This window comes from Microcaecilia unicolor, chromosome 3, assembly GCF_901765095.1.
Source record: "Microcaecilia unicolor chromosome 3, aMicUni1.1, whole genome shotgun sequence".
Lineage (NCBI taxonomy): Eukaryota > Metazoa > Chordata > Amphibia > Gymnophiona > Siphonopidae > Microcaecilia > Microcaecilia unicolor.
In genome coordinates, this window is record NC_044033.1 from 193,790,968 (window position 1) to 194,078,203 (window position 287,236).

The 287,236-nt window shown below is 46.0% G+C and overlaps 8 protein-coding genes and 1 long non-coding RNA gene across 12 annotated transcripts in view; 7 read left to right on the plus strand and 2 right to left on the minus strand.

Moving 5' to 3' along the window:
- Window positions 1-31,778: 31,778 nt before the first annotated feature.
- LOC115465973 (tubulin beta-4B chain-like) lies at window positions 31,779-63,103 on the plus strand. 2 transcript variants are annotated; one of them, XM_030196884.1, is made up of 5 exons: window positions 31,779-31,922; window positions 34,561-34,669; window positions 34,985-35,095; window positions 41,690-42,757; window positions 62,741-63,103. In XM_030196884.1, the coding sequence occupies exons 1-4, from the start codon at window positions 31,866-31,868 to the stop codon at window positions 42,745-42,747; spliced, it is 1,335 nt and encodes a 444-aa protein (XP_030052744.1). In that variant the 5' UTR covers window positions 31,779-31,865; the 3' UTR covers window positions 42,748-42,757; window positions 62,741-63,103. The 2 variants fall into 2 exon arrangements, with proteins under 2 accessions (XP_030052744.1, XP_030052741.1); XM_030196881.1 differs by lacking the exon at window positions 62,741-63,103 and having other exon boundaries at window positions 31,780-31,922; window positions 41,690-43,139.
- LOC115465974 (tubulin beta-4B chain-like) lies at window positions 58,081-63,103 on the plus strand. The gene is made up of 4 exons (XM_030196885.1): window positions 58,081-58,214; window positions 60,306-60,414; window positions 60,731-60,841; window positions 61,673-63,103. Exons 1-4 carry the CDS (start codon window positions 58,158-58,160, stop codon window positions 62,728-62,730), a joined length of 1,335 nt encoding a protein of 444 aa, XP_030052745.1. The 5' UTR covers window positions 58,081-58,157; the 3' UTR covers window positions 62,731-63,103.
- Window positions 63,104-101,247: 38,144 nt separating this feature from the next.
- DENND1C (DENN domain containing 1C) lies at window positions 101,248-128,893 on the plus strand. The gene is made up of 23 exons (XM_030194702.1): window positions 101,248-101,428; window positions 108,151-108,247; window positions 112,896-112,960; window positions 113,501-113,541; window positions 114,692-114,741; window positions 115,010-115,129; window positions 115,619-115,688; window positions 115,820-115,900; window positions 116,581-116,631; window positions 116,971-117,091; window positions 118,377-118,476; window positions 119,395-119,440; window positions 123,165-123,266; window positions 123,500-123,625; window positions 123,739-123,840; window positions 123,953-124,043; window positions 125,130-125,170; window positions 125,526-125,597; window positions 126,521-126,577; window positions 126,679-126,810; window positions 126,929-126,996; window positions 127,337-127,535; window positions 127,639-128,893. The coding sequence occupies exons 1-23, from the start codon at window positions 101,248-101,250 to the stop codon at window positions 128,359-128,361; spliced, it is 2,736 nt and encodes a 911-aa protein (XP_030050562.1). The 3' UTR covers window positions 128,362-128,893.
- Window positions 128,894-129,014: 121 nt separating this feature from the next.
- On the minus strand, window positions 129,015-136,941 carry CRB3 (crumbs cell polarity complex component 3). The gene is made up of 3 exons (XM_030196886.1): window positions 136,862-136,941; window positions 130,540-130,589; window positions 129,015-130,327 (listed from the first exon to the last, which is right to left on the minus strand). Exons 2-3 carry the CDS (start codon window positions 130,585-130,587, stop codon window positions 130,124-130,126), a joined length of 252 nt encoding a protein of 83 aa, XP_030052746.1. The 5' UTR covers window positions 130,588-130,589; window positions 136,862-136,941; the 3' UTR covers window positions 129,015-130,123.
- Window positions 136,942-143,305: 6,364 nt separating this feature from the next.
- LOC115465976 (calcium-binding mitochondrial carrier protein SCaMC-3-like) lies at window positions 143,306-163,859 on the plus strand. The gene is made up of 10 exons (XM_030196887.1): window positions 143,306-143,944; window positions 146,657-146,783; window positions 146,889-146,976; window positions 147,878-147,989; window positions 150,669-150,827; window positions 150,947-151,099; window positions 151,735-151,842; window positions 159,508-159,675; window positions 160,060-160,210; window positions 161,567-163,859. Exons 1-10 carry the CDS (start codon window positions 143,759-143,761, stop codon window positions 161,749-161,751), a joined length of 1,437 nt encoding a protein of 478 aa, XP_030052747.1. The 5' UTR covers window positions 143,306-143,758; the 3' UTR covers window positions 161,752-163,859.
- Window positions 163,860-172,414: 8,555 nt separating this feature from the next.
- KHSRP (KH-type splicing regulatory protein) lies at window positions 172,415-202,840 on the plus strand. Of its 2 annotated transcripts, XM_030196888.1 has the most exons (19): window positions 172,415-172,592; window positions 173,928-174,024; window positions 174,238-174,276; window positions 175,836-175,872; window positions 175,965-176,014; window positions 176,570-176,641; window positions 176,979-177,036; window positions 177,740-177,905; window positions 178,013-178,111; window positions 178,648-178,746; window positions 179,025-179,127; window positions 186,489-186,589; window positions 186,865-187,006; window positions 187,387-187,547; window positions 187,812-187,954; window positions 188,481-188,584; window positions 200,741-200,995; window positions 202,223-202,392; window positions 202,747-202,840. In XM_030196888.1, exons 1-19 carry the CDS (start codon window positions 172,479-172,481, stop codon window positions 202,753-202,755), a joined length of 2,019 nt encoding a protein of 672 aa, XP_030052748.1. In that variant the 5' UTR covers window positions 172,415-172,478; the 3' UTR covers window positions 202,756-202,840. The 2 variants fall into 2 exon arrangements, with proteins under 2 accessions (XP_030052748.1, XP_030052749.1); XM_030196889.1 differs by lacking the exon at window positions 176,570-176,641.
- Window positions 202,841-204,228: 1,388 nt separating this feature from the next.
- Window positions 204,229-225,619, minus strand: LOC115465978 (adenylate kinase isoenzyme 1). Its single transcript, XM_030196890.1, has 5 exons — window positions 225,003-225,619; window positions 219,986-220,185; window positions 219,611-219,727; window positions 204,516-204,707; window positions 204,229-204,345 (listed from the first exon to the last, which is right to left on the minus strand). Exons 1-5 carry the CDS (start codon window positions 225,061-225,063, stop codon window positions 204,277-204,279), a joined length of 639 nt encoding a protein of 212 aa, XP_030052750.1. The 5' UTR covers window positions 225,064-225,619; the 3' UTR covers window positions 204,229-204,276.
- A 12,052-nt stretch (window positions 225,620-237,671) lies between these two features.
- Window positions 237,672-268,915, plus strand: MRI1 (methylthioribose-1-phosphate isomerase 1). Of its 2 annotated transcripts, XM_030196891.1 has the most exons (6): window positions 237,674-238,067; window positions 246,502-246,737; window positions 248,776-248,945; window positions 249,104-249,280; window positions 250,410-250,634; window positions 267,934-268,915. In XM_030196891.1, exons 1-6 carry the CDS (start codon window positions 237,936-237,938, stop codon window positions 268,092-268,094), a joined length of 1,101 nt encoding a protein of 366 aa, XP_030052751.1. In that variant the 5' UTR covers window positions 237,674-237,935; the 3' UTR covers window positions 268,095-268,915. The 2 variants fall into 2 exon arrangements, with proteins under 2 accessions (XP_030052752.1, XP_030052751.1); XM_030196892.1 differs by lacking the exon at window positions 249,104-249,280 and having other exon boundaries at window positions 237,672-238,067.
- Window positions 268,916-278,428: 9,513 nt separating this feature from the next.
- LOC115465981 overlaps window positions 278,429-287,236 on the plus strand; it is a 13,770-nt gene continuing 4,962 nt past the window's right edge. Inside the window, exon 1 of the long non-coding RNA XR_003941486.1 lies at window positions 278,429-278,709. This is a non-coding gene — a long non-coding RNA (uncharacterized LOC115465981). The remainder of the gene's footprint in view (window positions 278,710-287,236) is intronic.

The window sequence follows — 287,236 nt, forward strand, 5'->3', positions numbered from 1 at the left end:
ATCAGAAAAAACACCCTCAACATTCTGAAACACAAAGGACCATCACAACACCGTTCCCAGGCAACACTAGGCAACGTAAGACGGACCAATCAGAGGAAACTACGTGACAATAAGGGAGGAGCATTCCCCAGCAGAATGGCTCATTATCTGTGCAGCACGGAGAGCACAGAACCACCGCTGGAACAAGAGAAGAATATTCCTGCTGTGGGTATGTGCAAAAATAGACCGGGGGAGGGGGGGGGAGAAATTTTTAAATGCCTAATGCCAGTACTGAAGAGTGCCAGAGGGTCTATAGCACAGACTATATTTGGGATCGCTTGACATGGAGTCAGAGGAGCCGGAAAACAACGTGCCCGTCACCATCTGGGACGTGGGCGAACAGGACAAGCTGCGGCCCAGCTGGAAGGATTACCCGCGACCCAGCCAGCAGCAAACAGCGACCAAGGAAGGGGGAGGAGTACTCCTTCCCTGCCTAGGAATCGCTGGAGACTGGCTGCCAAACTAACAAAACAACCGCACACCGACGCACCACCTCCATCATTCGAAAAGCATCCACTCTTTCATCAACAGAAATGCAAACTAATAATACAAAACAAACAAAGAATACATGGTTTCTCAGGCGGCTACAGGTAACTCCCCACCCCTTCCTCTTCCCCTTTTGTCGAAGCGGCCAAGGACGTGCCCAACCATCCCCAGCTTCAGGCAAGCTGTCTCCCACCTCGGGGATTCCCCGAGCACCCGGAAAAAGACGGCGCTGATTCCTGCAGCGCATAAATGTTCCAGCATTCCCCTGCAGCCGGCCTGAAATGGACCAAACATACCGGATCACCCCCCGACGGCTCGAGACCATGCTCTTCTCCCTTCCGCCAACTTAAAACAACCATCCCCGTCCTCAGGCAAGCCGTCACCCACCTCCAGGATGTTGGATTATTTGTAGTAAATAATTAGCAGATTTTAGTACACACAGCTTCAGCTTTAGAAATGTTAATTTCTTTCTTCATCTCTCTCTCATTCACCCCTGAATAATTCACTGCTGAGTCACTTTAAAGTTGAAGTAACAAAACATCTGTTTACTCACAGTTTGTAGTTAGATTATAATCAGACAGGCTTATATATACATATTATTATACATTTGTCTTATCAGCTCCTTCCATGTGCTTAGATGGTAATGGATGCTCACACCACCATAGATCCTCTCAGGTTAGGAGAGATCATGAGCTCCATGTGCTCCATGTGCTGCATCTGCTGTGTCTGCCCCCACAGGAAGTTGCATAGCTGTGTGACCTCTCTAAGTAACTCACATCAGAGGTCACAGAGTAATCACAGAGAAATAATAGGTGACAGGCAATGCATGTAAAATACAATTACGTTCCAACAAACCCCTTCTCATGCATAACTGTCATGCAATTATTTATTCATACAAAGTCCAAGCTTTATACGAAGATTCACAAAATGTTCTCTGGGTAACGGTTTGGTCATGATGTCAGCTGTCATCTCACTGGTGTGACAATAGTGTAGACTGATGACCCCTTCTTTCGCCAACTCTTGCACGTTGTGGTATTTCGTTGCGATGTGCTTGGTGCGTGACTGAACCTTGTCATTCTGTGACAGTCGGATGCAGCTCTGATTATCTTCCATTATCTGGATTGGTCTCTTTTCAGCTATTCCGAAATCCAGCATAAGTTTTTCAATCCACATCAGTTCTCTGCACGCTTCCGATACGGCCACATATTCAGCTTCTGTAGAAGACAAACTCACAATACTTTGTTTATGACTGGCCCATGAAATGTGTACATTTCCATACATAAACACATATCCACTTGTGGATTTATAATCAGAATGATCCCCTGCCCAATCTGAATCACAGTAACATATTAGTTTTGGATTACTATTGGCTGAAATCTTTAATTTACAATCAATGGTACCCTTTAAATACCTTACCATCCTTTTAACTGCAGTCCAATCTGATTTGGTAGGTGAGCTGACCCTTCTGCTCAAAATTCCTACTGCATTTGCTATATCAGCCCTGTATGTGGTAGCTAGATATAAAAGCTTACCTATGGCTGATCTATATTGGATGTTATCTGGTAAAGGTTCTCTTACTGTTTCATCCTTCAGAAAATCAGTGATCATGGGAGTGCTTACAACTTGGGCATCTTGCATACCTAAACTTTCAATAAGCTCATTTATTTTCTGCTTCTGGCTTAGAAGATAAGAACCATCATTTTGTTTCTCAATTTCTATACCAAGATAGTATGACACATTACCAAGTTCTTTTATCTCAACATTGAGGTTTAAACACTTTACAATGTCCTTGTACTCTTGCTCATTTTTGCTTGCAATGAGCAGATCATCAACAAAAGCTAAAATGTATGCATATTGTCCATTTGTGCACCTAGTGTACAAACATTTATCTGCTTCACCTTGCTTAAATCCTAAATTTGTCAATATTTCATCCAATTTGTCATTCCAACATTCTGCACTTTGCTTTAATCCACAAAGACCTTTGTTTAATTTACACACTAGCTGTCTTTGTTTTGTATTTATGAAACCTGTTGGTTGTTCCATGTACAAGTCTTCAGTTATTTCTCCATGAAGAAACGCTGTTTTCACATCAATGTGTTTGACTTGCATGCCTTTTGAGACTGCAATGCTCAGAAGTGTTCTAATTGTCGTGTGTTTCACTACAGGTGCAAACACTTCATCAAAATCTTCTCCATATTTTTGAAGATATCCCTTTGCCACTAATCTGGCTTTATACCTTTCCACTTTTCCTTGTGCATTCCTTTTTAACTTGAATACCCATTTGCATCCTATAGCTTTCTTGCCAGGAGGTAATTTTGTAAGAATCCAAGTATTATTTTTATCCAATGCATCAATTTCTTCTTGTGCAGCTTTATGCCATTCAGCAGCTTCTTCTGCTGGCATTTTCTCAATCTCATCCCATGTTAAGGGCTCTTGAGCTTCTGCTGACTTTGTTAGGTAAGACAGTCTTGGGGGTGGAACACCTTTGTTTTCCCTGGATGAGCGTCTGACTACAGGTTGGTCTGACCTTTTCGCATCCTCTAAATCTGAGAGTCCTTCTCCAATTGATTCCCCTTCTCCAACTGTACTGTCTTCTTCAATGATCCTTTCTGTGTCTGTTTCCTCTGCCTGTTCCTCGTTAGATACAGGTGAGTTGCTTTCAGACATCTGCCTTGGTATGGCATTTATATACACTGGCATGTCTATTATGGTTCTAGTTTCATATTCTGGATGATAAGGCTCATCTGGGATAATCCAGCCTTTATCAACCCTTTTGTTTTCATCAAAATATGTAACATGTCTTATGCCAACAATGCCAGTTTTCAGATTCAAAATTCTATATCCTTTGTGTCCTGGAGCATAGCCAACTAAAATGCCCCTTTCTGTTGTGGAATCCAGCTTATGCCTTCTTTGCTTTGGTATATGAGCATATGCTGTACTTCCAAATGTTCTTATGTGTGACAGGTTTGGCTTCCTACCATGCCATGTCTCATGTGGTGTGCGCTCAGCGCCTTTAGTTGGCATTCTATTTTGTAGGTACACTGCTGTGAGAATGGCTTCCCCCCATAGTCTTTTAGGGAGATTGCTATCTGACAGCATACATCTGGTCATTTCCACAAGTGACCTAAATTTTCTCTCTGCAACAGAATTTTGCTCTGGTGTATAAGCTACTGTTGTGATATGCTGAATGCCTTCTTGTTCTAGAAATGTGCGCATGCTTTGTGAAATGAACTCACCACCATTGTCGGTCTGAAGAACCTTTGGTTTTCTTTCAAATTTATTGCTCACCATGGCTACGTATTTCTTCAGCATGTCTGTGACTTGACTTTTTTCTTTCAGCAAATAGGCCACACAATATCTAGAGAAATCATCCAAGAATATTAGCACAAATCTGTTATTTCCCAATGATGGGATATTAAACGGTCCACATAAGTCACTGTGTATTAAGTCCAGCACTTTATTACTCCTATTTCCTGTGTATGCAGGAAATGAGGGTCTCACACCTTTTTGAGTAACACAGTCTATGCATTTCTCCATTTTACCAGTATTTGCACTTATCTGAATGCCTGTGGCTAGTTGCCCACTGCGAAGATCCTGGATCACCTTAGAATCACGATGTCCCAGGCGGCGGTGCCAGATTTCCAGACTACATTTACCATCATTCTTCCTTACTTGCGCCATATGTGAGGCTTCACCTGAAATGTTCAGCTTATAAACATCATTATGCATAAAAGCTTCAGCATACACTTCATCATTTTTAGAGATTGTGCACTTACTGTTTTCAAAATGAATCGCAAATCCCTTCTTATCTAATGTAGATACACTAAGCATATTGCAAACTGCTTGGGGAATATACAAGACATCACTTACAGGAATTTCTTTAACTTCATTAGACACTTTGCATTTTAAGAATCCAATACCTTTTGCTTGGATCTTAGCAGTCCCTGCGTTTGCAGTTTTAAGAATACCTTCCTCTGGACACATTTCCTGAAAGAAATCTTTACAATTGGTTAAATGGCATGTGCTCCCTGAATCCAAAATCCAAGTACTTTCATTTGAATTATTATTTACCATAGTCAAAGATTTTTCTGCCATTAGAAAGCCCTTGTGTTTATCTTTGTCCTTCATACATTTCCTGGTTTGAAAATTCTTTAGTTCCATTGGCTTAGGTGAGCTAGAGGGAGTGTTTTGTGTTTCCTTACACCATTTAGATACATGTCCCTCCTTTCCACATGAGTAGCAAATCAGCTTGCCCTTGGGTGGAGTTTTCCCATAGCTCCGCCTTCCTCTGTTCTTTGCCAAGAAATTTGTTTCATTTCTCTCTGACTTGCTTTGAGAACAGATCTCCTCAGAATCATTTATTATGCATTCCTGCCTTAGTTTTGATGTTGCATGTTCAAAAGATTGCCCTTCAATGGCCTCATTTACAGACCTAAAAACATCAAACTTCTTTGATAGTGAGGTAAAAAGAAATGCTCTTTTCAATGCATCACACATGGGAATTCCAGAAAGTTCTAACTTTTGAAATGAAGACATAAGATGCATAATGTGATCATTACATTTACTTTTATCCCTTAATTTGGTTTCATTCAACTCTGCTAGCCAAATTGGTTGCTGCTTTGCATATGTAGTTGCATACATAGTTCTCAGTTTATATAAAATGTCCTTTGGTGTATCTTTTCCCTCCACTAATATGGCTTGTTTCTCTGAGAGAGCTTCCAAAAGCATGCACTTCACATAATAGTTTGCATTGTCCCATTCAGCCATATTTTCAGCTGTTCTGTCTTGGTCTAAGCATATATTTAATCTTTTTGCTCGAAGGAGACATATGAATCTTAGTTCCCACTGCTGATAATTAAACTCAGTTAATCTAGGCACCTTGAGAGAATAGAACAATGGTGAATTTCTTCCCTCAGCCATTTTCTTAGCCTTCTGTCTGCTGTGTGGGGGGAGAGAGAGACAGACTGAATCTTTCCTTTAAAACTTAAGAGAAAAAATGTGGCCTTTTTTTCTGCCTGGTAATATTTCTCTTCTTTTTCAATTCCTGACCCTGGGCCCATAACCCTTTTGTTGGATTATTTGTAGTAAATAATTAGCAGATTTTAGTACACACAGCTTCAGCTTTAGAAATGTTAATTTCTTTCTTCATCTCTCTCTCATTCACCCCTGAATAATTCACTGCTGAGTCACTTTAAAGTTGAAGTAACAAAACATCTGTTTACTCACAGTTTGTAGTTAGATTATAATCAGACAGGCTTATATATACATATTATTATACATTTGTCTTATCAGCTCCTTCCATGTGCTTAGATGGTAATGGATGCTCACACCACCATAGATCCTCTCAGGTTAGGAGAGATCATGAGCTCCATGTGCTCCATGTGCTGCATCTGCTGTGTCTGCCCCCACAGGAAGTTGCATAGCTGTGTGACCTCTCTAAGTAACTCACATCAGAGGTCACAGAGTAATCACAGAGAAATAATAGGTGACAGGCAATGCATGTAAAATACAATTACGTTCCAACACAGGATGCCCAGAACCCCAGCCCAATGGAAAAAGATGGCGCTGCTTCCAACAGCACATTTCTCTTCCAGCATTCCCCTACAGCAGCCCTGAAACGGCCAAAAAAAACCAACAGACAAAGAACGTGCTCCTCTACCTTCCGCCCATCTAAAACAACACTGCTGCCTCAGCACAACACAAACAAAAAAACATGGAAAAAAAAAAACAACACTCAACAAAGGCTGACCCCCCTACAACCACATTTACATTTCACCAACAGAAAGACCCCCCTCCACAAACCTCCTTGACAGACAAAACCACACACACAATACAACAGAAACACACCCTCAAAGCCACACACCAATCCAACCCACTTTGCCAGCACAGCACATCCCCCAACCCCCAAGCAAAAAACAAAACAAAACAAAAAAAGACACACATCAACAACCTGCACACACACCGCACCCTCACACACTCACACACACAAAATAACTCTGTGACACATACACACACACAAAAAACCACATGCTAGCGCCCGTTTCATTGGTTTCGGGCCTTTTTTACTAGTAGGTTAATAAGAGGAGCTTGAACTGTATATGGAAATGGATAGGGAGCCAGTGAAGTGACTTCAAAAGAGGGCTGATATGGGCATAGCGACTTTGGTGAAATATTAATCGTACAGCAGAATTTTGAACAGATTAAAGAGGAGAGAGAGTGGAAGACCTGTGAGAAGCAAGTTGCAGTTAAGTAGTAGTAGTAGTAGTCCAAGCGAGAGGTGATGAGAGTGTGGATGAGGGTTCTGAAAGCGTGCTCAGAAAGGAGAGGGCAAATTTTGGCAATATTATAGAGGAAGAAACGACAGGTTTCAGCAATCTGTTGAATACGTGCAGAGAAGGAGAGGGAGGAGTCGAAGATGACCCCAAGGTTACAAGCAGATGAGACAGGAAGAATGAGGGTGTTGTCGACAGAAATAGAGTGGGGGAAGGGGAGAGGTTGGTTTAGGTGGGAAGATAAGGAGCTCAGTTTTGGACATATTGAGCTTCAGGTGGCAGTGAGACATAATGTCAGACAGGCAGGCAGATATCTTGGCCTGGATTTCTGCCGAGAGTTCTGGTGTGGAGAGGTAGATTTGGGAGTCATCAGCGTAAAGGTGATATTGAAAACCGTGGGCTGAGATCAGAGCACCAAGGGAAGAAGTATAGATGAAGAAAAGGAGAGGTCCTAGGACAGATCCTTGAGGTACGCCCACTGAGAGTGGGATAGAGGAAGAGGAGGATCCACCAGAGTATACACTAAAAGTACGCTGAGAGAGATAAGAAGAAAACCAGGAAAGAGCAGAGTTCTGAAATCCAAATGAGGACAGCGTACCAAGGAGTAGACTGTGATCAACAGTGTCAAAAGCAGCAGAAAGATCCAGAAGGATGGTGCTTCAAGCCCAGGGCAACAGACTCTACAAGCTGACTGCATGGAATGGGGTCATAATGTTTCACAGTTTTTCATCAGACAATTAACTTTCACCTAGCTGAGCAGGAGAAGCCTTTGCAGACTGACTTGAATGCTCCAGGTTTAAAACTGTCCACAGAAAAGAGAGAGATCATAATCCATTTTCATGTGCAGGCGCTGGTGGTGTTGTTCTGCAACTGCTCGCCTGCTGCTGGGCCATCTCCGTTGGAAAATTGTGATTTCTGGTTCTAAGTCTGGCCTTGCGTTGCTCGTTGGAGGTTTGGCTACACTCTTCTTGGCCGCTTTGGTCATGGAGCCTTTTGGGTTAATCCCGTTGGCCTTCGGTTTGCTGGCCGGCTTACTTTTATTTTGTTCCTGGACTCGGATCGCCGCTGTGCCTGTAGCACAGGTCTTACGTCGCTTGCTTCCACGCGTCCTGACAGCTGTATTGGCTGGGTTAGCGGCAGCGTCGTCTGTACAGTTCCTGAAGTGTCCATGATACTTGCCTGCCCACAGTACTACCAGTCGTGTGTGAGCAACAGCTAAGTGCCACAAAAAGGAAACTTTTCCTCTCCATGCAGCTGCGCTCTGTAATAGGGACAGAGGGGATAGGGACAGCACACTTTGCAGCAGGCTGTAGTCAGTGGCACTGGTCCGGGCAGTCACAATTAAGCAACCGGGGCTTCCTGCACACTGTGCCTGCTTGTATGAAACCCTAGGTCCACAGGCATCTGACTGTATCTGAGGAGTGGCGAACCCTTTCTTGCGGCGCTGTCTCCTGGGTTTTTTTTAACGCTATCGGGCATCAGCAAAGGCGTTCTTACCCTGATTGGGGTCCATGCGGCCGATAGGCTCCCATGCCACCCAGAGCTCCAGGAAAGGTTGGACAAAACTAGCGTCCAGCACCTCTTCACACCGCCTGCACCTTGGAAGAGAAAGGGAGCATGCCTCACGGTCGCAACCTATAAACATGATGACTCCTTCCTGTCGGCCCCCTCTTGCCTGTTGCATGTTCATGATGCGTTGCCTCCTCGCAGCTCCCAAGATACCTGAGAGCCGTGCGTGTTGTGGGGGGCAGGGGTGGGGGCACAGTGCCATGTTGTCCCCGACTGCCTGGCCCCCTTGCCCGTGGTCTCACCGTAAAAGTGTACTATCCAAATGCACATTGCCTTGCCTGAGTTTTGTGTAAGAGCACCGGGAGAAATATAACCTTGCTGTGTTTTTCCATTTTAACATCTTTGCACAAAGACACTGGTCTACAAAACCTGGCCCTTCCTGCTCCTGAAATCCACGCTTGTCCTCACTGTGGAGAGACAACTAGCAGGACTGCTGAAGTTAGCAGCATCTCTGACAAATGGCTTCAATGCAGAATGGCAGTCTAAGATTCTGGCCACATTGAATACAATGCACACCCCTTCCTTTTGTGTTTGTCTCTGTTCAACAACATTTGACCATTGGGTAACTACTACTGTATGTAAAAACAAGTTCTAGAACATAAAGGTGTTCAACTGTCCCTTCCTTCAGATGTGCTGGTGAAACACCCAACCTTTCACATACCTTGACTGAAAGCCAAAAATATTTCAACAAATTCTATTGCCAAGAGGCTCAATATCTTTCAGTCCCAACTTGTCGTTAACATGTCCTGTGCACAGCCTCAGGTCATTGGAGAGGAGCAGAGTTCTTATTCAATGTAACTAGCCATTTCACCATGGAAATCTTAATGTATATCATAGAATCAAGTAAGGGAGGGGAGTGCAGAGCACAGAAACCTTGAGGAATAATGTCAGGAAGCTAGAGAAATGGTCACAAGCCAAGACAATTAGGCATTTAGGCTGCAGAAATGCAAATGATCAGAAGAAGACAGAAGGTGGGGTATGAGTGTGATTGTACTTGCTGATGTGAAGATAGTAGCAGCATTATTGATAGCCAAAGGAATGCTGGCATTGCCAAAAAGGTGTTAATGCCTTTGTACAGATCATGTCTTCAAAAGATAGACATAGAGGTAGTCCAAAAGAGCCACCAAAATGGTGCAGAGCTTGGTCCATAAGCCCTATGAAATACGATTACCCTGGACCAGCAGAGGGAGAGGGGGTATGTGAGAAGTACACATAATTCACAAGAAGCAGGCATTTTCCAGTGGCATGGAAGTTCTTTAACAAGTGCTCATGAAATGAAGTTAAGACATAGTATAAGGCAATATTTTCTCCTGGAACGAATGAAGGATACAAGAAGTAGCCTTCCACTTGAGCAGAATGGAAAGCCTGGGATAAGAACACAAGTGTTGCCACACTGGGACAGACCGAAGATCCATCAAGCTCAGTATCCTGTTTCCAACAGTGGCCAATCCAGGTCACAAGTACCTGGCAAGATCCCAGAACAGTAAAACAGATTTTATGCTTAAGAGCGCACCAACCTGCCTAAGCTAAGTGCTGTGTTTATAATAGTATTGAGGGTGTTGTAAAAGTCAAAAAGCTATTAGCCACATATGATTTTGTTTGTAGATTTAGGATGGTGGAGGCTGAGTCAATGATTAAGAAACAAACACGAATAAGCGATTCACTTGATAAGTGAGACAAACATTATCGTGTATAATATATGAGACTCTACCTCGCCTTAGTTTATTATTATAGCCCTTGTGGTTATTTCATTCGCATTTATACACTCTGTGTATATTTTTTGTTATTTTGTGCAATCGGACAGAGTGACGGTCTGCAATTGTTTGACAGTATCCTAGAAATAAGCAATGGATTTTCCCAAGCCCATCCTAATAATGGCTTATGGACTTTTAGCAAAATATCCAAACCTTTTTTAAACCCCGCTAAGCAAACTGCTTTTACCACATTCTCTGGTAACGAATTGCAGAGTTTAATTAGACGTTGAGTGAAGAAATATTTTCTCCGATTTGTTTTAAATTTAGTACTTCATTGGGTTCTCCCTAGTTCTAGTATTTTTGGAAAAAGTAAACAAGCGATTCACATCTACCCATTCCACTCCACTTGCTTCTAATCGTTCTTAAATGCCTACCTTTCAAATGTTTTATAATTGACTCATTAGACATCTAATAATACCATAAGGAGGCACGATCTGTTACCTGTTATATAAATTTAAACACATATTACGGACCTCAGCACAACAGCTAACATGAACATCAACAAACTGATTATGATAATCTACTTTCTCCCCCTAATATATCACGCATGGACTATTCCTAACACAAACACCAATTTGCCCACAATACATGCACCCTACAGACAATCTATGCATAGCCCACCAGAACAAAAGAACAACAATCAACTAAAAGGAAAAACAAACATATATGGAAATAACCAACAGAAAGGGAAGAAAGGACATAACAAAAGTAGACATCAGGAAAACAGGCAACTGATAAAAATTAAGACATCAACGCCCCGAACCGAACCTTACTACCCTATCCAAATGGGATACGTAAACGCCAGATCAGCAGTAAACAAAACAGAGACCATATCAGACTGGATCACTGCAGACAACCTTGACTTCCTATTTATAACTGAAACCTGGGTCCACAACCTTCAAGACCCTATAATTATGCCCACCAGGATACAAAATTACACACTGGACAAGAAACGGAAAAAGAGGAGGAGGAATAGCCATAATATACAAATCTGAGTTCAACATCACAAATACAGCTGAATCCATATTACCACAACTCGAAATCGCTTCCATAAGAATCAGTTACCCAAAACTGCAGGAACATCTCAACGCAGTTATACTTTACAGACCACCAGGCAACTGGCGAGACTGCCAAACACACTTCATGGACTTTATCTCAAACACCTGTATCTCTTCCTCTAACCTCAACATAATAGGAGATATCAACCTACACCTCAAGATCTCACCACAACAAGTACCCAAGACTGTAAAGAGTTCCTACAACTATGGGATCTACACGGACCAAATACACAACCAACACACAAAAAAGGACACACATTAGACATCATAACATACAAATTTGACCACAACGCAAACTTTATACTAACGAACACTAAATGGTCACCTATACTGTGGTCAGACCATTACAAAGCACAGATCACCCTCCAATGGAGAAGGAAAGACTTACCTAATAAACAAACACGGTAAACGTACACCACAAGAGGAAAAATAGATCCGGTTCAATTCTGGCAACAGATATACATTGACGGATGGACAATAAAGACAGACACAATCCAATTCCTCTCAAAATGGGATAATAGATGTAAATCAATACTAGACAACATTGCCCCTATCCAAACCAGAACTTCACACAGAAAGAACTCAATACCATGGTTCAACGAAGAACTGAAAAAACTGAAAACACAAGTTAGGAAACTAGAACGTGTGTGGAACAAAAAGAAAGACGACCCCACTCTTAACACCTAGAAACAACTCCGAAGGAAATACAAATATACCATAAGACAAACCAAAAGACAATACTACAAAACTGAAATCGGGCCAAATTACAAAGACACACACAAACTCTTCCAACTCGTGAATAAATTATTAGACACCACTCCAGTCACCAACAACAGCAAAGACACACCAGGAGCCGACGACTTGGCGAAATACTTCAAGGAGAAAATCATACAACTGCGACTCAAAATACCTGTCAGCCCAATCGAATACACTACACTCCTAGAGTGCCTTGACCCAGACCCTGGAGTCTACCCAGCAGACAGGATCTGGACTGAATTCACTACACTACCAGAAGACCTTATCTCACAAACACTAAAACGATTTGCCAAATCTCACTGCAAATTAGATATATGCCCAAACAACCTCATGAAGTCGGCCCCTCAACAATTTATAATGGACCTAACTAACCACGTGAACTTCATGCTACAAAATGGACTCTTCCCAAGGGAGAAAGGTAACATTTTACTCACCCCCCATACCCAAGGATGCAAAGAAAAATGCTAATGAACTAACGAACTATAGACCAGTAGCATCCATTCCCTTAATTACCAAAATAACAGAAGGCTTGGTGACCAAACAACTTACAGATTATCTAAACAAGTTCTCAATACTACACGATTCCCAGTCAGGATTTCGCTCTAATCACAGTATGGAAACCGTACTAGTTACGCTTATGACCAAACTCAAACAACTGATAGCAAACGGCAACAACATACTACTGTTACAATTCGACATGTCAAGCGCATTTGACATGGTTGATTATGGAATTTTATTACACATCCTCGAATACTTCGGAATCGGAGGCAAAGTTCTCAATTGGTTTAAGGGATTCCTAACCACACGCTCATATCAAGTGACATCAAATTCGACTACATCAGCTACATGGACACCTGAATGCGGAGTCCCACAGGGATCCCCCCTCTCACCGACCATATTCAACCTAATGATGACTCCCCTGGCCAAACTACTATCGAACCAGAATCTAAACCCACATACATACGCCGATGATGTAACGATCTTTATCCCATTTAAACAAGATCTAAGAGAAATCTCCAATGAAATCAACCAAAGCCTACATATTATGAATTCCTGGGCAGATGCATTTCAACTGAAACTTAATGCAGAAAAAACCCAATGCCTAGTACTCACCTCGCAATACATCAAGAATAAATTTACCATCATCAACACACCTAGACTAAGAGGCTCATTTTCAAAGCACTTAGCCTCCCAAAGTTCCATAGAAACCTATGGAACTTAGCCTCCCAAAGTGCTTTGAAAATATGCCTCTAAGTCTACCAGTTTCGGATACCCTAAAAATTCTTAGAGTCACCATGGACCGACACCTAACACTTGAGAATCATGCGAAAAACATAACTAAAAAGATGTTCCATTCAATGTGGAAACTAAAAAGAGTCAAACCATTTTTTCCAAGGAATGTCTTCCGCAACCTGGTGCAATCATTGGTACTCAGTCATCTGGACTATTGTAACTCACTCTACGCCGGCTGCAAAGAGCAAATACTTAAAAAACTCCAAACAGCCCAGAACACGGCAGCCAGACTAATATTCGGTAAATCAAAATACGAAAATGCAAAATCCCTACGAGAAAAACTACACTGGCTCCCACTCAAAGAACGCATCACGTTCAAACTTTGTACCCTAGTCCATAAAATCATCCATGGTGACGCCCCAGCCTACATGTCAGACCTATTAGAACTACCACCCAGAAACGCAAAAAAATCTTCTCGCACATTCCTCAATCTTCATCCCCCCAAGTGTAAAGGACTGAAATACAAATTAATGCACGCATCTACCTTTTCCTTTATGAGCACGCAGCTCTGGAACGCACTGCCATGCAACCTGAAATCGGCCCATGAATTGACCAATTTCCGCAAACTATTGAAAACCTATCTCTTTGACAAGATATATCACAAAGATCAACATGTGTAACTGTACAATCTTTAACATATCCAGAAATGTTCTATAATGTCTTTTGCTCTAACACCATCATGAATTTCACTACCATGTAACCCAAAACCCTCTGTAAAACCTAATGTATATTCTCTTCTATTTCCATCATCCATAATGAATTGTAAGCCACATTGAGCCTGCAAAGAGGTGGGATAATATGGGATACAAATGCAATAAATAAAATAAATAAATAAATTATTTTATAGACCTCTATCACATCTCCCCTCAGCCATCTCTTCTCCAAGCTGAAGAGCCCTAGCCTTTCCTTATAAAGAAGTTGTCCTATCCCCATTATCATTTTCGTCACCCTTCTTTGTACCTTTTCTAATTCCGCTATATATCTTTTTTGAGGTGCTGTGACCAGAATTGAACACAATATTTGAGGTGCAATACAAAGGCATTATAAGTCTCTGTTTTGTTTTCCATTCCTTTCCTAATAATTCCTAATGTTTTATTTGCTTTCTTAGCTGCTGCTGTGTATTACACCAGGAGTGAGAAGACTAATTGGGTTTACAGGCTTTATCTGCTGTCTTTTTGTATGCTTATGGGTTTACAGTGATTAATTGTAGCTTGGCACCCAGCCCCAGAGACATGATGGCCCATGTCTCTGGGTTTGGCTGCTAGTTTAATATTTTACAAGATTTTTGTTTAATAAAGCTGAACTCGTCATTCTTTGTCAGCAGTTTGCTTTCTGGTGCTTTGTGGTGTCCATGGGTATCCAGCCAGCCCCATAAGAGAACAAATCTTTTATCTTTTTCTTGCTCAGAATAACACATCAGATTGAGATATGGTTAAAAATAAATGTTCTTAATGATAGAAGCTTCACTGTGCTCTGGTAAATGCTGCTGTTGCCAATTCTGTCACAATATATACAAACATAGAAAATTACAAAGATAAAGACCATCCTGCTTATAATCGAACGAGAAAAACGCCCAAGTTCCGACCTAAATCGGGAGATGGACGTTTATCTCACAAAAACGAATAACGCGGTATAATCGAAAGCCGAACTTGGATGTTTTCAACTGCACTCCATCGCGGAAGCGTACAAAGTTGATGGGGGCGTGTTGGAGGCGTGGTGAAGGCGGGACTGGGGCATGGTTATCACCCAAACAGAGATGGGCGCCTTTCGCCGATAATGGAAAAAAAGTATGCGTTTGTAGCTAGAATTTAGGGCACTTTTCCTGGACCCTGTTTTTTCACAAATAAGGCCCCAAAAAGTGCCCTAAATGACCAGATTACCACCAGAGGGAATTGGGGATGACCTCCCCTGACTCCCCCAGTGGTCACTAACCCCCTCCCACCACAAAAAATGATGTTTCACAACTTTTTATTTTCACCCTCAAATGTCATACCCACCTCCCTGGCAGCAGTATGCAGGTCCCTGGAGCAGTTGTTAGGGGGTGCAGTGGACTTCAGGCAGGTGGACCCAGGCCCATCCCCCCCTACCTGTTACAATTGTGCTGCTTAATGCTTAGTCGTCCAACCCCCCCCCCCCCCAAACCCACTGTACCCACATGTAGGTGCTCCCCTTCACCCCTTAGGGCTATAGTAATGGTGTAGACTTGTGGGCAGTGGGTTTTGAGGGGGATTTGGGGGGCTCAACACACAAGGAAAGGGTGCTATGCAACTGGGAGCTTTTACCTTTTTTTTTGTTTTTGTAAAAGTGCCCCCTAGGGTGCCCGGTTGGTGTCCTGGCATGTGAGGGGGACCAGTGCACTACGACTCCTGGCCCCTCCCACGAACAAATGCCTTGCATTTATTCGTTTTTGAGCTGGGTGCTTTCATTTTCCATTATTGCTGAAAAACAAAAACGCCCAGCTCACAAATTGTCGAATAAAACATGGACGTCTATTTTTTTCGAAAATACGGTTCGGTCCGCCCCTTCACGGACCCGTTCTCGGAGATAAACGCTCATGGAGATAGACGTTTTTGTTCGATTATGCCCCTCCACACGACCTATCCAGTTGTATATTTTTCTTATGTATTTCCACCATTCATGATGTATTGTAAGCCACATTGAGCCTGCAAAGAGGTGGGAAAATGTGGGATACAAATGCAATAAATAAATAAATAAATAAATCCACACTAATTCCTAATCTCTACACTTCATTCCTCTCCCTCAGAGATTCTCTGTACATAGAAACATAGAAAATGACACAGATAAAGACCATACGACCTATCCAATCTGTCCATCCTCACCAACTACTAATCTCTACAATCCCTTGCTCTCCCTCAGGGATCCTCTGTACTTAGAAACAGACAAAATTACACAGATAAAGACTAATCATATGACCTATCCAGTCTGTTCGTCCACCCAACTACTAATCTCTACACTCCCTTCCCCTCCCTCAGGGGTCACCTCTACAAGCACTACCACCCCCTCCACCCAATTCTCCAAATCCCACCTGCTGATACCCCACTCCCTCTTGACCCCCCTTCAAACACATTGCCCTAATGTAGAAGATACCCCATCCTTGATCCTTCCTAAAAATAGCAATGCCCCCCAGGTGCTCCAGGACCCCCCCCCCCCCCCCCCACCCTCCACCTCCTGAGATGACCTCAATCCTCTGACTGCTCACTCCAAATCCCACCTCCCCCAAAACAAACTGCCCTGGTGTCTACTACTCACAGATCTTAAAGGTATCTGTTTAAAGGGAAACCATGCACTGGTCTGCCTTTGAAAAATGCCCTCAGGGGCAAGGAACTGGGCACCTGCTTTAGCTGAAAAATTTCCCTTCTCCTCCCTCCCCAGTCCTCAGAAACCTTTCCCCTCAGTCTGGCTGAAAGAACACATACTGTAGAAACCCACATGCTCTTTTAGCCAGGAGAACATGGCAATTTTTAAGCAAACCATTTTATCTGTTTCAATGTTTTTGAAAATTGCACTGCCGCTGACGAGATGCTGGGCTTAATGGACCTTGTTCTGACTCTCCATGGCCTATCTTACGTTCTTATATGTCGTTTCCAGGAATGATTCATTTTAGTTGTTTGTCAGTTACTTGCTCTATCTTTTCTCTTCCCACATGTGCCTGTGGAAAGGAGAGGCAGGAACAGCTGCACTCTACAGTGCATATTAATATCCTAGCCATTTTTTTCCCGTTTCCTAGGGTGGCACAGGGGCATTTGCAAAAACTGGAAGCCCATCACAGAAAGAAAGTGAATTGTAGAGATCCAGATGCCGGACCTGGGGTCTTCTTGCAGTCAAAGCTCTCGTCTCCACCAGCCATTGTATCTGGAGTCCCTATGCTTCTGTAATATGCTTTTCAGCCCTGAGGGTCCCTGCGGATGGATACAGATCCAGCTTGCCTGTCAGATGTGTTCATAGTAAGAGACGGCAGATAAAGACCTGATTGGTCCATCCAGTCTGCCCATCAGATTTAAATCAACAATGAACATGATATTATATACTTGATCAGGGTCTTTCGTTGGTGTTTCTAGAACACAGATCACAGAAGTCCACCTGGCTCTGTCCTTATGTTCCAACTACTGGCGTTGCCGTCAAAGCCTACTCCAGCCTATCTGAATCCGTCTTGTCATTTGCGGGACACAGACCGTAAAAGTCTGCCCTGGCACTGTCCTCATGTTTCAAATTACTGGAGTTTCCATCGAAGCTCTCAGCAGCCCGTCCTAAACCAAAATGCTATATTCAAGACTCGGACCGTACAAACTAGCCCAGCACCGGCCTTAGTGGATGCAGCCAGAGTCGCCAGCTAAGCACCACTTGACATGCAAACACATAAGCAACCCTTTAAGTTTTGTTTTTTATATCTTTCATTTTCTAATTAGAAATCCTCTGTGTTCATCCCACGCCTTTCTGTATTCCGCCACAGTTTTTTATTCCACCACTGCCCTCGGGAGGGCATTCCAGGCATCAACCATCCTCTCCATGAAAAATAATTTTCTGACATTACTCCTAAGTCTACCACTCCACAACCTCAATTCATGACCTCTAGTTTTACCACTTTCCCTTCTCTGGAAAATATTTGTTTCTATATTAATACATTTCAAGTATTTAAATGTCTGTATCATATCTCCCCTGTCCCTCCTCCTGGGTAGTTACTGTACCCAGGTCCCTTGGTCTTGCTTTTCTAAACTGTAATTCACTCATTTCGCGTCTTCCTTTCCAAGGATGACAGAGTATTACCTTCTCCAGTTTCTTGCCACACCCATGGGGAACAAGTAAATACATCTTACCCATATGGAAGGAAGTCTAGAATATCTTCAAACTGGTTTGTACTGATAAAGGCTAAGTCATTCCAACCCCCAGCAAATGCCTTTCCTTGATCCTCCAGGTCACATGCTTTCAATGAATGAAGCAATCCTTCCTGGAGACCCCGAGTCGCTGTACTTTTCTCACAGTACCGGTATATACTAAGCTTCACTTGCCAAGGAACTCCCAACGAGATAGTGTCCTTAAAGAGTTAACTGTGCCATGCTAAATTCTGGGTGTCTTCTAGACTGTATAGGTTATAAATAAATCAGTTACATATTATGGGGAAGCAGTTAAACAACTATTTCTCTAACAGATTTATTTCCTTTGTCAACAACCCAAAACAGCTGTACTGCTTCATCATTTACTTCCCAAAGCCCACAAGGATTGTTTTACTCTTGACATGTTTTCTAAACATTTTAAGAATGAGATAATTTGTAATGATGCCAATTCTGCTGAAATTCTGACTGCTATCTCTACCAGAGGTTGTACCATCTAGAGCGTGGCGGAGTAGACTAATGGTTAGAGCAGCAGCCTGAGAACCAGGGGAGCCTGGCTCAAATCCCACTGTGGCTTCTCATGAACTTGGGCAAGTCATTTAACCTGGAAAATACAAAGAGTGCGACCAGGGAGGGAAGGCTATAGAAAGTAATAGGAGCTGCCTACCAAGTTGTCCTGAGGACCTCGCCCAAGAAGCACTTCTGCTCTTTTGACTTGCTCCTTAGGAGCAAAATGCTACTGGGTACTGAATTAAATATTGTAGGCATCCGACATCACCTCTGGTGAGTGGGACCTATGGCCATAGCATTGTCAGAGCCTAGAACAATGCACAGCCTTTGTCTCTTGACACATCAATCCAGGCAGACAGAAAGATGCTGAAGATGAAATAAAACAGTAACCAACTTACTTCATTATAAAGCCACTCACTATTTCCATAACAAAAAGCTTAAAATGCTCACCAGACTTAGTAAGATCTTGACAGGCATAAAACGACTTCGAATGTTATTCTCTATCATTTTATTTATTCCATACTTTCTGATTTTTCCACTGGGATCCCTAAGCCCTCCACTTCCATTTCCCATACTGCTGACTCATTCAACCAGTATCTTACAGCTAAAATCAAAGTCTTCATAAATCCACAGATCTTTACCATTTATTTGCATTACTGGAAATTTCACCCAAACCCTCATTCCCATTATTTCTGTCCATACCTACCAGTATGTCCCCACCTTCCCACAGTCGTCCTTTGCCAATTGCTCAGGATTTAACCTTATTGTCTTCCTCCCTACCTTCTGACTGTGTCGTCCTTAGTCCTCATTTAATAAAATCTCTGAATCTGCACTCTCTAAAACTGTGTCTTCCTCCAAACCCACCACATGTTCCCTCAATCCTTTACCATCTAGTTGGGTCAAAACCTCATCACTTGGACTTCTTACTATTACTACTACTGATGGTTTCTATAGTGCTTACAGACATATGCAGCTCTGTAAACAAAATAGGCAGTCTGTGCTCAATAGAGCTTACAATCTATTCAAGATGGACAAATAAAGGATCAGGGAATAATTTATTCCTCTTCCCTACTTGGCCTCTACTGTTTACCTCAGTCTCCAATCTGGTGAGATTCTTCCTGCTTGGAAGAATGACCCAGCATGCCCCATTCTGAAAAAGCCTTCTCTTGGCCCTATCCTAGCAAACTATAGGCTAATCTCCAACGTATCTTTTCTTTCCAAACAGATAGAAAGTCTATCTTTGCACAACTTCTTCATTACATTACATTTCAAGTGCTCTTGTATTCCACAAATACTGTAAAGTTCTATGTGGATTTCGAACAAAGAAAACCAAGCAGTCCTTGGGAAGAACATTATGACAATAAAAGAGAAATAGGTTTAACATGTTGCCATTAGGTATTTAAAAAAAAAAAAAAGACTTCATTGCTTTTCAAAAAGTGGAGGAGTGGCCTAGTGGTTAGGGTGGTGGACTTTGGTCCTGAGGAACTGAGTTTGATTCCCACTTCAGGCACAGGCAGCTCCTTGTGACTCTGGGCAAGTCACTTAACCCTCCATTGCCCCATGTAAGCTGCATTGAGCCTGCCATGAGTGGGAAAGCGCAGGGTACAAATGTAACAAAAAAAAAACTAATTTTTTTACATCCTGATTTGTATAGGTAATGAATTCCAAACAACAGAAGCTTGATATCAGAAACCTGATGAAAACACTTTTAAAACACATTTGCTTAGGATCTGCAGTATTCTGCAATGTGTCAGTTCTATCCCCCTTTGGCATACATATCACATCTGACAGGTATAATAGATCTCTCCCATATAATATTTTGAACACCATCATACATACTATGTGAAAAGTTGGATATGTTTTACCCTCGCAATCTGACTTCCACCCATGAAACAACACGGAAACCATTCTAACCAGGCTATTACGTGACCTATGCCTCATCCTTGATGGGGGCAGACTTGACTAATCTAAACTTTATTTAATTGATCATGACCTTCTTATCCCATGCTTTACTGAATTCTTGCTTTCTGGCACACTCTTAAAATAGTTTAACTCTTTTCTCAGGAACCAATCCCGTCCACTCAACTTCTTCTCTTGCCCACCACTCTATCCTTGCATCCATCTCTTCTCTTCAACATATCCTCAGCCTACTTGCTACCATTATCCACTTATTTTTACGCCAACAATATTCTTCTGCTTCTGCTCTTACACCATGCCACTGCAGATCTCTTCCAAACACACTGTATTGATACTTGTCGACACATGGTTTTGTGCAGATCATCTCATTCTTAAGCCCTGCTAGATTACTGGTGCAAAGCAATGTCCCATAACTATCCCTACTTTAGCCAGTGTTCCAATATCTCTTGTCAGCTTCTTGATATATACATTGACTAATATCTTCCCTTTGAAGCACAAATTTCTCATATCATTCACATCTGTTTCCGGGACTTATATAAACATAGATCAATCTGTTCTTATCTTGATACAAGCTCATGTAATGTCTATCCAAAATACTGGAATCTGTGTCCTTTGTCACGCCCACAGATTCAACCATAAGAACATAAGAGTAGCCATACTGGGTCAGACCAATGGTCCATCTATCCCAGTATCCTGTTTCCAACAGTGGCCAAGCCAGGTCAGAAACCCAAATCATGGCAACATTCCATACTACCAATCCCGGGGCAAGCAGTTGCTTCCCCATGTCTGTCTCAATAGCAGACTGTGGACTTTTCCTCCAAGAACTCGTCCAAACCTTTTTTAAGCCCAGATACGCTAACCGCTGTTACCACAACCATACCTCTCATCTTCTTTACCAGTACCACTGGCTTCTGATTACTTTTTGAATTCAGTTTAAAATCTTTGATCTCACCCAGAAGGCAATTAAATAGGCTGTCCTCTCTATCTTGCCCTCTATTCGTCCTCCCCGGTTCTCCACTCTTCCAACACTCTCCTGCTCTTTATACCCTCGCCATCTCTTGCTCAACTTGCATCCACACTGCCTTTTGCTTCCTTGATCCCACTGTGTGGAACTTTCTCCCACCTCCCATCCGGCTCAAACCATCCCAAGGCAGCTGTAAAACTAATTTCTTTTCCCAGGTTTTTGGCCATGCCTAAGCATAAGGAGTGGTCTGCATTCCTCCCCTCTCCACCTAGAACCTTTCCCGGTTCTGCCATATTTACTGAATTGGCATTCCACTCTTATATTTACTGTATTTTTAATTCTTAAATTACCAGGGCCCAGCTGACCTGCTCTTCACTCTGCATTCAGTGATAAGATTAGATTGTTACTGTTTTTTGAACTTGTGTGCTTTTGCTTGTTTTAAATCGTGCCAAACGAATCTCATTGAATTCTTTGACTGGGTGACCAGAGAATTGAATCATGGACGTGCTATAGACGTAATCTACTTAGATTTCAGCAAAGCTTTTGACACGGTTCCCCACAGGAGGCTCTTGAATAAACTGGACAGGCTGAAAATAGGACCCAACATGGTGAACTGGATTAGGAACTGGTTGACGGGCAGACGCCAGAGGGTGGTGGTTAATGGAATTCAATCGGATGAGGGAAAGGTGAGTAGTGGATTGCCCCAGGGATCGGTGCTGGGGCCAATTCTGTTCAATATATTTGTGAGTGACATTGCCGAATGGTTAGAAGGTAAAGTTTGCCTTTTTGCGGATGATACTAAGATTTGCAACAGAGTGGACACCTGGGAGGGAGTGGAAAACATGAAAAAGGATCTGCAGAAGCTAGAAGAATGGTCTAAGGTTTGGCAATTAAAATTTAATGCGAAGAAATGCAAAGTGATGTACTTAGGGTGTAGAAATCCACAGGAGACATATGTGTTAGGCGGTGAGCGTCTGATATGTACAGACCAGGGGCATATCTGAAAGTCGGCGGTAGCGGGGGCCGAAGCCAGAGTGAGTGGGCACATTATAGCCCCCCCCAGCCACCGCCGCCGCCATTTCCGACCCCCCCCCCCCCCTGCCGCTATGGGTACCTTTGCTGGTGTGGGACCCCAACCCCCACCAGCCGAGGTCCGCTTCCTCCTGCCGCTGCGAGGTTTTTTAAGTTCTTCATCGGGATTCGTCCTCTGTCACTCTGTGCTGCTGTTCAAAGAAGCTGCTAGCTGAATGCAGTTTCGGACTGAGTCTGACGTCGCTGCTGCACGTTGTGGTCAGGAGATGGCCAGCTTCGCCCGATAATGGAAAAAAGAAAGCCAACCCTGACGAGCATTTCGCCGGCTTCACTTGGTCCCTTTTTTTTTCAGGACCAAGCTTCAAAAAGGTGCCCCAACTGACCACCGGAGGGAATCGGGGATGACCTCCCCTTACTCCCCCAGTGGTCACTAACCCCCTCCCACCCAAAAAAAAATATATTTTTTTTGTCAGCCTCTATGCCAGCCTGAAATGTCATACCCAGTTCCCTGACAGCAGTATGCAGATCCCTGGAGCAGTATTTAGTGGGTGCAGTGCACTTCAGGCAGGTGGACGCAGGCCCATCCCCCCCCACACCTGTTACACTTGTGGTGGTAAATGTTAAGCCCTCCAAAACCCACTGTGCCCACATGTAGGTGCCCCTCCTTCATCCCTAAGGGCTATGGTAGTGGTGTACAGTTGTGGGGAGTGGGTTTTTGGGGGGAATTTGGGGGGCTCAGCACCCAAGGTAAGGGAGCTATGCACCTGGGAGCTATTTTTGAAGTCCACTGCAGTGCCCCCTAGGTTGCCCGATTGGTGTCCTGGCATGTCAGGGGGACCAGTGCACTACAAATGCTGGCTCCTCCCATGACCAAATGCCTTGGATTTGGCTGGGTTTGAGATCGCCAGCATTAGTTTCCATTATCGGCGAAAACCGATGCCGGCCATCTCAAACCCGGCCATCTTTGACATTTGGCCGGCCCCAACCATATTATCAAAACGAAAGATGGCCGGCCATCTTTTTTGATAATACGGTTCTGTGCTGCTCTTTGTGGCGCCGGCCATATAGATGGCCGGCGCCATTCAATTATGCCTCTCCACATTACTATGTTTAGTTGTAGCTTTGGCGGTGTTTGCTGTATGAATTATTACTCTGACCTATTTGAGTTTGGCGTTCTTTTCTGATTTTCTTATTGTTTTCATTTTGGAATTTTGGCGGGTTATCAAGTACCAATTAAACATAAACATAAAAGTTTGTATATCAAATACAACAAACAAACATCTAAATCCTACAGCCTTCAACATCCTTGTATGCTAGCAGTGGTCTGGCAATGCACCTTCAGAGTCCAGCACCTTCAGAGTAGCCATTTCTACTATACATACATTTCCTAGCACTGCATGCAAACCCCTGGTAGCAAAACTGAGAAGCATTTTACACACAGACTTTAGTTTATTTTGAATATTCTGGCAACACCTCCAACTTAGAACATTGTTAGAAAGAACAGTAAAACATTCCTTTTTCAAAATGTGTACCGTGTTAATACTATTCATTTGCTTGATTAGATTTTGTAGGTCTATGCTCGTCTCTTTTAAACTGTAATCCACTTAGATCTGCAACTATAAGTTCCAAATTATGATTATTATTATTATTATTATTATTCAAAGCTAGAAAAAAATGTATGGAGCTCCCTCCTCTGGATGCAGAAAATATTATGTCTCTGGTGTGTACCAAGCCTTCCATATACAAACTAAGAAGCATGCAGGATTCAGATAACTATTGACATGGGACTTTTTAGAAGCATTGCAAAGTAATTCTGAAACAGGACACTTGGTAGAGAACACAATTTATAAAGGAAAATAGGCATCTGCTTTCCTAATTGGGTATATATGCACTGAAAAGTCAGATGCGAGCAGTTATGACAGTCGTAGAGTCGGTTAGTACCTACATACGTAACTTACAGTATTCTATAAGTTAAATACATACAAGTAAGAGGCCCACCCATGTGTTTATACCCCCCTTGCAAATACACAATTGGCACATGAATGTTATCTCCTTAGTGATACATGTAAACTTCGAGTCTGAACTTAAAAAGCCTTTCACCTTTGGCTCACCACTAGTTCAAATCCAATGCAGGTCTGGAATTCCAGAAAGTCTTATCAACAGACCTGGACCCTTCATTTATCCTTAGGAATTTATAAGCCACACATTGTCACATCTGAGTGGGTTCAAATTTGCTTCCTTCTCTCCACTGCAGCTCTGAACAATACTTTTTATATCTAATTATCTATTTTATACACACACAGGATCATAAGCAATGCCAAGCTGGGTCAGACCACAGGTTCATCGACGTCCAGCACCCAGGTCATTGTCCAATTTGTTTTAAATCTGCTGTTAGTTTCTCAGAGTGGCCCATAGGCCTGGTACAGTGTGAAGACATAACTATTCATTCCCTATTTACCTGTTCAAACCCACTCATGATTTTACTGACCTTAATCATGTCTTCCCAGTATCTGTTCAGCCTTTCTGTATAAAGGAGTCGCTCCATTCTCTTTATCATTTTTGACTCTGTTCTTTTTCCAGTTCATGTCTTTTATAAGATGTAGTGACCAGAATTGCAGACAATAGTCAAGATGTGACCACTTCATGGATCCATACAGAGGCATTAGAATATTTTCTATTTTACTATCCACTGGTTTCCAAATAATTCCTACCATTCGATTTACATTTTTGACTGTCACTGCACACTGAGCTGAGGATTTCAAGGTATTGTTTACAAAGGCTCCAAGACTTTATTTCCTGTTGAACCTAGCATTGTATAATTATACTTAGGATTCTTTTTTTCTAAGGGCATCACTTTGCATTTGTGTGTAATAAATGTAATCAGCCATTCTGACGCCCAGTTCTGCAATCTGGCAAGATCCTTATGCAGTTCCTCAAGTTTTAGCTACTTGAATATTTTTGTGTCATCTGCAAATTAGATCAATTCACTTGTTACTGCCTTTTCCAAATCATAGATGAATAAGTTACACTGTTCTCACCGATCCTAAGGAACTCTACTATTTACCTCTTCCCACTAGGAAAACTTGACCATTTAATTCTCCTCTTTCCTTCCTATCTTTTTAATCAGTAAGATATCGCTACCACAGCACTATCAGCATTATCTCCTTTATCCACATGATTCACATCTCCAAATAATTCTAATACGTTAGTAAAGCAGACCCTCCTTTTTCTAAATCAATACTGGCTCTTTCCCACTGAGACATGAGCAATAATTTTATCCCTAATAATTTCTGCTGCCATTCATTATCATCCATTTTGTGAAATGAATTAGTGGACTTAAAAGTTTTAAGTTAAAACTGGTCTCACATCCCAGTCTGACACAGCAGAAAGGACAAAGACCGAACAACCCTCTGCCCTTGGAAGCAGTACGGTAACAGTGAGCACTGCCCGTGGAGAAAAGGAGACATTTGGGCCCCATTGCTGAAAAGTAAACGCAGGTGCTAGAGGCCATTAGTGCTGCACTAGAGTCCGCATTTACCTGCACAGAATGTTCAGAGGCCCATAGCACGGGAACAAACAAGTAAGCAGACGAACAATGCAGGTAGCATACTAAGATGGAGTGGAGGAGTGGCCTAGTGGTTAGAGCACTGGTCTTGCAATCCAGAGATGGCCGGTTCAAATCCTGCTACTGCTCCTTGTGATCTTGGGCAAGTCACTTAACCCTCCATTGCCTCAGGTACAAACTTAGATTGTGAGCCCTCCTGGGACAGAGAAATATCCAGTGTTCCTGAATGTAACTCACCTTGAGCTACTACTGAAAAAGGTGAGAGGAAAAATCTAAATAAATAATGTAGTCAAGCTCATCTTAATGAGGTCATTTTGGATTCCTCCCCAATGCTCAGAAAAGAGCACCAGAAACAAAACTGTCTTACTGCTGCAAAAAATAACGCCAAGTTGGAGCAGGCAGTGTTGGAAGAGAGGATAATTTATGGCTCTTTTTGCAAAATCAGCAGGTTTTGATTGCTTTTGGAAACAGAAGGAAACCTGTGCAAGCCCTTAAGTGCTGGTCATGAGAAATAGCAGACCCAAGCGAAAGCACACTTTTGCGTCTGTTTCCTGCATCTAAATTGGCTACACAAGAAAACCGAAGCATGTATGAATACAACGCTACTCTCCCACCTACGACTATTACTGTGACTTTGCCACTTAAATCTTATTACAACATCACATTGTATTTGTTCACACCGTAAACGGCAAACTATGTAAGCCACACAAGCTTACAGTACTATGTAAGCCACATTGAGCCTGCAAATAGGTGGGAAAATGTGGGATACAAATGTAACAAATAAATAAATATGCGTCTAGGCAAAATGAAATTAAAGACACTTATATTTGGGCCACAGAAAACAGACGCCAATGTGTGCTTCATTTCAGGTTTTGCAAAGGTGCATGTGCACAGGAGCAAGGCTTACCGCAGAACTGTTCTGCACATGTGCCAAAGCACAAGCCTCCCACTGAACTCCCTAATGCTCGACGCTATGAGCGCACTTATATTTGCATCTCATTAGGGTTGAGCATTACAGCATTGCTCTTCTGCGCTGTTCTGGAGGTATTCATACGGCGCTATTCGGAACAGCACCGGAGTTTTGAGCATCAGGGCCTTGGTTTCTACAGCTGGTAGTCTAGAAGCTTTAGAAGCTCTGTATTCACACAACTATTTAGAATGAATTCCAACTAGGTGGATCGGATGCTTCCCTCTTTTTACACACCCTCTTTCTCCAACATGTTTATGCTCCTGGAGAAAACTGGAAGCTGATTCCCATACAATTCATTAACAGCTGAGGCGCTCAGCTAAAAATATCTGCACAACGTAGGCAGCCGAGCACTCAGCATGCCATGTGAAATCCTCCACAGAGCCCGGCCAATGCCGCAGGAAAAGACCAACCACTAGCACAGGCATCCTTATATCATCTTCCACATATCAGCTCCTCTCAGTAACCCTTGCTGGCCCTACAGTCCTCTGATCAGAGTACCTCTGTGCTGCTGTCACCCCACATTCCTGTGGAAAGCTGCAGTTGAGACAGTGGTTTAAAATAATTAAGCAACCCTACAGGATGTCTTGCTTCCTTATTCTCCCTACAGCTGGGGTGGAAGGTATAAGCAACCATTAAAAGTTTTGAACAACACTTTTTCTTTTAATTATTTAGTTACACATACACAAGAACATCAGAATCACCAGGCTGGGTAAAACCACAGGACCATCAAAGCCCAGCACTCCATCTCCAACAGTGGCCAGTCCAGTTCATTAGGAAGTACTCAGCAAATCACAAAGAATAGATGCATTCTTCAATTTGTGTTAAATCTGTTGTTAGTTTCACAGTGTCCCCTACCTGTGCTACAGTTTGAAAACATAAATAATCATTCCCTATGTACCTGTTCCAACCCGCTCATGATTTTACAGATATCTGTGCCTAACCCCGCTGGCTGGAGTTCTCAGCAAGCTTTCTCTCTACCTTGGCTCCAGAAGAATAAACCTTACACAGAAACCTGACACGAGGCTCTCTCAGATTAGTATTTCCAAATGTACTGGTTCTGCACACATTTCACTCCTTGTTCAAAGAGAAATAAAAATGTAAAATGAGATTATAAGATTTCTTTTCCAGAAATATTGGTGAAAGAAGTGGAATTACAAGACTGAAAGATATTGATGGTCAGTTTGTGAATAAGATGACATTTGCAGAAAGGGTTCAAGTAATGATTCACAGAGCTCCCTTTAGTTAAGGCCTTTCCAGAATGCTACATGTGGGCATGATTGAGGGTGTGGGGCTGGTAAGTGGCTTGCGTGAGTGTGGCTCGGGGTCTTTGTGTCTGCTGGATGTAGGAGTATGGTAAGTGTCTGGTGTGTGTCTCGGTCTGTGTGTGTCAGTTGTCTGGTTGTGGGTATGTGTCTTGGTGTGTGGGTGTGTGTGGGGGGTTGGTAGGTGTCCTGTTCTGGCTGTGGGTGTGTCATTTGTCTTGTTCAGGGTGTGTCTCTGTGTCTGGGGGTGCATATGTGGGGTTCTCAATGTGTCAGTTGTCTGGCTGTGGTTCTGTGTGTGGTAGGTGTCTTGTTCTGGCTGTAGGTTTGTCAGCTGTATGGTTCTGGGTGTATCTGTGTGTATGGGGGGTTCTGGGTGTGTCAGTTGTCTGGCTATGGTTCTAGGGGCTTCTGGATTTTGCTGGGGGGGTTACGGTCTCCTGGGGCTGTCGTGGAGGACGACCCATGTGTGATGATGTTCAGCCTGCTGTCCTCAGAGAATACCTGCTACAGGTATGTATCCTCATTTTATTCTCAATGGAGAAGGGTAGTTAGTGGGGTTCCCCAGGGATCTGTGCTGGGACTGCTGCTTTTTAACATTTATAAATGGCCTAGAGACGGGAGTAACTAGTGACGTAATTAAATTTGCTGATGGCACAAAGTTATTCAAAGTCGTTAAATCGCGGGAGGATTGTGAAAAATTACAAGAGGACCTTACGAGACTGGGAGTCTAAATGGCTGATGACATTTAATGTGAGCAAGTGCAAAGTGATGCCTGTGGGAAAGAGGAACCCAAATTATAGCTACATCATGCTACATTAGGAGTCACGGACCAAGAAAGGGATCTAGGTGTCGTCGTTGATGATACGTTGAAACTTTCTGCTCTGTGTGCTGCTGCGGCTAAGAAAGCAAATAGAATGTTAGGTATTATTAGGAAAGGAATGGAAAACAAAAATGAGGATGTTATAATGCCTTTGTATCGCTCCATGGTGCGACCGCACCTCAAATATTGTGTTCAATTCTAGTCGCCATATTTCAAAAAAGATATAGTGGAATTAGAAAAGGTGCAGAGAAGGGCGACGAAAATGATAAAGGGGATGGGACAACTTCCCTATAAGGAAAGGCTAAAGCGGCTAGGGCTCTTCAGCTTGGAGAAAAGGCGGCTGAGGGGAGATATGATAGAGGTCTATAAAATAATGAGTGGAGTTGAACGGGTAGATGTGAAGCGTCTGTTCACGCTTTCCAAAAATACTAGGTCTAGGGGGCATGCGATGAAGCTACAATGTAGTAAATTTAAAACGAATTGGAGAAAATGTTTCTTCACTCAACGTGTAATAAACTCTGGAATTCGTTGCCAGAGAATGTGGTAAAGGCGGTTAGTTTAGCAGAATTTAAAAAAGGCTTGGACGGTTTCCTAAAGGAAAAGTCCATTATTAAATGGACTTGGGGAAAATCCACTATTTCTGGGATAAGCAGTATAAAATGTTTTGTACTTTTTTGGGATCTTGCCAGGTATTTGTGATCTGGATTGGCCACTGTTGGAAACAGGATGCTGGGCTTGATGGACCTTTGGTCTTTCCCAGTATGGCAATACTTATGTGCTTATATAGGTGTGATAGGTGTCTTGTTCTGGCTATGGGTGTGTCATTTGTCTAGTTCAGGGTGTCTATGTGTGTGTGTGTGGAGGGGGGTTATGTGGGGTTCAGGGTGTGTCTGTGGGGGTGTCAGTTGTTTGGCTGTGGTAGGTGTCTTGTTCTGGCTGTAGGTTTGTCCCTTGTATGGTTCTGGGTATGTCTGTTAGTGGGGGTGCATATGTGGGTTCTGGGTGTGTCAGTTGTCTGGCTATGGTTCTAGGTGTGGTAGGTGTCTTGTTCTGGCTGTAGGTTTGTCAACTGTATGGTGTGGGGTGTGTATGTGGGGTTCAGGGTGTGTCAGTTGTCTGGCTATGGTCCTGGGTGTGGTGTGTGTCTTGTTCTGGCTATGGGTGTGTAATTTGTCTGGTGCTGGGTGTCTATGTGTGGGGGGGGGGGTATGTATGGGTTCAGGGTGTGTCTGTGATTGTGGGGATGTCAGTTGTCTGGCTGTGGTAGGTGTCTTGTTCTGGCTACGGGGTGTCATTTGTCTGGTTTTCAGTATCATCTTTATGCTGATGACACCCAGCTATACCTCTCCACACCTGACATCACTGCGGAGACTCAGGCCAAGGTATCGGCCTGTTTATCCGACATTGCGGCATGGATGTCCAACCGCCACCTGAAGCTGAACATGTCCAAGACCGAGCTCCTTGTCTTTCCTCCTAAACCCACTTCTCCTCTTCCTCCACTCTCTATCTCTGTTGATAACACCCTCATCCTCCCCGTCCCATCTGCCCGCAACCTCGGAGTCACCTTCGACTCCTCCCTCTCCTTCTCTGCGCATATCCAACAGACTGCCAAGACCTGTCGCTTCTTCCTCAATATCAGCAAAATTCGCCCTTTCCTCTCTGAGCATACCACCAGAACTCTCGTCCATGCTCTCATTACCTCTCGCCTCGATTACTGCAACTTACTCCTCACCGGCCTCCCACTCGGCCATCTATCCCCCCTTCAATCCATTCAGAACGCTGCTGCACGTCTTATATTCCGCCAAAACCGATATACTCATATCACCCCTCTCCTTAAATCACTTCATTGGCTTCCGATCAGATATCGCATACAATTTCAAGCTCCTCCTCCTTACCTACAAATGCACTCAGTCTGTGGCTCCTCACTACCTCTCCACCCTCATCTCCCCCTATGTTCCCGCCCGCAACCTCCGCTCACAGGACAAAGCCCTTCTCTCAGTACCCTTCTCCACTACTGCCAACTCCAGGCTCCGCTCATTCTGTCTTGCCTCACCCTATGCCTGGAATAATCTTCCTTTACCCATACGCCATGCCCCCTCCCTACCCATCTTCAAATCTCTGCTTAAAACTCACCTCTTCAATGCTGCCTTCGGCGCCTAACCGCTCGAGAAATATAAAATACCCCAATCTATCCACCCTATCAGATTAACTGTTCACTCGTCCTCTAGATTGTTCACTTGTCTTTAGTTTGTTCTCTTGTCTTTTAGATTGTAAGCTCTTTGAGCAGGGACTGTCCTTCTATGTTTGAATTGTACAGCGCTGCGTAACCCTAGTAGCGCTTTAGAAATGGCTGTTGTTGTTGTTGTTGTTGTTGTTGTTGGTTCAGGGTGTCTATGTGTGTGGGGGGGGGGGGTCAGGGTGTGTCTGTTTGTGGGGGTGTCAATTGTCTGGCTGTTTTGTGGTAGGCGTCCGGTTCTGGGTCTCTCGGACTCGGTTAACATCTGTAACTTGTGAAAGCAAAAACTCCGCCCCAGCCTCCGTTGCCCCGCCCCCTGCGCGCGTTCTACATGAAGGATGGGTGACGTCTTGAGAAGCCAGCCTCGTTCTGGCGGACGGTGACGTCGGTGGGTAGAAGAGGCGGTGCTCCGACCGACGACTAATACTTTGTATGCGAGCACTAGGGTGGGGTTCTTTCCATTTCCTGCTTCGTTGCTTCGGGTCCCCTTTGTTGAAGCGAGAGACGAGATGCGTGAAATCCTTCATCTACAGGCCGGTCAATGCGGCAACCAGATCGGATCCAAGGTGAGGACGAGAGGGAGTAGCGCGCTCAGTACTTGGATTAGAGGGAGGGGGGCTCATGCTGCCATGAGGAGGAGGGCGGCCTCAATGTTGAGATTAGAGGGGGAGGGGGTTTATGGAGGGGCTCAGTGGTGACTAGAGGAGGGGGGAGGGTGGGTCTTTGTGTAGAGAACAGAGGGAGTGGAGGAAGGGGAATCTGCTGCGATTAGACAGGGAAGAGGTGCTTTAGAAGTAAATGTCTTTCTAGCTCTGTCCTGATGCTTTGAAGGGATTAACACACCTTTCTCTCTGGACGTACTTGGAAAGGGAGCAGAGAGTTACCTTGCAGCTTCAGATGACTAAGGTTTGGGGTGTGACCGTGTGAGCAGCTCAGTCATTGCTGTGCACTGCACTTCCTTTACTCCACCCATTCGCAGCAAGAAGAGGCTGTAAGGTTTGGGGTGTGAGCAGCTCAATCATTGCTGTGCACTTCCTTTACTCCACCCATTCGCAGCAAGAAGAGGCTGTGCAAATGCCAGAAGGAGGCACGCCTGCATTCTGCCTGCTGAGTCCTGTGAAAGGGCAACTCTGCTTCACAAGATCCCAGTAACCTGAAACCAGTGCAGAAGGCAATAACCCAGACAGGTCCCAGCTTCTGGCCCTGATGCTATTGGATGGCTGTAGTGATGTGGAGAACACGAAGCAGCATTATAAGCAAAAAGCACTCTGTTAGGGGTAGAGCTGTGCTTCTTGCACTCCATATACTACTGCCTTTCTGTGGTACAACCAAAGCAGTTCATCAATTATATGAAAAGTCAGCCATGAGCCCCACCTCCCCCTTTAGGATTACTTTGAAGAAATACTGCCAAAAATACTTCCAGATTACTGCTTTGATCTGTAGATCAGTTTAAAGGTCCAAATAAGCCAGCTGCAATACTGAATACTCAAACAAAATGGCAGCTGTAGCTGATGTTTTTCTGTTTCAAACTTGCTTCCAAACAGCACAGAAAAGGTTCTTTAAATATTTATTTCCACAATATATACTAATTCCAGTACCCGTCCTTGAGTTTTGCAAACGTATCTAGCTTCTGTAGAAAATACATTTTAAAATACTCCAAGGTAACAATGACACCCCCACCATGTAAATCTCTCCTTATATTGTCCGCCCTCCTTCTCTCATCACGTGTGCACTTTTGGTTTTAGTGAAACTGTCGTGCATGCTCAATTGCATTAAAATTGAGTATGTGCAAAGTGAGGGGAAGAAGGGCAGAGAAAAACAGTTCAACTGGTGGAGGTTGGGGACCCCCCCACCAGCCAAGGTATGTGGTCCTGCGGCTGAGAAGTGAGCCAAAATGTGCCTCCCCACCTTGTGCTCTGGCCCCCTCCCACTTTGAGGTCTGGCTATGCCCCTGGTGATAAACATTGAGCAGATTGACTGTCCTTGTTTGCATTTACAGTATAACAAATGTTTACACTGGGAGCCTCTCATGTATTTGATTTCCTCCCCCACCCCCCACAGTATAATGTGAGATACTCAGATAAAGTTTTTAAAAAAACAAGAGATTCTGTCAGTGCAATGTTTCACATGCAGTATACAGGATGTACTTGACAAGAAATCCCAACACAGGCTGTCAAAGTGATGCACATCATAAAACTGCAAATGAGTATGGTGCACTAAATGTGCAAATCTCTCAAGAGCACGTAGTACACAAACCATAGTCAACTTTGCTTGTGGAAGTTTTTTTCCCCCTTTTTGTAAGTGGGGTTCTGCACTGGGGATCAATGTAAGCTTTCAGTCTAACCTGTTTAAAAAGGCATACCCTACCGATCCAACTTAAATGCTTGATCTCGGCAACACAACGAACTGAAGTACGGTATGAACCCAACACAAGGCTACCGCCATATGATTCCCTAATGTGACTATGCCACATGAACTTTACTCCTACTCATTATGTATTTGTTCACATCTGAGTCGGCAAACTCTTCTCCGGTACTATGTAAGCCACATTGAGCCTGCAAATAGGTGGGGAAATGTGGGATACAAATGTAACAAATAAATAAAAATAACTGTTGCCTTTGAAATCTTTTAGGCTGCAGAGGTTTGTGACTAAACTTAAGTGGTATGCACAGCGATAGTAATCTTGAAATTTGAGGCTAGTGGCACCAAAGGCCAGCTTGGGTTGGACAGTGACCTGTGAGTGGGGGATGGAGAGGGCTATCAGAACATATACCCCCCCCCCCCCCCCCCCCCCACCGAGAGAAAGGGGTGGGCCCTAGACCTTGTCACCTCTCAGAATGGTTTGGGTTGGTAGGAAGGTGAATCAAACACCATACAGAAGCTTGAAGTGCCTAATGGCACCCCTTGTCATGCAGCGTCCTGGGTGATGGCTGTCTTTTGGCCATAACCCTGAAGCTGGTGCCTTAGGCTAACAAGATTTGAGCCCTGAATTTAGGGGACGAGGCCCTGCTTTATTAGATCAGTACTTATTACAGATGTATTTAGCGTGCTGTGAACATCTGCCTACTTTATGGAGGACTGATGTGGCCATGGTCAAAAAAAGTCAAGATTCACAAGGGAAGTGTGTGTGTGGACAGAGTATGAAAACACTTTCACAAGCTCCCTTCAGTCCAAACTCTACTGATGACTCTTCTTCTCCTGTAGTTCTGGGAAGTGATTAGTGATGAGCATGGCATTGACCCCACTGGTACTTATCATGGAGACAGTGACCTGCAACTGGAAAGGATAAATGTCTACTACAACGAAGCCTCAGGTATGATATCACTTGGTTTGCCTGAGGGCGCAGACTACATGGGCTAGAAATGGACAGTTTTGGAGAGAATGAGAAGGGTAAGAGTACCTTGGGTGTTATTTAGACTGCTAGCTTATGGCCTAGGAGGGTGAGATTCTGCTACTGTTTAATGTTTCTCCAGTATCTGGCTGGGTGAGTCTGTAGTGACCATGCAAGGAGAGAGGGTCGGGCAGGTGAAGAGCATTTGCTGAGTGAGGGGAAAATGGACTCGGGAATGGAGTCGCTGCTTGTGGGGCAGTTTTTTCATAATTCTACTGTGCTGCTCTTGCTTTACAGGTGGGAAATACGTGCCACGAGCAGTGCTTGTAGATCTAGAGCCTGGTACAATGGATTCTGTGCGCTCTGGACCTTTTGGCCAGATTTTCAGGCCGGACAACTTTGTTTTTGGTGAGTCTTTTCATCAGAGGTGGTGTTGCACATCCCTTTGTGAGCAGAGCTTGTGGAACAGCAGTTAGGCTCGGATATGAGCACTTGAAGGGTTTGGTAGGATGGGACTGATCTGGATTGGTTTGTAGGGGAGGGGCATTTCCAAAGGGAATACTTTTTCCTCACTTAGTTGAAAACGTCTACATTACATGCCAGCTGACTTCCCACTGTCCTGCATGTAAAGACTTGTCGCCAGCTCTAATGAGGAATCAGCAATAATACCTCCTGTACATATAAATTCCTTTGAACTGCTACGTGGGATTTAAGCTGAATAAAAGCTGAAAATTGGGTTGTGTCCATCTACCAGCAGGTGGAGATAGAGAGCAAACTTTTGCCTCCCTATATGTGGTCATGTGCTGCCGGAAACTCCTCAGTATGTTCTCTATCTCAGCAGGTGGTGGTCACACACAGCAGCAGCTCTGGCTAGGCCTCCAAGCCTAATTCTTAGGTTTTGTTGAGTGCCTGGGGTTGAGGGCTCTTTTGAGCAAGTGCAAACCTGGTGGTGCCAGGTCCCTCCTTTTCTCCCCCCCTCCCGCTGGCTCCGTTAAAAAAAAAAAAAAAAAATTTTGAACGTCCTTAAAGGCGTTTATTTCGACGTTTATTTAAGCGTCTATTGCAGCTACTCACTGGGACACCAGGTCGTTACAACTCGGAGCGGACAGCAGGTAATTTTTACCTTTTTATAGCGGGCAGGGGGTTCCCCGATTCTTCTCCTCGTGGCATATGGCATCGGAGGGCGAGGGCGCAAAGGGTCGCTCCCCGGGTCGCTTGAGCGCTTCTAGAGGGGATGCGGGGGTCTTAAAGCCTGATTCGCCCTTGTTGGGTGACAGTTTCGTGACCGATGAATGTCCCGGTCCTTCCTCCGGCGTGGCGGTTTTTCCCGCCATAAACGCCCATCCCCCGCTCCTCGCCTCCGCCATCTTGGCCGGCCACGCGGCTCGGGCGGCTTCTTCTTGGGCCGCCCTTGAGGTTGGAGATATTAATGCCATGAACGCCCTTAATTTGGGCGACGGCACAGAAGCGGCTAAAGTTAAGAGCCGTTCTTCCCGCGCGGCTCCTTCGTGGAGTTTCGCGCCGGACGCCATTTTGGATGCGCAGCATGTCTCTCCCCCGCTATTGCGAGCGCCGGTTGAGGGTGCGTCTAGGGCTGTTGCCCAGGCTGCGGAAGTGCACAGTCTGGGGGGTTTCTCCCCCGAGTTTGTTTTGCTGCTGCATCAGGCCTTCCTCATGCACAACGCTGCCCCTGCTCCCTCATCTGGTAAAGAGGTTGAGGTTCCCAGAGGTAAACGTCCTCGGGTTGATTCCCAGGCCTTGGAGGAATTTGTCTCCTCCGATGTAGATGAGGGCAGCGTGTCTGAGGTCTCCCAACGGTCCTTTGCGGATTCCTTGGAGGAGACGGATCCCCGCTCGGATGGAGCGGATGACCCCTCTGCAGCGCGGCTTTTTAGCCCAGAGGATTTGCCCAACCTGTTGTTACAGGCCATGGACACTTTGAAGATTTCCTCTCTGGAGGACGTCTCTCCCTCAGCCCCTGTTGGCTCTGCCATTATGCTGGGGACGAAGCGCCCGCCTAGAACCTTCCACGTGCATGATGCCATGCACACCCTAATTTCGGCTCAATGGGATGTCCCAGAAGCGAGCCTTAAAGTGGCTAGGGCTATGTCCCGCCTCTATCCTTTGGCTGTGAGTGAACGTGAGGCCTATCTGTGGCCTACCGTGGATTCTTTAATCACTGCGGTGACTAAGAAAACGGCGTTGCCGGTGGAAGGTGGCACGGCCCTAAAGGACGCCCAAGACAGAAGATTGGAGGCGGCCTTAAGGTCGTCCTTTGAGGCGGCTGCTTTAAGTTTGCAGGCCTCAGTTTGCGGCTCCTATGTGGCCAGGGTGTGCCTGACTATGGTGCAGCGGGCTTCCCCCTCGGATCATTCCTTGAGGGCTGATTGGCCGGCCCTGGAATCGGGCTTAGCCTATTTGGCAGACTGCTGTATGATGTCTTGAGGGCCTCAGCGAAAGGCATGGCTCAGACAATCTCTGCGCGGCGGTGGCTTTGGCTGAAACATTGGTCTGCTGACCACGCCTCTAAATCCCGCCTGGCTAGGTTGCCTTTTAAAGGCAAGCTGCTCTTTGGGGTCGAGCTGGACAAAATCGTGACCGATCTCGGCACGTCTAAGGGCAAGAAATTACCAGAGGTCAGGGCTCGGGCTAATACTCGTCCCGGTACCTCCAGAGGACGGTTGCAGGAAGCCCGTCGGTACCGCCCGGGCAAGTCGGGTTCCTCTGCCCCCTCTTCCTTCAAGAGGAATTTCTCCCCCAAGCAGCATTCCTTTCGCAGAGACCGCCGTCCCGGAGGTGCTCCCTCCGGTCCTCCCCCAGGGTCTCGTACCCAATGACGGGGTCTTGGTCCACGCCCCAGTGCAGATTGGAGGACGGCTGTCCTCGTTTCTGGGCGAGTGGACCACAATAACTTCAGACGCGTGGGTGCTGGAAGTCATCAGAGACTGCTACAAACTAGAGTTCTGCCGACCCTTAAAAGACGGGTTTGTACTCTCTCCCTGCAAGTCTCCGGTCAAAGCTGTGGCAGTGCAGCAGACCTTGGACAATCTGATCCGCCTGGGCGCGGTCGTTCCGGTGCCAGAAAGTCAGCTTGGCAAGGGACGTTACTCCATTTACTTTGTGGTACCAAAGAAAGGAGGTTCTGTCCGGCCTATCCTCGATCTCAAAGGGGTCAATCGGGCCTTGAAAGTGCGGCACTTTCGCATGGAGACTCTCCGCTCTGTTATAGCGGCAGTGAAGGCAGGAGAGTTCCTGGCATCCTTGGACATCAAGGAAGCGTACCTGCATATTCCCATCTGGCCTCCTCATCAACGCTTTCTGCGTTTTGCAGTCCTGGGACGACACTTCCAGTTCAGAGCCCTCCCTTTCGGGTTGGCTACTGCTCCGCGGACCTTTTCCAAAGTAATGGTGGTCATCGCGGCCTTCCTACGAAAGGAAGGGGTACAAGTCCATCCTTATCTGGACGACTGGTTGATCCGAGCCCCCTCTTATGCAGAGTGCGGCAAAGCTGTGGACCGGGTAGTTGCTCTTTTGAGCTCCCTGGGATGGATCATCAACTGGGAGAAAAGCCAGCTGCGCCCGACTCAGTCCCTGGAGTACCTGGGAGTTCGATTCGACACCCAAGTGGGCAGAGTGTTCCTGCCAGACAATCGGATTGTCAAACTTCAGGCTCAGGTGGACCAGTTCCTAGTAGCCTCTCCCCTTCGGGCTTGGGACTATGTGCAGCTGTTGGGCTCTATGACGGCCACGATGGAAGTTGTGCCCTGGGCCAGGGCTCATATGAGACCACTTCAACACTCTTTGCTGCAGCGCTGGACTCCGATGTCGGAGGATTATGCTGTGCGCCTTCCCTTGGACCCAGCAGTGCGCAAGGCGCTGAGCTGGTGGATGCAGACAGACAAGTTGTCTGCGGGAATGCCTCTGGTGACCCCAGAGTGGATTGTCGTCACGACGGACGCCTCGTTGTCGGGCTGGGGAGCCCACTGCTTGGTAAGGACAGCGCAGGGGCTCTGGTCTCCTGCAGAGGCAAAGTGGTCTATCAACCTCCTGGAACTCAGAGCCATTCGGTTGGCGCTTTTGGAGTTCATCCCGGTACTGGTGTTGAAGCCTGTACGGGTCCTGTCGGACAATGCCACGGCTGTGGCCTATGTCAACCGCCAGGGAGGTACCAAGAGCGCCCCTCTAGCCAAGGAGGCTATGAATCTTTGCCAGTGGGCGGAAGCGAACCTGGAGCAGCTTTCAGCGGCCCACATTGCCGGAGTCATGAATGTCAAGGCGGACTTTCTCAGTCGCCATACCTTGGAGCCCGGAGAGTGGCAGCTATCTGCTCAGGCGTTCTTGGACATCACGAAGCGCTGGGGCCAGCCGAGCCTAGATCTGATGGCGTCATCGGCCAAGTGCCGCGCTTTTTCAGCAGAGGACGGGACCCTCGATCCCTGGGAGTAGATGCTCTTCTCCAACAGTGGCCGACACAAGAGCTTCTCTATGTGTTCCCGCCCTGGCCCATGTTGGGCAGGGTGCTAGACCGGGTGGCAAAGCATCCCGGCAGGGTAATCCTGGTGGGTCCGGATTGGCCCAGGCGTCCCTGGTATGCGGACTTGATCAGGCTCTCAGTCGACGATCCTCTGCGGCTGCCAGTGGAGCAGGGCCTGTTACATCAGGGTCCCGTGGTGATGGAGGATCCCTCCCCCTTTGGTCTTACGGCCTGGCTATTGAGCGGCAGCGTCTGAGGAAGAAGGGCTTCTCAGACAAGGTCATCGCCACTATGCTGAGAGCGAGGAAGCGCTCTACTTCTACTGCTTACGCCAGGGTTTGGCGTATCTTTGCAGCGTGGTGTGAAGCAGGCTCATTTTCTCCCTTCACTGCTCCAATTTCTTCAGTGTTGGCGTTCCTGCAAGAAGGTCTGGAGAAAGGCCTGTCGCTCAGTTCCCTTAAAGTCCAGGTAGCGGCTCTGGCTTGCTTCAGGGGCCGCCTGAAGGGTGCTTCCCTGGCTTCGCAGCCAGATGTGGTGCGCTTTCTCAAGGGAGTTAATCACCTGCGCCCTCCTCTGCACTCAGTGGTGCCTGCGTGGAATCTCAACCTGGTACTAAGAGCATTGCAGAAGCCGCCTTTTGAACCCTTGTCGAGGGCATCTCTGAAAGACCTGACGTTGAAAGCAGTCTTTTTGGTGGCTATCACTTCAGCCAGAAGAGTTTCCGAGCTCCAGGCGCTCTCATGTCGAGAGCCTTTTCTGCAGTTCACTGAGGCAGGAGTGACTATTCGCACAGTGCCTTCCTTCCTGCCCAAGATTGTTTCTCGCTTCCATGTGAATCAGCAGCTCTGTCTCCCTTCCTTTCGTAGGGAGGACTACCCAGAGGAGTACTCTGCTCTTAAGTATCTGGATGTGAGACGAGTCGTCATCAGATACTTGGAAGTGACCAATGATTTCCGGAAATCGGATCATCTGTTTGTCCTGTTTGCAGGTCCTCGTAAGGGTCTGCAGGCTGCTAAGCCTACAGTGGCAAGATGGGTCAAGGAAGCCATTACAGCGGCTTATGTGGCCGCGGGGAAGGTGCCGCCTATCCAGCTGAAGGCTCACTCCACGAGAGCTCAGGCGGCCTCGATGGCAGAGGCCGGATCCGTCTCCTTGGAAGGGATATGCAAGGCGGCAACTTGGGCTTCGGCTCATACATTCTCCAAGCATTACCGTTTGTGGCTGCACGGGCGGAGGCCCGGTTTAGAGCTTCAGTGTTGAGGTCAGGGATTTCAATGTCCCGCCCTGGGTGAGTACTGCTTCGGTACATCCCACCAGTCTATGGATTGATCAGCTTGATGATATGGAAGGTAAAATTATGTATAATCATACCTGATAATTTTCTTTCCATTAATCATAGCTGATCAATCCATAGCCCCTCCCAGATATCTGTACTGTTTTTATTCTGGTTGCATTTCAGGTTCAAGTTTAGTCTTCAGTTACTTCAGAAAGACTTCGTGTTCAAGTTTTTTCACTTGGATTCTTCAAGAGTTAAGACGAGTTTGTGTTACAGTGAGCTGCTGCATTCCTCTCCCCTCCGTTTTACGGGGCTGGATTGAGACTTAAAATTCTGCCGGCACTCCCTCCCGCTTCGTGCGGCTGTAGGGCAGCTTTGTACCTCTCCCGCTTCGGCGGTGTTAGGGTCAGTCAGCTCCTCCCGCGGTTGCGGTTGCAGGATAAGCCAGATCCCCCCGCATCGGCGGGTGTGGTGTCCCTCCCCCGCTCCGCGGGGATGAGCTGGACGGATTCCCCTCCCCCACTTGTGTGGGGATGAGCTGAGTTAATTCCCCTCCCCCGTTTCGGCGGTGGTGAGCTGGGCAGTGTGTCCCTTCGTGGGTGTAATTCTCTAAGTGCTGAGTCCTGCGGATGGAGCTTTGATATCGACATACTGAGGAGTTTCCGGCAGCACATGACCACATATAGGGAGGCAAAAGTTTGCTCTCTATCTCCACCTGCTGGTAGATGGACACAACCCACCAGTCTATGGATTGATCAGCTATGATTAATGGAAAGAAAATTATCAGGTATGATTATACATAATTTTACCTTAAGAGCTATCAAACCACTGTCCTATCTTAAAGCTTGTTTACATGATCACCAATTAGAATAGGAACTGCACGAAGAAGCCACAGGCAGCAGAGTTAATATAACAAATAGAGGAGCAAGGCTGGTAGAAAGCTTTGGACATTAGGGATGGATAAGTAAATATAGGCCATCAACAGTAAATGACTGGTAGCATGCAGCAGTTAATCCTTGTACAGGAAGCCTGTAGCTTTTTCAAGATGCTGTCTGTTCTAATAATACTACAGATTGAGCAGCACATTTCCCATCAGAAGCTGTTCTGACAGTTCAGGACAGGCACTTGTGCTGCAGAGCAGCATTTATTTGTGTCTGGGGTGCCACAGGATGCTCTAGCCTACTGCAGTATCCAGTATAAACAGCACGTGTTTCACATTCAGTTAGACTGACTTCTGTTCTTGCTCTTCTAGGTCAGAGTGGTGCTGGGAACAACTGGGCAAAGGGTCACTACACAGAGGGAGCTGAACTAGTGGATTCTGTGATGGATGTGGTACGGAAGGAGTCGGAAAACTGTGACTGTCTGCAGGGCTTCCAGCTCACACATTCCTTGGGCGGCGGCACAGGATCTGGTATGGGCACGCTCCTCATCAGCAAAATCCGAGAAGAATACCCTGACAGAATCATGAACACGTTCAGTGTGGTGCCTTCCCCCAAGGTGTCGGACACTGTGGTGGAGCCCTACAATGCCACCCTTTCTGTGCATCAGCTGGTGGAGAACACAGATGAGACCTTCTGCATCGATAACGAGGCACTGTATGACATCTGCTTCCGCACTCTCAAGTTGACTACGCCTACCTATGGTGACCTCAACCACCTGGTCTCTGCCACCATGAGCGGTGTAACCACCTGTTTGCGCTTCCCTGGCCAGCTCAATGCGGACTTGCGGAAGCTGGCAGTGAATATGGTGCCCTTCCCCCGCCTGCACTTCTTTGTGCCTGGGTTTGCCCCATTGACCAGCCGAGGTAGTGTGCAGTATCGTGCTCTCACTGTGCCGGAACTGACCCAGCAGATGTTTGATGCCAAGAACATGATGGCAGCGTGCGATCCCCGGCATGGGCGTTACTTGACTGTAGCAGCTGTGTTCCGTGGTCGCATGTCCATGAAAGAGGTGGACGAACAGATACTGAATGTACAGAACAAGAACAGCAGCTACTTTGTGGAGTGGATCCCCAACAATGTCAAGACGGCGGTGTGTGACATCCCACCACGGGGCCTCAAGATGGCAGCTACCTTCATCGGTAACAGCACTGCCATTCAAGAACTCTTCAAACGCATTTCGGAGCAGTTCACGGCCATGTTCCGCCGCAAGGCTTTCCTTCATTGGTACACGGGTGAGGGTATGGATGAGATGGAGTTCACGGAGGCAGAGAGCAACATGAATGACTTGGTGTCGGAATACCAGCAGTATCAGGATGCTACTGCTGAGGAGGGGGAGTTTGAGGAGGATGCAGAAGAGGAAGTGGCATAAACCTGCATACATCCCGTTCCTGCTCGAGCTGCTCAAATTGCCAGCATTAGACTGAGCATGGCACAAGATTATCATGGGCCTCCACACCTGTGTTCTAGAAGACACATTAAAGTTATGGTTTCATTGGGATGTTAAAATGATAATGCTCTATAATGTGGTTAAGTGAATGCATGTTGTTGTAAGATCAATGTCTCCCATACCCTGTCTATGCTGCTGTTTTTTGTGATCATGTACTAACTCAATGACCTAATTTCACTGCTGGACTAAATCATGGAACTTGGCTGTAACAAAATTTGCCTTGGGCTTGAGAGAAGAGGGGAACTGCGGATAGAATGTTATGTATACTCTGAGACTGGTATATTTCTACAATAAAGGTGAATTGTGATACTGTGCGTCTGTCTCCTCTGTTGGGAAGGGAGCAAAGGTTCTGCTTTTTTTTTTTTTTTGGAGGATCTGGATTTGGGTTGGTCACCTTTCGTATGTACCCTGTGCAGTGGCCCTGCTCTACTTCCAATGCAGTACTGTTAACTTGCTCTTGTTGGAAGCATTGCAGAAAGAGAGCCTACACTCCATGACCGTAGTGAGTCTCCAGGCTGTCTAAATCAGGATCCCTGTATACTGCACCTGGCTGAGGGGTTAATGCTTAAAACAATTACCTTATGCAGCCTTGTAATTTCTCTTGTACAGACTAGCAGTTTATAGTGAGATAATCCTTATGTTGGCACAGTTGCTATATTGTTCCCTTCTTCATTCCATGTATGCTGACTCTTCTTGCCTAAATTATCACATTTTGTATTTTCTTTTGTACAGACTGGCAGCCTGACAGTTTATAGTGAGATCATCCTTACGTTGCCACAGTTGCTGTATTGTTCCCTCCTTCATGCCATGCATCACCCTATCTCTACCCCATGAGCCAGCTGTACAAACTTATCTCCTAGAATGGGACAAGTGCCTCGGGTAGCTGGCTGATGCTGTTGCTGAAGTAAAACCAGGTGCACAAGACTGCTCTGTACCAGACCATCACAGCTTTCCATAAGAATGTAAGAGTAACCATACTAGGTCAGACCAATGGTCCATCTAGCCCTGGATCCTGTTTTCCAAACAGTGGGCAAACCAGGTCACAATACCTGCCAGAACCCTAAATTGTGGCAACACTCCCTACTACAAATCCCAGGGCAAGCAGTTGCTTCGCATGTCTGTCGCAATAGCCTTCCCACATCTGCATAAATTACAGTATATTGTTTGCACTGTGTTATCTTGATCTTAATAAAATTGTTGAAACATAAATAAAAGCATGACAATGGCTCTGTTATTTCAAAGGGCTGTTCTATACATGTCACAGTAAATACTGTAAGTAACAGTAAGACCAGCTGAGGGTAAAGTATAGAAATGTCTGTGTGGTTTCTGTTGTTCTGAAGATGTATTGGGTTGTGAACTGGTGCTGGTTTTTGTTTTGGGTTAGTTAGGAACAAAGTTATCAGTGTCCAAATTCTATCGCTATGGTGGAGGGGGATTGTGTATTATGTGAGTGGGAATTGAGTCACATAAAATATTTTACATGAAACAAAGCAGTGTGGAATCCTTGTGGATAGAAATTCCAGGTGTAAGGGAAAGAGTATACTGGAAGAGCTGTCCTACCGTCCTCTTAATACTTCTTCTGAGAGGCGGCGTACTATACCCCTGAGCTTTAGCTGTAGTAGAGCAACTTGAGAAAACAGAGTTGTGTAATGGGGTTCTTAATAGACAGCACAGGAATGCAGCCATACTTTGATGGTGATGTCCTCTGAGCGCCATAATGCTAGCGCTCTTCTCTTTTGGCTTACTGGGCTTGTGAGTTGCCTGTGCTTTGTGTAGCTCCCCCCAGTCTGCTTCAGTTGTGTTCCAAGCTGCGTGCGAGAGAGTGGAGCAGGGGCTCAGGTAAGTGTGACTGCATTCCTCTGCTATGGCGAGCCCTGCTTTCAAGTAAGCAATTCTGTTTTCTCTGCAAATAAGCAGGAGCGATGCAAGCACACTTGATGGTAAGTCACCAACTGAAGGAATTTTGGGTGGTTGGCCAGGCCATTGGCATGTCCCAAGAAGTGGAGCAGTTGCGGCAGTGAGGACCAACATATTGCTGCCTTACACATAATTTGAGAAAGGAGCATCCCTGAGGAAAGTGGCAGCTGAGGCCACTGCCCTTCTTTTGTGTAGGCCAGCCTGCATGTGCACAGCAGTAATTAATGCAGTCCATGACCCTGACAGAGGGATTACTTAGATACTGGGAGTCCTGGATTGTTCAGGTTGAAGACTTCCATATTGGAGCAGTGCTGTGGAGGTAGAGGCTTCTCTTACAGTCCAAGGAGTGGAAAGCTTTTTTTTTTTTTAAATCTTATTTATTGCAATCCAAACGTGGTCAATTACAATCAAAATGAAACCAATACAATACAAAAGATAAACAGTGTCTGGTTTGCATGCTTTTAAACTTTATCCCCGCTTATCTCCCCTCCCCCTCCCCCCATCCCTCCTTTGCTTCCCTCCCCTACCTATTCCTAATCAGCCAAAATCCTATCTGAATTAACAATTCAATATCTTGCTACGTGCTACCGGAGTGAGAGAGTCCCAAAAGGGAGACCAAATGTTACAGAACTGTTCGCCTCTTTTAGAAGCCAAGTCCGGGATTCCTGTCTTCTCAAGTGCACAGGCTTGTATCATAGCAGATCTCCAGTGGGATATGGTCGGGGACCCTAACTGCAAAATGACTCGCTTTGCCATCACCATTGTACGCTTCAAAAAACTTTTAAATCCTGTTGGAGCTGGGCTTTGTAGTCCAAATAACTCAAACAGCTGCCTCGGAGAAGACTTCCACGTCGTGTTCCAGAGCTGAGACACATGGTTGTTTAGTTCAATCCAAAACATTTTAACTCTGGGACAACTCCAGCACGTGTCCCAGGTGTGCATTAGTTCCTCCGCATTTTGGGCAAGAGTCTGACTGCCGAAGCGTTGCTCTGTACGCTCTGTGAGGTGAAATGTGCAACCGAAGTAAGAACTTATATTGTAGTTCCCACCAGGCCGCATTGTCTGTGATTGTATACAGCGAGATTTAAGGCATGCTCTTATATGTTCTGGTTGGAGGCGCAGCTGTAGTTCTTTATTCCAAGCCTGGGTAATCTCTCGGTGGTCTAGAGGCTCAAGTGCTTCTCTCAGATGGCGATGGAAATAGCTCAATGGCACTCTTAATTGCACATTTAATCCCAATAGTTCATTAAGTCTTTCAAAAGAGTCAGCAGTCAAGGCAGTTGAGGGCAATGAACCCACATAATGTTTCAACTGTGCATATGCAAACCAATCATTCCCATTCAGCCCATACTCCTCTTTCAAAGCTTCAAATGATTTTAAGTTCCCTTGTTCAGTAACCACATGGAACAAATACTTGATTCCCGCCACGGCCCACCTCCGGAAACTAAGTGAGGAACTCCCCACCAGGAATGCTAGGTTCCCCTGGAGCGGCAAAAGCACCGAAACAGAGGAGTCCAGCAATTTTAATCGACCAAGCCGTTTCCAGGCATTGCGTAACGGGCCCAATATGTACTTGAGTGGTCCCAGTTGTGTCATGTCTATTGAGGGCGCATGTAACCAATATGAAAAGTGAATTTCCCCCAAAAGCTTGGTTTCTGCAGTGGTGCAAGAAAAGTAGTGGGTATTGCGAAACCAATCTGATAGATGCCTCATATTGTTAGCCATAGAAAAAAGTCTAAGGTCCAATAATCCTAACCCCCCCTTCGCTCGGGGCATCATAATTTTGGAGAGTGGTAAGCGGGCCCTCTTTCCCTGCCATATAAAGTAATTCAGTTTTTTTCTCAGCCACTTTCCCTCCTTAAGTCGTAATAAAAGGGGGAGCATCTGCAACACATAGGTCCATTTAGGAAATAAAACCATATTATAGAGAGCTATGCGGCCCAGTATAGTAATCGGGAGTGCCTGCCATCTCTGCAGAAGTTTCGTGGACTGCTGTTTTAATGGTACAATGTTTTGTGTATAGATCTCTGACAGGTTTATAGGGATATAAACCCCCAAATACTTAATCTGGGATTGTTCCCACTGAAAGGGGAACTGTCCCTCCCACCCCGCCCGAATCTCAGCTTGTAGTGGAAGAGCAACAGATTTTTGAAAATGTAGGGAAAAACCTGTGAGAACTAAATTCATCTAAGGTCGACAATAAGTGCTTCACCGATTTCTCAGGTTGTGTCAAAGTCAAAAAGATATCGTCTGCAAATGCTAGTACTTTAACCTCCTGTGTCGGCATGGTGATTCCCGCAACGTCTGGATCCTTCATGAGTGTGCGAAGCAAAGGTTCTAGGTACAGCAAAAACAACAATGGGGAAAGTGGGCAACCTTGTCTTGTCCCTCTCTGTAACCAGAATGTTGCAGATACCATTCCGTTCGTCGCTATGCGTGCCGAGGGGTTGGCATACAAGGCCTCAATTGCTTCCATAAACCAACCCTCCAGCCCTACCCATTGTAGTACTTTAAAAAGGTAGTTCCACTGTACTTTATCAAACGCTTTTTCAGCATCTAAACTCAACAATAATAGCTGTGTCTTAGTGTTGTGACCATGTGCCATGGAAAGAAGGACTTTACGCACATTGACCGTCGCCTGGCGCCCTCGAACAAAGGCCACTTGGTGTTCACCGATTAAGGATGGCAAATGCTGCGCCAATCTTTCAGCCAATACTCTTGCTAAAAGTTTAATATCAACATTGAGCAATGAGATTGGCCTATAAGATTCTACTTGGTCTTGAGGCTTACCAGGTTTCGGAATGAGGGTGACTAAAGCTTCGTTCTCCCCCGGAGTAAAGAAACCACGGTCTATCACCGCCTCATAGTACGACACAAGGGGCCCCATCACTTCCGAACCCAACATTTTATAGTATTCGCCCGAAAACCCATCTGGGCCGGGAGCCGAGCTAAGCGGGAGAGATTTTATGGCCTTTTGGAGTTCCTGTGCTCTTATGGGTAATGCCAGCTGGTCTTTTACTCGTTGTTCTAATTGTGGCATACCTGCATCTTCTAAGTAGTCATCCATAAAAGACGACTGGGGTTCTCCGCTCTGGGAATAAATTCCCTGGAAGTAATCTTTAAAAACTTTTGCTATCTCTGCTGGTTGCGTGATGTAGTTTCCAGCCTCTGCAGTGATATGGGTAATGTAATTCCGCGGGGATTTTGCTCTTGCCACTTGTGCCAGTAATCTTCCCGCCTTATTGCCGAATCTCTGAAAATTTAGCTGTCTAGCAAACAATTGTCCCTTATATTTTTCATGGATCATAGAATTTAACGCCGCCAGGGCAGTTGCTACTCTTTCCTGGTGATCTTTAGAAGGGTTAGCTATATGTTGTCTTTTCGCAGTCTTATAAGCTGATTCTAACCGCATAATGCCTGCTGCTAGCCGTTTGGCTCACGCACTCATGAATGCAATAACCTCACCGCGGAGTACCGCCTTTGAGGCTTCCCAAAACAAGGTTGGTGATGTGCAAGAGGGCTCATTAGTCTCTACATAAAATTGCCATCGAGTTCTAATGTGTTCTATGAATTGTCGATCTTGATATAAGTGCGAAGGGAATCGCCAGGATCTCATCGTGGACTCTCCTGTGCCAACCGTCAACTCTATCCCAATCAGAGAGTGGTCGGAAATCTCCGTGGGACCAATGAATACCTTGCGCGTCCTAAAAAACCAAGTGTTTGTCAGTAGTATGTAATCAATGCGGGACCACGATTGATGGACCCTGGATTGATGAGTATAATCTCGCGTCATAGGGTGCAACAATCTCCAGGGATCAACCAACCGTAGGGAGTTACACATAGCAGGCAAGCCTCTCCCTCCCCCAACCGCCGCTACTACTCGGGGTGAGGATCTATCCAATGCAGGGTCCATTACTTGGTTAAAATCCCCGGCCCACACCCATGGGGCATCTGTGTGTTGCAAGCCCAACGCCACCAATTGCTGAAAAAAGGGGGGGGAGAATGTATTGGGCCCATATACTGTGCACAAGTAAAATTTTGTTCCCTGGTAATTTACATGTAGTAACACCACTCGCCCATCAGAGTCCTTATACACAAGTTTGGCTTGGCAAGACACTCCCTTTTTTATGAGGACAACCACCCCATTTCTGCGTTTCCCGGAAGAGGAATAATGACATTCCCCCACCCACCTTTGGCACAATTTCGCATGTTCACTATCTGAAAGCTTGGTCTCTTGGAGGCAAGCAATGGTAGCTCCATGCGCCCTCAACTGTGACAAGATCTTATAGCGCCTGATTGGCGACGTTATCCCCGCCACATTCCAAGATAATATTTTAAGAGTTGACTTCCCAATCTTCGATTATTGTCACAAGTTCCCATGTCAACTTCATTCATTCATTATGCAGCTCCCGGGACCCAGCCTCTCCCTGGAGCTTCCTCACCCCCACATTATTCCTCTGAGCCTCCCTTTCTACTCTCTTCAATCTCCCATAAATTTCCCTCTCACTTCCGTACTTCCTTCCACTATTTCCACCCCTTTGACCCCTCCCACCTCCCTCCCCCCTCCCCCTCTCCCTTGAACCACTCAGCCTCCCAACACAGCTTCTGCTGCATGGAGAGTACAGGTCACTAGTGATAAGGGGCCCCCCCACCCTCCACGCCTTCTCATTCTTGCCCCATACACACATGATCAATCAAGTCATACTTACATTCAACCGTGCACATTCTGCCCTCCACATAAAATGTTACATAGCCTTAATAAAGCTCAACCTCCAATTGCCAGCATGCCATCCTCACTCTTCAGTCCGGTTGTCCAGGGCTTGGTACTGGAGAATCCTGCAACATCTTTTTTGCTTCTTCAGGGGATTGGAATGTTTTCCATCCGCCCTCCATTAAAACTTTCAACTGTGCCGGATAAAGCAGCATAAATCTCCGGTTTTTCTCAGCCAAGTGCCGACACAATGGTCCATAAGCTTTCCTGCGTGCTTGTAGGGCCACAGAATAATCCTGAAAGATTTTAACTCCCACTCCATCAAATGTTAGAGTGTCCCATTTCGCCCTCGCTCCTCTCAGTATTTCTTCCTTGTGTAAAAAATTATGTACCTTTATGATCACCGCTCGAGGCCTGTTGCCAGTGATCCTGCGCCCCAATCTATGCGCTCTTTCCAAGCACAAGGGTCCAATACTGTCAGATAGGGCGAACTCCTGCTTTAGCCAACGCTCCAATTGTGCAGGTAATTGCCGCTCCTGCACCGATTCTGGGATGCCAATCAGGCGTAGGTTAGCTCGCCTTGATCTGTTCTCCAAGTCATCCAGGTGCTGTGCCTGTTGCTTTAGGTGGTTTTGGAGTTCTGTGATTAGGCCCTCTGTGCCCTGCGCCGTGTCTTCCAGCTCGGACACCCGTACCTCCAGTTCCCCCGTGCGACAAGTTGTCTCTCCTAACAGCATTTCGCTCCCTCAAGTCGTTCGGATATTTTGGTAAGCTGCGGCTCAAGTGCAGACTTGACTGCTTCCGTGATTTGTTGTAGCTGCATCGGGTGGAACTGCGGAGGTGGGTCCGTAGGCGCGCTCGACGCCATCTTGGGATCTCCCGAGCCTCGCGGTTTGTCTGCTCCTTTTTTTGCCGTTTTTGCTGGGGTTGCTCTCGTTTCTCGGGTCACAAATGTATCCATAGGCTGTTTCTAGTTAGCACACCGATTTTGGGGCGATTTCGCTGCTGTAACTATCCGTTAACGGCGCGAAAGCAGAGGGGGAACCCTGGAGAGATGAAAGCTGCGACTTCCTCCCTCAGCTCATCACGTGACCTCCTTTTTTTTTTTTTTTTTTATCCAGGAATGTTGAATAATTGTGTACTGGGCACGTACTTGACTAGTGCGTGGAGTTCAGTCACTGTGCCAAGGTGAAGGCTGTGAGGAACCTTGCCTTCCAAGTGAGGTAAAGAAGCTGGGTGAGACCCAGGGGCTCAAATGGTTCCCTCATCAGTGCATCCAACACAAAGGTGAAGTCCCATGAAAGTTGCATGTCTGTTGATGCAATTAAGAGGCAGATTTTGCAGAGAGGTGCAGGTGGACATAAGTAGTCTTGAGTTGGAGAGATCATGAGGTAATTGAGTGGCAGATGAAAGGGTCCTGACTGCAAGCTTGGGCCAGTGAGTCCATTTAAACAGCTATGATTTTCTAGTGTTCGGTTTCTTGGCTACCAAGAGGATGGTTACTTGTTGCAAGACTCTGATGGTGTCCACTAGGAAGTGTTTAATCTCTATGCTGTTTGAGAGACTGGGTAGTTTGGGGTGAAAGTGACTGCTCTGCTGGCCAATGAGGCATGGGTTTTGGTGCTGCATGATGGGGTTGGTTTAGAACATAGAGAGAAGGGGGAACCAGATTTGATGTGGCCATCTCAGGGCAATACAGAGGATGTCTACTGCATCGTATTGTATTTTATGGAAGACTTTGGACATAAGGAAGAAGGGCAAAAAAGCGTAGAGAAGGTGGCCTCCCCAGGGGACAGAGAATGCATCTTGAGCTATGGTGACAGCATTGCGTGGTTGGATGGAACAGCTGAGAGCACACTGCATTGTTCAGTGCTGCAAACAGATCTATTTGCAGAAACCTCCATTTGAGGAATTGATGAGATTACTGGATCAAGCAGCCACTCATGGGGTCTAGCTTCTGGCTGAGAGTCCGCAATCTGGTTCTGCTGGCCCAGAAGGTACATTGCCTGCAGGGAGGCTGGTATAGTGAGAACAAAGTGCCAAATGTGAGTGGCTTTGTGACATAACGCAAGGAGCTGGAACTACCGTTTAGATAGAACATTGCCACCAGGTTCTCTGTGCAGATAAAGATATGCTTCTGGTGAAGCCATGGTTGGAAGGCCTGAAGTATGTTGTACACCGTTCAGTTAGTTGGTTTAGGTGAAGGGAATGTTCTTGTGGATACCACAATCCCTGTGTTATGTATGCTATGTGGGCTCCCTAGCCTAGGAGGGGAAAGCATCGGTTGTGATGGTGAGCTGACACACCAGAGAGTAGAAGGGGCATTTGGCTCTTTGGGCATCAGACATGCGTACCACTGGAGGATCTGGCAAAGGGCTGGAGCAATTGGAATAAGCCTGTTGAGGGGTTGTATCTCCTGGTTCTAGTAGGGTTTGAGATGCTACTGAAACAGATGCACATGAAGTCCGGTATGTGGCCAAGGAGTTTAAGGATGTTGTATGCTGTGGCTTGTCAATGTTCTTTTAGCAGTTAGGCAGTAGTGGAAGTCATGTCCAGTCTCCTCCAGTGAATGTGAAGGACTGGGTGGGGGTGGGGTTAAACTTTTCATAGTTGAGTTAGCTGCAGGCTGGTTGTGGTGTGATGTGAAGGGTGTTTATGGAATGAGTAGAGAGAAGCCAATCGTCGAGATATGGGTGCACAAACCGCCACAGGACCCTTGGTAAACACCCTTGACATTGACTGGAGTCAGAAAGGGAGTATTTTGTTTTGGCAGTGTCGAGTCACAAATGTGAATCAAATTTCCAGTAGTTGGGGTGGATGGAGATGTGGGAATATGCATCTGAGGTTAAAGGAAAATAGCCAATGTGGGAGAGGGTGCTCATTCTGAATTTTTAATTCAGATAGAGACTGAGGTGTTGGAGGCTGAGAATGGGTCTGAGCGTCCTGGTCTTTTGGGGGATGAGGAGAAATCTGGAGTAGAACCCCTCTGCTCTGGTGTTCAGAGGACACTTTCTCCACAGCCTTGTTGCAGATTACAGTGTCAGCCTCTGCTACTAAAATGGGAATATGGTGTAGAGGAAGATGAGGATATTCAGCTGAAATCCATTGGCAACTATAGTGTTGACTTAGCTGTTTGATGTGATTTCCTGCTAGGCCTGCACAAAGAGGTACATCTTTCTCCTGACCAGTAGAGTGCCAGAATGAAGGGGTAGATTTAACAGAGAGAAGCTGTGACGTTGATGCTTGGGCACATGTGGTCTTTGGCATGTTGAGTAAGACTGTTGATCAGTGTCCTACAAGGTAAGTCTGCTGTAGGGGGTGTAGCATTTCAAGGGTAGAATTGATGGAAGAATTGTTGATGGTAAGATTTTCTGTAAGGGGACTGAGCAGATTTCCTATAGTGGGGTACTCTGCTCCTGAGACTGGGTGAAAAGTTCTCGCAGAGTAGATCAGTTCTTAATTTGAGACCGTGTCCTTGTGTTCCCCAAGAGCGTGTCTCTCAAACAGGAGCATCTGCAAGACAGTCATGCAGGTCTTCCCTGAGGTCTGATGCTTTTAGCCAAGTAGTATGGTGTGTGCCTATGGCACTGGCTGCTGCTATTCAGGAGGTATTGTAAATAGTTTTTACAAAGTGGTAAGATGCCTTCTGAATTACAAGCAGAAGTTAAGGTCAGTGCTGTAGCCCATCTATGGCTGAGGAAGCTAAAACCTCCTCCAGATCTTGCAGCATGGAGTGTTGGCAGTGGAGAACTCAGAGCTGGTGCGCCTGAATTTTCAAAGTGAGCATAGTGCTTTGATATATTTTGTGCCTGATGGAAATCAGGAGTCGTGCCACAAGGAATAGGAATTTGGAGATTTGGACCTTGATGGCGGAGTCGGAGACCTTCAATTGATAAAGTGGGGTACATCATGGCCAGGAGCCGTCTGGACGTTGTACTTCAACTCTGCCTGGAAACAGGTGCCACTGAAAATGGGGCCTACCACTTGGCAAGCTGGAGGTCCTGCAGGCTCCGGTGCACTGCAAAAGCAAGGAGTTGTTTCTGAGGCGTAGTACAGGACTTAAGAGTAAAAATGAATTCCTTTTCTGCTTCTTGCCTTGGCGATGCTGTTTAGCTCAAGGAAGCTGGAATTCTTCTGGAGGACTTGGGTGTAGGAGTAATAAGCTTGTTCTGGTGAGGTAGTTTGCAGCCCTATGAGGAGTGGACTAAGGGTCATGTCTGCTATGTCCCTCTCCCGCTGAAACTACGGTTGCAGTGAAGAACAGAGCTCACAGTGTCCATGCTAGGCCATGGACACAGCAGATTTGCTGTATGGAAAATCTTCAGGTTACCTTTGCCAGTGATGCTGGTACCGGGCTCTGGGACTGAGGAAGATGATGAGCTGAGGATCAGTGAGTCACCTCCCCCAAGGCTGCCTGAGCTGGGCCCTAAGGGGGTAGGGTTGGGCAGCCAGTCTAGTTCTCCTGTGGCTGCTATTGATAGTTGGAGCAGCTCGTTTTAGGAGCTGCAGAAGGTCTTGGATTTGTAGGTATTGTTGAAGAGGGAAGGATTTTGGTTTAATAATGCCTGCGTCTCCCTTGCTTATTTGTGCAGAACTAGTTGGTAGGCAAACTGCTTGGTGGAAATTAAAATGATGTTGTAGGAAGGCTTGTCTCTCTTTATATGCACTTATTGGTGACATAACTGATGGAGGGTGGGGTGGCAGAGGTGTTGCTGTGTCTCTGAGCTTCTTCTAAATTAAATGATCCATCCTAGTGACAGTAGGGTATTTAAGGAGCTCTCTACCATGGACGAGCTTGAAATCGGTATGCTTGCCTACGTGAGACCCCTCCCATTCACCCTGTCATCAGTTAATTTTAACTGTGATCGAGTTACTTTCCCTCTGTCTGAAAGGGTAAGACGATGGGTTAGAGAAAGTTGGGAGATTGTTGAAAGTACCCCAACTGTTCCCTGCTTTTATCAACCCAGGGCTTGATACATGTCATGCCAAAATGAGGAGCTACTTTCTACACCCAGGAATTTCCAGTTTTGCTTCCTTTCTCTTGTGAAGAAATTGATTATATGCATACACTCTATTGGGAAACAGGTGTCCTAAGAAAGATTAGATGGGCTCTTGCATTTTCTCTAGTTTATATTTTTCTGCTGTAAGTATCTCTGCTGAGATCAATTCTCAAGGAATTGTTGAGATAACTAAACAAAGTGATCAATGGGAAATTTTAGCTACTGCAGAGCAGATAGGTTGAGGATTGGTTCTGATAAATTAGCCCTCTGTGGAAATTTAATGGAACTGAACTAAGTATATCAGTTGGGAATTAGCCAGTAGTGGAAGGACACAATTATGAGTAAGGGTCAATTTTTCACTTCTGTGCTCCAGGGTGAACACCTCCAGCATTACAATAAAATGAATATCACTGATGCTGTTCATAAACCCTGACCCCTCTGTTCACCCCAGCTCTCTACAAAGGTACAACCCTCTTCCCTTATAATTTTTTAAAAAAGCCCTCTAGCCCAAGGTATATAAACACTATGGGGACAGTTCAAAGAAGGACAGCAGAAGAAAGCTGGCAAGAAGTAGAGTGTGAATTTGATAGCAGTATCTGAGTACCCAGATTCTATAATCAAGTACTAGCGTAAATTGGCATTATGTCCCAACCGTTAGGTATGCCCACTTATGCCAATAGCAGGGGAAATGTGTGTGCCTAAATGTGGCAGTTTAGCAGATAAGGAACAGTATTCTGAACGTCTGATGTGAAACTGTTAGACACACTCTGTATCTGATCCTGTGAAGGCTCCCTTGTGTTTCCACTATGCAAGATAGTCATGTAAAAGAATCCTGTTTAGCACCCAACTGTACCAGTCGCAGTAATCTATACCTGAAGCAGTGGTTCCCATCAGGTTTGCGGACATCCCCAATGAATATTCATGAGAGATTCAGATGCATCTCTGCCATGATTATTCATTGTGGCTATCCGGAAAATCTGACTGGCTGAGGGTCCCCCCAGGACAGGTTTGGAAACCAGTGCTTTGGATGACCTTTTATAGGACAAACAAAATGTTCATGACCAATATTGACTGAATGTATTTGCAAAAGGTATATCTAGTGCAGGGGTTCTCATTGCAGTCAGGTTTTTAGGATTCCCTAATGCATTTGCACATAAAGAAGGCAGTACATGCAAATCTGATTCATCCATATTCATTTGGGAATATCCTGAAATTCTGTTTCACTAGATGTGCCCTGGTTTATTGTAATATTTAAAGAGCCAACAGAAAAAAGGCTGGGAGTTCTTCCATCTTCTTACAATTCTGCTTTTGTTGAATTTTCAGAAAATGGTCATAATAGCTTGGATAATTAACATTACCAATTTCTAACAAATAATGTGAAGTAACTGAATGACTAACTGAGGGCCAGATGCACTAAACTTAACGAGCAAGTAGTAAACCGTGGCATGCACAAAAGGCTTCCCCGAGCCATTTTCCGATCACAGTAGCAGCTAACGAAAACGGAATGCAGATGAGCAAATCGGTATTATAATGTGTAGAAATCGTATTGTAATGAGATGCACTACCGTTTTCCGATTGCCTAACCATGGAAAATCTAATGGGAGGTCTGTACCTCTCGTTGGGGCTGCGCGGGATTGAAAAACTTTGCCATAAATTTAACCAAAAAAAATTGGGGGAAAAAAACGTCCAAGTGCTCATTAGGGACGTCCTTTACTTGAAACAACGTCCAAGTGCTTGTCAGGGATGTCCTTCACTTAAAAAAAGGGTGTCCCTGACGAGCACTTGGACATTTTTCCCCCTGATTTTTTGTGATGGGTGCGAGGACGTCCAAATAAAAAAAAAAGCTATTTGGACATCTTTCAATTATGCCCTTCCTTCAGATCTCTCTCAGCCAATCACAGCACGTTTAGCTGACACCAATGACAGCTAAACGCGCTGTGATTGGCTGCAACCGCTCTGCCAACCGGGCTAAGGAAAAGTCACGGGAGCAACACCAGCACCGCCGTCGGGAGGAAGCACAGTCGGCAGCTGGAGATAGGGAAAGCTGAGCCCGCAGAAAGAGACTGTCAGGAAGGAGCGAAAGACACGAAGAAGTTGGGATACCCCTGCTGCCTACAACATAGTAACATAGTAGATGATGGCAGAAAAAGACCTGCATGGTCCATCTAGTCTGCCCAATAATATAAACTCATATGTGCTGCTACTTGTGTATACCTTACCTTGATTTGTATCTGCCATTTTCAGGACACAGACCGTAGAAATCTTGCCCAGAACTAGCCCCATTTTCAGGACACAGACCAAGCAGCCGACCAAGGCATACCGCGAGGAGAAGGATTCCAAGACTTAGCCGAGTGGGAGGAGGCACCCCCCAGCAGTATGGTGGAACTAGCGTTGCCGCCACCACCACCGCCTCCTCCTCCCACCACAGTCCCTCCAGATACGGGGCTCTTCGGGACTGCAGCCCTTATCACCAGCACTCCCCCAGCCCGTCCTACAACCACCGGCTCTCGCCTAGCTACAGCTGCCACAGCTCGAATGAGCTAGAAGTTTGGTTTGTAATTCTTTTTTTGTTGTCTTTTGAGTGGGCGTCCATAAAGGTCGTCCTTGGAATGCGCAGAGCAGCCAGCATAACGCTTGGCTGCTCTGCGCATACTCAGCTGGCCAACTGGTTACCGATGAAATAGAGAATGCAAGTGAGCTACAACGAGCTGCTCATTTGCATTCCTTTTCCTTGATGCATGCTAAGGGAAGGGCTTTAACGATTTTTTTTAGTGCATCTTCCCCTGAATAGGGTGTCAACCATAAAGCAGTGCACACTGTAACTCAAAGGAGCTCAAGGTGCTAAGATTAAAAAGTGGTTGAGAGAGAACTGATGCCTATGGGCTCTCCCAAAGTACTCAGATTCCCCAAAGCAATTGTTTCTTCTATTGCTCAGAAATTAAACAATCCATTCCAAATATATATCAGCAATCTTCCCAAGAAAAGGTCCCATATGATAAGCAAAGAATCACAAGCTGCCTGTCTTCATGCATTCCAGTATCAATGAAGCCAAGCACCGACTCTGCTCCAATTGTACTGCGCTGCGTAACCCTAGTAGCGCTTTAGAAATGTTAAGTAGTAGTTGTAATCGTAACTGGCAGGGATGGAGCCCGTTCATTGTCAGCAAACGCAGCATTTCTCAAAGAACAAAATGAGATACCGGCTGGTAGTATAGGCACCAACAATTGCGAATGACTGGGTGCCAAACACAATGAGGGTCGGCGAGTGTGCTTTTTTAAAATTTAACATAAGCCTCACTTTCTCTGTAGGACGAGATCACATATCCTTGCACCAGGCTAAGGTTATTCTGCAGAAACGTGAACTCAACCACTGGGTCCCACATATCCTTACATAAGCACATTCTGAGAACGACCGAAACCGACAATACCCTGTTTTCCAACACTGGCCAAAAGCAAGTCACATGTACCCTCCTTGCACTTTTTCTTTATAAAAGTGAACTAACCCCGCCCCTTGCGTGCGTTCTCCACCGGGGCCGAGGGGAGAATGGGTGACGTCTTGCCGAGCCTCGTTCTGGCAGGCGGTGACGTCGACGCCAACGAGTATAAGAAGCGGTGCGCTAGTTGGTTTTTTTCTAGTTCCTACGTGAAGGCGAACGACGCTTTCTGCTTCTTTGGTTCGGGTCCTTGGTTGGCGCGAGAGACACGATGCGGGAGATCGTTCATCTGCAGGCCGGTCAGTGCGGCAACCAGATCGGAGCCAAGGTGAGGACCAGAGGGAAATGGGGGCTCAATGCCGTGGGGGAGGGGTATCTGCTGCGATTAGAGAGGGAAGAGGTGCTTTAGAGGCAAATGTCTTTCTAGTTCGGTCCTGGAGTCTGCTGTCTGATGCTTTGAAGGGATTAACACACCTGGAAAGGGAGTAGAGAGTTATCTTGCAGCCTCAGATGACTAAGGTTTGGGTGTGAGCAGCTCAATCATTGCTGTGCACTTCCTTTACTCCACCCATTCGCAGCAAGACGAGGCTGTGCAAATGCCAGAAGGAGGCACGCCTGCATTCTGCCTGCTGAGTCCTGTGAAAGGGCAACTCTGCTTCACAAGATCCCAGTAACCTGAAACCAGTGCAGAAGGCAATAACCCAGACAGGTCCCAGCTTCTAGCCCTGATGCTATTGGATGGCTGTAGTGATGTGGAGAACACGAAGCAGCATTATAAGCAAAAAGCACTCTGTTAGGGGTAGAGCTGTGCTTCTTGCACTCCATATACTACTGCCTTTCTGTGGTACAACCAAAGCAGTTCACCTATTATATGAAAAGTCAGCTGTGAACCCCTCCTCCCCCTTTAGGATCACTTTGAAGAAATACTGCCAAAAATACTTCCATATTACTGCTTTGATCTGTAGATCAGTTTAAAGGTCCAAAAAAGCCAGCTGCAATACTGAATACTCAAACAAAATGGCAGCTGTAGCTGATGTTTTTCTGTTTCAAACTTGCTTCCAAACAGCACAGAAAAGGTTCTTTAAATATTTATTTCCACAAAATATACTAATTCCAGTACTCGTCCTTGAGTTTTGCAAACGTATCTAGCTTCTGTAGAAAATACTTTTTAAAATAGTCCCAAGGTAACAATAACACCCCGACCATGTAAATCTCTCCTTACATTGTCCGCCCTCCTTCTCTCATCACACGTGTGCACTTTTGGTTTTAGTGAAATTGTCATGTGTGCTCAATTGCATTAAAATTGAGTATGTGCAAAGTGAGGGGAAGAAGGGTAGGGAAAAACAGTTCAGCTGGCAGGGGTTGTGGACCCCCCCCCCCCCACCAGCCAAGGTATGTGGTGCTGCGGCTGGGAAGTGAGCCAAAATGTGCCTCCCCACCTTGTGCTCTGGCCCCCTCCCTCTTTGAGGTCTGGCTACGCCCCTGGTAATAAACATTGAGCAGATTTTTTTTTTCTTACATTTGTACCCTGCGCTTTCCCACTCATAGCAAGTTCAATGCTGTCCTTGTTTGCATTTACAGTATAACAAATGTTTCCTCCCCCACCCCCCACAGTATAATGTGAGATACTCAGATAGTCTTTAAAAAAACGAGATTCTGTCAATGCAATGTTCACATGCAGTATACAGGATGCACTTGACAAGAAATCACAACACAGACTGTTTCGGCACATATGCCTTCATCAGGGGACCTGTCAAAGTGATGCACATCATAAAACTGCAAATGAGTATGGTGCACTAAATGTGCAAATCTCTCAAGAGCACGTAGTACACAAACCATAGTCAACTTTGCATGTGGAATTTTTTTTTCCCCATTTTGTAAGTGAGGTTCTGCACTAGGGATCAATGTAAGCTTTCAGTCTTAACTGCTGCCTTTGAAATATTTCAGGTTGCAGAGGTTTGTGACTAAACTTAAGTGGTACGCACATCGATACCCCCCCCCCCCCCCACCCCGAGAGAAAGGGTGGGCCCTAGACCTTGTTCACCTCTAAGAATGGTTTGGGTTGGTAGGAAGGTGAATCAAACACCATACAGAAGCTTGAAGTGCCTAATGGCACCACTTGTCATGCAGCGTCCTGGGTGATGGCTGTCTTTTGGCCATAACCCTGAAGCTGGTGCCTTAGGCTAACAAGATTTGAGCCCTGAATTTAGGGGATGAGGCCCTGCTTTATTAGATCAGTACTTATTACAGCTGTATTTGGCTTGCTGTGAACATCTGCCTGCTTTATGGAGGACTGATGTGGCCATGGTCAAAAAAAGTCAAGATTCACAAGCGAAGTGTGTGTGTGGACAGAGTATGAAAACACTTTCACAAGCTCCCTTCAGTCCAAACTCTACTGATGACTCTTCTTCTCCTGTAGTTCTGGGAAGTGATTAGTGATGAGCATGGCATTGACCCCACTGGTACTTATCATGGAGACAGTGACCTGCAACTGGAAAGGATAAATGTCTACTACAACGAAGCCTCAGGTATGATATCACTTGGTTTGCCTGAGGGCGCAGACTACATGGGCTAGAAAATGGACAGTTTTGGAGAGAATGAGAAGGGTAAGAATACCTTGGGTGTTATTTAGACTGCTAGCTTACGGCCTAGGAGGGTGAGATTCTGTTACTGTTTAATGTTTCTCCAGTATCTGGCTGGGTGAGTCTGTAGTGACCATGCAAGGAGAGCGGGTCGGGCAGGTGAAGAGCATTTGCTGAGTGAGGGGAAAATTGACTCTGGAATGGAGTCGCTGCTTGTGGGGCAGTTTTTTCATAATTCTACTGTGCTGCTCTTGCTTTACAGGTGGGAAATACGTGCCACGAGCAGTGCTTGTAGATCTAGAGCCTGGTACAATGGATTCTGTGCGCTCTGGACCTTTTGGCCAGATTTTCAGGCCGGACAACTTTGTTTTTGGTGAGTCTTTTCATCAGAGGTGGTGTTGCACATCCCTTTGTGAGCAGAGCTTGTGGAACAGCAGTTAGGCTCGGATATGAGCACTTGAAGGGTTTGGTAGGATGGGACTGATCTGGATTGGTTTGTAGGGGAGGGGCATTTCCACAGGGAATACTTTTTCCTCACTTAGTTGAAAACGTCTACATTACATGCCAGCTGACTTCCCACTGTCCTGCATGTAAAGACTTGTCGCCAGCTCTAATGAGGAATCGGCAATAATACCTCCTGTACATATAAATTCCTTTGAACTGCTACGTGGGATTTAAGCTGAATAAAAGCTGAAAATTGGGGAGCACTGTGCATGATTTCAACTATTCTAGTGAGCCTTTACTGTGGCAGTAAAGTCATCCTTAAGAGCTATCAAACCACTGTCCTATCTTAAAGCTTGTTTACATGATCACCAATTAGAATAGGAACTGCACGAAGAAGCCACAGGCAGCAGAGTTAATATAACAAATAGAGGAGCAAGGCTGGTAGAAAGCTTTGGACATTAGGGATGGATAAGTAAATATAGGCCATCAACAGTAAATGACTGGTAGCATGCAGCAGTTAATCCTTGTACAGGAAGCCTGTAGCTTTTTCAAGATGCTGTCTGTTCTAATAATACTACAGATTGAGCAGCACATTTCCCATCAGAAGCTGTTCTGACAGTTCAGGACAGGCACTTGTGCTGCAGAGCAGCATTTATTTGTGTCTGGGGTGCCACAGGATGCTCTAGCCTACTGCAGTATCCAGTATAAACAGCACGTGTTTCACATTCAGTTAGACTGACTTCTGTTCTTGCTCTTCTAGGTCAGAGTGGTGCTGGGAACAACTGGGCAAAGGGTCACTACACAGAGGGAGCTGAACTAGTGGATTCTGTGATGGATGTGGTACGGAAGGAGTCGGAAAACTGTGACTGTCTGCAGGGCTTCCAGCTCACACATTCCTTGGGCGGCGGCACAGGATCTGGTATGGGCACGCTCCTCATCAGCAAAATCCGAGAAGAATACCCTGACAGAATCATGAACACGTTCAGTGTGGTGCCTTCCCCCAAGGTGTCGGACACTGTGGTGGAGCCCTACAATGCCACCCTTTCTGTGCATCAGCTGGTGGAGAACACAGATGAGACCTTCTGCATCGATAACGAGGCACTGTATGACATCTGCTTCCGCACTCTCAAGTTGACTACGCCTACCTATGGTGACCTCAACCACCTGGTCTCTGCCACCATGAGCGGTGTAACCACCTGTTTGCGCTTCCCTGGCCAGCTCAATGCGGACTTGCGGAAGCTGGCAGTGAATATGGTGCCCTTCCCCCGCCTGCACTTCTTCATGCCTGGGTTTGCCCCATTGACCAGCCGAGGTAGTCAGCAGTATCGTGCTCTCACTGTGCCGGAACTGACCCAGCAAATGTTTGATGCCAAGAACATGATGGCAGCGTGTGATCCCCGGCATGGGCGTTACTTGACTGTAGCGGCTGTGTTCCGTGGTCGCATGTCCATGAAAGAGGTGGACGAACAGATACTGAATGTGCAGAACAAGAACAGCAGCTACTTTGTGGAGTGGATTCCCAACAATGTCAAGACGGCGGTGTGTGACATCCCACCACGGGGCCTCAAGATGGCAGCTACCTTCATCGGTAACAGCACTGCCATTCAAGAACTCTTCAAACGCATTTCGGAGCAGTTCACGGCCATGTTCCGCCGCAAGGCTTTCCTTCATTGGTACACGGGTGAGGGTATGGATGAGATGGAGTTCACGGAGGCAGAGAGCAACATGAATGACTTGGTGTCTGAATACCAGCAGTATCAGGATGCTACTGCTGAGGAGGGGGAGTTTGAGGAGGATGCAGAAGAGGAAGTGGCATAAACCTGCATACACCCCGTTCCTGCTCGAGCTGCTCCATTTGCACCAATGGCTCATATTGCCAGCACTAGACTGAGCATGGCACTGGATTATCATGGGCCTCCACACCTATGTTCTAGAAGACTCGTTAAAATTGTGGTTTCATTGGGGTATTAAAATGATAGTGCTGTATAATGTGGTTAATTGAATGCATTTTGTTCCCTTCTTTCAGATCTGTGTCTCCCCTGTCTATGCTGCTGTTTTTTGTGATCATGTACTATGGCCTCATTTCACTGCTGGACTTACCTTGTACTTGAGGGAAGAGGGGAATTGAGGACAGAATATGTGTGTATTCTGAACATGGTGTATTACCACAATAAAGATGAATCATGTGATACTGTGTTTGTCTTCTGTGGATGGGGAAGGGTAAAACTATCTTGCTAGCTGTGCTGCTCTTTGGAGGATCTTCCTTGTCTAATGCTTGAAGATATGCTTCTCTCCTCCCTTAGTTAGGGGTATGCTCTGCTTTGTATTTCAAGTGAATACTTCTGTTGTCAACATTTTGTGTGACTTCTAACAAGTATCTGACTAGAAATCATTTGTGTAGTGTAAGCCTACTAGCTGGAGGGGGTGGGGGGGCGTGGATCCCATTACCTTACTGGGAGATTCAACCATTACATCAATTAGCAAGTTTCTTCCCCCATTAACTCCCTTTGTTCAATTGATGATGATGTTTCTCTTGCATAAATACACTGCAAACATGTTTTCGCAAGCTGATGCTTATATTGACAAAAGCTCCAAACCATGGTGTTTGTGCTTCACCCCTACCCTCCCCCAATCCAGGAAAAAAAAAAAGCCTTTTCTCATCTTTATGGGAAGAATGCATGCAAGCGTATCTGGCCCTATACCTTACTGATGGTACTTGGTATTTCAGTGCTGCTTTTGTACAGGCCTTCCATAGGCTAGAACTTCAGACATGCTACTCCTAGATTCTCCGAGGACAAGCAGGCTTACATTCTCACAAGTGGGTAAACGATCCTGCGTCGATAGAATAGCAAAGAAAAAGAATGAGAGCTTTCTGGAGCGCAAGCAGCGCTCCATCACACATGCATGAATGCCTTCTTGGTTTTGTTTTCTCTACGTGAGAAGCAGCAGTTCTTCTCGTTACACGCCCAGGAGAAAGCTAATTTTTTGTGCCTTCGGCGGTTTATTGTTCATGCTTTCTTTATATTTTCTTTGTTTTACTTATTTATATATATATATATATATATATATATATATTTATTTATATATATATATATATATATATATATATATATATATAAATAAGAAAAGTCCCTTATTTTTCTTAGAGTTTGGCCCGCCTTTTAAGTTACTTTTGTTTTTCAGCACAGGCCACTTTTAGGCCTACTCGGACCGGTCTCTTGTGTTTTTTTTTTTTAGCCCTGTTTTTCAGGTACAATCGCAACTTTTAATTTTGCCGAAACCATTTTTCCTTCCATGTCATTGAAGACTCCCAGTGGCTTCAAACGTTGTACCTGGTGCAACTGGACCATTTCAGGTACTGACACACAATCTTGGTGTATTCAGTGCCTTGGACCCGACCATCACCCGGCAAATTGTGTCCTTTATGTTCGTATGAAGAAAAGGACTCAAATTTCCCAAAAGGGTCAATGTGAGAAACTTTGGAGCATTGTCCGGTTCTTCGACATCGTCATTGAGGTTGGCGACCTCGAGTGAGGCACCAGTATCGGGAGTCGAGGAAGGCATGGCTGCTGCAAGACCCCAAGACACTGGGAGCAGTGAGGCATTGATTGAGTCTCCACCTGCTTCGAGGCATCCTGCTATGCAGGCCCCCCTGGGACCGTCCATCGTCGGACCCCACCCCAAGGTGATGGGAGGATTCAAAATCGTCCTCGTCACCAATGAGGCGCTCGGGTGAGGTGCATCGGTTGAAGGGCAAGAAGCAACATTGCCAATCTCCTTTGACACGCGATGCCGAAGGACTCCGCACCCGAGAAGTGCCGATGCGTAGATCTCCCAACAGCCAGGGTCCCACACCCCAGGCGATTCGGCAACCTGAAATCCAACTGGTCCCTCAGCCTTTACCAATGGCGGCTCATGATCAGTGTAGCTCGGCCTTGCTCCCTGAGCTTTTGGAGGGATTGATGCAGTGATGTGCATTGGGATCAGGGGTGCTCCGCCTTTCCCTCAGCCTGCGGTGTGGCCTCTGGCGCTGCTTGCCACCCAGACCGGTACCACTTCGACATTGGTGGAGGAAGCTTTGTTGGAGTTGAGGTGGGATCGGACTCAACACCGTTTTCGAGGGCGTGGATCCTCGACGTCGAGGTGGGCCCAGTCTTGGACAACCCTGAGGGAAGTGCTATCCGATACAGAAGAAGAACGCTCATAGGAATCTGAGGTTGATCCCAGGTACTTCTCCGATGAGTCCTATGGGATCCCTTCTGAGCCTTCTCCTCCACCTGAGAGGAGTGTCTCCACAAGAGAGCCTCTCCTTCGCCTCTTTTGTACGGGAAATGGCTGAGGCCATTCCATCCCCTGTAGAAGTGGAGGATGAGCCCAGGGCCAAGATGCTTGAGGTCCTGAACTACACCCTCTCCACCTAAGGAGGCAGTGATGGCTCCTCTCCATGATATACTCAAGGCAGTTCTCATCAGGAACTGGGCGTCCCCTCTGTCTGTCCCTGTGGTCCCTAAGAAGATTGATACCCAATAGCGGGTCCACGGTGAACCTGGGTTGGTGAGGTCTCAGTTACCCCACAACTCCATAGTGGTGGATGCCACTCTCAAGAGAGCCAGGAGTACTAGGGACTGCCTCTGCTCCCCCAGGCAAAGTAGCTAGAACGCTGGACTCTTGGGAGAAAGATGTATTAGGCCGGTATGCTCATCGCCCATATTCAGTCTTACCAGCTCTTCACGAGCGTTTACTTGCGGAACTCAGTGGGCAGCTGTCAGACTTGGTCAATGCGCTCCCTCCAGAGCAGGCCAAGCCATTTTACCAGTTAATCAAGCAGCAGAAGGCATGTCACAAGTTCTTGGCCAGGGGCACTTACAACATTTTTGACATGGCATGCAGACTCTCATGGCTGCGTGTTTCTGACCGGGACCTTTCGGTCCAGCAGAGGATGGCAGATGCCCCTAGCTGGGAGGATAATCTTTTCAGAGAGCAGGTTGAAGAGGTTGCTGACATGAGCAAGAGGCACACTGATGCTATGTTTTCTCTCTCCCGCCGAGCGTCTTCTGCAGCTGCCTCCAACATCCAGGAGGTATTTTGGTAGGTCGCGGAGTGCCCCTTATTTCTCTCCTAGGCATTGGTACATTCCTATGGCTTGCCAGCCTGCTGAGGGTAAGCCCCAGCTCGCTTATTCTCGTCAACAGCGTGCACCCAAGGCCTTTCTGCTCCCCAGCAAAAGCGAAGGACGAGCTTTTGACTGGCTCCAGCAGAGCATAGCTGCGATCAAAGTGTCCATCCTGGATGACTTGCTGGTCAGGGGAAGGTTAATGATTTTTCACCAAAGGTGGCCTCTCATAACCTCCAACGGGTGGGTTTTTATCTCGGATACACCCTCAAATTGCCTTCCAAACCTCCAAATTGGTCATTCTTTCCGCTCTCAGCACAGGCAGGTACTTGGAGAAGAACTCTCTGCCCTTCTAAAGACCCATGCGGTCGAACCCGTTCCACCAGGGGAAGAAGGTCTGGGATTCTATTCCAGGTACTTCCTTGTGCAGAAAAAGGGGGAGGGGGTAAGTTCCATCTTAGACCTAAGGGCTCTGAACAAATTCCTAGTCTGAGAAAAGTTCAGGATGGTTTCCCTGGGCACCCTTCTTCCCATGATTCAGGAAAATGATTGGTTATGCTGTCTGGACTTCAAGGACGCATACACTCACATCCCGATACTTCCAGCCCACAGGAAGTATCTTCTATTTCGGCTGGGAACACAGCACTTTCAGTGCCTTGTGTTGCCTGTTGGTCTCGCATCAGCCCCCAGGTTTTTTACAAAATGTCTAGCGGTAGTCGCAGCATCGCTACTCAGCCTGGGAGTTCATGTGTTCCCTTATCTCGACGATTGGCTAGTGAAGAGCACCTTTGAGGAGGGTGCTCGGGAGTCTATGCGGATGACTATTCGGGTGCTGGAGCTATTGTAAACTACCCAAAGTCTCACTGTCATCTGGCTCAGCAATTGGAATGCATAGGAGCCCTGCTCAATACCAGGACTGTCTGGGCATGCCTTCCAGAGACACGTGCGGACAATCTTCTCTCCCTTGCGTCCAAGGTTCAGACGTCGCAGCAGGTCACAGCTGAGCAGATGTTGAGATTACTGAGCCACATGGCTTCTACAGTCTATGTTATGCCCATGGCACGTCTCCACATAAGGACTGCTCAATGGACCCTGGCTTCCCAGTGGTTTCATGCCACGGGCAGCCTAAAGGATGTCATCCAAGTGTCCCCGGAGCTGGTGCACTCTCTTAAATGGACAATTCGACCAAATTTGACCTTGGGACTCCCATTCCATATTCCTCAGCCAAAGAAGGTGCTGACAATGGATGTGTCTCTCTTAGGTTGGGGAGCTCATGTAGATGGGCTTCACACCCAAGGAGCTTGGTCCCTCCAGAAAACGAGTCTTCAGAGCAATCTCCTGGAGCTCCGAGTGATCTGGAACACTGTAAAGGCTTTCAGAGACCAGATGTCTCACCAAATTCTAGTTCAGCCAATCAGATTGTGATGTATTACATTAAGCAGGAGAGCACCAGACCATACCCTCTGTGTCAGGAAGCCACCCAGATGTGGCTTTGCGCGGGCCGTCACAGCGTGTTTCTCCAAGCCACATATCTGGCAGACGTAAACAACGACCTGGCCAACAGGATCATGCAACCATACGAGTGGTCTCTAAATACGGGCATAGCCCGCAAGATCTGAGCGTGCGGCACCCCCTCAGTGGATCTTTTTGCCACTCAACTCAATCGCAAGGTCCCTCAGTTCTGTTCCAGGCTTCAGGCCCACGACAGACTAGCATCAGATGCCTTTCTCCTTCATTGGGGGACAGGTCTTCTCCAATACCCATGGTGGGAAAGACTTAGTTGAAACTCAAGCAAGATCGTGAAACCATGATTCTGATCACACCCCATTAGCCGCAGCAGATTTAGTTCCCTCTTCTTCTGGAATTATCCTCCGAAGAACCATGGAGCTTGGAGTTTTTCAACCTTCATCACACAGAACGAGGGGTCGCTTCTACATCCCAACCTCCAGTGTCTGGCTCTCACGGCCTGGATGTTGACAGCCTACAATTCGTTTCCTTGACTCTTTCAGAGGGTGTGTCCTGAGTCTTGCTGGCTTTCAGGAAAGATTCCACTAAGAGGTGTTATTCTTTTAAATGGAGGAGGTTTGCCATCTGGTGTGACAGCAAGGCCATAGATCCCCTTTCTTGTCCTACACAGACCCTGCTTGAATACCTTTTACACTTATCAGAGTCTGGTCTGTAAGGGTTCACCTTAGTGCAATTAGTGCTTATCATCAGCGTGTAGAAGCTTATCTCTGGCCAGCCTTTAGTTGTTCGCTTTGTGAGAGGTTTGCTTTTGTCAAAGCCCCCTGTCAAACCTCCACCAGTGTATACCTCTTTCAGCACATGTATTATTGGGATTGCTGTACTAGGGAGGGACAGGTGTAATAGAGACTGGGATTAAGTTAATGTATATTTTAGAAATGGTTAGTTTTGGACTTCGTAAGTATTCTTGTTATTAGGGTTTGGTTTTGTACAAACTGTTGTCATTAAAAATTTCAAGAAACATAAAATTAAGGGGGAAAAACCCACCAGTGTCATGGGATCTCAATGTTATTCTCACCCAGCTAATGAAAGCTCCTTTTGAGCCACTGAATTCCTGCTACCTGAAGTAATTGACCTGGAAGGTCGTTTTCTTGGTGGCTGTTACTTCAGTTCGTAGGGTCAGTGAGCTTCAGGCCTTAGTAGTGGATGCACCTGTATTAAGTTTCACCACAACAGAATGCACCCTAAGTTCCTGTCGAAGGTGGTGTCTGAGTTCCATCTGAACCAGTCGATTATCTTGCCAACATTCTTTCCCCATCCTCACACCCATCCTAGCGAAGGCAGCTTGCACACCTTGGACTGCAAGAGAGTGTTGGCCTTTTACATGGAGCGGATGAAACCCTTCAGAGAGTCTGCCCACTTGTTTGTTTCTTTTGATCCCAACCAGAGGGGAGTCGCCATCGGTAAATGCACCATTTCCAGTTGGCTAGTAGACTGCATTTCCTTCACTTATGTCACGGCTCATAATGTTAGAGCCACAGCTGCGTCAGTAACCCACTTTGTCAGCCTCCATTGACAAGATTTGCAAAGCTACGACATGGTCTTCAGTCCACACATTCACATCTCACTACTGCCTTCAGCAGGATACCAGATGCAACAGTCGGTTTTGGCAGTCAGGGTTGCACAATCTCTTTGGGGTCTAGAATCCAACTCCACCCTCCTAGGCCTGTTTTGTTCTGTTCCAGGCTGCACCCTCATCTAGTTGTATATAGTTTTCAGGTTAATCTGCATTAAGTCCTCGCCGTTGCGAGGCCCAATTGACCACTATTTGTTTTGGGTAAGCCTGGATGCTAGGGATTCCCCACTTGTGAGAATGTAAGCCTGCTTGTCCTCAGAGAAAGCGAAGATACTTACCTGTAGCAAGTATTCTCACAATCCCACCCACCTCCCCTTGGAGTTGTTTTTTTTTTCTTCACTTTTTATTTCATGTTTTGCTTTTGTACTAAACTAAGAAGTGCGGTGGTGCTCCAGAAGCCTGCTGTCCTCGGAAAATACCTGCTACAGGTAAGTATATTCGCTTAATCTGGTTCAGAATAGCAGAACATCTTTCCCCATGGTACCTAACTGGAGCTCAGTGCACATATTGGTTATGCTGTGGTTGGTCAACTTGATAGTAGTTTTTCATAGTAACATGAGTATGATCATCTAGTCTGCTTGGTAATCTGGTTGGGATTGTACTGGCTGCTCTGTGCAGATAGTTTAAGCTTTCTGTACTGCTTTGATATGAACAGCAGCACTAACTGCTTCTGTTGTAAAGGTTTGCTTTAACTGAATGTTCTACTACTTGGATCTTGTCTTCCTGCTCTAGAGTGATTCTCTACTTATCCCATGCCTTTGTAGCACCACAACAATAGTGGAGTTCACACTCAGCAGGCAGCTATTCCTGGCATCTACCATTTTTCTGATCAAGTGTTCACTGCTGCTACTTGCAGCTTCATTATATACAGTATGTTATCTAATGCTATAGCTTCCCTGTCCTCAGGAAAATGATTTTAAATATTTAAATGTCTTGTCTCCCCTGTCCTTTCTTCTAAGTTCTGTTTTCTGGTCTTCGTGTCTCTTAGCATGTTGATTGCTTTTCTCTACTATATTGAGCCTTTCTATATCATTGCCATAATCACTTTCTAGCGCTGAACACAGGATTATAATCCCGCCAAGCAAATTTCATTATTCTCCAGGCTTATGAAAAAACCATGCTCTTCACTGACGTTTGTTTATTTAGTAGATCTGTCCAATTGTTGTGCCTCTAGAAATAAAACTTTTTTTGGGGGTATGACCAACCCAACCACCACCTATGATAACAGAATATTCTCAAGTATTGTCAACCTCTAACTCTGAAGTGGGGGGGGGGGGGTAACAAGTCTTTAAGCCCTGTTGAAAATCTTGTATATCTTTATATCTCCTTTTGCTAGAGTGTTCATCATATAGGGAAAGGGTTCAGAGAATTCCCTGTTTTCGGGAGCAATACCATAAGGATTCTGGGCCTATCAAATGTATCATTGTAACAGAAGTGTCAGGTCCTGTGTAAGTAAACATTATAGCTCATAAGGTGAAGGTGGAGTCTTAAAAAAAACCCAAAAACAATAAAACCTAAAACTCCCTGCTACCATTATTTATCAAGGCTTGAAATCCAGAATGGAAGCCTCTTCGGTACGAAATACTATTGGAAGAATTCTGTTAATGTGTAGGTGTAAAGTTCATTGCTGGTGTAAGACCAGGCCTAAGTAAGTGATCTGTGGCTTAACTATCACCTCAACAAGAGTTACTACTACATTTGTAAATGTCCGAGTCTTCATACACTGCAGGTGAGTTTCCTTACAGGTAGTAACCTTACTCATTTATCCTGGGGGTTTAGACCACCTTGAAACGGACCTTTTAAAGTTTTCTGGACTTACCTTGGCCTCCCCTGTCCTAGGACCTTTAAAGCTAATGTCAGGCTTGGGGAAATGTGCCTCACCTCTGCATATGAATAAGAATTGGTACACATGATGCACAAGAAGGGGTGGGGTGCACAACATAGGGAAAGGAAAGAAGCTTTAGGAGGATAAATGAGCCAGCAGAAAAGTAATGGAAATCAGGGTGTACAATTACTTTCATATAGCAAAGACATGACCAATGGGAGACAAAATCACAAAAGGTTGAGAAATGAGTGAATAGTTCCCTGCTTCCTAATTACTTTAAAACAAAAACATGGTTAGCAAGTTTAAAGTAAACAGTAAGGTGCTGTCCCATTACCCAGAGCTAATCTGTGACACTCAGTGTCATGAAGGCAAATAATTCAGTGGGCCCAGAAAGGGAGAAAATTAATAGAAAATAGATCAATCAAGCTAATTAAAAGATATGGCACCTGTCATGATCCATAATGGAAAGCACCAGTAAGAGCTCTTTTACATGAGGTTCTGTCTGAAATTCTTTTACGAAACCTGTGTGTTGGAACTAGATTAACCATTGTGCTGATCCAGTACAACATTCATGTCCTCCTAGATCAGCATTCTCCATACACATGAATGCAGCCATATACCTCACATGTGGTGTTTGTACATGGCTGTATCACAAGTGTGAACATTATGAAAATGACTGCAATCGGCCAAGCTCAGCTCTATACGTCACTATTTTTACTTCCTCTGCAAAACCCACACAGGAAGCCCAGAAGCAACAGAAAATTTAAAAGATCTACACTAGCAAAAAAGATTTTTTTTTTCCTGTGTTAAAATTAATGTAAAGGAGTTTCTTTGAGAGTGCTTCTGGAATCCACAGGATGACTGCGTGAGCTGAACTATGGGCTCCCGAATCAAGTAAGAGGGTGACTCCTATCCTTGTCAGCTCTTTGGCTTGTCTGACTAGTTTTGTAGCACAGCTTCCTTATTCTGAAACGATGAGATATGGAAGAAGAAACAAATCACGCAAAGCACAATTCTATCAGTCTGTGCACGAGTAGAAACCTGGAAGAATTGAGAGAGGTTTTAAAGAAAAAAAGGAATTCTAGCTTTCTTAACAAGCCTTGGTCTTAGGTAGACTGCTAGTATTTGGGTACTATGTACTGAGGGCACTTTTTCCCCCCCCCACACACCCATGGGAGTAATGCACGGCGTGCTGATCTATAGGTGCTAATACAGGAGTCTTGTTTCTTATTCTTATGCTCCTTGCGTCTACAGCTGACTTGAAAATTTTGGTGGCTCCAACTCCATTATTATTGGAGAAAACAACATGATATCAAAAATATATTATTTTATATTAGTCATAATTAATGCAGCATCATAGACAGTACAATTTACATACTGAAGTAAAGGAGCTGGTGCCCAGATCTACCTACAAGAAAATGTTTCCTCTGGTGAGCACAAGTTTAGGAACTGCTATATCGTGGCAGCAGATTTTTGACGAGCAGCTGAGTGATAGCATTAGCTCTTGGATCAGCTCTCACCTCATTCCTTATTCTTTTCAAGTTTCTTTTAGCCACTATGGAGTACCTCAAGGGCCCTGCTTGCCTTTACCTTTCTTAATGTTTTTCTGGCCCCTCTTCTCCTTCCCTCCTCCATTCACTCTGTTAGTCTGTTCATGTGTGTCAATGACATTGCACATTTGTTTCCATCTGATCTCTCTGTACCCAGTCTTGAGAGACTCCTGAGAAAATTAAAGAGTCATGGGATAGGAGACAAGTTACTGGTGTGGATTAGGAACTGGTTACTGGACAGAAAACAGAGGGTAGGGTTAAATGGTCATTTCTCCCAATGGAGAAGGGTGAACAGTGGAGTGCCACAGGGATCTGTACTGGGACTGGTGCTATTTAACATTTATAGATAAGATGAAAATCAGAACGTCGAGTGAGGTGATTCAATTTGCAGATGATACAAAACTATTCAAAGGTTGTTAAAACACGCGAGGACTGTGAAATATTGCAGGAAGACCTTAGGAAATTAGAAGACTGGGCAACCAAATGGCAGATTAAATTTAATGTGGACAAATGCAAATTGATGCACATTGGAAAGAATAATCCAAATCACAGTTACCTGACACCTTTGGAGTTTGCACTAAAAAAAAAACCATCTACGTGTCTTCGTAGATAATAAGCTGAAATCTTCTGCTCAGTGTGCGGTGGCAGCCAAAAAAGTAAACAGGATGCTAGGAATTATTAGGAAAGGGATGGTGAAAAAGACCGACAATACTATATTGCCTCTTTATCGGTCCATGGTGCGACCGCACCTTGAGTATTGTGTTCAGTTCTGGTCGCTGTATCTCAAAAAAGATATAGCAGAATTAGAAAAGGTTCAAAGAAGAGCAACCAAAATGATAAAGTGGATGGAACTCCTCTCATATGAGGAACGGCTAAAGAGGTTAGGGCTCTTCAGCTTAGAAGAGACAGATGAGGGGAGATATGACTGAGGTCTACAAAATCTAGAGTGATGTAGAACAAGTAGAAGTTAATCGATTTTTTTTACTCGTTCCAAAAGTACAAAGACTAGGGGACACTCGAGGAACTTACATGGAAATACTTTTAAAACAAATAGGAGGAAATATTTTTTTCACAAAGACTAGCTAACTACTACTACTAATCATTTCTATAACGCTACTAGATATACGCAGCACTGTACACATTATATGCAGGTACTTTCACTGTCCCTAGAGGGCTCACAATCTAAGTTTTTGTTGCTGGGGCAATGGAGGGTTAAGTAACTTGCTCAAGGTCACAAGAAGCTGCAGTGGGAATCGAACCCAGGTTGCACTAACTCCCGAGCTCTGGAACTGTTTGCCGGAGGATGTGGTAGCGGCGGTTAGCGTATCTGCGTTTTAAAAAGCTTTGGACAAGTTAAGTCCATAGTTTTCTATTGAGACCGATATGGGAGGCAGCTGCTTGCCCCATGATTAGTAGCATGGAATGTTGCTAATAATTGGGTTTCTGCCAGGTACTTGTGACCTGGCTTGGCCACTGTTTGGAAACTGGGCTAGATGGACCATTGGTCTGACCCAGTATGGCTACTCTTATGTTAGAGTGGAGGAGTAGCCTAGTGGTTAGTGCAGTGGACTTTGATCCTGGGGAACTGCGTCCAATTCCCACTGCAGCTCCTTGTGACTCTGGGCAAGTCACTTAATCCTCCATAGGTACAAATAAGTACCTGCATATACCATGTAAACAGCTTTGAATATAGTTGTAAAAACCACTGAAATGCGGTATATCAAGTCCCATTCCTTTTCCCTTATGTATTACAATCCTGTTTTCAGGCAACTGAGGGCTAGCTGAAACCTCACAATCTCCACCACAACATTCTTAAATGCAAGTCCATCTCTCTTCCTGATCCCCCCCATTCCCTTTCATTGGCAGAACTCCATCACCTCTCTGTAATGTCATCCTTATGCTCAGTGTTATTTCTGACTTCTCTCTCTCAAACCCCAGACCGATGCAGTCATCAAATCCTCCTCCCTCCCCCCCCCCCCCCCCCCCCCCACAGTACATCCGGTCCATCAAATCTTGTTTTTCTTTTGATCAACTCAAACAGGCTGAGTACCTAAATCTATAGTCAAAATTTCACTAAACTAAATTTAGGAGCATAAAAAGTGGCTACAGGGTGAGGGGGAAAGTTAGGAACTTGACACTTATTTTCAGCACTGGGCTCAAATTTATAAGCGTAACGTTTAAGCTGAAAGTTTAGGCTCTTCAGTTTCACTGAAAATAGGGCACAGAAAAGGCTAGATTTTTTTTAATATCAAGCCCCTATTCTAAACACAGCTCATTGCCAAATTGGAGTGCTGGAACTGCCTCTATAATGATCTGCTCACTTCATCTTCACCTTACACAATCTACCAGGGTAAAGCTCCTAATGAAGGCAACTGTAACCATCTGTCCCCTCTCCTCATTTCCCAACACTGACTTCCTATTACAGCCTGCCTTAAATTTGAAACTTTTTATCTTGGCTGTCTCAGGCACTTTTGCTTTCTCTTCTCCTACCCTCTCATTCACATTTACAGATTTTCAGTAAGTTTGCTTTCTTTCATCACTGTTCATTCCTCTAGAATTCCCTCCTGCTGTACTACGCCAGGAAAAGTCTTTTCCACAGTTTAAGAAAGCTACAAAGACCTGGCTGTTCCAGTTGGCAGTTTGCAGTGAAGTCTGATAAGCTCTCTTCTCTCCTCCCCCCCCCCCCCCCCCCCCCCCCCATATCCTTCTTTCCCCTTTCCCTACTGGGTTGGCCTCATGAAAGACACATTTTTATATGCCTTTATTTTTATTTTTAAATTGACACCACCCTGATGGGTTTTCGCTCCAAAGGGCTATACATAAGTACATAAGTACATAAGTAGTGCCATACTGGGAAAGACCAAAGGTCCATCTAGCCCAGCATCCTGTCACCGACAGTGGCCAATCCAGGTCAAGGGCACCTGGCACGCTCCCCAAACGTAAAAACATTCCAGACAAGTTATACCTAAAAATGCGGAATTTTTCCAAGTCCATTTAATAGCGGTCTATGGACTTGTCCTTTAGGAATCTATCTAACCCCTTTTTAAACTCCGTCAAGCTAACCGCCCGTACCACGTTCTCCGCCAACGAATTCCAGAGTCTAATTACACGTTGGGTGAAGAAAAATTTTCTCCGATTCGTTTTAAATTTACCACACTGTAGCTTCAACTCATGCCCTCTAGTCCTAGTATTTTTGGATAGCGTGAACAGTCGCTTCACATCCACCCGATCCATTCCACTCATTATTTTATACACTTCTATCATATCTCCCCTCAGCCGTCTCTTCTCCAAGCTGAAAAGCCCTAGCCTTCTCAGCCTCTCTTCATAGGAAAGTCGTCCCATCCCCACTATCATTTTCGTCGCCCTTCGCTGTACCTTCTCCAATTCTACTATATCTTTTTTGAGATACGGAGACCAGTACTGAACACAATACTCCAGGTGCGGTCGCACCATGGAGCGATACAACGGCATTATAACATCCGCACACCTGGACTCCATACCCTTCCTAATAACACCCAACATTCTATTCGCTTTCCTAGCCGCAGCAGCACACTGAGCAGAAGGTTTCAGCGTATCATCGACGACGACACCCAGATCCCTTTCTTGATCCGTAACTCCTAACGCGGAACCTTGCAAGACGTAGCTATAATTCGGGTTCCTCTTACCCACATGCATCACTTTGCACTTGTCAACATTGAACTTCATCTGCCACTTGCCCCGCCCATTCTCCCAGTCTCGCAAGGTCCTCCTGTAATCGTTCACATTCCTCCTGCGACTTGACGACCCTGAATAATTTTGTGTCATCGGCGAATTTAATTACCTCACTAGTTATTCCCATCTCTAGGTCATTTATAAATACATTAAAAAGCAACGGACCCAGCACAGACCCCTGCGGGACCCCACTAACTACCCTCCTCCACTGAGAATACTGGCCACGCAATCCTACTCTCTGCTTCCTATCTTTCAACCAGTTCTTAATCCATAATAATACCCTACCTCCGATTCCATGACTCTGCAATTTCTTCAGGAGTCTTTCGTGTGGCACTTTGTCAAACGCCTTCTGAAAATCCAGATATACAATATCAACCGGCTCCCCATTGTCCACATGTTTGCTTACCCCCTCAAAAAAATGCATTAGATTGGTGAGGCAAGACTTCCCTTCACTAAATCCGTGCTGACTTTGTCTCATCAGTCCATGTTTTTGTATATGCTCTGCAATTTTATTCTTAATAATAGCCTCCACCATCTTGCCCGGCACCGACGTCAGACTCACCAGTCTATAATTTCCCCGGATCTCCTCTGGAACCCTTCTTAAAAATCGGAGTAACATTGGCTACCCTCCAGTCTTCCGGTACTACACTCGATTTTAGGGACAGATTGCATATTTCTAACAGTAGCTCCGCAAGTTCATTTTTTAGTTCTATTAATACTCTGGGATGAATACCATCAGGTCCCGGTGATTTACTACTCTTCAGCTTGCTGAACTGACCCATTACATCCTCCAAGGTTACAGAGAATTTGTTTAGTTTCTCCGACTCCCCCGCTTCAAATATTCTTTCCGGCACCGGTGTCCCCCCCAAATCCTCCTCGGTGAAGACCGAAGCAAAGAATTCATTTAATTTCTCCGCTACGGCTTTGTCCTCCTTGATCGCCCCTTTAACACCATTTTCGTCCAGCGGCCCAACCGACTCTTTGGCCGGTTTCCTGCTTTTAATGTATCTAAAAAAATTTTTACTATGTATTTTGCTTCCAACGCTAATTTCTTCTCAAAGTCCTTTTTTGCCCTCCTTATCTCCGCTTTGCATTTGGCTTGGCATTCCTTATGATCTATCCTGTTACTTTCAGTTGGTTCTCTTCTCCACTTCTGAAGGATTGTTTTTTGGCTCTAATGATTTCCTTTATCTTACTGTTTAGCCACGCCGGCTGACGTTAGTCTTTTTTCCCTTTTTCTAATACGTGGAATATATTTGTCCTGAACCTCCAGGATGGCGTTTTTAAACAGCATCCACGCCTGATGCAAGTTTTTTACTCTGCGAGCTGCTCCTTTCAGTCTTTTTTTCACCATTTTTCTCATTTTGTCGTAATCACCTTTTCTATAGTTAAACGCTAGCGTACTTGATTTCCTAGTTTCACTTCCTTCAATGCCAATATCAAAACCGATCATATTATGATCACTGTTATCAAGCGGCCCTCGTATCGTTACCCCCCCTGCACTAGATCATGAGCACCACTAAGGACTAAGTCTAGTATTTTTCCTTCTCTTGTCGGCTCCTGAACTAGCTGTTCCATGAAGCTGTCCTTGATTTCATCAAGAAATCTTATGTCCCTTGCGTGTACAGATGTTACATTAACCCAGTCTATATGCGGGTAATTGAAATCCCCCATTATTATTGTGTTGCCCCAGTTTGTTTGCGTCCCTGATTTCCTTTAACATTTCCGCATCCGTCTGTTCGTCCTGGCCAGGCGGACGGTAGTACACTCCTATCACTATCCTTTTCCCCTTTGCACATGGAATTTCAATCCACAGTGATTCCAAGGAGTGTTTTGTTTCCTGCAGAATTTTCAATCTATTTGATTCAAGGCTCTCGTTAATATACAATGCTACCCCTCCACCAATCCGATTCACCCTATCACTACGATATAATTTGTACCCCGGTATGACAGTGTCCCACTGGTTATCCTCCTTCCACCAGGTCTCAGAGATGCCTATTATATCTAATTTTTCATTTAGTGCAATATATTCCAACTCCCCCATCTTATTTCTTAGGCTCCTGGCATTCGCATATAGACATTTCAAACTATGATTGTTGTTCCTAAGTACATCATGCTTAGTACTTGACAGTATTAATTGGCAATCTTTTGTCTGATTTTTATTGTTATTTAAAGATACCCGATCTACTACAATCTCTTTTGCAACCTATCAGGATACTCTATCTTCCCTGTTATGGTGATATCTTTGAAAGATACCTTATCCTGAACCATGCTCTTTTGAGCGACTGTCGGCCTTCCCCCCATTTCTAGTTTAAAAGCTGCTCTATCTCCTTCTTAAACGCCGATGCCAGCAGCCTGGTCCCACTCTGGTTAAGATGGAGCCCATCCTTTCGGAATAGGCTCCCCCTTCCCCAGAATGTTGCCCAGTTCCTAACAAATCTAAAGCCCTCCTCCCTGCACCATCGTCTCATCCACGCATTGAGACTCTGGAGCTCTGCCTGTCTCTTGGGCCCTGCGCGTGGCACAGGTAGCATTTCAGAAAATGCTACCCTGGAGGATCTGGATTTCAGCTTTCTACCTAAGAGCCTAAATTTTGCTTCCAGAACCTCCCTCCCACATTTTCCTATGTCATTAGTACCCACATGTACCAAGACAGCCGTCTCCTCCCCAGCACTATATAAAATCCTATCTAGGTGACGCGTGAGGTCCGCCACCCTTCGCACCAGGCAGGCAAGTCACCAGGCGATCCTCACGTCCACCAGCCACCCAGCTATCTATATGCCTAATGATCGAATCACCAAGTACAACAGCTGTCCTAACCTTTCCCTCCCGGGCAACATTTGGAGATATATCCTCGGTGCGAAAGGATAATACATCCCCTGGTGGGCAGGTCCTGGCTACAGGAGTACTTCCTACTTCACCAGGGTGATGCTCTCCTTCTAGGAGACCTCCCTCCTCCAAGGTAGCACAGGGGCTACCTGACTGGAGGTGGACTTCTCTACAACATCCCTGTAGGTCTCCTCTATGTACCTCTCTGTCTCCCTCAGCTCCATCAAGTCTGCTACTCTAGCCTCAAGAGAACGGACACGTTCTCTGAGAGCTAGGAGCTCTTTGCATCGGGCACACACATATGACACCTCACCAATTGGGAGATAATCATACATGTGACACTCAATGCAAAAGACTGGATAGCACCCCTCTCGCTGCTGGACTGCTGACTCCATCTTAGTGTTTTTTGAGTTTTTCCGTAATTTAAAACTTGCTAAAGTATTAAGGATATCAGCCTATCACTAACTTACAGTTCCTCCTTTAAAACCCCAATCTTCAAGTTCCGAAAGCACAAGCAAAATTTGTTCACTTACCAGAGAAATATCCTCTTCTCCCAGAACTTATTAGAAGGAAAGCTTTCGCGCGCCTAACGGCGCGCGGCACCTTGAGCAGAGGCCCCGAGTGGATCGGAACGGACCTGGGAGTCACTCCGGCGAAGGCTCCGAGGATATGCAGATGAGCTGCAAGTCCTCCACGGCACCTGAGAAGGCAACCGGTGGGAGAGCTGGGCACCTCTCAACCAAGAAAAGGCTTACCAGGGGTTAGGCCGAAGCCAGCATTCCTCCCCCTGAGGGTCACCTGATCCTGGCTAAGAAGTACCTGGTAGCTCTGGGTCTATAAAGAAACTGTTTTAAGCAGTGAACATTGTTCAGATATTCAGCTACAGCTTACTGGCTAAGTATTGTTGGAATGTCCAGTTCAATCGTTTGTTGGTCTTCACTTACAGCAGGGGCGTAGCTACAGGTGGGCCTGGGTGGGCCTAGGCCCATCCAGTCTTGGTTCAGGCCCACCCAGAAGCACTACACCCAAACCAATTCCCTCCCTTCCCTCCAACCTCACTCCCATGTCCAGCACAGCGCCTCTTCCCTTCACACTCACATGCCCAGCGGCTCTCTCCCCTCCCACAGTTCCGGCACCGCCACCTCCATATCTTCCTTACCCACCCCCCATCCTTGTCGCAGCGCTTGCTCACTCTATCATCGCCGCCCAGCAGGAACTTCAAACAGCGCGTCAGCGCTGTGTCAGAGCCTTCCTCTCTGCTGCATCCCACCCAGCCTGCGTAAACAGGAAGTTGCGTGAGATGCGGCAGAGAGGAAGGCTCTGACACAGTGGCTGGGCCACTGATTTATACATCTATTCTTAACGTCATCTTTATTGTTCCATGAAAAAGAAGAACAAAGAGAACAGTTCATACAGCAGAGGAACATTTTCCATTACACCAGCGACTCATCTGTTAAGAGCCAGAACTTTTCTTAGCTCGCCTTACCTCTTCACCGGTCTAAATATTTCAAAATACAGGTACTTATTTGTACCTGGGGCAATGAGGGGTTAAGTGACTTGCCCAGAGTCACAAGGAGCTGCCTGTGGCTGCAGTGGGAATCAGACCCTGGTCCCCAGTTCCCCAGGACCAAGGTCAACCACGTTAACCACTAGGCAGCTCCTCCCCTATTATATGAATTTCTTAAAGTTTTAAACAAAAGCACTTAGCTTTGTATATAGCTATGAAAATTGGAGCCATTGGTTGGTGGTCCTGCTGTTCATAGCTATATACAAAGGTAAGTGCTTTTGTTTAAAACTTTAAGAAATTCATATAATATAAATAAAATAATAGGATGAAATATTTAGACCGGTGAAGCGGTAAGGCGAGCTAAGAAAGGTTCTGGTTCTGAACAGATGAGTCGCTGGTGTAATGGAAAATGTTCCTCTGCTGAATGAACTGTTCTCTTAGTTGTTGTTTTTCATGGAACAATAAAGATGACGTTAAGAATAGATGTATAAATCCCGCATCCCTTACTTCTACCCCACCCCATCCCATCAGACAGATGAGAGGCAGCAGCAGCAGCAGATCCTCTTCAGGAATCTTTAATCTGTAAATAATGATATAATAATTAATTTATTTAGTTGTCCAGGAACGTCCACTACCACTGAAAGGCAGTACATCAAATCCATTACTCTTAACACTTAATTGTGAGTCCCATATACCTTCTGCCCTCTCTCTCTCTCTCTTTGTGCCCATCTGTAAAATATGTACTATGGGGGTCTTTTACTAAAGATTAGCTCGAGTTATCTGTAGCAGGGCTCATGGGAATAAAATGGGCCCTGCTGCAGATGACTCGAGCTAATCTTTACTAAAAGACCCCCCATGCAACATACATGCATATTCACAGAATAGCACTAAGGCAGAATTTTGGCTTATACATGAGTATCTGCACATATATGTGCCTAGATAACATTATTCTGGTTATTTAATTGCAATGTCACCAAGTAAATGTAAGCACATTCTTTATAGAATTAACTTCTGTTCACTTGATTCTGTTTATGGAGGCAGAAAATTGGTGCCAAAAAACATTCCACCTAGGTGTATTCTATAGACAGCACTTAGATTAAGGTGCTGTTAGCAGAATATGCCTTAGGAATTCATAGACTATGCCTTACTGCCATGGCATCGCCTAACTCTAGGCATGGCCATTTACTTGGTGAAATACCAACACCTAAGTTAAGCGTGGAGTAGATTTATTCTATAACCCTGCACGTAAATTTTGTAACACCCACAACCCTCCTAGTCCATGCCATGGCCACACCCCCTTTTTGGCATCACATATTAGAATTTGTGCACACCACTTTGCAGAATATGCTTAGCAAGTAACACGTATAAATTCTAATTGATGCCAATTAGTACTGATAAATGCTTGTTAATATTCAATTATCAGTACTGATTAGCTTATTAACCAATTAAGTTATGCACATTGTTTAGGAATCCACTTGAATTTCTGTGTGGAAATATCGCCTTGATATATAGAATCCAGGGGTGTATGCTAACTTTGAACCCATCAAACATATAAATGGCGAGTGACCGTACTCACTCGCAAATGCGCAGTAGAGACTTCCCTCTCTGTCCCGCCCCGCGTCAATACATGATGATGGGGCGGGACAGAGAGGGAAACTGCGCGAAGCCGCTGACGTCGCTACCGCTCCCCCCCCCGAGGTCGCTGCTACCGCTCCCCCCCCGAGGTCGCCGCCGCCCCCCCTGCACCCAGCCCGAGCACTCTCTTCGGTATTGAACTTACATCGGCGAAAACGCAGGCAGCACGCAGAACAGCTGAGGTCCCGTCGCCCTTTCTTCCCTGCCTGTCCCGCCCTCGCCGACGTTACGTCACATGAGGGCGTGACACAGGCAGAGAAGGAAGGCCGACGGGAGCTCAGCTGATCTGCATGCTGCCTGCGTTTCGCCGATGTAAGTTCAATACCCTGGAAAGTGCAAGCGTGAAGGGGGCTCCGAGACTCTCTCTCCCCCCCCACACTGGAAAGGGGGACCCGATAACAATACATTAAACCAGAAAAAAAATATGAGCTTACCTCTCAGCTCTTTTGTCAGCTGGATATTCTGTTAAAATATAAACATATTTGTAGTTTTTAATATCTCTCCTGTGCTCTTAAACTTATGCAACTTAATAATATCTCTAGTTTTAACTCCTTAGTAGCTTCTGCTGCTCACCCTCTCTAGACAGCACATCCAGATAGCACAGATACCCTTGCCTGGCCTGTGAGCTGAAAGGACTTTGTAGCAGCCCTCATCCTCCCTTCCACCTCATGCTTGAGTGCACCTAGATCTGTGTATTCCCAATAGAAGAGACATCCAAAACTGAATCCCCTGTAGTACAATACTACAACTCCAGTCATCAGGCTGGCACAAACACATATAGGTCTAAATGAATATACTATCATAAAGGTTAAAATAAAATACTTATTTTGCACCTGGGAAAATGGTGGGTTAAGTGACTTGCTCAGAGTCACAAGGAGCTACACTGGGAATTGAACACAGTTCTGAAGGATCAAGGTCCACTGCACTAACCATTGAGGCTACTCCTCTCTACTATTCAGGAGGAATAGTATGAGAGGTACAGTGCTGGATCTGTAGGGAAAGAGTGATCATAACATGATCAAGTATAAGCTATATCTGGAAAGAAGCCACAAAGGAAATTTACTGTGAAGTGAAAGAGGCTATTTGAGCCACAAGAGCATCCTTCAAAGAATGGAAAAAGGACCCAAATGAAGAAGATAAGAAGCAACAAAGCACTGGTGAGTTAGAGGCAAAGCTTTGATAAAGAAGGCTAAAAGAAAATATGATGAGAAACTTGCTGCTTATTTAAAAACTCACAACAACAACTTTTTCAGGTATATCAGAAGCAGAAAGCCTATGAGGGAATCCATGAAGGAGCAAATGGGGGGCATTCAGGGAGGACAAAGCCATTACGGAGAGACTGAATTAATTTTTTACTTTGCTCTTTATGGAAGAAGATCTACCTGTACAAGAAATGGTTTTCAATGGTTATGATGCAGAGGAACTGAGAGAAATCTCAGTGTAACTAGAAGACAAACTGAGCCAAATCAACAAATTAAAGACTATTAAATCATCTGGACCAGATGGCATGCACGCTATGGTTTTGAAAGAACTCAGTGATGAAATGGCAGATATTCTGTTACTGATCTTTAACCTGTCATTACAATCATCTTTAATACCTGAAGATTGGAGGGTGGCCAGAATAATGCTGATTTTTTAAAAAGGCTCCAGGGTGATCCAGAAAAATTACAGACTAGTAAGCCTGATTTCAGTGCCATGCAAAATAGTAGAAACTATTATAAAGAATAAAACTATGGAACACACAGAAAAACATGGTTTAATGGGATAGAGTCAGCATGGATTCATTCAAGGGAAGTCTTGACTCACCAATTTACTTAATTTCTATGAAGGCATGAATAAACATATCAATAAATGTGAGCTACTTGATGCAGTATATGTAGATTTTCAGAAAGCTTTTGATATAGTTCTCCTGAGAAAATTATAGAGTCTTTGGATAGGAGGCAATGTTTTATTGTGGAATAGGATTTGGTTATTGGATCTTCCAATCAATATCAGGCAAGTGGAAATCTCACATCAGCACTTCCCATATCATCCCCAAATTATAGATATCTTTGATCTGTTCTTTATTCAGCTTTTTCATCTGTGTGGATAGGGCAGTGCTTTTCATCTGGTGTGCCGCCAGTACTTTGAACACATTCAAAATATAGCTGTGAAAGGGAATTACTACTAATAGGTAATTTTAATATGCCAGATGTTGATTCAGTAATCCCTACTGTGGGGTATTTTAGAAGGAGGAAAATCCTGGATTCTCTACAGGAGAATTATTCCATCAGTTTTTAATGGGAACCACACAGAATAGGGACATATTGGACTTAGTACTTACTAATGGGGAGGGTGTTTCTGATGTTATAGTAGGTCATTTTCTGGCATCCAGTGATCACCAGATGGTGTGGTTCATATTAAGATAGGTGTGGAGAGGGTTCATTGAAAAGTGAAGGCTCTAGACCTGAAAAAAATCTAACTTTGTTGAGATGGGAGTTACCTCAAGGAATTGCTGTCTGGATGGGAACATCTGGAAGAAGTAGGAAAGCAGTGGGCAAACTGAAAGGAGCTATTATAAGGGCAACAATCTTTTTGTAAGGAAAGTAAATAAAAGTAAGAGAAAAAGGAGGCCACATTGGTTTTGAAAAGTAGTAGCTGAAAAGGTAAGGAAAACAGGTTAGCATATCTGGAAAAGCTAGGATAAGCTGGTAGTGTAGTCAGGAAAGCAAAAATGCAAATGGAAGATAAGAGCCAATATTATAAAATGTGTGTGTGTGTGGTGGAGGGGGGGGGGGATAGAATATATTTTTAGGTATATTAGTGATAGGAGGAAGTGCAAAAGTGGCATAACATCAGCATTTGCGCCAAGCTATGCTCAACAAAATTTCACATCAATAACTACAAAACTCATGTCAGCATAACTAAGGGCCACAGCTTTATTAACATATAATCTTATTTAGAAATATAACAATTTAATTTATAACACCAACATGTACAATCATCTCAAAACCCCCAGAGAGGCCTTTCCTCCACCATTGAATCTATTCAGTGCCAAACTAGCCTCATCAAGCATGCTTGACCAAGTCCAAAATCCACGGTAATGAAGGAGTTACCAAAATCACTGCTGTGGTGCCGCACACAATATAGCATATACTTTACAACTTTTACTTCATTTAGACAAGGCCTCCTCATCAGTTTACCAAATAACCCAAAACATTCTACCCACCAAAGCTGTGACCACCCACTTGAACCCCTCTATAACCCCAAATTACCCCCCCCCCCCCCAACAGCCTCAAATATATCCAAAACAGGGAGGGAAGGTCAGATGACTGCCACAAATCTCCCACCTGCTCTCATGAACCACCTCCTTCCCATACAAAAATATTATCTGCCCATCAAAATCCCCAACTTTCCAAACCATTTCCCTGGCAACCTCTCACCTAATCAGGGAGCCTGCAAGTTTCTAAATTAGCCATCCACAATCTTACCTATACCTGATTTGACCTTTAATTTAACTTCTCCCCCCCCCACCACCATTCTGTCACTGCATGGGCTGGCTCAGCTGCTGTAATCCAAGGCTGTGAGTCTCCTAAAATCGTATTTGTACCAAGCCATGCTCACAAGATTTACATCAATTACTACAAACTCATGTCTGGCATAATGAAAGGCAGCAGCTTTATTAACATATACATTTTATTTAATAAATATAACATTAATTCTAAAATCAATTGTACCAATCACCCAAAACCCCACAGATGTCTTTCTTTCATCATTTTAAGCTAGTCAGTGTCAAAATAGCCTCAGCAAGCACTCTTGACCAAGTCCAATGTCTGCAGTAATACAGGACTTAGCAAGATCACTATCCAGCTCATTTTCAAACAAGAACGCCGACCATCTTCCGACACAAATCGGGAGATGGCCGCCCATCTCCTAAAACCCGGCCAAATCGGTATAATGGAAAGCCGAATTGGCCGTCTTCAACTGCCGTCCTGTAGCGGGGCCGGCTAAACTCCAAAGGGGGCGTGTCGGCTTGGTAGCGAAGGCGGAATGGGGGTGTACATTGAGATGGCCGGCTTCCACTCGATAATCAAAAAAGAAAGCCGGCCCTGATGAGAATTTGGTCCGGTTTTTTTGGACACTTTGTGTTTGGTCCAAGTCCACAAATAGTGCCCCTACTGACCAGATGACCACCAGAGGGAATCAGGGATCACCTCCCCTGACTCCCCCAGTAGTCACTAACCCCCTCCCACCAAAAAAAACCCCAACTTTAAAAATTTTTTTTTGCCAACCTGAATTGTCATACCCAGCACCCTGACAGAAATATGCAGGTCCCTGGAGCAGTTGTTAGTGGGTGCAGTGCATTTCAGGCAGGTGGACCAAGGCCCCACCCCCCCTACCTGTTCCACTTGGGGTCGTTAATGTTGAGCCCTCAAAACCCCCCTAAAACCCACTGTACCCACATGTAGGTGCCCCCCTTCAGCCCTTAGGGTTAATAAATCCCAATACGTAAATGAATTAATTAATATTAAAATACTCAGAACAAATCAAGTCCTTAACTAAAGATCCACCTATTTTTTACCCTAAAAGCTAGTCAGTATAAATGCTTACACTTCTAATCAGAGAAATCAGAGTTATGTCCAGTGCATTTTTCTAGCAAAAAAGGTGCCGGTACTCAATGCCAGACTATCCTTCAGGGATGGGGTGATCACTGAGGGACCCACCCCACAATAGCCAGGCTCCCTGCAACCAGTCACAGAATCTATAACAAGGCAGAACTGGTGTGTAGAGCCTGAGCTCTTTCATTAAAACTTAGGACCATGGGTCAATTTTAGCAGACAATGGAAAGGTGCTGGTACTCAGTACCCCCGAGTACCCCCTCAAAAAAAGCCCTGGAAGAATGACAGTAGGAGCTTAGGTGAAAAAAAACTGGTGAGTTTAGAAATCATGTGACATGAGGTCAACTAGCAAGAAACCAGATTGATGTGAGATGTATGAGCGCATGTTGGGAAAGATAAACAGCTTAAAAATTACTGCTCATCTAGAGAGACAAAGATAAAATTAGAACAGCACACATCAGAAAAGTAACAAAAACTAGCATCTGGTTTACCTACAATAGCAATTTATCTTAGAACCAATGTAAGATATTCTAATAACATTCATATTTTCATTAATATTTACAATAATTTTCTTACTTTGGTCTCTCATAGCCATGTCTTCTGCTCTTTTTGTGTAAGGTTCAGTTATGTAGTATCTATTATCTTCCATAAAGCCTCGATCTGGTTTCCATTGGGGCATGTCTGGCATACTCTGACTATAAGTTGTACGATAAGTTGCTGAATCAGCAGGTGACCTATACATTCCTGCCATGGATGGTGGTGGACCTTGATATTGAAATGCAGTTGTGCGAAGCTGTCTAACATAGTCTCCTGGCTGCTTTGGTCCTTTCTGGGAAGGAACGAATATTTCCTGTGGAATTTGTTCAATGTAGCATGGAGGTACTTCTTCACACACAGGACATCTTGTAGCACAGGGGCAGCTGGAGGACCTTTACTAAAATCAGATATTCTGGTTTTAGAAGAACTTTCCATCTGCCCATAATACCCAGTTGGTGGTGGTTCAACTTGTATTAGCTTTGGCTCTAAAGTAGTGTAAGTGTCTGAAGTGGCCCTAACAATTCGGGCTACTACAGTGTCTTGAGCTGGTAAGTAAGCACTACTCACAGTTTCAGGGGACACACTTTCTACTGCAGGTTCAACAGAAGTCGTGGTAACCTTAGCTACTTCTGAAACACTTTCTGCTTTCCCTGTGGTGTCTGCTGCTGGTTCTGCAGAAACCACTTCTATTGCTCGTGGTGTGGTATATTCAGCTGTTGGAACAGAAGATGGTAGAACATCAACCTGAGTAACTCCTAACTGTGCTGCTTGAGAAATCATTCTCTCTGCTTTCTCAAACCCTTGTCATCTCTGATGGTTGACACCTTTCGCTCCATTTTCTCAGGAAATTTTTCTGGTGAGAGAGTCTTAGAAATTGTTCGCGTCCATTTTCTTCGGAGATTTTGAAATCGTTCGCTCTATTTTCTCTGAGACCTTTTCAGCTGAGGTGACTGAAGTCTTAGAAACTGGTCTGTCCACTCTCTCTGAAGACTTTTCACTTGTGAGATTGGAAGTCTTAGAAAGCATCCTATCTATTTTCTCAGCATATTATCTGCTAGCACTTTGAAGGTCTTGGAGACCCCACGATTCGCTTTTAACAGAAATTGATGTCTGTGAACTCCTTGATGACTTATCTGTTTTCCTCAACGGTAGTCCCATCTTCAGCATCTGAAATCTTAGAAACCATTGTCTCTGATTTCTGAGTAGTCTTAGACAGCACTCTATCCACTCTCTCAGAAATACTATCAGGTGTGTACTGTGATGTCTTAGACAATACTCTGTCTACTCTCTTAGTAAAATCATCAGTTTTGTCAGTTGTCCTTGTAACTTCAGTATCAGGTGTCAACTGTGATTTAGAAATCATTCTCCCTGCTCCCAAGATAACTTTGTCAGTATCTGTTGGTGCTTCAGCATCTGGACTTATTTCTTGAGCAGCACCAGTTATACCCTCGGCTCCAGTGCTTGCTGCTTCCTCCTGTTCTTGTTTGCCACTGGAAATTTCAGTCTGTGGAGCTTCTAATTTTCCTTCCTGTACTTCGCCAGCTGCTTCAGGTTTAGATTCAATCTCTACTGTAGATTTAGATTCATCAGCTGCCTTGGATGCAGCTTCACCAGCCACCTCAGGAGCAGCTTCACCAGCTACTTCAGGTTTAGCTTCACCAGCTACCTCGGGTGTAGGTTCACCAGCTGTCTCAGGTGTAGGTTCACCAGCTGTCTCAGCTGTAGGTGCACCAACTGCCTCAGATGTAGGTGTGCCAACTGCTTCTGGTGTAGGCTCACCAGCTGCCTCTGATGTAGGCTCACCAGCTGCCTCAGGTGCAGGCTCACCAGCTGCTTTGGGTGTAGGTGCACCAACTGCTTCAGGTATAGGTGCAGCAGCCGCCTCGGGTGGAGGTGCAGCAGCCGCTCAGGTGTAGGTGCAGCAGCCGCATCGGGTATAGGTGCAGCAGCCCGCCTCGGGGTAGGTGCAGCAGCAGCCTCGGTGTAGGTGCAGCAGCCGCCTCAGGTGTAGGTGCAGCAGCCGCATCGGGTGTAGGTACAGCAGCCGCAGCGGGTATAGGTGCAGCTGCCTCGGGTGTAGGTGCAGCAGCCGCTTCGGGTGTAGGTGCACCAGCCGCCTCGGGTGTAGGTGCACCAGCCGCCTCGGGTGTAGGTGCACCAGCCACCTCCGGTGTGGGTTCACCTGCTGCCTCAGGAGCAGGTTCGCCAGCTATTTTAGATTTAGATTCAGTGATTTCCTCAGGTGCAGATTCAATTCCTGCCTCAGGTGTAGCTTCATGAGCTTCCTCAGGTTTAGATTCAGTGACTGCCTCCTCAGGTGTAGGCGCTTTGGCTACTTCAGGTTAGGTTCACCAGCTGCCTTTGATTTAGATTCAACTGCCTTTGACTGAGCATCACCACATTCAGGACAGCTTATAAGAGGATTTGAAATATCACGATGAAGGAGGCATGAATAATGTGATGGCTCACTCTCCAGTGTAGCCATTTCATGGTGCAGAATAATCTCTGGAGTATTGTGTTCAGTACTGGTCTCCGTATCTCAAAAAAGATATAGTAGAATTGGAAAAGGTACAGCGAAGGGCGACGAAAATGATAGTGGGGATGGGACGACTTTCCTATGAAGAGAGGCTGAGAAGGCTAGGGCTTTTCAGCTTGGAGAAGAGACGGCTGGGGGAGATATGATAGAAGTGTATAAAATAATGAGTGGAATGGATCGGGTGGATGTGAAGCGACTGTTCACGCTATCCAAAAATACTAGGACTAGAGGGCATGAGTTGAAGCTACAGTGTGGTAAATTAAAACGAATCGGAGAAAAGTTTTCTTAAACCCAACGTGTAATTAGACTCTGGAATTCGTTGCCGGAGAACGTGGTACGGGCGGTTAGCTTGACGGAGTTTAAAAAGGGGTTAGATAGATTCCTAAAGGACAAGTCCATAGACCGCTATTAAATGGACTTGGAAAAATTCCGCATTTTTAGGTATAACTTGTCTGGAATGTTTTTACGTTTGGGGAGCGTGCCAGGTGCCCTTGACCTGGATTGGCCACTGTCGGTGACAGGATGCTGGGCTAGATGGACCTTTGGTCTTTCCCAGTATGGCACTACTTATGTACTTATGACTCTTCACTGGTTTCTGTCCCAATGGAGTCTTTCAGGCTAACAGTCATTTCATCTTGTGTCACTATTGAGGGAGAGGTTTCTTGGGCTCTTTGGTCTTGCAATGGTGAAAGCACTCCTGCATCTCGTAAAACCTTTTCAGTGACAAGTGGAGTCATTCTTTTGAAGTCCAGAATGTCTGTTCCTTCTTGCCATCCCTCCACTAATATAAAAGAATAATGTTTTGATTAAATGCACAGTTCATAATATTTAAAAGCATATCTCATATACAAAGCCCTTTGTCCCCTCACTGGTTTACCCAGGGCCGGTCTTAGGGCGAGGTGACCGAGGCGACCGCATAGGGCCTCGTGCTGAAGGGGCCCCGCGCGGTGCGCCTGATGTCGCCCCACCCCGACCACCCAAGCTCCAGTCCCTACCTCCCTCCCTCTGAATTTTAAAGGTTACCTCACGTCGACGTCCCTCCCACCCTCCCAGCTCCAAGGCCAGCCCCCTCCATCTGAATTTTAAAGGTTACCTCATTGACGTCAGGTTACAGCGCCGGCAGGTAACAGCAGCAGCAGCGAAAAGCGTGCGAGCTGCTCGGTGCTTCGGGAGCCTTCCTTTTCCTCGCTCAGGTTACTGACGTCAGACAGGGGCGGGCCCAGCAGGAGAAAGACGCGCCATCGAAGCTGGGCGAAGGCAGCCATCAGCTTTCTTCTTGCCCGTGCAGCGCCTTCGGACAGAGGAGAGAGGCGCTGCACGGGCCCGGTAAGAGGGAGGGGGGGCCCGATGGAAGAGGGGAATGGCGGCAACGACCCCAAAAGGGGGGCGGGGCACAGGACGGAGGATGTCGGGAGGCGGAGCTGAGGTGACAGAGTAGTGAGGAAGGGAGGGGGGCAGGGGCTGCTCGAATTTTGCTTTTTCGGGGTGGGGGGAGCGGCGGAAAGTGGCGAGCAGCGGGGGGGGGCAAGGCCGTCCGTACAGGACGCTCCTGATGAGCGCCCTTGCCCCCTCCCGATCCTTTTTTTATTTTTATTTATTTTGTTTTTTTCTGACGTCCTTTGGACCAATCACAGCGCTTTTAGCTCTGCTAATGCGCTGGGAATTGGCTCAAAGTGTGTTTATTTTTCTCTTAATGATTTTCCTGCCACAGAGCTGACCTAACGAGTGGTCCAGACCTCTCGTTAGTTTCCTGCCTTTTTCCTGCGTAAAGGCAATCGGAAAAGGTAGTGCATGTCGTTTCAATGGGGTTTCCACACTAATTGCTCATCTCATTCCGTTTCGTTAGCTGCTGGCTTCCTCGGTAAAAGCCCTTTGATGCATGCAACGGATCAAATTTTCCTCGTTGGAGAGTCATTAAAGGCTCATTTAGCTTTAGTGCATCTGCCTCAAAGTCAGAAAAAGACCCATGTTTCATTAATGGGCTCTGTACTGATTCATAATCAGTGCTTTTTTTTGTAGAAAAAAAGGTGCCGGTACTCACTGTGGGCGGAGTCACCACATATGACCCCACCCCTATTATAGCCACGCCCACATTGGCCACACCCTTTATACCAGCCATGGCACATATAACAGACATCATTGAAAATATTATACTAGTAGTAGTATAGGAGAAAAAAATAACGTGATTTTTGTTCATTATAAATAATTTCTGTAAGCTGTCACAGCTCCAGTATACCCAGTGCAAAATAAGACAGCAGATGTAAATTCTCAAATTGGACATATTCCAGACACTAAAATGAAAATAAAATGATTTTTTCTACCTTTGTTGTCTGGTGACTTTCTTTTTCTGATCATGCTGGCCCAGTATCTGATTCTGCTGCTATCTGTCCTCTTAACTCCGTTTCCAGGGCTTCCTTTCCATTTATTTCTTTACTTTCCTCCTTTCTTCTTCATTTCTTGCTCTATAAGTAAAAGCTGGGTCCTCCGCAGACTTGACTGTCCAGTGGATCCAGCTTCTGCCTATTTTCTCCATCCATGTGCAGTTTTTCTCCTCTCTTCCTTTTCCTCATCTCATCTCCTTCTCTCTCTTCCCTCGCCTCATCCATGCCCAGCATTTCTTCTCTCTCCTCCATCCACCCATGTCTAGCAGCCCTCCTCTCCCCTGCCCTCCATCCATTCATGTCCAGCATTTCTTCTCTCTCCCTTCCCTCTCCTCCATCCACCATGTCCAGCAACCCTCCTCTCCCCCTGCCCTTCCTCCATCCACCTATGTCCAGAAACCCCTCCCCTTCATCCACCCATGTCCAGGCGACCCTCCTGCCTTCCCTGTCCTCCCCTGCCATCCTATGTCAGAAACCCCCTCCCCTCCAGCCACCCATGTCCAGTGACCCTCCTGTCCCCCCTGCCCTCCACCTATGTCCAGAAACCCCCTCCCCTGCCATCCACCCATGTCCAGTGACCCTCCTTTCCCCCCTGCCCTCCACCCATGTCCAGCGACTCTCTTCGGTCCCCTGCTCTCCAGCCACCTGAGCCATCTGAGCCCCCCCTCCCCGACCCAGTCCCCACCTGCCACCAGACGACCCTATTCTGCCACCCGACCCGGCCGGCACCTGACCCAGCATTAAAAAAAAATCTATCAGCGGCGGTGCGATGTCTCGCGTCTGAGTAAAAGAAGAAAAAATCGCTTCGTCGGCCGACCTTCCTTCACTGTGTCCCGCCCTTGCGGAAGTTACATCAGAGGGCGGGACACAGTGAAGGAAGGCCGGCCGACGAAGCGATTTTCTTCTTTTACTCAGACGCGAGGCATCGCACCGCCGCTTGTAGATTTTTTTTTAATGCTGGGTCAGGTGCCGGCCGGGTCAGGTGGCAGAAGGGTCGTCTGGCGGCGCGGAGGGACTCCAGGCTAGCTTGGGGGAGGGAGGAGAGCCGGCTCCAGCACAACATCGGAGAGCCGGCTCTAGCACAACTTCCGACCTAAAAAAAAGGTGCCAGTACGCCGTACTGTCCATACCGGCACAAAAAAAAGCACTGGTTATGGCTTAAATAAAGATCCAGCTATGCTTAACCTAAAATCAGTCACTTTAAAAGCATTGGTTCTGATGAAAGCTGTAAAAGTTATGTGTCCAAGGCCTGAGTACAGAATGTTGGACTAAAAACAATCATTAATCTTTTCATTATTAAAAGGCAGAACTATCTCAAATAAACCAGTAAAGAGAGCTATAAAAGCCAATTTAAAAAAGCTTCTGAAGACAATGAGCAGCATCACTAAACACAGTTCCATATCACTAGCATAGATGTAAAAGTGTTCTTTAATGCCTCTTACCTTCCCGTTCTTCCATTAGTTGAGAAACCTTTAAAAACATAACATACCACAAATGAATCAGTTGAGTAAGACCAAACAAGAAAAGAGTCAAATTGTAACCAATAAAATGATTTGAAAAATTACCAATTGTATGCATGAAAGGAGGAAAACACCTCAGAGTTACAAGACATGTGAAGGGACATTTTCAATATGATGTCCAAATCTGATTTTGGACATTTTAAGGTAATCAATAGAAATAAAACAAAATAAAAATGAAAAGAAAATAAGATGCTACCTTTTTTACTACTACAAAGAGTCGGTTGGGCCGCTGGAACGAAAATGGTGTTAAGGGGCGATCAAGGAGGACAAAGCCGTAGCGGAGAAATTAAATGAATTCTTTGCTTCGGTCTTCACCGAGGAGGATTTGGGGGGGGACACCGGTGCCGGAAAGAATATTTGAAGCGGGGGAGTCGGAGAAACTAAACAATTCTATGTAACCTTGGAGGATGTAATGGGTCAGTTCGCAAGCTGAAGAGTAGTAAATCACCGGACCTATGGATTCATCCAGAGGTATTATAGAACTAAAAAATGAACTTGCGGAGCTACGTGTTAGAAATATGCAATCTGTCCCTAAAATCGAGTGTAGTACCGTAAGACTGGAGGGTAGCCCAATGTTACTCCGATTTTTAAGAAGGTTTCCAGAGGAGATCCGGGAAATTATAGACCGGTGAGTCTGACGTCGGTGCCGGGCAAGATGGTGGAGGCTATTATTAAGAATAAAATTGCAGAGCATATACAAAAACATGGACTGATGAGACAAAGTCAGCACGGATTTAGTGAAGGGAAGTCTTGCCTCACCAATCTAATGCATTTTTTTGAGGGGGTAAGCAAACATGTGGACAATGGGGAGCCGGTTGACATTGTATATCTGGATTTTCAGAAGGCGTTTGACAAAGTGCCGCACGAAAGACTCCTGAAGAAATTGCAGAGTCATGGAATCGGAGGTAGGGTATTATTAGGATTAAGAACTGGTTGAAAGATAGGAAGCAGAGAGTAGGATTGCGTGGCCAGTATTCTCAGTGGAGGAGGGTAGTTAGTGGGGTCCCAGCAGGGGTCTGTTGCTGGGTCCGTTGCTTTTTAATGTATTTATAAATGACCTAGAGATGGGAATAACTAGTGAGGTAATTAAATTCGCCGATGACACAAAATTATTCAGGGTCGTCAAGTCGCAGGAGGAATGTGAACGATTACAGGAGGACCTTGCGAGACTGGGAGAATGGGCGGTGCAAGTGGCAGATGAAGTTCAATTGTTGACAAGTGCAAAGTGATGCATGTGGGTAAGAGGAACCCGAATTATAGCTACGTCTTGCAAGGTTCCGCGTTAGGAGTACGGATCAAGAAAGGGATCTGGGTGTCGTCGTCGATGATACGCTGAAACCTTCTGCTCAGTGTGCTGCTGCGGCTAGGAAAGCGAATAGAATGTTGGGTGTTATTAGGAAGGGTATGGGTCCAGGTGTGCGGATGTTATAATGCCGTTGTATCGCTCCATGGTGCGACCGCACCTGGAGTATTGTGTTCAGTACGGTCTCCGTATCTCAAAAAGATATAGTAGAATTGGAAAAGGTACAGCGAAGGGCGACGAAAATGATAGTGGGGATGGACGACTTTCCTATGAAGAGAGGCTGAGAAGGCTAGGGCTTTTCAGCTTGGAGAAGAGACGGCTGAGGGGAGATATGATAGAAGTGTATAAAATAATGAGTGGAATGGATCGGGTGGATGTGAAGCGACTGTTCACGCTATCCAAAAATACTAGGACTAGAGGGCATGAGTTGAAGCTACAGTGTGGTAAATTTAAAACGAATCGGAGAACAGTTTTCTTCACCCAACGTGTATTGACTCTGGAATTCGTGCCGGAGAACGTGGTACGGGCGGTTAGCTTGACGGAGTTAAAAAGGGTTAGATAGATTCCTAAAGGACAAGTCCATAGACCGCTATTAAATGGACTTGGAAAAATTCCTGCATTTTTTAGGTATAACTTGTCTGGAATGTTTTTACATTTGGGGAGCGTGCCAGGTGCCCTTGACCTGGATTGGGCCACTGTCGGTGACAGGATGCTGGGCTAGATGGACCTTTGGTCTTTCCCAGTATGGCACTACTTAGGTACTTATGTACTACTACTATTTAGCATTTCTATAGCGCTACAAGGCGTACGCAGCGCTGCACAAACATAGAAGAAAGACAGTCCCTGCTCAAAGAGCTTACAATCTAATAGACAAAAAAAAGTAAGCAAATCAAATCAATTAATGTGTACAGGAAGGTACACCCCGGGTGCACGCCGCTGGGGGGTGGCGCGGCACGCGCCTGTGGGCTCCGAGTTCGCTACGCTAACTTCGCTGGTTTGCTGCAGCTCCCTCCCTCTGCCCCGGAACAGGTTACTTCCTGTTCCGGGGCAGAGGGAGCTGCAGCGAACCAGCGAAGTTAGCGTAGCGAACTTGGTGCTGACAGGCGCGCGCCACGGCACCCCCCCTCCTCCCAGCGGCGTGCACCTGGGGGGGGTGTCATTTCGCCGGGGGGGGGGGAGGTGTCGTCTTGCGGGGAGGGCGCGCATCGGCGATCCGCCCCGGTGTCATCGAGGGTAGGAACGCCACTGACTTTTAGCTAACATTCCTCCCCCACCTTTATTTTCAGTCTCACTTACAAACACCTGAGTCAGAGGTTTACAACACAGTCCTCAGGCCTCACCTAGCCAGTTGTTTGGATCCTTATGGGAGGTGTGCTGGTGGGGTGTGGATTAAGATTATCCTGTATAATGTTCAGTTGAAGAAGGCAGAGATGCCAAGTTACACAGTTTTAGAATGGAGATTTGGGGACAGGCCTGCATTTCTGACCACCCCAAAAATAAGATGGTACCTTTTTTATTGGACATAATACATTTCTTGATTAGCTTTCGAAGGTTGCCCTTCTTCGTCAGATCGGAAATAAGCAAATGTTGGTAGATGACAGTATATATAGGTGAAACATCAAAGCATTCCAGTGACAGTCTAACAGGATGGGGGTGCATAGGTGAGAGACAGTCCTGTTAGACTGTCACTGGAATGCTTTGATGTTTCACTTATATATACTGCCATCTACCAACATTTGCTTATTTCCGATCTGACGAAGAAGGGCAACCTTCGAAAGCTAATCAAGAAATGTATTAAGAAAGTTATGTCCAATAAAAAAGGTATCATCTTATTTTTGGGTGGTCAGAAATGCAGGCCTGTCCCCAAATCTCCATTCTAAAACTGTAACTTGGCATCTCTGCCTTCTTCAACTGAACATTATACAGGATAATCTTAATCCACACCCCACCAGCACACCTCCCATAAGGATCCAAACAACTGGCTAGGTGAGGCCTGAGGACTGTGTTGTAAACCTCTGACTCAGGTGTTTGTAAGTGAGACTGAAAAATAAAGGTGGGGGAGGAATGTTAGCTAAAAGTCAGTGGAGTTCCTACCCTCGATGACACCCGGGGCGGATCGCCGATGCGCGCCCCTCCCCCGCAAGACGACACCTCCCCCCCCCGGCGAAATGACACCCCCCCCCAGGTGCACGCCGCTGGGAGGAGGGGGGTGCCGTGGCGCGCGCCTGTCAGCACCAAGTTCGCTACGCTAACTTCGCTGGTTCGCTGCAGCTCCCTCTGCCCCGGAACAGGAAGTAACCTGTTCCGGGGCAGAGGGAGGGAGCTGCAGCAAACCAGCGAAGTTAGCGTAGCGAACTCGGAGCCCACAGGCGCGTGCCGCGCCACCCCCCAGCGGCGTGCACCCGGGGCGGACCGCCCCCACCGCCCCCCCTTGGTACGCCACTGCTAAAAGGGTTCTACTTTCATGTAGTGCATATACTGTAGTAATTTTATACCTACTACTTCCCCTGCTACTTCTCCACTGGTCCTTTGCCAAATGGCACTCTCTTTCCTCCACCTGAATCAGATGCTTATTCCTCTTTTGCATTTCTGTGTTGTACTGTATGGTGAGACTCTCTTTCAGCCATGGGTCACACAGAGTGCTTAATACATAAACATCCTCCTTTCTACTTTCAGTTGCAAAGAGTCCACCAAAACCAACAACCTCTGCTGTCAAAAACTCTCTATATTTCCCTCCAGGATATTCACTATCAGGATGACAACACACAGGTTTGTCCTACTTGAACTCAGTTTTTCCACAGCATCCTTGAAGGGCTTCAGGACTTTTATGACCTGAGTCATATTTGCCCAAATTCCTTTCACTATTGATCTTGGCCTGGAATGACATCTGAAGAGATCTGCCCAACCATAGAGTTTCATACAAAGGTTCATTGGATACCATAAAGTCCCACCCCACCTCCTTCTTCATCTTAACAATACTGTTTCCACTACCTATTACAAAATAGCCAGTAATGCTGGTTCTCTCTCTCTAGCCTATTGCCATCCTCCCAAAGTGCCCTTATTTCCTGTAATATATGGGCATCACAGTTTTATTTAGACATGAATCAGACATGTAAATAGTTTTGAGCTTGTACAACTAACCTTAAATGAGAATCTCCTCCCCCTTTTGCGGACTCTCGCCCGGTGCATTTTGTATTATATGGATAAGAAAGTTCTTTGCTTTAGTGACTTCAAGAGAAATCACCATGGACACGATCTCATGAGTTCCACAGAAACAAGGTTTCCTTTATGACATCACTAGTTCTTTCTGCCTTATTTTCAGTTGGTTGTATTGGTTTGTTTATAAGATAAATTATAAACTGCAATCTCATTTAGAATCACTAAGAATTTTTTAATGTGTACAAATAACATAGCATGTTTATTACATTTCTAACTTGCCTTCTCCCTGGCTTTTAATATTTCCTGGGAGAATTCATACATGGCAAAAAAGTTAAGCTGTGTCAATAGGGAATGTGCGTAGAAGGTCGTGTCAGCTGAAACACTGCAGCCTGCTGGAAATGTATTAAGAATATTTTTATTCTGTTTAATTTAATTTCTTTACTGCATATTATAAATGCCCCATGCACTTTATAACATATCATAAAATACATTTAAGGTGAGGGAATAATCAAATTACCAAGTTTAACCCTAATCTGCTAAGAACTGCATAAATAAAAATCTGTCTGATATGCAAAGGGAGATATGTGTTGTCCGCTGGTAGGCCAACTCCCTTATTCACAGATTTCTATAAATTATATGGACACTATCCGGCCATTTAAGTCACTAAATACCATTTTTTAACTGTAGGCCAGGTTAGGAGAAGAGTGACTGCAGCAACACATATGGGTCTAGATTTTATATAGCACCTGAAAAACTGGCACTGAAAAATATACGCCTAGGCGTATTCTATAAAGTATGCCTAAATTTAGCTGTACTTTTTAGAATAAGCCTAAATTTCTGCGTGAATTATAGAATATGACAAGCGCCCATCCGAGTGACTAAATTTAGTTGTAGGCAGTTTACGCCAAGTAAGACTTGGTGTAAACGCCGACTCCTAAATTAGGCATGGGCTGAGTGTATTCTATAGAGCAAACAGAGTGGGTAATACAGCATACACAAGAAGTATACAAACAAAAAAAGCAACACTGGGCCTTCAAGACTGAGACAACGGGAGTCCTTTGTTAACAAATGACCCGACACGGGCCGTGTTTCGGTGTTAAACGACACCTGCCTCAGGGGTCAGGATTTAGTTGCTGTCTTTGTGGCCTAGTGGTTAGAGTGGTGGACTTTGGTCCTGGGGAACTGGGTTCAATTCCCACTGCAGACACAGGCAGCTCCTTGTGACTCTGGGCAAGTCACTTAACTCTCCATTGCCCCAGGTACAAATAAGTACAAGTGTAACAGGTAGGGGGGGTTGGCCTGGGTTCGCCTGCGTGAAGTGCACTGCAGTACCAACTAAAATTGCTCCAGGGACCTGCATACTGCTGTCAGGGAGCTGGGTACGACATTTGAGGCTGGCATAGACCCTGGCAAAAAATATTTTTAAAGTTTTTTTTTTAGGGTGGGAGGGATTAGTGACCACTGGGGGAGTAAGGGGAGGTCATCCCCAATTCCCTCCGGTGGTCATCTGGTCAATTTGGGCACCTTTTTGAAGCTTGGTTGCAAGAACAAATGGTCCAAGTAAAGTTGGCCAAGTGCTCGTCAGGGATGCCCTTCTTTTTTCCATTATCGGTCGAGGACACCCATGTGTTAAGCATGCCCCAGTCCCGCCTTCACTACACTTCCGACACACCCCCGTGAACTTTGGTCATCCCCGCGACGGAAAGCAGTTGAGGACGCCCAAAATCAGCTTTTGATTATGCCGATTTGGGCGACCCTGGGAGATGGACGCCCATCTCCCGATTTGTGTCGAAAGAGGGGCGCCCTTCTCTTTCGAAAATAAGCCTGTTTGTGTTTTCTTTACCACTCTTTGTGCATTCCTCCTTTCCTCCTCTCGGTCTAAAAGTTCCACCTCTGCTCTGACACTCTTATTTTACTGCTTCAGCTAAATTCTGCTCACACTACCTGGTCTAGAGACTGGTGAGATGTTATACCTGTACCTTATGTAAATAAGTGGCAGTGACTGTTTTAATGCTGACTGTCGCTGCCAAAATTATGACCGGATATTCGATGCTGGGCCACGTCCACATACCAGCATTAAATATCAAGGTATCTGTGGATGGACAGCACTTAACCAGGTAAACGCCGATATCCAGCCCTTGACCGGATAAGTTCAACTGCCCAGAGATAGGACTGCCATTTATGTGATCTTATTTTACCAGTTATTGTATCCAATTAAAGGCTGAATATCAGCACTTATCCAGTTACGTACCAAATCCACCCTGACTCTGCTCCTGGACCACCCACACAATAGCCAGTTTTGGCTTTGGCAGTTAGAGGGGGGATATTCAGCGGTATTCTCCAGGTAAACGCTACTGAATATTCCCTCAGGGCCCAGTCAGTGTGAGTTAACCGGATAAAAGCCTCTCTGAACCGGATAACTCACTTTGGATATCAAGCCCAAGAAGCCATTTTTTATATGCTGGTATTTCAAATCATACTTGAACTTGACCATGTTATGCACTGATCTGCTTCAGTTTATCTCAGGCCGCGTGATGACGTCAGCTGCACAAACTGATTACCCATCTAAGAGAAATGGGACGAGAACTTACTCTGCAGCTCTCCACCCATATGGTCTAAAAACATCAGGTTACTTTGGAATCTGTCCTCTTGAAGTGGTGTCTCTCCTCTATGTATAGGCTGTGGCTCACTCTCGGTCTTAGACTGTCTGCTTCATGTACAGGCTGTGAAGTAGTTTGCCGTGGGTGATTCTCTTGGGTTGAAACATGTATTTGATGTCCAAGCTCTTGAACTGCTTGCTGTGGGTAACATGTTTGGCTTGTTAAGTCTATGCAATGTACTACTGATTGAATTGTTTGCTGTGGGTTGCTCTCCTCATCAGATAGATCTGTACCATGTGTAGGCTGTGGGCTCATATGCTGTGGGTCACTCTCTTCTGTCTGAAGTACTGGCTGTGGTATTTTTTCTTGTGGGTAACATTCTTGGCTTGCTAAGTCTATGCTATGTTCAATTGCTTGAATCTCTTGCAAACATGCCAGTGCAGGATGGTGACACACAGCATCATATACAGGTTGTAGAAATCCGTGCTGTGGTTCAGTCTTCTGGCATAACTGGTCTGCATCACCTCCTTGCCATGGAGTCATGTGTTGAAAGTTACTCGTCAGACTTGCAATGTCTGTGTGAAGTACAGACTGTGGAATTACTTGATGTGGGTAAAACTCTTGTCTTGATAAAACTGTGCCTTGTACAACTGGTTGAATAACTTGCTGTTGGTCGCTTGCCTGAATTGATATGTCTGTGTTACACACAGACTGTGAAATCACTTCCTGTGGGTCAATCTCCTGGATTGATATCTGTGTTACATACAGACTGTGACATCATTTCTTGAGGGTCGCTCTTCTGGATCAATACATCTAAACCAGCTTCCGCTGAAGAAGTGACAGAGGAGAGTAACTGGATGACTGAAGAACAGGTGGATCAGGGCTGCACCTGCCAGGGTTCACTGAACCTATGTAAAAAAGCAGAGGCACATTTAAATACCAAAACTGATCAATTATGTGTAATTATTAAATTACTAACATGATAGGCTAAGACCAAAACAAAGTTTGATTTAGAATGTGAGGAAAGCTATTAGTCTATCTTTTCACCCTCTTCCAGATAAGACCTCATTATTTTTTATTGTCTATTACACACTAGTGGGGCTAGTGGTTGGGAGACTTCTACGGTCTGTGCCCTGAAAATGGCAGATACAAATCAAGCATACTTGGCACTACTAATCTCTTTAAGAGCCCTTCAACTGTAACTACTCCCCTAACAAGGCTCATATATGGTTTAACCTCCGCCTTAACCATATATCATATAGAAATCATTCATATGTTTTTTATGTTTTTTATCGCTTCAGCAGTGCACATGACCAACTTCACTCTTTTATTGGACATTCAACAGCACCCAAATCCTCACTGGCGATAATATTTTACTAAACTATTTCTTCATTTACTTATTTAACTGTTCATTTTACTTTTTAATCTCTAAGTTACTTATAAGCAATACTTAACTTGCACTGAACGGTCAGACCAGGGGTTCAACAATGCCCGACATGCATGTTTCGCCCTAAAAGGCTGTGTCAAGGGCTCCCCCTTAGCCGTTCTTAGTACCAGCCTTGCAATGTTTTCTTTCTGGATTTCCTCCTGCTAAGATCTTCAGAAAGAGTATCGGAGGTGAGGCAGGGCTAGCGCAGAGGAAGCAGTCACAGCAGCGTACAGAGAGACAGCCTGGCACCGCGTGGATCCGCTGCAGGTTTAGCAGCAGAACTAACACCTCTGCCGAAAGATGACAAGGTAGGAGCTAGCGGTAGCATGCTGATGGACCCGGTGCCGTGCAGCTTTGTTGTACAGTTAGGCTGGCGCTGCCCGACGGAGGGAGGGGAAAGAAGGCCCATTGGGTGCCGGTAGGTGGTGCCGGAGAAACCTGCAGCGGTGGCTTGGGGGGTTCGGGGCAGTGGGTAGAGAGCCAATTTTGGGGAGAGAGAAAATTTTGTGCCCACCCACTTTGTGCTCAGGCCCACCCAAAATTGGCTGTCCGGCTACGCCACTGACTTACAGTCCTTGAGGGCCAACAATGAGTTGCCTTTTCAGGATATCCTTCATAAATGTGCATGAGAGAGATTGCTTATTACCTCCATTGTATGCATGTTCATAAAGAACATAAGGAATAGACACACTGGGTCAGAACAGTCCATCTAGCCCAGTATCCTGCTTCCAAGTTCCAACAGTGGCCAATTCAGGTAACAAGTATCTGTCAGAAACCCAATTAGTAGCAACATTCCATGCTATCAATCCCAGGACAAGCAGTGGCTTTCCTATGTCAGTCTCAATAGCACACTAGGGGCTTTTCCTCCAGGAACTTGTCCAAACCTTTTTTAAAAACCCAGATATGCTAACCACTATTACCACATCCTCCTGCAAGGAGTTCCAGAGCTTAAGTAGTCTTCAAATGAAAATGAAGATACATACCTGTAGCAGGTATTCTCTGAGGACAGCAGGCTGATTATTCTCACCAATGGGTCGTCGTCCACGCTGGCCCAGGAAACCGGAAGAACTTTAGAAAAAATGAGAAGTCTCTGGAACGCTCCGTCGCGCATCGTGCATGCGTGAACGACTTCCCGCCCGCGACGCAAGCGTGTCCTCTTCAGTTAAATAAAAAGCAAAAAAAAAGAGAAGTGGAACAACTCCAAGGGGAGGAGGGCGGGTATGCGAGAATGATCAGCCTGCTGTCCTCTGAGAATACCTGCTACAGGTATGTATCTTCATTTTCTCCAAGGACAAGCAGGCTGATAATTCTCACCAATGGGGTATCCCTAGCCCCCCAGGCTCACTCAAAACAATGGTCAATTGGGCCCCGCAACGGCAAAAACATAACATGGATTGACCTAAAAAGAAACACAACTAAGCGAGAGTGCAGCCTGGAACACAACAAAAATGGGCCTAGGAGGGTGGAGTTGGATTCTAAACCCCAAACAGATTCTGCAGCACCAACTGCCCAAACCGACTGTCGCGTCGGGTATCCTGCTGAAGGCAGTAGTGAGATGTGAATGTGTGGACTGATGACCACATTGCAGCCAAGTTGCATTTCTCTTCAATAGAAGCTGACTTCAAGTGAGCCACTGACGCTGCCATGGCTCTGACATCATGAGCCGTGACATGGCCCTCTAGAGTCAGCCCAGCTTAGGCATAATAAGTAAAGGAAATGCAATCCGTTAGCCAATTAGAGATTGTGCGTTTTCCGATGGCGACTCCCCTCCTGTTGGGATCAAAAGAAACAAACAACTGGGCGGACTGTATGTAGGGCTTTGTCCGCTCCACGTAAAAGGCCAATGCTCTCTTACAGTCCAAGGTGTGCAACTTGTCTTCACCAGGGCGGGTATGAGGACGGGGAAAGAATGTTGGCAAGACAATTGACTGGTTCAGATGGAACTCCAACACCACCTTCGGCAAGAACTTAGGGTGAGTGCGGAGGACTACTCTGTTATGATGAAACTTAATATAAGGTGCATGCACTACCAGGGCTTGGAGCTCACTTACAAACTGAAGTAACAGCCACCAAAAAAATGACCTTCCAGGTCAAGTACTTCAGATGGCAGGAATTCAGTGGCTCAAAAGGAGCTTTCATCAGCTGGGTGAGAACAACGTTGAGATCCCATGACACTGGTGGAGGTTTGACTTGGGGCTTTGACAAAAGCAAACCTCTCATAAACGAACTACTAAAGGCTATCCAGAGATAGGCTGACCTTCTACACGTTGATAAGCACTAATTAAGTACATAAATAATGCCATACTGGGAAAAGACCAAAGGTCCATCGAGCCCAGCATCCTGTCCCCGATAGCGGCCAATCCAGGTCAAGGGCACCTGGCAAGCTACCCAAATGTACAAACATTTTATATATGTTATTCCTGAAATTGTGGATTTTTCCCAAGTCCATTTAGTAGCGGTCAATGGGCTTGTCCTTTAGGAAACTGTCCAACCCCTTTTTAAACTCTGCCAAGCTAACCGCCTTCACTACGTTCTCTGGCAATGAATTCCAGAGTTTAATTACACGTTGGGTGAAGAAACGTTTCTCCTATTTGTTTTAAATTTACTACACTGTAGTTTCATCGCATGCCCCCTAGTCCTAGTATTTTTTTAAAGCGAGAACCGACACTTCACATCCACCTGTTCCACTCCGCTCATTATTTTATATACCTCTATCATGTCTCCCCTTAGCCGTCTCTTCTCCAAGCTGAAAAGCCCTAGCCTCCTTAGTCTTTCTTCATAGGGATGTCGTCCCATCCCCGCTATCATTTTTGTCGCCCTTCGCTGCACCTTTTCCAGTTCTACTATATCTTTCTTGAGATGCGGCGATCAGAATTGAACACAATACTCAAGGTGTAGTCGCACCATGGAGCGATACAACGGCATTATAACATCCTCACATCTGTTCTCCATACCTTTCCTAATAATACCCAACATTCTATTCGCTTTCCTAGCCGCAGCAGCACACTGGGCTGAAGGTTTCAGTGTATTATCGACGACGACACCGATCCCTTTCTTGGTCCGTAACTCCTAACGTGGAACCTTGCATGACGTAGCTATAATTCGGGTTCTTTTTTCCCACATGCATCACCTTGCACTTGTTCACATTAAACGTCAACTGCCATTTAGCTGCCCAGTCTCCCAGTCTCGTAAGGTCCTTCTGTCATTTTTCACAATCCTGTCGCGAGTTAACAACTTTGAATAACTTTGTGTCATCAGCAAATTGAATTACCTCGCTGGTTACTCCCATCTCTAAATCATTTATAAATATACTAGTAAAATGCCCCGTTTCTGATGCAAATGAAACGGGGGCTAGCAAGGTTTTCTTCGGAGTGTGCATGTGGGAGTGTGTGTGTCCCTGCCTTCTGCCCTTTCTACCTTCCCCTCTGCTCTCCATCCCCTCTGCTCTCTGTCCCCCCCCCCCCCCCAGTCCTTCAGTGTTAAGTTTCCTGCAGTGCTGTGTTTGTTTGTGTTACAGAGAGAGTGAAGGCGTCTGCCCTCTCTCCTCCCTCCTCCAGTCCTTCACTGTTACAAAGAGAGCGATTTCCTGCTGTGCTGTCTTTTCCTTCACTCTGTTACAGAGAGAGCGAGGGCGGGGCAGACACTCATGAGGAAACCGGATATCTCTGCCGCTTCACACTTCTGGCTGGAGGCTTCATTAGAACGTTGGTGCTGCCTTATATATAGAGATTAAAAAGCAGCCGTCCTAGCACAGACCCCTGAGGCACCCCACTAACTACCCTTCTCCATTGTGAATACTGCCCATTTAACCACACTCTCTGTTTCCTATCCTTCAACCAGTTTGTAATCCACAATAGGACATTTCCTCCTATCCCATGGCCCTCCAATTTCCTCTGTAGCCTTTCATGAGGTACCTTATCAAACGCCTTTTGAAAATCCAGATACACAATATCAACCGGCTCCCCTTTGTCCACATGCTTGTTTACTCCTTCAAAGAACTGAAGTAAATTGGTCAGGCAAAATTTCCCCACACTAAAGCCGTGCTGACTTGGTCTCAGTAATCCATGTCCTCGGATGTGCTCTGTAATTTTGTTTTTAATAATAGCCTCTACCATTTTCCCTGGCATCGATGTCAGACTCACCGGTCTATAATTTCCCGGATCTCCCCTGGAACCTTTTTTTTAAAATCGGCGTTACACTGGCCACCCTCCAATCTTCCGGTACCACGCCCGATTTTAAGGATAATTGCATATCACTAACAGTAGCTCCGCAAGCTCATTTTTCAGTTCTATCAGTACTCTAGGATGCATACCATCCGGTCCAGGAGATTTGCTACTCTTCAGTTTGCCGAACTGCCCCATTACGTCATCCAGGTTTACTGTGAATTCAGTAAGTTTCTCTGCCTCGTCCCCTTGAAATACCATTTCTGACACCAGTATCCCACCCAAATCTTCCTCGGTGAAGACTGAAGCAAAGAATTCATTCAATCTCTCCGCTACGTCTTTGTCATCCTTGATCGCCCCTTTTACCCCTCGGTCGTCCAGTGGCCCAACGGATTCTCTTGCCGGCTTCCTGCTTTAATATACTGAAAAAATTTTTACTATGTTTTTTTTTTTTGCCTCTAATGCTATCTTTCTTTCGTAATCCCTCTTGGCCTTCTTTATCTGTGCCTTGCATTTGCTTTGCAACTCCTTATGCTTCTTGTTATTTTCAGACGGTTCCTTCTTCCATTTTCTGAAGGCATTTTTTTTTAGCCCTAATAGCTTCCTTCACCTCACTTTTCAACCACGCCTGCTTTCTTTTGGCCTTCCATCTTTCTTTTGTAACAAACGGAATATGTTTGGCCTGGGCCTCTAGGATGGTACTTTTGAACAGCCCACGCCTGTTGTACAGTTTTTACCCTCTCAGTTGCCCCTCTAAGTTTTTTTTTTACCGTTCTTCTCATTCTATCATAGTTTCCATTTTTAAACTTAATCGCTAATGTATTTGACTTCCTATGTATAGTTACTTCAAGGTTGATATCAAAACTGATCAAATTATGATCACTGTTATCAAGGGGGCCCAGTACCATAACGTCCTCAGTAGATCATGTGCTCCACTAAGGACCAAGTCTAGAATTTTTCCTTCCTCGTTGGCTCATGCACCAGCTGCTCCATAAAGCTGTCCTTGATTTCATCAAGGAATTGTACCTCTCTAGTGTGTCCCGATGTTACATTTACCAGTCTATATTTGGGTAATTGAAGTCACCCATTATTATTGCAATGCCCATTTGTTTGCGTCTCTGATTTCTTTTATCAGTGGAGGAGTGCTTTTCACTGCTGCTACTACCTGCCGGCGCTGCCTGTAACCCAACGTCGACGCGAGGTAACTTTTAACATTCAGAGGGAGGGGGGCCTTGGAGCTGGTGGGTGGGAGGAGAGAGGAGAGGTGGAGGGGGAGGGGGGGGAGGGGGGGAGGAGAGAGAGAGAGAGACAGGCCTTGGAGCGGGGAGGGAGGGGGGCCTTGGAGCTGGTGGGTGGGAGGGAGAGAGAGACAGGCCTTGGAGCTGGGAGGGAGCTGCTGGGGGGAGGGAGAGAGAGAGACCGGCCTTGGAGCTGGGGGGGGCCGGGAGGCCTTGGAGCTGGGGAGCCCAGGGGATGGCCGGGAGCTCGGAGGGAGGGTTGGCCGGCCCTGGAGCTAGGATGGGGGCAGGGCTAGGATGGGGCTCCATCAGATTGGTCTGCATAGGGCCCTGCACTTGCTAAGACTGGCCCTGAATGGACCTTTGACTGACCCAATGGGGAAGCTTATGTTACAGAATATTGAAGTGACAGAATTGCTGTAAAGAAGAGCCACTGTGGGTTAATCTAGAAGGAAGAAATGGAGAATTATTTACATTTGTGTGATATTCCAATCTCCTTTACAGGCAGAAGTGGTCAGAGTTTAATTGAAGACATTCACAATGTAGCTATGAAAGGGGGAAGTATACAAATAGGTGATTTCAACATGCTGGATGTTGATTGGTAACAAAAGCAAAATCCCCAAGGGAGAGACAAAAATCACGAAAAAAAACAGTCATTCCCACAATGAAAAAAAAAAAAATATATATATATATATATATATTTATAGGGCTTTTTTTGAGGGGGTACCGAGTACCGGCACCTTTTCCATTGTCTGCTAAAATTGACCCATGGAACCCAAGTTTTAATGAAAGAGCTCAGGCTCTACACACCAATTCTGTTTTGTCATAGATTCTATGACTGGTTGCTGTTGGCCTGGCTATTATGGGGTGGGTCCCTCAGTGATACCCCACTCCTGAAGGGTGGCCTAGCATTTGAGTACCGGCACCTTTTTTGCTAGAAAAAACAACATTGTATATATATATACATACATATATATATATATACATACACATTTACATATATTATATACATACATATACATATATACATACATGACACAAATGAAACGGGCGCTAGCAAGGTTTTCCTCGGAGTGTGTATGTTTGAGAGAGAGTGTGTGTGAGAGAAACAGTCTGTGTGAGACATAGAGTGTGGTGTGTTGGTGAGACAGAGAAAATGAGTGTTTGTGTGTCGTTGACACACAGAGTGTGTGAGACCAAGACACATCATTTGTCTGTGTGTGTGTGTGTGTGTGTGAGAGACAGACAGACAGACAGCGTGTGTGTCTGTGTGTGGGTACTCCTTTCCACATCAATTCCCTCTTTTTCCCATCAGGTTCCTCATCCTCAGTGCATCATCCTTTCCCTTATAGCTCCCAATCCTGTCTGCCATTAGCTCACTACTTGCTGACCCTTTTCACCCAATGTGCAAGTCCCCATCTCCATCCTCCCAATCAATCAGTGGTGTTCCCCCAATCCCCTTTTCCATTCTTTCCTTCCTCTGTTCCCATCCCAGCCTCCAGAGAGAGTGTGTGTTTATTTTTCATGGGGGGGGGGTGCACTCCCTTCCACATCAATTCCCATTTTTCCCATCATCCTCAGTGCACCATCCTTTTGCTTATAGCTCCCATCCTGTCTTCCATTTGCTCAGTACCTTCTCACCCTTTTCACCCAATCTGCAAGTCCCATCTCCATCCTCCTAATCAATCACTGCTGTTCCCCAATCCCCAATCTGCTTTTAAATTGTGTGGGGGTTTTTGTGGGTTACCTTTTTTGGCCGCTGCCATTCAGCTCTCACTGCCTTTCAAGAGCTGAAGTGGCTCCCACAGCTGGCGTTTTTTTGTTTTCCGCTATTGTTCAGCTGTCAGTGAGTTTTGAGTACTGAAGCAGCTCCTGGTCTTCTTCGTTCAGCTGTCAGTGAGTTTTGAGTACTGAAGCAGCTCTTGGTCTTTTTTCCGCTGCCGTGGCTCCGCTGCATTCAGCTGTCACTGGTCTGCTAAAGATCTGAAGCAGCTCCTCAAGAGCAACGTCTTTGCCCTTTCTTAGTTATTGTGGTCGCGCGCTTCCCGCCTCTAGTGTGGGACAGTGACGTCAGCAGTTGGTTATGGTCGCAGGTAGCTTCATTCAAACGTTGGAGGAGCAAATTATTATATTAGATGTGAATGGGCTGTGTCGGCATTACCGCACCGGCAACTGCTAGAGTGGCTTTGTAAACAGGGGGGATAATTTGTCTAATTGCTTTAGTCCCAATCCTTGGTTTCCATTTTCCTCTGTCTTCTCTTAACAGGGATTTGTCCTTTTGTTGTTTTTCACTCTCTCCTTCACTACATCCAACTCCAACATTGATTTTCCTTTCAGTTTTCTTCCATTTATTTTTCTGCCTCTGTCCAGGTTTAATTTATTCTTACTATCTAGTCTTCAATTTCCCTCTTTTTACTACATCTACAGCTTTCTATCCCTTTCCTTCACCCCTGCTCACTCGTTCCCCAGTCTTTCACTAACTCTATTCTCTCCCCTTCCATTCAGCATCTCCCCTCTTCTCTCTACCCATACAATGTTCCACCTCTCCCTTTTCCATCCAGTGTCTCTTCTATCCCCTCCCCTTCCACCTCGACACCTTCTGCCCCCTTCCATCCAGCATTTTCCTCTCTTCCCTTTTCCATTCAACATCTACCCTCCCCTCTTCCTTCTGGCATCTCCCTTCTCTTTCCTCTTCTTCTGGCATCTCCCTTCTTCCCTCCCCCTTCCATCCAGCATCTCCCCTATCATTCCTCTTCCATCCAGCATCTACCTTCTCCTCCCTTCCATGAGCATTTCCTCTCTTTCTTTTCCATCCAGTATTTCCCTCCTCTGTCTCGCCACCCTTTCTAGCCAGTGTCTCCCCCTCTCCCTCCCCTTCCAGCCAGCATTTCTCCTCTCTTCCCTCTTCAATCCAACATCTCCCCTCCCTCCCCCTTACCATCCAGCTTCTACCCTCTCCAGCCAGTGTTTCCCTCCTGTTCTCCCCCCCCCCTTCCAGCCAACAATTCTCCTCTGTTCCTCTTCTAACCAATATCTCCCCCTCTCCAGAGAGCGTCTCTCTCCCACCTTCCAGCCAGCATTTACATCCAGTATCTCCCCTCTTCTCATTTTCCATCCAGCATCTCTCTCTCTCTTGGTAAAAGTCTCTGAGACCCCATTTAGAGTACTGTGTACAATTCTGGAGACCACACTTCTAAAAGATATAAACAGGATGGAGTCAGTCCAGGAAGCAGCTACTAAAATGGTCAGTGAACCATACTGCCTAATTTTGTAAAACAATTTGCCATTTTTCAATGAATTGTATATAAAATGTATTAATAAACTTAACTTTAACATATGGGGACTGACTTAAAGATCTCAATATGTATACCCTGGAAGAAAGGAAGGTGAGGGAAGATATGACATATTCATTTAAATACCTCCATGGCTTAAATTCACAGGAGACAAGACTCTTTCCATTGAAAGGCAGCTTTGGAAAGGGGCATAGGATGAAGGTGAAAGGGGACAGACTAAGGAGTAATGTAAAGAAATATTTTCTTATAGAAAGTGTGGTGGACATGTGGAATATCCTCTCAGTGAAGGTGGTGGAGACAAACACTGTATGTGAATTTAAGAAAGCTTGGGAGAAGTACATAGGATCTCTAATGAGAGGAGGGACAGTAGATGGTATGGATGGGTAGACTAGATAAGCCATATGGGGCCCAATATTGAGCCGGTGGTGATCGGCGTTTTGATGACTGCCGCAGATATTATCCCTGGAAATTCAATCCTGGGCCATGTTTGGGCTCTGACGCTGAATTTTCAGATATATAGAGTTGGTGAAAACATAGCCAGTTAAGTGTGTTATTTATCACTTAACCAGCTATGGTGATACTGTATGTCCGTGTCATTCATTATTTGTTGCAGTGTACTTGACTTCTTGATTATGAATTATTAAAATATCCATTTGTTGCTTGTGGGTAGGTGTACCTTTCTCCTTGATTGTGAGCTATTGTATATCTGTTTCGTTGCTTGTGGGTTATGGTGTATCTGTGACACCGATTGTGGGTTAGGTGTACTTGCGTCTGCTGCCTTTCTTTTCATAAACTGGGTCATACACAAGGATCTTCTCATTTGCCTAAGGGAAAAAGCAGCTAATATTATGTAGAAATAAACCTGTTTTACTGACTTGCCCAAGCAAGGAGTGGCAGTGAGAGTTGGCAAGTAGCTGGCAAAACAGGTTTTATCATGAGACAGGCACTTTTGACAGTCACAACAATGCTGCCACTAAAGCTATTCTTTGAAAAAAAACAAAATCTCTGTTTTGCCCCTGACAAGAAAGACACGTCAGTAACACTGGCAATGACGAGCACATTATATGTCATCCTCCAGAACACAGTACAGCACAGTCTGCACTTCAGATCATGCACCCTACGGGTGAATCTTTGGTTCCTTTCTGCAGCCGGTATGACCTAAGAGATGCAGTACTGTCCACCTGCCTCTTCTACCCCCAATCCCCATCCAATGACCTGAGAAATGCACTACTATCTCCCTCACTCCACCCATCTGCCGATGACCTCAGAAATGCAGTACTCCCATTCCCCACCCAATGGCCTACCACAGTGCTTCTCAACCCTTTATTGGGATTTATTAACCTTCCTTATAGAGATTACCCAAGGCAGTGTACAGCAGGTACAGTTTAAGCCAAAACTTGCAATTTTGTTAGCAGCATAACACAATAGTAAAATAAGTACAATAACTGAGGTAAACTTGAAAACAGCAAATTGAAAGCTAATAACAGGATTAACATGAGACAGGATAAAAAATATACACATTTAGCAGAACTGAAATTCAAATAACACAGATTACCAAAATGAATATGCATGAGAGATTTGCATAATCTATCTCATGCATATTTAGTGTGGTAATCCTGACAACCTGACTGGCCTTCCAGGAAAGGGTGGAGAAGCACTACCCTACCCTAGCAGCTTCCCCTAGTGAGAATCCATGTTTCTGGTCACGAGGTTAGCCCAGACATCCACAGGCTCTAGAAATGTTAAGTAGTAGTAGTAGTAGTGTAGCCACAGCTGTGTATCGATCCTCAAAAAATACTCACAGACTCTTCTCAAAAATTTGGTATGGTGAGGATATCGAAGAGAAATTCATAAGCCCCCTTCCCTTCAGAAAAGACATTAGTAAACAGACCCTGAAGGATCCTCATCCTTTCACAGTCACTTCTGCCTTGCTTCACCTCCAATATTGTTTTGCAGGCAAAATCCTGAGAAGACGTTTGATTGGTTCTTTGAAGTTGCATGCCCTAAGTCGTCAGATGATGGTGAGTCAACAGAGGAGACAGGGGGAAAAGGCATCTTATTCTCTGTGTAGGAGCAGGCAGTCTTAAGCCACATCACAGCTCCCAGTTCTGAGCACTGGGGAAAGAGTGGTCCCTGCAATTCAGGTGCTGCAGATGGTTCCACCCAGCTCAGGGGTACAGGAACTGCTTTGTCAAGTTCATTTCAATGACTTGAAAGCAGATCGTATTGTCTGTGAGAATAGAGGAGCTTCAGCTGCTAAGTGTGAAAAAGCAAATAATTATGATCCTCTAGGAGGAGGTAGACTGAGATAAGGGACAGCAAAGAGCTGCACTCAGGTTGCACTCAGTCTCACCTGAACCACAAGAGCTCTCATTCCCAGAGTCTGTGAGGCCCTTCATAGCTGATAAGTACTTCGTCTAAAAGATACTGCAGTACCGAGATGGCAAAAGCTACATAGTGCAACTCTGATAGGTGGCTTAGAAATGCTCTCTGGGAAGGCAGAGTCCACTAGGTTCGTTTATTCTGAGATAGAAAATGTCTTCTCTTTGCTTCCCCTACAGATCCTACAGTTCTGAGGCAGTTTCCTGACCAGTTCGATCAGGTGGGTCCCCTCCCTCTCATTTGGTCTCTAAAAAGTCATTCTTAATTTCTCCTTTCCCGGCTCTATGCTAAAAACAATGATACCAATCACGTGATATTCAAGTCCCCGGATCAATGTTTCTTTTTAAAAAATGGCAGCCACAATGTTTAAATAATCCACCTATTCAGTGCCTCTACCCACACAAGCTGTCCCGTTTAATATATGCAGACAGAAAAGACTGCTGCCCAATGCAGATCATGGTGATATTCACTTGCTGCTTAGCTACACTGATAGTGACTGAATATCTCTACTATCTGTACAGCACTTTAACGTAGAAGAGCCGTATCTGCTGCTTAACTATACAGATAGTGACTGAATATTTCTGTTCCTATTTCTCCTCCATCCCTCAGGATTATACACAGCTCTTGCTGTTCATTCTTGATTTCTGGGAAATTTATATCTCTGGTATCTTTGTATTTTGCACAGTGCAAAAGGAGATGCATTTCCCTTTCTATTTCTCCAGCATTGCACATTGAAGTGGATGGATTGCCCGTTTTTCACAGACGGGGTCATTCTGTTTGAAGGGGTGTGGGGAGGGACTCTGCCTGTGGTGTGCCTGGTCTATGGGACCGGATTTCTGATGTTATTGGGGGATGAGGGCTAATGGCTGAGGACCTCTAGTGCAATTCATTCATACAGTCTTGAGCCTGTGAGCAGAATTCTGAGGCAGTCTGGATGTGTTAACGGAAGACAGAGTTCAGTGGGAGAGCCCAATAGCCCAAATCCCATTCTCTTTTTTCCAATACATGGTACATGACAGCACGAGACAAAGCTGGGCCCGGGGCAAACAATCTTCAGTGGCAGGCTGCCACCCACCTCCGCCACCGTGCCCCTCTGCTGCTCCCCCGCCGCCACCACACCCGCAGCAGTGAACGAGAGAGTACTCTGCCGCCTGCCGCGTTCTGTTTCCGCATAGGCAGGAAAGATCTGTGGCCGGCAGAGCAGTCTCTTTTGATTGCTGGCGCTCGGTCCTCCTTGGAGGCCAGGCCCGGGGAATCTTGCTTCCCCCTCCCTCTCCTTTGGCGGCCCTGCCTCAGAAGATGCTGATGCTGGCACTGCCTGCCTTAGCTACGATCACATCCTCACCTCTGCATCCTTCTCCTCTCCCCAGGAATCTATCCAGACACTCTGCAGATTTTGCTACCCATTTGACGTGGAAAGGTGAGCTGCTGCCACTTCCCTCAAGCTTGCAGTCAGAGGAGAGCTTTACCATACGGACATGTGGGCTTTGAACTCATCGTGTACTGGCATTGAAATGGTATTGCGCACACACAGATGCCAGCTGTGAGGGTGCTTGACTGTATCCAGGGAAAGGCATTTTCAAAAGCTGGCACACGAACAGCCTCTATCTGCCATTTACCCCCAGTACAGCTCCAGTCACTACGGCTGTGGCCTTTGATGTCTCCTCTCTCTTTGCATTTTACTGCAGGGTGAAGGAGAATACTGTAGTCCAGCATTTCACCTTTGTACTGACAGACCTGGAAGGGAACCAGCGCTTTGGATTCTGCCGGCTAGCTGTTGGCTTCAAGTCATGTCTCTGTATCCTCAGGTGAGCTTCTGTGTTGCTCCTCTAGTCACCACCACAGAGTCACTCTTCTCTGCACCAGGCACCTTTGCTCTCTCACCCTTTTGTTATATGTTTGATGCACCTCCTTCTTTCCATCACAAGACACAACGGCCTGAAAACAAACATATTACATTCTCGGTTCATATCCCCCCGGCCTCCAGGCGGGAAACCTGCAGTGACTTTTGCATTCTGCTTTGGGCTTCCAGCTCAATTGAAATTGGTCGCTGCTAGGCTGGTGCTTTCGGGCCTTCATTACCAGCTCACTGGCAATTCTCCCTCTTTTTCTATCATCCTCCACACTGAGCCCAGCTATCAATGCCACATTTCTCAAGTGTAAAGTTCTCAGCTGGTCTTGCTGTGTATGTTGCCGCTTTGCCTGTCCTCGCTGTATATGTTGTACTGGGTGTTGCCGTGCTGCCTATCCTTTTGGTCTGTTTACTTCTTATGTAAATGCAATGTTTCTTCTTTCAGTTACTTGCCATGGTTTGAAGTTTTCTACAAAGTCCTAAACAATATTGCAGAGCATCTCGCAAAAGAAGGTGTGTACTTGCATTTCCATCCCTAACACATTTCTCTCTCGCATGGAAATATATATGTATAATCACTATCTTTCGTCGTGATACTTTCTGATGTTGAAAATTTATGGTTAGACTGATCTTGCATTTCCTTTAGTTTAGTGACATGATAGAGCTGCTCACTTCTTTATATCAGCATCCAGTGCCCCAGCTGAATGGTGCACCGAGTCTGCACTTTGTAAGTATTTCTCAGAGGTGAGATCTCCCTCTCAGCTGCCACCAAATCTGCTCTCTCTTCACAAACAAGACATGGAAAATTAATGATTATCTCTGGCTCGACATCTCTCACCCTCCAGCATTTAGGATATCTTTGTGCTTATCCCACGTTTTAGCCCCTCACACCCCCCACCTAAGGATCCGCTTCTTATCCCACATTTTACCCTCACAATCCACCCCCCCCCCCCCGTCCACATACAGAGTTAAGGATCCACTGTGCTTATCCCGAGCTTTACCCCTCCCCACAGCTAAGGATCCACTGTACTTATCCCAGCCTTTTCACCTCACCTTCTCCCTCCCCACCTACAGACCCTCTGTGCTTATCCCAGCCTTTACCCACTTCCCTCCCCATCTATGGATCTTCTGTGCTTATCCCAACCTTTATGTTTCACCCTCTACAGCTAAGGATCTTCTGCGCTTATTTGGGGCTTTTTATTCCAGTTTGTGAATTATAAGTTGCTCAGCAGAGTTATTCCCCTCCTCTCAATGATATATACATATCAGTAACCACCTTGTTTGCAATGTGATACATATTGAGGGACCTCAGCCTTCAAAAGGAGCATATCCTAGTGTAATGTAATGTGTGCACAGCTACCTCACTAACAGCAAAGCTGACTCTGTTTTATCTCCTGTCATTGACAGCTGTCATATTTTGTCACACCAGTCAGTGGAAGCCTTCCTACCATCCAGAAAGTGTAAGTGTGGAGACTGCCTTAGAGTTTAAAACATCACAGAAGAAGGAGGGAAGCAGACACATGGCAAAGGGGGAAGGTAGCAGAAACTCAAACCTCAGAAAGAGGGAGAAGCAGGTGCCAGGATGAGGGAGAGGACTGTAGAAAGAGACTGAGGTCAAGGAGATATGGGGAGGGGGAAGAGGAAGGTGGGAGAGGAGGAAGAAGGAAGGCGGAGGATTGGAAATGTTTATGGTGGTAAATAAATGCTCTGGAACTTGTTTATAAATCTGTGCCTACTTCTGTGTATCTGCAGCAGGATCCTGGAAGATTTTAATGTGTCTATATTTTTCCTGCTCAGAGGAATTTAACGGAGTTTGTCGTTACTGTGGATGTGAACAATATGTTACAGCTCTACGCCAGTATGTTGTATGAGAGACGCATCCTGATTACCTCCAGTAAGCTCAGCACGGTGAGAGACTGTCATGTATCATTCTCTTTGTTACATGTCATACATACTAACATTAGAACTCAGCTATACACGTGACATACATGTACCCATACACAGACATATGCTAACATATCAGAACTGAGCTACACCTGTAATACACACACTAACTTACATCCTAAGATACACAACTGACATGCAGCCATACTGCTGCATGTTAACTCATATATACGACATGCATGTACCATCAGTAAGATGCATGTCACATGCATGCACTCGTACTCAGGGAAGCAGCGATGCCACTGCCGATGCCTTCACCCTGAAGCTGAGAACCTGCAACCACTACGTTCAGTGTCATTGAACTGCATTCACAGAATATTTCTTATCCTTATCATTAAGAGTTCTGCAATTTCAGTGACCCCGAAACATGGCCCATGTCGGATCTTTCCATTGTCCTGTTTCTGGAGGTCAACTTGTGCCTTTGTTTGTGTATTTACCTTTTGGTGTACTCTTTACCCTCTTTCGATTGACTGCAACCATACTCAGACACATTAACTCACATCAGTACTCAGATAAACGTATGACTTACATGCACTCAAATCAGTATTTATTTGTTACATTGTATCCCACATTTTCCCACCTATTTGCAGGCTCAATGTGGCTTACATAATACTGTAGGCGTACGCCAAGCCGGTAAAGAACAAATACATGGTGGTACTATGGTAGAATAGATTGTGTTACAGACATATTGGGAATTGCAGGCTCAATGTGGCTTACATAATACCGTAGGTATACGCCAAGCCAGTAAAGAACAAATACAAGGTGGTACTATGGTAGAATAGATACTTGTGTTACAGACATATTTGGGAATTGTAACGAGGAGGAGTTGCGTGAGTCCAGTCTAGCTTTAGTTAGTTGTGTAGCAGGGTTCAGTCTTTTAGGTTATGTCAGTAAGGTATGCTTTTATGAATAGGTAGGTTTTTAGTGATTTCCTAAAGTTTAAATGGTTGTATATTGTTTTCATGGCTTTTGGTAGTCCATTTCACAGTTGTGTGCTTATGTAGGAAAAGCTACTTGCATAAGTTGATTTGTATTGGAGTCCTTCACAGCTTGGGTAGTGAAGATTTAGGTATGTATTCAAATCTACATATGACATACATGTATGTATACACTGATTCATGCTAAGTCACACCAAATGCACATACCAAAACACAGAAAAACTCAGAGCCACTAGTCACACACATGAAAGACATGTCCACTAGCACATCTGTCATCCAGATTCTGAGTCTTTCAATATCTTTTTTGTATTTTTCTTCTAGCTGACGCATGTGTACATGCATCTTCCACACTTCTCTACCCCATGTACTGGCAACACATATATATCCCCATGCTGCCCCCACACCTGCTGGACTACTGCTGGTAAGGAACATTACCTTTCATTCTTACCACAACATTTTTATCTGGCTCCTAAAATCTTCAGCAACTTGCAGTGATTCGACTACTCACTAGAAGTCAACCTCATCGGCTGCAGCTCCATCCTGCCAATGCCCCAACCTCACGGCTGCGGTTCCGTCCTGCCACACCACCCCAACCTCACCGGCTGCCGCTCCATCCTGCCACACCGCCCCAACCTCACCAGCTACGGCTCCGTCCTGCCACACTGCCCCAACCTCACCGGTTGCAGCTCCGTCCTGCCACACCGTCCCAACCTCACCAGCTGCAGCTCCATCCTGCCACACTGCCCCAACCTCACCGGTTGCAGCTCCGTCCTGCCACACCGCCCCAACCTCACCAGCTGCAGCTCCATCCTGCCACACCACCCCAACCTCACCGGCTGCAGCTCCATCCTGCCACACCGTCCCAACCTCACCAGCTGCAGCTCCATCCTGCCACACTGTCCCAACCTCACCTGCTGTGGCTCTGTCCTGTCACATCGCCCCAACCTCACCAGCTACGGCTCCGTCCTGCCACATCGCCCCAACCTCACCAGCTACGGCTCCGTCCTGCCACACCGCCCCAACATCACCAGCTGCAGCTCCATCCTGCCACACTGCCCCAACCTCACCGGTTGCAGCTCCGTCCTGCCACACCGCCCCAACATCACCAGCTGCAGCTCCATCCTGCCACACTGCCCCAACCTCACTGGCTGCTCCGTCCTGCCACAGTGCCCTAACCTCACCAGCTGTGGCTACATCTTGCTACACTGCCTCAATCTGAACATCTCTTCCTGTTTACTACTCTAAGTTCATCAGGTGTACATCTCTGCGAGACCTTCCCCTCCCCCCCCCACACAAACACATGCTGAGACTTATACCTACCCTTTTCTTGTGCTTGCAGTGCTCCTATGCCTTACCTTATTGGTGTCCACACCAGCCTTATGGAGGTGAGTACTCTCTTTCTGCATTTGGAATTGAAAGGGGAGTTCTAAAGGTTAATGCTCCCACCCCTAGCCTGAGTTTCATTATTTGGAGGGGTGCAGGGACTTAGAAATTTCCTCCTGTTCCTTCCAGCCTCCAACTCATTCAGATCCATCACTATGCCCAGGAACTTTATTTCTCTGTATGTTTATTACCAAACTTTTCTACATCGCTCTTCAGAGGGTACAGGTGCTTTGCAAAGATTCTGAAGCAGCACCGGGGCACGGGGGGGAGATGTTCAGGCACTTCATCTCTTCAGCTGGTGGGCTTGGTCATCCCTGCCAGCCATTTAACGGTGCTGCAGTTTGGAGGGGGGCTGAGTCCAAGGTGGGGAGTATTCCAGTTCCCCCCCCCCCCCCCCCCTCACCAGTACTGACTGCTTGAAGCAAGAAATTAATATCAAAATATATATATATATCTTTGCACGGGAAAAACCGGCGTTTCTGGAGATTTTATACCCTCCTCTGCCCCCCACATACAATCTGATCTACTAATATGATATTCTGCACATTACAGTCAGATAATGTATTAAGCACAGACATAATGTACACAGATTAAATTGCAGCTGCTTCTAAGTTTAATTTTCAAAGAGATACAAGCTATGTAACTGCATTAATTTCATTCGAAAGCACTCACATACTTTATATATTATTTGTAGCATTTGTATCCCACATTTTCCCACCAATTTGCAGGTTTCAATGTGGCTTACATTATGTCGTGATGGCGATCGTCATTTACGGGTACAGAGCTACAAATGGTAATGCATTAAGGTGCATACATACATGGTGAAGAGGAATACATTATGATATTGCATTGAGGTTCTGAGTGTTACAAATGGTTTTGCATTAGTTGCATACCTACATGGTAGAGAAGAATACATTATGGTACTGCATAGAGGTTTCTGAGTGGTAGAATGAATTGTGACATAAGTTGGGTCCTCGGCTTAAGAGAGGATCATTTTCAGCATAAGAGATAAAGGTGGTAGTACGTATTGTGTGGCTTTCAATTAATAGCAATGAGGTTAAACAGTCAATTGACAAGAGTTCGGTTTTTACTATATCGTATAAAGTTTAATTATTTTGTAAATAAGATGGCTCGTTATGGTAGGCCTTCTTGAACAGTTTTCAGTAGTCTATGGAAGATTGTTAGGTCATGCATTGTTTTATGGTCTTTGGTAATGCGTTCTATAGATGCGTGCATATATAGGAGAAGCTTGATGCATATGTAGCTTTATATTTTAGTCCTTTACAGCTGGGGTAGTGGAGATTGAGGAATGTGCGTGCTGTTCTTTTTGCATTCCTAGTAGGCAAGTCTATGAGGTCTGACATATAGGTCGGAGCTTCCTCCCGTGAACGATTTTAATGGACCAGGGTACAAACTTTGAATGCAATTTGTTCTTTTAGTGGGAGCCAGTGTACTTTTTCTCTTAGGGGTTTGGCGCTTTCGTTTGCCCAAATATGAGTCTGGCTGCCTGTGTTTTGAGCAGTTTGAAGCTTCTTAATGACTTGTTCTTTGCATCCGGCTAAAATGGCATTGCAGTAATCTAGATGGCTTAGCACCATCGATTGTACCAGGCTACGGAATAATTTCCCTTGGGAAGAAAGGTTTGACCCTTTAAGTTTCCACATTGAGTGGAACATTTTCTTTGCAGTATTTTTCGCGTGGTCTTCGAGTGTGAGATTTCGGGTCAATTGTGACTCCCAGCATTTTCAGATTATCTGAGATCGGAAGGTTATAGTCTAGGGGTGTTTATGGTAACTGGGTTGTTCGTGTTATATTGTGAGGATAGAATGAGACATTGTGTCTTTCTGCATTTAGCTTTAGTTGGAATGCATCTGCCCACGATTCATTATTTGGAAGCTGTGTTTGATTTCATTTGTGATTTCGGTTAGTCGTGTTTGAACGGGATGTATATACTGACATCGTCTGCATAGATGTACGGGTTGAGTCCTTGGTTGGATAGCGATTTGGCTAAGGCGTCATCATTGTTAAAAAGGGTTTGTGAGAGCGGCGATCCTTGTGGAACTCCGCATTCAGGTTTCCATGGTGTTGACGTTTTTGAGTTTGATATCACTTGATAGGTTCTTGCTGTTAAGCCTTTGAACCATCTAAGTACATTTCCTCCAATCTCAAAGTAGTCTAGGATGTTCGAGAGTATCTGGTGGCTGACCATGTCGAACGCGCTGGACATGTCAAATTGTAGAAGAAGCACATTGTTTCCGGTTGCAATTAGTTGTTTAAATTTGTTTATAAGAGTGGTTAGAACTGTTTCAGTGCTATGGTTGGATCGAATCCTTTCCAGCTATGCAGCTCTTTGAAACCTCTATACCGTGTAACGATATTCTAGTGGCTCCGACAGCAACACTGTTGTCCTAGTGACCTTTTCTAGTCTCAGTGTAAATCTCTCTCTACGATCTCTAAAGAGCTTTCTGGCCTTCAGAGCACACAGGTACTGCACATTGTAATAGTGCGTCTGTGGGGGTGACACTCATGGGTACTGTCTTTTAGTACCAATATAGTAGATGACGGCAGGTAAAGATTGCTGCAGTCCATCCAACAAGAAAAACTCATTACACATGGTATGTGATCCTTCATAGTATATACCTGATCTTGATTTGTCCTTGTCATTGTCAGGGCACAGACCGTAGAAGTCTGCCCAGCACTGGCTTTGCTTCCTAATCACCCATATCCACTAAGCTTCTGTGGATCTATTCTTTCTAAACAGGATTCCCACGAATGTTTGAATTCCATCACCGTTTTCATCTCCACCACCTCCTGCGGGAGGACATTCCACGCAGCTACCAACCTTTCCATGAAAAAATACTTCCTGACATTACTCCTGAGTCTGCCCCCCTTCAACCTCAATTCATGTCCTTTAGTTTCTAACCGCCTTCCCGTCTCTGGAAAAGGTTCGTTTGCGGATTAATACCTTTCAAATATTTGAACACCTGTATCATATCACCCCTTTTCTCCTTTCCTCCAGGGTATACGTGTTCAGGTCATTGAGGCATACTTTCAAAGCACTTAGCCTTCCAAAGTTCCATAGAAACCTATGGAACTTTGGAAGGCTAAGTGCTTTGAAAATCAGCCCCTCAAGTCTGTCCTCATACATCTTGTAATGCAAATCCCATAACATTTTTGTAGCTTTTCTTTGCACCACTTCCAGTCTTTTTACATCTTTAGCAAGATATGGCCTCCAAAACTGAACACAATACTCGAAGTGGGGCCTCACCAATGACTTGTAGAGGGGCATCAACACCTCCTTTCTTATGCTGGTTATACCCATCTCTATGCAGCCTAGCATCCTTCTGGCCATGGCCACCACCTTGTTGCATTGTTTCTTCACCTTCAGATCCTCACACACCATCACCCCAAAGTCCCTCTTCTAAGTCAAAATTACCAATCTCAGACGCTACATGTGATGTATGGAGTGTGTAAGCAACTGAGTTGTATGCAAATAACTGGGGGTGATTATATTAAAGATGGGTGCTGTGTGGATTTCTCTGGGTGACTTATTATATACAAGGTGCTGTGTTTATGCTGCAGAAGTGTTGTATGTTACACAGACCTTATATGCAGGAGTTGTAGAGTGATGTAGGTGCTGTATGGTGTGTTCTGCAGACGTTGCATGGATGTGCTTGGGTGACTGTGTTACAAGAAGATGTTGTGATCTCCCTGTTTGGTCTACAGAGGGTCAGAAGCAGGGCTCTGGAAGACGTTGTCATACTCGATGTGGATACTAACACTGTGGAGTCACCTTTCCAGGACCTGGAAAGCCTTCCCGGTCATGTGGTAAGTGCCTTCATCCTCTTGGCTATACAAGCTGCCAAAAAGTACCAGATAACCTGATGGCTGGGTTGTGCCAGTATGGACGTCTCATGTTGTGGCTGAGTTGTGCCAGCATGAGGGAGGCGAGAGGGGGGGAAGCTGTGTGCCAGCGATGGAAGGTCTCATCTCATATGGCTGTGTGCTGGCTTGCTGAAGTCTCATCTAGTATAATTAACATTGTCCACCTTCTCCTGTAGGTTTCACTGCTGAGGCTCAGGTTGAAAAAGCAGTCTGTAACTGTGGGTGATGGGATTGCCCGGGCCTTCCTCAGAGCCCAGGCTTTGCTTTTTGGGAGCTACAGGGATGCCCTGATCTGTATCCCGGTATGTTTGAGACATTTTCATTCCTCCCCAAAATCGAAGCAGTGATCGTGTGGGAAGCTTTGCAAGAAATGATGGTTTTGGTAACAGCCTCTCTCTCTATGTCCCCCTGGCAGAATGAGCCCATCTCCTTCTGTGAAGAATCAGTTCCTTATCACAAATCCAGCAGCATCAGGCGGTTTCTGCAGAACGCAGTCCATCTGCAGCTCTTCAAACAGGTACAAAGATATCTCCACAACCCAACACAGCCCATCTCTCAGCCAGGTATCCTGTACCTTTCTTTCACCGCCAAAGACAATTCTTCCTGCTTTTCTCCCCTTTCTTCTGCAGTTTATGGAAGGCCGGCTGGAAAATCTGAACAGTGGAGTAGGGTTTTCCGACATCTTTGAAGAGGAAATTAACGACTGTGGACTAGCTTCAGGTGAATGTGAAGACCTTTTCTATTGTAGAGATAATGACCCTTGCTGAGTTCTTGTTCATTCTGGGGGTAAATGTTACTGAGGAGATTTCATGCACAAAATTACCCCAGGGATAACACATGGAAAAGTCATGTTCTTTTACCTGACCCACATACAGCAGTGTTCTGGTGGAACACAGGTAGAATTAGCATGTGTGAACGTCCTTTAAAGTATTGATGTCTGCATACACTTCAATATTTATAGAAACATCTGCAGCTTCAAATTAGACACAATTTCTGCCACTTCTGGATTTTGCGTTATCCATCTTCTTTATTATTGCAAGCCAAATAAAACTCTATGGGTGATTGTGGAATAGAAGTAAAGTGTAGCATAATATAATATAGTACTTTATAAAGGCTCATAGGTGAGTTTGTGTCTTTACAAACCAGAGTTGCAAAAGGCACCCATTTGCGCCTTTCCAGGGAGGGGATCGCTGTGTCCGTTAGAGGAATTAAGCTCAAAAAGGGCCTGGTTTGTTACCAGTTCATAGGGCACAGCAATAGGGCTTGACCCACTGTGGATTATGGGGAAACTTGTCCTCAGACCGGACAGAAGGTGCTAGAAAATACCTCCGATACTACTGCTTATATTTGAAATGTTAATTGTGGAAAAACTCATTTTGATCATCAATATCATACTAATTTCTCAAAAATTGCTTCACTCTGATTGTTTATATTTTCGAAACTCAATAAAAAGAGTTGAAAACGAACATACAAAAAGGCTGAACTTCCAATCAAGGTAATGCTAATGTATGTGATCTTATTAACGGAACAACCGTTTCTAGCCAATTTGAGCAGTGTAAGCATAACAAACATGGTAAGCGGAACTTAGGCTAGCCAATCAGAGCAGCATAAACATATGAAACTCGGTGAGTGGAACTCATGGTAGCCAATCAGATTAGTGCTGGTGTACAAGACTTGAACAGAACCACTGTCAGCCAATTAAGCTGATTTTAATATACCAACTGTAGGAACAGAACCCCTCCTAGCCAATCAGGGTGATGCTAAGATTCATGCTCTATGTGTTTCTTCTTTGGTTCTTTTATACAGGAAGTTCCAAGTCTTATCAGCTTTGGCTGGACAGTGTTAAGGTAAAAAAAAAAAAAAAAAGATCTTTTTCAGCAAAGTGTGAAGAAATCAATGAAACTCATTTATGCTGAGAGTCCACATGCTGCCTTCTCACATACCCAGCATCTCACTGTACATTAATGACCTCTCTTCCAGTCTCCCTTCCCCCTGTGCAGGGCTATCTGTCCATATACACTTTCCTTCCACAGCTTCTCTGCCACTGTGTGTTCTCCTCCTGTACCATCCTCCTCCTCCCACTGTGCGTAGCTCTCCTCCTGTACCCACCTTCCTTCCAGCCTCCCCCTCTCACTGCACTATTTCTGTGAGAACTACGATATACAGGTCACAGTTAATAACTTTCCCTCCACTTCTTTTTAGAAAAGGGGCGATGTTCTGATTCACACAGTGAAAAACAAGGCAAACCCAGCTATGAAGAACATGTACAAATATGTAAGAGAGGAATTATTTGAACCCCATTTTCATTTGCGAGTGAAGCCTGGGCTGTGTATATTGTAACCCACCTATATTGGGAGAAGGAAGTGCAATTCTAATTCAAATTGTTTCCATGAACTTCACCAGTTTAGCATATCAGGGTGTCTTGCTACTTACTGCATGAAATTAAAAAGATGTAAGTGTTGGGAAAATTTGGTATCACATATGTACATTATAGCTGTCGTGGGGCACATTACAAAAATACATATATAAACACTATATCAAAGAACCTGAGAATGGATGTGTTGGCTTGTATAAATAAGTAGTGTACCTGAAAAAGGTGTGAGCAAAATCCAAATGAATAAAGTAAATATGATGCTTACTCCCTCCAAACGCCATACGATTTGGTTGACTCTAGATAAAAGGTTCTGGCACCAATGCGGACAGGTGCTGACTAAATTACAGCTGCCCAAAAATCCCTCGATAGTGCTCTTACAAGTAAATTCCAAATGGCAAAATTCATTAATTATAATGGCCATGACCCTCCCCTCTCTAAATTTACTATCGCAGCACATCTGAAACAGAGAGATCGTACATAAATTCTCAGCCATCGGCAAGGATAAATTTAATCTTTAAGCAAACAACTTATTCTGTCTTGGGAAGGGGGAGGGGAGGGGATTCAAGGGTTATTCTAATATAAAACATGGATTTCTTTTATACCGTTTCCCACCTACCAGGATCAAAGTATAACAACTTACACTACTCACTTATTTATAAAGAGATTGTGAATATGTCATATATGAATCAATTTACTAAAAATCTTTAAATTAAGAAAACACTTTAGCTAGCAAATACAGCATGACTGAGTGGATATGTGAGTGTTTATATCTATCCACCCAGAAATTAACAGGACTCTTTGTTTTTTCTTCTCTTCACGGCAGGCAAAGGGTCAGGCTAAAATAGGTCTGAAGGAAATGAGGAATCGTTTCAGGTACAAGGTGAGAGGCAGGCCCCCCTGGACACCCTTCTACTGTCACTCTCACATCATTATTTTTAGGGCTGGCTTCTGCCATTTCTTGTGTCTCTCCTCTGTCTCCAGGACATGTGTACTGCGCGGGAGTTGCAGCGTGGCAGTTCTCTCAGGTGTGACCAGATGACTAGCCCAGGTTTCCACAAGCAACCTCATGACTGTCTGCAGAGTCGACTGCCCATAACAAAACATTTTGGACAGGTAACAAGACAGAGCAAGCACCAAACTCTCCATTTAGAGTGAAACAGACTGCAAGGAGGTTACTTCACTTCTTTCCCCAGAAATACCTTAAACGTTTCTCTCTTTCTTTTATTATCAGTCTCGCCCCAGAAGGCCAAATAGAAACTATCAAGAAACACAGAACAGTTCTGCTTCGCAAGCACAAAGGTAGGGTACAATGGAAGGCGCCTCCATAGCCTCTGTACACCCCTCTCCTCTACCTACAAGTCCTGTCCAAGGCTAAACTGCTCCTTCAAATTGTCAATTGTAATTCACACCCTCCCGTACTTCCACAGTTACATTGCTCCTTCCCACTGCCGTGCAGTAATCTCACCCTCCTGTACCTACAAGTCTGAGACAGCAACCATACTCACGTATACATTTGTCCAGGTTACGGTGGAGGGGAAAGTGCTTTTGGACACTTGTGGTGGACGTGTTAGTATTCCCAAACGTTTTACTGTGCCTAGTTTCAAGTCACGCATCCCTACTGTTTTGCTTCTGTTTGCAGAGAGAATGAGCAGGAAACATCTATGATAGCCAGTGACTTAGATCAAGAGTTTGAAGAAAATTTATTGGAGCAGGAGGAGCTGGATCTTCTGGGAGAGATTTTTGATACACTCAGTACACAGGCATCTGGGGAAAGGGTCTTGTACGGAACACGCAGCCTTGACTTCTTCAATCTGGATGAGGGCAGCTACATGACCAGGGTAAGTCAACCTCCCCCAGCCCCCTTTGCTTTTAATGACATAGAGCCTCAGTTCCTGTATCTTTATGTAGAGTGGGGAATTTGTATTATTATCATTATTGCAGGTAAAGTCCCTAGATGCTCCAAGCAATGAAAATCTGAGCTACGAGTCTGAAAGGGATTCCGAGTCATACAAGGGACAGCACTGGTACCTAGAAGAGGATTCTCTCAAATACAACATGCCATCTTCTGAGGAAATATGTGGACAGTCTGCTCAGGAGGTCCCTGGACTACCCGACAATGCCATGGACGTGTCCCCGAGTGTTATTGCTAAGCATCTAAAAAGAAGTGAGATGCGGGACCAGGGGAGTACACAGAAAGAAGAGACGACAGTTCTAGAAAGAGATCAGCACCATACATTAGTCCTGGGGAACAGTGAGGCAGGATGTGAGCAGGCCATAGGCAGAGCAGAAGCAGCAGAGGAACCCAACTGTGGAGAAGCTAAAAAAAAAGGCTGTGGGCTACAAGCCAGAGAACACAGCACAGGAGCCCTCACACAGCCAGCACAGCAACACCCTGGGGATCCCAATGACCAGCACACACAATCTGAGAGAGAAAGCAGAGGCTCCAGTGTCCAGTCAGCAGTGGGACAGCAAACTGAAAGAACTGTAAAGAACAAATTTCCTACCTCTCCCGAGACCAAAAATTTCCCACTTAAAAAAACTCTGGGGGCCATTCCTCAAACTGAAGTTATGCCCCTGAGTCCCTTGTTGCAAATCCGTCATCCAGAGCCCAATGTCCTCAGTCTCCCAAAGGTAGCAGAACTGAAAAAGCGCTTTGAGGCCTAAGATGTCTGAGCAATCAGGGGCCCACGTGCTGAAGGATTTCTCCCATTCTGTGTCTATCGGAAAACTGCTTCGTACAAGCCTCCATAATGTAACGGAAAGCACCGTCTCTCCCAACAGAAATGTTATATCCTATCCTGGAATTACTGAAAGAGGGTTGAGGAGCACATACTTGTTGAGAAAATTCAGGCCCTGTGGGTGCAAAGTGAAGCAGAAAGCAGGAGACAACTCAGCGGTTAGAGAAGCAGCAGCTGAGAAGTAGATAAGCCAGGGTTCAAATCCTGCTAATACTCCTTGTGATCAAGCCTCAGGTACAGATTTAGACTTTAAGCCCACTGAGGACAGAGAATCACCTGAAAAACCCACCTCGAGCCCCCAAAAAAGGTGCCAGCTAAAACCAAAAATAAATAATACATCAATCGTGTAGCACAATGTCAGGGATCTGGAAGTGGCTCAGTGAAAGTCTCAGTTTTCGCTCTCCAGCACTGTTCTTTTTCCTGCTTGGTAAAGTTGGGTTTCACAAAAATGTTCTTTCCTCACAGCTGGAACCTTGGCAGGGCTTCTGAGACAACAGACAGACAGATCTTTTAAAATAGTTTTATTAGTTATCACAATATCTAAAAATCTGCTTTTACACGTTTTGAAAGAAGAAAAACAAATCTTTTTTAAAACTGTCATCTCATGTTTATATTAAAAAAAAAAAAAAAGAATAGCAAGCAGTACCCGTCCCGACCCCATTCATCTAGCAAGCCTGGGAAAAGCCAGTGTTTGTTGGCCCAGCCGAAAAGCATCCAACCCCTGCTCTGCAGGGGAGGAGGGGCCACAAAGCCTTTGGCATGTCTTCTGGGTAAATGGTTGAAAGCCCCTTGAGTCATAAATGGAGCAAGCGCTACGAGGACACAGGCCACCTTCATGAATGAAAATGTGCTACACAATCTCTGATTCTGCCAACATCCACCGCAGGTGACAAAATCTATGCAGCTGGCACAGCTCAGGCCGGTCTGCTTACAATGGCAAGACCTCTGACTTTATTTGGCTTGTGATACTCACACAGTGCCCATCTGCTGAGCTGCAGGTTCCTAGGCATCTGGACAGAAGGAAAGGACACGGGATGCAGGGTGCTCTGTCCCAGGTCAAGGGATGGATTAGAGAGCGATACATAGATACCAACCTCCCTTTGGAGATGCAAGTCTTATTAAGGTATCCTCAGTTTCTGTCTGTGAATCTCTGATTGCATTTTTGGTCTCACTGATAAGGTATCTAGCGTGTGTGTCTAGGCACTGCTTAAAACATGATAGGCTTGACTCTGCCCTAGGTGGGGTAAGAACTTCCATATCCCAAATCAGGGAAGGACTAAGCACAGATGATATTGCTTCATTTCAGCACATGGACAAGTATCCAAAAAGGTGCCATACTGTCTGGTAAAGAGAACAAAAACGCACAGTAGTGACAGAGTGACTGTACTGTATGCCAGGTACACCCCTCTCACACCCAGCAGAAAGCACTATGTCCCAAAGCTGCTCTGGAGTAGTGAACAGGAAGAAGATATGTGCCTCGTTTCTTGTCTACCTTTTAGCAGCACAGTCCTGACACAGGAGCAATCTCTGTCTGTAATATCTCAGAAGGAAGAGTTACTGCTGCTGGCAGGGAAGTGAAACCAGCCTAGGTCCACAGCAAGCCCAGGCAGAACACTTTTCTGTCACATCCAGGATCCATGACGTGCACAGCAGCAGGAGGGCACGGCTTCTGAGAGCCCCTCCCCTCCTTAAATAAGTCTTTCCTCAGGAGGTAGTTTCAGGGTGCTGTTAGTCTCCATGCGAGAACCTGCCTGCTCCTCACTGCTAGGTCGGTAGGTTCCCTCTGTCTGACGCTTCTCCCGCACTTTCATTATAACAAAGCTAAGAATTCCAATCAGTAGGATTCCTCCAAGAACACACGGCACGATGATAGCTGCCAGACGCTGGGATTCCTGCAGAGAAGGCAAAGGAGTCACCACAGAGACCTTCAAGCTGGGCCCCTTGCAGATTAGCAGGGCAGAAAAGTGCTTACAGAGAGCAACATCTACCATACCCCCCCCCCACACACACACACACACACACATGCAGGCTCTCAGATATTTTAAACACTCTGTGGCCACTGCACACCAGCTAACATCGCCCAGATGTTTGCACTCACACTTACCGTCAGACCAGAAATGGGGGCAGTAGTTGTACTGTTTGGTGTAGTCATACCTAGTTTGGGAGTTGAAAAAAAAGAAAAACACAAACCTCTCATTACGAGGAAACTTCTGCCGCCAGTTAATTTATCCCTTCCCCCCCCCCCCCCCCCCCCCCCCATGGCCTGGACTGTACCCTGAGAAACAGTTAGCAGCTAAAATGAAGTGTGATCTACCTTTTCTAGCACGGTCTGTGGTCTGTTCTCTTTGTCATAGTGCATTCTCTGTTGCCCATGGTAAACAGGACAAAATCTATGCGCCCACCTAGGCATCTTGAGCAAGAGAGAGCTGAGGAGCTGTCTGATACCTGCACAAAAATCCAGCTTTGCTCTGCTTATACTGACTCACCTAATGATGATTACCTCATCCCTGTCCTACTTCCACAACCTGTATATTAAATAAGGGTGGGCCACAAACACAACAGGAAGCTGCTTATGTTTCTAGAAGGAAGGAAGGAAGGGTCGGGGAATGGGAAGAAAAAACTGGTTTTTAAGTGAGAAACATTTACTGGACAAAAAATATCAAAACAGGTCTATGCTTTCTACAGCATCTCAGCACAATCCCCCAAGCCATTTATTTTCAAAAGCTGCCAACTTGCCCCTCCTCCTGAATTACTCATTAATTTTGAAAAGTGGAAAAGTCTGAAACACCTTCAGGATGTACATCCACTGAAAGTTTGGTATAATTAGGTCTAACCATTCCAAAGGTTTTCAACCCAGTCCTTGGGGCACACTCAGCCAGTCAAGATATCCCCAGTGAATTCAAACGGGAATTTCCTGAAAACCCCGACTGCCTGGGTGTGCTCTGAGATTGGAAACCCCTGTATTAGAGGTACACACAGCCATGTGCTGTGATCTCTCCGAAACCGAGACTAACAGGATAACCCATTGGGGCTCAGATATCTCCGATTCTCATGGAAGGATATTTACTTTCTAATTTCTGACCAGTCTTTTTCTCAGGTGTTATACACCACAAGTATAGATATTATATGATGAGCAGGAAACAAGAATGAAAGAAGAGTTGAGCTTTGCACATAGGTCTAATTCTTCCCCCCTCCCCCATGCCAAAGAAGTAATAAGGGACCAAAAGAACTTCTGAAGACGCTGGGTGAGAGGAAGCAGCCTGACTTCTAGATTCCGAGGCTCGTAATCTCTTCATAGAAAGATCTTACGACGTACAATAACAAAGTACTAAACACGCGTTCTGGGGTGTTCTTGGTTTTATTTTAATTGTGACATAAAAGCCACCCCTATGCACAGCTGCTGAAGCATGTGTGATCCTGTCCTACCTTGGCCCAGTCGAGGTCACAACAGGAGAAGAAAAAAAACACAAGGAACGTCTGCCCTTTCCTCCAGCAGTAGGGGGTGTCCCAACACCCACTGTGTCCCAGCAAGCTTACGATTCACTGCCAGTCATGGGAAACATTCCACAGGAAACAACTTGGGTCCAGATTAGCAGCTGGTGTGACCTTCACTGCCACCTGTAAGAATTATACTGTTGTGTCACTTTCTGATCACCATCCTTCTCTCCCTGTGTCTCACTCTCCCCCCTTTCCACACAAGACTGTCACTGGGATCTCTTGTTTTATTCAATTTAATACACTGCTGCAGAGCAGTTCATGTGAACAACAAAAAGGAACGCCATTTATGGAAAAAGCAGCCAACCAGTGGAAGTCAAGGACAGGTGGCCAGAAAGCATGCTTACATATTCAAATATTGTCATCTCTAGCTCATACTGGCCTGACCAGGTTTTATTACCTTTAAAAGTAGACTAACAAGACAACCACATTACTTTTTTTTTTTTTTTGTTACATTTGTACCCCGCGCTTTCCCACTCATGGCAGGCTCAATGCGGCTTACATATACAGGTACTTATTTGTACCTGGGGCAATGGAGGGTTAAGTGACTTGCCCAGTCACAAGGAGCTGCCTGTGCCTGAAGTGGGAATCGAACTCAGTTCCCCAGGACCAGAGTCCACCACCCTAACCACTAGGCCACTCCTCCACTCCTTGAGCCACCTGCCTCCTTAACTGTATGATTTTACTTGTGACACCGCATGGAGAAGAATGACAGCTCAGCACCTGAGACCAAGAGAAGAGAGGGTCATGCCATATAAGGCATAGAGGTATCACCCCCCCCCCCCCACCACCCTCCCAGGATTGATGATATCAAGGGTCTCTTCTCCCATCACAGTTTAAGAATCACATCCCCTCTCCTGGACTGATAGTACAGGGCCATCGCCCCCCAGGATTGATGATATCAAAGAACTCTTCTGTCATTGCTGTTTAAGAATACCAGTCCCTCTCCCGGACTGATGGTAAGGGGCCATCGCCCCCTCTCCTCCCACCCCCAGGACTGATAAGCCGCACAGGACTGGTGGTATTGGGAGAATTTTCCTAGTGTACCCCCTTAGGACTGTTGATAAAGACAGTGTTATTGAGTCCCCCTTCCCCCGTGTCACTTCAAGACTAGTATAGTGGTTCTGTTGTTAGATAATACACATTTTTTAAAAACATGCTCCTTTTCATTTAGGGAGAGGAACAAGAAAGGGCTGCCCACTTTCTCCACTAGTTGTTGTAATTGCCCATTGAACCATTAGCTTCAGCCATCAGACAAAATAACAGATTGTTCAAGGCATCATGATATGCAAATATACCTCTGTATGCAGATATCATCTTAAAAACATAATAGATGACGGCAGAAAAAGACCTGCACGGTTCATCCAGTCTGCCCAACAAGATAAACTCACATGTGCCATTTTTTGTGTATACCTTACCTTGATTTGTACCTGTCTTTTTCAGGGCACAGACCGTATAAGTCTGCCCAGCACTATCCCTGCCCCCCAACCACCCGCCCCCGCCTCCCACCACTGGCTCTGGCACAGACCGTATAAGTCTGTGTTTATAATTTCTTTATAAACCCCTGAAAAATCACTCTCACATATCATGAAAATGTTTTAGTTAATTGCAGTAAGGCTCTTATCAGTCCAAGCAATCATGTTACTAGGCACATTTAAAGAGTATAAATTTGGATTTTCAAAAGGCGTTTTAACAAAGTACGTCATGAAAAACTCCAGAGGAAATTGGATAGTTTTGGATAGGAGGTAGTGTTCTACTGTGGATCAAAAACTGGTTAATGGATAGAAAACAGAGAGTAGGGTTAAATGGTCAGTATTCTCAATGGATAAGGGTAGCTAGTGGGGTTCCCCAGGGGTCTGTGCTGAGACCACTGCTTTTTAACATATTTATACATGATCTAGAGATGGGAGTAACTAGTGAGGTAATTAAATTTGCTGACAACATAAAGTTATTCTAAGTTGTTAAATCACAAGAGGATTGTGAAAAATTACAAGAGGAACTTTACTATAGTTACACAATGCAAGGTTCCACATTAGGAGTCATAGAACAGGAAAGGGATCTAGGTGTCGTAGTTGATGATACGTTGAAACCTTCTGCTCAGTGTGCTGCTGTGGTGGTTAGGAAAGCAAATAGAATGTTAGGTATTATTAGGAAAGGAATGGAAAACAAAAATGAGGATGTTATAATGCTTTGTATCGCTCCATGGTGCGACCGTATTTCGAATATTGTATTCAATTCTGGTCAAACATTTTTCCTAAAATCAAAACAATATTTACTTAACTATGGGGGTCTTTTACTAAGGCGTGCTAGTTTTTAGCTCACGCTAAACACTGAGATGCCCATAGGAATATAATGGGTGTTTCAGCGTTTAGCGTGAGCTAAAAATGGTAGTGCACCTTAGCAATAGACCCCCTATATCTGGGGGGGGGGGGGGGGAGCTAGGATAAACTGTGACACTCCCAAATCAAGAAGAGGACTAGGTCTCCCTGACTTTCAGATATTTTACAGGTGTGCTTGTTTATGAACTTCAGTTTGCAACCAATCCTACCCATTCATTGGGTACAGCTTGAGGCACATTTCATGTTTCACCTTTATGCTCTTCCTTTTATGGAGACCAATGACAGATACCCAATATTCAGCTCCACCTTTTCTTGGGACTACTATTAAGACCTCAAATAATATTAATATTTGTAAGCTTTTAAAAATATCTCCACTCCTCTTAGTGCTTGGCTAGATAAATGAGAAAGGCCTTATGGAATGCCCCTACACAACAGGTAACTCTTTTAATGTTAGCTTAGTTTTTCTCTATTAATTGCTTTAAAGGTAGAACCCAGCTTGTATTCGATTTCAAAAGAGCTATTTCTTCCTATCAATATTTTCAATTTGTCATTTCTCGAGGCAAGAAAATAGACTTACTGTATTTCAAAGAAAACCCTTACCCTTCGAGAAGGTTATTTTTACTAAACCTAAAGAAATTTTTGCCTAGATTGAGAAAAGTTATCTACTTTTCTTGAGACCCGCGCAATCATATGGTACAATGGCATTAAGATCTGGGGCCTCTTGATCAAAAACAATTTTGGCCCCTAATTTAGGAGAGAATATTTCATAGTGCCAGATACAGTGTTGTTCTTTCTACTCAGATACAATTCTTAATGCGAGCTTACATCATCCTCAAAAACTCAAATGCTAGGGTTTCCAGAATTCTGATTTATGCTGGAGAAAGTGTGGCCAGATAGCTACTGTCATTCATATGTGGTGGGAATCCCACTAATGCAAACTTTTTGGAGAAAAATTAATGGTTTTAGCTCTCAAATTGATCTCTCTTTTTCTTTAAAGGGCATTGTATTAAGATAAAATATTATATTACTTCCTTGTAAATATAAACATTTTGTACAGGGACTATTAGTAGCAGTTAGATCAGTATTAGCTAGGTGTTGGAAAAAAATCGACTCTTTCCTCTAAATCAGAATGGTTACAAAAAAGTTTGGGAAGTTGGAAGTATGAAATGGGTGACATATGAGTTAAACAATCAAAAACATATCTTTAACCTTTATCAGATCCCTTATTTGGGTTTTATTAACATCAATAAGATGTGCCAGACTCACTTTTTTTTGTTTGGTTTTTAGAACATCTATTCCTTTCTTTAAGCTCCAAACAGCAAGAAAGAGGATGGGTTGGATAGGGTTCAAGTTTAAAAAGTTTATAGTTTGTAATTGATGGTTCATGTTAAGTTCATATGACATCATTAAAATGTTTTATTAATATTATTTTAAGGCCTTACATGTATTCTGTTTTATATGTAATAAATCATTTATTTCTTCTCAAATTTGGCATGCGTTAATTATTGTATCAGTACGATGTTAAGTAAAATTATATAGAAAGACTAAAGGCATAAATGATGTTATCTTTTGTTAATTTCAAATCATACTACAGCAGTTTCATCAGACAATACAATTATTAGGATATAACAGGATGATAAAGAAATCAGTTTGTATATTAATTTTTTTCTCCTCCTTAAGTGAGGCCAAATTGTTCATGTCAGCATATGTTTTCCTTTTTGATAATATTGTGTCATGGTTCATGTGTTTCTATTTAAATTAAAATTCAATAAAGAAATATGGAACTCTTTCATTAAAAACTACCCATTACAATGTCTAAATATAAACTTTACTTTTTAACTTGCAATACTAGATGGTCACACTGAAGAACATTACATCATCAACATATTATTTTGTTTTGGTAATTTTTTTTTTACTAACATATGTTGGTATAACTGGAGATTCCAATTTCTTCACTGTTTTTTTGCACCTTATTATAAAAATTCCAATAAAAAATAATTGCAACAACAAAAATAAAAGAAAATTGAGATAAAGAAATAAAAATCATAAGATAATAAGTTTGTCTAGTTCCCATGCCAACAGTCCTTCACTTCATTTTTCATTGAGACCCTCTTTCTTTTACATTGTTTGCACAATGGCTGTTTGTTTGTTTTTTTTTAATCACGTTTTATGTTTAAATTTGATCTTATATTTGTTAAGAAACTTCAACTTTGACACAAATGCTCTACGGTCTGCAAACTTGTTTTTCGATTGTTATGCTTGTTCGCATTTTTAAAACACAATAAAAAGAGTTGACAGAATAATAAGTTAGTCTAGCAAAAAAAAAAAAAAACACCACCAGGAATGACTGGGATTAGAACTGTTCCTATTTCTCTTTTTGTTAATTTTATCTGCTCCCCAACGTAGCCTTACACCTTGTAATTTATCACTCGAAAACATTAATTACAACAAAAGGGGAGGGGAGGAATCCTGACCATCTCAGGCCTGGAGCTCTCAAGTCTGAAACTGAATTTTACCTGTCGTTCTTACTCCTGTCTTGTGATGATTATTTCATCTTATTCTAGATTATAGCAACACCTCCCTCCCCCTCACCTGGCTCCAGGCTCCAGGCTCCGGCGCTGTCCCTCGGCACATTAGACACCTGACCAGCCCTTCCGCTATACACCTGGCCCCTCTACCATCTCCTAGCGTCACTTCCGCTCACGACACACCTGTCTGCGTCACTTCTTTCCCTTGGGACGCACCTGTCTACGTGACGGCACACCTGGCTACGTCACTTCCTGTGCGTCGCAGAGGAGGTCTCTGCGGTCAGGAGCTAAAAGCTGCAGGTGACACTGCGGCCACCAGAGGGCGCAGAAAGACAGTTTTACACTTGCAGGTACAGGTAAAAGCAGAAGATCACGTCCATGGTCCGGATTACTCTTGATCTGACCCCGGCGGCAGAATTCCACATCTTTTACTGCTAATATTAGTATAAAAACTTTGTCCTGCCTATTCTTTTTTTGGGAAGTCTTTCATTTTTATTACATTTTTGGAATGACAAAATACAACATAGTAAAAAGTGCACCTTTGAGTAGATGACAGCGAAAACAAAAGATGAAAACCTAAATATTGGACCGGTTGGTACCCACTGTTAATGTTTCACTACTTAATTCAATAAAATTATGTGAACTAATACAAGAAAGTCTTCAACACCGGTCGTACGTGGTTAAACTGAAAGGTGGATTTCTTCACCAGTGAACTGTGTATTTCCTCTCCCTGAAGAAATGTATTTGGTTGTTTTCTCTATGTGATTCTGGTTCCTGGGGACTTCAGTTTCTGCAGGCTCTGGTGCTTTGGACAGTTGCCTGACAGGTTGACTTTCTGCAGTGTTTACCCATTGCATGCAGGGACTTGAAGTTCTGACCAACTGCCTATTTGAGGGGGTCTTTTACAAAGGCACGCTAAATTCTAGAGATGCCCATATATTCCCTATGTGAGTTTCTAGCGTTTAGCGTGCGCTAAAACACTACCACACCTTTGTAAAAGCCACCCCCCCCCCCCCCCACACCAAAGCAGCATCGGAGACTGCCAAAAACAGACTCTGGTGGTTGTGAAAAACACATGGGGGGGGGGAGGGTAAGAATGAAATTCTGCCATCAACTGCAAATCACAGCCAACAAATGAGTGTTTTTTTCTCCTGAAAAAACATCCATCCATAAACGGTCAATGACTCAGATGTCTGGGCTGGGGTGAAATGGGATGTGCTGGTGCTAGGCAAAATCCTTGGGGTGTGACACATTCAGCCCTGTGGCAGTAGTAAAGGCACAGTGGGGACACTTGAACACAGCTACCTCCCCCCCCCCCCCCCCCCAGTACCTTTCTTATTGATGGTATTATACACCACACTGAACACACTCCAGGGATCCAAACCCAAAATCTAGTATTAGGCATAATATGAAGTAATACAAAACCTTAAAGTCACGCAGGACCAATAAAGCAAATCTACCATATCATAAGAAGACTTACTTCCAGACGTGACAAGGGTCTATCTAGGAAAAGGTAATGCTGTAAACGTATCAGTAGACACAAGAACATTAATACACCTGCTAAACAAACTGGATTAGAACTGATCGATTCTACACAGACATTCAATGCTATCAGAATAAATGGCCTCTTTCACAAATGCAGAACACAGATAGAACCTCACCAAATATGGGATAAGTAACTACATACTGAAAATAGAAATATGTACACAAAAGTTAAACTGAAACCAGCGTTAACCCAGATAGCTAGAAACAGTGATGCATTTCCTTCTGTACTGTGCAAAATATAAAGACAGCAGATGTAAATTTAAAAATGTCCAACACGTTACAGCTTTTACTCAGAATATTGAGGGTCACATGTCTCCCTCTGTCCTCAGACCTTCTCTCTGAGCTGGCCACATTTTCTTCTCCCCTAGCTTATCTTCCCATGCTTCTGAAGTTCCTTGCCTGACTGCCACATTGAAAGAATCCCCCAATTTACTTTGGATTTCATGAAGGCTATTCTTCAAGTCAAACCCTCTATTTCTCCTGCAGACCCATTGCAGACGTATTTGCTCAAGAAGTTCATTGACCCTCTTCTTCCTTATCTGCGCTGTATAGTTTTCTTCAGCCTCCAATCAGGTATTTTCCTGCCTGAATGGAAACTTGCTATCATCCACCCTTGTCTAAAAGACCCGAAATCTGATCCTGCACTACCGACCTATTTCCATTTATTTCCAAGGTTGAGGAAAAGTTAGTTGACACTCAGCTTATATCTTACCTTGAAAGCTGATATCTTACCTTGAAAGATTAACACCCTCCCCACCCCACCCTCCAGCAGACTGACTTCCACCCACAGAACGCTCTTTTCTTGCCTTAACAGACCTCATCAGGAATAATCTGGACAGAGAACATGATGTTCTTTTGCTCACACTAGATCTCTCTGCTGCCTTTACTCTTGTTGATCATTCTATTCTCCTACAAAGCCAGTCTGATCTTCATATTGTGTAAGAAACTAGCAACAAAATCACTCTATCATATGTTAGATTCGGCACTAGGACCAACCTGATAATGTATCTTAATCAATCATAAATAAATAGCCTCAAAAACCCAGGGAACCTCATCATAGAACTCCACTGTAATGGTTATCATCATCATAGGCTCCTACCTCCTTCCGAAAAATACCACAGAAATCAAAAACTCCCAATTATCACCAATCTTAGGGAGAAACATTCTGTGGTCAAAAGAACAGAGGAGGAAATATCTTATAATTAACAATGTATCACTCCCAGTGCACGAATATAACACCTAGATGTACATATTGGAGTGGAGGAGTGGCCTAGTGGTTAGGGTGGTGGACTTTGGTCCTGAGGAACTGAGTTCAATTCCCGGCACAGGCAGCTCCTTGTGACTCTGGGCAAGTCACTTAACCCTCCATTGCCCCATGTAAGCCGCATTGAGCCTGCCATGAGTGGGAAAGCGCAGGGTACAAATGTAACAAAAATAAAATAGATACTATTGGAGATTCTACATGGAATGTTGCTACTATTGGACATTCTACATGGAATGTTGCTATTCCACTAGCAACATTCCATGTAGAAGGCTGCGCAGGCTTCTGTTTCTGTGAGTCTGACGTCTTGCACGTACGTGCTGGACGTCAGACTCACAGAAGCAGAAGCCTGCGCGGCCACATTGGTGATCTGCAAGGGCCGACTTCTACATGGAATGTTGCTAGTGGAATAGCAACATTCCATGTAGAATCTCCAATAGTTGCAACAGTGGAGGAGTGGCCTAGTGGTTAGGGTGGTGGACTTTGGTCCTGGGGAACTGAGTTCAATTCCCACTTCAGGCACAGGCAGCTCCTTGTGACTCTGGGCAAGTCACTTAACCCTCCATTGCCGCATTGAGCCTGCCATGAGTGGGAAAGCGCAGGGTACAAATGTAACAAAAAATTAAAAAAAATATTGTGTGCAATGTGCTACACTGGTTTAAACCTTACTTGAAACACAGGCCCTTTATGTTTCAACGGTTTTTATTGATGATTCATCAGAGTAACATATCCATAAGATTCAACCTACGACTGTCTAAATAACATAACGTTCTTATGTACATTAGTCATACTACTACTACTTAACATTTCTAATGCGCTACTAGGGTTACGCAGCGCTGTACAGTTTAACAAAGAAGGTCAGTCCCTGCTCAAAGGAGCTTACAATCTAAAGGACAACATGTGCAGTCAGCTTACAATCTAATGGACAACGTGTGCAGACAGTCAAATTGGGGCAGTCTAGATTTCCTGGATAGAGGTGAAATGGTTAGGTGCAGAAGGTGACATTGAAGAGATGGGCTTTGAGCAAGGATTTAAAGATGGGCAGGGAGGGGGCTTGGCGTATGGGCTCAGGAAGTTTGTTCCAAGCATAGGGAGAGGTAAGGCAGAAAGGGCAGAGCCTGGAGTTGGCAATGGTGGAGAAGGGATTTGTCCTGTGAGCGGAGGTTTCAGGTAGGAGCGTACGGGGAGATAAGGGTAGAGAGGTAGTGAGGGGCTGCAGATTGAGTGCATTTGTAGGTTAGTAGGAGAAGCTTGAACTTTATGCGGTACCTGATTGGAAGCCAGTGAAATGACTTGAGGAGAGGGGGGTGATATGAGCATATCGGTCTAGGCGGAAGATAAGACGTGCAGCAGAGTTCTGAATGGATTGAAGGGGGGGATAAATGGCTAAGTGGGAGGCCAGTGAGGAGTAGGTTGCAATAGTCAAGGCGAGAGGTAATGAGAGAGTGGACGAGAGTTCGGGTGGTGTGCTCAGAAAGGAAAGGGTGAATTTTGCTGATGTTATAGAGAAAGAAGCGACAGGTCTTGGCTATCTGCTGGATATGCGCAGAGAAGGAGAGGGAGGAGTTGAAGATGACTCCAAGGTTGCAGGCAGATGAGACGGGGAGGATGAGGGTGTCATCGACTGAGATAGAGAGTGGAGGGAGAGGAGAGGTGGGTTTGGGTGGAAAGTCATAAACTGCTATCATCAAAGTTTTGTTACAGTTTTCTCCCCATGCCCTTACAAAGCCTTTTATAATCCCACAATTTTATTGATGGTATCACATATAAACACATGTATTTGCTTAAGTACCTGACAGGTCTGAACTTTGTCAAACGTATATGCAGTAATCCTATGCTGTTATCATCAGAAACACAGGTCCTTTAAAGTTCACTGGAATAATTCACATTTTGACTCACAGGCCAGGGTTCAATATTGGGTCCTATTCTTTTTAACATTTTCTTGCACCACTGGCTCTCTGGGCTTTACTTTCTGATGATATACAAGTCTTTATTCCTATTGATTCTGATTTCATCTCTGGACTTTTCTCAAATCCGGATACTGTTTCTGAATGGCTCATAGGTAACAGGCTGAAATGTAATTAATCAAAAAATGATTCTATACTTTCCTTTTGGAGTGAGACACTTCCAACCCTCTCTTCCCTTAGTACTCTCTTGAAAGACTCTGTTGTGCTTTAGAAGTCTTTCTTGACAAACACCTTAAATTCAACTAACAAAGCTCCAATATCATGAAAACTTCCTTTTTTTATGTGCAGTTTGTTCCCTTTTACACTCCAAATTCCTGCACATACATTCCCTAATCTTGTTCTGCTTGGATTAGTGTAATTCTCTCTAGCAAGGCTCCCTCTCTCAAATTTGTCAGCTACAGGTCATATGGCTGTCAAGTGGCTTCATTGGTTTCTTGCGTCCTACTGCATCCTCTTTAAAATACTCACTATTGCCCACTAGGCTTTGTATTCTGGTATTTCTCCAAAGTTCCCTGATTCCTCAGACTTTCTTTCATGCCCTTGTTTCTCCCAACATAATCTCTTAGTCATCCCACCCCATTACGATATCAGACTTGATCATACTAGACAATCTTGGTTAAGTGTTGTATTGCCCACTCCTTGGAATCACTTATCACTCCATATTCACCTTGAAGACTTTTTTGTTTTGTCCAAGCTTTTCCCTCAGGCTAGTGGTCTGCAGGATATTCAGCGTCCTCTCATGCTTGTCAGTAGTCTTAGTATCATTTAATTTGTTTACTCTCACCAACATTTCCCCACCTATTTGCAGGCTCAATGTGGCTTACATAGATTTATTGACATTGTCATATTAGGATATCAGATACTGTTAGTCATGTGTAGCGATCAAGGAAGGGAAGAGGGAAGAAGGAAGGGAGTGATTAGGATAGTTATAGAAGGTGGGCTTTCATAATAGAGTGGGTTGGTGAGGTTATAGGTTCTCATTGTAGGCCTTGTTGAAGAGGAATGTTTTCAGAGATTTTCGAAAGATAGCATTAGAAATGCTTAAGATTTTGTGATTCTATCAAATAAAAGTGAAATGTGAACTACAACAAGTACAGGAGGAAATGTGTTTCTGTTTTTCTTTCTTTCTCCAAGATTATTCTCTTCTGGAAGTCTTTGATTTTCTCTCTCTGCATGTTGCTTAGTACAGGAGAAAGTGCATTTCTGTTTCTATTTGTCTGATATTGCACTGTGTGCAAAGTCTGGCCTCTAGGGCCTTCCAGTTCAGTTTTTGTCTGCCTCTTTCTTTTTCTAGTCTGTGAGGTGCTCAGCTAGTGTGCAGGGATGGCCAACAGTCCTGCTTGCCCTTTTTTCCCCAGGGCCCATTGCAGTATTTACATTACCAGCTTCTCAGAGAGCCTCCCCCTCCCTCTCTCCTCCTCCTTGCAGGAACAGCTGGGTGAGTTTAGTCCCACCTAGGAGGCAGGCATTGGATTTGCATTGCAGGAAGTCAGTGCTTGAGTCTCTGGTTTTTGTCACCTACAGTTGCAGAATGTGAGGTGGGAGGGAGAAGGGACTGTGCAGCGAGCAGAAGGGGTGGGTGGGGGAATTGTGCAGGCTTCAGTCCAGAAAGTGAAGTGAGAGTGTTAGCAGCCATTAGCTAGGGCTGAGGTGTCACACACAAGCAAGTTGGAAGGGGCTAGAGAATGCGGAGATGGAAGACGACTCAAGGAAAGTCAATCTCTCTCTAGGTGTTTTGTACTGTTAGTTAACAGAAACCCCAAGAAATGTTCCTGTAGAGAGAAGCCTGTTACTACTGGCTTACACTGCAGCTTTTGGTTTACTGATGACCCCTGATCAGCTACTTAGAAAGGCCCCGTGGGCTAGTCTGGCACAGCACCTCTGCTTTCCTCTCCCCAGAAGTGGAGAGTGGCTCTGCTGTCAGGACAGTTTAAGGGAGGGAGAGCGCACAAAACAGCTTCTTAGCTGCATTTCCCTCTGCTGCCACTGCTTTTGCCATTGCACAGTGGAGGGATTCCTCAGAGGGACCAGGACACCACCAGCAGCAGCAACAGCAGCAGGAACCCTGGCCTGGTGGCAGCCTTCCGCTTACTGGCACTCTTTAGAGGTGGCTTGCAGGGCCCTGTAGGAAGTCCAGGCTGTGGAGCGCAGCAACAATGAGGGTGCCCTGCTTCCTGCAAGCAACCTAATGCAGCCTGCAGAAATGTCAAAGCCAGATGTCACGTGTCAGGAGCCCAGGGACTCCGAGCGTGAGAAGCGCTGGGCCACGCTGTTTCAGCAACTGGACACCAACAAGGATGGACATGTGGACATCAATGAGCTACGTGATGGGCTGGCAGCGATGGGCATGAACCTGTGTACCAACGCCGAGCAGGTGAGAGATCTATGTAGCAGCACTGGCAGGGTGACTGGCATGAACCTGTATACAAATAGAGAGCAGGTGAGAGGTCTGTGTACTAACACTGGCAGGGTGACAGGCATGAACCCAAGTGAGAGGTCTATGTAGCAGCACTGGCAGGGTGACAGGAAAGAACCTGTGTATAAAGTCAGAGCAGGTGAGAGGTCTGTGTACCAGCTTTCAGAGGTTGGGGGAGGGGGTCTTGGGCCTCTGTACTAGGGATCCACAATGGGAGGACTGTGAAGTGATGTCCAAGGTACAGCACAGCAGGTCTGTGCACTCTGAACCCATGGGTGGAGGACATGAAGCTGATAAAAGGGGAGGGGCACTGGCCCCTGTATCAGCAGTAAGGAGACCCACAAATGTTTCCTAGGTAAGATCACTTCACTTCCACTGCATCCCTGACTGGGGCACATTGTGGAGGTGGGACAGATTCAACCAAGGCTGGGACATGGGGAGGGGGTCATGCACAGCACTGAGCAGGATCTCTGACAGGGGGCAGACATATCCTTAACTAAGCCCCAGTGGAGAGGGGCAGGTGCAGCACTGACAAGATCTACATATTTAACTAAGATTGGAGGGGCAGGTTGGACAGGATTCTGTGATGGTTGCAGACACATCCTGAACTGAGATCCCAGGGGCAGGGGAGGCATGTAGGTATTTGCACACTGCAGGTATAAACACAGCAGCCAATGTGACAGAGACATGTAGTCAGGCTGGTGCAGAAAGAGGCCTTCGGGGCGCTGTTGTTCTCTCCTGTTCTGTGCCAATGCTTATAATTAGCTCAGCCCACACACTGTTTTTGTATAATCTTGGCAGCGTGTCTGCTCTCCCTCCTCTGTACTGGCTGTACAATCTTCCCACCCCTGTGAGCTTACAGAACGTTACCTGCGAAGAGCGACCCACAAGAATTGAATTGTACTCATTACTATTCTGTCAATTATCCGCTTTTATCCCTGGGGGATTTTAAAATCTAAACTGCTAAATGTGTAAAAACTGTCATGCAATAAAGTTATCGGAATAGAATCAGAGACCAGGAAAGATACAGAAATGATCCTAGTTTTACTGGGCGCCACCGGCTTGATTAGAAGGAACTTCTAGCTTATTTTGCTAAGTGGCCTGTTCTATAGCACCCTGTGGACTCCAGAAGTTCCCTTGGGCACAGTGGATGTATTACGCAGAGCCCCAGCAGTGAATCTTAACCAGGTATTCCCTTGGCTTCCGAGTAAGGTTCATTCCCATCATGAGATGCACAAAATACAGTAGAGATAGTGACTCAGCATACGGAGTACCAGCCCTCACCTCCATTCCCCCATCCATCTGAGGGGGCTACAAAATAACCCTTACCACCCCCCCCCCCACATGCTTAGGTGTGAGAGTACCACTGTCATCCCAATCTATCCTGCAGTTTCCAATTCTCACATGCAAAGGGCAGAGACTGAGTCAATGTAGTGTATGTGTGTGTGTGTGGGGGGGGGGAGTTCAGTACATGACAAGAAATGTGTGAGAGAATATTATGGTGGAGACATGGAGAGGGTGGATTGGGAGGGGGGAAGAAAAAGGCTTGTGCAGGTCTGAGAGGTCTATGCGAGAGCAAGGAAGGTCAGTAAGGAGGGGGCAGCAGTGGAAATGTGCCCTCTGGGGTGTGATGATAGGATACAGTGCCCACGGTCGGCTCTGTTAGAATTGACTGAATTTTTCAAGCTGCATTCAGACCTCTGAAAACCTATCTGTCTAATGCAATGTGAAACACGGATGAGCCCTGTGTGCTACAAGGTTGTGCCCTGGCCCTGCATGAGCTAGTGTGGAGGATTCAGAAACAGGTGTGTCACCACCACCCTGCTGGTATTAGTATAAGAACAGCCATACTGGGTCAGACCAAAGGTCCATCTAGCCCGTTATCCTGTTCCAACAGTGGCCAGTCCAGAGCACAAGTATCTGGCAAAATTCCGTCCTACTTGCCCCCAGAGATAAGCAGTGGCTTTCCTTGGGTCTACTGTAGTAATGGTTTATGGACTTTTCCTCCATGGGTAGAGGGTTTTAAAAAAATCCTTCTGAGCTATTGGAGAGCTTTCTCCGTCCAATAGGAGCAGTCGGATGACATCACCTATATGTGGCTGACGCATCCTGCTTGTCCTAGGAGAACCTCTTAAGCCTTTCCTCATATCAGAGTCGTCCCATCCTTGGAGTGGAGGAGTGGCCTAGTGGTTAGAGCACCAGTCTTAACATCCAGAGATGGCCCACTGCTGCTCCTTGGGATCTTGGGCAAGTCTATACCTGAATGTAACTCACCTTGAGCTACTAATGAAAAAAGTGTGAGCAAAATCCAAATAAATAATTATGTTGTACGCCCTTTGCAGTCTTTTTGCGCATTCCACTATACAGAGGCATTATGATATTGTTTTCTTCTCTGTTCCTTTACTAATAATTCCTAACATTCTGTTTACTTTTTTGGCCACCACAAGTGAGCAGAAGATTTCAATGTATTGTCCAAGATGACCTCCTAAATCCTTTTCCTCGGTGGTGACTCCTAATGTGGAACCTTGCATCAAGTACTTATAATTTGGGTTCTTCTTCCCAAAATGCATTACTTTGCACTTGTCTACATGAAATTCCATCTGTCATCTGGAGGTATGGGGGGTGCTACTTTCTCAGGTCTGTTTTCTTATTTTTTTTAATCCTTGGCAGGAGATCTTGAAGGGAGGAGACACAAACCAGGATGGGGGGCTGGATTTTGAGGAGTTTACCAGGTACCTGAAGGAGCGAGAGAATAAATTACTACTTATGTTCCACAGCCTGGACAAAAACAATGATGGTAAGAACCCCAGTATGGTGAGACTCAAGACCAACCCCTCCTGCTCTTCCACATTCACTCCTGGGCCTCTTGCTGACACCTGTCTTCATCTTGTCTCTTCTGCAGGACATATTGATGTATCTGAGATCCAGCAAACTTTCCACAGCCTAGGGGTCTATATCTCACTGCAGCAAGCAGAGAAAATCCTGCAGAGGTAAGAGAAAAGGGAACAGTCTGAGGCACCACTTCAAAGACAGGGCACAATGTAGCACACTGTTGTTGTGGCTCATGGATGACAGGATAGTCTAGAACCACCATGATGTGATGCACGGGAAACAGTGCAGTCTGGAATCAAGATCTGCATGAGGTGTGGGAGACAGGTTGTGGTCTAGAACCACTGTGAATACAGTCTAGAACCACTGTCAGTGTGAGGCATGAAACAGAATGTAATCTGAAACTGACCTTGGTGTGACGTGTGGAACCACTGTCAGTGTGATGCATAGGAGACAAGACAGTCTACAGCCACCGTTGATGTGACTTATGTTAAGACAGGACACAGTCTAGAACCACCATTGATATGAGACAGGGCAGTCTAGAGCTACCTTTGGCATAACATGTGGGAGACAGTGCAGTCTGGAACCACTGTCGGCATAACGCATGAGAGGCAGGGTGCAGTCTAGAACCACCATTGGTGTGACACATGGGAGATGATGTAGTCTGGAACTTCTATCTGCATAAAATATGGGAGACAGGGTGCAGTCTGGAACCGCCGTTGGTGAGATGTAGGAGACGGGGCAGACTAGAAACCCATCAGTGTGAGTACGCTATAAGAGAAAGGATGCAGTCTGTAATCCTGTCAGTGTGATCACAATGTGAGAGGTGCAGCACAGTTTGGAATCCCACCATAACTAGGGCACTTGTGGGAGGCAGAACAGCCATCTAGAACCCAACAAGTATGAGCATATTGCAGAAGAGACACAAGGTGTAGTCTGGAACTCCAGAAATTAAGCATGCCATGAGACAGAGGCAGATAGTGAGAAGCAGAGAGACAGACGAAGGTGGAAAGAGTACAATGAACAGAGATGAAGCACTAAGTTCTGCCTCTGTTCTTGTAGCATAGATAAAGATGACACTATGACCATAGACTGGCATGAGTGGAGAGACCATTTCCTATTGAACCCGCTGAAGAATGTGGAGGAAGTGATTCATTACTGGAAGCACTCAACGGTAAGTGGTGGGATCTCTCTGCTCTCTGTCCCTCTGTCTCACAGAGTGATTTCCTTTAGGGGTTAGCATTTCTTCTGCTGGGACCTGCATATGGTGTCAGAAGTTTGCAGCCTGTGTTCTCAGGAAAAGTGGAGGAGTAGCCTAATGGTTAGTGCAGTTGACTTTGATCCTGGTGACCTGGGTTCGATTCCAACTGCAGCTCCTTGCGACCTTGGGCAAGTTATCTAACCCTCCATTGCCCCAGGTACAAAAATTTAGATTGTGAGCCGATTAGGGACAGAGAAAGTACCTGTATATAATGTGTGCAGGGCTCCATACATCTGGGAGTGCTATAGAAATGATTATTTATTTATTACATTTGTACCCTGCGCTTTCCCGCTCATGGCAGGTTCAATGCGGCTTACATAGTAGTTAGGATTAGCAGTAGTCAGTTTTGGGGTTTTTTTTGTTTGTTTTTTTACTTAGCTTACACCTTTTCAGAGTTGTGTTCAGGTATGGTAGGAATTTCCCAGTCCCTAGGTTTTATAATCTAGTTTGTACCCAAAGCAGCAGAGGGTGATGTGACGTCCCAAGATCACAAGGAGTATTAGCATGATTTGAATCCTGGAATCCCTGGTCCTCAGCACACTGCTCTGACCACTGGACTAGTACTTCCTTCCTGCTTATTTGGTGCACTGGTTACAACCCAGTAAAACCGCTCAGATGCAGCTTATTTACCTGACTCTAAGGCTGGAAGGATTTGACCTTTCTCTAAGGACACCCTTCAGGTACATGTAACAATCAAATACTCTGGCTCTCCCCACTCCATTCGCTGCTGCTCCCTCTCTGCCTATACCATCTGCAGCCTTTCCCTCTTCTCCCCTCCCATCCTTTCTCCATCCATGGACAGTATACCAGGTGATGCAGGAGAAGCAGGACAGGGTCTGGCAGCACTCACCGGTCAGGGATAGGGGGAGGTGCAGGAGCTGCAGCGGCATAGGTAGGATTGAATGAGATCTGGATGGAAAATTAAAAGATGAGCCTCTATAAAACCATCTCTCCCAAGGTAATGTGGACAGAGGGAAAGTGGGAGGATCTCTTCAGAGGTCCACTCAGGGTGGTATGTGTGGAAATTGTGGAGTATCCGAGTATCAGATCTTTTTCCTTGCCCTGCTTTCAGCACTGCCCCTCCCCCCCAACACTTCTAAATTAAATTCATAGTGGCAGGGGTTGATTCTTCATTCCTGCTGCTCTGGTCCCATGGAACAGTTGAGATCGGAGATAAAGGGAGTATTGCCTTGTGGGTTCAACAGCACTGTGGTGGTAGTGGCCAGAGCCAGCAGAAGACAAGCAGAGTAGTGGGAATGAATAAAGCTAATTTAGGAAAACTTCCAGTTCTGTTTGGCCCAACAGCAGGCAGCCCCTGCCAGTAGGCAGCAGTAGACTTTTTGCCAGGCTCGCTCAGTGGTAGCGCTGCCCCTCAGGAGCCAAATCAGACTTTTTCTTCCTTTCTGCTCTGTGGTAGCTTCGCCCCTGAGGAACCGACCAGATGCTTTGCTTCCTTTCTGTTTGATGGTAGCTCCGCACCTGAGGAACCGATCAGACCTTTGCTTCCTTTCTGTTTGATGGTAGCTCCGCACCTGAGGAACCGATCAGACCTTTGCTTCCTTTCTGCTCTGTGAGTCAGAGAATCCTGATGGCATCATTATAATCTGAGTTCTGATGCCATTATGACATCACTAGGCCCACATACACTGCACATGTGAGTTGACTTCTCCGGAGAAAGCAGGGAATGAACCCACACTTTCTGGTGAAGTCTCCTAATCGATCTAGTGTACCAGTGCTCTTTGCTGCAATGTCCTCGTTTCAAGGAATGCGCTGGCTGCGAGGAAGCGCCTTTTCCCGCTGCCTCATGTGGCTGCAGACAAGGACCAAGATCTCAGTCAATTCTCTCTTCTTTTTCATGCATTCTCGCTCTTTGGTCATGGATGACCAAATTTGTTTATACCTGGAAGAACCGCAGGTAATCCCAAACCTGCCCCCCTCCCCACAGAGTACTGCCCTGGACCCTTCCTGTCTCTTCCTGAACAAGGCTGTAAGTTTAGAGAGTGTATGAGAAGCAGTCCCTGTGCTGGGAATGATAAGAATATGGCTTAAATAGCATGAAAAAGGTTTTAGATTATGTAGTTCATTAACTGCATTGTAATTAATGAATGTATCAATGTTCTGTTAGATTAAGTACTTTGTATGGTGGACCATTTTGTAAAATGCTTTGATTATATAAGATTATAATGGCAGTAGAGCAAACGATGGAAAGAAAGAAAGAAATATTTCCATCCTTCTTCCCATTGTGAGGTCCCCGCTCCCCTCTTCTGCGCTATATTTATTTTATTTATTTATTTGTGACATTTATATCCCACATTATCCCAAACAAGTTTGAGTTCAATGAGGCTTTCAATAAACAGTATAAATAATAATAATAAATAACTCACCATAGCAGCCCCAAGACTCACCTCTGCTTCAATTTCATCATAACAAATCAGGCAGCCCGGACTAGTCTAACTTTTGTTTTTAATTTGTAGTCAAGGACCTCCCCCCTCCAAGCTTCTGCTGTTCCTTGATTCAGTCTCCCCCCCCCCCCCACCCCCGTTCTGCTGCTCACTTGACTAATTACTGCATGCTGTTCATCGATTTCCCCAGGTTCTGGATATTGGGGAGTGTCTGACAGTTCCAGATGAATTCTCAGAGAAGGAGAAGAAGACAGGGATCTGGTGGAAGCAGCTTATTGCAGGTGGGGTGGCAGGAGCTGTCTCCAGAACTGGTACTGCCCCACTGGATCGACTCAAGGTTTTCATGCAGGTAAACCTTTCCCTGCGTTATACCTGCAGTGCAGTTCTTTGCATTAATTCTGTGTCCCTCACACTCTTTCCTTCCATGTACATGTCTCTTCTCACTCTTCAGCCTCTCTTTCCCTCTAGGTACATGCCTCCAAAGCCAACAATATGAATGTGCTGAGTGGGCTCAGGGGAATGATCCAGGAGGGTGGGATCCGCTCACTTTGGCGTGGAAATGGCATCAACGTTTTGAAGATAGCACCCGAATCTGCCATAAAATTCATGGCCTATGAGCAGGTGTGTTGTGGCATGCCACTGGTTCTGCATGCACAAGTCCTCTCTCTCTCATCCCACCACGGTACATGTGACACACACACACACCTGTACACCCCACCACGGTATATGTGTCACAGACACGCACACGCCTGTACACCCCACCACGGTACATGTGACACACACACACACACACACACCTGTACACCCCACCATGGTATATGTGTCACACACACACTCACACACCTGTACACCCCATCACGGTATGTGTGTCACAGACACGCACACACCTGTACACCCCATCATGGTATATGTGTCACAGACACGCACACGCCTGTACACCCCATCACGGTATATGTGTCACAGACACGCACATGCCTGTACACCCCACCACGGTACATGTGACACACACACAGACCTGTACACCCCACCATGGTATATGTGTCACACTCACACACCTGTACACCCCATCACGGTATGTGTGTCACAGACACGCACACGCCTGTACACCCCATCACGGTACATGTGATACACACACACACCTGTACACCCCACAATGGTACACGTGTGCTTCTCAGCTATACTAATGTGATGCAGTATGGTCCATGAACTGAAAGTGTGGTTGCAGCCCCGGTTACATCTCCAGTTTCTTATTTCAGATCAAGCGGTTGATCCGGGGCCAGCAGGAGACACTGCGAGTACAAGAGAGGTTCATTGCTGGGTCTCTGGCTGGGGCTACAGCTCAGACAATCATCTACCCCATGGAGGTCAGTCAAGTAGAGTCAAGGTCTGGTGTTTACTCCATACTCCAGTAGTCTGTAGAAGCATCCATATACTGCCTCCTCGTCTGACAAGTGATGAAATGGGAAAGGGACTAAGCAGTTACGTGAAATAACTCCTGTAAATTACAATCTATTGCTTGTTCCTGGGCTGAAGGTTGCGCTGACTTTTTCTGTTGGAGAACTAGCACTGTGGAATGAGCTACCACTAGTGCTTCAGACAGGTTTAGGGGAAGTTTCGCCCTGGAGCTGTTTCAGGGAATACCCCCTAATTTAAACGGCGCTGACATTTCTCAACCCCTTACACATACAGATTTGAATATGGCGGCATTTAAATTAGGGGGTATTCCCTGAAACAGCTCCCGGGCGAGACAGTCTATGTCGGATTAAATAATCCCCCGATTGACTGATAATGATTTCATCCTGAGATGAGTATTCCAACTTCCTTATAATTGAATTGTTTGGAAATATGAATAAGTAGGAATATAGTTAGAAACAATTGACAAAAAATTTTATACTAAGGACCGATGAGGAGGTGGGTGCATAATTCTTACTGGTCTAAAATCAACATCCAGTGAGTGGTACCACTGAGGTCTATGGTATGTTTAGAGGTAGAAATGGGAAAGGGAAATGGAACTTGATAAACCGCCTTTCTGTGGTATTTTGCAACTACATTCAAAGCGGTTTACATATATGCAGGTACTTATTTTGTACCAGGGGCAATGGAGGGTTAAGTGACTTGCCCACAGTTACAAGGAGCTGCAGTGGGAATCGAACCCAGTTCCCCAGGATCAAAGTCTGCTGCACTAACCACTAGGCTACTCCTCCACAGATTAGTAAAGATTGTTGCAGTTGCTTTTTTGGTACTAAATTTATTTAAAAATTTATGGCTTGCACTATGCACAATTCTAAGCGAGATACAGAATTAAATGCAGAACAAAATATAAACAAAATAACATAACTTCAGACACATCTTGATACATTCATTTACAGCAGAAAAACTGTATTTCTTTCAGTTACTAAATGCTGGCGTAAACAAACAACGCTTTCAAGCATTTTCTAAAAACACTGCAAGTCTTAGCCAGACTAACATCACTTCCTAATTTATCCCATTCAAAGTAAATAACTAAAATAGAATATAAATATCCAGTATTGCCACCAAGTATCTGCCTTGTTTTTCCTCCAGTGTCTGCCATTTAAAGAAATGCCGACTACTGCTGGCTCAGCGTTACTACCCCTTATATTTACGTTTATTAAATTCTTAATGAACCACTTTTCAAGGTGTGAATCAAAGCGGTGTACCTAACAAAAGAAAAGGAAAAGGAACTGTAATTCAATGATAGGATTGCAGGGAAAAAAAAAAGCAGGGAAGAGACTTGCTAGTCGCCTGCCAGAAAAATAGACCTAAGAGACTTCAGCAAAGGCCAGCGGAAAAAAGGTCCTAATTTCTGAAAGGTGGAAGTTCTAAAAGGATTTACACTAATTAAGATCACCAGTACAAAGTGATACAGGGGTGCCGGAGGATGTGGGAAAAGCAATTAGTGCAGTTGGGTTTGAAAAAAGGTTTAGACAAATTCATGGAAGAAAAGTGTATAAACCATTCCTTACACGATAGATTTAACAAAGCCACTGCTCATCCCTGAGCTTATGTTCTTCTAGGTAGAGCAGCAGAGACTGTGACCTTTCCATCATAGAGTTAAAGAGCACCAACATGGGGTCCTGCAGCCCCCTTCTTCAAAGTACTTTCAAATCCAAAGGCCTCAACTCAGTGGAAACTGAGAAGGATCAGAGAGTATTTTCCCAGACAAACATTCCGTCTAATAGTACGATCTTTAATATGACCCCAACTAGACTATTGCAACGCAGCATATGTAGGATGTAAAGAAAGCACGCCGAAATCACTGCAGACCGATCAAAACAAAAAGTAACCCCACTGCTTGTCGTGTTACACTGGCTTCCAATAAAGGCCAGACTATTCATTAAAACTGGAACGTTAATTTTCAAAATACTGTTTGGTATGTCTCCTGATTACATGGTAGACTTGATTGAACTGTCACCAAGAAATGCGTGTCCAGGAACCAGAGGTTACTTTCTGCTCCATCTACACAAATGCAGAAACATAACCTACAAATCTGTTTATACAGCTGGTTTTAGCTATCTGGGCTCCAAACGGTGGTATTCAATTCCCAAGGCCATAAGAAGCATAGAGAACCATCTCCATTTCAGCAAAGAACTAAAAACCTATCTCCAAGAAATTCTATGGTTAATCACACCACTAAATGCTCATACTGCTTGTAACAGAATAACAAAAATGTAATCTCTCCCAACATGTAAGCCACATTGAACCAAAACTTGTTTTTGGATAATTGTGGTGGGACATAAGAAAGAATGAACGAATAAATAAATAATAGACTGCATTATACAGTGAAAACACACATCATACAAACTGTCAGTCCTAACACTCAACATTAACAATCCCTACAAGAAAACTGACCCTTATTATGAATATCTCAGCACTACATCCACTCCTCCTGCTTTACACAATATCACACATCCCAACAAAAAGCACGATGCACTACTTATCTAATATAATCCAACAGAGATTCTCCCACCTACCCAATTTTAGGTTTACTCAACATCCCCTCAGGCAAGACCCAGCGAGGTTTCTTTAGGACACGACCTTTAAACTGTCAACCCTCCTTAAACTACCCCATAACCCCCTTTCCCTCCCCTCTGTCACTTAAACCTCATTCGCCCCCCATTCATCCCTCCCAAAATTCCAGCTGCATTTAACAAGTCTCTTTCCTCATTCAACTACAAAAGTAGCCTGTACCTTCCTAGACTTTGTGACCCTCTGCTTTCTATGCGCTCTCTCATCCATACTCTGCACCTCTCTCATCCTGCAAGATTTGGCCAGTTTCCATCCTACCTGCTACGCATCATTCAACAGCTAGCCTACCCGACTCCTCCCCTAGTCCCAGAGGCTTAACATTCAGTAAACACAATTTTGGGTCTTCTTATTAATAACACAGAGGCAGCCCAGTAGAGTTTACCAAAGATATAGGAGAAACATGTTCTTGAATTTCCATCTCAGGACCCGTGCTGCTGTCTTTTGAATGAATGGTATACTTGTTATTTAAGTAATCCCAAGTAAAGAACCCAACAGTAAAGACTAAGTACCGCTGCAGATATCCCTCAAGCTCCACACCTAAGTCTGTAGCCTTTCCCCCAAACTACCAGATGCTCTACATCACTAGAAGCTTTCTGCACCCCTGGTATCTCTGTTTTCTGCAGATTCTGCTGTAATCTATTTGTATTCATCTGGTTTTCCACCATTACCCAAAAGTATTAAAATCTGGATATCATCAGCAAAAATAATACCAACTGTCCTAATATATCATGGTCATTAGTGATAAAATGATGAAAAATAGGGGGTAACAGTGTCGCCTCCTGCAGGACTTCACATGTAACTGGTTAAGCATTTGGTAACTTGTTACCTACTAGCGTCATCCGAGTTCTACCATATAAAAATATATCTTTATTTGGATTTGGCTCAGGCCTTTTTTTTAATTGTAGCTCAATGTGAGTTACATTCAGGTTACTTCCTGTCCCTTGAGGACTTACAATCTAAGTTTGTACCTGAGGCAATGGAAGACAAGAGGGACTTCATCAAGCAGTGTCATAGCCTTAACACGCATTAAGGGAATTAACCCATGCTAAATTCTAAAAGCCTATAGGTATAGAATGGGCTTTTAGCATTTAGCTCACGCTAATCTTTAACACGGATTAAGGCTATAATGCTGCTTGATGAATTTCCCTAATAAGTGGCTTATCTAAGGTCACAGGGAGCCTCAGCGGGATTTAAACCACAGCTGCCCTGATTCTCAAAATGATGGTCATGTGAGCAATGTCCCCCCACCAAAAAAAAAAAAAAAAACACACCACCAGGTCACAGTCAATGGTATTGAAAGCTGCACTAAGGGTCTAACACAACAAACAGCACATCTATCCCCTAAAACCACAATCTAAGATCATTCAGTACTGCAGACAGGACCGTTTCTGTGCTGTGATATTGTGGAAACCCCAACTGTTGCGGATCTTAATTCATCTATAAAATCTCGTCACTGGATAAGAACTCCCTTCTTCGGAAACTTAGACAAGAACAGAACGTCTGCCATTGGGCAGCAATGTTCATGTTTTGTGTCATTCAAATTAGCTTTCTTCAGTACCGATCTAATCACAGATCAACACAACAACCCAAGAGACACCCCAGTGCACAGAGAATAATTTACAATCGTACACAAGGACTGAGCACAATTCCCACTATTGATCCTGTGGGGCAGGAGTCCAGAACTAGCGTTGTTTCTGCCTCTGAGCTATGCATTCTCTGAACTTCACAAATAGAGGAGCAACCTCATTCTCACTACATTCTGCAAAGATCCTAGAAATATCTAGCGATTTCCTTGCAGTCCAAATCACACCGCCAAGATGTCCCTGCAGAGGACTGATCAAAGCACACACCCAATAATCCTGCTTGAGCTATCCGTTCTAGTCTTGATCCAGATCTGTTCATATTGGCGTAACTCCCGCAATTCTTTTGTATACCATGGAAAACACCACCCCTCCCTAACAGTAACCATCCTCTTAGAAACACACTCCTGAACGAGGGCATCTAATTCAACATTCCAGACACCCCGCCACATCTGAAGGGGGTTCTGCTAATACCACCAATTGTGAGAGCTCAATATTTATCTCTATCGAGATCTAGAAAAGGTGAAGCCTTGCCTGGAGTTTCTACTACTGGATTCAATTGGATTGACTTCTTGGAATCATCATTGGATGTAGTGTAGGGTTACCATATGGCTCCAGAAAAAGGAGGACAGATTGAGACAGCCGGGTTTTATTTCCATTGCTTTCCATTGAAAGCAATGGAAGTTACTTCCATTGAAAGCAATTGCTTTCCATTGAAAGCAATGGAAGTAAAACCCGGCTGGCTCAATCCGTCCTCCTTTTTCTGGAGCCATATGGTAACCCTAATGTAGTGAACCTGAGAACTACCTCGCTTCTGACATTTGCCTTGGAACCGGACTGGAGCATTGTCCAGAGATTGTTTTTCCGTCATATGGATCAATTATTTTTAGGTTCTAAGATTAGAATATTTCCTCTCATCCCTTCCTATCCATGCAGTTACCCTCAGAAACACTGTCAGGATTTCCTGGTTGCGTCCTTGTGTGTAGGCTCTGGGGATGTTTATTTTTTGTTATGATTTCCTGGCTTATGTTGTATTTTCTTTTGATGGTAAATCCTATATCTTTAGTGAACTTAAGCAATTATCTGATTTTGTGCTTTCCAAGGAAGGGTTATCAATAGAAATCAAACAAAATAAAACATGGAAAAGAAAATAAGATGATACCTTTTTTATTGGACATAACTTAATACATTTCTTGATTAGCTTTCGAAGGTTGCCCTTCTTCCTCAGATCGGAAATAAGCAAATGTGCTAGCTGACAGTGTATATAAGTGAAAACATTCAAGCATTACTATGACAGTCTGACAGGGTGGGAGGAGGGGGGTGGGTAGGAAGTATGCATGGGGACATCAAAGCATATCATTGATATTCTAACAGGATGGGTGTGGATAGGTGAGGGGAGGGTGATCAACAGAGACATACAGCTTTATGGTTTATAATGGGCTAGGAACCTCAGATCCTTGTTAAGTCCTTTCTGTTGGGTGTTAAAATATTCAATCATTCTGACTTCAAAGGTCTTACGTTCTTGTATGGTTTTAAAGTTACCTTTCAGGATTCTCACTGTGAAGTCACTGGTACAGTGTCCTGGTCCTGTAAAATGTTGACCAACAGGCGTGGGAACCCTGCTGGTACCAGTATTGTTCATGTGATGTCTATGTAAATTGAATCTTGTCTTAAGCATCTGGCCTGTTTCTCCAATATAGCATCCTTCGTTACATTTTTTACACTGAATGATATATACCACATTGGAAGATGAGCAAGTGAAAGATCCCTTTATGTTGAATATCTTTCCTTTGTGGATGACTTTGGGGTCCTGTGAAATATTTTGGCATAGTTTGCAACTGGATAAATTACAGGGAAGTGTGCCCTTCTGTTCCTTTTCAGTCTGTGATGGAAGTTTATTTCTGATTAGCTTGTGTTTTAAATTGGGTGGCTGTAGGAAGGCCAGTACTGGTGGGGATGGGAATATCTCTTTCAGTAATTCATCCTCCTGGAGTATAGGTTGTAGATCTCTTATGATTTTCCTCAGTTTTTCCAGCTCTGGATTGTATGTCACTACAAGCAGGATTCTGTCTGTGGATTTTTTTCTCCTTGTACTGTAGCAGATTCTCCCTGGGTGTTTTGAGGGAGGAGGCAATATTCTTGGAGATTATTTTGGGGTTGTAGCCTTTCTGTTTGAAGGATGCAGTCAGGCTTTTAAGGTGTCTGTCTCTGTCCCCTGGGTCAGAGCAGATACGGTGGTATCTTGTAGTACACTGTCAGCTAGCACATTTGCTTATTTCCGATCTGAGGAAGAAGGGCAACCTTCGAAAGCTAATCAAGAAATGTATTAAGTTATGTCCAATAAAAAGGTGTCATCTTATTTTATTTTCCATGTTTTATTTTGTTTGATTTCTATTGATAACCTTAAGAGTGGACTAACACGGCTACCACACTCCTCTACTTAACAAGGAAGGGTTGAGAGTAGCTACGCGAATTCTCAATCTGTTAGGTTATATGGTTAGGACTGGCTGAGCTGTATTCCTGATTTAGCAGTCTGTTCTGTATTTGTTTTTCCTAGCTGGGTAGTATTTCTACTTTTTCTTAATATTTCCTGTTCTTGGATCTGTTACTTTAGACGTGGACATTAATGTATATTATCTATTTCTTCTTTCCCTTTTGGGGTTAATATTATTTCCTGTTTATTCAATACTGTATTTCTAATAATTGCGTTATGAATGTGATTATATAATTTGAAAGTTAATAAATACAAAATTAATTTGAAAAAAATCTGTCGCGCTGCCCATGATATCTGCATGTGAGCCCAAATTAAAATCCCCCAGGATCAGGGTGACTCAAGCCCATACCAGTAATCAAATTACCTAAATCTGAAAAAGAATGACTCGATGCACAGGGTGGACGATGTACCAGTAAAGCACCAAATCACCATAAACTGCAGGCTGCGACAGAAAGCTCTAAATTGCAATAACTTTAAATCAGCTAAGAACCTCCCCAACCTATATCCTTTGGTCTAGCTAGCAACTGGTATCCAGGAGGGGCAGAGAGTACTTACCACCACTCCCTTCTTCATCATGCTGAGCTAACTCTATCTGGGTGCTAGTACTCGCTTTTATACTCGAGTATTCAGTGCTGGATCCAGGTACAGTCTTGGGTGGGGTTAGTTTTTCTGCTGTGGCCTTGTCTCTGCCGAGTGCTCCTTTTTACCCCTTGTCATCCAGCGGTCCGGCTGGGTCAGACGATACCGCTCCGCCCTAGGGATGAGCACCGATAAGCAGATTCTGGGTCAGGAAGATATGGTATTGCATTGAGTGACTCCTTAGCTTTGCATATTACTTCATATGTTTCTGTTGAAGCAACTAATGAAACGCAACAGAAGTACGTAACGGAAGCTGTGTCTATGCGCAGGTCCTGAAGACACGGCTGGCGCTGCGCAGGACTGGCCAGTACTTGGGCATGGCGGACTGTGCCAGGCAGATCCTGAAGAAGGAAGGCGTTCGTGCATTCTCCAAAGGTTACCTGCCCAATCTGCTAGGAATCGTCCCCTATGCCGGCATTGATCTGGCAGTCTATGAGGTCCGTATTTTTCCTTTTTCTAAGTTTACCTCACAGTTCTAATTGTGTATCACGATGACGTTTGGTCATTTTGTTAGAGTTATGCTGTTAGTAGCTGCCCATGGGCGACTCTCTTCATAATGGTGGTTAATAAATCTTCATAAATAAAATTATTGTAGATCAGGAAGCTCTGGGTCACTGACCCCCTGCACTCAGAGGCACCAAGGGCTGCATTCATAACTCTCCCCTCCCCCACCCCACACATGCTGTAACCAAAGAAGACCTTGGGCTGCCTCTGCTTCTCCCCTTCCACTCCTACCCTGCTGCAGCTAAGGAAGACCCTGCCCCCCCTCTTTTCTTTCTGTCTATCTTTAAATGTTTCCCCTCCCTTTTGCCTCTCTGCAGACTCTAAAGAATGCATGGTTACAGAATTACAGCAGGAACACAGCCGACCCAGGCGTCTTGGTCCTCTTAGCGTGTGGGACAGTCTCCAGCACCTGCGGTCAGATAGCCAGTTACCCACTGGCACTGGTGCGCACTCGCATGCAGGCGCAAGGTGAGATATCTCGTAGTGCAGGGAGGCGAGATTACAGCTGACCTCTCCGGACTCAGGGTTCAGTGACAGAGAGATGCACAGAGGCGACTGCAGAATGAACAGGTGTCAGACAGCATTGAGCTGTCTGAAACGCAAGCACTATCTGGATACAGCTGTCCATTTAGACACAGCAGTGCTGACTGAGGGATAAATTATGCATATTAAGCATCCTGCCTCCACAGACAGGGTGGCTCAAAATCAGCTACAACGATAACCCACCCACTTTTCTTAATGCAGCAGCTCCAGGGTTGGATAGTGTCCCCATAGTATGTTGCAGCTGGTCAGATTACAGCAGGGCACTAACACTCCCCCCCCCCCCCCCTCAGTTCCACGCTCAGACTTTCACTTTAAGTGAGGGCAGGAGGGACAGGCTGTCTCTTTCTGATGCTCTCTGTGCATCTCTCCTGGGTCAGCAGGGCTCTTAATAGGACACCCTTCCTGAACCTTCAGCCTTATCCCCCCACCCCCAGCTCCTTTCCCACAATTAATTTTCAGCCAACCCTCACCCCAAGATTTTAATAAACTCAAGAGCCATGATCATTCCAACACTGCCTCTGCCTCCCCCATCAATAATGCTATAAGTCTGCCAGTAACAATATTCAAAACTAGCACTCACCTGGTGGCATTATCTGGATCTCCTCCTCTGATCCTCATGGCACCAGTGCAATCCTTATATTCAGGACTGGTACCCAGATAGCCAAATGGGCAAGTCAGACAGCAAAACAGCCGTCCTGTCTGGTCTGGATCATTATCTAGAGTACCTGGATCATTCCTAAGCAGCAGCATCCAAGTACAGCCTGATCCTGAATATCAAAGTATAAAACCCCACAGCCACAGGGTAACTATTTCCCTGCAGAATTCTGCCTCATAATTTTAATACTACATTTGGGGGGGGGTCTATATATTTGTTTCCTTTCTTTAGATTTAGCTCATATCTTTCTCTCAGTAGTAGCTCAAAGCAGTTACATTCAGGTATTTCCCCATCCTCGGAGGATTTTAGATCCAAGTTTGTACCTGAGGCAATGGAGGGTTAAGTGTCTTACCCAAAGATTTGAACTCTGGCTTCCCTGGTTCTAAGCACTAGGCTACTCCTCCACTCTTTACATATATGTAACAAGGGCAGTTTCCAAAAGTCATTTACCTAGATATTTAGAAATCGTCCACCCTCAGTAACCGCTGATGCTTGTTTGCTTTGACTGAACCCTCTGCCCCAAGTGAGTGCCCTGGGTCTCTAATACCACAAAACGCCTGTGATGGGACTGGGAAACTTGGGTATGGATTTGAATCTGACTGTGCCCCGTCTCTTCTCCTTTACAGCTTCCATCGTAGGGGCCCCTCAGCTCTCCATGCTGGGACTGTTCAGGCACATCCTGTCTCAGGAAGGGGTTTTTGGACTGTACCGGGGCATAGCACCCAACTTCATGAAGGTGATTCCTGCTGTCAGCATCAGTTATGTGGTGTACGAGAACATGAAAGTGGCTCTGGGAGTCACCTCCAGATGAGACTCTGAGAAGAAGCTGGATCCTGGTAGAGGAGCGTGGAGGCGCTGGGTGGCCTGAGAGAGACGTGTGCTGCTGTGAACTCGCTTTCATCCTGTGCGTCTGTCTCACTTCCCCGATTCTGATGGATGACACTGCTAGATGGACGTCAGTAATCAAGATGCTGATTCCCACCTGACACCTCTTAGGCTCCAAACGAACATCTTCTGTTACCCAGCTGAAGCTACAGAATAGCAGGTAGACTCACTGAGAAGGGACTGGACAAACTTATTGGTGAAACAGTCGGTGCATTTCCTGCTGCAGCCTCCACTTCTTCACATCTGCTCCCTCACCTGACTTTCTGGCCATTTTGGGGATATTTCTTCTCCTCCACAGTCCCCTTTCCAACTTGACTGGCACTGTCTGCACGGGGTGGAGCAGCCTTACTGGCCAGGCAGCAGCCGTACTGGCTCAAGATGGTGAGCTTCGGCTGCCCCAGGCCTGGGCATTTAAAAGCATAATTTGTATTTAAACTTGTTTTAACTTGTATAATGTTTTATCTGAGATTGTATAACCTGCTACCTCACACTTGAACACACATGCATGCAGGCACGCCAGCACCAGCGTGGAAACACAAGTCATGAATTTGCACGTGTTGCTATTTCTGCCCTCCCCCTCCCTCTCCACCTGAGGAACACAGACAGGACCAGCTCAATGGCAGGAAGGGGATCACTATGAAATGAGGCTCCTGAACCTCGCATCAGATCCAATGTAAAGGATAGATGCAGCATTACGGATTTACATCTGTTACCCCCTCTCACTCTGCCTCCAGCCTCTCATCCCTTCTTGTCCATGCGGTTACCTCGTTCTCACCCTACCTCCAGCCCCTCATCCCTTCCTGTCCATGCAGTTACCTCATTCTCACCCTACCTCCAGCCCCTCATCCCTTCCTGTCCATGCAGTTACCTCATTCTCACCCTACCTCCAGCCCCTCATCCCTTCCTGTCCATGCAGTTACCTCGTTCTCACCCTACCTCCAGCCCCTCATCCCTTCTTGTCCGTGTAGAGATACCTGGAGATGCCCATTGTGAAAGTACTTTCCAGCTAGGTAACTTTTGTTTTACCCCCTTTCCCACATGAAAGTGCTTAAGTCTTTGAAAATGTTCTCCCCCCTTAAGCTCTTTGTCTCTCTTCCCCTAGAGTTCCCTGCTTGTCTGATTTAGCTCAGCCATCTTGTCCACAATCAGCAAAAGGCAGAAGGCTCCTCGTGCACGGGGTGGGGTGAGGGAGATCCCAGAGCAATGGGCAGAAGGGATTCTAATGCACAGGGTTGGGGGGTGGGGGGTGTCCCAGCACGATAGGCAGAAGGGCTCCTGGGGCACAGGGTGAGAGTGAGTGACTCCCAGCACAATGGGCAGAAGCACTGGTGGGGGAGGTCTCCCATTGCTTTAGGCAGAGCTCCTGGTGCACTGTGTGTGTGGGAGGGGGGAAGGCGGGAATCCCAGCTGATGTGTCCGGCTGCAGCATTCAGACCAACAGCCGCAAAGTGAATTTGGCCATAGAGGGCTAGTTTCTATGATCAGCTGAACCAGTCCTCACTGGAGAGAGGTTCTCTGCCAGGACGCAAGATAAAGCACTGAGGAGTAAGAGAGAAAGGCCAGGATCCCTCTGCAGCCTTGGCTCCTTCCCTGAATGTCCAGAGGCTCCTGTACCCACCCATCTCTTCCATTCCTACCCTTCAGACCCACCAGCAGTTCTGTGCTCCGGGCGTGCACACACTTTCCACTTCCCCCTGTTCCTGCCACTGTGAACCCCTTCCTCACTCTCTCTCCCTGCCACAGGTTCTTGATTTCTGTACACCCACCCTTCACTGACACTGTGGAGTCCTTAAGACAGGAGCTGAAGCCTCTCACAGACAAGGGGGAGCCAATGCCCGTCCTGTGATGCTGAACCCCAGTGCAAGAGCAGAGCCTGGGAGCCCACAACGAACCCCTAATGGAGAGCTGCCCATATATCCGTACAGGTCACAGTGAAACCTACCCCGGGGAACCGGGTTTAATTGCCACTGCAGCTCCTCGTGACCCTGGGTAAGTCACTTAACCGTCCATTGCCCCAGGTCCAAAAACTTAGATTGTGAGCCCACTAGGGACAGAGAAAGTACCGTTTCTGTTGTACCACAGAAAGGTGGTATATCAAATCCATGACTCTCTTTCCCAAGACCCCTGTGTGTGTGTGTGTGTGTGTGTGTGTGTCTCTCTCTCTCCCCCCAGACCCCTGTCTCTCTGGTATTCTCAGTCTCTCTCTTTCCCCAGACTCCTCTCTCTCCGCTATTCTCAGTCTCTCCCCCCCCCCCCCCCCCCACACCGACCATATCTTGCTATGTTCACTGTGCTGAGGGTGCTAAGGTCTTGGTCACATTGCTCTGGATGGCACAAGTGGGATCCTGTTTCTTAACACAGAATGTGGCCTTGTATATCCAAGTTTGGCTTTTCTGAGCCTGTGACCGCCGTACAGAACAAGTTTTCTTTCACTCTGATTGTACCAAACCTATTCTAACTGCTGTAGCTCAGTTCACAGAAAAAGCGCCATTCACTTCAGCTAATGGGGGGGAGGGGGGTAAGGCAAGATGGACATGCAGGGTGGTATAGAGTTTTCTCCTACGAATGTTACATGGAATTGGTCAGGCGCCATCTCTGACTCTGTATCTCAGGGGCCTCATTCCTGGGAGGAGGGTGTAGAGCTGGACACTGAACTTGAATTTCAATACAGCCTTGGTATGTTGGGTGCTGGACTCTGATTTAAGACAAAAAGTGAAGCTTATGATGCAGAAAGGACTGTGATAAGATGAAATGGATTTGTGTGCTACAGAATCTGTCATGGGATTGGGAAGTATCCCTCCGTGTGAGAGGGAGAACAGACCCCCCCCCTCCCTTTAATGTGACTGTAAAAAAGGAAGAGAAATAAGATCTGCTAGAATGAGAAAGACAAAGAAACAGACCCCCCCCCCATGTGAAAAGGGAGAAGTAGGACCTCCTAGAATGAGAAAGAGACACTAGTGTGAGAAAGAGAAACAGACAACAGACCCCCCCACTGTGAAAAGGAAAGAGAACTAGGACCTCCTGTCCTAGAAAAAGAGAGAGAGAGAGAGAGAGAGAGACAGAAACATGTGGAGGGTGAGCTGTAGGATGAAAGATATGAAGATGGTTCTAACTTGAAAGATGTCACACAAAACAAAACAACCTCGTTGTACAGACTGCAAGATACTGATCAATACTACTGTGAAGTGCAAGAGGATATAAAAATGAGAAAGGGGAAAAGCCTCTGTGCCCACACCGCCACTCCGTATTTAGTTTTTGAAGGGTACCTGTCATCATCGGCATAAAAAAACCCTTATCTCAATTCCTTACTTGCTAAAACTTCATAGAAAGGGCAACAGTGGATCCAAAAATATAAGTGAATTAGAAGTAAAAAAAAAAAAAAAAGCTTAACTTAAACCTCTAGGTCACTCGTGAAGATAAACGTGCAGGAAAAGTCAGAGTTTCACTATCAAAAGCTGTCTCAAGGCGTTCATGACATCAGTAATTCAAGCAGGAGACTTCTTCAGTGTATTGGAATCCCTAATCAACTTGAAAGATGACATTTCTCCTCTTGCCTTGTGGAAAAGACAGCCTAGCCTGTGTATCCCAAACAGGAGCCAGCGACTGCTGCATCAGGTTCTGGTCTGGCCTGGACTTTTGAGATGCACGTTTGCACTGCCCCTTCTCCTTGAACCTATGGCAGGACCTTGTGCCTTCCCTACTGATCTTTCAGATAGAAGAAAATAAATACATTTTCTAAACTTCCTTTTGCCTTTTTCAGTTATCTTTCCAGCATTTAAATGTTGCTTCCTTCTAGTAATGGAGAGAAGAGGCTGCAATATATGGTGGAGGTGGGAATCTGACATGGAGGTGGCGGGGGGGGGGGGGGAGTTTGTGAATGACACTTTTTCCAAAGAGAGGTGCACAAAACGCATGTGTTTCTATGTTATATATATATATATATATATATATATATATACACGCAGCATTGAGTACAGAAAGTTTCCTGTTGTCTGCGTTTGCTGTGATATCCTTTCTTCCCGATGACTGTCTCATTTGGTCTGGAGCCTAGAACACTGTCATGCCACACTGGATTCATCTAATTATAGGTACAATATTTCTAATGCTGGAATAACTAGTCAAATATCTAATCAAATCCAAGCAATATTATAACAAATAGTACATAAGCACGGCCACGCTGGAAAAAGACCAAAGGTCCATCAGGCCCAGCACTCTGTCTCTGACAGCGGCCAATCCAGGCCCCAAGAACCTGGCAAAAAACCCAAAATTTAATAACGATCAATGGACTTTTCCTTCAGGAATCTGTCCAGACCCCCTTTGAACTCAGCAAGGCCAGCTGCTGTCACTACCTTCTCCGGCAATGAGTTCCAGAGTCTAACTACGCGTTGTGTAAAGACAAACTTTCTCTGATTTGTTTTAAACCTAGCACATTCTAATTTCATCTTGTGTCCCCTGGTTCTATTATTGTTAGAAAGTGTAAACAAACGCTTCACATTTGTCCGCTCTACCCCACTCATTATTTTGTAAACCTATCATATCACCCCTCAGCCGCCTTTTCTCCAGGCTAAAGAGTCCTAGCCATCTTAACCTCTCCTCATAGGGTAGTCGTCCCATCCCTTTTATCATTTTTGCCGCCCTTCTCTGCACCTTCTCCAATTCCTTTATATCTTTTTTGAGATGAGGCGACCAGAACTGAACACAATACTCCAGGTGCGGTCGCACCATGGAGCAATATAACGGCATTATAACATCCTCATGCTTGTTTATACTCAACATTCTGTTCACCTTCTTAGCCGCCGCAGCACATTGAGCTGAAGATTTCAACGTCCTATCCACGATGACTCCCAGATCCCTTTCTTGGTCTGTAACTCCTAAAGCAGAACCTTGCATAACATAGCTGTAATTCGGGTTCCTCCTTCCCACATGCATCACTTTGCACTTGTCAACGCTGAACTTCATCTGCCATTTGGACACCCAATCCCCCAGTCTCATGAGGTCTTCTTGTAATCTTTCACACTCCTCCTGTCACATGTCACTATATAACTTCATAACATTCCATCAGCAATAAAAGAAGAACAATTTGTAGAAGACCATTTTAGTTTAGTTTTGTTCCATTAAGGCTGAAAACACACTAAGTCTTAGGAACGTCCAAATTCCACCCTTAACACATCCCCAACATGCCTGCTTGAGATTTGGGCGTACTGCAGATGAAAAGCATAGAAAAACGTCTGAAAAATAGGTTTCAAAAATACTGATTTGGACGTTTTTGTGAGAAAAAATGTCCAGATGCTGCTTTATGCTACTTTTTAGCCGTTTTTCACTTTCAAAAATGACCTATGGAACTTTGTAAATCTAAGTGCTTTGAAAATGAGCCCCAACGTATCTCCACTGGGGTGTGCGATCACCAGCGTACGTTATGTCACACAGAATAGATAAAGTAATGACTAGCACATATTTAAACATTTTCACCCTAGTGCAAATGAGTAATCAGAAGAGACAAACATTGCATATTAAATACTCTCTTCAAATCATAAGAACCCAGCTATTCTCTGTGCAATATAAAGCCCTTGGCTTGCCACAAAGGACAGTGTTGACCTCAGTGCATTCGAGGCCCTGTAGCAGCGATTGCCTTAGGGTTTCTCTATGATATCCTATATAATAATTCTCACCACCAACGTTCTAATCGGGAACTGCCTGTGTCCGTGCCTCCTTCTTGAGCTAGGCTCCGTAGCCAGGCTGACGTCACTAACTGCTGATTCCAAGTGGCAGGGAGCGGAGCATCAAACAACGACCCTCCTCTCCCCTGCCCCCCCTGCAGCCACCCATGTCCTGCGACCCTCCTCTCCCCCCATGAGCCACCCATGTCCAGCGGCAACCCTCCTCTCCCTCTGCCCCCTCTGCAGCCACCCATGTCCAGCGACCCTCCTCCCCCCTGCCCCCCCCAGCCACCCATGTCCAGTGACCCTGATCTCTCACCTGCCCCTCCTTCATCCACCCATGTTGTGTAACGAATTCTCTGGGGCAGGCAGGAAAGATCCCCGGTCCTGCCTGCCCGCTGCTGGCGCTCCCCCACTGCCGGATCGCTGTTCAAAATGGCCGCCGATACTTACAAGGCTGCCTCCAAGACTTCAGCGGCAGTCTCGGCGGCCATTTTGAACAGCGATCTGGCAGCGGGGGAGCGTCAGCGGGCAGGCAGGACTGTGGATCTTTCCTGCCTGCCCCAAAGATTTTGTTACATAACCTGGGTGGATGAAGGAGGGGCAGGTGAGAGAGCAGGGTCGCTGGACATGGGTGGCTGGAGGGAGGGGGTGAGGGGGGTCCTAAGACCAGAAAGGTGGGGGTGGAAGGGGGGCCTCAGACCATAAAGGGAGGGGGCACACACACACACACACTCACTCACTCACTGTCTATCACATACACTGTCTCTGACACACTCTGTCTATCACACTCTCCATCTCACACACACTCTCTCTCAAACATACACTCCGAGGAAAACCTTGCTAGCACCCGTTTCATTTCTGACAGAAACGGGCCTTTTTTACTAGTTATTTTATAACGAAATCAAGCAACACTTTTCATATTCAAACAAGAATCATAATTATATATTATATATATATAACATCTCAAAGACCTCAAAACAAACAGAAATTAGGGAAAACATTCTTTACAAAATCTATCAGAGTGGCTTCATCAGTCTAATACTGCAGCCACCTTTCTGCAGTGGGGGGGGGATCTATTCTAAACCTGGGTTCACTCTGATCAGGGGCTGCCATCTTTATGCAATACCAGCCCCCCCTCCCCCCAATCCATAGAGGGATCATACTGAGCTGCATTCAGCAAAGCTACTGAAGACCACCTGGCTCCTGCTGTTCTGAGGGTGCAACTGGATAAAACCAGGACTGAATGAACCCTGGGCAAATAGAACAGGCCAGGGTCACTGTGCTGCTGCTGCGGAACTAGCACTCATTTCTCAAACCTTCCCGGAACGGAGAAGGGCAAAGTGTGGCGAGTGAAGGTGGGGAGGGAACACAAACGACATAGTCTATTCCTGAGGTGGGGGGGATAAGGCTGATGCCATCTCTGGTTTTGTACCACTGCATCTCTAGAACATGCTTAGAAACTGGAAATGATATCAGTGCTATTTACTGCCAGTCCAAGAGAGCCACCAGCAGGTCAGCTTTCTCACCAGATCCCTAATGAATATGCATTATTATCCATCTGTATAATTTCTTAAATGTCTATTGAAAACTTTTGACTTTAAAATAATATAAAATGTTGTATATCTTCTAAATAATATTGACCCCACACTTCTACGGGTACAAACAACCACGTAGTTCTTTTAACCACTGATCCTGCTGATACCTATTTCCATAAAGGTATTGCACTATTTGAATGCAATTCATATACTTTTTCTTTCAACAATGATCCCTTTTAGCATCTCTTAATATGCATCCATCATATCTCAGTTGTTATACTTTGTTGTGTTTCAGTGATTGTGATCCCCATGAATAGCTTCATATGTTATGTGCAAGTGTTATCCAGTGCATTGTTCTTAATACAGCAATAACCAATCCTCCGTTCAGCTCTTCTCAGAAAGTCACTGGCAAATCCGTTTCTTAAAAGTCCGTCAAACCCTACACAAATCTATGTTTCGCTGGATGCATCATCAGGGGTTTTAACTGAAAAGTGCAGATCAATGTTACTCACAACCCGCTAACTTTATTCCCAAGCCTACCTAACACATCTCAAAAACCATTTTTATAAATATTTCATACCTTATAGTTTGAAAACTGTCTTTCGGCCGCACTACCAGAGTGAACTTCCAACCGGTATCAGGAGCAACGGTGCCACTACATGCGCAGGACCCTTTCTCATATGTTATTACACATCAGGTTCTACAGTCCCATCCATTCCACTTCTTTATTTAATCCTAAGGGAGGGGTCACTGTTTTCCACTCAAAAATTAACCTTTGTTCTGTTTGAAAAATTTTTTTATATTACCCCCCCGCCCCCCAACGTTTTATATTGTTTTAAAGTTGAAAGTTTACAATAAACACATTTAAGAACTTATACAGAGTAAGATAGTTATTTGATGGATAATAATTTATTTTGTAACTAGGTTGGAATAAAGATACTCAGATGGTGATTTGTAATGAATATGCATGAGAGAGATTTGCATCTCTCTCATGCATATTCATCAGGGGTAGCATGAAAACCTGACTGGCTGAATGCCCTCAAGGACTGGAAGTGAATAGTGCAGCGCTGCAGGTTCTGGGAGTAACACCATGCCCGGCTCAGCCTGTCAGGCTTGATAAATTCCCTGTCATGTATGGGGTTCAGCCTGCTCAGTTTTCTCAGGATGGGTCACTGCCTACACAATCCTACTAGAAGCAGAAATCCATCAACAAAGTGAGGCAGGTGCATGTCCCACAATAATCCAGTCAAAGATAAGCCCCGAGGGTCAAAGGATGCACATATTAAGAGGGTGATTCTATAACAGGGCGAGGACTCTTCATTATAAAAGACTAAGGTAAGGTGTGAGCACTTAAGCCAGTCACAGAGCTAGAAAGATGCACTTAACCTATATCATTTTATAAGTTATGCAAGTGTTTCCCAAACCTGGCCCTGGAGGCACCCCAGCTAGTGAGGTTTTCAGGATATCACAATAAATATTCAGGAGACGGATTTGCATGCAAATCTCTCTCATGAATATTCATTGTGGCTATCCTGAAAATCTGACTGGCTAGGATGCCCCCCAGAGGTTTGGAAATCACTGAGTTATGCACATAAGTGTGAGTCCTGTCCATTGTCAAAACCCCACTATGTAAAATATGCGCATATATATAGAATCATGCTTAGCCAGAGTTTTAGTGCTTATGCACACTATTTACATGCACAATCAGTGTGAAAATGTCAGCACCTGCTTTACAGAATTGCCCCTTATTACAGAACTGCCAAATTACTAATAGGAGAGACATTCTGGTAGCTGCGGCACTGTTTTCACTGGGTAGAATGTGATGGAGTCTCCTTGAAATGTTTTTAGCAAATCGCTTGCACTAAGCTACTTGTGAGCTTCTTCGTGTGTCATAAGAGCAGGCCTTGCCCTTGACCCACAAATGAGGCCACAAGTGATGCATGAACTTGCGCAGTTGGCCTTTCTTTTTTTTCTTGTGTCTGTGATTTCCGGGTCTCCAGGATTTGGGCATTCTAGTGACACAGCTGCCCCCCATGGACCCTGCCCATGACCGAGTCCACCTCTCCTTGAACCTGAGGTCTGGTCTGTCTTGTGATCTAAGTCCATTCTGGGAATTTGCTCGCTGAGGCTGTGCTTTCACCATTATGTCCTGCACACTGGAAATGTGGCTCCTCTTGAGACCATCTCTGGTGGAAATCTCGTCTTCTCAATGCACAGAATGTAATCACTCAGCCACACAGATGGGCGACATCACCCTGACTGGACTCTCCGGCCAAGCCATGTCTGCTGCCTCCCACTCAAATAACGGTCCTTCCACTCGTGCCCTCCGGCTCCTCTTGCAAATATGTCCGGTGGAAATCTCATCTTGCCACATTTTATTGCACAGGGACCTCAGGTCTGCAGTAAAGTGTCCAGGATTAATATCCTTTAGAGCTCCATGTGGAACGCTCCTTACAGACATGGGTCGAAAGCCCTCGTGTTCCAAACCAAGCTTGACCCACAGGCCTTTGTGAGCCAACTTTACTTCCCTCCTGTGGTGCACTAGCCTGAGTAGGCTCACAAGACAGTTACTTTCTTCTTTCCCTATTTTTTATTGAAGAGTTCAACTTCCATTTTTCCTCCTTTGTTTAATGCATGTAAAGTACTTAGAAGTAGGCATTAGACCATACCCATAGGTAATTAAACTTGAGACTACCGCCTTGTCATCCCTCCTGTCATGCCATAGGCCAGTGATAGTCACTAAAAGGCCTCGATGACCGCCCATGGGTCAGGTTTTTAAGATATCGCTAATGAATATGCATGACATAGATTTGCATACGTCCCTCGTTCTCAGGCCTGGGCAAAGCCGTTTACCACAAGCAGTGAGCTGGCCACAGATGCAGCAACGGCTTCACTGGAAAGGCTCAGGGACTACAAATCCCACAAAGCACCACGACTGGCAGTTGAGTGGGTGTATGGGCTTGTGACTAGGGACAGAAGGGGGGGGAGCTAAAGGGCGCACATGACGCATCCAGCTACTGCTACACCCACAGCCAGGGCGGGCCTTTCACTTTCTGTCACAAGAGCACGAGCCTCACCTGCCGGCTGTCAATCATCTTCGTCGCAGCGCCCCATTGCCTCTTTTTCAGTGTGTGGTGCGTGAGGAGGAGGGAAAGCTCCTCTTGATTGGGCATCTGAACCGTCAGTCAAGATTTCTCCTCTTCCAATAGGGGAAGTCTTTAAACCCTCTGTAACTGAGTCAGTCACGCAGTACTGACATCTTATTGGCTAAAGTGGCTGCCAATCGGTGCCATTACGCCCCCTCCGTCCCTCGCTCTATGTCTCTCATTGGCTGCGTCCAAAGAGCCCGCGTCGGGCGTCGCCATTGGTCGTTGCGTCTCCCCGCCCTGCCGGCTCCCAGAGTGCAGTGCGCGCGCGGTGAGGCCTTGTTCCCGCCGCTCGCAGCCGCTGAGGCCGCCATGTCCGAGTACAGCGCGCTTCCACCGCCCCCGCCTTCCGCTGCAGGAGCACCCCCGCCCGCCGCCGCCGGCAGAAAGGATGCTTTCGCCGACGCGGTGCAACGGGCCCGCCAGGTGAGGCAGGAGTGAGGCCTAGGCGGGCTGCGCTGCCGCCGCAAGCGAGGAGGTGGAGGGGGAATTGGGATGGAGTTGAGGAGGTGGAGGGGGGTGAGTTGAGGCCGCTGCTGGAGGGAGAGAGAAGGTGATGCACCGGGGAAGGGAGGGGCAGAGGATGATTGAGGGGATCATAGTGGGAGGAGGGATGCGGCCCTGGGACGGGGGAGGGAGAGTGATGCACTAGTGGGGATGGGAAGAGGGGGGGGGGGGACACTGGGACGGGGGTCAGTGATTGAGGGGAGCATGGCGGGAGGGTGATGCGCTAGAGGGGAAGGGGAGACAGAGAGGGAGGCGATGGAGAGAGATTGCGGGTGATGACAGTATGGGATGGGGAAGAGATTTGGGGGAGGGTGAGATGGGGAGAGATTGCTGTGGGGTGGACAGAGGACTCCCCAGAGGGCATGAGGGAGGGGGACTGGGGAGTTCATAGAGGAGCTGGTGCAATCGGAGAGAATTGCTAGGATGGATGGATGGAGGGAGCAGTCCTGCTGTAGTGCTAAAAGCTTTTTTTTTTTTTTTTTTTTTTAAAGATAGCTGCTAAAAGTGGAGAACTGCATTTCACTTTTGGTGTCATTGGGGCATTGATGGGTTTGTTCTTGTTGGTTTTAGCTTAGATGATCTTGTTTTCTGTGTGAGCCTACAGTAGGTTGTAAACTCTAAACAGAATGGACTGCCTGTGTTTCTGAACAGTGCTGTCTGTGTCTTGTAGCACTATGTAAATGGCTTAAGAGCAGTACCGGTAATTTAGAACTAGAATTTAGCAGGGAACTACCAACAGTAGGGTAAAGATAGTAAGACTGCTGAATGAAATTGTATGTGCTACTAAGGGTTTCATCTTCTGACTGATGTGGAGTTCTTGTTACACCATTAGTAAAATGCAGCATGGACCACTGGTGATGTATGGGAAATTGGCTGTCTTTCACTATCTCCTTGCGCTCTTAAGCAGATGCTACTCTGGGCACCTGGTGCTGCTGGTTTTTCACATATGTTAAACCTGCCTCCTAACCCCTTATCCCCACAGGCTGATCAGAATTTATGGAGCAGTTGTAATAATGCCTGATGAGTATAACTTCTCACCCAGTACTTCCCTCATCCGTAACTGTCTTGTCTGTCCGTATTTAGATTGTAAGCTCTTTTGAGCAGGGACTGTCTCTTTGTGTCAGGTGTTCAGCGCTGCGTGCCTCTGGTAGCGCTATACAAATGCTAATAATAATAACTTCTGCATGTCAAATATGTTCCACGAGGTGGTGAAATATTTAGAGAGGGGACTGATAACATTTGTTTGTTTTCCAGATAGCTGCTAAAATTGGGGGTGATGCTGCCCCACCAGTGAACAACACCACACAGGAGTTCAACTTTGGGGGTCAGAAGAGACAGCTGGAAGATGGAGGTACAGTGTAGTGCGGTGTTGCTTGGTAACTGAGAGGAGAAGCAGTGGGAGAATGACTGCTCAGCTAGGACTTTTCAGTTTTTCATGCTTTAACAGTGCTTTAGAAGCAGTAAAAGTACTCATCCTTTTTTCTTCATGGGTTTGGTAATAATGGCTGAGAGTTTTCAGGTGAAAACATGGCACTTAATCTCTCTTTTCCTTTGTTTCCCATAGACCAACCAGAAAGCAAGAAACTGGCTTCTCAGAATGACCGTAAGTAGTCTTACATTTCTTGCAGTAAACATGATTCAGACAAATCAGTTAGGACATTTGGATAGTTGCTGTTGATGCTCCATCCGCCCTGAAGTTGAACAGTTCAGACCTTTAGTTTTTCAAGTCTCTAGTTTTAGAGACGGCGCCTTTCACATCTGGAGTAGTGAAACACAAACAGAGAAAATGACAGCATATAAAGACCATATAGTCTATCCTGACCATGCTAACTAATGCGCTCTGTAATCCTTTCCTTAGTTATGTGCTTTCTGTAATTCAGGTAGTTCTTGTTTCCATCACAGCATTTGGGAAGCTGTACCTTGCATCCATCACCTTTTCCATGAAGAAATATTTCCTGAGCTTACACCCGAGTCTTTCACCTTCATCCTATGCCTCCTTTTTCCAGAGCACCATTTCTTCAGTTTAGGGCTCTGCTGGGCATTTACTGCCATTGGCTCATTAGAAAGGGATCTGATCATGGCAGAAAAAAAACAGGCCCATCAGTTTTTGCCTGTTGCTTAGTTTGTTCACACAGTTAAGGATATGTTCCAGCTGCTGGCCACAATCTAACTATATTTTCTAGCATCTCGGAAGGGAATGTAAGATCCCTCGCTTTTTGTTTCCTCTACAACTCCACCTAAATAGCCAGCAGTGCTAATGTTACCCAAATATCCAGCTGCTGGGTCCCCTGCATAGCCTGCCAGACAGACCCTGGCTACTCTGCCTGGGCCTCTAGTTATTAATGTTCAAACTTTAATATGCGTCAAATCATAGATATCTAAACGGTTTATAAAGAGAGGGTTTACAAAGGAGAGAGAATGATGAAATGATACATTGGTAAGCTAGGTTACAAATTTTGCGTTATAAGGAAGGGGAACAAGGGATTAGGAGTACATTAAACCTAACTGGGGCAAAATGGAAGGGAGACAAAAAGGGAGAAAAATGACAAGATGACACAGATTCCAGGACCTGTGAAAGATTGACAACGGAAATTGTATCGCGTGGTCTTCAAATTATGTAATACCGAAAGCTTGCAGTCTGCCAGACACAGGTTCTAATTTTTCTCATATTCTTCTGGCTACATGGATCTCAGTTTCCCTGGGACTTGTTTAGTATTTTCCACTTTGCCGTTAATTCTGGCAGTCCCAGTGCTTACAGAGCCATGCTGACCTGCCTGATTCAATAATGAAGACTTAAAATTTGTGAGCCCGAATTGTGTTTTCCACTGTCTTCAATTTTAGCAGCTAAGTATGTTCTGACATGTCAGACCCACTTAAAATATTACCATTTACCCCAAGAAAACATTCCACACATCCTGTACCGTTTACATGAAAAAGGAAACCTTCTGACATTGTTCCTCTGTCTACCCAGGGAGCCTCCTTTTCCGAGCTCTAGAATTTAGTGTGAAAGCTGTGTTATTAGTACCTTTAAGAAATTTGAATTTCTTGTTACTTCACTTTATTTTACATGATTGTACTGGACTTCTGTTTGGATTTCTCTGCCTTGCTGAAGTTTTTCTCTTCAGAACTCTGGAACTGAACATTTGTCTTGTAATTTTCTAGCCATGGTGCCCCAGCTGGGACCTATCCATACACCCAGGTAAGATGAATAGCCTCTGAATATTCTGCTCAACCAGCTTCATCATAACTCTTTCTCTTTCCTTTGATATTGACAATAACTTTGTCTGGCAGGTCTTCAGTGACTGAGGAATACCGGGTGCCAGATGCTATGGTGGGGCTGAGTGAGTACCAAGAACCTTTTGTGTATCTCCATTCAGCTCCTGCTAAGCCAGCGCCATGCCAGAGTGATGCTTGGGCCAAGTGGCTAGGAGGGAATTGGTGGTGTTCTGTTCAGGAATTGGAGGGATGTGAGCAGCAACTGGTCACATCACTGGACTTCTTGGATATTTTATCTTTTTATAAGTTGAGCCGATCTGAAACAGTGTTATTCAGAGGCGGCTTGTTTGGTGGAGTAGATGATACCTGCATGTTCACTGAGATGCCTGGTAGAGAGTTGGCCCTCTGTTGTGCTGTGAAGGTGTTGAGCTTAACCGTGAGGCTACATTAGTGCTGTTTGTAGTGGGCTCAGAAGACTTAGAGTTATTATGTAACTTTGTAAGTCTATTTGCTTTGAAAGTGAGCACCTTAGTTTCTTAATATTTGTTCGTTCTTTTTTTAACTAACCCCCCCCCCCCCCCCCCCCAAACAAATCAAGATAGTCTGCCCTTTCTCTGAAGCATCTTCTTTCTCTTTAACGGGCTGGTATCTCTCAGCAGGTCTCTGTCTTCTCTTTTCAGTTATAGGTAGAGGTGGGGAACAGATCAGCAAAATACAGCAAGATTCAGGCTGCAAAGTACAGATCTCACCAGGTACAGATGATGCTTGGGGGCTCGTCTTTTGGGTGGGGTGGTGGAGACACCACGGGAGCCTAAACCCCTAACTTCCATGTACCCTTGCTCACGTGCTCCCTATGACCAGCCACTCTTCATTTCTCTGTGCTGTGCATGGTGTCGGAAGGTACAATAGAGTACAAGACTTGAGCACCTCTCTCCCCACTGGGCAGTAGGATAACGTCTCTGATGTGAAGAAGTGATGATGGGGAAGCACCTCCCTTCCCCTTCATGGTTCAGGAAGCCTGCAGCTGTATTTGCCATTAAGTGGGTGCTCTTCTTGATGGTGTCCCTGACTCTCCTCTATCTCCTGCAGACAGTGGCGGGATGCCGGAGAGAACAGTCTCATTGACGGGGGCACCGGACTCTGTGCAGTAAGTCATGGACACCCTGGGTTTTCTGCTCTTCATTACAATCATGGGCCAGGGTCAGGGCTGGACTGCCGGGACAGCAAAAGTGTCTGATTGAAAGCTAGGAAAACAATTGTGGTGAGGTAATAAAGCAATTTCTTAGACTGAGTAAATTAAAAATGTAAACACATTAGCACCATCTGTTTGAGTAGTGCACAGGAAGCAGGTAGTATTTGGAGGACAGTATTTCAGTGCTTCTAGCCAAGTAAGTTGTGTTTAGAAAATTGCACTCCTCTGCCTAGCTAAAGGTATACAAGGCTTCCAGCTGGTAGAAAAGTGTGCCAAGATTCACTTTGTGGTGTCCTGCCAGGCCCCGGCACAAATAAAGGCGTATGCATGTAATGTTATGCTGGTAATTTTTAGAGAGGCTGTGCTGGATGTTTTATTTGAAAAATACCAGCGTTCATATGTATTAGGAAACCTGTTGGAAATTACTTGACATATTCTTTATGGAGTGTAGTGTAAGGTTATGATCTGTGTGTAAGTGAATTTGACCTGTTCTCTTATTTTCAATAAAAAAAACTTTAATAAAAAAAAAAAAAAAAGGAAATTACTTGACACTAATGAGCCACTCTGCCTGGCCGGGGAGCCTCTGCTTGCTAATGTGCACAGATGAAGCTGGGCTCTGTATATCGAGCTTATCACACATGCCATCTTTGCATCACAGGAAGGCGAAAATGATGCTGGATGAAATTGTATCACGAGGTCGTGGCGAGCGCCCTGGCCATGACAATTCCAATGGGCAAAATGGCAGTTTGCAGGAAATCATGATCCCCGCAGGCAAGGCGGGGCTGATCATTGGTAAAGGTGGAGAGACCATCAAGCAGCTGCAGGTGAGTGGGGGAGATGGGCAGAGAACTGGCTGCTGTCACATGTGGGACAGAGGTGACAGGTTACTGTCTCCTGAGTCATTTCTGTGCTTTTTGTCCATGTCTTGCAGGAGCGTGCTGGAGTGAAGATGATTTTAATCCAGGATGGTTCTCAAGGTGCAAATGTTGATAAACCACTTCGAATTATTGGCGAGCCATACAAAGTGCAGGTGAGAGTTGGAGTGACTTTACAGGGCATCTTCTGAGAGTTTGGGCAGAGATAGGGGCACACTTTGAGGGATTGATCAGAGCCACATTCTCAGCGAACAAGCAGGGTTGTGTTGCCCACTGGCTTGCCTTGCACTTGTCGAGTTTGTTGCTCTTCTGAAAAGCTCAGGAGAGCCTTACCAGCCCTCCCGAGCATGCACAGATATTCCAGTGTTAGTAATGGTCCCAACTGCTCTTGGTTTCAAACATTACACAGACCCACTAGATGTTCGATCCAGGTCACGATGGCTGAAATCGAAGCCATGGTGGGTCACTATAAGGCATCAGTAGGCTCAGAGGACAGTGTCTGCTTGAACAGGTGATGTTAAGGATATTGCATCCTCTCCCTGCTCATATTTTGAGGAAAATTTGGGGGAGGAAGGGGGTAGTGACCCTGAGGGTTAAGAAGGGAAAGGGGCAGGAAGACTCCGTTAATGACATTGCTTTAAGGCATCTCAAGTGATTTCTCTCCCCCCCCCCCCCCCCCAAACTCTTTCAGCAAGCCTGTGAAATGGTAATGGAGCTACTGCGTGAAAGGGACCTGAGCAACTTTGGTGATCCAAATGACTATGGTTCCAGGATGAACCGCGGAATTGACGTAAGAATCTCTTTCCTGCTTGTGCTCTATGTGCACGTAACTTTTTCTTAACTGTTGTGTCCCCATGAAGCAGTTGTAGAACAGGGTAGTTAAGAGCACACATGTTCTTCCAGATGTGCTTCTGTGACTGTGTTCTGTCTTGCTGCACAGTCAGTGCTTCAGTCCTGTATTATACTATTCTGCATTCTCTGTACTACTGAACCAATTTACCCTGTTTAGCTGCTTTCTCCCCCTCACCCCCCACATCCCTTGTAACTTTGCCTCCACTTGTCTTACAGGTTCCTGTCCCCCGGCATTCTGTGGGTGTCGTCATTGGCCGCAACGGAGAAATGATCAAAAAGATACAGAATGATGCTGGGGTCCGAATACAGTTCAAGCAAGGTGGGGTGCTGCTGGCGCCTCCTAACCTGTCCACGTGAGAGAAGGATTTTCTCTCTGTGGTAGAGGAAGGAATCTCTAGGGGCATAAGGGTAGGCCATGTGGAGAAATAGTTTTCTTGGCAAGTGGGGGAGGCTGGGGATGGAGCAGACAATTTTTGGATAGGATATAAGTACAAGCATGGGATAGCATGTGATAGAATGGAGATGCCACCTAAGGGATGGGCCAGCCATCAGCCTTGCTCTGAATACTGAATCCCTCCACTAAGAAGTGGCATGAGAAACTAAATTTAGTTTTTAAATAAATAGTCCTAATGTTGATCTCTGTTCTCCACTGTACCAGTTTCTAAATTTGGTTCCTGTTGACTGCTTCTGATACAGAACATGTACTCCCTATGTATCTGTGTCCTCTCCCATAACTGAGGTCTGAACAACCCCCCAGACGCAAGGTTGCAATTTGTAGGATCCATACACTGGGTATTTCTGGCTTTTTCCTTCCCCAGTCCCTCAGCCAATGCATTCCTGCAGAACCAAAGCAAACCCAGTTTACATAGTTGGCTTCTAAGAGGGTAAACATTTCAATCTGACTCAGCTTTAGAAAGCAGAAGCAAGGGTTGGTAACCGTCACATCTGTACTTTTAAAGTGCCTACGTTTACTCAAACAAGTGAAAAGAAGTTTATTCTAGAGAGCGCTGGGACTCGTGTACCAGCTATCTGGCTGTGCATGGTGAATTTGGGGGGGGGGGGGGTGTGTAGGTGTTTAAAGAATGCTGCTTTGGGGAACTTGTCCCAAATATGCTGGCTTTTCCTTTGAACTATGATTATTACTCACAAATAGCTTTTCTCCCCTGGTTTTCTCCTTAGCAATGTTGCACCAGCTAGCCAAGCTCAAGTTCTAATCCAGATAGTAATCCTTAGATTACACACAATGTGCACACTGCTTGCTTTGGATGTTATGTTAAAAGGGACAGAAATACAGAGAGGGCTGTTATGCTGCTTAAACGAGTCACGTCACAGACAAAATACATCATAAGGAAAGGTGTTTTTCCAGGACAGACCACAGCTGGAATAAACTTGCAATCAAGATGTTAAAAAAGAACAGCATGGTTACCTAAAAATGTAATGGACTTCCCTCTGTTAGTCTGCCAGAGCAAAAAAAGCAAGTGCCACCCCAGGGCAGTGCTTTTCAACCCTCTCTACAGATGTACATACCCAGTTGTATGCAAAGCTATCTCATGCCTATTTGTTTGATAATCCTGAAAACCCAACTGGCTAGGTGTGCCTGTAGAAGGTTGAGAATCATATATTAAGGTTTAAGCTTGTGTGGAGAAAGCACTTTGTCAGATGAATAAATATAAGTAACACAGAAATTGTTTGCGTTAGTGTCTGGACCAGTCCAGAACTTGTGGGCTACACCTGTCAACCAGCAGATGGAGACAGATGAAAAACCTGTGAGCTGTGCCATATAAAGGCACTGTACAGTCTTAGGTCTTCAGTATTTCTCTGTCTCCAGCAGATGATGGGTGTATTGTGCAGCTTCTGAGATGGGATCCAGGAGCTTCTCTTCAGAATCAGGTTGCGCGAGGGGGTGCCTTTATATTGGATTTTGCTCCTATTAAAAAAATAGTGTTCGGAGTTGAGGGGATTCAGAATCTGAAATTCCACCCCTCCCCTATGCTTTTCTCTAATTGCCAAGGTTTTCCTTTCTCTGTATAGAAAATAACAGAAAAGGCGTCAAGCTTTAAAATAAGAGAAAAACTGTGCAGCTTCTGCTCCAGTTGGAGAACTGGTTTCCATTTGAGTGGGGTGAGGATGTTTAAAAGACAATTGATTCTGCCTTTTTTTTTTTTAATGGGGAATTGTACAGTTTTGAAAGAATAATTTAAAAAATGGAGAGAGAATTTAAGTTCAAAGTGGGGAGTACTTGAGGATTCTTGAGTCCAGACTGCCCCCCCTCCCCCCCCCCCCCAATTTTGGAGCTTCTGCTTCCCCTCCCCCCTCCCCTTTAGAGCATGTGAGCTGTGTGTGAAAGCAGGTAGGAACCTCCTATCTGTCAGCTTTCCTGTAGGGTTTGAGTGTAAGGTCTGTTGCAGTTAATATAGTTGGTTCGACTGGAGCCTCAATCCTGTGACTTGGAATGTAATGGCTTTGGGATGAGCAGGTTATGATTGTGCAGTGAGTTTTACATTTGTTTTCATGGAGGCCCCGGTGGAAGGAGCAGTTTGCATTGGTCTATGTGGTACTATGGATTACATGCTGCAGCACTGCTGTCCTGATGTTAAAAGCAGAAGCTTCGGAGATGTACAGACCTCCAGGAATGGGCAGACTAGGCTTTCTGCTTTTCCCTCCTTACCTGATATGGCCTCGGTCTAGTCAGAGGAGCCATCTTTGAAAGAGGGAAATAACTCAAAAGTACTGAGGTGGTTTCGTAATAAAGAGCTCAATACTCTTATTTCTGAGGTACTAGCTGTCCTTTCTGCTTCTGCAACAGTTCCATCTTTGTCAGTTATAAGGTGGCTTAGAGGTCCTTCTAAGACCTTACTGATGCATCCCGACATTCAGGACCTGATTACAGCAGAATGGATCTTGCTGGCTACGGGGATTGCGAATGAGAAGAGCCATGGCTTGCCTCTCTACCTGTTGGTTCCAGAGGATAAAGAGAAATTGCATCTTCCCAGGGTGGACTCCCTTGTTACAGCGGGGACTAGTGGGAAGGTTTTCTGCTTCAGTGGATGGTAGTATTGTGTTGGCAATGTTTCTCTGCTGCTAGGAAGTGGAGTTCATACTTACTTGGACTACTGGCTCATTTGAGCCAGAACACAGGAGGAGAATTAGAGTGACAAACAAGGTCCTTCATCTGCTGTAGTCTTTGAGCTGGATAATCAATTGAAGTAAGAGCAATTTATTGCCATCTTACAATCTTGAGCATTTGGTAGCAAAATTTATCATCTGATTAGGGAGAGTCTTCCTGAAACAGAGGTTATTGAAACTACAGTTGCAAATTGGACCATGTCCGGATCAGCTCCTTAAGCATGGGATTATATGCAAGTCCTGGGGTCCATTGGAGCAACCATGGATTTGGGCTTGTTCTCATATGAAACTCATAGGTATTTTGTTTTCTCCTCAGTTGGTTTCTTCTTGTGCAAGACTACAGCTGTCTTGAAGGTCTTTTGCATGCTGCGACTTCAAACAAGCAATCTGCTCTGAGGAGTGGATCTTTAGCCTTCCAGTTGAATGGCATAAAAACAGATGCAATTCTAATCAGTTGGGGAGCACACTGCAGTGAACAGGTGATGCAGGGCACATGGTCATGGACTGAAGAATCCTTGTCCTAACAGCCATTCCTAGAGCTCAGGCAGTTTGACTGGCGCTTCAGACCTCCCAGGAGGTATGCAGTCATGCCGTGAATGTGTTCTCTGTGATTGCAGTGGTCTATATCAACAAGCAAGCCGGACACAAGAGAGTGTGGTAGTAGCCAAGGAAGTGAGTCTGTTACTATCATGGAGAGAAAAACTTTTACTGAATCTTATGGCAGTGCTTAACACTCAAGCAAACTCTCTCAGCAGGCTTTCTCTTAATCCCAGAGAGTGGCACCTGTCTCCCATGGCCTTTGCTCTTAAAATCAGGGTGGGGCAGTCTGGTTTTGGATCTCATAGCAAAATCCAGTACCAAAATTTCACTTTTTCAGTCACAGGATGAAGGTGTGATCTGTGATTCTGGATGCTGTTTTAGAACTTTGGCCATCAGAGCATCTTCTGTGTATTTTTGCCACTACTGGTGCTGGGCCAAGTGCCTCAGAGAATGTTGTTGCATCCTGGCCAAGTGATTCCAACAGTTCAAGAATGACCCAGGAGGCCTTGGTTTGTGGATCTTTTGTCTCAACGTAGATCTATTGCTTCTTAGCAGAGGTGCCTTCTACTCCAAGGGCCAGTGATCATGGAAAACCTGGCTCCCTTTTGTCTTACGACTTGATTCTTGAGCGGTCACTTTTAAAGATGTAAAGGATATTGTTAATTGCGACTACTCCATGTTAGAAAGTGTTAAACTTCCACTGCATATGCAAAGGTTGGCGTGCTAATAGAGTGATTTGTTCTTCCCTTGTGGCATCCATAGCTCACATTTTAGCCTTTTTTCAAGAGGTACATCAGGGGATTAGCCCTGGGTTCATTAAAGGTCCTAGTAGCAGTTTTATTTGAGGATGTTTAGAAAAGTTCACCTTTAGTGGCTCAGCTGGATGTCATTCAGTTTTGTGAGTGTCTCGCATATCTGACCCCCTGAATTTAGTTTTTAAATTGCTGAGGCTCCTGCTTTTTGGATCCCTTAGTCTTTCTTCACACTGCATTCTTGCTATTTCTTCAGATCACAGAATTTCTGCATTACAGGCTTTATTGTGCAGGGATCCTTTCCTCACTTTACAGAAGTGGGAGTATCCTTTAGGACTGCTCCATAATTTTTCCAAATGTAGTATCATTGCTCCATTTGAGCTCAGCCCTTGTACTACTTTCTGCAGAGAAGGCTTCCATGTCAGTTCATTTGTTAGATGTTTTCCGACTATATGTTACTAACAAATTTTGGACATCACAGGGTTTTTTTGGTGATGTTAAGAAAGGTGAAGCAGCCTCTAAGGCTCCATTACCTGTTGGCTTAAATGAATTTCTTCAGCCTACATTTTGAAGGGAAAGCAACCTTCTCAAGGTGTAAGAGCAGATTCCAATAGAGGATTGGCAGCTTCTCTTATGCAGAGCTGCAGTCGGTGGCTCTGATAGGCATTTGCAAGTCATCAACATGGTCATCACTTCATATGCTTCCGAATCATTACAGGCTATTTTTGGAGAGGTGCTTTGGGCAGAAATTTGAGTCCCACCCTTAGTTTAGCCCTCCCATGTATACCTACTCCTTTAAATATACCTGTATTAAATGGCAAAATTTTTCAGCTGGAGCCACCTTTAAGAATTCTTTGTATGATTGTAGATTTTTGTCTTGCTATGAAGGACTAGTTAAATAACCTAACTTGTTCAGTCTTTTATAAACTGAAAATTATTAAAACGTGCTAAAATGCTCCTTAGAGAAACAGTACTTATTTTGTTAACTCAATCTAGTCTGTCTTTGATTATTGCAACCTCTTATATGTTGGCTATACTGAGGCTATGCTTTTAATCGGCTCCAAATATTACAAAATATTGCTGTTAAATTAATTTTTGGAATGCGTTATCTATTTGATAAGATGTCACTGGCTTCCTATTCATGCACGTTTCTTTAAACTTATTATTGTTTTTAGTTATCTATGGTAATGCTGCTAGATAATTTACCACAATTCTTACTCAAATGTTCATGAACTAGGAATAACCTTTCTTTATTTCCTTCTGCAAAACAGATTCATTATTGACACTTTTTGATACATCTTTTCACTATTAGGCAGTTAATACTGGAATTCTCTTCCTGTAAAGATTAACATATGAGTCATCTTAAATTTTTCATAAATAGACTAATCTTAAATATTTGAAGGTTTGATTTGTGTATTTTTATGTAATTTGACTTTTTATTTAGTGTACTCTTTAGAGATTTTTTAGAGATTATTAATCTCTTGACTTTTTGTAATCTGCATTAAAACTGGGCAAGTTTCGGAATACAAATTCCTTGTATTTGTATTTTATAGATTCTTTCCATATAGGTTCTTGACTGGTCTGGTAAAGACACTAAGGAAGGGGAAATTATTCTTACTGGTTAACGTTCTTTCCTTTAGTCCTACCAATCCAGTCCAGAGCCCTCCTGATAAATTTTATTTTTATTTATTTATTTTCAGCACTTGCTGTACCGCAAGTGATCCCTGAGGCGACAATGTGTTTTTCAATTTATGTTACAGTACTTTGCATTGGTGTAAGCCCTGTATCTTACCATTTGATTTATAAATTGTATTTCCAGTTTGTAATGTTTCTTCTGTTTTCAATGTTTGCTTTCTTAAACTGTTTACATAAATGTTTTTAGGACATGTAAAGTTAGCAAAATAAGGGGCTCTTTTACTAAGCCGCAGTAGGCACTAGCACATGCCTTCCGTGCACCAAAAAGCACTGCTGTGGGACGCGCTGAGGCAGTGTGCTAATCGGCATACGTTATGGATAGAGCGTAGGCATGCCCTGCGCTATTCAGGTAGCGTGGGTACTTTGCCACGCGATGTCCGATTTAGAGTGGGAGCCCTTACTGCCTGGTAAATAGGTGGAGGTAAGGGCTCTCAGGGTAATGGTCATGTGCTAATTGGGAAATTAGTGCATGGCCATTAGAGAAAAATACACAAATGCGGCCATTTTACTGCTGCACTAGACATAGCCATAGTGCATGGGAAACCCACATGCTACAAACAGCGTCGGCCAGTAAAAGGGCTGTATATATTTTCTAATTCTGATGAAAACACCTACGCTCCATTGCTTTGCCATTCGAAATATTGAAGACCTGAGGCTAAACGGTGCCTTAATAGGGCAGAGCTCACAAGTCTTTAGTCTGTCTCCATCATCTAGTTGACAGGCATAACCCACAGGTTCTGGACCGGTCTAGTAGAACTAAAGGAAAGAAAAAAGTAAAAACATAATTTCTTCTTCTCACTTTGAAACTAGCACAGAGAAGGCGCTCTCGTTCAGTACCAGATGTAGTAGTTCTGTTTATTTTTTTCACTAGCTCATCCACCACCTGCTGTACATCTCTTTGTCTTTGAAAACACTCCACCAGTGTATGTGTGCACTGATCAGTATATACCACCCTCCTGTGCTCATATTGCATTGACTTGATAAAGGCAGCAGGACTTGTGAAAATTAGTCATAAGTGACGTTAGTTAATAAAGAGAATTTCCTGACCTTTATTTCTGTGGTTCAAGTGGTCTACGGTGTCTGCCATACGATTTCATTTAAATTTCTATGTCTCATACTAGCAGATCAAGAGTACCACAAGGGGATGCCCTGAGAAAAAGGGGGAAGGGTACCTGCAGATTCCATGCACTTTATTTGGGAAGACTGGTATATCAAGACTTAACTAAACTATTCTCAGGGGAGAAGAGTTGAGATTGAGGGATTAGCGGGAATAGAAGCAGTAAGGGATTTGAAGTTGCTGTGAGTATGTAGGATTGTCTGAGTGGTGGGCCTGGTGTAGACAGGTAATGTCCGGGGACAGCTGCTTAGATTTTTGTGACTTTATGTATTGTGAGTGTAAGCTACTTAAACCTGTCATATCAATCGTGTAGGGTGTACCTAAAAGCCATTATGGTTCCTTGAAACATATAATGCACTTTTATTTGGAAGGCGGAAACCCTCCTGTCCCTTCCACTTCTCTCTCCTGGGCCTCCAAGGGCTCATTCTGGGTTCTGTCTGCTTTTTTCAGATGATGGGACAGGCCCTGAAAAGATTGCTCATATCATGGGCCCCCCTGACCGATGTGACCATGCAGCTCGCATTATAAATGACCTTCTCCAGAGCCTGAGGGTATGTACAGGGTGTACACTCCCTTATTGTTCACAGGATATAGAGCCTCATGCACACACCTCTTCTAAACTCAAGGGTGTGAACCCCTCTTAGCCATAGGCTATAGTCACATATCCTTTCTGATATGTGCCAGTCATAGCTCCTTGCACTCGCTCTCCCCTACAGCTATAGGTAAGACACTCCACAGAGATGCTCATGTCTTCTTTCTTTGTAGCCTGTAGGAAAATGTTCATGGGTCAGGATCTTTCCATATTAACACCCATTCTTCTGTGCAGAGTGGTCCCCCAGGCCCACCAGGTCCAGGAATGCCTCCTGGGGGTCGAGGCAGAGGACGAGGGCAAAGCAACTGGGGCCCTCCTGGTGGAGAGATGACCTTCTCCATTCCCACTCACAAGTGTGGTCTGGTTATTGGGAGAGGTAAGTAACTCAGGAGAGAAGTGTGTGCATATCTGTACTCATTAATGTTTTTTATCCAAACAAATGCCCATGTTTCTAGGACTGTGTACATCTCCACTGCATTCCTGGGGACAGTGGCATGTTCTGGTACATATGTATATGAATGTCTTCCTCCTTGGGGTGTGTTCTTCCATGCACATCTTTAGTAAGTCTCTTCCCTTATCCCCTATTTGGCCTGATTTAGATTGTAAACTCTTTTGAGTAGGGACTGTCTCTTCATGTTCAAGTGTACAGTGCTGTGTATGTCTAGTAACGCTTTAGAAATAAGTAGTAGTAGTAATCACCGTCCTACGCTCTATTTACATTTTCTAAAGGCTTTTCTCTGGTTTTGGGTGTTTCAGGTGGGGAGAATGTTAAAGCCATAAACCAGCAGACGGGGGCATTTGTGGAGATTTCCCGACAGCCTCCACCCAATGGAGATCCCAACTTCAAAGTCTTCATAATCCGTGGTGCCCCTCAGCAGATTGATCATGCTAAGCAGCTGATTGAGGAGAAGATTGAGGTGGGATTTATAATAGATCAGTGAGGAGGAGGGGCATTGGGGGTCATAGGTAAGGAGGTGGCAGTTGTGGGAAACGAGAGAGGTATGTTGGTGCAAAGGGCAAATAGCTTATGAGACTTGTATATGGTAATACTGTACAATGAATGAATATGTAGGGAGAGGGTGTATGCTCAGAGTATAATGCAGGGGTTTTGGAAGCACTGTGGAGTTGCTTCAGATTTTATTTTCCTTACCTGCCAAAGCTCTTTTTTTTTTTCTGTTCAGGGTCCTCTCTGCCCTCTTGGACCAGGTCCAGGCCCTGGCCCTGGCCCTGGCCCTGGTGTTCCTGGTGGACCTGGCCCTGCTGGCCCAATGGGCCCCTACAATCCTGGGCCCTTTAATCCAGGCCCTCCCGGTCCTCCTCAGCAGTAAGTATGGACCATCCTGGTTGTAGGGGAGAGAGATTGGGGCAGCCTGGTGCAAATATAGTGACATTAGGCACCCTTAATAGTTACTAAGATAGGGGAGTGAAGATAAAGTTGTGCTTGAAGTGGAGTAAGCCTAGGATTGCTGGCCTGCAGATATAGTTAGAAGACGTGAGGTGAAAGGGATCCTAATAGTAAAAATGGTGGGGGGGGGGGGGGGGCAAGGTTACTGTTGGCCTGAGGGAGTTAAGAGGGTCTATTCTCTTGAAGTGGGTTGCAGGGTTGGGGAGGAAGGGATTAGACCACACCAAGGACATAACATTCTATGACTAAAAGCACTTGGTACCTGGTAATAATTGGAACTGGCTGAGAGAGAGCTGTATTTCGTTCTATTAGGGTCTTTGTTGAGCACCCTTTTTATGTGGCAGGCAGATGTCATTGTGTAGGTGTCTCTTATAATGATTCCCTACCGAGGTCAGTCTGTAATACTTTCTCTCCCACCCACCCCCACCACCTGTGAATTTTGCAGTGCTCCTGGGCCACCGCCACCACCACCACCTCATCAGTATCCTCCTCAGGGGTGGGGAAATACATATACACAATGGGGTCAGCCTCCTGTGCCTCACGATGCAGGTGAGTACCTCTTAAGTCCAAATCAGCTACGCGGGTAAGTGATGTCTGGTGCTGAGTGAGAACAGCTCTTTGAGCCCAGAAAGATTCAGAAATCAGGCATCTCCTCGTTATTTAATAAATACTTATAGCCGACCGGTCATAGAAGGTTAATTTCCTTCAGAAGCTTAAGTGATCACACAACAAAAACGCAAAAATCTCAGCCACCCTCAGAACCTGGCTGGATCATGTGCTTTCTCTTCATGCTCCTACTGTGACATGTTCAGACTTTATCCTTGTGCAAGAGATGCAGAAAAACACTAATTAGATAAAGTAAGCAAGAGCTTAACAAGTGAGCCCAAGAAAGTCTTTGATCTTGCTGCCTCTGTTCAGGCTGATTATTTCTGCCTTAACCCTTTGCATATTGTAAAGAGCTGTTGACACTTGTGACAAAACAGTGGGTTTTTAAGCCTGTAAAACTATATTATTTCTTGAATTGTATTTCTCTAGTTTGGCCAGCAGGTGGTGCATGTTGAGCTGTTACAGAGAACTGACTGTTCCTTCCTTAGTTAACACAGATAAGACACAACTTGCAGTGATGTGGCCAGCTATTTTTAAAACTTGTTCTGGGCACTGATTGGCCCAGGAGCTCAAAATTGAGCTAGGATGTACTGGCTTTTTCTCCAGCCTTAGCTAGGGAGAAAAAAGAGAAGACTCTTTGCTGAGGCCCTGTGAACAGTTATATTTGATAACTTGTGAGCTGCTATATACTATTTAGATATAAAACAAATGTTCAGTTTTATAAGTAATCCAATTTCAGTTACCTATTATTGTTTTGCTGATTGTACCTTTTCTGTTCATTGTTCTAATTTTTAATGACAATAAACATTTTTAGTTTATTGCCTCTGCTTTTCTGGACTGACTAGGAATCCTGGTGGTTTGTGTGGGATCTGTGAGTGCTTTCCAGGAACTGTGGAACCACTGGGAGTGTGGCTCTAGTAACCTAGAAATCACTGGGGATAATTTGAGAGCAGGAGACTCGTCCAGCGGCGATTGGGAACCAGTCAGTGGGAGGAGGGTGCTAGTGTAGAAAACAAGCGGCAGGTGCAGGCGGACTTGAGCTGGGCTGGGGTAACCCCAGGCAGGTGGCTAGGTGTTTCGTGACAACATTGTATATGGGGAAAGATTGGTCAGCCTCAGACTACTAGAAACATCATATGTCTTCCCTCTGATCCAATGATATCTCCACCAGAGGACCTTGTACTTGAAGCTGTCTGAAAAATGGTAACACTCTCTTCCAGTACAGTGTTAAAAGACCCTAGGGAAGACGTTTTGGTGTGTAAGCTTCCTGTGGCATCTGTAGGTATTTTGTAGTTCAGCCAGTGCATAACTTTCTGAAATAGGAGGAAATATTTTTTCACTCAACAAATAGTTAAGCTCTGGAATGTGAGCCACATTGAGCCTGCAAAGAGGTGGAAAAATGTGGGATACAAATACAGTAAATAAATAAATAAACTCTTTGCCAGAGGATGTGGTAACAAGGGTTAGTGTGTCTGGGTTTGAACAAGTTCCTGGAGGCAAAGTCCATAGTCTGCTATTGAGTTAGACATGGGGAAGCAACTGTTTGCCACCCAGTATGGATACTCTTTATGTTCTTATGTAAACTTATATAAACCAAGGATACCGGTCCAAATAGCGATTGCTGTAAATCAACCTTACACTGGAGGCATTAGCAGTTGGTAGGACACAGTTGGGAAAGGATGAACCTGGAAGATGTACTGAGCCAAACTGACAAATTAAAGAGTAGTAAATCACCTAGACTGGATGGCATACATCCAAGGGTACTCGAAAAACTCAAGCATGAAATTGCTGACCTGCTGTTAGTAATATGTAACCTGTTAAAATCATCTGTAGTACCTGAAGATTGGAGGGTGGCTAATGTGACGCCGATTTTTAAAAAGAGTTCTGGGGTGATCCTGGAATTATAGACTAGTAAACCTGACGTCGGTGCTGGGCAAAATAGTGGAATCTATTATAAAGAATACAATTATAGAACACGTAGACAAACATGGTTTAATGGGACAGAGTCAGCATGGGTTCAGCCGAGGGAAGTTTTGCCTCATCAATTTGCTTCCTTTCTTTGAAGGTGTGAACAAATGTGGATAAATATGATCCGATTGATGTAGTATATCTAGATTTTCAGAAAACTTTTGATAAATTTCCTCATGAGAGACTCCTGAGAAAATTAGAGTCTTGGCAATGTTCTGTTGTGGATTACAATTTGGTTATTGGACAGAAAACAGAGGGTAGGGTTAAATGGCAATTTCTCTTAATGGACGAGAGTGAACAGTGGAGTACCGCAGGGATCTGTACTGGGACCGGTACTATTTAATATATAAATGATATGGAAATTGGAATGAGTGTGTTGATCAAATTTGCAGATGATGCAAAACTATTCAAGGTTGTTAAAACACATGCGCACTGTGAAATATTGCAGGAAGACCTTAGGAAATTGGAAGACTGGGCATACAAATGGCAGATGAAATTTAATGTGGACAAATGCAAGGTGATTCACATTGGAAAGAATAATTCAAATCATAGTTATTTGATGCTAAGGTCCACCTTGGGAGTCAGCGCTGAAGGAAAAGATCTGGCTGTCGTCGTAGGTAATACACTGAAATCTGCTCAATGTGTGGCGGCGGCCAAAAAAGCAAACAGGGTGCTAGGAATTATTAGGAAAGGAATGGTGAATAAGACCGAAAACACTGTTATGCCTTTGTATCGCTCCATGTTGCATCCACACCTTGAGTATTGCATTCAGTTCTGGTCTCTGTATCTCAAAAAAGATATAGTGGAATTAGAAAAGGTTCAAAGAAGAGCGACCAAAATGATTAAGGGGATGGAACTCCTCTCGTATGAGCAAAGGCTAAAGAGGTTAGGGCTCTTCAGCTTGGGAAAGAGACGGAGGAGAGGAGATATGATTGAGGTCTACAAAATCTTCAGTACCTGCTGCTAAGGACAAAAGTTTGCTCATGATGTGGGGGACAGAGAGCTCCCCCACTCCTTTACAAAAAGGAGAGAGAAGGGACACAGCAGAATTCACATCTTTCTTCATACATACATATCGCTATGCTTAGGATAATAAACTTCATGTTGAGTGGAGGAGTGGCTTAGTGGTTAGGGTGGTGGACTTTGGTCCTGGGGAATTGAGGAACTGAGTTTGATTCCCACTTCAGGCACAGGCAGCTTCTTGTGACTCTGGGCAAGTCACTTAACCCTCCATTGCCCCATGTAAGCCGCATTGAGCCTGCCATGAGTGGGAAAGCGCAGGGTACAAATGTAACAAAAATAAAAAAAAAAATGTTGTGAGCATTAATTAAAGATCTTGCCAACCCCTAACCCTCACTCTCTGAGGAAAAGACATTTTATTGCTTGAGGGCTGCAGGGCAGAGGAATGCACTTAGGAAGAAATTACCTCGGTATCACAGCCGATTAGGAGGAGAGGGCCAGCGAGGAGGTGGCTGGGCGATTCCTTTTCTCTCTCTCCCCACCTTATATACTGAGGATCTGTTTCCTCTTCTTCCCTCCACCGGCTGCTGGGATTTCCCAGGCCCCTGTTCTTCTCCTGCAGAAACCAGGAATTCCCACCTTTTCCCTCCTTTGTGTAGTGCCGTGGGCTGATGTGAGTGGGTGGTGCTGATGTAGGCAGCGATAGCCGCATCTAGCCAGTGGCAGAGTGGGACTTTGTTCATGCTCAGAATCTTGCCGGCACTCTTGCAGCTGGGCAAAGAAGGCCTTCTCAGGAGAGGGCCCCCCCCCCCCCCCCATACGGTGGAAGTTACCCTTAGAGTGGCTACATCTAACTTGAGACTATCTCTACTTCATGAAGGTGAAAGCCCAAAAAAGTAAAATCTCGTAAGGTTCAGGGTGCTCTTCTTTCAGCATTGGGTTGAATTGCTAATTAACTTATTAAAATGTAATTTGCAAGCAGCATGCAGATATCTTCTGGCGCAGTCGTTCCTTGCACTAGAGGCTTCCGAGCATTGCATGGCTGCAGATAAGGGACACTAGTCCGTCGCTAATGATCTCTAACGCCCGCAATTGCTTTTCAGCATCTGGGCCTTAAGTCTTTGAAGGCTATTTGTTTATTAGGATTTATTTACCACCTTTTTGAAGGAATTCACTCAAGGCGGTGCACAGAAAGAATAAATCAAACATAAGCAATAGACAGTTACAGTATGCTGTATTACAGTGTCAACACAGTACGTGATAATAGCCTAGGGTATAAGCAAAGATGGAATGTATCGATAGAGTAACAGATGTAAGAAAATAAGGGGCTTTATCAACACTGGCTAATGGGAAGTGACCTAGAGTTGAATACAGGAAAGACTGCGTTAAACGTTCTAGGATGGTGTTGCAGGTATGTCCCATGACTTGATGTGATTCTGTGGAAAGATGAAATCTGATTTGAGAGTTATGAGAAGTGCTTGTTTAATATGGCTGATTTCAGCCATATCTGAAGGAAAATGTTCTGAATATGGGTAGGATCATTAGTGATTGGTACCTTAGGTTATTCTAATGCATTCTATATTCATGTGCCAAAAATGCTGATAAGGAAGCTGTAAGTAATGCAGAATGCACCAGCTAGGTTGGTACTATGGATGGGGCTTCGGCATCAATACCAGGCCATTGCTGATGCAACTGCACTGGCTTCCAGTTAGTGTCATTTAATTATTGGTGATGTAAAATGATGATGATGAGTAGCAGTGCATGACTTCCCAGAGAATATATTATCACACTCAAACTTATATATTTTCAGGCCATGGAAAAGTTCTTTGAATCATAAAACTGGGAAAATAGGAAATACCATAACCCTGTGAAATAGTGTACTGCTGATGCCCAGAGGTAGTGAACTGTCAGCAGGTTCCTCTGAGTAGTTGTCAAGGAGCAGTGGAATGTTCAGTTTAAGGGGGGGAAGGATTGATGAGGAATAGAATCTATTGTTTATACTCAGATGTTTATGTTGTGTTTAAAATTTACTGTAAAATGAGTTTATGGGATGTTATTTTGTGGAATCATCAATAAAAATGTTGAAACATAATTATTGGTGATGACTTTTAAGATTTTACAGAATTGGAGGCCAAAATATCTGAAGGATTACTTTCCAGGGAAGAACAATCTGAATCTTCCTCGGCAATCCTCCAAGACCGTTCAAGACGCTTGGGTTATGCACTCCTACCAGCAGAGGGAGACTGAGAACACTAAAACTTCTTATACAAGTAGCCTGTGCAGACCTTCTACTAACCAGTATTTTCTCAGTCTCAGCAGAGGGTAGAAGGGTGCAGCCTGTGCAGTGTACTCAGTCTGGTAGGCCCGTTTGGGGTTTCTGGGTTGTAAATGTTAGAGAACCCACACTTGGATCTCTATTACAGGGTGTAAGTCCTAAGGGGCTTCTTATTCCCTGTGGGGTGTCACACCCGGGTGGCTGGGTCCCTCCCCCTGTGCTCTTCCTCTGGAGGACTGCTTGACCTCTGCTACAGACCTCGTTCTGTACCCTTGAGGTGTTTAGGCATCAGCAACGAGGTTTAAAAAAAAAAAACGTTTTTAAAAGGCAGCTATTTTGGTCGTTCTTGTGGCAGTCCAGAGATAAAACGTCTTCATTCTTGCCTTAGGCTTTATTGCCTTTTAGTCTGTCAGAGCACAAAACAACTGTTTGTTTTTATTGTGTTCGCAGCCATTATGTCTAAGCTGGCGAGGTGTCGGTTTTGCACGAAGTGCAGCGTTGAAGTGAAAGGTGGCTAAGGTAAATTTTGTGGGAAGCCTACGTTGTCAGTGCTCTTGCCCCCCGTGCTTTCCCCTGAGTCAGCGGAGGTGTTGGGCGGCAATTTGACCACACATTCCGGACTGGCAACGGCGGGGCCGGTTTTTGCGGGAAACGCGGCCATTTTGGCTGCACGTCCCTGGTTGGCCTTGATGGAGCCGGTTTTGGCGGGAAGCGCAGTCCTTTTGGCCGCGCATTCCGTACCGGTGCCGGGGGACTCGTGTGTGGCAGGAAGTGCGCCTAGTTTAGCTGCGGATCACGCAATGGACCTGCCGCCGCGGGATCGAGGGGGGTTCGTTGTGGAGACTGCGGGAAGTGTTGGGGCTTCAGCAGCGTCGGGGGGGGGGGGGGTCTGGTTTCCCTCCTGAGTTTGTTTGATCTCTGTATAATGCCTGGAGAGCTGGCCCCTCTCAGGCTGTTTGTTCCCCGGAGGCTGCTAGCTCAGTGGGAGTTAAGCACCCGCGGGTGGATATTTCGGAGCCTATGGAGATACTTTCTCTGCCTGGGTCAGAGGTTTGGAGTGACCCAGGAGAGGAGGATCTCTTAGATGAGTCTGAGGATCAGGATGGGCTAAGGCCTGGGGAAGATTCTTCAGTGGTTCGCATTTTTCATAAGGAGGAGTTGTTAGAGCTCATTGATCAGGTGATCTCTACTTTAAAGTTTGCTCCGGGGGCTACTCCCTCTGCGGAGGGACCCCAGGTAGATCCCTTGGTTAAGGGGATTCGGAGAGCCTCCCGTTCCTTTCCCATGAATTCAGACATTAGAGACATGGTTTTTCAAGAATGGTCTGTGCCGGAGGCTGCTTGTAAGGTGTCTAGGGCTGTGGTGTGGCTGTATCCCTTGCCTCCGGAAGATTTGGCCCTGCTGAAACCACCTACTGTGGATGCGGTGGTTACGTCGGTTACTACGGCCTTAGATGGCGGTAGATGGCAGTACAGCCTTACAGGATCCTCAGGATAGGAAGCTAGAGTCCTTTCTGAAGCGCAGCTTTGATTTGTCGGCTTTGGCCTTTGAAGCCTCTGTGTGGGGGGGGCTTGGTAGCCAGAGCTTGTTTCCGTTGGGCGGAGAAGCTCTTGGATGAGCCTGCGTTAGATAGGACTGGTTTGGTTCAGGAGCTGGCCAAATTGGAGATGGGGGCTTCGTTTTTGGCAGACACCCTTTATGATTTGCTAAGGGCTTCGGCTAAGAATATGGCTCTGGCGGTGACGGCTCGCAGGGCTCTTTGGCTTAGGGGCTGGGTGGCAGATGCGGCCTCTAAAGCAGAGTTGTATTCTCTACCTTTCAAAGGTTCTATGTTGTTTGGAGAGGACTTGGATAAACTGATGAGTGGTCTTGGGGATACCAAGGTCTCACGGTTGCCGGAGTTACGGCCTAAGTCGGCTAGTCGAGGGGGTTCGGCTAGAGGTCGGTTTAAGGACGCGAGGCGGTACAGGCCGGGCAGATTTGTATCTCCTTCTAAAAGCCAGTTTTTCCAGCGGATGCAGTCCTTTCGAGGGGGTCATTGAGGAGGTTGGGACTCCTCCGGAGGTGCCCACATCTCTTCATATTGTTCTACACTTTATAACTTGAATATCTCTTGATACTTTGTACCATACTTTGTGTCATCTATGTGAGACTTTGTACCATACCTTGTACAATACTTTGTGTTAGCTCTGTGATACTCTGTACCACACCTTGTAAGCTGCACTGAACCTGCTATTGAGCAGGAAAGAGCAGGGTATGAATGCTACAAATAAATAAAATAAGTCCTCCTTATGAAGGTGTGCGGGTCCAGCCTCTGGTGAAGGTTGGGGCGCGACTTCGTCTGTTTTATCAGGGGTGGACCCAAATTACTTCAGATCAGTGGGTGCTGGAGGTCGTTCGCGACGGTTATGCGCTCGAGTTCGAGCACCTGCTGCCAGATCTGTTTCTTCTCTCTCCTTGTCACTGTCGAGTCAAGTTAGAGGCTATTGAAGAGACTCTGGGTCGCTTAATCCAGTTGGGAGCTGTGGTACCCGTTCCTCGGCACGAGCAGGGAATGGGTTGTTATTCCATTTACTTTATGGTGCCGAAGAAGGAGGACCAGTTTCGACCCATTTTAGATCCTAAGAGGGTCAATGGGGCACTCAAGGTGCCATCCTTCCGTATGGAGACTCTGCGCTCGATCATAGTGGCTGTTTGTTAGGGAAAATTTCTCACGTCACTGGATCTCACAGAAGCGTATCTGTACGTGCCGATTCGAGAGGCCCATAAGCGTTTCCTTCGTTTTGCTGTTTTAGGGAGGTACTTTCAGTTCTGTGCTCTGCCTTTTGGTCTGGCAACAGCTCCACGCACCTTCTCCAAGATAATGGTGGTGGTAGCAGCGGCTTTGCGGAGGCAGGGAATTCTGATGCATCCGTATCTGGACGACTGGTTGATCCGGGCGAAGTCTCGGGCTCACAGTGTTGCGGTGACGGCTCAGGTGGTCGCGTTTCTGGAATCACTCAGATGGGTAGTGAATGTAGTCAAGTCAGTTGATCCCATCGCAGAGTCTGGAGTACTTGGGAGTGCGGTTCGACACGGCAGTGGGTCGTGTTTTTCTTCCAGATTCTCAGATCGCCTTGCTTCAGCAGCAGGTCCGGCTGTTAATGTCCGTTCAGAGTCTGATGGTTCGAAGGTACCTTCGGGTTCTGGGCCTCATGGCAGCGACAATAGAGGCAGTACCATGGGCCAGGGCGCATATGCATCAGCTTCAGGCGGCTCTGTTGTCCCGGTGGACTCCCCAGGTACACAGTTTGGAGTTGCGGTTGCCATTGAGGGGGGGCTCCTTGGCGCAGTCTCCAGTGGTGGCTGTGCTCGGCCCATCTGAAAAAGGGCATGCCGTTGGAACCTCCTCAGTGGGTGATTCTGGTAACGGATGCCAGTCTGCTGGGCTGGGGAGCTCAGTGTCTCGGTCGGCCCGCGCAGGGGCGGTGGCCGACGGAGAAAGCTCAGTTGTCTATCAACCAGTTGGAGACAAGGGCGATTCGGCTAGCTCTATTGGCGTTTCGCTCAAGTGTGGTCGGAAATGCGGTAAGAGTCATGTCCGACAATGCGACAGCGGTAGTGTATGTCAACCGGCAGGGCGGTACAAAGAGTCCGCGGTTGGCAATTGAGACGGCTCTGCTCATGATTTGTGCGGAAAGGCATCTAGTGCAGATTTCGGCGGCGCACATGGCCAGGGTGGACAACGTGAACGCGGATTTTCTAAGCAGGCACATGTTGGACCCCGGAGAATGGTCTCTGCACCGGTCGGTGTTCGACCAGATAGTTCTAAAGTGGGGAATGCCAGTAGTGGATCTCATGGCGTCGGCACAGAATGCTCAGGTTCCTCGGTATTTCAGTCGGCATCAGGATCTGCGAGCGGAAGGGATCGATGCGTTGGTCCTTTCGTGGCCTCAGCGGGTGTTGCGGTACGTATTTCCCCCGTGGCCCTTGATAGGTCGAGTCCTACAGAGGGTAGAATGTCATGTGGGTCCGGTGTTGGTGGCTCCGAATTGGCCGCATCAGCCGTGGTTCGGGGATCTGATGCACCTGTTAGAAGCCTCTGCGGCTGGGGGGCTCGGTGCTGTTGTGTCAGGGTCCAATTGTCGTGCCGGATCCGGCTCGGTTCTCTCTTACGGTGTGGCCCTTGAGAGGGAACGGTTGAGAAGGAAAGGGTTTTCTCCTCAGGTGATTCAGATGATGCTGCAGCCTCGCAAACGTTCTACGTCTTTGGCCTATGTGCGTGTGTGGCGCATATTTGAAGATTGGTGTGGGGACCGGGCGTGTGTCCCTTCGACAGCTTCTGTGTCGTGCATTTTAGATTTCTTGCAGGATGGTTTTGAGAAGGGCCTTTCATTGTCATCTTTGAAGGTGCAGCTGGCTGCTTTGGCGTATTTTCAGGGTAAGGTGCAGGGCAGGTGAGTTGCGTCTTCCCCAGATGTGGTCCGTTTTTTGAGGGGGGTGAAGTTGGCTTTGTCCTCCTCCTGCGGCCGGTAGTTCCACAGTGGGATCTTAATATCGTTCTTGACTCTTTGGCGGGTTCTCCTTTTGAGCCCTTTGAGTCTTGTTCGATAAAAGACCTTAGTATGAAGGTGGTCTTTTTGGTAGCCACATCGTCAGCTCGCCGGATTTCAGAACTTCAGGCTTTTTCATGTAGGCCTCCGTTTCTGTGGTTTTCTAAGGAAAAGGTTTCGCTGCGTCCAGTGCCTTCGTTTTTGCCTAAGGTGGTATCCTCCTTTCATGTCAATCAGGTGATTTCGTTGCCGGTCTTGGGGGACCGGACAGAGGATGCTTCTCAGCGTCGTTTGGCGAAATTGGATGTGCACAGAGTGTTGAAGGTTTACTTGTGCAGGTCGGAGGAATTCAGGTCTTCGGACAGGTTATTTGTCCATCATGGGGGGCCCAAGAAGGGAGTGGCTGCTTCTAAGGCATCTATAGCTCGGTGGTTGCATATTACATATTACATATTGCATGGCTATACGGTGCTGGTGGGGTTCAAGGCACATTCCACTAGGGGGATGGCGGCTTCTTGTGCAGAGAGTAGTTTTGTTCCACCGGTGGACATTTGTAGAGCGGCGGTGTGGTCCTCCCTGCATTCTTTTGTCAAACATTACAGAGTGGATGTACAGGCAAGGGAGGATGCCAGTTTTGGAGCTGCAGTCCTGTCCTCTGGGCTTCGCAGTCCCACCCTTAGATGTGTTTACTGCTTTGGTACGTCCCAAACGTCTTGAACGGTCTGGAGGATTGCTGAGGAAGGTGAAATTATGCCTTAGCTGCTAATTTTCTTTCCTCTAGATCCTCCAGACTGTTCAAGAGCCCACCCAGTGTATCGGACAGTTCAGTGTGATATTTTCTTTAGACTTCAGTTGCTGATATTTCTAGTAGCTCCTGTGATTTGGGTCCTGGAGTTTTACTAAGTTGTGCCCATCTGCAGTTGAATTCCCCCGTCTTAAGGGGAGGGGATCTGAGTGTGGATTCAGTGGTTTTGTTTAGGTGGAGGTGTTTTGTTCCTCTGCTTTGTTACTGTTTTACTGGTTAGTAGAAGGTCTGCACAGGCTACTTGTATAAGAAGTTTTAGTGTTCTCAGTCTCCCTCTGCTGGTAGGAGTGCATAACCCAAGCGTCTTGAACGTTCTGGAGGATCTAGAGGAAAGAAAATTAGCAGGTAAGGCCTAATTTCACCTTAGTTACCTGATGCTTGGGTCCACCTTGGGGTCAACACCCAAGAAAAAGATCTAGGTAGTGTTATAGACAATACGCTGAAATCTTGTGTGTGGTGGCCAAAAAAGCAAACGGGAAGCTAGGAATTATTAGGAAAGGGACGGTAAATAAGAGAATACTATAATGCCTCTTATCCCTCCACAGTGCAACCTATGTAAGCCACATTGAGCCTGCAAATGGGTGGGAAAATGTGGGATACAAATGTTATAAATAAAACCTCACCTCAGTTATTGTGTTCAGTTCTGGTTGCCGTATCTCAAAAACGGTATAGTGGAAATGGAAAAGCTTCAAAGAGTGACCAAAATGAGAGAGGGGGTGGAATTCCTCTTGTATGAGAAAAGGCTAAAGAAGTTAGGGCTATTCAGCTTGGAAGAGAGACGGCTGAGGGAAATATGATTGAGGTCTAGAAAATCCTGAGCGGTGTAGAATAGATAGAAGTGAATCGATTTTTCACTCTTCAAAAAGTACAAAGACCAGGAAACACTCAATAAAATTATGTGGAAATACTTTTTAAAACAAACAGGAGGAAATATTTTTTTTTACTCATCAATTACTTAATCTCTGGAACTGGTTGCTGGAGGATGTGGTAAAAGGTTTGGATAAGGTTCTGGAGGAAAAGTCTATAGTCTGTTAAAACATGGCGAAGCCACTGCTTGCCCTGGGATTGGTAGCATGGAGCATTGCTACTATTTGGGTTTCAGCTAGGTACTTGTGATCTGGCTTATATTCTTAAGTTTAATGTAGACATTTAATATTCTGCTTCACTACAGTGGCTCAAAGCAGAATACAAAAGATGTTAAAATCACAATTACAGTAAAAATCAACTTCCTTGACAAAACATATTTCATTGGATCACAGCTCCAGAAATATGTACTTCAGCATGCCATAGGGATTTTCAGATGAGCATGCTGCCCTAGGCGTCCCACCTGTGTATGGCTGGCTGATCCTGCCACTATCCCAAGTGAGTTGCCTACACTGGAGTTAGAGCAGGAAATGGATGAGGCAAGAGCCCCTTGTATTCCTGGAAAGCTTTCTAGATCTTTCTGAGCTCAGGGAGAGCTGGTTCATCTCTGCACCATCAAATGACCTCAACTGCCTGGCTGATTTTTGTACTGTTTTTTACCACACACGTTATCGCTGTGTGTTTTCCTGTCACAGGCAAACCTCCAGCCCCTGCAGACCCCAGTGCAGCCTGGGCAGCATATTACACTCACTATTATCAGCAGCCACCAGGCCCTGTGCCAGCACAACAACAGCCTCCAGTCGCAGCTCCGCCCACCCCAGGAGAACCACCACAACAGCAGCAGCAGCAGCAACCGCAGCAGCAGCAGCAGCAACCGCAACCGCAGCAGCAGGCCCCCGCAGCACAGGCTGACTACACCAAAGCCTGGGAGGAATACTATAAGAAGCTGGGTGAGTGCAGGCAGCCGTGGGCCATTCCCAGAGATCCCAAGTGCTTGACGTTATGTTCTAACTCCATTTAATGTGTTATAACTGTGAGTTGTCCATTATCCTTGTGGTTCAACAACCAAGTTGTAGGTGATCTCTCTTCACTGCACTAATTCAACTCTCAGAAGCTTGTCAAAGATGCATTGACTTAATGCAGTGGAAAGAGATCACCTGTAACTTGGTGGTTGACACTTACTTGCACGTATCAAGTGGACTAACAAGGCAGTTGCAGTGCTTTGCTCCATCATAAACATCGCTGGCCCTTTTGGATAATCTAGTTTTTCTAGGTTAGTCTAATGTTTTTTGGTAGAGGAGCGATTGGGGTATTTTTATTCCATTTTTATAACTGTGGATAAAGATCATAGAATAAAATCGTGCTGTTGCCTCTGACACGTAGCACAGAAGGGAGCCCTTGAAATGTGCAGATTGCTTTAATGATTGCACACAAGGGATGCTGAAGGGAAAGAACTCCCAAGGTTCTGCTCTCTCAGCTGCTCCTTATTCCATTAAACAGCAGGTTATAAATACCAAATAACAAATTAAGTGTCTTTCCCCTACTACTACCATTTGACCTTTCCTTCATGGGTGATTATATTTGGTGTCCATTTCCCATGTTTAATGTGTAAGAGAGATATACCAGTTTGTGTCCTACCAACACGTGTCCCCCTATGTTTTCTTGTTTATGAGATTTGTTTCATTATTGGGCAGTGTGCACATACCAGTCTGGCCATCGTTCCTGTGAGGGTAGGACTTCAGGATGTGGGCAGAGTCCTCTCTGGATCCATTGATCCATTGCCAGTGTAGTCCTTCCTCTAATTCCAGCAAAGGATCTTGTTTCCGGCATGAAATAATGACTAGACAGCTATCTTCCATATTCCCTCTCCCAATGCTACAAATTATTTTCCATTCTTTAGGCTGGTATCAGGGCAGATGGTTAGTGCATTGTTAGGGGGCAGGTCTTAGCCCTGGGATAGAGAGAGAACCCCTGTAACAGTTACATATGTGCCCCTGGAGTGCCTATTTCACCCTGCTGCCAGGTATCATAAGAAAAGCGAGTCTTGGGATCAATGTAGCACTGTATTAGGGAACTTCTTCCTTCTAATGAAATGCAGGAGCTCTAAACCTTTCCCCCCCCCCCCCCCCCCCCCCCCCCCCACACACACACACACTTTCTTCTGTCTTCATTTACAGCTCAAGCATCCGGTGCAGCACCAGCAGCAGTTGCTACAGCAGCACCACCAGGCTCCCAACCAGACTACAGTGCAGCATGGGCAGAGTACTACAGACAGCAAGCTGCCTACTACAGCCAGCCTCCAGGAGCCCCCGCGGCACAGCCCCCACCTACACAGCCAGGACAGCAGGTAAGGCTGAGATTGTCCTTCCTGTTAACAGTGGCCTTTCCTGCTTCAGTGCCAGCTCAGGTGGCAGCCTTTCCTAGGATTCTCCTGGTGGCAGGTAGCTTGCAGCACTAGACTGGTTCCATTTTCTGGTAGGTTGATCTGGCTGTACAACTACCAGAATGCAGTCTGCATGCTTTAAACTAAAAGATAGCTGTGGTTCACTCAAACAGCGCAATCTCATAACTTGCTGCTCATTGTTGCTTGCTAGTTGCATAAGTTTGTGTGTCTTTGCTAGTACTTGTATGACCTTTCCTTTCCCTGTGGGACAGGCAGACTGCAACGGAGCTCACTCTGCTTTTCTCCCCCTTTCTACAGCCTCAGTGAGCTGAATGTGAACTCCCTCGTCTGTGGAAGTTGCGTTTTGTTGCAGAGAGTGAGCGAGCGAGCGATGGCTGCTGATGAAGGCGAGGGAAGGGAGGGAGCAGTCTGTACAGGTCCATCTCTAGATATCTTAGGATCCCTTGTGGCTTCCTGGTGTGTGACGTCCAAGCCCCTTCATGTTCAGCCGCTGTAGAAGATAGCGAAAACTAAACTCCTCACCCCATTGACCTGAAACAAAACTTTCGTTTCAGGCTAACACGTTTCTCTCGTGGTTTTTTTTTTTTTTTTTTTTTAATTTTTTTTGTTTTGGTTGTTTTTAAAATAAACTTTAAAAAAAAAAATCACTCTACTTTTAGTTGGAGTTGGAACATTCCTTGGACAAAGGTGTCTGTATCTGGAAAATCAAATCCCCCCCCCCCCCCCCCCCAATTATTCCTACACTCATTTTCCCACTTCTGGGGCTGACCCCCTCCTGTTCTGGGGGAGAGTAAACATGAAACATGGATTGCTGGGGTTTTACTTTTTACTGCTTGTTTTTAACTTCACAATAAATGATGACAAAACCTGACTCTTGTTCGCCTCTGTCTACTGCAAGGGCTCAGATTCTGCCAGATTAGATTTTAACCCCCCCCCCCCCCCCCCCCCGGACTGTATGTGAAAATCCTGAAGCATGTCAGCGTACTTTGTTAGAAGGTGTTTGGTCTATTTCTCTGCTCAGCTGGGGTTCAGCCCCTCATTTCCAAACCTTGTTGCACCTGCTGACTCCACTGCTCTGGGGATGGACTGACCAGCTGAATGGTAGCCCATAATTCCCTTTCTTTAAATATATCTGCTCTTGTCTTCCTGTCTTCGAACTGTATGATAGTTCCACTTGTCTCCTGAAAGTGATTAGTCTGGGTCTAATGGGGAATCTGAGTAAGACCCAGTTCTAAAACCTATAGTGATAAAAAGCAGAACATCATGAAGACAAGTTGTGAAACCACCTTTCATTAGAGAACAGACCCCTAACCAACCCCCAGCCATATGTGGCTGCCAGTAGGCAATTGCCCTCATTTTGGCCTGGGGTAACAGTAGTATTTATTCTTCAGGCTAAGACATGGGAATCCCTTTCATAATTGCTCTTTCGGATTTCATTGTCTGGATCAAGGTGTTACTGCTTCCTGCAAGAGATGGATGGATAGGGAAATATAGAGGAAACATAAGCTGTCCAAAGTGAGGTTCCTTTGAATGCTGCTGCATTCTTGGAGACTAATCTATTTTCACGCTTACCACATAAGGCAAGAAGCAGGAACTGGGCCTTCTGATGCTAGTTGACTTGAATATACACTTTCTGATTTATCCTTCCCTCAGTATAGATTATTAATGTGCTCCCTGTGGTGTGATGGCCCCAGTCTCTCCCCCCCCCCCCCCCCCCCCCCCCCCCCAGATCTCCACACAGCATCAGCACAGAGTCGCAGTCGTTTTTTACAGTCTGTATTCGGAAGCCAAGCCCCTGGCTCTGGGGAGGACCCAGCTTCCAGAAATCTATTCCAGGGAGTCGAGCACAGCACAGGTCTTCAGGAATACATCTTCTTGGGACTCCTCACCCAGAATCTGCAAAATAGATAACTTGGTCAGAAATTATACTATGCCAAGATGGAGGGGCGCAATGGGAAAGAAAAGGCTAGGGTTGCGGGAGACTAGAGGGAGGAACTGGAGAGGTGGTTGGAGACACTTAGACTGTCTGCTGTGTAACTGGGAAGCATTCTCCCTATACTACGCACCTTTCGAAGCAGCTTCTTGTTTTGGTAATAGTTGATGATAGACTCTTCCAGTTTCAAGTATCCTTCCATACGCTTCTTGATTGTCTCTTCATTGTCATCGAACCTGTGGCTGGTCTGTCCCCGGATCAGGAGGCGTTTTACCATGGTCTCTGCTGAGCATTCATACATAATCACAACCTTAGGGAGGCCCACCTGGTATCAGATGGAGGGGAGGGGAGGCAGTGTTAGAGCACCAGGGGCTTAAAGGGATTCCTATACAGGGAAGTCACTTTCTTTGGAAAGTTTGGGGCAGATGAATGATTTACAAGGAACTTGAAGGCGTTCCTGTACAATGGGTTCAAGATGTTTCTGACGTCTCCAAAGCCCACCCCCATTCCCGATGCCGTACTTTCTTAGATCACAAGTTTGGCTGTGCCCAAATTCAAGTACCTGTCTCCTTTATTACACACTGACACATGTGCCCCCCCCCCCCCCCAACAACCACCATTCCTAAGTGAGACAGATACATATCCCTGTCAGTTAGCCACATCGCTTCCTCTCTTTTTCTCCATCCTTATCTTCTGTACAGCTTATTTCACCAGTGCACCCAGCTGCATGTGCTTGTATTGTGCTATAAAAGCAGCACCATTCCCTCTCATCACATGCTTATTCCCTGTGTGCACCATTTTCCTATCTACTGGCTTCCCTTTCCTTTACTTGGTTTCTAACTTTTTCCATCTCTTTTCTGTCTCTCTTCTGTTAATCCCCTTCTCATTTTGAGCAGGTTGTTAAGAGAATATTCCTTAGCAGCTTTCCAGACCAGTCCAGACACTTGAGTTGTGCTGTCCTACCAGCAAATTGAGACTGAGAACTGACTTCTGAGTGAATCAATAACTGTCCTGTGCAGGTCCCCAGCCAGTCAGTATTCTCTCAGTTTCCAGCAGATGGTAGACTTGGCTGCACAATCTGAGTCAATCTGGTAGGCCTGGTGGGGGGGGGGGGGGGGACACTAGGGTTTAGCTAAATTTTCAATTAGGTAATTAAAAAAAAATCCTTCAGCCATCTTTACTGTTTTCCCTTTTGTTTGGAGTCTTTGGGCTAGTGGGGCACAGGTCCTTGGGGGCCTTCCTTGCCCTGGGGATTTCACACCCAGGTGGCCTGGTCCCTCTGTGAGAACCATAGTGTGCCTTGGCTCCTCTTAATTTAGTAGAGGAATCTTGATAGCCATTTTGAGCAGCCAGCTGCAGCACTTTAAAATAAAAATAAAAAGCTTCCTTACAGAGTCCTCTCCACTAGATGTTTTGTGCTGCCTAAATCTTGTAGTTCTCTTCTCCCCACAGAGCATGACAAGCTGTATTAACAGGGTCAAACAAGGGAACAGCTCTGTCTTTGCATACCATTGAGCCGGCGTAGCATGAATTAGAGCAGCTCCAGCATTGCTGTGCCTGCAGACACAGTGGTTTGGAGAGCCCAGGTGCAGTGTGCAGGTACTATGGGGCAGCTAAAGTGGTGGCTTTGGCTTCACACACATGAAGGAGCCGCAGAGACATAAGTGCCACCATTTTGGATTTGGCTTGAACATTGGTTCTCTTGCCATGGCTTGAGGTGATAGACTCTCTTCTGGAAGTTTTGTGGATGTTAGTGGGGGGGGGGGGGGGGGATTTCACGCTAATTTCATTCTGGCCATGTACAAAGCCTTGTGTTTTACAGAAGGCAGGAGGACGTAGGTTTTGAGCAGGGGCTGGTTTGTACATGGTGAGGAGACCCTGCCTCACCAGGATCTACTGGAAGACTTGTTGATAGCAGATCTTCCCCCAGGGAAGGACCCCCTCTGTCATCTGTATTTTCCACAAGGATGAAAAACTGGAACTAATTGATCGTGTCTTAGGGTTCTTAATTTTGATGAGGAAGAACCCAAGGAGTGCAGCCCCAGGAAAGTGGATCTGCTCCTGAAGGGTATTCAGAACCCAGCTGTCCTTTCCTATGTGTCAGCATTTGCGTGATATAATTTGTGCGGAATGGGATTTCCCAGATGCCCCCTGTAAGGTGGTTCATGCTATGGTGAAACTCTACCCCATATTTATGGAGGATAGAGATCTTACATAAGAACATACGCGTAGCCATACTGGGTCAGACCAACGATTCATCTAGCCCAGTATCCTGATTTCCAAACAGTGGCCAAGCCAGGTCACAAGTACCTGGCAGAAACCCAATTAATAGCAACACTCTCTATGCTACTAATCCTGGGGCAAGAAGTTGCTTCCCATGTCTGTCTCAATAGCAGACTGTGTACTTCACCTCAAGGAATTTGTCCAAACCTTTTTTTAAAGCCAGATACACTAAGCTCGGTTACCACATTCTCCGGAAAAAAGTTCCAGAGCTTAATTATTCGTTGAGTGAAAAAAATATTTCCTTCTACTTGTTTTAAAAGTATTTCCATGTAATTGCCTCGAGTGACCCCTAGTCTTTACTTTTGTAATTAGTAAAAAAAAAAAAAAAAAAAAAAAAAGATTGACTTCTACTCCATTCTAAATTACTGAGGATTTTGTAGACCTCAATCATATCTCCTCTCCTCCGTCTCTTTCCCAAGCTGAAGAGTCCTAACCTCTTTAGCCTTTCCTCATACGAGAGGAGTTCCATCCCCTTTATCATTTTGGTCGGTCTTCTTTGAACCTTTTGTAATTCCGCTATATATTTTTTGAGATACGGTGACCAGAACTGAACGCAGTACTCAAGGTGCAAATGCACCATGGAGTGATGATAAAGGCATTATAGTATTTTGTCTTATTCACCATCCCTTTCCAAATAATTCCTAGCCTCCTGTTTGCTTTTTTGGCTGCCGCCTCCGCACACTGAGCAGATGATTTCAAGGTATTATCTACGACAACACCTAGATCTTTTGCTTGAGCACTGATCCCCAAGGTGGACCCTAGCATCAGGTAACTATGATTCAGATTATTCTTTCAAATGCATCACCTTGCATTTGTCCACATTAAATTTCATCTGCCATTTGTATGCCCAGTCTTCCAATTTCCTAAGGTCTTCCTGCAATATTTCACAGACCGCATGTGTTTTAACAACTTTGAAGTTTTGTATCATTTGCAAATTTAATCATAAGTACATAAGTATTGCCATACTGGGACAGACTGAAGGCCCATCAAACCCAGCATCCTGTTGCCAACAGTGGCCAATCCAGGTCACACATACCTGGCAAGATCCCAAAACGGTATAATACATTTTATGCTGCTTATTCTAAAAATATGCAGTGGATTTTCCCCAAGTCCATTTTAATAATGGTCTATGGACTTTAGGAAGCCATCCAAACCTTTTTTTTAAACCTCACTAAGCTAACCGCTTTTACTACATTCTCTGGCAACAAATTCCAGAGTTATTACATGTTGAGTGAAGAAATATTTTCTCTGATTCGTTTAAAAATTACTACTTTGTAGCTTTATAGCGTACCCCCTAGTCCTAGTATTTTTAGAGAGAGTAAACGAGCAATTCACTCATCGTTCCGATTTCCATATTATTTATAAATATGTTAAATAGCACTGGTCCCAGTACAGATCCCTGCAGCACTCCACTGTTCACCCTCCTCCATTGAGAAAAATAATCATTTAACCTTTCCCTTTGTTTTCTGTCCACTAACCAATTCCTAATCCACACCATAACCTTGCCTCCTATCCCATGACTTTTTCTCAGGAGTCTCTCATGAGGAACTTTTATCACAAGCTTTCTGAAAATCTAGACACACTACATCAACTGGCTCACCTCTATCCACATGTTTATTCACACCTTCAAAGAAATGAATCAAATTGGTGAGGCAAGACTTCCCTCGGCTGAACCCATGCTGACTGTCCCATTAAATCATGTTTGTCTATGTGTTCTGTAATTTTATTCTTTATAATAGTTTCCACTATTTTGCCCGGCACCGATGTCAGGCTTCCTGGTCTAATTTCCCAGATCACCCCAGAACCATTTTTTAAAAATTGGTGTCAACATTGACCACCCTCTAATCTTCAGGTACTACAGACAATTTTAACAGCAATTTCGTGTTTGATTTCTTCGAGTACTCTTGGATGTACGCCATCTGGTCCAGGTGATTTACTACTCTTTAATTTGTCAATTTGGCTCAGTACATCTTCCAGGTTCAACGAGATTTCTTTCAGTTCATCCACATCATCACCCTTGAAAACCATTTCTGGTACAGGCACATCTTTTACATCTTCTTCCGTAAAGACAGAAGCAAAGAATTCATTGTTTCTCCGCTATGGCCTTGTCCTCCCTGAGCGCCCCTTTTGCTCAGTCGTGATCCTAAGGGTCATTCCCTCGTAGGGTTTCTGCTTCCGATGTACCTGAAAAAGTTGTTACTGTGAGTTTTAGCCTCTGCGACAAGTTTCTCTTCATATTCTCTTTTAGCCTTTATTAATGCTTTTGCTTCAGATTTGCCAGTGCTTATCCTTTTTCCAATCGTTGAAGGAGAATCTTTTGGCTGTAATAGTCTCTTTTACTTCACCTTTTAACCATTCTGGCTGTCGTTTTCTCTTCTTTCCAACTTTGCAAATACGTAGAATGCATCTGGACTGGGCTTCTAAGATGGTATTTTTGAATAACAACCATGCCTGATTTAGTGTCCTAACCTTAGCAGCCGATCCTTTTAGTTTGTAACCATTTTCCTCATTTTATTGTAGTTGCTCTTTTGAAAATTAAATGCAGCTACAGTAGATTTTCTTGGCGGGTTCATTCCTGATAGTAGCTCAAACTTGATCACTATTTCCTAGCGGACCCAACACCGACACCTTTCTCACTGCACGCCACCAAGGCCCAGATCCAAAATGGCTCCCCCTCTCATCTGTTCCTGGACCAGTTGCTCCAAGAAGCAATCGTTTATTATGTCTAGAAATTTTATCTCCCTGGCACTCCTTGATGCAACATTTATGCAGTCAATATTGGGGTAATTGAAATTGCCCATTATTATTATAGCGTTGCCCAATTTGTTAGCTTTCCTAGTCTCTGTAAACATCTCTTGAAGCCCCCCACTAACATTGGTGGGGTAGTGACTACAGTTGCAAAGAAGAACACTATTTGGTGAAAGGTGGAGCTGCCTTGAAGGTTCCTCAGGATCTTGGAATGAAGGCTCACCTCAAGCACAGCTTTGATGTCTCCACCTTGGCATTGCAAGCAGATATTTGTGTTGGGGGGGCAGTTACACTGCAGCTGTGGCATCTAAGGCAAAGCTGGGCTTGCTCCCCTTCTGAGGGACAATGCTATTTAGTGAGAAGTTGGATAAGCTAGTTAAGAATTTTGGCGAGGTCAAGGTCTCCAGCTTCCTGAAGAAAAGCCCAAAGGAGTGGGTTTAGGTGCTTCAGGATGGGGTTGATTTGGGATGCTATTTCTCAACCTGGTAGAATTAGTGGGCATTTCTGTCAAAGGACTTGGCCTTTTTGAGGTGGTTGCTGTGGGGGTAGGGAGTCAAGAGGTCACTTCAACGCAGTCTTGAGGTCCCCAATGAAGGTGTTTTGGTCTGCCCTCTAGAGGCTGTAAGTGCCAGATTTCTACCAGAGGTGGACCCAGATTGCCATGGATCACAGTGATTCCTAGAAGTAATTTGTGAGGGGTATGTGCTGGAATTCAGCTGGCTTCTGCCGGATATCTTCCTAGTCTCCCTGCCACACTCACTGGAAAGCAGAGGCAGTAAAGGGCAGTTTGCAGAGGCAGCCACAGCCGCAGGTGATGGTACATGTTCTGCAGAAAGAAAGTGTGGCGCTAGAAGCTCCTCTCTTTCTTGATGCCCAAAAAGATGATGTATTTTGCTCCATCTTAGACCTAAAGAGAGTAAACAAGGCCTCAAAAGTCTCCAGGTTCCATATGGAAACACTGCTGTCAGTCATTGTGGCAGGAAGGTGGAGATAATTTCTCATCTTTCCGGATCTGACGGAAGAGTACTTGCATTTCTCCGAGGACAAGCAGGCTGCTTGTTCTCACGACTGGGTGACGTCCGCGGCAGCCCCCACCAACCGGAAGAAGCTTCGCGGGACGGTCGGCACGCAGGACACGCCCACCGCGCATGCGCGGCCGTCTTCCTGCCCGTGCGCGACCGCTCCCGCCAGTTACTTTTTTTCCGCGACTGGAGAGAGTTGTGCAATTGCCTCTCTCTCTGTTCAGCCGCCGGATTTTTCGACCGCGTTTACGCGGATCGTCGCTTTTGGACCCCGTTCGGTTTCCTCTTTTCTTTTCTTTTGTGTTATTAAAAAAAAAAAAAAAAAAAAAAAAGGGATTTCGCGCGTGTGGAGCACGCGCTCCCCTTTTCCCTCGCTTCTAGCGGGGACGCCACGTTGCGGCCTAGTGGCCGCTCGGTCGGTTTGTTTTTTCGTGGTGTGATTTTAGCCACCATTGCCGACTTTGACTTCGCCGAAGCGATTTTTCCGTCGATGTCCTCGAAGGTCCCGAGTGGATTTAAAAAGTGTGGTCGCTGCGGCCGGCCGATCTCGCAGACCGACACCCACGCTTGGTGCCTCCAGTGCCTCGGGCCGGAGCACAATCTCAAGTCGTGTGCTTTGTGTCTCGGTCTCCGGAAACGGACTCAGGTTGCGAGGCAAGTTCTACGGGACCGTCTTTTTGGAACTTGCGCCGGCCCCTCGACGTCGACCTCGACGGCATCGGTATCGAAGGCCGGTTCTTCGGTACCGGTATCGATGCCCGAGACATCGGCACCGATGGCAGCGACCCCAGGAGAACAGGTCCCGTCGGCCCGCCGGTCCGCCGGTGAGAGTGGGGTTGAGAGGCCGCGTGGGCAGTCGGCCCCGGTCACTCCCTCAGCTCGTGAGCCACGGGACCGAACCCTGTCGGACCCGGTACCTCGAGACCGAGGGGGATCGACCTCCTCCTCCTCCATGCCCTCCGGCGGCGGTGACGTGCACCGGAAAAAGGACAAAAAGCGCCGTCACCGGGAGCCCTCGGTGCACCCTGAAGAGGAGTCGACGCCGAAGCGTCATCGCAGAGAGGAGAGATCTCCGTCGGTGGTGGAGGTACCGACGCGTCGGGGTTCCGGCACCTCGGTGCCGTCTCCTGGCCCCCAGCAGCTTCTGGCACCGACACCCTTACCGGCCCCACCGCCTTTCCCGGCAGCGGGCCTGGACGAGTGCCTCAGAGCCATCCTTCCGGGGATCCTGGAAGGGCTCAAGCACCCCCGACGCCGATGACTGTGGCGCCGGCGAGCTCTAGCCCGGCGCCGGGGCTGTCGACACCGCCGCCGCTTGCGGTGCCGGTCTCGACCGCCACGCAGGTGGAGTCCCCGTCGACGTCGATGGAGGGAGCTCCGTCCCCGCCGGCGCGGGAGTCCACCGCTCGACGACACCGAGACCTCGGTGCCTCGACGTCGAGCCGGGCCCGGTACCGGACTCAGCTACATGAGCTTATGTCCGACACCGAGGATGAGGACTCGTGGGGGGAAGAGGAGGACCCGAGATATTTCTCCTCAGAGGAGTCTACGGGCCTTCCCTCGGACCCCACGCCGTCACCGGAGAGGAAACTCTCCCCTCCTGAGAGTCTCTCCTTTGCCTCCTTTGTGCGGGATATGTCTATCAGCATTCTCTTCCCCGTGGTCTCTGTGGAAGAGCCGAGGGCCGAGATGCTCGAGGTCCTCGACTATCCATCACCACCTAGAGAGTCCTCCACGGTACCGCTGCACAATGTCCTGAAGGAGACGCTGCTTCGGAACTGGGTGCGACCATTAACTAACCCCACCATTCCCAAGAAAGCAGAGTCCCAGTACAGGATCCACTCTGACCCAGAGCTCATGCGGCCCCAGTTGCCCCATGACTCAGCGGTCGTGGATTCTGCTCTCAAGAGGGCACGGAGTTCGAGGGATACCGCCTCGGCGCCCCCGGGGCGGGAGTCTCGCACTCTGGACTCGTTTGGGAGGAAGGCCTACCAATCCTCCATGCTCGTGACCCGCATCCAATCCTACCTGCTCTATATGAGCATCCACATGCGGACCAATGTGCAACAGCTGGCGGACCTGGTCGATAAGCTCCCGCCGGAGCAGTCCAGGCCATATCAGGAGGTGGTCAGGCAGCTGAAGGCGTGCAGAAAGTTCCTGTCCAGGGGGATTTTTGACACCTGTGACGTGGCATCTCGTGCTGCGGCCCAAGGTATAGTGATGCGCAGGCTCTCATGGCTGCGTGCCTCTGACCTGGACAACCGCACCCAGCAGAGACTGGCTGACGTCCCTTGCCGGGGGGATAACATTTTTGGTGAGAAGGTCGAGCAGATGGTTGACCAACTGCATCAGCGGGAAACCGCTCTCGACAAGCTCTCCCACCGGGCGCATTCAGCACCCGCCCCCACGGGCGGGCGTTTTTCCCGGGTCCGGCAGGCTGCACCCTATTCTTTTGCAAAGCGTAGGTACAACCAGCCGGCCCGAAGGCCTCGTCAGGCACAGGGACAGCCCCAGCGCGCTCGTTCCCGTCAACAGCGTGCGCCTAAGCAGCCCCCTGCGCCTCCACAGCAAAAGCCGGGGATGGGCTTTTGACTGGATCCACGGGAACATAGCCGCCCTACAAGTGTCCGTACCGGACGACCTGCCGGTCGGAGGGAGGTTAAAATTCTTTCACCAAAGGTGGCCTCTCATAACCTCCGACCAGTGGGTTCTCCAAATAGTGCGGTGCGGATACGCCCTGAATTTGGCCTCCCTGCCTCCAAATTGTCCTCCGGGAGCTCAGTCTTTCAGCTCCCATCACAAGCAGGTACTTGCAGAGGAACTCTCCGCCCTTCTCAGCGCCAATGCGGTCGAGCCCGTACCACCCGGGCAGGAAGGGCAGGGATTCTATTCCAGGTACTTCCTTGTGGAAAAGAAAACAGGGGGGATGCGTCCCATCCTAGACCTGAGAGGCCTGAACAAATTCCTGGTCAAAGAAAAGTTCAGGATGCTTTCCTTGGGCACCCTTCTGCCAATGATTCAGAAAAACGATTGGCTATGTTCCCTGGATTTAAAGGACGCATACACTCACATCCCGATACTGCCAGCTCACAGACAGTATCTCAGATTCCGCCTGGGCGCACGGCACTTTCAGTATTGTGTGCTGCCCTTTGGGCTCGCCTCTGCCCCACAAGTGTTTACAAAGTGCCTCGTGGTGGTAGCGGCCTACCTGCGCAAGCTGGGAGTGCACGTGTTCCCATATCTCGACGATTGGCTGGTCAAGAACACCTCGGAGGCAGGAGCCCTCCGGTCCATGCAGTGCACTATTCAACTTCTGGAGCTGCTGGGGTTTGTGATAAATTACCCAAAGTCCCATCTCCAGCCAACTCAGTCTCTGGAATTCATAGGAGCTCTGCTGAATACCCAGACAGCTCAGGCCTACCTTCCCGAAGCGAGGGCCACCAATCTCCTGGCCCTGGCTTCGCAGACCAGAGCGTCTCAGCAGATCGGCAGATGTTGAGACTTCTGGGTCATATGGCCTCCACAGTCCATGTGACTCCCATGGCTCGTCTTCACATGAGATCTGCTCAATGGACCCTAGCTTCCCAGTGGCTCCAAGCCACCGGGAATCTAGAAGATGTCATCCGCCTCTCCACCAGTTGCCGCACTTCACTGCTCTGGTGGACCATCCGGACCAATTTGACACTGGGACGTCCATTTCAAATTCCACAGCCCACGAAAGTGTTAACGACGGATGCATCTCGCCTGGGGTGGGGAGCTCATGTCGATGGGCTTCACACCCAGGGTCTGTGGTCCCTCCAGGAAAAGGATCTGCAGATCAACCTCCTGGAGCTCCGAGCGATCTGGAACGCACTGAAGGCTTTCAGAGATCGGCTGTCCTGCCAAATTATCCAAATTCGGACAGACAATCAGGTTGCAATGTATTACGTCAACAAGCAGGGGGGCACCGGATCTCGCCCCCTGTGTCAGGAAGCCGTCGGGATGTGGCGCTGGGCATGCCGGCACAGCATGCTTCTCCAAGCCACGTACCTGGCAGGCGTAAACAACAGTCTGGCCGACAGACTGAGCAGAGTCATGCAACCGCACGAGTGGTCGCTCCATTCCAGAGTGGCACGCAAGATCTTCCGAGAGTGGGGCACCCCCTCGGTGGATCTTTTAGCCTCTCAGACCAACCACAAGCTGCCTCTGTTCTGTTCCAGACTTCAGACACACGGCAGGCTAGCGTCAGATGCCTTTCTCCTTCATTGGGGGACCGGCCTCCTGTATGCGTATCCTCCCATACCTTTGGTGGGGAAGACCTTACTGAAGCTCAAGCAAGACCGAGGCACCATGATTCTGATAGCGCCCTTTTGGCCCCGTCAGATCTGGTTCCCTCTTCTTCTGGAGTTGTCCTCCGAAGAACCGTGGAGATTGGAGTGTTTTCCGACTCTCATTTCGCAGAACGACGGAGCGTTGCTGCATCCCAACCTTCAATCCCTGGCTCTCACGGCCTGGATGTTGAGGGCGTAGACTTCGCTGCGTTGGGTCTGTCTGAGGGTGTCTCCCGGGTCTTGCTTGCCTCTAGGAAGGATTCCACTAAAAAGAGTTACTTTTTCAAGTGGAGGAGGTTTGTCGTCTGGTGTGAGAGCAAGGCCCTAGAACCTCGTTCTTGCCCTGCACAGAACCTGCTTGAATACCTTCTGCACTTATCGGAGTCTGGCCTCAAGACCAACTCAGTAAGGAATCACCTTAGTGCGATTAGTGCTTACCATTATCGTGTGGAAGGTAAAGCCATCTCTGGAGAGCCTTTAGTCGTTCGATTCATGAGAGGCTTGCTTTTGTCAAAGCCCCCTCTCAAGCCTCCTACTGTGTCATGGGATCTCAACGTCGTCCTCACCCAGCTGATGAAACCTCCTTTTGAGCCACTGAATACCTGCCATCTGAAGTACTTGACCTGGAAGGTCATTTTCTTGGTGGCAGTTACTTCAGCTCGTAGGGTCAGTGAGCTTCAAGCCCTAGTAGCTCATGCTCCATATACCAAATTTCATCACAACAGAGTAGTGCTCCGCACCCACCCAAAGTTCCTGCCGAAGGTGGTGTCGGCGTTCCATCTTAACCAGTCAATTGTCTTGCCAACATTCTTCCCCAGGCCGCATACCCGCCCTGCTGAACGTCAGTTGCACACATTGGACTGCAAGAGAGCATTGGCCTTCTACTTGGAGCGGACACAGCCCAACAGACAGTCCGCCCAATTGTTTATTTCTTTCGACCCTAACAGGCTAGGGGTCGCTGTCGGGAAACGCACCATCTCCAATTGGCTAGCAGATTGCATTTCCTTCACTTACGCCCAGGCTGGGCTGACTCTTGAGGGTCATGTCACGGCTCATAGTGTCAGAGCCATGGCAGCGTCGGTGGCCCACTTGAAGTCAGCCACTATTGAAGAGATCTGCAAGGCTGCGACGTGGTCATCTGTCCACACATTCACATCTCATTACTGCCTCCAGCAGGATACCCGACGCGACAGTCGGTTCGGGCAGTCGGTGCTGCAGAATCTGTTTGGGGTGTAAATCCAACTCCACCCTCCAGGACCCGAATTTATTCTGGTCAGGCTGCACTCTCAGTTAGTTGTTCTTCGTAGGTCAATTTCTGTTGTACCCTCGCCGTTGCGAGGTTCAATTGACCTGGGTTATTGTTTTGAGTGAGCCTGAGAGCTAGGGATACCCCAGTCGTGAGAACAAGCAGCCTGCTTGTCCTCGGAGAAAGGGTATGATACATACCTGTAGCAGTTGTTCTCCGAGGACAGCAGGCTGATTGTTCTCACCTACCCTCCCTCCTCCCCTTTGGAGTTGTGTGTTTCTTCTTTTGCTAGTCATTCAACTGGCGGGAGCGGTCGCGCACGGGCGGGAAGACGGCCGCGCATGCGCGGTGGGCGTGTCCTGCGTGCCGACCGTCCCGCGAAGCTTCTTCCGGTTGGTGGGGGCTGCCGCGGACGTCACCCAGTCGTGAGAACAATCAGCCTGCTGTCCTCGGAGAACAACTGCTACAGGTATGTATCATACCCTATCCCAAAGTGGAGTGGGCATCAGATTACTTCACGTCACGATTTTGGGGCCACATTTTAAATTTTGTGCTCCTCTTCGGGCTAGCAACAGTGCCTCAGATGTTCTCCAAGGTGATGGGGGTGCACCAGAATCCTCTTCCTAGAGCAACAATGCAGCAATTGCTGCCATCTTGACAACTGGTTGATTCAGGCAAAGTCGTTTCAGGAAAACAAGCAGGTGATAGAATAGTACAGTTTCTTCAGCCGTTAGGTTGCTCTTGGTCGGATTGACCACCCAATCTGGTCCTTTTGCTGGTACTGGAATAATTGGGGTTTCGTTTCAACACTCAGCAGGAAAGTGTGTGTCTCACATCGACCAGAGTGTACAAACTGCAAGAGCATATCCTCCACCATGCCATGAGAGCCCCACCTCCCAGTGATTATTTGCAGGAGTTGAAATCCATGGATGTGCCCCCCACCCCCTTCAACAATCCTTGTTCTCTTGCTGGTCCCCTCAACATCATGAATTTGAGATGCTTCTTTGGAGGGAGACAAGGCAGAGTTTGCAATGGTGGCTTCACACTCCCAGCGAGGATGCTCGGTGATCTGTCAACAGACTGGAAACCTGGGCAGAGCACCTAGCGTTGGATTTGTTTTAGACCCTACCCCAGGGCAAACCAGTGCGTCTTGTCCAACAGTATGACAACAGTAGCCTATTTCAGTTGGCGGGTTGGCATGAGGAATCAACAGCGATGGAGGCAGTGGATCTCATCTATTAGAAGGGGCACATTCACAGCTCACGTGGCAGGCGTGGACAGCGTGCATTTAGATCTTATCAACAGACAACTTAGGGGAATGTAGTCTGGATCAGAAGGCCTTCGACGTTGTTTGTACTTTAGGGGCCAGCCACTAATGGATTTAATAACAGTGTCGGTAAAGTGGAGGTTCCTTGGTTCTTCAGCCACAGGAGCGAAGTACAATCGGAAGGGCTAGATTTCTCTGATTCAGCAGTGGCCACAACATGCACATCTGTGTGTTTCCGCCATGGCTACTGGTGGGTTGAATCATTCAAAGGATAAAGTGCCATGTCAGACGAGTGGTTCTGGTGGCCCTGGACTGGCCTTGGAGACCATGGTACAGGGATAGGTTTATAGGGTGATAGGTCCATTATATTTTCTGGTAACGGAAGATCTCTTGGTGTATGGTCCCGTTCAGAAGCTGCATCCATCTCTTGAGAGAGCACGGTTGTGAAGAGGATATTCCACCATGTTATAGCCACTATGCTGAAGTCACATAATGTTAGTGTGGCACATTTTTTGAGAATTGGTGTTGAGAATAGGAATTATGTTCCCCTTTGACCTTCCATTGCAGATATTTTGGAATTTTTGCAGGATGGTTTGGATAGAGGCTAGATTTAGCATCCTTCAAGGTGCTTGTGGCACTCGCTCGTTTTCTGTGGCCGGTTTGTAGGAAAGCTTTGGCTTCCCATCCGGATACATTGAGGTTATTTGGAGTCAAAATAACTTTGTGTCCTTGCCCTTCCTTGGTTCCACAGTGAGATTTGAATTTGGTTTTGTCTCTTTTCAGTCTCCTTTTGAGCCATTGAGAGAGAATCTGTATAAGGATATCGCCTCGGTCATCTTGGGCACCATTTTTTTGGCCGGGAGAATTTGAGTTGTGGGCCTCATCTTGTAGGGAGCCCTTTCTAGTATTTCCACAAAAAAGGTGGTTTTATGGCCAGTTCCCTTTCCTTCCCAAGGTGGTTTTAGATTTGCTATGAACCAGTACATTTCCTCTCCAGCATTTAAATGTGCTCCAAAAGGGGATGGAGGACAGCAATGGTTACATCGTTTGGTCCTCAACTATTCAGCATTCAGATTGTTTATTTGTGCTTTTCAGTGGACAAAATCATGGAGCAGTAGTGTCTACTAAAGCCTGATGGATTAAAAAGGCCATTGCTGCAGTCATCTGTTCCAGTAACACTTATCTCCCCTTTTGTAGGAGAAAAAAAAATGTTAACTGAAATATAAACTGGGTCGTGGAGGGGAGCTTCATGGGGAGGGAAGGAGGAAGTAGGTGCTTTTTTGGTTTTGGGTAGGAAGGAGGGAGTAATGTCTGCCCCCCCCCCCCCCCAACCATATAATCCCGGTGGTCTAGTGGAGAGTTCAGGTAGAAGTGTCTCGCTTTCTCTTTTCCAGGCCTGCTCCAATCCCAAAATGGCTGCTGTGATCTCAGGTAGCAATCTTGTGAAACTGCTGCTATAAGTCACGGCAGCCATTTTTGACTGAGGAAGATTGCATGAGCAGATGTGAATGGCAGCGACACACGAGGGACACCATGGGGGGGAGGTAGGAGAGGAATGTCCTGACCTACACAGGATGGGCTTTCTCAGAAGTCAGCTGCTTATAGGAGTGCATACCCCAAGTGTCTGTACTGGGTGGAGGGCCTAAAGGAAAGAAAATTAGCAGGTAAGACCTAATTTATTTTTCCTCTCTTCATCCAGGAGGTTTGTTTTTGTAGTTCAGCTTGCACAGCATATTTACTACTGTAGCTCATATTTCCTTGAAATTTCTGTACCTTTGCACATTACTTAAGAATAGGCATACTGGGTCAGACCAGTGGGCCATCTAGTACAGACTGTGGCCAATCCCAAGTCTCAAGTACTTGGCAGAAACCCAAATAGCAAAAGTCCATGGTATGCTTTCCTATACCATGCTTCTTCCAGGACCTCTCCCTTTATTACTGGCCAGACGTGACACATTTTTGAGAGATTTGTAATTCTCATTTATGTCTGAACAGTGTGTGGCATTTTGCAACACAAAAATAGTGGACGGAGGAGAGTGACTCATGAAAACTAGTTACAGAAATATTGTTTAAGAAAGAGGTCTCACCCTACAGCTGTTGTGTTCACTTATTTCTACCAAAAGAAAAATAGCAAAGAGCAGTTCTCCCTTGCTCTCTTCCCCCCCCCCCCCCCCCCCCACAAAAGCTTACTGTATGAAGAGAATTTTAAACTGGTTTGTCTAAGGTGTAACCAGTAAGCTTGAAGCTAGGTAGTTAAGCAGAGCTGGAGTGGGTGCTGACAGAAGCACCTGGCCCTGCACATCCCAACTTGTGGGGCAGGCAGAAAAATGGGAGTCATCCTATTTAACTCACCAGTTTCTCAAACGCTTCTGCCTGGGTAATATCTCGTGGGAAACCATCGATCAAAAAGCCTTTGGCCTTATCCAGCTTGGCTAGCATGTTGTCTCTAAGCAGCTCCATGACAATATCCTGGTGACAGGAGGGGGAATAGAGAAGTGTTTTAAGTTTAATAAATAGGAGGAGGAGGAGGAAATAAGAAGAACAAGCACCGGATGGAAAAGATCCATCATGTCTCAGTCGCCATCTGCATCTGTCCACCTTTTTTTTTTTTTTTCCATTCACCTTCTACCTCCACATGCTAACAGAGCTGGAGATCTATCTCCTTCCTGGGCCTTTTTGAGGACTGATCTGATTTTTTTTTTTTTTTTTGGGGGGGGGTGTACTCACCAGGGGCACGGTATCGCCCTTCTGCATAGTCTCTCTAATCTGACGCCCTCGTGAGGTGGTGTAGCTTGCCTCAACTCGCAACAGGTCCCCAATGCAGAAGTGAGTGTAGCCATACTTAGCGACAATCTTCTCACATTGCGTGTTTTTACCTGAACCAGGACCTCCCAGAATAAGGATGACAGTTTGAGATTTAAGTTTTTCTGTATGAGAAATATTGAAAACAAAAAAAAACAAACAAAAAAAGGGTAACATCTGCGTTCCACCCAAGAGTGGTTTTCCTTTGCTGCTGTAACCCAAGAGAGTTCTCCCTGATGTGCCCTTAGGCTTCCTCTTTCTCACCCCCCCCCCCCCCCAAAACACACACACATTGTTACCTGTTTAGTAACACCCAAAGAACTTTCCTGGACCTGTTCCCATCCATGAGAGTGAATTTACCATCCCCCCCCCCCCCCCCCCCCCCAAGAAACCACCCTCCAACCTGGAGAGCAAATTCTCCTTCACTGAGAAAATGTTCCTTACTCTATGTGTCACCTAAGAGAGCAAATTCACCACCCTACCTCCTGAAAATGCCCCCACCCAGATTTGCTCTTGCTCAAGAGAGCTCCTTTTGATTCCCCATTTTTCATCAGTGAACAGGACAACTGGCTTCTGACACAATTTCTACTTTCCCAAAGCCCAGAAAAACCTAGAAGGCTCTGGGCACATGTAAGGTTCAGAGGCTGTATGGCTCCCTTAGTACCTTTTGGGCCTCGGTTTACTCCATCTGAATAGATGCTCATCTGCTCTCCTCCACAACATTACTGATACTAGACTTACGAGGGTGTCCTGTAAGCCTCTTAAACTCACTGTCAGAATGGGCCTTTCAAAAGGCACCTTGGGGCAAAACTTTACAAGGCTCTGCCCCCTTATTCTATAATGTGTGCAAGTTATAGAAATACCTACAGTTACATGTGTATTATAATTGACAAGTTAGCTGCTAATTGGTTCTGACAACCAGCTGGTGAAAATTGGAATGGACACTTGGCAGCCAGACACATCAGCTTCACCTTAACATTACTAAAGAACATAATAGCCACACAGAGTCAGACTGATGGTCCATCTAACCCAGTATCTTTTTATTAGTGACTTGATAAAACTGCCTTAACTAGCGAACAGAGCAAAGCGGTTAACAAATACAAAACTAAATTAAAAAGAGTAGAAAAAGAACTACAATATAAAATAGGAAAGAGTGCAATCAAGCAGAAGATAGCAGATTAAACACTCATCACACTCTCAATCACTTTCTCTCCCAGGCAAGACAGTGCCCTCCATGTTCAATTATACATCACCATTAACAAAAACCTCCTGGAATAACCATGTCTTCAGCCCAGCTTTAAATCTAGTGATGTTTAGTTTCACCACACTAGACTAGAGGCCTGGAGTTCTACAAATGTGGAACTGCAACGAAAAAAAGCACCATGACGAGTTGATTCTAATTTGGCAAAGCCAGGCCCTGGTAACAACATACAATGGTCATTGAATGATTGTAATACTGGTAGTGATGAATATGGAATAGTGATGACAGAAAAGGAGGACCTTGACGGAATGCCCTAAATGCCAAAAGTAAAGCTTTAAACTGAATGCAAGAGGAAACTGGCAACCAATGATGATCCTTAAAAACTGGGGTGACATGATCATATTTCTTTAGGTGACAAAGTAAGCAAATAGCTGTGTTCTGTAAAGTTTGCAGTCTTAAGCAGAGTTTTAGAAATACCTAAATAATGTTACAGTAATCCAAATAAATCCTATTAAATAAAATGTGTCCTGAAATGAGAGCAGTAGTGACTGAAATGTATCATGGGTGAAAAGTAAACGAACTGATCTCTGTTGCTGTAAAAGAAAACAAATTGAGATTCACATAATGCTGAAACTTGCGGTTCAAAAGAAAGACCAGAAGCACACCTAAATAGCGGAAACTAGATACTCTGATGTGCCCTCTCTCAAATAGTAGAAGGGGATAGGTGGCCTGTCAGCCAAAAGGCCACCATTTTATCACAATTTAGAACAAGTAGGTAATCGGCAATCCATTTAGAAATTACATCAAGACAATGTTGAAGGGACGACAAATCTGGGTTAGAAGAATTAACCTTATAAAACAGTAAAATATTGTTGGCATAGATATGAAAGGAAATACAAGATTCCTGATTTAGGACAGTGAGTGAACTTAAGAAAATATTAAAATGAAGTGGAGAGAGAATAAAGCCTTGTTGTACTCCACCAGTGGCCATCCAGGTCACAAGTACCTGGAAGAAACCCAATTAGTAGCAATTCTATAACAGCAGCTGCTAATGTAGAATTCACAGATAGCACCAGGATGTTGCACAGTTAATACTAAGTGCCCTGTAGAGAATTACCCACTAAACAATCCAAATATTTCATTAAGTAGCTTTCCACTATTCCTAATAGATTTTGTTTAAACCTCCAGGACTGGGCAGATGAGACTATCTCTGCTTCTCCCTCCTTACCTGAGGGAGAGGAAGGGATTGTAGAGATTAGTAGTTGATGTGGATGGACAGACTGGATAGGCTGTATGATCTTTGTGTCATTTTCTATGTACAGAGGATCTCTGAGGGAGAGGAAAGGATAGTAGAGATTAGTAGTTGGTGTAGCTGGACAAACTCACTAAAATAAATCTCCCCTTTGCATCCCTGATAGTACCTCACTTTTAAAATCCCTACCTTCCCATTCTTTAGTTCCAAACAATTGGCTGCTAGGAAGTCGTGTGGATAAAATTTGTCACACAAGAAACTTGGCCATTTTCTTAATGTGTCTCCTGTATAAATACAAGATGTTCACTTTTAATTGATAAATCTCTTGAAACATCATTTGCCTGTTATAATGCCCATTGCAACCTTTCATGTTTATCGATTTAGAAATGTACTTAACATATCCATATCTTTCATAACTACCCTCTCTTCCCCCCATTCCACTTCCTACAGTCCAAACCTACCTTTGTCTTGGATTTTGTGCTAGGGACAGTAACAGCCTGCAACTAGGATGTATATTTGACCTTTATGGATAAATCATCCACCACCCAACCCCCATTTTAGCTAACCTCACTCTTTCATCCTTCTAATCATCTTCACCCATCCAAAATGATAAAGGGGATGGAATTCCTCCCGTCTGAGGAAAGGCTAAAGAGGTTAGGGCTCTTCACCTTGGAAAAGAGACAGCTGTGTGTGTGGGTGGGGGGGGGGGGGTATGATTGAGATCTACAAAATCCTGAGTACTGTAGAAGGGATTGTTTACTTGTTCCAAAAAGTACAGAGACCAGGAGACACTCAATGAAATTACGTGGAAATACTTTTAATAGGAGGAAATATTTTTCACTCAATGAATACTTAATCTCTGGAATTTGTTGCTGGAGGATTTATATCTGGGTTTAAAATAGGTTTGGACAAGTTCCTTGAAGAAAAGTCCATAGTCTGTTATTGAGACAGACATGGGAAACCTACTGCTTGCCCCAGGAGTGGTGGCATGAAATGTTGCTACTATTTGGGTTTATTTTTAACCATCAAACCTTTCCCCTTTTTCTTTGAGGTACTAATTTGGGTTTCTGCCAGGTACTTGTGACATGGATTTGGGTTCCTGTTGGAAACAGGATACTGGGCTAGATGAACCATTGGTCTGTTTTTATACTCCACTCAATTTCCATTTCAGTGTCCATTAAATATATGAATTGTAAGTATTTGGAGACCATTCAACACCCTCCTGTCCATCCGCTTGCTAGAGTCTGTTTGTTCTCCTAGCCAGTCTACATGGTCTTCAACCCTCTTTGGACAGTCTTCCATTTTGCTGATTCTTGTGATGGTCCATTGTCAGCACACCTGCTCCTATCTCTGTCTTTTGCAGCTTCTGCCAGATTGGGGGGGGGGGGCTCAAAGTCTTGCCTTTACCTTAAAACCAATCCCAAAGGGGAAAAGCCACATATACTTGATGTTTTAACTTTTCAGTCTAGCCACAGCGCAATGGAGATTTCCTTAATGTCACAGGTAGGAATATTCCGTGGTGATTTTAGTGGAAATCCTGCAAGCAAATTGTCCCTTGGGAGATTAGGCTTGCAGGAACTCGGTACTCATTGTGGCCTATCTAAGTGAACCTCCTAACTCTCATCTCCATACTCTGCTAGGATTGTGCTGCCAGTTCCCTTGACTGTGATTATTCAATTTTTGTAGCTCTCCACCTCAGGCATTTCTCTGATTCACAAGCTGAGTCTCCTTGGCCTATTTTCTAAGTCCTTGATTTTGTTAGTAATGATCGAATGACTTGAAACTTCAGTTCCACACATGCTAAATTACTACTACTACTTAACATTTCTAGAGCGCTACTAGGGTTACGCAGCGCTGTACAAATTAACAAATAAGGACGGTCCCTGCTCAGAAGAGCTTACAATCTAAAGGACGAAATTATTTCTTTATAAGAGCCCAGTTCCATAGAGTGTAGCTCTGAGTCCATTCCATCTCATTGTGTCACTTTCTCTGCCTAAGCTATGCCTTCTTCTTAATATCCCTATCTCTGACCTTATACCCCAGGTTCAAGTCTCACTTATTCCTCCTATTACTCACTTTACATAACTGACTTCACTGCAAGGGAGTCTCACTCCTCCCACTCACTGCTGACCTCACAAACCATGCTGGAGTCTCACTCCTCCCACCCACTGCTGACCTCACAAACCATGCTGGAGTCTCACACCTCCCACCCACTGCTGACCTCACAAACTATACTGGAGTCTCACACCTTCCATTAGTGTTTCGCCCATTCCTGACCTCACACACCACGATTGCTTTTCTCTCATTTCCTAAAAGGAAATTGTAGCTCTTGTCAAAAGTCAATGAAATTTGAAAGTAACCCATGCTATTGAGTTTTTGCACTTGTGTATATGCTTGGTATAGCTGAGCGTTTTGTTGGTTACTGGCACCAGCGACAAGGTCAAGGATGCACTAAGCCTACATTCTGCCTCTAGAAAGTTATACTTTACCTGCAGAAGACTGGCGGCGGTTTGATCCAGACCCTGCAGGCTTACTGTTACAATTTCCCATCTTCTCCTCCAAATGTCCACTTCTGATTTCTGTCTGACTCAGGCATTAACTGCAGGGCTAAAGTCATTTTAATCTTTTTCCAGGTTTTCCCTACATCTGGTGATGTCACAAGGGGTCTTTGGGCATTACCAGTAACATTGGCTAAAGGGGAGGAGGGAGCAGGAAGCAGGAGAGCAGCTGCTGGTTTTCAGGGAGGCTATGGAATCTATGGTTAAAGACCTCTTGTCTTAACGGGGTGGAGAGGTCACTCTTCTCCTGGAGGCAAACCCCAGAGCTGTGGATTCTGTTGCAAACATGCACCTCGGGGCTGCTGTGCGAGGTAAGTCATTTCCACCAACAGAGCGTCAACTCAAGAGCAGCTCCTTGGCCTGTGTGTGTGACTTCCACGGTAAGGAATATCGCACAGCTACAAGTTGGTGTCCTTCAGGTTGATCTAAGCTAGTTCCAGTGCCCCTAGCTTCTGTTTACTCCATGCTGATGCTGCGTCAATGTTTTATGTAATTCTTCAGAGGCTACTGTTGGAGGATGTTCTGCTAAGCTAATTATTCATACTTGTTCTTGGAAAATGTCAATAAACAAGTTACAAAAAAATAAACTAGCTGTGCTGCAGTTAAATATTATGCAATTAGCTGCTTCTTTAGAATAATGTCAGTATTTCTAGTACAGTATTACCTGTGGCTAGTGATGCAGGAAAGCCCTGGCCCTGGTTCTTTTCCAGTCTGTATTTAGAAATAATAGTATTTTCCTCAGCAATCCTCCGGACGGTTCAAGACGCTTGGGTTATGCACTCCTACCAGCAGAGGGAGACTGAGAACACTAAAACTTCTTATACAAGTAGCCTGTGCAGACCTTCTACTAACCAGTATTTTCTCAGTCTCAGCAGAGGGTAGATGTGTGCAGCCTGTGCAGTGTACTCAGTCTGGTAGGCCCATTTGGGGTTTCTAGGTTGGGTTGTAAATGTTAGAGAACCCACACTTGGATCTCTATTACAGGGTGTAAGTCCTAAGGGGCTTCTTATTCCCTGTGGGGTGTCACACCCAGGTGGCCAGGTCCCTCCCCCTCTGCTTTTCCTCTGGAGGACTGCTTGACCTCGGCTACAGACCTCGTTCTGTACCCTTGAGGTGTTTAGGCATCAGCAACGAGGTTTAAAAAAAAACGTTTTTAAAAGGCGGTTATTTTGGCTGTTCTTGTGGCAGTCCAGAAATAACACGTCTTCAAGGGCGTTCTTGCCTTAGGTGGTTTTGCCTATTAGTCTGTCTGAGCACAAAGCAACTGTTTGTTTTTATTGTGTTCGCGGCCATTATGTCTAAGCCGGTGAGGTGTCGGTTTTGCGCGAAGCGCAGCGTTGAAGTTAAAGGTGGCCAATGTAAATTTTGTGGGGAGCCTACGTTGTCAGTGCTCTTGCCCCCCGTGCTTTCCCCTGAGTTGACGGAGGTGTTGGGCGGTGATTTAACCGCACATTCCGGGCCGGCAACGGCGGGGCTGGTTTTTGCAGGGAAACGCAGCCATTTTGGCTGCGCGTCTCGGGTCGGCCTCAACGGAGCCGTTTTTGGGGGGAAGCGTGGCCCTTTTGGCCGCGCATTCCATACCGGCGCCGGGGGACCCATGTGTGGCGGGAAGCGCACCTAGTTTAGCCGCAGATCACGCAATGGATCTCTTAGATGTGTCTGAGGATCAGGATGGGCTAACGCCTGGGGAAGATTTTTCAGTGGTTCGCATTTTTCATAAGGAGGAGGATTTAGAGCTCATTGATCAGGTGATCTCTACTTTGAAGTTTGCTCCGGCGGCCACTCCCTCTGCGGAGGGACCCCAAGTAGATTCCTTGGTTAAGGGGATTCGGAGAGCCTCCTGTTCCTTTCCCATGAATTCAGACTTCCTCCACGACCCTCCAGACCAGTCAAGACGCGTGGGTTATGTCCTCCTACCAGCAGAGGGAGACTGAGAAACACTGAGCTTTTGAATACTGTATATATAACCTGTGCAGTACATCCACTAGCCAGTATTTTCTCAGTCTCAGCAGAGGTAGATGGACAGCCTGTGCAGTCTTCAATAGTCTGGTGAGGTAGCTTGATTATACGGTTAAGGGATTTATTCTCTTATTGCCAAATTTAATTTGTTTTGACTATTCCCTGTACGTGGTTAAAAAAAAAAAAAAAAGTAAGTGCTTCGGGGCCCTGGGTCCAGTGGGGCCCAGTTTTTCCCCCCTGGGGTGTCACACCTGTGTTCAGGTCCCTCCCCCTGTGCTGCTCTCTGTGGAGACTCTGGCAGCTTTGTGCCTCGGCTGCTTTTCCTAGCCTGCCGCTGAATCCCCTTAACTAAGGGGTCCACCTGTCTAGCCTCCCCCAAAGCCGCCTCTGGCTGTTCAAACTTAAGGGTGGAAGAGACCTGCTCAATGAGCTCCGCAAGCTCCTCCCTGTGAAAAATCCGCACTACAGAGGGATCCTCCCCAGGAACCACCAACTCCGGATCCTGAGGACCCTCAAATCCCTCAGGGTCCCCTATATCACTAAAAGCACCTTCGGATCCTATAGGAGAGAATCCCTCCTCGTCGTCCCACTCAACTCGAGGCCTCTTAGTCACTGCCGAACTAGACCCCTCCCCTAAAGGTGGGGGTCCCGCCTTCCAGGCTTGATAGAGGGTCCACACAAAATCCGGAGGAAGAATGGTCTGTGCCGGAGGCTGCTTGTAAGGTGTCTAGGGCTATGGCGCAGCTGTATCCCTTGCCTCCGGAAGATTTGGCCCTGCTGAAACCACCTACTGTGGATGCGGTGGTTACGGCGGTTACTAAGGCTACGGCCATTCCGGTGGATGGCGGTACAGCCTTACGGGATCCTCAGGATAGGAAGCTAGAGTCCTTTCTGAAGTGCAGCTTTGATTTGTTGGCTTTGGCCTTGCAAGCCTCTGTGTGGGGGGGCTTGGTAGCCAGAGCTTGTTTCCGTTGGGTGGAGAAGCTCTTGGATGAGCCTGCGTTAGATAGGACTGGTTTGGTTCAGGAGCTGGCCAAATTGGAGATGGGGTCTTCGTTTTTGGCGGACACCCTTTATGATTTGCTAAGGGCTTTGGCTAAGAATATGGTTCTGGCGGCGATGGCTCGCAGGGCTCTTTGGCTTAGGGGCTGGGTGGCAGATGCGGCCTCTAAAGCAAAGTTGTGTTCTCTACTTTTCAAAGGTTCTATGTTGTTTGGAGAGGACTTGGATAAACTGAGTGGTCTTGGGGATACCAAGGTCTCACGGTTGCCGGAGTTAACGGCCTAAGGCGGCTAGTCGAGGTGGTTTGGCTAGACAGTTTAAGGACGCGAGGTGGTACAGGCCGGGCAGATTTGTATCTCCTTCTAAAAGCCGGTTTTTCCAGCGGACGCAGCCCTTTTGAGGGGGTCGTCGAGGAGGTCGGGACTCCTCCGGAGGTGCCGGAAATGGGAATAAGTCCTTAAGGTGTGCAGGTCCAGCCTCTGGTGAAGGTCCGGGCGCGACTTCGTCTGTTTTATCAGGAATGTGATCAGTGAGTGCTGGAGGTCATTCGCGACGGTTATGCGCTCGAGTTCGAGCGCCCGCTGCCAGATCTGTTTCTTCCCTCTCCTTGTCATTCTCGAGTCAAGTTAAAGGCTATTCAAGAGACTCTGGGTTGCTTAATCCAGTTGGGAGCTGTGGTACCCGTTCCTCGGCAAGAGCTGGGAATGGGTTGTTATTCCATTTATTTTGTGGAGCAGTTTCGACCCATTTTAGATCCTAAGAGGGTCAATGGGGCGCTCAAGGTGCCATCCTTCTGCATGGAGACTCTGCGCTCGGTCATAGTGGCTGTTCGTTAGGGAGAATTTCTCATGTTACTGGATCTCACGGAAGCGTATCTGCACATGCCAATTCGAGAGGCCCATCAGCATTTCCTTCGTTTTGCTGTTTTAGGGAGGTACTTTCAGTTCTGTGCTCTGCCTTTTGGTCTGGCAACGGCTCCATGCACCTTCTCCAAGATAATGGTGGTGGTAGCAGTGGATTTGCGGAGGCAGGGAATTCTGATGCATCCGTATCTGGACGACTGGTTGATCCGGGCGAAGTCTCGGGCTCACAGTGTGGCGGCGACGGCTCAGGTGGTTGCGTTTCTGGAATCGCTTGGATGGATAGTGAATGTAGTCAAAAGTCAGTTGATCCCATCGCAGAGTCTGGAGTACTTGGGAGTGCGGTTCCACACGGCAGTGGGTCGTGTTTTTCTGCCGGATTCTCGGATCGCCTCTCTTCAGCAGCAGGTCCGGCTCTTAATGTCCGTTCAGAGTCCGACGGTTCGAAGGTACCTTCGGGTTCTGGGCCTCATGGCAGCGACAATAGAGGTAGTACCATCGGGCCAGGGCGCATATGCGTCAGCTTTATTCGGCTCTGTTGTCCAGGTGGTCTCAGGTACACAGTTTGGAGTTGCGGTTGCCATTGAGGGGGGCTCCTCAGAGCAGTCTCCAGTGGTGGCTTTGCTCAGCCCATCTGGAAAAGGGCATGCCGTTGGAACCTCCTCAGTGGGTGATTCTGGTAACGGATGCCAGTCTGCTGGGCTGGGGAGCTCAGTGTCTCGGTCGGTCCGCGCAGGGGCGGTGGTCGACAGAAGAAGCTCAGTGGTCTTATCAACCGGTTGGAGACAAGGGCGACTTTGGCTAGCTCTGTTGGCGTTTCACTCAAGTGTGGTCGGAAAGGCGGTAAGAGTCGTATCCGACAACGCGACAGCGGTAGCGTATGTCAACCGGCAGGGCGGTACAAAGAGTCCGAGACGGCTCTGCTCATGAGTTGGGCGGAAAGGCATCTAGTGCAGATTTTGGCGGCGCACGTGGCCAGGGTGGACAACGTGAACGCGAATTTTCAAAGCAGACACATGTTGGACCCCAGAGAATGGTCTCTGCACCGGTCGGTGTTCGACCAGATAGTTCTAAAGTGGGGAATGCCAGTAGTGGATCTCATGGCGTCGGCACAGAATGCTCAGGTTCCTTGGTATTTCAGTCGGCGTCGGGATCCGCAAGCGGAAGGGATCGATGCTTTGGTCCTTCTGTGGCCTCAGCGGGTATTGCTGTACGAGTTTCCCCTCTGTACGTGTTTCTACCCTCTGTAGGTCGAGTCCTACAGAGGGTAGAATGTCATGCGGGTCCGGTGTTGGTGGCTCCGAATTGGCCGCATCGGCCGTGGTTTGGCGATCTGATGCGCTTGTTAGAAGGCGAGCCTCTGCAGCTGGGGGGGGGGGGGTGGGCTCGGTGCTGTTGTGTCAGGGTCCAATTGTCATGCCGGATCCAGCTCGGTTCTCTCTTACGGTGTGGCCCTTGAGAGGGAACGGTTGAGAAGGAAAGGGTTTTCCCCTCAGGTGATTCAGACGATGCTGCAGTCTCGCAAACGTTCGACGTCTTTAGCCTATGTGCGTGTGTGGCGCATATTTGAAGATTGGTGTGGGGACCGGGCGTGTGTCCCTTCGACAGCTTCTGTGTCATGCATTTTAGATTTCTTGCAGGATGGTTTTGAGAAGGGCCTTTCATTGTCATCTTTGAAGGTGCAGCTGGCTGCTTTGACGTGTTTTCAGGGTAAGGTGCAGGGCAGGTGAGTTGCGTCTTCCCCGGATGTGGTCCGTTTTTTGAGGGGGGTGAAGTTGGCTTTGTCCTCCTCCTGCGGCCGGTAGTTCCACAGTGGGATCTTAATATTGTTCTTGACTCTTTGGCGGGTTCTCCTTTTGAGCCCTTGGAGTCTTGTTCGATAAAAGACCTTACTATGAAGGTGGTCTTTTTGGTAGCCACATCGTCAGCTCGCCGGATTTCAGAACTTCAGGCTTTTTCATGTAGGCCTCCGTTTCTGTGGTTTTCTAAGGAAAAGGTTTCGCTGCGTCCAGTGCCTTCGTTTTTGCCTAAGGTGGTATCCTCCTTTCATGTCAATCAGGTGATTTCGTTGCCGGTCTTGGGGGACCGGACAGAGGATGCTTCTCAGCGTCGTTTGGCGAAATTGGATGTGCGCAGAGTGTTGAAGGTTTACTTGTGCAGGTCGGAGGAATTCAGGTCTTCGGACAGGTTATTTGTCCTTCATGGGGGGCCCAAGAAGGGAGTGGCTGCTTCTAACGCATCTATAGCTCAGTGGTTGAAGGATGCCATCTCTTCGGCTTACATATTGCATGGCCATACACTGCCGGTGGGGCTCAAGGCACATTCCACTAGGGGGATGGCGGCTTCTTGGGCAGAGAGTAGTTTTGTTCCACTGGTGGACATTTGTAGCGCGGCGGTGTGGTCCTCCCTGCATTCTTTTGTCAAACATTACAGAGTGGATGTACAGGCAAGGGAGAATGCCAGTTTTGAAGCTGCAGTCCTGTCCTCTGGGCTTTGCAGGTCCCACCCTTAGATGTATTTACTGCTTTGGTACGTCCCAAGCGTCTTGAACGGTCTGGAGGATTGCTGAGGAAGGTGAAATTAGGCCTAACCTGCTAATTTTCTTTCCTCTAGATCCTCCAGACCGTTCAAGAGCCCACCCAGTGTATCGGACTGTTCAGTATGATCATTTCTTTAGACTTCAGTTGCTGATATTTCTAGTAGCTCCTGTGATTTGGGTCCTGGAGTTTTACTAAGGGCAGTTTGTGGTACCGTTTGTGCTCATCTGCTTTTGAATTCCCCCATCTTAAGGGGAGGGGATCTGAGTGTGGATTCAGTGGTTTTGTTTAGGTGGAGGTGTTTTGTTCCTCTGCTTTGTTACTGTTTTACTGGTTAGTAGAAGGTCTGCACAGGCTACTTGTATAAGAAGTTTTAGTGTTCTCAGTCTCCCTCTGCTGGTAGGAGTGCATAACCCAAGCGTCTTGAACGTTCTGGAGGATCTAGAGGAAAGAAAATTAGCAGGTAAGGCCTAATTTCACCTTGGTCAGGGGTATATCTATTTCTGGTAACATCTACCCCAGCTGCTCCCCCTCCCCTTTCCACTTCATATGGGGGACCTGTTCTTGTTCTATTGCATCAAGCAGAGTTTCCCAGATGTTTAGTGTGTAAAAATAAATGTGGTTCCCAGCTCTATGGTTTCTCTATCTGTTAAAGTCTTTCAAACTTCCCTGCCTTCTCTTAAGCCCACAGAGCCTGATTGTACAGTCTGCCATCCTCCTGTGTGGGTGCCTGATGCTGCTTTCTGAAATCTAGGTGCAGTATCTTGCCTGATAATTTGGAAAGAGAACCTGCCTAAGTTGTACCTCACTCCATGTCAACCTAACAGGATTGTCTCATGTCAGTTTCCTGTTCTGAGCAGGGGACCGGCAGAGCTGACAGCATGCCCTGGCTCTGTGCACCCCCTCGCTTGCTGGCCCACCGTCCCACCCTAGATATGCTAGTACAGTCAGTCGTATTTGGTTAACCTAAGGTGAGAGGACAACCCTAAACCTCCCACCATTACTCCACAATCCTGTGCGTGATATCTACTGATCTGTGCTTAAGTGCCACAACTAGATCTGTTTATTAAAATTCTTATATACTGCTATACAATACAAATTAATAATTTAAGTGGTTTACATCAAAATACTTGTAAAATCAATATTAACAATACAACAGCCACCAATTCTAAAAATAAAAAATATCAAAACCTCCCTACAGGTTAAGTCAATATCTGACAATTTTCAACTCCTCTTGAAATTAGGAGGTAAAGAGCTAGGTTTTTAATGTTTTCTTAAATTTTCTCACATTTTCCAGATGAAGTTCCCTTGGTAAACAATTTTCAGAACACAACTGATGCATAGGGAAGAATAAATTTTCATGCATTCAGACACAGCCTTGAGGGAATTTCTTCCTAAGGGCAGTTAATAAATCCCAATAACTAAATAAACCTCCACTATATGTAACTATATCAAGCATATTCATTAGAGATCTCCAAACCTGACTGGTTTGCATCCCTGGAACTTAATTCTGGTGTGGGGTCCGTCCATATGCAGTTCTTTAAGATAGCAATTCCCAAACCTCAGCCACTCAGGTTTTCAGAATATCCACAATGAATATTTATCTCAGATAAAAGTAACTACAATCAATATTATCTTATTCAACTTTATTTAGAAACATTTTTGTGTACAAAATAATTTCACCAAAACTTTAACCTAGTCAGTTTCCCCTTGCTACTTATATTGAAACACAATCATCCACATTCAGCCCTATTATTCACTCTCGCCCATTGTTAAAACAACCTCACATTTGTGTTCTGAAGGAGTATTACGATACCTGTTTCAACTGTATACAGCTCTAGCAAAATTATTCTTAGCAGTTTTAACACAGAGCACTGATGTCATTTATAATCATGAACATCATCATATCCAAGTCACACCAGTGTCCTTCATATCAGTCTCTTTTTCAAAAAAACTAGTTCAATCAAGCTATGTTCTTCAATGTGTCCCAGATGCCTTAAAATCTCCAACCACTCTTGAAACCTTGAATGCTTAAGTGTGTGTAGAGGGAAAAATATATCCACTGATTTAAATAATTTGCTGCACTCCTCTTAACATTCAAACTTGATAGTTCCCACTGAAAATTAATGTCAAACCTGACTCAAGTGCTGCATTTCACCAAAATGCATATTTTCCAATTTTTCAGCTACATAACCAGAGCGAGTCGCCAATAGGAGTGAGGAGCAATAGCGCTATGCTCACAAAACACCGGCACAGTTTGAATACAGTGCCTCTTTGGTATTCAAATGTATCTCGTATTTTAATGGTAGATATTCTGAAAATCTGACTGGTTAGGATTCCTCCATGACAGGTTTTGGAATCACTACTTTAAGACAAAGCTTTAGCTCAGGGGTCCTCAACCCAATCCTTGGGACACACCTAGCCAATTAGGTTTTTGGGATACCCACAGTGACACTATGCATGTGATAAATTTGTAAGCACTACCTTCATTTTATGCAGATTTTCAAATGCATAGTCGTTATCCCAAGGACTGGGAGGAGAACTTTAGATCAGTGTTTCACAAGTCCATTTCTGGAGTACCTGTTGTCAGTCAGGTTTTCAGGATATCCATAATGAATATGCATGAAAGATTTGCATATAATAGAGCAGAGTATGCAAATCAGGTTCATGCATATTCATTGTGGATATCCTAAAAACTTGACTGGGAACAGGTACTCCAGAATGGGACTTGTAAAACACTGCTTTAGATCACTTGCAAAGAGGTAGCTAGAACTTTCCTCCCTCCTCCAGAAGGAAGATCCTTTGTCTGTCCTCAGCTTTACCCCTTGATACCCTATACTGAGAACTTTGTGATGATACCAGGACACACCATCAGGTTTTCTGGATATCTACAATGAATATGCATGAGTTGTAGCAGTATGCAAATCTATCTCGTGTATTCATTGTGGATAGCCAGAAAAATCTGCTGGGACTTGATTGAGAAGAGCTGGAAAATTAGTCCGCACTTCCTGTCCCCACGGGTAAAGCTGTGCTTCTCGTCAGCTTTACCCCTCCCTCCTCCATAGCTGAGGGTCCTCTGTGCTTATCCTGGGCTTTACCCCTTCCTCCCCCCCCCCATACCTGGGTGACGGGAGAATTAAATCAAGGACGTGCTATGGACGTCATCTACTTAGATTTCAGCAAGGCTTTTGACACGGTTCCCCACAGGAGGCTCTTAAATAAACTAGACAGCCTGAAGATAGGACCCGAAGTGGTGAACTGGATTAGGAACTGGTTGACGGACAGACGCCAGAGGGTGGTGGTGAATGGAGTTCGCTCGGAGGAGGGAAAGGTGAGTAGTGGAGTGCCTCAGGGATCGGTGTTGGAGCCGATTCTGTTCAATATATTTGTGAGTGACATAGCCGAAGGGTTACAAGGTAAAGTTTGCCTTTTTGTGGATGACACCAAGATTTCCAACAGAGTGGACACCCCGGAGGGAGTGGAAAACATGAAAAAAGATCTGAAGAAGCTAGAAGAATGGTCTAACGTTTGGCAATTAAAATTCAATGCGAAGAAATGCAAAGTGATGCACTTAGGGAGTAGAAATCCAAGGGAGATGTATGTGTTAGGCGGGGAGAGTCTAATAGGCACGGACGGGGAGAGGGATCTTGGGGTGATAGTATCTGAGGACCTGAAGGCGACGAAACAGTGCGACAAGGCGGTGGCCGTAGCTAGAAGATTGCTAGGCTGTATAGAGAGAGGAGTGACCAGCAGAAGAAAGGAGGTTTTAATGCCCCTGTATAAGACGTTGGTGAGGCCCCACCTGGAGTATTGTGTTCAGTTTTGGAGGCCGTATCTTGTGAAGGATGTTAAAAAAATGGAAGCGGTGCAAAGAAAAGCTACGAGGATGGTATGGGATTTACGTTCCAAGACGTATGAAGAGAGGCTTGCTGACCTGAACATGTACACCCTGGAGGAAAGGAGGAACAGGGGTGATATGATACAGACGTTCAAATATTTGAATGGTATTAATCCGCAAACGAATCTTTTCCGGAGATGGGAAGGCGGTAGAACGAGAGGACATGAAATGAGATTGAAGGGGGGCAGACTCAGGAAAGATGTCAGGAAGTATTTTTTCACAGAGAGGGTGGTGAACGCTTGGAATGCCCTCCCGCGGGAGGTGGTGGAGATGAAAACAGTAACGGAGTTCAAACATGCATGGGATATGCATAGAGGAATCCTGTGCAGAAGGAATGGATCCTCAGAAGCTTAGCTGAAATTGGGTGGCGGAGCAGGTGGGGGAAAGAGGGGGTGGTGGTTGGGAAGCGAGGATAGGGGAGGGCAGACTTATACGGTCTGTACCAGAGCCGGTGCTGGGAGGCGGGAAATACTGCTGGGCAGACTTATATGGTCTGTGCCCTGAAAAGGACAGGTACAAATTCAATTCAAGGTAAGGTATATACACGAGTTTGTCTTGGGCAGACTGGATGGACCATGCAGGTCTTTTTCTGCCGTCATCTACTATGTTACTATGGATCCTCTGTGTTTATGCTGGGCTTTATCCCCCACCCCAAGACGCCTCTGTGCTTATCTTGGGCTTTACCCCTCTCCCCCCAGCTAAGGATACTCTGTGCTTCTACCAGGCTTTACACCTTACTGCACCCCCCCAACCCACCTCCATAGGAGACGGTGTAAAAGCCAGACCTGCGGGATCTTCCGGATCCAAGTACGACCTTAAGAGTGGAGCACGTCTTTGTTTTGACGGCCGCTGCTGCTTACAATATGCAGCAATCACCAGCCATAACCCAGCGCTGCGATTCTGTATTCCCCTCTTGCCGTGGCAAATCTTCAAGGAGGTGTAATAGACTGGAGTTTTCCTCCCCTCTCCAAGTTCCCCCAATTGTACATACCTCACATGTACCTCATTCTACCACAATTCACTTTGTAGTAGAATTCAAACCATGTATTTGTTCAGACCGAAATTGGCTAATGCCGATAACGGCAATATGTAAGCCACATTCAGCAAAAAGGTGGGAAAATGTGGGATACAAATGCAACAAACAAATCAACAATAAAGAATTACAATGCAGATGCAGCAACTCATAGGTTTGTTTGTTTGCTTGCTTTATTTATTTTGAGTGAATGGCAATGACGGCAGCGAGGGGGAGTGGAAACAGAGATTAACCAAATTGGCTTCCTTGCTTACATTGGACAGATAGGCTCACTTCCACTCCAGTCTATTGTACCTCTTTATTTAACTTTTTAAAAGATTTGTGCAGTGCTGGGTTATGGCTTGTGATCACTGCATACTGTAAGCAGTAGCGGCCGTGAAAACACAGAAGCCCTCCTTTTGTTATTAAACCTTATTTTAAGCTTGAGAATGCCCGATCTGCTAAGTTACGCCCCCTGTGATGTAATGTACCGTCCTACCTACGGAGGATCGCAACTTTTAAGGAGCACAAGATTAGTAAGGCAATAGGAGGATCCCGGGAGAATAATCCTCACCGTTAACTACATCTGCTGTCTTCTAAAAACATTTATTCTGGAGGCTTATATAAAATGTCGACATGTAAACGACTGGGCAAAGAAAAAAAATGAACTTTTAAAGGTTTTTAAAATCGAATCCGGGAGGATCCCGCTGTATCCGTTTTTTTGTTTGTTTTGTTTTTTTTTTTTACCCTTTGCCCCTCCATAGCTAAGGATCCTCTGTGCATAGCTTGGGTTTTACCTTCCCTCCCAGTTAAGGATCCTGTGTTTATCCCAGATTCCCAGCCTTTGCTCTTCTGCTGGGGGAGGGGGAACGAGTGGTGGTGGGTGACCTTTAGAGTTGCATTTCCTTCTGCACTATGCAAAATCCAAAACGCCTGAAAAAGAGATCCACACCTAATATCCCGAGTATCCAATGCCAAGGAATTAGCAGCACAATTGTACAATCGTGTGTATATTTTATTACAAAAATTCAAATAAACTACCAGGAAAACTCCAGTAAACCTTTGGCCATTTGTCACGAGGTAGATTCAGAACCTCAGAACAAGACTCGCTAGATTAAATTATTTGTTAGAGTATTCATTAGTTCACGGCATGTAAGTATTAAAAAAAAATCAAACACAATTAGAAACAAGTATCAGCAGCAACATGCACCCACAGACAAGGCAAAACGCATGCGCCGTGTGTAGCGCTGCCTAGGTCCTCCTCTTACCCTGACGTAGAGGGGAAAGGCGAAACACATGCGCACCTTAAGCTCCTCCTTCTGACCTGATCGTTAACAGAGCGATCAGCTAACAATCAAAGCGGTGTTTTACTCGACCTTTGATTACATTGAAAATTTGGTTAACTATTCTGTTAGGAACCATGGTCTGAAGTAGGGTCTCTATGGCCAGTGCTCCACCCGAGGTGCTGAGAAATCTCTTCCGGTCACGTGCAGGGGAGTTGGCGTGAATATGTACCGGAGTCTCTTCCGGTCACGTGGAGAGGATGTATAGGTTTTGTATAGGAATTTTTCGGTCACGTGCAATGGGAGAGCCACGATGAGTTTGGAGTCTGTGCGGTACCGTCCGGGTTGTCTGGCGGTGCTGAATCAGCTGCTTCTACCTCATGAGAGCCGTTATGAGCCGGTGCGCAGCCTGCAGGAGGCCTGGGAAGTTATCCGTTCTATGAAGGTAAGAACAGACCAGGCCTCCAGATATCCTCACTGACAATTAGTTTCCTCAGATCATTCTCTTCCTTCATCTTCATAATCATGAATCTCTTACTGCCCCATCCCTTAGATTATTCATAAGTACATAAGTGTTTTCCATACTAGGACAGACAGAGGTCCATCAAGCCCAGTATCCTGTTTCCAACAGTGGCCAGTCCAGACCACAAGTACCTGACAAGATCCCAAAACTGTACAAGTCCATTTTAATAATAGGGAAAGGGAAATGGGACTTGATATGCCGCCTTTCTGAGGTTCTTGCAACAACATTCAAAAAAGTTTACATATATTCAGGTACTTACTTTTTTACCAGTGGCAATGGAGGGTTAGGTTAAGTGACTTGCCCAGAGTTACAAGGAGCTGCAGTGGGAATCGAAACCAGTTCCCCAGGTTCAAAGTCCACAGCACTAACCACTAGGCTACTCCTTTTCTTTTAGGAAGCTATCTAAACTTTTTTTAAAACCCTGCTGAGCTAACTGCTTTTACCACATTCTCTGGCAATGAATTCGAGTTTAATTACACACTGAGCAAAGAAATATTTTCTCTGATTTCGTTGAAATTACTACTTTGTAGCTTCATTGTGTGCTCCCTAGTCCTAGTATTTTTGGAATGAGTAAACAAGCGAGTCCTTAGCGTCCCTTCCGGACCGGACCAGGATTGGACTGATGGGTTGTGCTCGCCTACCAGCAGGTGGGAGACTGAGAAAAAACTTCTGACTCTAGAGAGCCAATAGAAGCCCTGGCCATGTGACCTTAGCCTCAGTATTTTCTCAGTCTCCCAGCAGGTAGGAAGTGAGCCCATTAGTCTCTCTCCTTTTCTCTTTAGATATTACAGATATTTGTGATAATTCTTCTGTGCCTGGAATCTTATTTAGAGGCTTGACAGGTTTCCTTTTCTCTTCTTTCTTTGACAGCCTCGGGGGTGTTAAACTCGGGTGTCTCGAGTCCACCCCCCCTTCCTCCCCCATCTCCCTGGCTTAGCAGGGAAGGGCCGTCCCTTTCTCTGGAAAGGTGTACCGTCTTTGGGAGAGGCAGCCACTTTTAACAGGTAGCTGCTTTAAAAGAATTAAATCAAATAAAAGGAAATTCAAAGAAGCAGCCTTTCTTTCCCCAGACTTCTAACGAGCAGGCAGCTCCAGTGTTGAAATTTACTACTTTGTAGCTTCATTGTGTGCTCCCTAGTCCTAGTATTTTTGGAATGAGTAAACAAGCGATTCATATCTACCCGTTCCACTGCACACAGTATTTTATATGCATCTTTCATTTCTCCCCTCAGCTGTCTTTTTTCCAAGCCGTTTCAGCCTTCCTCATAGGGAAGTTGTTCCATACCTTTTATCATTTTCGTTGGCCTTCTCTGTCCTTTTTTTTTAATTCCACTCTGTTTTTTGAGATAAGGTGACCAGAATTGCACACAGTATTCAAGGTGTGGTCACACCATGAATCAATACAAAGGGATTATAGCATCCTCATTTTTATTTTCCATTCCTTTCCTATTAATACCTAACATTCTATTTGCTCTCTTTGCTGCCGCGCTACACTGAGCAGAGGGTTTCAAAGTATCATCAACAATGACTCCTAGATCCTTTTCCTGGTTGGTGACTCCTAACGTGGAACCTTGCATCATGTAGCTGTAGTTCGGGTTCCTCTTTCCCATATGCATCACTTTGCAAGTGCTCACATTAAACATCCCAAAAAACTTCAAACTGCCCAGAATACAGCCGCCAGACTCATATTTGGAAAAGCCAAATATGAAAGCGCAAAACCACTAAGAGAGAAACTTCACTGGCTTCCACTGAAGGAACGCATTGTGTTCAAGATCTGCACGGTTGGTACACAAAATTATTCATGGCAGACGCCCCAATCTACATGCTAAACCTCGTAGACCTACCTCCCAGAAAACGCCACAAGATCATCCCGTAAATTTCTCAACCTGCAGTACCCAGCTGCCAAAGGACTTAAATACAAGATGATGCACGCCACTATCTTCTCTTACAAGAGCACGCAGATATGGAATGCATTACCTACAGACCTGAAAGCAATCAAAGAAACATCTATCTTTCGGAATCTCTGAAAACATTCTTCTTCAACAAGGCCTACAATGAGAACTTATTACCTCACTAAGTCCACTCAACTATGAGCGCAACACCCTCCTACAATTACCCTAACAACTCTCTTCCCTCACCCCTTCCTAAGCGCTACACATTACTAATTGTATCCGATATTCCTGTTATACAATGTTATCAATCTATGTAAGCCACATTGAGCCTGCAAATAGGTGTGGGAATGTGGGATACAAATGCAATAAATAAAATAAAATCATCTGCCATTTGGATACCCAGTCTCCCAGTCTCGTAAGGTCGTCTTGCAATTTTTCACAATCCTCTTGTGATTTAACAACTTTGAATAACTTTTGTGTTATTGGCAAAGTTAATTAACTCGCTAGTTATTCCCATATCTAGATCATGTATAAAAAAAAGTGTAAAAAGCAGCAGTCCCAACACAGATCCCACTATCTACCCTTCTCAAAACTGACCATTTATAACCCTACTCTCTGTTTTCTATCTTTAACCAGTAATAAGACACTATCTCCTATCCCATGACTTTCCAATTTCCTCTGGAGTCTTTCATGAGGTACTTTGTCAAATGCCTTTTGAAACTCCATATACACAATATTGACCAGCTCACCTTTATCCCACATGTCGTTCACCCCTTCAAAGAAATGTAGTAGATTGGTGAGGTAAGATTTCCCATATTGGCTTTTTCTCATTAATCTATGCTTTTGAATATGTTCTGTAATTTTGTTTTTTTATAATAGTCTCTATTATTTTGCCTGGCACCGATGTAAGCCTCACCGGTCTGTAATTTCCTGGATCACCTCTGGAACCCTTTTAAAAAATCTGCGTTACATTGGCCACCCTCCAATCTTCTGGTTCCATGCTTGATTTTAAAGATAAATTACATATTACTAATTGTTTTGCATGTTCATTTTTCAATTCTATCAATACTCTGGGATGTATACCATCTGGTCCTGGCGATTTGCTACTCTTCAATTTGTCAGATTGCCCCACACTCATAATCTGCTCTCTCTTGCTGCTCCCTAGATCATCTGCTCCCCCACTCACATAATCAGCTTTTTCTTAGTACTACCCCTGTCAAATTGCCCCACACTCATAATCTGCTCTCTTACTGCCCCCTAGATTATCTGCTCCCCCACTCTCATAATCAGCTTTTTCTTACTACTACCCCTTGACAAGCAGCTCCCTCTCACTGCCACCCAGATTATTTATTTTTATTTATTTAGATTAGATTGTAAGCTCCTTGGAGCAGGGACTGTCCTTTTTGTTAATCTGTACAGCGCTGCGTAACCCTAGTAGCACTCTAGAAGTGTTAAGTAGTAGTAGTAATTTGTTACATTTGTATCCCACATTTTCCCACCTATTTGCAGACTCAATGTGGCTTACATAATACCGAGAAGGCGTGTGCCAGGTCCGGTAAAAGAAACAAAAAGAAACAAATACAAGTGATATTGTGGACGAGTAAGATGCATGTGTTTCAAATACAGAGGGGTTCAAGGAGAGTGAAGGTTATAAAGTGTCCATTACGAGCTTTGTTTTTGCTTTGTTGCAGAGTGTGGGTATTTATGTTGGGTCGGTGGCATATGCATTTTTGAACAAGTAGGTTTTTAGTGATTTCCTGAAGTTTAGATGGTCGTATGTTGTTTTCACAGCTTTTGGCAGTGCGTTCCATAGTTGTGTGCTTATATAGGAGAGGCTGGATGCATAGGTTGCTTTGTATTTAAGTCCTTTGCAGTTTGGATAATGGAGGTTTAGGTATGTTTGAGATGATGTTTGTATTTCTGGATGGGAGGTCTGTAAGGCCTGTCATATATCCAAGGACTTGGCCGTAGATGATTTTGTGGACCAGGGTAAAGATTTTGAAAGTAGTACGTTCTTTGATTGGAAGCCAGTGCAGTTTTTCTCGGAGGGGTTTGGCACTGTCGAATCACGATTTGCCAAATATAAGCCTGGCTGCTGTGTTTTGAGCTGTCTGGAGTTTCTTAGAGAGTTGTTCTTTGCATCCAGCATAGATTGAGTTGCAGTAGTCTGCGTGACTTAGTACCATTGATTGTATTAGGTTGCGGAATATTTCCCTCGAGAAGAAAGGTTTTACACGCTTAAGTTTCCACATTGAATGGAACATTCCACGTTATGTGCTTCCCCTCTCTCATAATCAGCTTCTTCTTACTACCCCCAGATTTCTCCCTTCTGCTACCTTAATAGCCAGCTCATTTCCCCCTTCCCGCATCTTGAATATCAATTCCCTTTCACTGGCCCAGGTTACTTCACTCTGCTGCCCTGTAACTCCACCTGTCCTCACCACAGTAATCAGCCCACCTTGATTTTTACAGAAGCATATTGCTTGTAGCGTATATAGTTAACCTACAAAGGGGTTGACAACCCAGAATTCTGGGATAGCAGTATTAAAATAACACCCATCTATCATGGTCAGACAATTTTCTAATTAAATTTAACCTAAGTGACCACCTGAAACAAGTGGTATCTCCCAGAGTGTGGAAAGAGATCAAAGTAAGAAAAAAAAAAAGCTGACAGTTGGCTAGATCTATGTCAATCTGGATTCAGATCCGGTTAGGGAACAGAAACGGTCCTTGTATCCCTATTAGATGATCTTCACAGAAACAGAGAATTTGCCTCAGTATTAGTACTGCTAGATTTCTCAGCAGCTTTTGACACCGTGGATCACAATATTATGTTAGCACAATTGGCAAAAAACAGGTATCAATGGAACAGTACTTGCATGGTTCAGATCCTATCTATCAGACAGGCAACAGTCTGTAATGTTTGCCAGCAACTCATCACTACCATGGACACTGATCTGCAGGGTACCACAAGGATCGATACTGTCATCTATTTTGTTCAATATCTACCTCAAGCCACTAGTCGAGATGATTAGGTCAGTGGACACTCGGTTCTACATGTACATGGATGATGTGCAGCTGCTCATAACTATTGAACCTGACTTACCTATAGCCTTGAATAAACTGATTACCTGTTTAACATCAATTCAAGAATGGGCTAAGCACAACATACTTTGCCTGAACCCAAGTAAAACCGAGCTTTTCTGGGCCCCTAACACAAGTGGACACGTACCTGACATCAAAATTTCTTTTGGAAAGTATGAACTCCCCCTCAAATCACAAGTCAGGAACCTTGGAATAATTAGATTCAACACTTACTCTAATTCCCCAAATCCAACAACCTGCAAGAGCTGCTTCTGCTAGTTTGCGAAACCTACACTACCTCTCTCCTTACATCGAGAAGGAAAAATCTTATCCCAGATAACAGCAAGACTGAACTGTAATGCACTCTACAATGGTCTGACTACAAAGGGCCTGCACCGCTGCAGCAAGACTCAAAGAAGGTTGCAAGCGACGTGACCACATCACCCCATTTTTGCAAAAACTTCATTGGTACCAGTACAATACAGGGCTAAATTTAAAACTCTGTGTGATCTTAAAGGACATGGCCCCGAGTAGTTGAAGAATAGGATGATCCTCCACACACCTCCATGGACACTAAGGTCCTCCCATGGGGTATCCCTAACCATACTCTCTCCAAAAATATTACACAATGTGATACCCGCAAGCGAGCCATCTCTGGGGTAGCCCGCACACTCTGGAATGCACTCCCTGAAAGGCTCCGCTTAACATAAGACTATCTCTACTTCAGGAAGCAGGTGAAAGCTTTGCTCTTCACCCAGGCCTTTAATGAAAGAAGTAACTAACTTCTTAGTCTCTCTCTCTCACACACACAGGACATGTTTATCCACTCCTACCCTAGCTGAGATATTTAACCATCTCTCTGACCTCATGTAAGCAAAGATGTGTCCCTTTCTTTAAATTAGTCACCTTATTTTCTAACTCCTCTTACTCTCTTACCTATCTGTATGTTCCATCTTTTCTTATACCCTACGCTGTCTATTAAAATGTTCTATTATATATTGTTATCATTGTAAGTAGCATACTATGCTGTACTTTGTATTATTTGAATATTTTTACTGCTGTAATTGTCTGTTGCTTATGTTTGATTTATTCTTACTGTACACCGGCTTGAGTGAATTTTTTCAAAAAGGCAGTAAATAAATCCTGATAAATAAAAAATAGTAACTTAGATGACAGCAGATAAAAGGCCTGTATGGTGCATCCAGTCTGCCCAATAAGATAAACTCATTATATAAATAGAAGTCTGCCCAGCACCGGTTCTCCTACCTAATCTCCACTAAGCTTCTTTGGATCCAATCCTTCTAAACAGGATTCCTTTGTGTTTGTCCTAAGCATTTTTTTGTGTGCAGTGTCTTCTACACAGCGGGATAGAAACTTTTAGCTAAGAAGGAGGCATGAGCTTCTGGGTGAGAAATTGATATTGATGCTGATGTGGGTACAGAAATGGACATCACTTCAGAAGTTCTAAGGATCTGTTTATTTAGCAGCTGTGATTAACACCTTACTGTCTGAAGCTTGGCTGTGGGCAACACCTTGAGTATTATGTGCAGTTATGGTTGCCTGTCTCAAAGGTCAAGAGAAGAATGACAAAATTGATTGGGGGGTGGGATTAACCTCTGTTTTTAAGAGGAGAAGAGGTTTTTTTTGTTTTTTTTTTTTAAATAAAATCCTAAATGGGTTGGAACAATTAAACAGGGAAAAGTTGTTTTAACCTTTCAAACATTAAAAACAAGATCGAGAACATATGGTCAAGAGTTTGTTTTTTCCCTAATGCACCATGTAATTAATTAAGCTGTGGAATGTGGTCAAGGTTTCTAACAGAGCAAGGTTCAGAGTAGGTTTGGACAAAGAAAAGTCCATAAAAATGATTATCCAAGTAGACTTGGGTAACCACTGTTCATCCCTGAAAATGAGTTAGGAGAAACATATCTTTTGGGGATCTGCTGGACCAGGATTGGCCTTTGTTTGACACAGGATACTGGGTTCAATATACCTTAGTCTGACTTAACAAGGTTTTTGTTATGTATGGGAGATTTGGTGAGTTTACTTACCTGTAACTGGAGTTCTCCATGGATAGCAGGATAAGTCTATCATGCAGTGGTAATATCAACCGATGACACCATGGATGCATTTGGTATCCAAACCTTTCTAAGCTGTACGAAAGCAAATCTGGCCCTGGCACCATTAGATGGTGTCACCAGTGTGTGGCTGACTCATCCTGCTCGTCCATGGAGAACTCAAGGTGCTGGATCAGTACTGTCAGTATGATCAGGGGAAAATGTACCAAATCCAGTTTCAAGACAGCTACGCCTTTTTAAGCTTTCTTCTCCCCCATGACCCCCGACCTGTCTAAATACCAAAAAACAAATACCATGAGCATCCAGTGTTGGCATCTGCTCATTGTTAAGACTGACCTCTGGTGGCCAGATTTAGAGCGCATGACTTGAGATTCTGAGGGGAACCATTGGCCTGTTGGGCACTGAGCAGACTAGGAACAGTGGAAGGGCAGGATTATTAAAACAATGGAAAAATCACTGGACAATTGCAATTGAAGGCTCATACCCTTGGATTCTGTATTTGGCCATGGTCCTGAGATGTGCGCACAACTTGGTTAACGAGCAATAATTGACTGCTAACAACCAATTGACATTGATTGGCACCAGTCAGGATTTGCGCAACGCATTTGGCTGAGCGCTAGTCTGTAATACTTGGCGTCCAATTCAAGGGCGTGTGGCCACAAGAGGGGCGTTCCAAAAAGTAGCATGCATTGTTACAGAAGAATGGGTTCATGCATCCAACTCGGGCGTCAGGATTTACCCCAGGTTCAAGCAGTTATAAGTCTAGCGCCCTTTATAGGATGGCCATCAGCACCAATCTTTTTCGGGACCCATTTTTGAAGCGCCCTTTATCGAATTCAGCCCATAGTGCCAGAAGCCCTGTCTTGCTGCTACTGCTTCCGTGCTCCCCTAAACTTAAACCAGTTGCTGGTGATACCCTGGGGTACACCAGAAGCCTGTACTGAAACAGATCAAAATAATTTCGGTGTCACTTTACTTTTTACACCACCTATCAATCCATTTGTCTAAGCGGTTTATGGGATCAATTAAAATGGTTGTCAGAATTAAAAAAGTACATTAGGGAATTTCAGGGAGAATCAGATTTCTTTTGCTAAACTTGTTTGTTTTTGGTTTTACACGAGCCTTATCAAAAGGAACATTTAGGTAGGTTGATCCTTAAACGTCACCACATATCATGGATCCAGCTGGAGCTTCCACCTTCATTCTTATAGTGCTGGGAGGGAAGTGAGGGATTTAAACTGGAGTCTCGCCCCCACCATACAGATCATCGGAGGTCTGACATTGTGACCTGGGACCTTACAGGTGCGAGGGGCCCCAGCCATTGCCATTGTGGGTTGCCTGAGCCTGGCTGTGGAGTTACAGCGCATTGAAGTGAAGGAGAAGGATCAGCTAGTGACCTTTATTCTGGATTCCCTTAAGTTCCTTGTCACTTCCCGGCCAACAGCCGTCAACATGGCCAAAGCAGCAGAAGAGCTGTCTGTGTTTGTGCACCTGGAGGCGGCGCGGGCAGATGCCACCTCTGAAAGCATCCGGAAGAGGTAAGCAAAGAATTTTCCCCTTCTCTGGGGGTGAAAAGGAAACTGCTTTAGAACTGCACACAGTAGTTGAGATGTGATCACAGAGACGTGATTTTATTCTCCATTTTTCTATTACTTTCATAATCATTCCTAACTCCTTGGTTATTTGTTTTTTTTTCTTTTTATAAACTACTGCCCACTCAGCAGAGATCATAACGTCCAGAATGAGGCCAAATTCTTTTCCTGGCTGGTGACCCCTAATACTGAACCCAGCAGTGTATAAGAATATTTAGCAGTGTTTTTTTCTATATATCATTTTGCGCTTGTGAAAATAAAATTTTATCTGCCTCTTAATTTAATTTAAAAACTTATATCCCACATTGAACAATTCACTAGACCATCTAGTGCAGATTGCAAACATCATTCTCATCCAACTCCTCAGTCTCACAAGATCTTCTGTAGTTCCTCACAATCAGCTTGTAATGTAATTTGAGTCTTTTTTGCAGATTTGATCACCTCACTGTTTACATCCATTTCTAGATTAATGAAAATGTTAAAAATCAGCCACACACTGATGATGTCGTTCAGCATTGCCATGGATGGATTAACTCTCCTAGAACTCAGAAGGGCCATTTATCAGCCATATTCGCACAGTGCCTCTCCATTTCCTCTCTAGTCTGCTATGTATTCCTTGTTAGTCACGAAGTGACATACTCCCCAGTGGTCAGGAAATGATAATCTGGGTTCCTCCAAGAACTCCTCCCCCTTCTATCCTAGGTAAGAAACTATCATTAGCTACTTTTCTTTCACTCTAGAAAATAGCTGTCTAACTTCTTCTTCCAACAGAAGAGAATTAGAACTTTTCCCTAGAAAAAGAAGTCTCCAGGAAAATTGTTCTGTAACCACAAAGCTGCCTTTTCACTCCTAACTGCTTTTACCACAATCTCTGACAAGGAATTCCAGAGTTTAATTACACGTTGAATGAAGAAGTATTTTCTTCAGTTTGTTTTAAATTTACTACTTAATAGCTTAATTGTATGCCCCCCAATCTTAGTATTTTTTTTTTTTTGAAAGAGTAAACATGTGATTCACGTCTACCCGTTTCACACCACTCAGTATTTTATAGACCTCTTTCATATCTCCCTCAGCCATCTCTTCTCCAAGCTGAAGAGCCTGCCTTTCATTTTTCAGAACTCCCATGGTGCCATCCAGTCCTGGTGATTTGCTGCCATTTAGTTCGTCAGTTTGCATCCTCCCAGTTCACCATGATTTGCTTCAGTTCCTCTGAGTCATCACCTTCAAAAATGTTACAGGCACAGTAAACAGTGACGCAAAAAATTAATTTAGCTTTTTTGCTATGGCCTGGTCCTCCCCAAGTTCCTCTTTTGCCCCTTAAGTACAGGTTTCTATGGGCTTCTGCCCCCTTGGGAAGGTTCTTTATATATTTGTTTTTGACCTGCTTAAGAAGTGATCGCTTGTCTCATCTGGCACCTCCTGGTTTGATCATTTCATTAAGCAAATCCTAATTTCCTTAATGTGTGTTTCTTCTGATGGCTGACTGCTGTGCAGAAGGGTGGGGTTCAATTCCTGAGTCCCTGCTCTTTCACAATGCTAACTGGGTGCATGCATAACAGCTTCCAGAGAGAGCTGTAGTCTGTGGCTCAGGACTATCTCTACAATTGGTATGCTACACTGGAAGAAATTAAAATCACAGCTAGTTATAGATGAAAGCTGAACCTGAAACTGTTTTCTAATTGAGCTACGAGTCCAAGGAACTACAAAGCCAAATGTGAATATTTCCAGCAAGGTGCAGATGTAACATACAGAGGAAGTCAGAGCCTGGCTCTGGGTCCTTTCAGCCTATAGACTGCATGCTGACCAGAAATGACATGTGAGTGGCAGGTGCTCAGGAACTTGTGATGGCAGTAGTGTCTGGACGACCAAGTGTGGTCAATCTTTCTATCTGTTGCCCTTTCCTTGCTGCAGGGGGGATGGGGTTGGTTGGAAGAAGATCTCATTGCTTCATTGTATAATGGTAATATCTTTGTTCGCTTCTTAGCGTGATCCAGTGGGCAGAGGACCTTCTGACAAAGGATGTGGAGGACAATAAGAAGATCGGGGACTATGGAGCTCAGCATCTCCTCCAGAGAGTCCCAGGGCAGCCAGTCACCATCCTGACCCACTGTAACACTGGATCACTGGCCACTGCTGGCTATGGCACGGCTCTGGGTGAGAGGTCGTGCATGAGGGGTAGGCCACCTGTGTTTAGGCCACAGGTTCTGTAGAGAAGCAGGTCGAGTCCTTTATAATATCACATTCATGATACATTATGTGAAGATCTGTAGGAAGGAGCTGCCTTTACCCTGTATTTAATATTGATTGTTTAGGTGTGATTCGTTCTCTGCACATGATGGGCCATCTGGCGCATGTTTACTGCACAGAAACCAGGCCCTATAACCAAGGCGCGAGACTCACTGCATATGAATTGGTGTATGAGAAGATACCTGCCACGCTCATCGCTGACAGTATGGTCTCCGTGGCTATGAAGGAGAAGGGCGTGTCAGGTGTGTACAGCAACGGCATGATGGTCCCAGTACATCTCAGGACATAGGAATTACCAGAGTGGGTCAGATCAATGGGCCTCTAGCCCAGTATCCTGTTTCCAACAGTAGCCAGCCTAGGTCACAAGTAGCAATGTGCCTTGCAACCAACTCCAGGGATAAGCAGTGGCTTTCCCTATGTTTATCTTAATGGTTAATGGACTTAAGGTAAACCTTAAATCTAGGGAAGGCTAAAGGTAATGGTCATGCATTTGATATGCCACCTCTCTTTGATACAAAGTGATTTGCATATACAGTGAAACCTCGGTTTTCGTCGATAATCCGTCCGAAAACAATCGGCGAAATCCAAAACTGACGAAAACCGAGGCAATTAACTAGGACGCCCAAAATCGGGAGAAGGACGTCCATCTTCCAATACAAATTGGGAGATGGACGTCCTTCTTTTTCGACGAAATCCGAGGCAACCGACGAAAACCAAGACAAATTTCTAGTCGAGAAAAATCAACGAAATCCAAAACCGACGAAAACCGAGGTATCACTTGTATTGAGATACTTTCTCTGTCCCTCGTCTGGTTTGGGCCTGGGGCAATGGAGGGTTTAGTGACTTGCCCTAGGTCGCAAGGAGTTGCCGGCACACTGCAGTAACCATTAGGCCACTCGTCGTCAGTGATCACAAAATGGATACCCAATAAGGTAAGTGACAGTCTGTCCACATCTGTTCAGCTGTGTCAAATTTTACAGCTAATTATTACCGGCTGATTTGGGATCTGAAAGTTAGAGGTGTTTGTTTTACAGCATAAGTCTGGGTGGGAAACCTGCTGAAAATTGTGACGGCTCTGATGATTCTGCTGTAAATACACAAGTGGTTCAGCAGCTGGATAAAACACTAAGGGGCTCATTTCTAAAGCACACAGACTTAGAACAATTGTAACCTATATAACTTTGTAAGTCTGTTCTATGAAAATGAGCCTCTAAAAGCCAAGGGGTGAAAAGGAGCCCTGTTCACGGAGGGTGAAGTTAACACCAGACCAAGCTGCTACTGAACTTGTGGTCTGTAAACCTAACCTCTGTGGGTCTGTGTTTGCTAATCTGTAACCTGCTCTGAGTTTCTCCCTTTTTTGCTGGCTTGTAGCTGTCATCGTGGGAGCAGACAGAGTTGTGGCAAATGGTGACACAGCAAACAAAGTTGGTACCTATCAGCTGGCCATTGCTGCCAAGCACCATGGCATTCCATTCTACGTGGCAGCCCCCAGCACGTCGTGTGACCTGAGCCTAGAGGATGGGGGGCACATTGTGATTGAGGAGAGACCTAGTCAAGAGCTGACTGACGTGAATGGAAAGCGGATTGCTGCCCAAGGTAAGGGAGGGTCTCTGTCAACATTGCTGTGTGTGTTCTTTGCATGTGCTGCTTCATTAGTAATAGAGATTCAGAATGTCCTCCAGGGGGTGGATCTCTCTCCTTCTTCTCCTCCTGTACCCTCCTCCAGCATAGAATAGATCACTCTCTCCTCCCCATAGCATAGAACAGTCCCGCCCTCCCCCCCACAACCTCAAGCTTTTGCAGACCTACCTCTTTAGGAAATTCTGTGAGTAAAATATGCACTAATCATTCTGGACAACAATACACAACACAACCTCTAACTGTAACACATCTTTTCATTTAAGAAATGAACTAAGACACTATTCAATACGCACTAATAGTTACCTTGCCAACCACTGTAAAGTGAAGATACATACCTGAAGCAGGTATTCTCCGAGGACAGCAGGCTGAGTGTTCTCATGATTGGGTCGTCGTCCACGACGGCTCAGGAGACCTGCAAAATTTGTATAGCAAAACGAAGAACTCTCCAGAACGCTCCGTCGTGCAGGCAGAGCACACCGCAGATGCGCAAACGGCTTCCCGCCCGCGACGCAAGCGTGCCCTCCTCAGTTTAATAAAAAGCAAAACAGAGAACTGGAACAACTCCAAAGGGGAGGAGGGTGGGTTTGTGAGAACAATCAGCCTGCTGTCCTCGGAGAATACCTGCTACAGGTATGTATCTTCACTTTCTCTGAGGACAAGCAGGCTGCTTGTTCTCACGATTGGGGTATCCCTGGCAGCCAGGCTCACTCAAAATGAACATTGGTCAATTGGGCCTCGCAACGGCGAGGACATAACCGAGATTGACCTGAAAAGAAACACAACTAAGTGGGAGTGCAGCCTAGAACAGAACAAAAATGGGCCTAGGAAGGTGGAGTTGGATTCTAAACACCGAACAGATTCTGCAGCACCGACTGCCCATACCAACTGTCGCGTCAGGTATCCTGCTGAAAGCAGTAGTGAGGTGTGAATGTGTGAACTGATGACCATGTTGCAGCCTTGCAAATCTCTTCAATGGAGACTGACTTTAAGTGAGCCACCGACGCAGCCATGGCTCTGACATTATGACCCATGACGTGGCCCTCTAGAGTCAGCCCAGCTTGGGCATAAATAAAGGATATACAATTCGCTAGCCAATTAGAGATTGTGCGTTTTCCGATGGCGACTCCCCTCCTGTTGAGATCAAAAGAAACAACTGGGTGGACTGTCTGTAGGGCTTTGTCCGCTCCACGTAAAAGGCCAATGCTCTCTTACAGTCCAAGGTGTGCAACTTGTCTTCACCAGGGCGGATATGAGGACAGGGAAAGAATGTTGGCAAGACAATTGACTGGTTCAGATGGAACTCCGACACCACCTTCGGCGAGAACTTAGGGTGAGTGCGGAGGACTACTCTATTATGATGAAACTTAAAATAAGGTGCATGCACTACCAGCCACCAAGAAAATGACCTTCCAGGTCAAGTACTTCAGATGGAAGGAATTCAGTGGCTCAAAAGGAGCTTTCATCAGCTGAGTGAGAACGACGTTGAGATCCCATGACACTGGTGGAGGTTTGACTGGGGGCTTTGACAAAAGCAAACCTCTCATGAAGTGAACAACTAAAGGCTATCCAGAGATAGGTTTACCCTCTACAAGTTGAAGCTATAGCCTCCGATTTCTCTAAATTCAAACGTAGGCCCGCATAGTCCCCAAATTCTGAGAAGATCTCCAGTAAGGCCGCTAAAGACTCCCATGGATTTGTTAAATGGACCAGAATATCATCGGCAAAGGCCGCCACTTTAAAAACCTCCCTGCCTATCTCTACCCCAGCCACCTCCGGATGTTCCTCGATACCTCTCAATAATGGGTCCAATGTCAACACAAATAAAAGGGGCGATAAAGGACAACCCTGTCGGGTTCCCCGGCCTATCTCAAAATCCTCTCTTTCAATCTCATTAACCGATGTTCTTGTCTTCGGATTCGAGTACAAAGCTTTTATCCCTGATAGAAATCTACCCGTATTTCTGTAGTACTGCATATAAAAAACTCCAGTACACTCGGTCGAAAGCTTTCTCAACGTCGAATCTTACTAACAGAGAATCTTTATTCCCCCAACACCTGGCTTCTAATGAGGTCAAAACCTTCCGAACGTTTTTGACAATCGTCCGTCCTCTCACAAATCCGACTTGAGAGTCCTGTATTAGTTTTGGCAAAACTCTCGCTAATCTATTCGCCATTATCTTAGCCATCAGTTTCACCTCGTAGTTCAACAGCAAAATAGGCCTATAAGATTCAGCTAGTTCCGGATCTTTCCCCTTCTTGGGAATCACGATGATACAAGCAGTGTTCAGGGCAGGAGGCATCTGTTCCTTATCTACTAGGACATTTAACATATTTGTCAATGGTTGTACTATCTCCTCCCCCATGATTTTATAAAATTCTGCCCTATAACCATCCATGCCCGGTGCTTTAGCCAACACACTTTGGTTAGTAGCTGATAGTACCTCTGCCGTTATAGGGCAATTAAGCCGCTACTCATCTTGCAGCGAAATCAGCAGCATCCTAATTTGATTTAGATAGAAATCCCCCGATAAGCCTTCATCTTGTGGAGCCTCATACAGCCGTTTATAATAACTGTAAAAAATCTCACTGATATAACGATCCGTGTGAACCCGGTCTCCCTGACTCGTCTTCATAGCTAAGATCCTTGCCCTGCCTTGCTTAGCCGCTACAAGACGTGCCATCAGCCGACCCCCTTTATTCCCATACTTAAAGAGTTGGTATTTATAATAAATCTGCGACTTCAAGGCCCTTTGGTGGAGGAGTTCATTTAATGCCATCTGTAGTGTCATTAATTGCTGTCTATTCGCCGAGGAGGGTATCTGACCGTACCTTCTCCTAGCGGTGCTTAATTTTTGGCTCAACCGCAGTACTTCTCGATCTCTAGCCTTGCGTTTATGCGACATATAGCTAATGATCTCACCACAGAATACTGCCTTAGCCGCCTCCCAATACAGTAACCGGTCTCTGACATGTCCTTTATTGTGAAGCTTATAATCCTGCCAACACTTATGAATTAAGGCCTTAAATACCTGGTCCCGATATAGCTCTATTGGAAATACCAAGCGCCATTTTGTTCTCCTCACCTCCTTTTGTGACCAGCTCATTTCCACCCAGGCATGATCGGAAATCACATAAGTTCCCAAAGCCGACCGTGCCACTGACCCAAACAATTGCTCTGAAATCAACAAATAATCAATACGAGCTTGTGTGCCATGTGCCCGGGAGAGATGCGTATAGTCCTTCTCCTGTGGGTGGAGTATCCGCCAAATGTACACTAGCCCCACCTGGTGGCAGAGATTAGGCAGCCCTCGAGCCTCCTGTCTAAGATCATTCATCCGAGGCCCTGTGCTATCTACCAAAGGGTCCATCACCATGTTGAAATCCCCGCCTACTATTATGGGCAAGGAAGCTCCCGCTATCAGTTTTGACGTAACCACTTTATAAAATTTCTGGTCGTATTGGTTCGGGGCATACACATTCCCAAACAGAATTTTTTGGCGTTTAATACTAGCCTCACATAGCAGGAATCTCCCGGGTCAACGAAATGTAAATCTAGCTTATCTACTACTCCTTTTCTAAACAGAATGGCAACCCCCCCCCCCCCCCCTTTTTCCCTGGGCTGCTGTGGGGACACACTCCTCCACCCACCAGGTTCGTAGTTTAGCATGTTCCAGATTTGATAAATGGGTTTCCTGAAGTAAAGCAATGTCTACTTTGTGTCTTTGCAAAATCTTAGTTCATTGAATAGGAGATGCCTCCTATGTTCCATGTAACCACTTTCAGGGTCCCATATTCACATATGTTATAATCTCACCAGATACATACCATTCCTGCGAAAGAAAGGGGTGTCCCAGCCACCACCCCCTCCAACCTCCCTATTGAACTTCCTTTTCTCCCACCTAAACCCATCCATCCTGGTCCCCCAGATTCCTGTGTTGTCCTTGAAACCCCCAAGTCCCCATATGAGACCATCACGCTTAACGCCACTTACCCCCAACCCCTCTTTTAAACAAAACTCAGTAACATCCTCACTTCCCCAATGGCTCCCCAACAGTTCAAACAGCAATATGTCCATTAGTCCGATTCAAAAAGGAAAAAAAGAGGAAAAAAAAAAAAAACCTCATCCCAGTTCCAATGTAGTCTCCAGGTTCCCGATAAGTAACTTCCTCCCAGCCCATTACCAGTAAAGGCCTCAAGGACTCGTACATCGGTGGTGCCTCGAGTATGGCTAGTCCAGCGCATCAAATATCCATCTTGACTCCAAGGCACAGGTACTAGTGGGAATTCCACTCTAGCTTTTCAACATTTGCACCCTTGTTAACCACAGCAGACATCTCAATTACAGATAAGCATTCACGTTCTGCAAGACCGCCAGAAAGGATCGCCGATTGTCCGCTCAGAGCTACTGCCCGTTTTGCCCCACTCCCCAGTATTGTGCAGACCCCCCCCCCCCCCCCCCCAACTTGGTCCGGGCCTCCACAGTGGGCCAAATAGGATGTGTGCTGGTGTAAACCTCTTAGAACATCAAATTTGTAAGTCCACCACTACTAGATCATCCAAATCTCGTAGCTCTTACTTCCACAGAACAGCCTTTAACCACCATCTCGACCTCCCGATCATCTGGGTTCCACCAAGCTCAAAAAGGCTTGTGCGTGCTCCACTGTGGTGTAGATCTTCGTGTCCGTCTGATAGGTTACTCTTAATTTAGCTGGGTATTGTAATGCAAATCGAATTTTCATGGCAAAAAGCCTTGTACATATAGATGAAAATTTCCTCCTCTGCATCGCTACTGCTGCTGAATAGTCTTGGAAGCACAGAATTTTTTTATTTTCGTAGCGCAGCTCCTGGTCTTTTCTCAAGGCCTGCAGTATAGCTTCCTTATGCGCAAAATTTAATAAACAGCAAATCACCACTCGCAGGCGTGCAGTTTCTTGGTGCTTGGGGCCCACCCAATGGGCTCTTTCCACCCGGAGGGCACCTAGGTCTGCTGGGATTTGTAGTTGTTCTTGTAGTCTTTTCCAGGAACATCCGTAGGCTAATGCCTTCCAATGCCTCTGGCAGCCCCACTAATCTTAAATTGTTCCTCCGGGATCTATTTTGAAGAACTTCGAGCTTCTCTTCATTTCCTCTACCATGGTTTTAAGCTTTATATTTTCCTCCTCCATCTTTTGTACTCTGTCCTCCAGGGCTCCATGCCGCTGCTGAAATTCCGCCAGATCTTTATTGAGCTGCCCCAAATGCTCCTGGATCTGAGCTAACTTATCAATGAGACCCAGTCTTCTATCCAGCAACGGCTCGATGGCGCTCGTCACCCTCCGCTGCTACCTCCGCCACCCACGCCGAGCTTAAGGTGTTCGCGGCCGGGCTTGCCGGAGCAGCCATTTTGTCTTCGCCGACTCGCACCTTCTCCTCCCATCGGACACCTTTCGCCGCCATAAAGCCTCCAATTATTAGGTTTAAATGCTGCACCCTGAAGTCCCACGATGGCGACTTAAAAAGAAAAAGCTCGCTGTGAGTTTAATCTTGCCAATTTTGAGAGGTTAGCGTGTAAGCTGGCAGGAGCGAAGTTTTCAACAGCTGCTCCCGGTCATGGCGTCACGTGATCTCCCGGCTTCCTGCTTTTAATGTATCTAAAAAATTTTTTACTATGTATTTTCGCTTCTAACACTAACTTTTTTTCAAAGTCCTTTTTTGCCCTCCTTATCTCCGCTTTGCATTTGGCTTGGCATTCCTTATGTTTTATCTTATTATTTTCAGTTTGTTCTCTTCTCCATTTTCTGAAGGATTGTTTTTTGACTCTAATGGCTTCCTTTACCTTACTGTTTAGCCACGCCGGCTGACGTTTGGTCTTTTTTCCTCTTTTTCTAATACGTGGAATATATTTGTCCTGTACCTCTAGGATGTTTTTTCTCATTTTATCTTAATCTCCTTTTCTAAAGTTAAACGCTAATGTATTTGATTTCCTAAGTTCACTTACTTCAATGCCAATATCAAAACTGATCATATTATGATCATTGTTATCAAGCGCCCTCGCACCGTTACCCCCCACACCAGATCATGCGCTCCACTAAGGACTAAGTCTAGTATTTTTCCTTCTCTCGTCGGCTCCTGAACCAGCTGTTCCATGAAGCTGTCCTTGATTTCATCAAGAAATTTTATCCTCCTAGCATGTACCGATGTCTATAGTCGGATAATTGAAATCACCCATTATTATTACATTGCCCATTTTATTTGCTTAACTAATTTCCTTTGACATTGCTTCATCCGTCTGCTCGTCCTGGCCAGGCGGACGGTAGTACACTCCTATCACCATTTGTTTCCCCCTTTTCACGTGGAATTTCAATCCACAAAGATTCCAATAGGGGTTTTGTATCCTGCAATATTTGCAGCCTATCTGAGTCAAGGTTCTCATTAATATACATTGCTACCCCTCCTCCAATCCTATCTACCCTATCACTACGATATAATTTGTAGCCCGTTATGACTGTGTCCCACTGGTTATCTTCCTTCCACCAGGTCTCAGAGATGCCTATAATATCCAATTTTTCATTGTGTGTAATGTATTCCAGCTCTCCCATCTTATGTCTCAGGCTCCTTGCGTATAGACATTTCAATGCATGCTTGTTGCTCAGTTTTATTTTAAATCATTTTATTGTTGAGAACATCACCTGTACAGTTGTTCAGATAAAATCAAACAGGTCACACAGCATGTCAACTGCACTAACAATATCATCTGATAGTTTAAAATTTTTCTTTTTTATATCCCTTCCCCTTCCCACCCCTCCCCCCCCCCCCCCCCCCATCCAACACTCGCCCACAATCATATTGGATGGTCGTGCACAATGTTGAGGTAACCAAAGGAATACACCCCTCCTCATGGCTCGCCGCAAAGGGCCTTGGCTCTTATGGCCCCTTGCTCAGTGTTACTTCCTCTGACAGGGATCATCTTTGTCATCTTCAATTTTTGCATTATGTTAATTTGGACTCAGCCATAGCCATCAATGACAGAGCAGTTGTAGACATTATATAACCATACTTCATAATCATGTCCCTATAACCAGCTCTCAGTGGCAGAATATTCTGCTCCCGCAAAACAGCTGTTTATAGCCCGCTGATCCCTCCGATTTGTAAATACCAGTCTAACCCTCTCCCCTTTAATCCCTCCCTGTACACTCCCCCCAGCCCCTCTTCCCCCCCTCCCCCCCCCCCCCTAGGGAGTCACCATGATGTATCAATCAGCAATTCAAAATCCTGCTGCGTGCCACTGGGGTCAAAGAGTCCCAGAAGGGTGCCCACCGCTTGCAGAATGCATCACCTCTAGGCAAGGCTAGGTCTCCCACCCCCCTGCGCTCCAGTGCGCACAAAGAAATCATCCTGGACTTCCACTGTTGGAAAGTTGGGGGTTCTGCTACTATCCATTGGTGAAGTATAACTTTCTTGCCTATAAGGGTAGCTCTCCTCAAAAGGGTTTAAGCCCCACTGCTCCAGGTGTCTGCAGTTTAAAGAGATCAAATAACTGCGCGGCATGGGGCTTCCAGTTCACTCCCCAAATAACCGACACATGTCTGGCCACTCGCCTCCAAAAATCCAGGACACACGGGCACTGCCAGAACATGTGCCCAAGGCCCGCCGGGGAGTGAGCACACTTCGCACATGCGTCATCTGTCCGCATTGCCGCCCTCATTGCCCTATGTGGAGAAAAATACATGCGCATTACAAATTTGTAGAGAGTTTCTCTCAGCGTCACATTTTCTGTCACCCTGGGGATATTCAGCACACAAGTCTTTAACTGGTCTCCCCTAAGCCTCAGGGTTAACTCGTTATTCCAATGGGTTGCTAATTTTTCATAATCTACCTCACCCAACTGCTCTCTCAGCCGCGCATGGTAATATTTTAGGGGGACTGCCAATTGTGCATCTAGGGCAAACACCTCCAAGAGCTTTGTCCACACTTCTAGTTTCAGGGAGTCAGGGGGGATTGACCGGACATAATGACAGAGCTGATGCCAAGCCAAGAAGTCTCCCGCTCCCTCGCCAAATTCCAACCGCCAGGCCCCCAAAGTCTTCCTTTCGCCATCCTCTGAATAGAACTGATGCAAATAATGTGCCCCCCTGGCTCTCCAGGCCTCAAATTGAGCTGAGCTCGTGCCCGGTGGAAAATCAGGATTACCCTGTAACGGTAACAAAGGTGAGTACCTCGGCGAGAGCCCAAAAAGGCGACACACCCACCTCCAGGCCCGCCGCAATGGCAATAACAAAGCTGCATAAGGCTCAGGTACCTTATGTTCACATGGTTGGGCGTGTAACCACGCGCTAAAATGTATCGGTTGTAATAGACGCTGCTCTTCCTCCGAAAGGGTGAAATGATTCTTGCCTCTAAGCCAGTCGGATATATGCCTCATGTTCCCGGCGACAGACAACAACTTGACATTTAGTAAGCCCCAGCCCCCCTGGCCTCTAGGTCGATATAATTGCGCTGCCGCCATCCGTGACCGCTTCCCCTGCCAGATACAGCGTGCCACCAATCTAGTCACTAATCTTTCATCCTTCCTTGTGAGTAATATAGGCACCGTTTGCATGATATAAGTCCACTTAGGCACCAACACCATGTTATACAGTGCCACTCTACCCAGGCTCGACAGCGGCAGCGATTGCCAAACCCCGAGAGAGGTCTTCGTAATGGTACGCAGAGGCTCGACATTCAGCTCATAGAGTTGAGTCAGATCTCTTGGTATCCACACTCCCAAGTACTTTAATGGGCCCGACGTCCAAGATAGCGGAAACTCTCCCTCCCACCCAGTCCGTATATGGTCCTGTATCGGGAATGCTGCTGATTTTTGTAGGTTAAGAGCAAAGCCAGAGAAGTAACTAAACTCTTCAATTTCCCCGAGAAGGGCCGGGATCGACTGCCTGGGCTGTGTCAGGGTCACCAAAATATCATCTGCAAACGCTAATGTTTTCAGTGGGATTGCTGAAAGATTCACCCCCACAACGTCTACATTGCTCTGGATATACCTCAATAAAGGCTCCAGGTATAAAAGAAACAGTAAAGGGGACAGGGGACATCCCTGCCTTGTACCACAGGACACTTCAAAAGGGGCTGTACATGTTCCATTTACCACCAGAGACCCTCTTGGCTTTTCATAAAGCACTTCTACTGCCTCCGAAACATCCAGCAATCCCAATATGATCAGCACCGCAAACATATAGTTCCAACGCACTTTGTCGAATGCCTTTTCGGCATCTAAGCTGACCAAAAGCAACGGCTCGTTAACCACATGGCTCCGCGCAATGGCCAGACATACCTTCCTCACATTCACAGAGGAGTGACGCCCCCTGACAAATCCTACCTGCCCCTCTCCAATCAGCGAGGGCATATGTAACGCTAACCTGTCTGCTAAGACTCTGGCCAGGATCTTTAGGTCAACGTTTATCAGGGAAATCGGCCTGTAAGAACCAGGGAGGTCCACTGGTTTGCCTGGTTTAGGAATCAGCGAGATCAGTGCGTCATTGGAAAACCCAGGGAATGAGCCCTGTTGCAACGAAGCTTCAAAGAAATCGAGTAGCGGGACCGCAACTTGCGGGAACATACACTGAAAGAACTCGACCGAAAATCCATCTGGCCCCGGCGCCGTACCTCTCCTTAATGTCTTGACCACTCGCTGAATCTCATTCCCCCTTAGAGGCGCATTCAATTGAGCAATCACCGAGGCCGAGAGACGGGGAAGTCCCGAATTCTCAAGATATTCACTCATAGAGGGCCCCTCCTGAGGGCATGGCGACGCATACAAAGCCGCGTAATAATCATGAAACAACTGTGCTATCTTTGAGGTCTGAGTTTCCCTCCGTCCATTAGGGCCTATTAATGATGACACAAAGCGATTACCCCCCCAGGTTTTTGACAAGCCTCGCTAACAATCTACCTGATTTGTTCCAAACCGATGGAATCTAAAAGAACGGTAGAACAGATGTTTTTTAGTACGTTCATGGATTAGGGCATTTAAGCCACCAAGCCGATAGCATCTGTTCTCTAGTCTGTGCCGAGGGAGTTGCCATGTGAATCCGTTTGGCCTCTTGATATACCTTCTCTAACCGAACCAGTCCCTGCGAGAGACGCCTAGACCTCGCACACATGTATGCTATAATGTCCCCGCGCAACACAGCCTTAGCCGTTTCCCAGTATAATCTCGCGTCTGAAGTATGGCAGGCATTCGCGTCTGCAAACAGTGACCATTTTTTCTGGAGATAGTCCTTAAAATTCTCATCTTCCACCAGATAGGAGGGGAATCGCCACAACCGTCGTCTCAACCGCGCCTCTCCAAAATCCATGTCTACCCAAATGAGTGTGTGGTCCGAGATCTCCATCGGGCCAATCTCCGACTTTACTACCTGTGAGAAAATAGGTGCAGATACCAATATATAATCCAGTCTGGACCACGTGCCATGTGCCCGTGACAAATGCGTGTAATCACGCACGCTGGGATTGCACAACCGCCACGGGTCCACCAAGTTCAAGGCTTGACATAAATAAGGCAAACCCTTTCCTGCTCCCATCACCATCCCCACATTTGGGCCTGAGCGATCCTGTTGTGCATCCAGCACCTGGTTGAAATCACCTACTACCACCCAAGGCACCTCCGCATATTGTATTCCTAGGCGCACCAGGTGCTGGAAGAACGAATGGTCGTACACATTAGGACCATAAACATTTAAGAGGTAAAAATCTTGCCCCATAACATTCAGTCGCATCAAAATATATCGCCCATTCCTATCTCTTTCCACCACTTGAGCATGGCATTGTAAGCTTTTATGTATCAGTACAGCCACCCCCCCCTTTTACCCTTGGCTGATGCAAAAAAGCAGTCCCCCACCCAACGCTGTTTTAACTTTAGGTGCTCTGCATCAGAGAGTTTGGTCTCTTGTAGACAAGCCAGAGAAACATTGTGACGCTGGAGAGCAGTTAATATTTTTGTACGTTTAATGGGGGAGGTAATACCACACACGTTCCAAGAAATTAATCGTGGCAACGGTGACCTATCCAGGGTCCCTACTCATTGCTTTTATCCAGGTCCGTTCACTTATAGTGTTGGAGACTCCCAGGCGCCCAGCCCTCGCCCAGTAGTCCGCAACCCCAGGAATCTCCCAGGAGACCGCTCCCACCCCAGCTACACACTCATCAGTATACCATCCCCCATTGGACACCATGGGACTCCCCAGAATTAACCCCCCTCCCCCCCTCAGAACCCCCCCCCCCCCTCCCTCCCTTTCCCCTTCCACTCCCAGTTCCATTCTTCTCCATGCCTCCATAGAGAAGCCTGTTTGTGATCACGTAATGACACCTGGAGGATCCCATCCTCTCTTATAATTCTATACCACATACATTTTCCACCTTACACTCCCTTATCCTCTTACCTACTCACACCTTAACGGATCTCGACCATTATCCCACCACTTCTCCCCCTATCTTCCAGACTAAAACTCTTCCTCCCTGTTGCTTAACCCCCCTCCATAAACCACCCTCCCCATTCTTAAAACCATACTGCACAACCAAACATTAGCAGGTACATGCCTTAATTCACATATTTCTTTTGTATAAACTTTCAAATAACCTTGTACATCAAAGGGGTGAATGTTTAATAAAGAGAAAGCTTGGTCTTCTCCTCCAAGAGTTTAGTATCAACTGAGGGAGGGAGGGGGTGAGGAGGCAGGGTTTCAAAAGGCCCAGACCGGCTCTCAGCCTTGCTTACTGCCCGCTACCTCAATTCCCCACCCGCCCCCACTCCCCAAACAGTCCAGTATCGGAAACCATATTACAACAACTTGAACAAAAACACTTGAACAGGTATGGTTTAAATCTTTTCTGGTCAGACATCTAACCCCTTTACCACCAACTCTTCAAGGTAGTTTGTTCCTCCACGATCTCTCCCGGCTGTCTCGGCCTCACCCCACTTGTTCATCTGCCACGTGCTGCTCAGGAACTCCATTGAGCCAGGCCATCGCGCTCCCTGGTGTGTCGTGGGTACGCCACTGGCCATTATGCCACACTTTCAAAACTGCGGGATAGCGGACTTGAAATTTATATTTCCTCTCGATCAAACGAGAACAGACTTCAGAGTACTGGCGGCGCTTTGCCGCCAGCGCTGCAGAATAATCTTGGTATACCCGCACTTGTACTCCCTCATAGGCAACCTCTTCCTTGTGTTGCCGGTAATGTTGAAGGAATACATCTTTCTGGGCTGAGTTAAGGAACTTGACAATCACTATTCTCGGGCGTCCTTCTCCGGTTCGAGCAGCTCCTAACCGATGTGCACGCTCAAGCTTCACCGGGTCTGGTTCTTCTTCCCGCGCTACCATCGGGCTCATCCAGCGTTCCAAGACCCGGCGCAAAGATCTTTCGGGCACTGCTTCCGGAATGCCTAGTAGTCGAAGATTATCCCGGCGGGACCTGTTTTCAAGATCCTCTAGCTTGTTTTGTTGGTCCACCACCAGCTCTCGCAAGCGCGTCAGTTCTACACCATTCCCCTGCGCGCCATCTTCTATATCTGACACTCGGCACTCCAATTCGCCGGTTCTCCGGGTTAATTCCGCCGTTATTTGGGAGATCCCCGCCAGCTGCTCCGACAGCTGTTGTAGTCGCGGTTCCAGGGCAAGCACTACCGCTTTGGTAAGTTCCGTGATCGCTGCTTCCGTGCAGGTAAGCTGCGGGGCCTGTCCCTGGTCCGCCATTTTGTCTTCAGCAGTTCTGGAGCGTTCCGACCCTTTTTTTTGCTGATTTTGCGGCCATCCTACTCTTTGGCGTAAGGTATTTGTCCATAAGACCCACCACTGCACTACCGAGCCAAACTGCAGGTTAAATGTGGATTTTTAATGGCGATGTCAAAGGATGAGGATTGGGACCCTCGAGCAGGAGGCAAAACACGTCTGTCTCCTCTCACTGCATCACGTGATCCCCTTGTTGCTCAGTTTTATGTCACGTTTAATACATGGCATTATTAATATGTTATCTTCTGTCTGGTTGTTATTAATTTTACTTAAGGCCATCTGATCCACTACGGTCTCTTTGACATCCTTACTTACAAGGATCCTTTTCTTTCCTGTTTGGGTGATATCCTCAAAAGATACTTTATCCTGAACCATCTGCTTTTGAGCGACTGTCGGCCTTCCCCCCCGTTTCTAGTTTAAAAGCTGTTCTAGTTCCTTTTTAAATGTTGATGCCAACAGCCTGGTCCCACCCTGGTTAAGGTGAAGCCCATCAGATCGGAATAGGCGCTCCCTTCCCCCAGAATGCTGCCCAGTTCCTGACAAATCCAAAACCCTCATCCGCGCATTGAGACTCCGGATCTCTGCCTGTCGCTTGGGCCCTGCATGTGCAACAGGTAGAGCAAACTAGATCCCTGCTGGAATCCTATCTATCTGTTAAGGTATGTTACTCAGCACACTCGTAAGGTGATTGATTTGAAGAAAGTTGCACATGAGCTCAGAGAGATGGTTACATATTATCTCAGCTAGGGTAGGAGTGGATAAACACGTCCTGCTGCAATATATGCAGCCCGAGTTACTCCTTGTGTGTGTGAGTGAGACTAATGAGTTAGTTACTTCTTCCATTAAAGGCCTGGTTGAAGAGCCAAGCTTTCACCCGCTTCCTGAAGTAGAAATAGTCTTGTGTTAAGCACAGCCTTTCAGGCAGTGCATTCCAGAGTATGGGGGCTACTCCGGAGAAGGCTCGCTAGCGGGTTTCACATCATGTAATGTCTTTTGGAGAGGTTGTGGTTAGTGAAAGACCTTGGGAGGACCTTAATGTCATTGGCGGTGTGTGGAGGATCAGCCTATTCAGGTACTCGGGGCCATTTCATTTCAGGGCCTTGAAGATCAGACATAGAGTTTTAAATGTAGCCCTGTATTGTACTAGTAGCCAATGAAGCTTTTGCAAAAATGGTGTGATGTGGTCACTTCACTTTCAACCTTCCATGAGTCTTGCTGCTGCATTCTGAATCAACTTGAGCTGGTGCAGGCCCTTTGTCATCAGACCATTGTATAGTGCATTGCAGTAATTCGGTCTTTGTTATCATGGCATGCACAACTGGGATAAGATTTACCTTCTCGATGTAAGGAGACAGGCAGTGTAGTTGTTGCAAATAGTAGAAGCAGCTTTTGAAGGTTGCTTGGATTTGGGGAATCAGAGTAAGTGTTATTCCAAGGTTCCTGCCTTGTGATTTGAGGGGGAGTTCATACTTCCCAAAAGGGATTTTGATGTCAGGTATGTATCCGCTTGTGTTAGGGACCCAGAGAAGCTCAGTTTTACTTGGGTTCAGGCAAAGTTTGTTGTGTTTAGCCCATTCCTGATTTGACATTAGACAGGTAATAAGTTTATTAAAGGCTGTAGGTAAGTCAGGTTCAATGGGTTTGAGTAGCTGCACATCATCCACATAGTTGTAGAACTGAGTGTCCATTGACCGAATCAGCTCAGCTAGTGGCTTGAGGTAGATATTGAACAGAATAGGTGACAGTATCGATCCTTGTGTTAACCCGCAGGTCAGTGTCCATGGTAGTGATGAGTTGCTGGCAAACATTATGGATTGTTGCCTGTCTGATAGATAGGATCTGAACCAAGCAAGTACTGTTCCATTGATACCTGTTTCTCTCAGTCGTGCTAGCAAGATATCATGATCCACAGTGTCAGAAGCTGCTGAGAAATCTAGCAGTACTAACATCGAGGCGAATCCCTTGTCTCGGTTTCTGTGAAGATCATCTAGCAGGGATACGAGGACCGTTTCTGTTCCATAACCGGATCTGAATCCAGATTGACATGGATCTAGCCAGTTACTCTTTTCTAGCCAATCGTTAAGTTGAACACAGACTGTTCGTTCTATGAGTTTCCCTAGAAACGGGATGTTGGATACTGGCCTGTAACTTTCAAGTTTGTCCTGGTCAAGGTTCTTTTTCTTTAGCCGAGGTGAACCACTGCCCTTTTTAATGCTGTTGGTAGTTGCCCATTAGAAAGAGAGGTGTTCACAAATTTTTGGCACCTTCTATGAGGCCCATACTTCCATACTTGCCTGCTGTACTATCTTTGGTGGGCAGGGATCGAGGGAGCAGGTAGTTGGTTGAAGGTGTCTTAGGATTTTGTCAAGACTCTCCTCTGTTATTAGGTTAAAAGTGTCCCATTTGCCTCTGTTAGGAAGGGGAGATGGGTGACTACAGCTACGTACAGTAATTAGGATGGTGTTGCACCGTGGATCTATGTGAAGGCAGTATGGTACTCTGTTTATTTTCCATTCTTTTCCTAATCATTCTTAACATTCAGTTTTCTTTTTGACTTCTGCTACAGACTGAGCTGAGGATTTTATTGTCCATAATGACTCCAAAATCCCTTTCTTGGGTGGGGCACTCCTGCTAGGATGTTTCTTCTCTGAGTGCCTCACTTTGCAGTTGTCTGCATTAATGTCTTTGGGCATCCAAATAGCAAGTCTTCCAAGGTCCTCTTGCAGTTCCTTGCAATCCACTTGTCATTTGATGTACTTACTTTTTCCAAATTGTTTATAGATATGCTAAAAAAAACCATCTGATCCAGTACAGATCCCTGAGGCATGCCACTCTTCACCTTCTCCACTGAGAGGTAGTTACCAGTCCACAATAAGACATTGCCTGCAGGTCCAGGACTATAATGATGAGTCTGAATGAGGGATTTTGACAGAGAGGATTTTTTTTGTTTGTTTTTTTAAATCTAGATACCACCATGACTGACTCACACACTTAAAAATATATCAGATTTGTAGGGCAAAACCTCCTTTTGCTAAATCCATGTTGGCTCTGCACATTAATCTTTCTAGATGGTCTCTAATAATGTATTTTAGAAGAGCTTCTACCATTTTTTCCAGCAACAGTCAGGTTTCACTAGTATATAGTTCCCTGGATCACTGCTGCAGCCCAGGAGTTCTCAACACAGTCCTTGGGACACACCTAGCCAGTCAGGGTTTTGGAACATCCACAGTGACTATACATGAGATAGTTGGATACATTTCTCTTGTATGCAAATCTCTTATGCATGTTCATTGTGGATATTTTGAAAGTCTGGCTGGCTAGGTGTGTCTGAAGACTGATTAGTGCTCTATTCACCACCAGCACCCCTCCATTTTTTTTATTAATGTTTCCTTTTTTGTTTTGATGGCATTATGTTGGCCACCCTCCCATCTTCAGGCACTGCAGTTGATTTTGATGATGGGTTACAGATTACTAGTAGTAGGTCCACAGTTTCGATTTTTTAATTCTTTTAGAATTTTGAGATTTTACCTTCTGGTCCTGGTGATTTGTTACTCTTCAGTTTGTTGTATTGCATATTCCTGGTTCACTGTGATTTGTTTCAGTTCCTCTGAATCATCACTTTAGAGATTGAGAGAATATTTCTCGTGTGGGTATCTTCCCAATACTAAGCAAATAATTCCTTTAGTTTTTCTGCTATGATAGATATTGTGTTCTGTGAGTAGGGCCGCCGAGAGGGCGTGGCAGGGGGGACAAAATTCCCGGGGCCTGGCACCGCAGTCCCCTCCACCTGCCCCCCTCCGTCCACGGCCGGGCCCGCCTGAATTCAAATCATAGCGCCTCACCTCAACCTCGCTCCGTGTGAAAGAAGCACAGCAGCAGCAGTCTGCAGATCGCCTCCCTTCAGGCCTTCCCTCCCTGTGTCCCGCCCTCGAGGGGGGCAGGGGGCCCTGGAGACGGCCTTGCCCCAAGCCCGGCCCAGTCTCTCGGCGGCCCTGTCTGTGAGTGCCTGTTTACTCCTCCATCATCTAAGTGCTCCAGCTGCCTCTTTCACAGTCTTCTTGCTTCAAAAATACTTGGAAAAAGATTTTGTTTGGGGTGTTTGCCTGTTTGGCAAGCTTCTTTTACACTTTATTAATGCTTCACACGTAACATTGGATGCCTTTATGCTTTCTCATGTGTTTTCTGAACCATGGCATTAATGACACTATGAGGCGTATTTTCAAAGCATTTAGCCTTCCAAAGTTCCATAGAAACCTGTGGAACTTTGGAAGGCTAAGTGCTTTGAAAATATGCCTCTATGTCTATTGATTGCTATAAACTCTATATTTTGAATTAATAAAGTGTATTTTGTTAAAATATAGTAAATTGTATTACCAGAGAGTTACAGGGTGTCTGCCCACCAGCAGCATACTCATTCACTGGGAAGCACTTTTTTTTTTTTTTTTTTTTGGACAGGGCATGGGCAGCTGTGTGATCTTTCTTATTTCTTCTCAGGTATTGGGGTATGGAATCCTGCTTTTGATGTTACCCCCTGTGACCTCATCACGGGAGGAATTATCACTGAATTTGGAGTCTTTGCCCCCCAAGAGCTGCAGGCAGCACTCACCAAGGTGATGAAAGAAAAAAAGTGGCAGAAGAATGAAGCATGTGTCTGACTGTCTACAAACAAGTTTCTCCCACTGCCCTTTGGACATGGCAGTGCCAGACTCATTTCAACTGCTGCCAGAGGCACAATGGCATTTCACTAGTTTCAGCGCCAGGACTAGTCTTTGTGTACTGTACACTGGACCTCTTTATCCTGCTTATCCGTGGAAAACAACAAAGACCAGATAAATTAGTGTTATAATAATATACCACCAAGAATTGGAAAGTTCTAGAAGCAAAGAATTTTGGATATATTGTGTTGGGTTATTATAATAATATAGTCATACTTTTCATAAAGTTTCAACAAGGATCAATTATCTAACATGTTTTGGCCAACACCTGCAACAGATCTCTTACTTGAAACCAGTAATATGCTGAAAACCAGACAAACCAAAAGCCCACTTTGGGCTCAGTGCCCCAAAGGAAGTGTGTGCTCAGAATGGTACCTTGCCACATCCCCTTAATCTTTAATTTTACTGCAAAGACCAGTCAATTGCCGATGGAGGAATAAGTCTGTCTGATTGTGCAGCCAGCTAATATCACTGACAATGCTGTAAAACCACATCACTCTGCTTTTTACAAAGAACAAAACCTGTTGCTCTTAACTTAATGAAATAGTGGACTTTTGTTTGCCTCTGTTTCAGCATCTTGTTCGTTTTCAGGTAAGACCTCTGAGGCCAGTGTTGGGCAGTTGACCCATATTGGACCTTTTAGAATGTTGTTTTTTTAACGTTTATTTGTAATTTTATTGAAATAATCTGCATTTAAATATTACAGCATCGGAACCATCCGCATGTAAGTTCAAGTGATAAACATAGAAAATTGTCAAACATAAGCATTTCTTATCTCATAATTTTACCCCCTCCCCATCTCCCCCTCCTTCCCCTTCTAAGGTTTTTGTGGCGCAGTTCCAGAGCGAGATGACCAAGCAACATATGGGTCCCAGATATGGTGATAAGCTATTATATTGCCTGAACGCATCGTTGTGAGTTTAGACATGAATATAGTCCAGCTTGCGCAGTATTGCAGATATATCAGGCAGGGATTGTTGCTTCCAAGCTGCCGCCAGCACTAGTCTGCTAGCCACAAACACCTGTGTGGCCAGCCAATGCATATTCCATATCATCATGCTGATCAATCCATAGACTGGTGGGTTGTGTCCATCTACCAGCAGGTGGAGATAGAGAGCAATCCTTTTGCCTCCCTATATGTGGTCATGTGCTGCCGGAAACTCCTCAGTATGTTCTCTATCTCAGCAGGTGGTGGTCACACACAGCAGCAGCTCTGGCTAGGTCTCCAAGCCTAATCCTTAGGTTTTGTTGAGTACCTGGGGTTGAGGGCTCTTCTTGAGCAAGTGCAAACCTGGTGGCGCCAGGTCCCTCCTTTTCTCCCCCCTCCCGCTGGCTCTGTTAAAAAAAAAAAAAAAAAATTTTTGGACGTCCTTAAAGGCGTTTATTTCGACGTTTATTTAAATGTTTATTGCAGCTACTCACTGGGACACCAGGTCATTACAGCTCGGAGCGAGAAGCAGGTAATTTTTACCTTTTTATAGCGGGCAGGGGGTTCCCCGATCGATCTCCACGTGGCCTATGGCGTCGGAGGGCGAGGGCGCGAAGAATCGCTCCCCGGACCGCGTGTGCGCTTCTAGCGGGGATGCGGGGGTCTTAAAGTCTGATTCGCCCTTGTTGGGTGTCAGTTCGGAGGCCGGTCAGTGTCCCGGGTCTTCCTCCGGTGTGGCGGTTTTTCCCGCCATAAACGCCCATCCCCGCTGCTCGCCTCCGCCATCTTGGCCGGCCACTCTGCTCGGACGGCTTCTTCTTGGGCCGCCCTTGAGCTGGGAGACGTTAATGCCTTGGCCGCCCTTGATTTGGGCGACGGCAAAAAAGCGGCTAAAGTTAAGCGCCGTTCTTCCCGCGCGGCTCCTTCGCGGAGTGTTGCGCCGGACGCCATCTTGGATGCGCAGCATGTTTCTCCCCCGCTCTTGCGAGCGCTGGTTGAGGGTGCGTCTAGGGCTGTGGCCCAGGCTGCTGAAGTGCACAGTCTGGGGGGTTTCTCCCCCGAGTTTATTTTGCTGCTGCATCAGGCCTTCCTTATGCAAAATGCTGCCCCTTCTCCCTTGTCCGATACAGGGGTTGAGGCCCCCGGAAGTAAACGCCCTCGGGTGGATTCCCAGGCCTTAGAGGACTCTGTTTCCTCTGATGTAGATGAGGGCAGCGTATCTGAGTTCTCCCAACGGTCCTTTGGGGATTCCTTGGAGGAGACGGATTCCTGCTCGGATGGAGCGGATGACCCCTCTGCAGCGCGGATTTTTCGCTCAGAGGATTTGCCCAACCTGTTAGTGCAGGCCATGAGCATTTTGAAGATTTCCTCTCCAGAGGACGTCTCTCCCTCAGCCCCTGTTGGCTCCGCCATTATGCTGGGGACGAAGCGCCCGCCTAGAACCTTCCACGTGCATGATGCCATGCACACCTTAATTTCGGCTCAATGGGATGTCCCGGAAGCGAGCCTCAAAGTGGCTAGGGCTATGTCCCGCCTCTATCCTTTGCCTGAAAGTGAACGGGAGGCCTTTCTTTGGCCTACCGTGGATTCTTTAATCACTGCGGTGACTAAGAAAACGGCGTTGCCGGTGGAAGGTGGCACGGCCCTAAAGGACGCCCAAGACAGAAGATTGGAGGCGGCCTTAAGGTCGTCCTTCGAGGCGGCTGCCTTAAGTTTGCAGGCCTCAGTTTGCGGCTCCTATGTGGCCAGGGCGTGCCTCACGATTGTGCAGCGGGCTTCCCCCTCGGATCCTTCCTTGAGGGCTGATTGGCCGGCCCTGGAATCGGGCTTGGCTTATTTGGCAGACTTACTGTATGATGTCTTGAGAGCCTCGGCTAAAGGTATGGCTCAGACAGTCTCTGCGCGGCGGTGGCTTTGGCTGAAACATTGGTCTGCGGACCACGCCTCTAAGTCCCGCCTGGCTAAGTTGCCTTTTAAAGGCAAGCTGCTCTTTGGGGTCGAGCTGGACAAAATTGTGACCGATCTCGGCACGTCTAAGGGCAAGAGGTTACCAGAGGTCAGGGCTCGGGCCAGTGCTCGCCCCGGTATCTCCAGAGGACGGTTTCAGGAAGCCCGTCGATACCGCCCGGGCAAGTCGGGCTCCTCTGCCCCCTCTTCCTTCAAGAGGAACTTCTCCCCCAAGCAGCATTCCTTTCGCAGAGACCGCCGTCCCGGAGGTGCGCCCTCCGGTCCTCCCCCAGGGTCTCGTACCCAATGACGGGGTCCTGGTCCATGGCCCAGTGCAGATTGGAGGACGCCTGTCCTCGTTTCTGGGCGAGTGGACCAGGGTAACTTCAGACGCTTGGGTGCTGGAAGTCATCAGAGACGGCTACAAGCTAGAGTTCTGCCGACCCTTAAGAGACGGGTTTGTACTCTCTCCCTGCAAGTCTCCGGTCAAAGCTGTGGCAGTGCAGCAGACATTGGACTATCTGATCCGCCTGGGTGCGGTCGTTCCGGTGCCAGAAAATCAGCTTTGTGGTACCAAAGAAAGGAGGTTCTGTGCGGCCTATCCTCGACCTCAAAGGGGTCAATCGGGCCTTGAAAGTTCGGCACTTTCGTATGGAGACTCTCCGCTCTGTTATAGCGGCAGTGAAGGCAGGGGAGTTCCTGACATCCTTGGACATCAAGGAAGCGTACTTGCATATTCCCATCTGGCCTCCTCATCAACGCTTTCTGCGTTTTGCAGTCCTGGGCCGACACTTCCAGTTCAGAGCCCTCCCGTTCGGGTTGGCTACTGCTCCGCGGACCTTCTCCAAAGTAATGGTGGTCATCGCGGCCTTCCTGCGAAAGGAAGGAGTACAAGTCCATCCTTATCTGGACGATTGGTTGATCCGAGCCCCCTCTTATGCAGAGTGCGGCAAAGCTGTGGACCGGGTGATTGCTCTTTTGAGCTCCCTGGGGTGGATCATCAACTGGGAGAAAAGCCAGCTGCGCCCGACTCAGTCCCTGGAGTATCTGGGAGTTCGATTCGACACCCAAGTGGGCAGAGTGTTCCTGCCGGACAATCGGATTGTCAAACTTCAGGCTCAGGTGGACCAGTTCCTAGTAGCCTCTACGCTTCGGGCTTGGGACTATGTGCAGCTGTTGGGCTCTATGACAGCCACGATGGAAGTAGTGCCCTGGGCCAGGGCTCATATGAGACCACTACAACACTCTCTGCTGCAGCGCTGGACTCCGGTGTCGGAGGATTATGCTGTGCGCCTTCCCTTGGACCCAGCAGTGCGCAAGGCGCTGAGCTGGTGGCTGAAGACAGACAAGTTGTCTGCAGGGATGCCTCTTGTGACCCCGGAGTGGATTGTTGTCACGACGGACGCCTCTTTGACGGGCTTGGGAAGGACAGTGCAGGGGCTCTGGTCTCCTGCAGAGGCAAAGTGGTCTATCAACCTCCTGGAACTCAGAGCCATTCGGTTGGCGCTTTTGGAGTTCCTCCCAGTACTGGTGTTGAAGCCAGTACGGGTCCTGTCGGACAATGCCACGGCTGTGGCCTATGTCAACCGCCAGGGAGGTACCAAGAGCGCCCCTCTAGCCAAGGAAGCCATGAATCTATGCCAGTGGGCGGAAGCAAACCTGGAACAGCTGTCAGCGGCCCACATTGCCGAAGTCATGAATGTCAAGGCGGACTTTCTCAGTCGCCATACCTTGGATCCCGGAGAGTGGCAGTTATCGGCTCAGGCGTTCTTGGACATCACGACGCGCTGGGGCCAGCCGAGCCTAGATCTGATGGCGTCATCGGCCAATTGCCAAGTGCCGCGCTTTTTCAGCAGAGGACGGGACCCTCGATCTCTGGGAGTAGATGCTCTTCTCCAACAGTGGCCGACACAGGAGCTTCTCTATGTGTTCCCGCCCTGGCCCATGTTGGGCAGGGTACTAGACCGGGTGGCAAAGCATCCGGGCCGGATAATCCTGGTGGGTCCGGACTGGCCCAGACGTCCCTGGTATGCGGACTTGATCAGGCTCTCAGTGGACGACCCTCTGCGGCTGCCAGTGGAGCAAGGCCTGTTGCATCAGGGTCCCGTGGTGATGGAGGATCCCTCCCCCTTTGGTCTTACGGCCTGGCTATTGAGCGGCAGCGTCTGAGGAAGAAGGGCTTCTCAGACAAGGTCATCGCCACTATGCTGAGAGCGAGGAAGCGCTCTACTTCTACTGCTTACACCAGGGTTTGGCGTACCTTTACAGCGTGGTGTGAAGCAGGCTCACTTTCTCCCTTCACTGCTCCAATTTCTTCAGTGCTGGCGTTCCTGCAAGAAGGTCTCCTCTGCACTCAGTGGTGCCTGCGTGGAATCTCAACCTGGTGCTACGGGCCTTGCAGAAGCCGCCTTTTGAACCCTTGTCGAGGGCATCTCTGAAAGACCTGACGTTGAAAGCAGTCTTTTTGGTGGCTATCACTTCAGCCAGAAGAGTTTCCGAGCTCCAAGCACTCTCATGTCGAGAGCCTTTTCTGCAGTTCACTGAGGCAGGAGTGACTATTCGCACAGTGCCTTCCTTCCTGCCCAAGATTGTTTCTCGCTTCCATGTGAATCAGCAGCTCTGTCTCCCTTCCTTTCGTAGGGAGGACTACCCAGAGGAATACTCTGCTCTCAAATATCTGGATGTGAGACGAGTCATCATCAGATACTTGGAAGTGACCAATGATTTCCGGAAATCGGATCATCTGTCCTGTTTGCAGGTCCTCGTAAGGGTCTGCAGGCTGCTAAGCCTACAGTGGCAAGATGGGTCAAGGAAGCCATTGCAGCGGCTTATGTGGCCGCGGGGAAGGTGCCGCCTATCCAGCTGAAGGCTCACTCCACTAGAGCTCAGGCGGCCTCGATGGCAGAGGCCGGGTCCGTCTCCTTGGAAGAGATTTGCAAGGCGGCAACTTGGGCATTGGCCCATACCTTCTCCAGGCATTACCGCTTGACTGTGGCTGCTCGGGCGGAGGCCCGGTTTGGAGCTTCAGTGTTGCGGTCAGGGATTTCAATGTCCCGCCCTGGGTGAGTACTGCTTCGGTACATCCCACCAGTCTATGGATTGATCAGCATGATGATATGGAAGGTAAAATTATGTATCATACCTGATAATTTTCTTTCCATTAATCATAGCTGATCAATCAATCCATAGCCCCTCCCAGATATCTGTACTGTTTATATTCTGGTTGCATTTCAGATTCAAGTTTCGTCTTCAGTTCCTGTTCAGGAGGACTTCGTGTTCAAGTTTTTTCAATTGGATTCTTCAAGAGTTGAGACGAGTTTGTGTTAGTGAGCTGCTGCATTCCTCTCCCCTTCGTTTTACGGGGCTGGATTGAGACATAAATTCTGCCGGCGCTCCCTCCCGCTTCGTGCGGCTGTAGGGCAGCTTTGTACCCCTCCCGCTTCGGCGGTGTTAGGGTCAGTCAGCTCCTCCCGCGGTTGCGGTTGCAGGATAAGCCAGATCCCCCCGCATCGGCGGGGTGGTGTCCCTCCCCCGCTCCGCGGGGATGAGCTGGACGGATTCCCCTCCCTCACTTGTGTGGGGATGAGCTGGGTTAATTCCCCTCCCCCGTTTCGGCGGTGGTGAGCTGGGCAGAGTGTCCCTTTGTGGGTGTAATTCTCATAAGTGCTGAGTCCTGCGGATGGAGCTTGGATATCGACATACTGAGGAGTTTCCGGCAGCACATGACCACATATAGGGAGGCAAAAGGATTGCTCTCTATCTCCACCTGCTGGTAGATGGACACAACCCACCAGTCTATGGATTGATCAGCTATGAAAGAAAATTATCAGGTATGATACATAATTTTACCTTTCCGGCCACTGCTGCTTCTCCTGTTGAGCAGCAGTGGCCGCTACAAAAACAAAAACAGCTGTTTTTAGGAAGCAAGTGCAGCACCGCAGGCAGCCATCAGGCATTGGCTGTCGGCTGTGCAGCCGCTCCTCTCGCCTCTCACGTCACTGCCCCTGGAGCAGACCCCGGAGGAGCGCAGCGACGTGAGGCGAGAGGAGCGGCTGCAGAGCCAACAGCCAATGCCTGATGGCTGCCTGCAGTGCAGCGCTTGCTTCCTAAAAACAGCTGTTTTTGTAGCGGCCGCTGCTGCTAAACAGGAGAAGCAGCAGTGTACGGAAATGGGAGCTGGCGCCACGTGTTTTGCGGGAGACTTGGCAGGTCTGTGTTGGGTGGACAGGCCTGGGCGGTGACCTCAGGGGGGGGTGGAGGGGGGAGCAGTGGCTGCAGCGACCTCGTGGAGGGGGGAGCGGTGGCGACCTTGGGGGAGGGGCCTTGTGCTGCTGTCGTGCGGTTGGTCAGTGCTGCGTGTGACGTCAGCCTGGGCTTCGGAGCCTAGCAGACCAACTCTGAAGAAAGCCACGGACACAGGCAGCCAGACGCATAGAATGTTGGAGGTGAGAATTATTATATAGGATAACGGACTGGTTATGCGTGGTCCATCTGTATAAAGTCTAAACCTAATCTAGTTGGATACAGATGGCAAACTTTCATTGAGGATATCCTGTTTCCTGATTGGTTCATCTTAACTGTTGTTGGAATCTGCCTTGGGAAGCCTGGTGTTATAAAGATGGAATAAAAAACTCCTTTAATTGGGACACATGGAATCATATCTTCATCTCATCTGTCATGTAGATGTTGACATTTTAGATATACAAATGGATTATTCTATTTTTAGGCATGTTTCAGGGACAAGTGGTTTTATAACTCAAAAGAAAAATAAATATTTTATTTCATGCACATCTCTTTTGCCTCTCTCTGTCGCCTCTGAGTGCAAGCAGGACGTGAGCGGGTGCCCCAGCCCTTCGTAAGTGCCAGCTGTTTAAAACGTTTTACCTCCTGCTCCTCCAGCAACAGTGAAGTCCAGCACACACGGACTACACTTCACACTGCCTTTGCTTTCGTTTCTGCTGTTCCTCTGGTTCCGCCCTCATTTCCTGTTTGCGAAAGGGCGGGATCAGAGGAACAGCTGAAACAGAAGCGAAGGCAGTCTGAAGCGGCGTCCGTGCGTGCTCGACTTCATTGTTGCCGGCAGAGCAGGAGGTAAAACGTTTTAAACAGCCGGCACTTACGAAGGGAACGGCAGCAGCACACATCCTGCTTGCACTTGGAGGCCAGAGAGAGACAAGGAACTCTGAGGGCACAGGACGAGGGGGGGAGGGGGTCCTGAGACGAGAGAGGGGGGAGGGATGCACGGGACGAGAGAGGGAGGGAGGGGGTCCTGGAACACTGGAAGGGGAGGGCCGGTCCTGGAACTCCACCGGAAGGGGAGGACCGGTCCTGGAACTGGAAGGACGGGGGGGGGGGGAGGGAGGTCCTGGAACTTGGAGGGAGGAGAGGGGTCCTGGAACTCGAAGAGGAGGGGGGGGTCCTGGAACTCGGGGGGGGGGGGGGGGAGAAGGGGAGAGGGGTGGGTCCTGGAACTCGAAGGGGAGGGGTGCCTGCAACTCCGGAGGACAGGGAGGGAGGCAGATAGGGGGGGCCTGGAACTCGGAGGGAGGGAGGCAGGTAGGGGGCATGGAACTTGGAGGGGAGGGGGCCTGGAATTCGGAGGTCAGAGGGAGGGAGGTAGGTACGGAGGGGGCCCTGGAACCTTGCTAGCGCCCGTTTCCTTTCTGTTGGAAACGGGCCTCTTTTACTAGTTATGTGACATCAAGCAACCACAGTCTGCACTGTTCCTCTGAACCTGACGAAGAACCTAAAACTGGTAAAACCACAGACTGAGAAACATGAAAATGGGAGACCACCTTAGAGAGAAACGAAGGAACCGGACGCAAAACCACACGCTCCTTAGAAAACCGCAAAACAATCTACAGGAAAGAGCCTGTAACTCCGATACACATCTGGCCGAGGCAATGGCCACCAAAAATACCATCTTGAGCGTTAAATCCTTAAGAGAACAATCAGCCAAAGATTCAAATGGAGGCTTAGTAAGAGCCGACAAAACCAGATTAAGATCCCAAGCCGGAAAAATAATTCTCAAGGGAGGCCGCAAGAGTCCTACTCCTTTCAAGAAACGAGAAACATCTGGAAGGCTAGCTAAGGAATTGCCCTGAATGCGACCTCTAAAACATGATAAAGCCGCAACTTGAACCTTAAGGGAAGCAAGAGCCAAACCTTTATCAAATCCATGCTGTAGAAACTCCAACAACTCTGGCACCATTGCTCGTAAAGGAGAGATTTGTTGATCAGCACACCAGGCCTCAAAGATCTGCCAAACTCTAACATAATTCAGAGAAGTCGAACGACGACGAGATCGAAACGTAGTGGAAATGACTTGCGAAGAGTAACCCCTCTTCATCAATCGCGCCCTTTCAAGAGCCAGGCCGTACGACAAAATTGAGACGGATCTGGATGGAAGAATTGGGAGAGGGGGGGTATACTGATGGAAGGATGGGGAGAGAGAAGGGACACTGGATAGAAGGAGAGACATTAGATGGAAGGATCAGGAGAGAGGGTAGATGGGTGGAAGGATGGGGAGAGAAAGAGGGAAGACGCTGGATGGAAGGGTATGGAAAAAAAAAGGAGACACTGGATGGAAGGATGCAGAAAGAAAGAGGGGAGACATTGGGAGGGGGTCCGGGGACCTGAGACTAGGGAGGGGGAGGGGTCCAGAGACCAGAGGAGGGATGGTCCTGAGACCAGAGTGGAGGGGGTCCAGAGACCTGAGAGGGGGGGAGGGGGAGGGGGGAGATATCTCTGTCACTCACACACACACACACTCTCTCTCTCTCACAGTCAGTGTCTTAATCTCTCTCTCACACACTTGTCTCTCATTCACTCTCTAATGTGTCACACAGTCACTTTCAAACATTCTCTCAATCTCATACACTCTCTCGGTCTCACAGAGAGTCTGTATCACACACATACTCTCACAATCTGTCTCACACACACTCTCACTCACAGACACACTCGCACCCACACTCACTCTCGCACCCACTCTCTCTCACACACACTCTCTCAAACATACACACTCTGAGGAAAACCTTGCTAGAGCCCGTTTCATTTGTGTCAGAAAGGGCCTTTTTACTAGTTTCTAATAATCTTTTGCTAGTGTTGTCAATTGCTATTGTTTTGGTGAGCTAAAACGGCGGCATGCTCAGTCTACTGCAGGCAAGCTCCGCCTACTGGCTTTAGCCCATATAATGGTCTACATAGGAACAACCCGTGTCCTGTTTTATTCAATCTCCTTGCCAAAAACAATAAGGTAGAAATCGTACAAGTTTACTGCTGGCTCCCGTCACGACACTAACCCTTATTTTAACTTCGAGAAAAACAGATCCTGGACAAGTCACGCCCCTTGTGACGTGTCGTGAGGTTACCTTCCGGTGGAGAGGAATCAGTCAAATTTACGTCAGCACGGGGGCTCGCCCCTTTTAAGGTGGACGAGATTGTTGCAAATATCTCCAGCATTAAATACGATCAGCAGAGAAAACAAAAAAAAGTTTCGGAGGATTAACTTTTAAAGGGTTTCTGATCGAATCCGGTAAGATCCCGAGGATCCCGCTGTATCCGTTTTGTACCTTTTGCCAAACGTGCTCGCTCAGAAGATGGCGCAGGGAAAGAAGAAGTTTAAGGCGCAGCCGCTCAAAAAGGCACCGCCAATGCGGAAGAAAGGATTGAAGAAAGGAGGTAAATAGAGGCTGTGGGAGGAACATTCCTTTGTCTCCCGGGACTGGAGGGACCGAACTCGGTTCAGGTTTTCACCGGTGGAGGGACAGCGCGGTCTCACATTAGAGACTGGGGTAATAGTCAGACGGGGACCCCCCACCACTCTACCCCTCCCCCCCCCCGCCAGAGTACACAGGAGCTCCCACTAATTTATCATCTCTATAGACTGACTGGAACCGCTTTACTCCCCCCCCCCCCCCCCCAATAAACTGCACATGACGCCTCCCAACTACACACAGGAGCCCCCATTACTTTATTCTCTCTATAGACTGCACTGGAGCCCCTTCACGCAACCCCCCCTCTTAATAATGTGCACAGGAACCCCCTCCCCCCACTATACAGGAGCTCCCATTCTTTCAATGGACTGCATGGGAGCTTGTTCACTCTACCCCCCCAAACTGCACAGGAGGACCCCCCCCCCCCAAGACTACAGAGGAACCCCATCATGTTATCATTTTTTTAGACTGCATGGAACCCCCCTTACTCTACCTCCTCCCCCCCACCACACAGGAGCCATTACTGTATTCTCTCTGTAGACTGCACAGGAGCCCCTTCACTCTAACCCCCCTACTACTACTATTTATCAGTTCTATAGCGCTACAGGGCATACGCAGCGCTGTACACCATACACAAAAAGACAGTTCCTACTCAAAGAGCTTACAATCTAGCTCTCTAAATCAGAAAACTCCAGGTTGATCTAAACACTTCAAACTGCTTTTTGGAGCTAAGAAATTTGATCATGTTATGCCCCTCTAAATCAAAGGGTATTGGATATTGATTTCTTTCTACATTCTGTTCAAAATTCTTGTCATTTATAATTGGGTCTTTTATCTCGAGTTGTCTTCCTTCTTGTTCAATCCGCTTATACCATTCTCTCCCAATCTCTCCCCCCCCCCCCCCCCCCCCAAAGTCTCCCGGTCATTCCATCTCACTCCCAGGTACATTTAGATTGAACGAGTTCTTGCTTCAGTGTACTAGCCCTCTACCTTTTAGAGAAGAGGTTCTCAACCCAGTCCTCGAGACACACCTAAGCCAGTCAGATTTTCAGGATACCCACAATGAATATGGATGAGATAAATTTGCATACAACGGAGATAGGGAATGCAAATTATCTCGTGCAAATTCACTGTAGGTATTTTGAAAACCTGACCGGCTAGGTGTGTTCCTGAGGACTGGTTTGAGAACCCCTGCTTCAGAATAATCTGCCCCAGATATTTGTTTAGAAATCTCCCATAAGAAATTCAGGTCGGCTCTGAAAATCAACTACTGTGGTCAGGTATTTCCTGACTAATTTCACTGCTTCCAGTGATATGTCTTGCCCTAGTGATGTATTTTATTTAGTGTCACTATGCTCTGCCTTTCCTGCTGCTTTTTTTTATTTGATTACTTGGAATGTGCACAGGAACCCCCTCCCCCCACTACACAGGACGGAACCCCTATTATTTTTTCGATGGACTGCATGGGAGCTTGTTCACTCAACCCCCCCCCAAGACTACAGAGGAACCCCATGATGTTATCGTTTTTTTAAACTGCATGGAAACCCCTTCACTCTACCACCTCCCCCACCCCCTTACCACACAGGAGCTATTACTTTATTCTCTCTATAGACTGCATGGGTTCTCTCTACCCCTCACCCTCCTACACAGGAGCCCCATCCCATTACTTCAATCCCTTTATAGACTGCAGGGAGCCCTGCAAATAAACTGCTGAACACCCCTAATGTTCACAATTTTGAACAGGGAGGTTTAACTTGTGTTGCATATATCTCCCCCCACCCCATCATTTTGAAAAATTGACACCTATGGACTCGTGACTTTGTATCCAAGTACCCCGAAGGATCCATCTGAAAAAGTAACTTTTGTGTATTTATCCTTGAAACAAAAGTTATATAAAATGACTAGTAAAAAAGGCCCGTTTCTGAACACAATGAAACGGGCGCTAGCAAGTTTTTCCTCGGAGTGTGTATGTTTAAGAGAGTGTGTGTGCGAGTGACTCGGTGAGAGAGAGTGTATGGAGGACAATTGCCATTGGTCCTTTGTACTTCCCATAGCTACCCTTCTCCATTGTGAATTTTGCCCACAGAGATAGATTGTGTGTGTGACAGAGTTCGTGTATGTGTGTGAGAGAGAGAGGGTGGGGCGGGCGACTGTTTGTGTTATTGTGTGTGTGTCTGACAATGATAGGGGGGTGGGGGGTGGTGAACTGAGAGGGTGTGGCAGGGGGCTTGGAGGGGGGTCAGCGTTGCTGGGGGGGGGGGGGTTGGCCGTGCTGTTGCTGTTTGGTATTAGTGTGGTGCTTTATTGGAGGTTTTTTTTTTTTTTTTTATTTGGGTCAAGGGGGGGTTGGGGGGTGTGCCATGGTGGCAAAGTGGAGGGGGGCTTTGAGGGTGGTATGTGTGTTTCAGTGTTTTTCAGCAAGAAAAATGTCAGGAAGTATTTTTTCACGGAGAGAGTGGTGGATGCTTGGAATGCCCTCCCGTGGGAGGTGGTGGAGAGGAAAACGGTAACAGATTTCAAACATGCATGGGATAAACATAAAGGAATCCTGCTCAGAAGGAAGGGATCCCCAGAAGCTTAGCCGGTGGTGGGAGGCAGGGCTGGTGGTTGGGAGGTGGGAATAGTGCTGGGCAGACTTATACGGTCTGTGCCAGAGCCGGTGGGTGAGAGGCGGGGCGGGTGGTTGGGCGGGATAGTGCTGGTCAGACTTATACGGTCTGTGCCCTGAAAAAGACAGGTACAAATCAAGGTAAGGTATACACAAAAAAGGGGCACATGTGAGTTTATCTTGTTGGGCAGACTGGATGGACCGTGCAGATCTTTTTCTGCCGTCATCTACTATGTTACTATGTTTAGAGGGGGGGAGGTTTGTGTGTGTGAGATTGAAAGGTGATGCGTGTCACACAGATTGTGTGTGTGAAAGTTGGTGTGTGGGTTCGTTGTACTGTCTCCTGTACTTGAGTAAGTTTGTCATTGAAATCATTTACTGGTAAGGAAAGTGCAGCCATATCCGATTTCAGAAGCAGAAGTAACATGATAGTGTTCATAGTCAAATCTCGTACAGCTTTAAGTTGTCCTAAACTTACTAGATTTCGAGAGTGGTGGAAGTTGATATGGGTTGGGGGAACATATGAGTTCAAAGTAGCGTGCTGGTAGGGGGGGGGGGGGTTTCTATACCAAAACATTGATGATAACGTTCTATGTTAGGTTTTTGAGCTGTGAATGTGTTCATTATCAGAGTTTACATTATGTTTTTCTGGGTACTGTTATCCGTATAATATCATCAATAAAAAATTGTTGAACCATAAGTTGTCCTATAATACTATGTGAAGAAGCTACAGTCGGGGCTTGAGACAGCACCATTTTTTCATTGCCATACACTCAAAGTAAACCTTATGTAGTCCAGTGTAAGCCAGGAAGGCAATTAGGGTACTCTTTGTTTCCCCTGCGCCGTGCAGCCGTCATTGCCATACACTCAATTGAAAGCAAACCTGTGAGGTGCTGCATCCACGTTGTCGTTCACCGTCCTCCCGCCCCTCTCTTAGTAGACAGGAGTGGAAGTAAGCCTATGTAGTCCAGTGTAAGGAAAGAAGGCAATTAGGGTAATCTCTGTTTCCCCTGTGCCGTGCAGCCGTCATTCCCATACACTCAAAACAAAGGAAACGTGTGAGGTGCTGCATCCACCACGTTGTCGTTCTGCTGTTGGCGCGGTGGGATGGCGAGCGCGAGCAACTGAGAACTTCGGGGAGGAGGGTGAGTGAGGGAGGGCTGAGGGTGGGGTGATGTCCAGCGGCGCCAGCGAGTTGGGACAGGAGGGGGCCCGGGGGAGGGAGAGAGCGTGCTGCGGGTCCAAGGGCGGGGCTGGAACTTGGAGGGGAGAGAGGGAGGGCTGGCCAGGGAGCGGCAGGAGGCAGTCAGAGCCAATCGGAAAGTGTAGCACGAACCGCACAAACCCTGCTGCTGCTGCTGTGCTGGACACATTGTTTCTGCCTGCCCAGTGTACGTGTGTGAGACTGAGAGAGGGGGGTGGCTCGTGCTTGACAGGTCGCGTGTTTTTCCAGTGGATGCGCGAGCAGCGCTGGCGGGCCCCTGCCCATCGCTATAACAACGGGTCGTGCGCCGGGCCGCCTCATTTGCATGGCAAGCGCTGATTGGTTTCTGCCTGCCTGTTGCTGGACTCGTAAAGAAGGACGTTTTGGGTGAGCGATGCGATTGGGTGAGTGTCATTGCTCTGCCCTCGACGTCATCACGTTGTGACGCGTGGACGGGGCAGACACTCATGGAGCAAAATCGATCTTAGCCACTTCACCACTCATTGCGCAGAATCGATCTTAGCCACTTCACTTTTAGAACGTTGGGAGAGTGAGGCTTCATTAGAATGTTGGAGGTGCGTTTTATATAGAGAGATGTGTATGTTTGCAGTAATACTGTATTTTTCTCTACTGCCATCTACTGTGCTTCAATTGCTTTTGGGCTTGTAGATGGTATGTAAGAAATAAATAAATAAGATGAGTCAGTGACAAACATGAAATCTGATTGACAGAACAAATTAAATTTAAAACAAATATTTATTGTTAGGACAATTTTTACATGTTTTGCCAAAGGTAGTGCATTCAGTGCTTAAGGTGACTAAGGAGGTAATTAACTAATTACCAATAGGAAAAGCGAAGATACTTACCTGTAGCAGGTATTCTCCAAGGGTAGCAGGCTGATTGTTCTCACTGATGGGTCGGCATCCACGGCGGCCCAGGAATGGAAGATTTTTCCAGCAAAAATCAAAAAAGCTTTAAGACACTTCTGGAGCGCGAGGGACTCACACCACGCATGCGCGGCCATCTTCCCGCGCGTGCCCGTTCCCGCCTCAGTTATATCAAAAAGCAAATAAAGAACAACAACAACTCCAAAGGGGAGGTGGGCGGGTTGGTGAGAACAATCAGCCTGCTGTCCTCGGAGAATACCTGCTACAGGAAGTATCTTCGCTTTCTCCGAGGACAAGCAGGCTGCTTGTTCTCACTGATGGGGTATCCCTAGCCCCCAGGCTCACTCAAAACAGCAAAAGAAGGTCAATTGGGGCTTGCAACGGCCAGGACATAACAAAGATTGGCCTATGAAGAAACATCTAACTGAGAGTGCAGCCTGGAACAGAATAAAAATGGCCTAGGGGGGCGGAGTTGGATTCTAAACCCCGAACAGATTCTGCAGCACCAACTGCCCAAACCGACTGTCCCGTCGGGTATCCTGCTGGAGGCAGTAGTGAGATGTGAATGTGTGGATTGATGACCACGTCGCAGCCTTGCAAATCTCTTCTATAGTGGCTGACTTCAAGTGAACCACCGACGCTGCCATGGCTCTAACACTATGAGCCGTGACATGACCCTCAAGAGTCAGCCCAGCTTGGACATAAGTGAAGGAAATGCAATCTGCTAGCCAGTTGCAAATGGTGCATTTCCCGACAGCAACTCCCCTTCTTTTGGGATCGAAAGAAACAAACATTTGAGCGGACTGTCTGAAGGGGCTTGTCTGCTCCACATAGAAGGCCAATGCTGTCTTGCAGTCCAATGTGTGCAACTGACGTTCAGCAGGCCGGGTATGAGGACGGGGAAAAGTGTTGGCAAGACAATTGACTGGTTCAGATGGAACTCCGACACCACCTTCGGCAAGAACTTAGGGTGCGTGCGGAGGACTAATCTGTTATGATGAAATTTAGTATAGGGAGCAAGGGCTACCAAGGCTTACAGCTCACTGACTCTACGAGCTGAAGTAACAGCTACCAAGAAAATGACCTTCCAGGTCAAGTACTTCAAATGGTAGGTATTCAGTGGATCAAAAGGAGGCTTCATCAGCTGGGTGAGAACGACGTTGAGATCCCATGACACTGGTGGAGGTTTGACAGGGGGCTTTGACAAAAGCAAACCTCTCATGAAGCGAACTAAAGGCTGTCCAGAGATAGGCTGACCTTCCACACGTTGATGGTAAGCACTAATTGCACTAAGATGAACTCTTTTGGAGTTGGTCTTGAGACCAGACTCTGACAAGTATAGAATGTATTGAAGCAGGTTATGTGTAGGACAAGAGCGAGGATCTAGGGGCTTGCTGTCACACCAGACAGCAAACCTCCTCTATTTAAAAGAGTAACACCTCTTTGTGGAATCTTTCCTGGAAGCAAACAAGACTCGGGAGACTCCCTCAGAAAGACCCAAGGAGGCGAATTCTACGCTCTCAACATCCAGGCCATGAGGGCCAGAGACTGGAGGTTGGGATGCAGAAGCGCCCCCTTGTTCTGAGTGATGAGGGTTGGAAAACACTCCAATCTCCACAGATCGTCGGAGGACAACTCCAGAAGAAGAGGGAACCAGATCTGATGTGGCCAAAAGGGAGCAATCAGAATCATGGTTCCACAATCTTGCTTGAGTTTCAGCAAAGTCTTCCCCACCAGAGGTCTGGGAGGATATGCATACAGAAGGCCCTTCCCCCAATGCTGGAGAAAGGCATCTGACGCTAGTCTGTCGTGGGCCTGAAGCCTGGAACAGAACTGAAGGACCTTGTGATTGATCTGAGTGGCAAAAAGATCCACCGAGGGGGTGCCCCACTCCCGGAAGATCTTGCGTACAACACCCATGTTGAGTGACCACTCGTGAGGTTGCATTATCCTGCTCAACCTGTCGGCCAGACTGTTGTTCACGCCTGCCAGATATGTGGCTTGGAGAAACATTCCGTGACGGCGCACCCAAAGCCACATCTGGACGGCTTCCTGACACTGAGGGCGAGATCCGGTGCCCCTCTACTTGTTGATGTAATACATGGCAACCTGATTGTCTGTCTGAATTTGAATAATTTGATTGGACAGCCGATCTCTGAAAGCCTTTAGAGTGTTCCAGACCGCTCGCAACTCCAGGAGATTGATCTGAAGACCTGATTCCCGGAGGGACCAAGCTCCTTGAGTGTGGAGCCCATCTACATGCGCTCCCCACCCCAGGAGAGATGCATCCGTGGTCATCACTTTGAGAGGCTGAGGCATTTGGAAGGGACGCCCCACTCTATATGCTAAACCTAGTGGACCTACCACCTAGAAACGCTAAAAGATCGGCCCTCTAATTCCTCAATCTGAACTTCCCCAGCTGCAAAGGAATTAAATACAAACAATCATACGCCACTACTTTTGCGTATAAAAGCACACAGGTCTGGAACGCATTACCCATGGCCCTGAAAAATATGGACAATCTAACCAGCTTTCGCAAATCTTTGAAGACACACCTCTTCAACAAAGCCTACGAAAGACATCCTTAATAAATCACTCGGGTGCATAAAAAATGCCTCTCACAACACCTTTCTAGCACCTTGCATCTAATTCATCTACTTTCAGCTTATGTATTTAAGATCATGTAATGACCTTGCATCTAATTCACTTACTTTCAGCTTATGTATTTAAGATCATGTAATGACTGCATCATAACAACATTCTGTATGCCACATTGAGCCTGCAAAAAGATGGGATAATGTGGGGTACAAATGCAATAAATAATAATAATAAATTGGATCGAATTGTCCACCGCTGAAAGGAATTGTGAAAATCGGTGGACAGCTGGATCACATCCTCTAGATTCCCTGCAGCTTGATACCACTGGGAAGCGTCCATTGAGCTGATCTCATGTGAAGACGGGCCATGGGTGTCACATGAACTGTGGAGGCCATATGGCCTAGAAGTCTCAACATCTGCTGAGCTGTGATCTGCTGAGACGCTCTGGCCATGGAGACAAGAGACAGAATATTGTCTGCCCTTGCCTCGGGGAGATAGGCATGAGCCGTCTGGGAGTCTAGCAGAGCTCCTATAAATTCTAGCTTTTGAACTGGAAGAAGATGGGACTTCGGGTAATTTATCACAAACCCAAGTAGCTCCAGCAGTTGAATAGTCATCTGCATGCATTGTAGAGCTCCTGCCTCTGAGGTGTTCTTCACCAGCCAATCGTCGAGATAAGGGAACACATGCACTCCCAGTCTGGGTAGTGACGCTGCAACCACCGCTAGACATTCTTTAAAGACCCTGGGCGCAGATGCCAGACCAAAGGGCAGCACACAGTACTGAAAATGCTGTGTTCCCAGAGGGAATCGAGGATACTTCCTGTGAGCGGGAAGTATCGGGATGTGTGTATAAGCATCCTTTAAGTCCAGAGAGCATAGCCAATCGTTTTCCTGAATCATGGGAAGAAGGGTGCCCAGGGAAAGCATCCTGAACTTTTCTCAGACCAGGAATTTGTTCAGGGCCCTTAGGTCTAGGATAGGACGCATCCCCCCTGTTTTCTTTTGCAGAAGAAAGTACCTGGAATATAATCCCAGCCCTTTGTGCCTGGGTGGAACGGGCTCGACCGCATTGGTGCTGAGAAGGGCGGAGAGTTCCTCTGCAAGTACCTGCCTGTGCTGGAAGCTGAAGGACTGCGCTCCCGGTGGGCAATTTGGAGGTCTGGAGATCAAATTGAGGGAGTACCCTAACCGGA

Coding starts and splice junctions, on each gene's coding strand:
- LOC115465976 (XM_030196887.1), top strand. CDS start 143,759: ATGCAGCCTGCAGAAATGTCAAAGCCAGATGTCACGTGTCAGGAGCCC. Junction 146,977..147,877: donor GCAGAGAAAATCCTGCAGAG/GTAAGAGAAAAG, acceptor CTGTTCTTGTAG/CATAGATAAAGATGACACTA. Junction 150,828..150,946: donor GACTCAAGGTTTTCATGCAG/GTAAACCTTTCC, acceptor CTTTCCCTCTAG/GTACATGCCTCCAAAGCCAA.
- LOC115465973 (XM_030196884.1), top strand. CDS start 31,866: ATGCGTGAAATCCTTCATCTACAGGCCGGTCAATGCGGCAACCAGATC. Junction 34,670..34,984: donor CTACTACAACGAAGCCTCAG/GTATGATATCAC, acceptor CTTGCTTTACAG/GTGGGAAATACGTGCCACGA. Junction 35,096..41,689: donor GCCGGACAACTTTGTTTTTG/GTGAGTCTTTTC, acceptor TTGCTCTTCTAG/GTCAGAGTGGTGCTGGGAAC.
- CRB3 (XM_030196886.1), bottom strand. CDS start 130,587: ATGACTACACCAAACAGTACAACTACTGCCCCCATTTCTGGTCTGACG. Junction 130,328..130,539: donor CCCCCATTTCTGGTCTGACG/GTAAGTGTGAGT, acceptor CCTTCTCTGCAG/GAATCCCAGCGTCTGGCAGC.
- DENND1C (XM_030194702.1), top strand. CDS start 101,248: ATGCCAGTGCAGGATGGTGACACACAGCATCATATACAGGTTGTAGAA. Junction 117,092..118,376: donor GCTCAGCACGGTGAGAGACT/GTCATGTATCAT, acceptor TTTTTCTTCTAG/CTGACGCATGTGTACATGCA. Junction 125,171..125,525: donor TTTGGCTGGACAGTGTTAAG/GTAAAAAAAAAA, acceptor ACTTCTTTTTAG/AAAAGGGGCGATGTTCTGAT.
- LOC115465974 (XM_030196885.1), top strand. CDS start 58,158: ATGCGGGAGATCGTTCATCTGCAGGCCGGTCAGTGCGGCAACCAGATC. Junction 60,415..60,730: donor CTACTACAACGAAGCCTCAG/GTATGATATCAC, acceptor CTTGCTTTACAG/GTGGGAAATACGTGCCACGA. Junction 60,842..61,672: donor GCCGGACAACTTTGTTTTTG/GTGAGTCTTTTC, acceptor TTGCTCTTCTAG/GTCAGAGTGGTGCTGGGAAC.
- KHSRP (XM_030196888.1), top strand. CDS start 172,479: ATGTCCGAGTACAGCGCGCTTCCACCGCCCCCGCCTTCCGCTGCAGGA. Junction 177,906..178,012: donor AGACCATCAAGCAGCTGCAG/GTGAGTGGGGGA, acceptor CATGTCTTGCAG/GAGCGTGCTGGAGTGAAGAT. Junction 187,007..187,386: donor TGGTCTGGTTATTGGGAGAG/GTAAGTAACTCA, acceptor TGGGTGTTTCAG/GTGGGGAGAATGTTAAAGCC.
- MRI1 (XM_030196891.1), top strand. CDS start 237,936: ATGAGTTTGGAGTCTGTGCGGTACCGTCCGGGTTGTCTGGCGGTGCTG. Junction 246,738..248,775: donor TCTGAAAGCATCCGGAAGAG/GTAAGCAAAGAA, acceptor TTCGCTTCTTAG/CGTGATCCAGTGGGCAGAGG. Junction 250,635..267,933: donor AAAGCGGATTGCTGCCCAAG/GTAAGGGAGGGT, acceptor ATTTCTTCTCAG/GTATTGGGGTATGGAATCCT.
- LOC115465978 (XM_030196890.1), bottom strand. CDS start 225,063: ATGGGAAATTGTAACAGTAAGCCTGCAGGGTCTGGATCAAACCGCCGC. Junction 219,728..219,985: donor AGGGCGATACCGTGCCCCTG/GTGAGTACACCC, acceptor TCCTGTCACCAG/GATATTGTCATGGAGCTGCT. Junction 204,346..204,515: donor ACAAGAAGCTGCTTCGAAAG/GTGCGTAGTATA, acceptor TCTATTTTGCAG/ATTCTGGGTGAGGAGTCCCA.